The 288,358-nt window shown below is 44.0% G+C and overlaps 4 protein-coding genes and 2 long non-coding RNA genes across 6 annotated transcripts; 3 read left to right on the top strand and 3 right to left on the bottom strand.

The window, feature by feature from the left end:
• Positions 1-13,443: 13,443 nt before the first annotated feature.
• Positions 13,444-20,424, bottom strand: LOC112135751 (uncharacterized). Its single transcript, XR_002916982.3, has 3 exons — positions 20,000-20,424; positions 19,003-19,110; positions 13,444-16,619 (listed from the first exon to the last, which is right to left on the bottom strand). It is a non-coding gene; the product is annotated as an uncharacterized LOC112135751 (long non-coding RNA).
• Positions 20,425-20,631: 207 nt separating this feature from the next.
• On the top strand, positions 20,632-30,422 carry CKAP4 (cytoskeleton associated protein 4). The gene is made up of 2 exons (XM_009248177.4): positions 20,632-21,386; positions 27,959-30,422. The coding sequence occupies exons 1-2, from the start codon at positions 20,916-20,918 to the stop codon at positions 29,282-29,284; spliced, it is 1,797 nt and encodes a 598-aa protein (XP_009246452.3). The 5' UTR covers positions 20,632-20,915; the 3' UTR covers positions 29,285-30,422.
• Positions 30,423-93,918: 63,496 nt separating this feature from the next.
• On the bottom strand, positions 93,919-96,434 carry LOC100434578 (thyroid receptor-interacting protein 11-like). Its single transcript, XM_054527578.1, has one exon. The coding sequence runs from the start codon at positions 95,016-95,018 to the stop codon at positions 93,957-93,959; it is 1,062 nt and encodes a 353-aa protein (XP_054383553.1). The 5' UTR covers positions 95,019-96,434; the 3' UTR covers positions 93,919-93,956.
• A 30,760-nt stretch (positions 96,435-127,194) lies between these two features.
• On the top strand, positions 127,195-203,071 carry NUAK1 (NUAK family kinase 1). Its single transcript, XM_002823682.6, has 7 exons — positions 127,195-127,759; positions 159,924-160,044; positions 179,529-179,680; positions 182,517-182,582; positions 193,573-193,692; positions 195,524-195,656; positions 198,451-203,071. The coding sequence occupies exons 1-7, from the start codon at positions 127,520-127,522 to the stop codon at positions 199,602-199,604; spliced, it is 1,986 nt and encodes a 661-aa protein (XP_002823728.4). The 5' UTR covers positions 127,195-127,519; the 3' UTR covers positions 199,605-203,071.
• Positions 203,072-211,660: 8,589 nt separating this feature from the next.
• On the top strand, positions 211,661-281,897 carry LOC134759451 (uncharacterized). The gene is made up of 5 exons (XR_010135674.1): positions 211,661-212,578; positions 214,232-214,276; positions 215,035-215,139; positions 255,417-255,482; positions 281,301-281,897. It is a non-coding gene; the product is annotated as an uncharacterized LOC134759451 (long non-coding RNA).
• Positions 249,408-250,553, bottom strand: LOC100433817 (hsc70-interacting protein-like). The gene has a single exon (XM_063711875.1). The coding sequence runs from the start codon at positions 250,551-250,553 to the stop codon at positions 249,960-249,962; it is 594 nt and encodes a 197-aa protein (XP_063567945.1). The 3' UTR covers positions 249,408-249,959.
• Positions 281,898-288,358: the final 6,461 nt, after the last annotated feature.

Here is a 288,358-nt window from a genome sequence, read left to right as displayed (position 1 = left end):
GGGAGAGATACAGAGATAATAGTGATAATGACATTGATAATAACATCACTTGTGCTGAGAGCTGATTACATGCCGGGCATTGTGCTGATTTATTTGTTAATTTAATAAATAAACAGTTATGGCAACATAAATACTTGCTGAATGAATTGTTTACTTGCACCAGCTCCCCGGCCTCCTTTTTATTTCTTGGATGCACCTCAGGGCCTTTGCATTTGCTCTTTTGTTCTGCCTGGAAAGCTCTTCTTCCATGTATTTGGTTGGCTGGCTCCTCACTCCTTCAGGTCTTTCCTCCAATGTCATCTTCTCAGTGAGGTCCCTGACCACTTAATCTAAAATTATAACCCCTGTCCCAATTCCCAACCCTTTCCGTTCCCATTTCTCCATTTCACTTTTTCCTCTTAGCACTTAGTACTACTGTATCTAGGATGCTGCCTTTAACTTTTTTTTTTTTTTCGAGATGGATGGAATCTCACTCTGTTGCCTAGGCTGGAGTGCAGTGCCATGATCTCCAGAGTGCAGTGGCACAATCTTGGCTCACTGTGACCTCCGCCTCCTGGGTTCAAGCGATTCTCCTGCCTCAGCCTCCCTAGTAGAGTAGCTGGGAGTACAGGCACATGCTACCACACCTGGCTAATTTTTGTATTTTTAGTAGAGATGGGGTTTTCACCATGTTGCCCAGGCTGGTCTCGAATTCCTGCCCTCAGGTGATCCACCCCCGTCAGCTTCCCAAAGTGCTGGGATTACAGGCGTGAGCCACCATGCCCGGCCATGCTGACTCTTACTAACGTACTATTGTCTGTCTCTCTTGCTAGCCTGAGAGCTCCACGAGGGTAGGGACTTGGGACTGTGTTGTTCACTTCTGTAGCCCCTTGGCCTAGGTCTGATGCTCAAATTTGCTCCATGAATTGAATAAAAGATATTATATCTTAGTGTTAGTTATGTGCTCCACCCAACAATTAGCAGCAGGATAGTGCAGTGAACGAGGCAGACAAGGTTGTTCCCTCCAGAGTCCTATGGCCTGTTGAGGATAAGATACTGAACTAATTACACAATAATCTCCATTCTCCTGAAATAGAACATGCTGGGTGCTTTACTGATATCATGTCACTGAAACCTTACCACAACCCTAGGATGTGGGTACTATAATCCCTAGTTTACAGATGCTATCTTTGTTTTTCTACAGTTGAAAATACCCAGATAGCCTCTGAGTTACAGAGAGAATGGACTTATTTTGTTGGCACATATTGATGATAACTGTATATATGTAACTTACCGTTATAATGGTCTTTTTCATATTTAATGCTTCCCATAAATACTGTTAATTATTCATCCTACTTTATAAATGAGGGAACTGGGGCTTAGAGAAGTTAGATAACTTACCAGAGCCACACACCTACTAACTCTTCTAGATGGTATCAGACCCAATCCATATCCTTAAAATTCTTCTCCATTGTAAGGAATCCAAATGATGGGGGCACTAGTTGGACAGGGAGGGGTAGTCAGGGACTATATTCTTCTAGAGAAAGATACCATTGGGACTTACAGGTTGTAGCACTAGGGAGAAGAGCTTGAACAAAGGACAAAGGCTTGCAGGTGGCTGTAGGGCAGGCAGTGGTAGGTTGAGTAGAATCCTGGGTGGGTGAGGAGGCATAGTTTCCACATCTCCAACCCTAACCACCCCCACACTCCTGGCCATTATGGTTTGATTCTAATAAGGAGATATGGCAGACCCCTGAGCAAGGCAAGGGCAGGATGAAATAGGGCTTCTACAGCTATTTTTTCATCCTACTTATTTAGAAATCCATCGTGTCCATGCACCTCTTCTATTTTCTTGGTTAAATTAGCAACATGTGTTTATATGTATTATCTGAACCTATCATAGAACATTGCATTTATATATAATACCCACTTCTACTAACCACTTTCAAAGCTTTGAGACTTTCCCAACATTCTGTCCACCTAAAGAGTGGGTACCCTGGGCTGGGTGCGGTGGCTCACACCTGTAATCCCAGCACTTTGGGAGGCTGACAGATCACGAGGTCAGGAGTTCGAGACCAGCCTGGCCAATATGGTGAAACCCCATCTCTATTACAAATACAAAAATTAGTCGGGTGTGGTGGCATGTGCCTGTAATCCCAGCTACTCAGGAGGCTGAGGCAGGAGAATTGCTTGAACCCGGGAAGTGGAGGTTGAAGTGAGCTGAGATTGCCCCACTGCACTCCAGCCTGGGTGACAGAGAGAGACTCCATTTCAAAAAACAAACAAACAACAACAAAAAAACAAACAAAAAAAAGAGCTCTGACAATGCAGGATGCTGAGAATCAGAACTCTAGCATTCTTATAATTTTTTTTATTTTTAATTTTCATGGGTGCATAGTAGGCATATATATTTATGGGGTATATGAGATATTTTGATACAGGCATAAAATATGTCATAATCACATCAGGGTAAATGGGGTATCCATCACCTCAAGCACTTATCCTTTGTGTTACAAACAATCCAATCACACTCTTTTAGTTATTTTACAATGTATAATTAAATTTTTATTGACCATAGTTACCCTATTGTGCTATCAAATACTAGGTTTTATTCATTCTTTCAAACTATTTTTTGGTACCCATTTGATATAGTGTGGATATTTGTTCCTGCTCAAATCTCATGTTGAAATGTAATCCACAATGTTGGAGGCAGGACCTCATGTGAGGTGTTTCGGGTCATGGGGGACAGATCCCTCATGTCTTGGTGCTGTCCTTGCAGTAGCAAGTGAGTACGCACAAGGTCTGGTTGTTTACATGTGTGGCATCTCCCCACGACTGTCTCTTGCACCTGCTCCTGCTTTGTGAGACACCTGCTCCTCCTTCACCTTCTGCCATGATGGTAAGCTTCCTGAGGCCTCCCTAGAAGCAGATGCCAGCACTATGCTTCCTGTGTGGCCTGCAGAACCATAAGCCAATTAAACCTCTTTTCCTATAAATTACCCAGTCTCAGGTATTTCTTTATAGCAATGTAAGAATGGACTAACATACAATTAACCATCTCCACTTCCCCCTTACTCACCCACCCACCATTCCACTACCCTTCCCCAGCCTCTAGTAACTGGGTATCTCCATGAGTTCAATAGTTTTAATTTTTAGCTCCCACAAGTAAGTGAGAAAATGCAAAGTTTGCCTTTCTGTGCCTGGCTTATTTTACTTAACATAATGACCTCTGGTTCTATCCATGTTGTTGCAAATGACAAGATCACATTCCTTTTTATGTCTAAATAGTACTCCATTGTGTATAAATAACACATTTTCTTTGTCCATTCATCTCTTGATGGGCTTTTAGGTTGCTTCCAAATCTTAGCTATTGTGAACAGTGCTGCAACACACATGGGAGTGCAAATATCTCTTTGACATACTGATTGCCTTTCTTTTGGGTGTATACCCAGTAGTAGGATTGCTGGATCATATGGTATCTCTATTTTTAGTTTTTTGAGGAACCTCCAAACTGTCCTCCATAGGGTTGTACTAATTTCCATTTCCATCAATGGTGTATGAGGCTTCCCTTTTCCCCACATCCTTGCCAGCCTTTGTTATTGCCTCTCTTTTGGATGGAAGCCATTTTAACCAGGGTGAGATGCTATCCCATTATAGTTTTGATTTGTATTTCTCTGATGATCAATGATGTTGAGCATCTTTTCATATACCTGTTTGCCATTTGTATGTCTCCTTTTGCAAAATGTCTATTCAGATCTTTTGCCCATTTTAAAATCAGATTATTCGATTTTTTTTCCTAAAGAGTTGTTTGAGCTCCTTATATATTCTGGTTATTAATCTCTTGTCAGATTGATAGTCTAGAAATATTTTCCCCAATTCTAGGGTTGTCTCCTCACTTTAGCGATTGTTTCCTTTGCTGTGCAGAAGCTTGTAAACTTGATGTGATCCCATTTGTTCATTTTTGCTTTGATTGCCTATGCTTGTGGGGTATTACTCAAGAAATGTTTGCCCAGTCCATTGTCCTGGAGAGTTTCCTCAATGTTTTATTACAGTAGTTTCATAGTTTGAGGTCTTAGATTTAAGTCTTTAATCCATTTTGATTTGATTTTTATGTATGGTGAGAGAGAGGGATCTAGTTTCATTCTTCTGCATATGGATATTCAGTTTTCCCAGCACCATTTACTGAAGAGGCTGTCCTTTCCCCATTGTGTGTTCTTGGAAACTTTGTCAAAAATGAGTTCACTGTAGATGTATGGATTTGTTTCTGGGTTCTGTATTCTGTTTCATTGGTCTATGTGTCTGTTTTTATGCAAGTACCACACTATTTTGGTAACTATAGTTCTGTAGTGTAATTTGAAGTCAGGTAATGTGATTCCTCCACTTTTGTTCTTTTTGCTCAGGATAGCTCTGGCTATTCTGGGTCTTTTGTGGTTCCCTATAAATTTCAGGATTTTGTTTTCTATTTCTGTGAATAATGTCATTAGTATTTTGATAGGGATTGCACTGAATCTGTAAATTGCTTTGGCTGGTATGGAGATGTTATCAATATTTATTCTTCCAATCCAGGAACATGGAATGTCTATCCATTTTGTGTGTATGTCCTCCTCAATTTCTTTCACCAATATTTTATAGTTTTCACAGTAGAAATCTTGGTTAATTCCTAGGTATTTAGTTTTATTCATAGCTGTTGTAAATGGGATTGCTTTCTCAATTTCTTTTTCAGATTGTTCGCTGTTGGCATGTAGAAATGCTATTTATTTTTATATGTTGGTTTTGTTTTATGCTTTTGTTTGTTTTGTTTTGTTTTGTTTGTTTGTTTTGAGACAGAGTCTCACTCTGTTGTCCAGGCTGCAGTGCAGTGGACAGTCTTGGCTCACTGCAACCTCTGCCTCACAGGTTCAAGCAATTCTTCTTGCCTCAGCCTCCCCAGTAGCTGGGATTACAGGTGCCCTCCACCGTGCCTGGCTAATTTTTTCATTTTTTAGTAGAGAGGTGGTTTCACCACGTTGGCCAGGCTGGTCTTGAACTCCTGACCTCAGGTGATCGGCCCACCTTGGCCTCCCAAAGTGCTGGGATTACAGGCATGAGCCACTGTGCCATAATGTTGATTTTGTATCCTGCAACTTTACTGAATTCGTTTATCAGTTCTAACGTTTTTTGGTGGAGTCTTTACGTTTTTTCAAATGTAAGATCATATCATCTGCAAATAAAGATAATTTGACTTTTTCCTTTCCAGTTTAGATGCCCTTTATTTCTGTATCTTGTCTGATTGCTCTAGCTAGGACTTCCAGTACTATGTTGAATAACAGTGGTAAAAGTAAGCATCCTTGTTTTGTTCCAGATCTTAGAGGAAAGGCTTTCAGTTTTTCCCTGTTCAGTATGATACTAGCTATGGGCCGATGGCGAATGACTTTTATTATGTTGAGGTATGTTCCCTCTATACCCAATTTTTTGAGGGTTTTTTTTTTTTGTCATGAAGGGATGTTGAATTTTATCAAATGCTTTTTTGGCATCAATTAAAAGTCATATAGTTATTATCCTTCATTCTGTTGATTTGATGTATCACATTGATTGATTTTTGTATGCTGAACCATCCTTGCATCCCTGTGATAAATCCCACTTGGTCATGATGAATGATCTTTTTAATGTGTTGTCGAATTTGATTTGCTACTAGTATTTTGTTGAGGATTTTTACATTAATGTTCATCAGAAATATTAACCTGTAGTTTTGTTTTTTTTTTTTGATATGTCTTTGGTTTTGGAATGAGGGTAATACTGGCCTTGTAGAATGAGTTCAGAAGTATTTTTTCCATCTCTCTTTTTGGAATAATTTGAGTAGGATTGGTATTAGTTCTTTAAGTGTTTGGTAAAATTCAGCAGTGAAGCCATTAGGTCTCAGGCTTTTCTTTGGAGACTTTTTATTATGGCTTTGATCCTGTTACTTGTTATTGGTCTGTTCAGGTTTTGGATTTCTTCATGGTTCAATTTTGGTAGGTTGAACATGTCTGATAATTTATTCATTTCTTCTAGGTTTTCTAATTTATTGGCATATAGTTGCTCACAGTTGCTTCTAATAATTATTTGAATTTCTGCAGCATTGGTTGTAATGTCTTCTTTTTCATCTGTGATTTTATTTATTTGGGTTTTCTCTCTTTTTATCTTACTCTGGCTAAAGGATTTGCTAATTCTTTTCATCTTTTCAAGAAAACCAACTTTTCATTTTGTTCATCTTTTGTATTGCTTTCTTCATTTCAATTTCATTTATTTCTGCTCTTATTGGTATTATTTTTTTTTCCTCCACTAACTTTAGATTTAGTCTTCTTGCTGCTCTAGTTCTTTAAGATGCATTGTTAGGTTGTTTATTTGAAGGTTGTCTTCTATTTTGATGTAGGTACTTATGATAATAAACTTCTCTCTTAGTACTGCTTTCACTGTATCCCATAGGTTTTGGTATGTTGTGTTTCCATTATCACTTGTTTCAAGAAATTTTTGTTTGTTTGTTTGTTTGTTTGAGACAGAGTCTTGCTGTCTCCCAGGCTGGAGTGCAGTGGCGTGATCTCAGCTCACTGCAAGCTCTGCCTCCCGGGTTCATGCCATTCTCCTGCCTCAGCCTCCCGAGTAGCTGGGACTACAGGCGCCCGCCACCACGTCCGGCTAATTTTTTGTATTTTTAGTAGAGACAGGGCTTCACCGTGTTAGCCAGGATGGTCTCGATCTCCTGACCTCGTGATCCGCCTGCCTTGGCCTCCCAAAGTGCTGGGATTACAAGCGTGAGCCACTGCGCCCAGCCTGTTTCAAGAAATTTTTAAGTTTCCATCTTAATCTCTTCATTGACCCAATGGTCATTCAGGAGCATGTTGTTTAATTTTAATGTGTTTGTATAGTTTCCAAAATTTCTCTTGTTATTGACATCTAGTTTTATTCCATTGTGGTTGGAGAAGATATTTGATATTATTTCATTTTTTAAAATGTTTTAAGACTTCTTTTGTGGCCTAACATATGGCCTGTCTTTGAGAATGATTCATGTGCTGAGGAGTAGAATATGTATTCTGTGGCCTTTGGATGAAATGTTCTGTAAATATTTGTTAGATCCATTTGGTATATAGTGCAGATTAAGTCCAATGTTTCTTTGTTAATTTTCTGTCCAGATGATCTGTTTGATGCTGAAAATGGGGCATTGAAGTCTCCAGCTATTACTGTATTGAGGTCTCTCTCTCTCTCTCTTTAGCTGTAATAATATTTGTTTTGTATATCTGGGTGCTCCAGTGTTGGGTGCATATATAGTTACAATTGTTATATCCTCTTGCTGAATTGACCCTTTTATCATTATGTAACGAACTTCTTTGTCTGTTTTTATAGCTTTTGCCTTGAAATCTATTTTGTCTGATGTAAGTATTGCTGCTCCTGCTTTTTTTGGTTTCCACTGGCATACAATAATTTTTTCAACCCTTTATTTTCAGTCTATATGTGTCTTCATAGGTGAAGGGTGTTTCTTATAGGCAATAGATTGTTTTTTTAAATCCATTCAGCCACTGTATGTCTTTTGATTGGACAGTTTAGTCTATTTACATTCAATGCTATCATTGATAAGTAAAAACTTATTCCTGTCATTTGTTTCTAGTTGTTTTGTGGTCTTTTCTTCATTCTTTCCTGTCTTCTCTTAGTGAAGTTGATTTTATCTGGTGGTATCTTTTAATTTCTTTTTATTTTATTGTGTATCCATTGTATATTTTTAGATTTGAGGTTACCATAAGGTGTGCAAAAAATATAACTCATTATTTTAAACTGATGACAACGTAACACTGATTGCATAAACAAACAAGCAAAAAACCCCCTAAAAGCTCTATGCTTTAATTTTTTCTCCCCACTTTTTAACTTTTTGTTGTTTGAATTATACCTTATTGTACTATGTCTTGAAAAGTTGTAGTTATTTTTGATTGATTCATTTACTTACGATATGAATTTCCACATCATAATTACAGTGTTGTAATATTCGTTTTTCTGTGACCTGACTATAACCAATGAGTTTTGTACCTTCAGATGATTTCTTATTGCTCATTAGCATCCTTTTCTTTCAGATTGAATAACTCTTTATAGCATTTCTTGTAGGACAGGCCTGGTATTGATGAAATCCCTCAGCTTTTGTTTGTCTGGGAAACTATTTCTTCTTCATGTTTGAGGGATATTTTCACAGGATATATTATACTAGGATAAAAGTTTTTTTCCTTCAGCACTTTAAATATGTCATGCCACCCTCCTAGTTTCCACTGAGAAGTCTGCTGCCAGACATATTGCAACTCCATTGTATGTTATTTGTTTCCTTTCTCTTGCTGATTTTAAGATCCTTTCTTTATCCTTGACCTTTGGGAGTTTGATTATTAAATGCCTTGAGGTAGTCTTATTTGGGTTAAATCTGCTTGCTGTTCTATAACCTTCTTGTACTTGAATATTGATATCTTTCTCTAGGTTGGGGAAGTTCTCTGTTATTATCCCTTTGAATACACTTTCTACCCCTGTCTCTCGCTCTACTTCCTCTTTAAGGCCTATACTTCTGAGATTTGCCCCTTTGAGGCTATAGTCTAGATCTTGTTGGCATGTTTCATTCCTTTTTATTCTTTTTTCTTTTGTCTTCTCTGGCTGTATCTTTTCAAATAGCCTATCTTCAAGCTTACTAATTCTTTCTTCCGCTTGATCAGTTCTGCCACTAAGAGACTCTGATGCAGTCTTCAGTATGTCAATTGTATTTTTCAACTCCAAAATTTCTGTTTGAGGCTTTTTAATTATTTTAATTTCTTTGTTAAGTTTATCTTATAGGAGTCTGAATTTCTCTGCTGTGTTAATTTGAATTTCTTTGAGTTTCCTCAAAACAGCTATTTTGAATTCTCTCTGTGAAAGGTCTCATACTTCTATCTTTCCAGGGTTGGCCCCTGGTGCCTAATTTAGTATATTTTGTGAGGTCAGTAATGCTTTCCTGGATTGTCTTGATGCTTGTAAATATTTGTCAGTGTGGGCCGGGTGCAGTGGCTTATGCCTGTAATCCCAGCACTTTGGGAGGCCAAGGAGGGCGGATCACCTTAGGTGGGGAGTTCAAGACCAGCCTGACCAACATGCAGAAACCCCGTCTCTACTAAAAATACAAAATTAGCTGGGCATGGTGGCACATGCCGGTAATCCCAGGTACTCGGGAGGGTGAGGCAGGAGAATCACTTGAACCCGGGAGGTGGAGGTTGCAGTGAGCTGAGATCGTGCCATTGCACTCCAGCCTAGGCAAGAAAAGCGAAACTCTGTCTCAGAAAGAAAAAAAAAATGTGTCAATGTGTGGGCATTGAAGAGTTAGGTATTTATTGTAGTCTTTGCAGCCTGAGCTTGTTTGTACCCATCCTTCTTGGGAAGGCTTTCCAGGTATTCAAAGGGATCTGGGTCTTGCAATCTAAGTTTTTGGTCACTGCAGCCATATCTGCATTACGGGGCACCCCAAGCCCCAGTATTACTGTAATTCTTGCAGACTCACAGAGGTACCACTTTGGTGGTCTTAGATAAGATCTAGAAACATTCTTTGAATTACTAGTTCTCTTCCATTACTTTCTCCCAAGGAAATAGATTGTTTCTCTCTGTGCTGAGCTGCCTGGAGCTGGAGTAAGGGTGACACAAGCACCCCCGTGGCCACCACCACTGAGACTGTGCTGGATCAGACCTGAAACCAGCGCAGTGCCAAGTACCCCTGGGGCTCAGACAGGTCCAGAGATGCTGTCCGGGAGCCAGAGCCTGGAGTTGGAAACCCTGGAAATCTACCTGGTGTGCTCTATTGTTTTGTCGCTAAGCTGACACCAAAACCTCAAGACAAAGTCCTTCCCACTCTTCTTTCCCTTTTCCCCAGGCAGAGAAGTCTCTCGCCATGTCCACCACCACCACAGATCCATGGGGATTACTGCAGGGCACCAATGTTGTTCACTTAAGGCCCAAGGGCTCTTCAGTCAGCTTGTGGTGAATGCTGCCAGGCATGCGACTCACCCTTCAGGGCAGTGGGATCCCCTCTGGCTCAGAGTAGGTCCAGAAATGCTGTCCAAGAGCCAAGGCCTGGACTTGGGGACCCCAAGAGCCTGGTTGGTGCTCTTCCCCACTATGGCAGAGCTAGTACCTGAACTACAAGACAAAGTCCCATTTATTCTTCCCTCTTCTTTTCTCAAGTAGAAGGCATCTGTTCTCATAGCCACCACAACTATGAAAATGATGGGTCACTCTGGAAGCCAGCATGTCCCTGAGTCTTACCCAAGGCCCATGGTGTGTACTACTTGGTTACCGCTGCTGATTATTCAGGGTCCAAGGGCTCTGTAGTCAGCAGGTGATGAATCCTGCCAGGATGAGTCCTTTCCTTCAAGGCAGCAGGTTCCCTTCTGACCCAGAATGTGTTATTTGGAGCTAGAGCCTGAAATGGGGGCCTCATGACTCTGCCCGGTGTCCTGTCCTACTGTGGCTGAGCTGGTCTCCAAGTTGCAAAACAAAGTCCTCTTTACTTTAACCTCTTCTCTCCTCAAGCAGAAGGAAGTTGTCTCTTTTGGAGCTGCAAGCTGTGCTGCCTGGGGTTTGGGGAGGAGTGACACAAGCACTCCTTTAGCTGCCCCAGCTGGTGTCTTACTAGGTCACATGTCCCCCAAGTCCACTATCTCTGAGCCCAGCACAGCACTAGGACTTGCCTAGGAGTTGCAGTCCTTGTGGCCTGGACTGCTTTTCAAGTTTATTTTGAACCCCACATCACTTGGGCCCATAGTCACGAAGCTTGCCAGAACTCAGGTTCTGACCACTGAGATGGGTGAGTCCCCTCTGGCTGGGGCTTGTCTACATGCTCCCTCCATGAGTGTCATCTGATTTCTGCCTGGTGTTGGCAGCACTGTGTTCCAATGCAAAGTTCCCTAATTGCTGTGCTGTCCCTCCCTCAAGTGCACAGATTCTCTCTCCGCACCACGAGGGCACTGCCAGGCAATAGGGAGGGGTGGAGTCAACAATTCAAGACTGACTTTCCTACCTTCTTCAGTGCCTCTTTCAGTAAAATGAAGTTAAAACCAGGTACTGTGAGTGCTCACCTTAGTTTTGGTTCCTATGAAGGTGCTGTTTTGGGTAGACAGTTGCCAGATTTGGCGTTCTTGTGGGGAAGACAATCAGTGGAGGCCTCTGTTCCACCATCTTGCTCCACCTCCTCCAGAAGCCTAGCATTCTAAGTCATGTACTGTCATATCTACCCATTCACCAGTTATGGGCTGAATTGTATACCCACAAATTCCTTATGATGAAGCCCTCTGGTACCTAATAATGTGACTGTACTTGGAGATAATATTATTAAAGATAGTATCCATCCATCCATCCATCCATCCATTTAAACATCTATCCATTCATCTATCATATATTAAGTGCTTATGCAATATATCTAGGCAACAATCTAGGCAAAGTGCCTCATATTGGGATAAAAAAGGAACAGATCGGTCTCTGCCCTGAAAGTTCTAGTGTGGATGACAGTAAGTAAACAGCAGTAAACACAATTACAATACATTGTGATAAGTGCCATGACCCATCTGGGAGCTGGGGATGTACCAGGATGGGACACCTTATCCAGGTTGGGGGTAAAGGCAGGAAAAGGGTCAAGGAAACTGAGTTCCAAAGAGAACGTGGCAAATTAGGGCAATTGCAGGAAGGGTCAGTCTGGCTAAATGTATAGATAAAGGGGTAAGTTAAAATTAGGTCTTTATGGTGAACCCTAATCCAATTTGACTGTTATCCTTATGAGAAGAGGAAATTTGGACATACAGAGAGACAGCAGGGATGCATGTGCAGAGGAGAAAGACCATGTGAGGACACAGTGAGAAGGTGGAAGCCAAGGACAGAGGCCTTAGAAGCAACCACGCCTGCTGATAGATATCTTGATTTTTCATTTCTAGAGTCTAGAACTGTGAGAAAATAAATTTCTGTTGTGTAAGCCACCCAGCCTGTGGTATTTTGTTATGGGAGTGCTAGCAAACTAATACATCATCCATCCATCCATCCATCCATCCATCCATCCATCCATCCATCCACATCCATCCATCCATCATATGTTGAGTGCCTATGCAATACATCTAGGCAACGATCTAGGCAAAGTGTTGGGATAAAAAAGGAACAGATCAGTCTCTGCTCTGCAAGTTCTAGTGTGGATGACAGCAGGTAAACAGGCAATCACAATACACTGTGGTAAGTGTCATGACCCATCTGGGAGCTGGGGATGTACCAGGAAGGGACACCTTATCCAGGTTGGGGGTAAAGGCAGGAAAAAGGTCAAAGAAGCTGAGTTCCTAAGAGAATATGGCAAATTAGGGCAAGAGCAGGAAAGCTCAGTCTGGCTAAATGTATAGTAGGAAGGGACTGGGGGAGAAATGAAGCTAGAGAGAGAAGAATTGAGAAAGGGTTTTTTTTTTCAATGTCATGTTAAGGCAGTGTTCCTCGTAATTTTTTTTCTGCCTATAGCACACCTAAGGGATGACACATGTCCGTCAACAGCGTGGTGAGAGCGAACAGCTGCAGAGGTGAAATACCAGTGTCAGGTTGAGATATGGCCCTGCCTTCCCCTTCACAGTTTGAGATTCATGATGCTTAGTAAGAATCTGGATTTTATCTGAAGGCTGAATGATACTGGCTTAGTCACTTCATCTGATACTAGGCCTTCTGTTCTTATCTCTTATCTGTTCGTATGCTAGTTGAGAGTATGGGCTTTAGCATTAGCTGCCTGGATTCTACTCTGTCCCCTACCATTCTCAAGCTGGGTCACCTTGGATAAGCTGTCCACCCTCATCAGCAAACTGGATCAATACTACTGTGGTGCCTACATGAAAGATTCGCTGAGGATGAAAGGAGGTAATGCGTGTAAAGCTCCTGGCATAGTGTTTGGCATACAGTAATGATCAGTAAATGTTAAAGATCACAAAGGCATGTGTCATTGCAGCTCCCCTGGAGCCGAACGGTGTTAGTGATCAAATTCTCACTGTCATTGTAGTAATCATTGTCTTCATCGTCATCGTCCTTGCCATCCCATCATCCTTCTCATATTGCCATTGTCATCAGCACAACCATCCCCGCTATCACCATTGTCATCATCACCATCACCATTTCCATAATAATCACCACCATCCTCCTCCTCATCATCATCATATCAAAGCTCTGAGGTCATTCCTCACTGGGTTCCTTGCTTCCAGTCTTCTTTCTTGTGGTTGTCTTATGAAAAAGAAGGCCCCACCTAGATTTTTATGATGTGATATTCATAACATTTATTGGGCTCCTACTATACATCAGACATTTTTTTGGGCACAAAGGATACAGGGGTGAGCTAAATAAAATTCTCACTTGTGGAATTAGGTTAATGAGAAGTGACAGACATATTCTCTGTCTCTTCTCATTAACCTAATTCCACAAGTGAGAATTTACAATACTACAAGGGTTGACATTTATTTTCCTTTGACATACTACATAGTTCCTTGTACTACAAGGAACTATGTAGTATGTCAAAGTAAAATTAATACTGGAGAGAAAAATAAAGCAGGGAAAGAAGTTTCTGGGGTTGGGCAGTTGTCATTTTTATTTGGGATGGTTAAAGAAGGCTCATCTAGAGGTGACATTTGAATTGAGGAAGGGAAGGAGGCCCCGTGTGGATACCTGGTGGGACAAAGGCCAGGAACCAAATTATAAAGGCCCCCAGGTAGCAACATGCCTGGCATGTGAGGAGCAAAAAGGAGGCTAGTGTGGCTAGATGAAAGCGGGGAGTAACAGTGGATGAGATCAGAGACGCAGCAGGGGGCAGAACATGGGGACCAGGTCATTGTAAAAACTCTGGCCTTTACTCTCACTGACTTGGAAAGTCATCAGAGGGTTTTGGAAAGAGGTGTAACATGATCTGACTTATATTCTAATGGAGTCACTCTGGCTTTTGTGCTGAAAACACAAGACAGGGCGACAAGTACTTAAGCAGAGAGGCCAGTCTTTAGCTTATTTCAGTAACCCAAGTGTGAGCTGCTGGTGGCTGGAATCAATGGAATAGCTGTGGAGTTCATGAAAAATGGGAGATGCTAGATATATTTTGGAGATAAAGCCAGCAGGATTTGCTAATATATTGTACTGAATATGGAACAGGAGTGAGAGAAAGAGACAAGTCAAGGATGATTCCTGAGCAGCTGAACAGATGGAACTGGCATGTGCTGGGATGTGGAAGACTGTGAGCAGATGTGGAGGAGAAAATCAATTTTATGCTCATATTGTGCCTGTAAAGTAGGTACTATGGTTATCTTCCATAACAATTGGGACTCACTAAAGTGAAGTATTTTGCTCAAGGTCACGTAAGTGGCAAGAACCAAGATGTGAACCAGCTCTCCCTGATTCTACAGACTATAACCCTATAACAAAGCCAAGTTCACAGAAGCCCTGGTCTTGGCTTCCTTAGACCCGGGTTCCAACCAGCCTCTCAGCTGCAAGGGCTTTACCATTGACCATCAAGGGTTATACTGATGGCTCCCACTCAAACTAAACAAGGTCCCTCTTTTCCACGGAGTGAAACTTGTGCACATGAAGGCTTCCCTTCCTCCAGAGAGAACACTGGAGGCCACTCACCTTCCAGACCACTAAATTTAACATCACTCATGCCAGCTAGAGGAGGCCCCAGATCCCTCCGGCCAGTGAAGTTGTGGTTGGTGAGTGAAATTCGAACTCATTAACTTGAAAATGAGCTTCAGTGACTGTTAAGGCACCTTGGACTGAGCTGTCTGATTTCCATTCCAACTCTGGGTGTGAAGCTTTTTCCATCCTTAGCCACCCAGTGATCACTATTTACCCATTTCAGCACTGGCTGGGCCTGCTAGGAAGCAGCTAAATGGTGCCTAACAGCACGGGCTCTGGTCAGTCCACCTGGGTTCAAATCCTGGTTCTATCACTTAATAGCTGCGGGAACTAGGACAGGTTTCTTAACTGTTCTATGCTTCTCTTCTGTTTTATCATCTGTAAAATGGGGAGAAGAGTAAGTCCTTCACAGGGTTGTTGTGAAGTTTAAAAGATATAATAGGTGCACCACAATCTCAGAAATCACCACTAAAGAACTTATTCATAACCAAACACCACCTGTTCCCCAAAAACCTATGGAAATAAAAAATAAAAAATATATGCAGAGTGCTTAGTACAATGACCACACATAAGCAAGACCCAACAAAAGTTTGCTATTAATTTTAACATTATTTTAGTAGGCTTTTATTTTGTGCCGGGAGCAGTTGCTCACACCTGTAATGTCAGCACTTTGGAAGGCTGATGTAGGAGGATCACATGAGGCCAGGAGTTCAAGACCAGCCTGGCTAACATGGTGTAACTGCATCTCTATTAAAAATACAAAAAATTGAGCCAGGTGTGGTGGCACAGGCCTGTAATCTCAGCTACTCAGGAGGCTGAGGCAGGAGAATCACTTGAACCCAGGAGGCAGAGGTTGCAGTGAGCTGAGATTGCGCGCCACTGCACTCCAGCCTTGGTGACAGAGCAAGACCCTGTCTCAAAAACAAAACAAAACAAAAAACCCAAAAAGACTTTATTTTGTGCTCATTGTAGTGCTCATCATTCTTGTCGAGACTTCACTGCTTTGTGTATAGCACCAAACTGTGCCTCACAGAAAGGGATACAAGTAAACAATTGTTTAGCACCCTGTAGTTTACAAAATATTTTCATGGGCATTATCAACTGATACCACCTGAGGATATGGATGTGTTAGCCAGAATTTAAAGGAGGGTGTAGCATCAGCTTATATCATACAGTCAATTTAATGAAGTGGCATCAAAATGTAAAACCCTTTTATGTTCACAAGTAATATGAACAGTAGGCCTTCCTTATCCTGTCCCCCATGCCATCTCTGGGTCTTACCCATCCCTCAAGTTCACATTAGAAGGGCAGGGATGCTACTGAGCACTTATCTTAGGACTGCAAAAACAAGTAGAAATGTGTTTATGTATTCATTTATTGATTGTGACAGAGCGAGACCATCCCCACTATCACCATTGTCATCATCACCATCACCATTTCTATTATAATCACCACCATCATCCTCCTCATCATCATATCGAGTGTAGGCTGGAGTGTAGTAGCGTGATCTCGGCTCACTGCAACCTCCGCCTCCCGGATTCAAGAGATTCTCCTGCCTCAGCCTCCCGAGTAGCTGGAATTACAGGTGTGTGCCACCACACCCAGCTAATTTTTTGTATTTTTAGTAGAGGCGGGGTTTCTTCATGTTGGCCAGGCTGATCTCGAACTCCTGACCTCAGATGATCCACCTCTCTCAGCCTCCCGAAGTGCTGGAATTACAGGTGTGAGCCACTGTGCTTGGCCTATTTTTAAAGTAGTATCAAAATGTGCCCACATGAAAATGTCACATACTCATTCCTCAACCAAGAGGTGCCCCAGCTGGGCCCTTCCTCTTCTGCATGGACTTACAATATCTGGAGGTAGGCAGCTCCTGAGGATGTGCACCCCTGAGGCTGGGAAAGGTGGTCCTAGCTCTCCAGAGCCAAAATATAAAGAATGGCCCCCATCCCTAACATGTACTCAGTTTGCAGGGCATCCAGGCTCATGCCTTGGCCACTGGTGGCCTTGCCAACCTGGAACAGAGAAGAGGCAATCAGCATTAACAGGGGCTTTCTATTTAGGCATTCTAACCAACATGCAGAAAGCCAAAAGGGCTGCAGGCTTACAAAGCTTGACCTTATAATTTATGGTGCATGCGGTATGAGGGAGTTCTGAGGCATTTTTACACAAGCTGGATGAAAGGAAGAGATGTCTCCAGCTCCCCCTCTTCTCCGCCCACATTCCTGACCATCCAACACACTTTAGCAAGGAAAAGGGATAGAGGAAACAAAACCAGGAGGAAAAGCAGAAGAGAAACTCCTCTAGATTCATGCTGTGCTCAGAAACTGGGGTAGGAGGATGGAAGTCTCCAGGAAGAGCTGTTGATCCCTTCCTGCCCTGGAAGATGCGCTTCCATGACTGCCCACCAGCCTCCTCCTCTGGGTGTAACCGAACACCATGGTGGAACCACACTTCAGAGAAACACACTGCTTGCTTTTAACGTTAAAACACATCCTAGCCTGTGGTTTGTAAGCCACATATGGTCCTGGGAGCCCCAAGAAATAATGATGAAAGAAAATCTTTGAAATCTGGACACAGAAGCTCTGTGAAGCTATACTTTCCCTCAGTGACTCTGCAAATTGTATTAGCTGTCCAATATTCACTGAGCATTGCCATATGCCCAGTATCATATGGTATCTCTCGTCTAATCCACATAACAGCAAAGTTGTTCTTTTTTTTTTTTTTTTTTTTTTTTTTTGGGTGGAGTGCAATGGTGAACAGGGCTCACTGCAGCCTTGACTTTCCAGGCCCAAGCGATCCTCTCACCTCAGCTCCCCAAGTAGCTGGGACTACAGTCACGCTCCACCATGTCTGGATAATTTTTTTTAAAAATTTTTTGTAGGGACAGGGTTTTGCAATGTTGCCCAGGCTGGTTTTGAACTCCTGGGCTCAAGCAATCCACCTGCCTCGGCCTCCCCAAGTCCTGGGATCATAGGTGTGAGCCACCACACCTGGCCCAGTGAGGCAGCAATTACTCCTGTCTTATAGCTGAAGATACTGAGGTTCAGAGAGGTCACACTCCAAAGTCAGTCATGGAGCTGAATCTGAACCCAAGTCAGTCTATTCTATAGCCTGTGTCTTAACCGTTATATGTACTATCTCCCAGAGGAAAAGAATGAGAGGGAAATGCTGAAAATATTAACAGTCCCATCGTCCTACTCTCTATTCATTCATTCAGTTCTCAGTAGAGCTAAAAATTGAGAAACCGTCCATTCTCATATCTGGCCTACAGTCTGGGTGTTTTTTTTTTTTTTTTCTTTCCTGAGACAGGGTCTTGCTCTGTTGCCCAGGCTGGAGTACAGTGGTGCCATCATAGCTCACTATAACCTTGAACTCCCAGGCTCAAGCGATCCTCCTGTCTCAGCCTCCTGAGTGCCACCACATTCAGCTAATTTTTTTTTTGGTGAAGTCAGGGTCTTGCTGTTATCTAGGCTGGTGTTGAACTCCTGGCCTCAAGTGATCTTCCTGCCTTGGCCTCCCATAGTGTTGGGATTACAGGTGCGAGGCACTGTACTTGGCCTGGATCAATTTTTAAAAATTTAAATATCATTTAATTATTTTTGATAAGGATCAGATGACTATTTCTCTAAGAAACAGATTAATAATAAGACAGGTCCTTAAAGATGCACCTTACAGAAAGGGTGACCCTGAAATCTAGAGTTTAGGGATACTTCTCAAGGTCACACACTTCAGTAGTAGCATTAAAAGAGTAGGGCTCTTGCTTCCAAGGCCAGATCTTGGCAGCAAGCTGCTTTACCAGTTATCACTGCCTCTGCCCCTAACATGGAGAACTGCTTAAAGGGGGATAACCTCTTTTTGCACGCTAGAGATTTTAACAACACAACCTGAACTTAGCTGAATAGATTTTAAACAAGTTTCTTGTGATAAGTGAGTCTTCTGATTTCCTCTGCTGTCTCCCTGCACCACAGGTCAGAGACCTGTGCCCTGTTGAACCCGGAGGCTCCTACAATAGCTCCTGGTATTTAGCTGAAGTAGGGGGTTCCTCTCTGTCTGGGGCAGATGGTTGTATTTCTAGTCCAGAACCTGCCATAATTTACTCTGTCCTCCCACACTAATAGCGATTCTTCTATCTGCCAGCTTGGCTTCTACAGCCTTCTGCAATCTGGACCCGCTCAACCCAGTTCATCTCTTTCTTCTCTACATGTAGAACACACCCTCATGGCCAACAGGTGTCCTGGGCTCACCCCATTTCCGCCACAGAAATATCCTCCCTGCTCTCTTCATATGCAAATCATTCTTCAAGGCATTGCTCAAGGTCTTTCTGCCCCCAAAGCCTGCCCATGTACAGCCCAATGGTTTGCTCCAAATCTCTTTACATTTATATTCCCAATTTACCTAAGTTAACCCTTAACAGGTTTCTGTATATTTCTCCAAATGTAATGCAGGCTCCTTGAGGGCAGGCACACAAGTGTTCATTCATTCAGTAGAGACTTTTAGCAGCACCTTATAAAGCGAGAAAGAAGGAGAAGTATAAACTATGGTTGCTTCCAGTCCTCAGGGAGGGGAGACATACCTGGCACACAGTGGGCCCTCAACAAAGGTTTGCTATATTGAACTAACATATATGCCTCTCGTTGCAATTACTTGCTAAGTCCCATGAGAGGTATCAAGTGGTGTTATAGGGAAAGTATAATCAAAGAGGTGGCATTTGAACCCTATAGGCTTTAAGGGCAGGGCATGGTTTTGTCCTTGTTAACAGAACTGGGAGGAAGTTACGGACAGAACAGTATTCCTACCACACACAGTGCCAGGTGCACACAGTGCCAGGCACACATCAGAAAGCAGTGGAATTAAGTGAGTTCTGTCCCTGCCCCGGCACCAACTAGACTGAGTGAGTGGGCAAGTTGCTTAACTTCCCTGGGCCCCCGTTTCCTTCCCATTCTGAAGTGATGAAGCTGCACAGACTTCAGAAAGAAGCAAACTGAGTGAGGTTTGAATGATGACTATATGTGACCTTGAGCCAATCCGAGGCCGGCTCTCTCAGTCTCAATTTCCTTCCTACAAAACGGGTAAAATAATTTCTACCTCACAGGGCTTTTGTGAGATTTCGAGAACATATGTGAGTCGCTAAGCACGCAGCTGGCAATACTAGATTTCCTTTTACAAAAGTAGGGGTGACAACCCTGATCTGCCTCTTTCTGTGCGGCTGCTGCTGACTCCGCAGCACCCACCCCAGAGGCTGTCAGGAGTAGGGGCTGTGGACAAACTTCATGACCCCGAAAGAGAAAACAGAGCTGAAGGGGCTTCGGGGGAAAAAGTAAAGAGCTGGCCACAGCAGGCTAACTTGGCTAACGGGGACACTCGGTGAATGCGTCCCCTTGAACAGACTTACCGCAGTCTTTGCTAACTCGCATCAACCATGCCTCCAAAGCTGGCTGGATTTTGGACAGCCTTTTGTGCCTCCGCCTTCAAACCCAAGGCAAAGGACAAGGCCCAACCCCATGGCGGGCTGGGAGAGTGAAAGCAGGGGGATTCCCTCAATTCCCAGCGGAAAGGAAGGGCGATCTGTTCCCACCCGCTGACTCCCACTCCCGGGGCCAGGGCTCCTTGGGCGCCCCCCTTCATTTCTCTCCTCTCCGCACAGGTCGGGAAAGGAGGGGGTCGCGCTTGGCCCGCGGCGCAGGGTCACCCCGGCTTTCGTCCCTCCGACCCCGCCTCGCCGCCCATCCCCGGCCCCCGTCGACCTTGCTCGGCCGCCCCGGCTGGGGTCGATCTGGCCCTCCGCCCCCAGCCTGCGTGGAACCCGCCGGGCCGCCAGCCCCACCTCCGCCGCCTCCCCTCCCCTCCCCTCCCCTCCCCTCCGCTCCGCTCTTCTCCCCTCCCCTCGCGGCCACCTCGGTGCCCACCGCGGCCTCGGCAGACCCCGCCGGGCCCCCGCCCCGCGACCGGCCACCCCCGCGCCGGCTTCCCGGCCCCCGTAGACCCCGCCCGGCCCTCCCTCTCCGGGGTCGTGGCGGCGGGGAGGAGGGGCCGCCGGGCCGGCGTGCGTGGCAGGCTCTCCCCGCTCGGCTCGCTCGGCCTCCCTTACCGGGAGGCGGGGTCGGCGCCGCGGCGGCGGAGGCAGGCCCCCTCCTCCCGCCTCCTCGGCCCGGCCTCCTTCCCCGGCCGCGCGTCCTCTCGCCGCTCCGACGCCAGCAGCGCCCGCGTGCCGCTCGCCCAGTCCCGGGGGAGCCCCTGCAAGTTTCCCGGGCCGCGCGCCGCGCTCGCTCGCCTCCCAGCCCGCGGCCCGAGCCGCCGCCGCGCCCGCCATGCCCTCGGCCAAACAAAGGGGCTCCAAGGGCGGCCACGGCGCCGCGAGCCCCTCGGAGAAGGGTGCCCACCCGTCGGGCGGCGCGGATGACGTGGCGAAGAAGCCGCCGCCGGCGCCGCAGCAGCCGCCGCCGCCCGCGCCGCACCCGCAGCAGCACCCGCAGCAGCACCCGCAGAACCAGGCGCACGGCAAGGGCGGCCACCGCGGCGGCGGCGGCGGCGGCAAGTCCTCCTCCTCTTCCTCCTCCTCCGCCGCCGCCGCCGCCGCCTCGTCCTCGGCGTCCTGCTCGCGCAGGCTCGGCAGGGCGCTCAACTTTCTCTTCTACCTCGCCCTGGTGGCGGCGGCCGCTTTCTCGGGCTGGTGCGTCCACCACGTCCTGGAGGAGGTCCAGCAGGTCCGGCGCAGCCACCAGGACTTCTCCCGGCAGAGGGAGGAGCTGGGCCAGGGCTTGCAGGGCGTCGAGCAGAAGGTGGGTACCCCCGGCCCCCCAGCTGTCCCCATCGACTGCGGCCTCCGGACCCACGGCCGGGCTCCTTCGTGCTTCCCGACCGGCCCCTAGCGCTGCCTGTCCAGGCCCCGAGGCGGGAGCCGGCCGCTCCTCCTTGGCGGGCCCTGGCCTAGACACCCCCCTCCATGCGGCCCCCTAGTTCCGAGGCAGTCCCCAGACCCCCTTTGTCAATGGCTGCGGAGGAATCCGCCCCGAGGGATGGGCCGCCGCGAGGATGGCCAGGCCCGCCTGACAGGGTGGGCCAAGGGCCTGTCACAGGGCATTAGCGGTGACCTGTAAGGAAGCCGGCAGGCTCCGGGGAGCCCATTCTTTCTGGATTAGGAACCGCTGAATGGGCAGAGCTGTCTGAAAAGGAGGTTGGAAGGGAAGCCAGCGCATCCCTGGAAGCCTCAGGCAAGGCCCCACCTCAGCTCTGCCTGTGGGAGACATCCGAGCGGGGTTTTTAATAGACCCAGAGCTGGCATTCTAACTCATTTGCAGGTCCAAATGAAATACCATCTATCTTTAGGTCCCTTGTCCTGTATTGGACCAGCCTGCCCCGGTGGGCCTTTGACGTAGTCCTACTTCAGCTTTTTTGGGTTTTCTTTTGAGAGGGAGTCTGGCTCTGTCGCCCAGGCTGGAGTGCAGTGGTACGATCTCAGCTCACTGCAACCTCTGCCTCCCAGGTTCCAGCGATTCTCCTGCCTCAGCCTCCTGAGTAGCTGGGATTACAGGCATGTGCCACCACGCCCGGCTGATTTTTTATTAGTAGTAGAGACAAGGTTTCACCGTGTTGGCCAGGCTGGTCTCGAGCTTCTGACCTCAAGTGATCCGCCTGCCTCGGCCTCCCAAAGTGCTGGGATTACAGGCGTGAACCACTGCGCCCGGCCCTACTTCAGCTTTAGGGGAAGGGAAGGGCCAAAAATACTAGATCATACTGGTGAATAATACTTCTAGCCACATTTATGTGGTGTTTAGAATGCTTACTCACTCACATATTATCTAATTCTTATAGCTACCCTGGGAGGGAGGGAGGACTAACAGTTTTGATTTCATTTCCCAGAGCAGAACATTGAGGTTTAGACAGAGGAATGAGTTGACAAAGTCCCCAGCTGGTGAGTGGCAGACACATGAGAATGTCTAGGCCGCTGCCCTGTTCGTTAAGGGTCCACAGGGGTCCATTTCAGGTATGGATGGACCCAACTCTCAAGGCGAAGGTGCTTAGCTTCCACCATTCTTTGGTTTTTCCATACCAAGTACGGCCCCTTTGATCTCATTCGCCCTCCACTATGTCATTGCTCAATGAAAGTTGGTTGCAAGACTGAAACAAAAAATCCCGCCACTTCTGATCCCGGAGCCACTGCCTCCTTTTCCCAGCATGCTGTCTGTCCTGCCAAGTTGCTCTCTGCTTTTGTTGAGTGTGCAGGACTAGGAATTTCCTCTTAAGGCTGGCAGAGCACGGCCGGGCGTGGTGGCTCACGCCTGTAATCCCGGCACTTCAGGAGGCCGAGGCGGGCGGATCACCTGAGGTCAGAAGTTTGAGAGCAGCCTGGCCAACATGGTGAAACCCTGTGTCTACTAAAAATACAAAAATTAGCGGGGTGTGGTGGCACATGCCTGTAGTCCCAGCTACTCAGGAGGCTGAAGCAGGAGAATTGCTTGAACGCGGGAGATGGAGGTTGCAGTGAGCGGAAATCCTGCCAGTGCACCTCAGCCTGGGTGACAGAGTGAGACTCCGTCTCAAAAAAAAAAAAAAAAAAAAAAGACTGGCAGAGCAACTGGAATGAGTCAGCCTGCTAAATGCTGCAGGCCAAGGGAGGTGACTTTTCTAAGGGAATTAAGTAGGCAGTGCTGCTTTGCCTATCCTGAATGTCAAACCATTCTTAAAAAATAGACATACTGCTGGAGTATAATGACTAGCCTCTGTTTCTTCTCTTTCATCCACCTACTTACTAGTCAATCATAATATTTATTAAAGTCTGATAGTTGCATGGCTCTGTGTAGGCTTTGTGGGAGGGTATGAAGGAGCAAAAGACACGAATCACTTGTGCAGCACATAAGGAGGTGTCAGTTGAGGGTAACTCCTGTGAAAGTTCAGAAGAGGGAGGGTGTGCAATTTCGCCTGTATCCCGGTGGCCAGGGTAGTGCCAGCCATCTAGCTGGTGATCGATAAATGTTGAGAGAAGGACTGTGATGAACACTGTGGCAGGGGCACTATTTTGAGCATGTTTGAGAGAGAGGAGGTGGCTACCCTGCCAATGGCAGAGTCACATTTAGGAAATTGTGAGAGAGGGTAGGTTGGAAGTTGAGGCCAAAATAGGGAAGGTCTTGAATCCAGGTTAATTCTCTGTGCTTCTCCCTGCCCCTCCCTTAGTCCCTTCTTTTTGCTTCTCACCCCTTCTCCATCACAGCTATGTATATAGATCACTTTCTTCTTTGGGGCTCAGTTTTCCCATCCATACAATGAGAAGAGGGCTCTATCCAGACTTTTAAGAATCCTCATGGCTCTAAAATCATTGAAATAGTGACTTCTCTGTTTTTTATTTCATATTTTATATTTCGTAGAGACAGGGTCTTGCTCTGTCACCAGGCTGGAGCGTAGTGGTGTGATCATAGCTCACTGCAGCCTTGAGCTCCTGGGCTCAAGCAGTCTTCCTGCCTTGGCCTCTCAAAGTGCTGGGATTACAGATGTGAGCCACTGCACCTGGCTGACCACTTTTCTTTTAATTTAGTAGTGTAATCAAACTGTAATTTAATGTGTCATATTTATGGTGCACTTATTACGTGCCAGGCACTATGCAAACATTTGAAAATGCATCATCTGCTGACTCTCACAACAACCCCGAGAGGTAAGTACTATTATCAGCCCTCTTTGACAGATGAGAAAAGTGAGAGGCTAAGTAACTGAGCGGTGATATAGCTAGTAAGTGGCTGGGCTAGGATCCAAACTGTTGTCTAACTCCTAGAACACTATTAACCACTCCACTATTTAGCCTAGTACATAGTAGGTGCCCAATAAATGTTCCATTGACTTGAGACTCAGAACATGGCCAGAACAGTGTTAGGATTTGCCATAGAATGTGGCCACTCTGTCTGTATCTTTGGGGTGGCCAGTAAATAAGTTATTTTGCATTGAGGAACCAGTTGTGTTTGGTTCTCTGACAGCCTAAGTTTGAACCCTTTTATAACTCTTGGGTACTTGTTGGGGGGTGGAGTTTGGTTCATAGCAGGGAAGTATACTTACAGTATTCATAATTAGTGTTCACTATGGGTCAGCCATGCTATTAAATGCTTTGTAGCCATGATTTCTGTTCTCCCAGCCACGCTCTGAGGCAGGTATCATTTAGTAGCACCATTTTCAGATGGGGCAGCTGAGGACTGGCTGTGTAACTCATTCAAGGTCACACACAGACCATAAGTTGTGTAGCTGGAGTTGGGTGCCCACCTGTCTCTTGTTCTCCAGATGTTCTTGTTATTGGAGAATGGCTCAAATCTTCTGAATGACTGTAGCACAGGCAGAGAGGCTGGCCTGTCCTTACCCAGAGGATTCAACAGGCACAAGTGGGTCCTGGGCTTCAGAAAGTGTTGGCAGTTCATCCCTAGGCCCTCTGAAGAGCCTGTGTTGCCCTGGCAGATCCAGCGTGATAGAAAGCAATGGTAGGAGTAGGCTTAGGCCTGGTAGGGACAGTTTAATGAGACTAGGACCTATTTGTGGAAGAGTGAGCTCCCTGGTCATATTTCTTTGTTTTCTTGTCTAGATTCTCTGGCTAAGGAGTCAGGGCTTCAGGAGTTAGCAGTCTCTCTTCCAGGTACTCAGGGCACTTTGGAGTCACTGCCCCTGCCTGAGCATATCACATACTGGTTGAGAGCTCAGGTTCTGAAATCGAGCATTTTGGGATTTTGACGTTTGAGCCTACCACTTACCAGTTTCCTCATTAGTAAAATGGAGATCACTGGGAGATACCAACTCATGAGATTATGATGAGGGTGTAATAAGATGATGTGTCTGAAGTCCTTTGTATAGTTATTGGTCCATCACAAGTGTCCGGTTGAATGTCAACCACTGCTAACACCCAGTCCCCCCACCCTAGGATGTAACCTTCAGGGCAAGGATCCTAGCCATTATTTCATCTCTGGCATCTTGCCCGTTGCCTGCCACTTAGTGGGCATCCCACATTTGTTGGGGGAACAGATATTTCCAATGCATATTGATGATAATGAGTTATTTGCACATAAAGATGCACAACTCATAGTCCCCTCAGTAGGGGAACACCATGTTCTTTTTTATAGTGTTGGGGGTTGGGTATAATTTCTGTTCTAGTCTCCTTCCTAAGCATTTGTGAAGAGCCAGCCCAGGTCAGGGCTGACAGGGATCAGAGGAGACATGGACCAGCTCATCAGGGTTTGCTTGAATTCCCTCATTCTGTGATTCCATCAAAAAACACTGGATGAAAGCCTGCCATGTTGAAGGTACTGTGCTCACCTGCTCACACCTCTGTTCTGAGTGCTATGCTTAGAACAGGCAGACACTGTGATTTAATAACCTAGTTTCAGAGATGGGCTCTCTCCAGTACCTTCACAGAGTGTCCTTTAAGACTCAGGTCGTATTTGGTTGGGCAGGGAAATTGTCTAGTATTCTGGAGCCCCTGAGAACCTTATTCTAATCTGCCTTAAAACAGACTGATGGAGCTAGACAGCACTTTAGAGACCTATTTGCTATTGGATGAGGAGCCTGGGACTTGGAAAGTGAATGTGACTTTTCATGCTTACAGAGCTGGCTACTGGTGGGGCTAGCACGAGAGCTGAGGTGTGCTGTTCACATCCCACTTCAGTTTATCCTCCTGCCTTTTGGCATGGGCTGAGGATAGTTCTAAGAATCTGCAGACTTACCAGGTGCTTCAGAAGAAATGGGAAATAATCACGATGATGATAGCTGCCATGTATTGAGTGTTCACTATGTGCTGGGCACAGTTTAAGTACTTGATATATTATTAATTCACTTAATCCTCATACAGACAATCATATGAGTCCAGTACTGTTTTCCCATCCTTCAGCTGAGGAAACCAAGGTACAGATAGGCTAAATAACTTCCCCAAGATCACACTGCTGGGAAGTGTTAAAGTTATGATTTGAACCTAGGCAGTCTGGCTCCAGAGACCGTGCTGTTTTATTTTTTGACTTTTTATCATGGCAGTGTTCAAGTGTAAACAAAAAAAAGAACAATATAATGAACCCCAGTTTCAAGAATTACTGATGTTTTGCCATTCTTTTTTTCATTCCATCAGCACCCCTCCCCTCTGCCACTTTTTTTTTTTTTTGGCTGGAGTAAGAAGTCTGACTCTGAACCACTCTCTTGCCCTATGCGTGCCCAACCTGGTCTCCCTTATTCTCCAGATGCTGTTGGTGTTGAATGGCCATAGCACAGGCAAAGAGGTTGTCCTGTCCTGAAGCCAGAACATTTACTAGGCAGAAGTGGGTCCAGGGCTTCAGAAAATGTTGGCAGTTCAGCTTTAGGGCCTCTGAAGAGCCTGTGTTGTCCTGGCAGATCCAGGGGATAGTGAATTAGGGATTAGTTTTAAAATGAATCCCTGGCTGACATTCTTAGTTTACTCAAAGCATTTTAGGATTTATTTCCAACTGATAAGGGTTCCTTTCCTTTCCTTCCCTTTCTACTCCTTTCCCTGTTTGTTTTAACAGAACACAGCATATCACACCTAACAAAGTTTATAGTATTACTTGAATATCATCTGACACCCAGTCCGGAATCACAGTTCCTTGATTATTTCAAAAATGGCTTTAAAAATTTTATGTATTTATTTTTTTAATTTTTTTTTTTTGTTTTAGAGACAGAACCTCACTCTGTTGCCCAGGCTTAAGGCACTCCCGGGCTTAAGGCAACCTGTCACCTTAGCTTCCCAAGTAGCTGGGACTATAGGTGGACACTACCAGGCCCAGCTCAAAGATGTCTTTTTAACAGTTGGTTTGTTCAAATCAGGATCTATATAAGATCCACACATTATATTTGATTGAAAAATTTCCTAAATTTTTTTCAATCTGTAAGTTTCCTGTTTTTCCTTCTTTTAAAATGCCACTTAGTTGTTGAAGATCCTGGTTCTTTGTCCTGTAGAATTTTCCACATTGTGAGTTTGGCTGATTGCATCCTCATGACATTTCTCTCCTGCATGATGGGGACTTGATAGAGTCAGGTTCTTGTTTTCTGTCTTTTTCTTTCTTTCTTTTTTTTTTTTTTGCAAAAAACATGGTGCTACCTTTAATGGTTATTAATCCATTTATTACCAGGTTATTAATCATTGTGCTGTCCAGCCTGACTAGTCAGGCCTGGGTTATAAATCATCCCTGGAGCACTAGGAGGGGGCCCTAGGATTGGTCCTCAAAACCATATGGACTATATGTGGAAGGATGTTTCTCCAAAGGAAAATTGTGGTGCCATTCTGGAAAAAAATGGGACCTGGAGGCTGGGCAGACAAAAAAAGTTGTATCATGTGAAACTCATCAGCTCTTCTCAGCAATTAACGTCTGGATTTTGATTACAGGTGCAGTCTTTGCAAGCCACATTTGGAACTTTTGAGTCCATCTTGAGAAGCTCCCAACATAAACAAGACCTCACAGAGAAAGCTGTGAAGCAAGGGGAGAGTGAGGTTAGCCGGATAAGCGAAGTGCTGCAGAAACTCCAGAATGAGATTCTCAAAGACCTCTCAGATGGGATCCATGTGGTGAAGGACGCCCGGGAGCGGGACTTCACGTCCCTGGAGAACACGGTGGAGGAACGGCTGACGGAGCTCACCAAATCCATCAATGACAACATCGCCATCTTCACAGAAGTCCAGAAGAGGAGCCAGAAGGAGATCAATGATGTGAAGGCAAAGGTTGCCTCCCTGGAAGAATCTGAGGGGCACAAGCAGGATTTGAAAGCCTTAAAGGAAGCTGTGAAGGAGATACAGACTTCAGCCAAGTCCAGAGAGTGGGACATGGAGGCCCTGAGAAGTGCCCTTCAGACTATGGAGTCCGACGTCTACACCGAGGTCCGCGAGCTGGTCAGCCTCAAGCAGGAGCAGCAGGCTTTCAAGGAGGCGGCCGACACGGAGCGGCTCGCCCTGCAGGCCCTCACGGAGAAGCTTCTCAGGTCCGAGGAGTCCGTCTCCCGCCTCCCGGAGGAGATCCAGAGACTGGAGGAAGAGCTCCGCCAGCTGAAGTCCGATTCCCATGGGCCGAAGGAGGACGGAGGCTTCAGACCCTCGGAGGCCTTCGAGGCGCTCCAGCAAAAGAGTCAGGGACTGGACTCCAGGCTCCAGCACGTGGAGGATGGGGTGCTCTCCATGCAGGTGGCTTCTGCGCGCCAGACCGAGAGCCTGGAGTCTCTCCTGTCCAAGAGCCAGGAGCACGAGCAGCGCCTGGCTGCCCTGCAGGGGCGCTTGGAACGCCTGGGGTCCTCAGAGGCAGACCAGGATGGCCTGGCCAGCACAGTGAGGAGCCTGGGCGAGGCCCAGCTGGTGCTCTACGGCGACGTGGAGGAGCTGAAGAGGAGTGTGGGCGAGCTCCCCAGCACCATGGAATCACTCCAGAAGGTGCAGGAGCAGGTGCACACGCTGCTCAGTCAGGACCAAGCCCAGGCCGCCCGTCTGCCTCCTCAGGACTTCCTGGACAGACTTTCTTCTCTAGACAACCTGAAAGCCTCAGTCAGCCAAGTGGAGGCGGACTTGAAAATGCTCAGGACTGCCGTGGACAGTTTGGTTGCATACTCGGTCAAAATAGAAACCAACGAGAACAATCTGGAATCAGCCAAGGGTTTACTAGATGACCTGAGGAATGATCTGGATAGGTTGTTTGTGAAAGTGGAGAAGATTCACGAAAAGGTCTAAATGAATTGCGTGTGCAGGGCGCGGATTTAAAGTCCAATTTCTCATGACCAAAAAATGTGTGGTTTTCTCCCATGTGTCCCCCACCCCCCAATTTCTTGTCCCCTCTTAAAGAACAGTTGTCACCACCTGAACACCAAGGCATTGTATTTTCGTGCCCAGTTAGTTTATTGACAATGTTTAAGTTCCCTGCTTCTGCATTTGGTTGGTTTCCTGAAGCGCAGCCCCTGTGAATAACAGGTGGCTTTTCATGGATGTCTCTAGTCAGAGAAAAATGATAAAGGCTTAAATTGAGGATTAACAGAAGCAGATTAACCTCAGAAATCCTGTCTGGCTGGCAGATTTCAAGTAAAAAAAAAAAAAAAGGTGGGTTGGGCGGACACTTTTCTTTCTAGTTGTCTTTAAGGAAAATTAATTTTACTTTTTTTTTGTACTGGCCGAAATTTTTATGAGATATCTCTCACTTGTCTTCCACTTTGAACCGGTTAAAGCTCATAGCTGTCAGCTCTGAGGAGGGGAGAAGCCCCTGGGTCTTTCTTTGAAAGGAATCCGCTGCTTGAGGGCCGCCTCCCTCGTGGTGTGCGTGTCGTTTCTCTTCCTGACACATCTTGTGATATCAGAGGTAACTATGCAAAGCATCCAGACGGTTCTGAATGTGAAGCACTACACCCAGCAGAGTCCTGGTGCCCTCTGTCCCCGCTGCCGGCCCGTGTTCTCTCTCTGGAGGTCACCAAGGAACGCACAGGTTTAGACTACCAGAAAGGGGAGTCCTTGGGTTCTTTCAAAAAATCCTGAGGAAAGCTGTCCACAGTGGAATGGGGGGGTCTCCCTGGGGAATGTAGGCCAAGTCCTTTTATTTTAACATGATGTCCATGAAGAGGTTTGCTGTCTGGGCAGCCCTGTCGGCAAGGAGCGTGCATACTGCATTTCTGTAATTGTTTGCTGTATCTCTGTTCCCTCTGAGCTGTATTGTTCTTTAATGGCTGTCTTGCCCTTCCAAAAAAAAATTGAAAAAAAAAAAAAAAACCCGAAAAGTAAAAAAAAAAAAAAAAAAAAAAAGTTTTGTTTAGTTTACTGTGAAATGAACTGTATGGCTTATTTACAGTATTTTTAATTCTTAATAAACACTTGAGCTTTGTTATGACTTTTCCAGAGTGGTTACATTCTGAGAATTTCGTAATTGATGTGTTTTATTAGCATGTGGTATAAACGATTAGCAAATAGGTAAGTTTACTATTTTAAGGCTGTTTTTTCTTTTAATTGTGAAACCAAGATGGCCTCACTCTTGGGCCAGGGACCTCCTTTGATGGACTGTTAGCAAGTGTGTTCAATGATTACTTGTCTCCAGCTCTGTTAGCTTCAAGCACAGGATCTCAACCCTCACTACCTGTTAGAATCTTCCTGGGAGCTTTTAAAAAATGCCTGGGCCCTGCCCGCACAGATGCTGATTGAATAGGCATAAAGAGGCTGGCACTGGTTTTTTTTTTTTTTTTTTTTTTGAGACGTAGTCTCGCTCTGTCACCCAGGCTGGAGTGCGGTGGTAGCAGGATCTTGGCTCACTGCAAGCTCCGCCTCCCAGGTTCTGGCCATTCTCCTGTCTCAGCCTCCTGAGTAGCTGGGACTACAGGCGCTTGCCACCACGCCCGGCGAATTTTTTGTATTTTTAGTAGAGACAGGGTTTCACCGTGTTAGCCAGGATGGTCTCAATCTCCTGACCTCGTGATCTGCCCACCTCGGCCTCCCAAAGTGCTGGGATTACAGGCGTGAGCCACTGCGCCTGGCCAGCACTGGTATTTTAAAGGCTCCCTCTCTGATTTTAATGTCCAGCCAGGGTTGAGAACCAGTGTCTCAGACCATCTGAGTGAACTTCAGCCCTAGTGCACCCCTGGGCGTGTTTCCTTCCCTGGATTGCCTTCCACCCTCCACCCAATAAAAACCGCATGCTGTTTATTGAGTACTTGTGTGCCAGGTCTTGTGCTCAGCATGCATAATAACCTGTTATTCCTCCTTATAGTCCCCTGAGGTAGGCAGTATCATTTCCCATTTCACAGAGGAACAGCAGGCTGAGGAGCTTCATACAAGATCATTCATTAGGAAGTGGCAGGGCTAAGCTTTGGACCTCATCCTTGCTCTAACTGGGACAGCATCCTCTATTGTCCACTGACACCAGTGCAGGTCCATTTGGCCTATGGAATATCTGTCCTGTTCCAGAGCCCAAGGCTGCAAGAGATTTCTTCTTTCCCACCTAGGGAGTAGAGGGTGGCTAGGACCTGAGGTCCTGTGGCTTGATGTCCCCCTTTCTGGCTGAAGGGCCCCTCGTCTCTGAATTGCTGTCAGTCACTCTGGGTCCCTCAAAGCTTCACAACTCAGAGCTGGAAGTTTTTTCCAAAGCAGCAAATCAGGACAGGCTCTGTAAATAATTTCTATTTTTATTTCAAAACTATTTTACTTTTTATTTTAAAGTCTTAAGTATTGACATGTATGCTTTAAATGGCTACTTTCACCCACTTGGGGAGGGTGCGGAATAGCATAAAGTCGCAGGCATGGAAAAAATTAAATTCATTTCCTTCTCAGGCCAATTGGTTGCATTGAGTATGTTCTTGCTGTTTCTCCTGCCGTCATTTCTGCAGTTGCTCATCTCTGACTATGGAGTGGTTTAATGGACTCTCATTAATATTATAAAAGAAAACATTGACAAGTGTCTGATAAATTTAAATTCAAGTGGTGAAAATAAAAGGAATATATTAGGAATTCACATATTTCTGATGGCGGGGCAGCTAGAGTTCTTATACCAAATAATGCAGCTCAGTCTTGTTCATTCATTCAATATAGTGTTCATTCATTCAACAAACATTTATTGGGCTGATAGCCAGCCATTTTGCTAAGTATCAGTGAATTAAAATGTACAGGACTAGCCCAGTGGGAATGACAGTCATGTAAAATGGTAGGTATTTTATACTTGGGTGTATTGGGCCAAGAGGAAGGAGTGACCATTGTGCCATGGTTGGTCTAGAGGTGGTTAGAACAGGTTTTTGAAGGGCTGGGGGAAGTCCCTTGGAATGCGTTCATGAGTAATGGGAAGCTTCAGGAAACAGGTTATTCTGCCCTTTGAACAAACAATATACACAAATTACTGAACATGTTGGTTAAATTGCAGATCCAGCACCAGGATAAGAGGCTGCAGTGAAACTTCTCAGGCAGGACTGACAGCACCCTGGTGAGGAGACTACTACACTACTGACCATGTGGCCTTGGGCAAGCCACTTAGAATGGTGATGGTGTTGATAATAGAGATGATGGTGGAGATGGAGATGATGATGGTGGTGATGAAGATGATGTGATGGTACAGGGTGGTTGTCAGGACTGAATGACGTAGCGTGTTGAAAGGGGTTAGCTTAGCACAGAATCTGGCACATCATAAGTGCTTCAGTGATCATGCATGCATGGATCATACCAGAGCTTAAAACGTTGAAATACTGTTGTCCTAGTTGGTGAATAGCTTCTGCCCTGAGCCCCCTGCGTGTCCTCTCTCTGGACCACCATACCTCTTCACAATCCAGCAACTAATAGGTTAATATTCTAGTATAGCAGAGACCACAAGACTCTGCTCCAGCCCCAGGGCCTGCATTTGTTCTGATGGGTGGGTGCCCATCAGATTAAATATTTTGAAGTTATCCTTCCTTGTGAGCTCAATAATTGGTGTGTGTGTGTAAGATTTGTTTTAAAGAAGTGACTACATAATGAGGTGGTAAAACTTGAACCCAGTTCTGAAAGACAAGTAGGGCTGTCAGGTACCGGGCAAAAGGTACTGGGTTTGAAGTGGTCAGGACAGTTGAAAGGCTGAGCACAGTTCTTGCAGTTGGAATAGAGGAAGCAGAGGTGGGGAGTCAGGTGGAGATGGGGTAGGAGGGCTAATGGGGCCAGGACCTGGAGGCCTTGCGTGTCATCCCTGAGAGTTCGGATCTGAACTGTGAGGAATAAACAAAAGGGTTTAAGTGGGGCGGGGGAAGTAACCATGGTGAGAACTGGGTTCTAGAGTGCCCCCGCATTGGCAGGATTGGAGGAGAACAAGTGAACATTGGGAAGTAGTGGTCCAGGCTGGGTCCGATGTGCCCTGAGGATGAGGGTTGCAGGTGGATGTCAGAGATGTGCCACGTTAGATGCTGCTGAATGCATGTGGGGTGAGGAAGGGAGAGGCCTCTAAGACAACGGCCCTCCCAGATTGGGAGAGGATATAAGAAGGTGACTTATGCTCATGTTGCCTGTACAAACAGAGCCCATGGGCTGGCCAGGTGTGGAGCTCAGTTGAGAAGCCTGCTTTCAGAATTACTCATCCATACTTACTATGAAATTAAGGAAGTGGATAAGATCGCTTAGATAATTTAAAGCAGATGTGAAGGAAAAGAACCCATGAAAGAATGATCAGAGAGGAAGGAGGAAAATGAATGGGGAGTAATGGTAAGGAAAGGAAAGGCCCCGGAGGCCTGTCAGCAGCCACGAGCCCCGTGGCTTGAGTAGTTAACCACGCCTCACTAGGTCACAATTCTGTATGCTGAAATTCTCCCCTAATTAAATTACTTAATTTCTGTTTCCTGATGGGACCATAACTCATACAGAAGGCCTCCCATGGGTGAGATATTATTTGATAAAGAAAATGTACTTTCCTTCATGGTTTCCAGCAATGCCCATGCCTTACTTCTGAGATTGACACAGCGCCCTGCTTTCAGCAGACACTTAAGAAGTTTGAGTGATTTGAGATGGCTTTGCAGAGTCAACCCCTTGAAAACATTTCTTCCTGATATCACCACTGCAACAGAGGTAGCTGCCTCTGTTTGGGCTGTGTAGCTTGATCTTAGTCTTTCTTCAGATGTCTGGATTATGTCCTGTTATGGCTAATGTGTGATGTTGTGTCCGGAATTGGTGGGGTCTTGGTCTCACTGACTTCAAGGATGAAGCTGCGGACCCTCACGGTGAGTGTTACAGTTCTTAAAGGCGGCATGTCCGGAGTTTGTTTTTTCTGATGTTCGGATGTGTTAGGAGTTTCTTCCTTCTGGTGGGTTCACGGTCTCGCTGGCTTCAGGAAGGAAGCTGTAAACCTTTGCAGTGAGTGTTACAGCTCATAAAGGCAGTGTGGACTCAAAGAGTGAGCAGCAGCAAGACTTATTGCAGAGTCAAAGAACAAAGGTTCTACAGTCTGGAAGGGGACCCCAGCCAGTTGTCACTGCCAGCGCGGGCAGCCTGCTTTTATTCCCTTATCTGGCCCCACCCACATCCTGCTGATTGGTCCATTTTACAGAGAGCCAATTGGTCTGCTTTACAGAGAGCTGATTGGTCCGTTTTGACAGGGTGCTGATTGGTGCCTTTACAAACCTTGAGCTAGACACAAAAGTTCTCCAAGTCCCCACTAGATTAGCTAGACACAGAGCACTGATTGGTACATTTACAAACCTTGAGCTAGACACAGGATGCTGATTGGTGCATTTATAATCCCTTAGCTAGACATAAAGTCCCCACTAGACTCAGGAGCCCAACTGGCTTCACCCAGTGGATCCCGCACCAGGGGCCACAGGTGGAGCTGTCTGTCAGTCCCGTGCCATGCGCCGGCACTCCTCAGCCCTTGGGTAGTCGATGGGACCGGGTGCCACGGAGCACATGGAGCAGGGGGCCACCCTGGTCGGGGAGGCTTGGGCCGCAGGAGCCCAGGGAGGTGGGGGGGATGGGGGGAGGCTCAGGCATGGCCAGCTGCAGGTCCCAAGCCCTGCCCCTTGGGGAGGCAGCTAAGGCCCTGCGAGAAATCGAGTGCAGCACCGGTGAGCCAGCACTGCTGGGGAACCTGGCACACCCTCCACAGCTGCTGGCCTGGGTGCTAAGCGCCTCACTTCCCGGGGCCGCCGGCCGCTCCAGTGCAGGGTCTGCCAAGCCCACGCCCACCCGGAACTCTAGCTGAAGCATGCAGCCCCGGTTCCCGCCGGTGCCTCTCCCTCCACACCTCCCTGCAGGCTGATTGAGCTGGCTCCAGCCTCGGCCATCCCAGGAAGGGGCTCCCACAGTGCAGCGGCGGGCTGAAGGGCTCCTCAAGTGTGGCCAGAGTGGGTGCGGAGGCCGAGGAGGCACCAAGAGCGAGCGAGGGCTGCGAGGGCTGCCAGCACGCTGTCACCTCTCAATGTCAGGCAAGTACATCTTTTAATCTCTGTATCTCATGTTCCTCATCTGCAAAATGATGGCATTGGGCGAGACTAGTGGCTCTCACGTTGTAACATGCATCAGAGTCACCTTGAAACCTTGTGAAAACACTGGGCCGGGTGTGGTGGCTCATGCCTGTAATCCCAGCACTTTGGGAGGCCGAGGTGGGTGGATCACGAGGTCAGGAGATCGGGACCATCCTGGCTAACATGGTGAAACCCCGTCTCTACAAAAAAAATACAAAAAATTAGCTGGGTGTGGTGACATGTGCCTGTGTTCCCAGCTACTTGGGAGGCTGAGGCAGGAGAATTGCTTGAACCTGGGAGGCAGAGGTTGCAGTGAGCCAAGATCACACCACTGCCCTCCAGCCTGGACGACAGCGTGAGACTCTGTCTCCAAAAAAAAAAAAAAAAAAAAAAAACACACACACACATACACCAAAAAGCACTGATTGCAGGTCCCAGAATTTCCAAGTCAGGATGTCTGGGGAGGAACCCAAGAATTTGCATCTTTAACAAGCTCCAGATAATTCTGATGCTGCTGGTGAGGGGATTACACTTTTGAGAAGCACTAGGGTGGAATTAGAGAGTAAGACTAAAATTCTATGGTGGCAGGTGTATTTATTTCTACCTAGAGGAAAAAGATGAAGGAGCCGGAAGCTATAGCCTAAAAAGAAATATAAAAAGTGTATTTATGAGTACCATCTCAATTTTTTTCATAACAAGGATGGGCATGAATGAATGCATTAAATCATTTTTTATTTCAACATGGATGGCAGAAAGACGCAGTCATTTTCTAGACTTTTTCTTGTATATGCATTCATGTAATTTGCCACCTAGATAATAATAATTCCTAAATCCCTATGCCTAGCTGAGACCATATCTCTGAGCTACTGATCTGTTTTTCCAATAATATCTGGACACCTTGCTGCCCCCTAACACCCCCAGAAATTTCCCTCGGATCCAAACTGAAGTCATTTCCCCTTGAAGTAAATGGCACAGCTGGCCCCTTCACTGCTTAAACTAGAAGCTCAGGAGTCACCCGTTGTCTCCCTGTTTCTCCCCTTTCCCCTCCCTCCACTTCTCCTAGGGTTGAGGCCTTGACACATCCACCTCTGTCCCCTCCTCGCAGCCTTTTGGGTTCCAGCAGCAGCCGCTCCCCACGGTGCTCTCTGCTGGTCAACTGAGGTCACAAGCGTGGTCCACGCACTCAGTATCAATTCAACAATATTCGGAGAGCACACACTCTTTGCCAGACTAAGGAGATTACTTTACAGATACGGTTCCTGCCTTCATGGTGCTCTTGATGCAGCTGGGAGGAGACGTACAGAAACAGACAGGACAATGTATTATACAGACTGCAGTATATGTTTGAGGGACGGGTACAGCCTCGTAACTGGCCTCCCTGTCTCTAGCCTGGCTCCCATTCAGGGAATCCTCCATGGGTGACCATCGTTCTCTTTCTCAAAAGTAAATCTGCCTGTGTCCCCTCCCTTCTCAATCCCTAGGCTCACCCCTTGGCCTCAGGAGCAGCCTGGCTCTGGGTCGTGGCCAAGAAGGAGCTTTCCGATTGCTCTGTCTTCCTGCCCTCCAGCCTCCTCTTCTGTGAACTCTGTTTGTAGCTGCCCTGATTAGCATAACCACGCCTCATGCGGCCCCTGGTTCTGTCACTCTTGGTGCCCTTGCACGTTCCCTGGATCCTTCAACCCAAACCACAGGCTGAATTTGGGAGCTCCTCCCACAAGAGCCCACACTCCAGCCTTCTTGTCTTCAAAGCGCTCCTCTGTCTGTATCATGACCGCTTGCTTCTGGTGTGTTCCACATGAGAATAAGGCTCTGTCTTTCATCTCTGCATCCACAGAGATCATTGTGCTTGGCCCACATCAATAATAACAGAAATAACTAAAATTTATTGAGCATTTACTATGTGCCAGACACTGCTCTAAAGGTTTTACAAAGATTATCTCATTCAATCATTATAATAGTCCTAAGGGTAGGTTCTATTGGCCTCTCCATTTTACCGATGGGGAAACTGAGGTACAGAGTGATTCAGTAACTTGGACAAAGTACTTCCTAGTCATAGCTAGCAAGTGGGGTAGCCAGGTTTAGAACCCAATAGCTTGAGTTATTAGGTTGGTTCAAAAGTAATCGCGTTTTTTGCCATTAAAAGTAATGGCAAACCATTACATTTTAATGGTAAACCATTAAAATTTTGTACTGCTCTAGAACTGGTTTCTTTTCTTCACTTAAAAAGACATCACTGTTTGGGATTACTTTTTGTTAAGGTGCAACTTTGGTGCTTTAAGGCACACACATCTGAAATATATGGCTGAATGAATTTCTGCACATGATATCTCCATGTACTCACTACCAGATCAAGATATTCAACTTTTCCAGCACACCAGGGCCTCCCCGTGCTCCTCAGTCAATACCCTCTAACCTAACCACTGTTCTGCTATCACCATAGAATATTTTGCCCATTTTTGAATTTTGTAGAGATGAAATCATACCATATAAGACTTGGTATTTCTTTTAAAAAATGACAGCTTTACTGAGATAAAATTCACATACCATAAAATTCACCCTATTAAAGTGTACAGTTGTTTTCAGCATATTCACAGAAGGCTGGAAACATTCCTATATGGATGAATCTTGCCCCACCATATATAAAAAAAATGTGTGGGACATAGTAGGTGTTCAATAAAGGGCAGCTGTTTGAGAACATATGGGCTTCTGAACTGGACATTGCATTTGTCCTGATGGTCAGTAACTCAGAGAGAAAAAGAGAGGGTGAGGTGTAGTGGACGTTTTCTTTGTTGTACCCGTCTGACTGGGTTCACAGAGGGAGGACCTAAAACCTCAGAGGCAGAAGGTTGAATTGCCCTTCCCCGTCTTCAGGATGTGTTTGGTCAAGGGATTGATTCCACCCACTGGTATTTATTATAAACTGGGTGCTGAGCTGCATTTGCTCAGCGGAGGTGAGATGAAAGATGAGGTCTCCCTCTTTGAGAGGCTCCCAGCCAAACAGGGGACACAGACATGTAAATGGCACCATAATCACATGCAGCGTGACCTGTGCAGAGGTCAAGGGACCACATGAGGACTGCTGGGTCCTGAACATGTGTTGTTGTTGCCTGCCCAGCATCCAGTCCTCCTTCATTTGGTGACCACTTCTCTGTTTTCTGTTAGGGAATCACCCCTTCCCCACTCTTAGTCCATTTGGCTTTGATGAGACTGACTGGGCTGAGTGTATGACCCAGGTTTGGCCAATCAGAAATCTGGTCTGACTTGTGCAGGAGGAATACAGGTCGCCATCTGGTCCATTGACTACTGCTGGAACTTTCTGGAAAGGGATGCTTTCTGCCCACCAGGACTGCCAAGCTGGATAAATGCCCAGGGCTGCTAAAGGCCACCACACATGCAGAGGCCACTGAGAATGAGGCCAGCATGGAAGAAAACAGAACCAAGAGTCGGAGAAACACAGGTTCCTGAGGACATAGTTTGAACACCCAGGTCACCTGTGCTAGAGGCCATGTGTGTCTCCATAGAGCACCTGAACACCACTGTGTCCCCTTTCCTGCACACAAGGTGACATGCAGCCGTGGAGAGAATGGGCACAGCAGCGCCGCTTACGAAGAAAGAAAAGTGGAAACACCGAGAAAGTAGCTACAAAATCAGTAAATCCACTATCACTTGTTCATACAATAGACCTCAAAACAACAACAAAAAGGAAGAAATCCTAATCTCATATATCGTGGGGATGAATCTCACAACTAAAATGCTGAGTGAAAAAACAAGCTGCAGACAAAATACACAGTGTGACACTTCAGAAATTCCTTAATTCTTAAAACTAAGACATTTTTACCGTGTAAAATACTATACATTGTAGTAAAAGTACCAAGAAATGACTAGGAGACCAAATATCCAAATTCAGATCATTTGATTTCTTAGGCTGAGTGGGGGCTACCTAAGTATTCATAATATCACTCGTAATACCTTTTTTCTCCTTTCAATATTTTATTATGAAAATTCAAACAGCAAAGTTGAAAGAATTGTCCAGCGGACACTCATATATCTACTACTTAGATACTATAATGAACACTTTGCTATGTTTGTGTATCACATATATATCCATCTCCCCATTTTTTTGAACAGTGTCTTGCTCTGTTCAGAAAAATAAAAAAATATGGGGAGATGGTATATATATATATGTGATATATATACGCCCGGGCTGCAGTGCAGTGGCCGATCTTGGCTCACTGTAGCCTCTACCTCCCCAGCTCAAGTGATTCTCCCACCGCAGCCTCCCAAGTAGTAGCTGGGACTAACAGGCATGCACCACCACACCTGGCTAATTTTTGTGTTTTTGTAGAGACAAGTTCTTGCCTTGTTGCTCACTCTGGTCTTGAATTCCTGGGCTTAAGTGATCACCTGCCTTGGCCTCCCAAAGTGCTGGGATTACAAGTGTGAGCCATCATGCCCGGCCTCCCCATATTCCTGATATCTTTTCATAGGTCAGAAATATTTTGTAATTAAACTTTTTTTTTTTTTTTAAAAAAGGGGAAGAAACACATAGAGAAAAGCTTATACTTTTAATAGTTAAACTAGTACAGGTCAGAAAACAAATGACGCCTACATATATTACGTGAAGTGCTGCATTTATGCATGATTAATTACTTTTCATAGTAATGATAGCTCAGTAGCCATGTGACAGTCCTTAGAAAGCTAAGGCTGAGAGAAGGCTCTAATCTAATTCCATTGTTCTACAGATGGGGAGGCTGAGTCTCAGAGAGAGGAAGTTGTTCACCCAAGCTCATACACTAACTGGCTAAGAAGACAGGGCCTAATTTCTTCTCTTATCCCCCACAATTTCTTTTGGCTCCAGGCCTAAGCACAGATCCAAAATGCTCAGAAGTAAGCGAAGAATCAGGGCAGTTGAGTTGCTGCAGGCAGCAAAACCCACTCTTGGCAGGAAGGGGTGTGGCAGCCTGGCCTTGCTGTGCAAGCCCCCGCGTGTGGCAGTGAACACTCAGGAGCAACACCTGTTGGGTAATGGGGCTGTGGGGAAATCCCGGCCGATCTGTGTTCAAATAGCTGGTGATGTTGTGTTGAAAGAGGCATTACCAACTGGGTGTGGCTGCTAGTGTTAGGACACATCCTGTCCCACAGAGTCCTTCATGGAAACTCAGAAACCTAGGTCTTTTTTTTCTTCCATTCACTGATATGATCTTGGTTTGCACTCCAGGACAGAGCTCCTATATGGGGTGACAAGAACAGCAGGGATAGGGGAAGTCACCTGGAATCAGGACTCTGGTCCGAATGCTGGCCTGCTGGGCTGTGCTGCCTGGGATAATTCACTTTCCTTCTCTGGGCCTCCATCTGTTTTCCCATCTGAAAAGCGAGGGGAGATAAAGTAATCTTCATGTTCTCTTCCAGATCCAACTTTCCTTGACTTTAACCATCGCACAAGATTCTTTTGGAGCCTCAGGTGGGCAGGAGGAGGCCTAAGGGAAAAAGGACTAGACAGTGAGCAGATCTCTAGGGGCCAGGGTGGCTTCTGTCTTAACCAAGGGTCTGTTCGTAGCTCCCATGGGGGCCGGCACACACTGGGTCACAATTAATGTTTTCTCATTTATTGGGGTGAAATGGGGAGAGTTGGCCGGGCTGGGCTGACATCTTGGATAACCTCATGTGAAGACTGTTCACTTTCAGAAGATGCCGGGATGCACCAGTAAAAAATCCAAAGTGGCTCAAGGCCCTGAACTTTCAGCTGGGGAATAGCCCCAAATCAGCTGACTGTGGCAGCAGGAACCCAGAGAACATAATTGAAGTGAGAATTTATTGCCATCTAGTGTCTGAGTCAGGGATCACAGGAATGATTTCTTCATTTTTAGCTCTTGTTTCAGAAAGGGGATAAAATCCAATTGTACCATTAAAAATACCAGAGAAATCCACTATTTAAAAGACCTATGTGTGTATTTCTCTGTGACATGAATGCTTTTGTAATGTGTATACTATCCTACTAATTAGCCCCTTTTGAAAACTTAGGTAATAAAGGGTTTTGTTTAATATGAATCTTTTGTTAGTAGAAGTTTAGATACCTAAAGACCTTTATCGTTCCTACGTCAAGCTAGTTAAGAAGTGTGCAGTGGCTCACGCCTGTAATCCTAGCACTTTGGGAGGTCGAGGCAGGCAGATCATGAGGTCAGGAGATCGAGACCATCCTGGCTAACACGGTGAAACCCCATCTCTACTAAAAATACAAAAAATTAGCTGGGCGTGTGGCACGTGCCTGTCATCCCAGTTACTTGGGAGGCTGAGGCAGGAGAATCGCTTGAACCTGGGAGGTGGAGGTTGCTGTGAGCCGAGATCACAGCACTGCACTCCGGCCTGGGCAACAGAGCGAGACTCTGTTTCAAAAAGGACAAAAAAAAAAAAAAAAAAAAGAAGTGCAAGTGGCGCCCTTTAAATAAGGCAAGTCAAATGTTGGATGCTTAGTCCTTCACTTAAGTAATAGCCACCCATAATTGTCTTTTGTGTTTGATGTCATGCTTTAGGTGGAACACATTTATCATCTCACTTACCCTGACGATTATCCCAGGGAGTAAAAGTGGTTGTCTCTGATTTACTGATCAGACACTGCAGCTAAGAAATGGTCATTAATTTGCTCTGGGAGCACACAGTCTGTGGTAGCAGCAGGACTCGGACTCTGTTTGTCTCTAACAAAGCCTGCTTTTTGTCCATTAAACCATACTCCCTTTCCCATAGTAATAAAATCGGCTTCCCATAATGTCCCAGGATACAACTATGTACTTGTACTGTGTATATAATACTGGTGGTTAAGACACTGGGTTCTGGCCAGGTGCAGTGGCTTGTGCCTGTAATCCCAGCATTTTGGAAGGACAAGGTAGGTGGATTGCTTGAGCCCAGGAGTTTGAGACCAGCCTGGGAAACATGGCAAAACCCTATGTCTACAAAAAATATAAAAATTAGCCGGGTGTGGTGGTGCGTGTCTGTAGACCCAGCTATTCAGGAGGCTGAGGTGGGAGGATTGCTTGAGCCTGGGAAGTCGAGGCTGCAGTGACCCATGATGGCAGCACTGCACTCTAGCCCAAGTGAGACCCTGTCTCAAAAAAAAAAAAAGATAAATTGGATAAATTGGGTTTTTGAGCCTTACTATTTGAGTTCCCAGCCATGGCATGTTCTATCTGTCTGACATTGGGAAAGTTACTTAAGTGCTCCCTGCCTCCGTCTCCCCACCTATAAATGCAAATGATGCTAACGATAGTGCCTACTTCATAAGGTTGTTGTGAGGCTTACTCCATCTGAGGTGCTTAGAACAGTGGCCATGACAGTGAAGTGCTCAATAAATAGTACTTAGAAACTGACTAAATGCAGGGAATTTGAAATGCCAGGCTTGTGAAATGAGCCCTTCTATTGTTGGCCTGCAAAATGTGAGTTTAGAATTTTTTTTTTGACAGGGTCTCACTCCATTGCCCAGGCTGGAGTGCAGTGGCATGATCATAGCTCACTTGCAGCCTTGACCCTCCGGGCTCAAGTGATCCTCCCGCTTAATCCTCCCTTGTAGCTGGAACCACAGGTGCACACCACCACACCTGGCTCATGTTTTGATTTTTTCATAGAGACGGGGGTCTCACTATGTTGCCTAGGCTGGTATCAAACTCCTGAGATCAAGTAATCCTTGTACCTCGGCCTGCCAAAGTGTTGGGATTATAGGCATGAGCCACTGCACCCCGCTGAGTTTGGAATTTTGATTGTGAGTGTCTTCAGGTGGGCCTGTGTTTGATTGTGAGGGCCTTCAGGTGGGCCTGTGGCCTCTAGATTCTCACATTTCCCACCACTCACTTGTGTCTGCTTCTCCATTCATTTAGGCCTCCTGTCTGGCTCCTGGAAGCATTTGGTGTTTTGATCCTTGCAGTGAGTGAATTGAATTACATGGACATTGTCAACCTGATGGAAACTTTGGGCTCTTTGTCGACCTCTTTTAAGGGCTGTGACTTAATGGCTTTGTACATCAAAGAAGATCTTTGGGTTTTCTTGTGCAATTTGGCTTCTCCTGCCAAGAACAGAGGCTCTTCTAGCCAAGAACTAAAGCCCACCACGGCAGTCCCTCTCCACATTCTTCTGCAGATGGCTACTTTCCTCCTAGCCTTCATGGGAAGGAACCGGGGCTTGCTGAGGTAAGGAGGGGCACAGGAGAGAGGGAGTAAAATCTGCAGAGAGGCAGCCCACACACTCAACCCCTAGAGCCCCTCTGCAGAGAAAGTCTATGCTGAGGAGGTGTCAGAGCCACAAGACAGTCCTGAAAATCAGATGCCACTCAGAGGCAATTTCCATCCACTACCAGAAGAGGGCACTGTAGTGCAGAGGCCCAGGAGGGAGCAGCTGCCCCAGATGAAGGTTCTAGACCAGACTGCATGGAAGTAGCTGGGACCTGCCGTTAAGAAGCTTGGCCCAATTTTTCCTGATGGCCCCTTCTAGCTCTGACATTCTGCAATCCCATCAGGAGAGAACTGGAATGAATCAGTCAAGAATTCCAAGTGGGTTATAGAAGGAAGAAACCAGAAGCAAGGGCTGGGGGAGGAGGTGGGTGCGGCTGGAAAGTTTATTTTGTTGGGGGCTAAAATCTTTCTAAGTGAATCCAGCAGGAGGAAAAAAAAAGCCTTAAAACAGCTCCCCTGGGGTCACATGCTCAGGTTGGGCAGCCTGTCAAACCACCCCAAGTCGACTGGAATCCAGCATGACATTATAGCCCGCTCCTGCCCTTGTTGGAGGAGTGCTTAATCCCAAAGAAACAAAGTTACAGATAGCACACACTGGTGGTTTGCCCATCTCTGCATTTTGTAAAAGCAGAGCGTATTTTCTTTCTTGATGGAACTGCCTTCCAGAAATGGCTTGATGCAGTCTGTGGTGGCCTTGGGTGCTCCTTGGCAGAGATAAAAAGTGAAGTCAGCAGGCGAACCCTTTCTGGCTTGGCTCAGGCGGCCACCGAACATGCCTTGTTATGCTTCAGAAGCCCCATTGGCAGTCCTCTCACCTCCCAGCCTCTGACTCTGGGCAGAGTCTCTTTCCATTGGAGTCATTTCAGTGGGTGCTCTGGAGGACTAAGGGCTTGTCATTAAGAGACAGATGGGTATTTTCGATGGTTCTGGGTATTTGTTTCTCCACTGGCCTCTGATCCTGCCAGAATCACCCAGCACCACAAAGACAGCACCAGAAGTGTGAGCGCTTCTGGTTAGGTGAGACTTGTTCAGGGCCCTCCTACCTCACTTCCCATTTTCCAGACTATTCCTGCATCCGTGGCTGTGGCCCTCTTACCCGCTGTCCTGGTATTACCCTTGGACTTGTTTCTGGAGCTGGTGGGGGCAGGATAGCCTCGTGGCTAGAAACCTAGGCTCTGCAGCTAGACCACCTGGGTGTGTGACTTGGGGCAAAGCACTTAAACTTATTGCCTCAGTTCCTCACCTGGAAAATGAGGTGATTATAATAGTACCTACCTCATAGAGTATTTGTGAGAAGTAAATTTGTAAAGTGCTTACTGCATTATTATCAGGCACCTAACAAAGATTTGTTGAATATATACGTGCATGTCTATATTACACAGATTGATGTATCCTGATAAAAAAAAATCTCAGAAGAAAATACATAAAAAAAAATCTCTTCCTTTCTGTTTCTGGCCAGGTAGAGTAACAGGGACTGGATTTGTCAACCTGTCTGAAACAACTAAATCATCAGCACATAATAAGTGCTCATTAAATGTTTACCATTATTATTTTCATGCTTTAACTCATCCCTCACAAGTGTGTGAAGCAGGTTGTCTTATTAGTTCCATTTACAGCTGAGGAAATTGAGTTTCATATGGCTTATGTGACTTGACCAGGTCACTTAGTAAGAGGCAGAGTCAAAATGCAGACATTCCAGAGGTTATGTACTTTTTATTTTTGAGACAGTCTTACTCTGTCACCCAGGCTGGAGTGCAGTAGTGTGATCTTGGCTCACGGCAACCTCTGCCTCCCAGGTTCAAGTGATTCTCCTGCCTCAGCCTCCCGAGTAGCTGGAATTACAGGCATGTGCCACCACGCCCAGCTAATTTTTGTATTTTTAGTAGAGATGGGGTTTCACCATGTTGGGCAGGCTGGTCTTAAACTCCTGACTTCAGGTGATCTGCCTGCCTTGGCCTCCCAAAGTGCTGGGATTACAGGCATGAGCCACTGTGCCTGGCCCAGAGACTGTGCTCTGAACCACTGTGCTATCATGCTCAAGCATGTAGCTAAGGGTTCAGTGATATTTGTTGAATGAATGGCCCCAACCACCCAGAAGGAGATACTCTCAATCCTCTTCCTCCTCTCCTGTCTCTTCAGCCTCTCCTTTCCTGGCTTTATCCAGTCCAGTCTTAAACATGTTTGCCTCTTTCCTATTCAGGAAAACAAAAAAAAAAAAGAAAAAACAAAAAAAAGCTCCAGTGCCATCTCACCCCTTACCTTCCTCCACAGACAAACCTTCCAAGGAGTCACCTGTCCTTGTCTGCTTGTCTTCACTCTTCAATCCCCTGTATCATGAACTCTGCTCCTTGTCGTTAAGATGGTTCTTGCTGAAGTCACCGATAGTTTTCAAGATCTGAGTTCTTCCTGTTCCCATCTCCTTTAACCTCTCATCCGTGTTCACTGCAGGTGTCCACTCCCTCCCTTGGTGTGCATGCAAATTCATGCTCCTGGTTTTCTTCTTACTTTCTTGACCACTTCCTCTTGCTAGCTGTGCAGGCTTCTCTTCCTCCACCAGACCTAAGGGCTTGGATGTGAGCTGTTCTCTCTCCTTGCTCTATGTTTTCCTTCTGGGTGTTGCCATCTGTGCCTACATTATGCAGGCTACCTACACAGGCTGAGGACCCTAAGATTTTATCTCTAGTCCAGACCTTTCTTCTGGTTCCAGCCCAGCACTGGTCAAATGCCTACTTGTCATTTCTACCTGGATGTTCCAAGATCCTTCAGCAGATCTCTGTCATTAGAACCCCCCGTCTATTTGGGGGAAGGGGCTCAGATATCCTCTCTTCTAGTTCTCAGCCAATTACGTGCTCTCAGACTAGAACTTCTAGTCTTTGTGGGGCAGAGATGATCAGAGGTTATTTATACTGAAACTGAAGACATTGAGGGTCCAGGGTTGAGGTGGCAAATGTCCAGGTGTGGTGATGCCACTAGTGGCATCCACAACAGACTGCTTTCACCTGAACTTTGCCTCACTCCTTCCTGAATAATTTCAGCACCTGAGTCTCTGGCCTTTCTGATGACCACTTCCTCTTGGGAGCTGTGCAGGCTTCTCTTCCTCCACCAGTCCTAAGGGCTTGGTCGTGAGCCACTGGATATCCTTCCAAGGCTTGCTTAAAGATCTTTCAGTGGACTCTCCATCATTAAAACACCCTTTCTATTTTAGGGAGGGGGCACAGATATTATCGCTTCTAGTTCTTAGACAATTACATACTCTCAGACTAGAGCTCTGAATCTTTGTGGCACATAGGTGCACATGTACCCTAAAACTAGGTTTTCTATGTAGAAAGATAATAAAACTATACTTGGGTCTCAAAAAAAAAAAGTTATTTACACTGAAACTGAAGAAACTGAGCATTCAGGGTTGAGGTGGCAAACATTCAGGAGTGTTTTGTGTTGATTGCAACAAAAACCCATGAGTGGTACAAACTTATTACATTCACTGTGCTCCAAATGAGCTCATTGACCACTCCTCTGAAACCTTCTCCTTCTCCATTGAACCATATTGGAGTAAATGGATTTTCCATCTATCTAATTTCTCATGTCAGAAGCATGAGTCCTTGTGCCTCCCTCTCCCTTAGTGTCCACAGCTGGTCATCCTATTGATGCATCTCTATAAATATCTCCTGGGAACTTTTCCTGGTTTCCACTGCCATGACTCTTGTCCAAACCATCATTCTGTCTTTCCCAGACTCTGGTAATTGCCTCTTAAACAGTGTCTTTGCTTCTCCCAGTCCACCCGTCACACAGAAGCCAGAGTGATGTTTCAACAGGACAAATTTACTTATGGTCATTCGCCACCTAATGACATTTCAGTCTGTGATGGACTGCATATACAATGTTTCCTACAGGATTCTAATACCATATTTTTACTGTCCCTTTTCTATGTTTAGGTATGTTGATACAGAAATACTTCCCATTCTGTTACAATTGCCTACAGTATTCAGGACAGTCCCATGCTGTATAGGTTGTAGTCTAGGAGCAACGGGCCATAACATATAGCCTGGGTGTGTCGTAGGCTATGCTGTCTAGGTTTGTGTATGAACTCTGTGATATTCTCACAATGACAAAATCACCTAACCACACATCACATTTCTCAGGATGTGTCTCCATTGTTAAGTGATACATGACTGTGTATCACTCCTTTGTTTACAATCTGGCTTGTGTTGCTCTGACGGTAAAGTTAAAAATCACATTGCAGTCCCTCAGTTTTCACTAGAAGCACTTTCATTTCCCCACCAATGCAAAACTGCTTACCACCTTGGCATCTTGCACAACCTAGTCCCTCTGCCTAGAATACCCTACCTATTACCCACCTTCACTTGGCTAACACCAGGTCATCTTTTTTATCTCAGCTGAAATGCTGCATGTGAATAAGGCTTCCTTGATTCTCCAGGCTAAGTCAGGTTCTTCTAATACGTGTTCTGCTGGCATTCTGGATTTCTCTATCTCAGCTCTTATCAAAATTGCAGTTAATTATTACTATATTTCCTTGACTTTCTGGTATGTGTATATGTTTCTAAACACCTAACATCTCTGAGTTGGGATGCATCTTATAATTGAAGGCATCTCAGAAGTATCATTGGTAGTGTTTTTTTTAGTGGCATATAAACTAATGGTGCAATTTATGAGCAATGGCATCTTTGATTTGATGAACTGTGGTAATTATATAGTTATGTGTTTGCTTAGTTCATCTCCTAGGCTGTAAGTTGTGTCTGTCTTGATGAGAGCTCTATCCCCAGCGCTACTGTAGTACCTTGCACATAGCAAGCACCCAGTAAAGATTTGTGTGTGTATATATGTACACATATATATGTACATACACATATATATACATATATGTGTATATATGTAACAGAGATGAGTGTATGCCAGAAAATTCCATAAGAAAATAAATGAAAAACTCATTATTTTGACTTCTACTTCTGGCCAAGGTGGAATAACAGCAGTGGATTTACCCACTCATCTGAAAAAACTAAGAAATTGGATCAAATATATGAAACAATGATTCTCAAGATACTGATCACTAGGCAATGAAGGACAGCGATCCTTGAGAGAAGAGAAGCAAATGAAATGAGTGCTACAGCTGCCCTAGCTTGTTGCCTGGAGAGGAATATGTAGCCCAACTGAGGGGAGTTGGGCAACCCAGGCTGTGGTGCAGGGAGGGAGATCCCAGGTGGATTCTGGCAGTCTCCCTGAGTTGAAGAGGCAAAGCCAGGAGCCTGGTGAGGCCAACATGGCTAGAGGTTACAGGACAGAGAACTGCAGAGGAGATAGAACTTTGAGATCTGCAGATGGTCTCCCTCCAATCTTCAATAGAGTACCCATCAGCACATGTGTTTTAGAAAACTATCCAAGGCTGGAGAAAGAATGACTTAAAAGGATGAGAGGCTGGGCGCAGTGGCTCACTCCTGTAATCCCAGCACTTTGGGAGGCTGAGGTGGGCAGATCACTTGAAGTCAGGAGTTCAAGACCAGCCTGGCCAACATGGTGAGACCCTGTCTCTACTAAAAATACAAAAATTAGCCAGGTGTGGTGGCATGCACCTGTAATCCCAGCTACTCGAGAGGCTGAGGCAAGAGAATTACTTGAACGCAGGAGGCAGAGGTTGCAGTGAGCCAAGATCGCACCGCTGCACTCCAGCCTGGGTGACAGAGTGACACTCTATCTCAAAAACAAACAAACAAACAAAGAATGAGAGGCCATAATTCTCAGAGCTCACATAGGGTTAGGATTCTGTTCCCACCAGTAAAAGTGAAAACCTCAAAACCTCATACTTCACAGTACATTAGGCAGAGGACTCAGATGTAGGGAAAATTAGCCTCAAACAAAACTGCTCTGGTCCTGCTCAATAAAGTTTAACAGCAAGACTTGAAAACATCATACTGTCTCTGGGTAACTTCACTCTGTCCCAGAACAAAGTTCGAGAATATTTATAATAATACAAAAACTATACAAAATTTTACCCAAAAAGGTAAATTTCACAATGTTAGGCTGATGCAAAACATCAGCAAAATGCAACACATAATGAAGAGGAAAATTCAATCAATTAGAACTGACCTAGGAGTGACACAGATGTTAAAAGCTATAGGCAAGGATATTAAAATAATTATTATAAATGTATTCCATGTGTTCTAGAAGCTAGAGGAAATATTGAACATGGTAAGTAGAGATATGGAAGTTATAAAAATGACCCAAGTCAAACTTCTAGAGGTGAAAACAATGATGTTCAAGATGGTACTAATGGCAGGTTAAACATTTGAGAAAAAAGATTAATAAACTTGAAGACATAACAGTGGAAATTATTGGAAATGAAACACTGAAAAAAACCCAAAACGAACAGCATTAGTGAGCTGTGGCAAAACTGCAAGTAGCCAAATATACATGTAATTGGAATCTCTGAAGCAGAGGGGAGAGCAGAAAAATATTTGAAGAAATAATGGCAGACATTTTTCAAATGTGATGAAAGGTATAAACCCACAGATCCAAGATACTTGCTAATCCCAAGAAACATGAAGAAAATTACACTAAGATACATCATGATTCGATCGCTTAAAACAGGTCACAAGTAGAGAATATTAAAAGCAACCAGAGGGAGAAAAACACATTTTCTACCAAAGTGAAGACAGCAGATATCTTGTTGGAAATGATGTAAGGTAGAAGAAAATTGGGCAATATATCTGAAATATTGACAGAAAAACCGTCAACTCATTTCAAAAATGAAGGCAAAATAAAGCTGAAAGAATTTATTAATATCACCAGCCAATTTGTACTATAAGAAATATTAGGCTGGGTGTACTGGCTCACACACTTGTAATCCCGGTGTTTTGGGATGCAAAGGCAGGAGGATGGCATGAGCCCAAGAGTTCAAGACCAGCCTCAGCAAGATGGCGAAACCCCATCTCTAAAAAAAAAAAATACAAAAATTAGTCAGGCATGGTGGCATGCACCTGTGGTCCCAGCTACTTGGGAGGCTGAGGTGGGAGGATCTTGAGCCCAGGAGGTAGAGGCTGTAGTGAGCCATGATCACACCACTGTACTCCAGCCTGGGCAATAGAGTGAGACCCTGCTTCAAAAAAGAAAAGAAAAAAAATAAAAATAAAGAAGAAAAAAGAAAAAGAAATATTAAAGGAAGTCCTCCAGGCAGAAGCAAAATGCTACTAGGTAGACATTTGAATCTATGTAAGAGAATGAAGAGCCTCAGAATTGTTAATTATGTTGAGTAAAAATTCTCATTATTTAAATTCTATAAACTATAATTGACTGTTTAAATTTACAAAGTAACAAACTATTGTGGAGCTTATAACATACATAGAAATAAAATATATGAGAACGAGAACACAAAAAGGGAGGAAGGGCAAAATAGGATAGTTGTACAATTCTTAGATGTGAAGCAGCATTATATACTTGAAGGTAGACTGTGAGTTAAAGATGTATGTTATACATCACACACCAGGGCCTGTCGGGGGGTTGGGGGCAAGGGGAGGGAGAGCACTAGTAGAAATACCTAATGTGGATGACGGGTTGATGGGTGCAGCAAACCATCATGGCACGTGTATACCTTTGTAACAAACCTGCATGCTCTGCACATGTACCCCAGAACTTAAAGTATAATAGTAAAAAAGATGTATGTTATGAACCCTAGAAAATCCACCAAAATTGCAAACCAAAGTTATAGCTAATAAACCACGATGGAAGATAAAATGCAAAGGGGTGGAAAGGAGGGATTCCAAGAGGGTAGGAGAAAATTTTCGGGAGAGACAGACATGGTCATTGTATTATTGTGGTGCTGATTTCATGAGTGTAGACATATGTCAGAACTGACTAAATTCTACACTTGAAACATATGCCCTTTATTGTCTGCCAGTTGTACTTGAGGAAAGCTGTTAACAAAAATATTTCTTGATGGAAGGATTATGCATCACTTTTATTTTTGCTATCCTTTTCTGTGTTTTTTAGCATGAAAATGAGAAAGATAAAGCCAATCAGTCTGTTTTCATAAAGCCACTACTTCTAACCCTTCCTTTTGTCATTCTTTTCCTTTCATTATAGAAAAACCACAAAATTCTCCTGTTTTTCACACTTTTTCCTCTTCTCTGTCTCTAATCCACTCAGTCAAAGATTACCAGCTTCATTATTCTAACATGTTCCTTTCCTGCATCTCTCCCTGGCTACCCGTCACCTACCATGTAGCTGAGGTCTCAGACCCTTAGCCAGGTATATAACACTCTCAGCCTGGCAGCTTCCTCCATGTGGTCTGGTTAGCCTACTCCAGTGGGCACATTTTGGTGGTTAGAGGCTTGCTTGGGACTTGCGTTTTACTTCTCCAGGGTACCATTTCCCTGGGCCTCTGTTCATTAGGAGGGGGCTGCAGAAGGAAAGAAAAAGCAAGAGGCTAGGGAGCAGCTCCTCACTGTCTGGAATCCAGCAGTCTTTCTACTGAGCCTGGGGGACTCAGCCATGGAGGGTGAGCTAGGAAGAGGGAGACCCCCGCATCTTAAGTGTCCCAGAAAAGAGAAGACCTTGAGCTGAAGTGAGCTACACACAACACTGATCTCTCAGGGTATGTCAGCATTTAAGGTGTGTGTGTGTGTGTGTGTGTGTGTGTATCTTTCTCCCAGCAATAAATTCTAAACAATAATATGTATACCCCCAACACTAATAGTTTCTTTCTCAACCTCCCCTCCTCTCCCCTCCCCTCCCCTCCCCTCCCCTCCTCTCCTCTCCTTTCTCTCCATTCTTCTTTTTCCGTCTCCACTGGGTTCCACCAACCCACCCTCCCTTCTCCTTGCACAAGTCTCTCCCCCTTTTATTATCACTATATCTTGGGCTGTGTTTTCACAGCACATGGTCTTTAAAAGTGCCCAGCTGACTTGAGGGCTCCATTGTGATGCTGTTTCCAACACTTGTGTCCTATTAAGCTTTGTCCCAGCCCCAGCCTTAGCCCCTGGCTCCCATCTCTGCCCTGGCCACCTGCAATGACCCACTTCCCCACCTAACCTCAGCTTTTGCAGAGCACGAGAGAGGGCTACCTTTAGCAGGTGTGCCCCTGGCGACACGTCTGGCTGCCAAAAACAATGCTCCTCGTGCCAGGCAAGAGCTGTCCACGTGGCAGAACGTTTATGGAACTTTTCTGCAGAAAAATCTGGAGTCAAGCAGTTTGAAACAACAGGGAGGGATCCCGAAAAACATTTTTTTTTGCACTTTCTCCAAGGAACTTTCTCAAAAAGCAAAGGCAAATTGCATTGTTTATGGGGGAAAAAAAAACACAAGACACCAACAATAACACAGGGTAATTACAGACAATGGAGAGAAATGCTGTCAGCGACCACTGGAAGAAGGCTGGCTTTTTTTTCCTTAGTATTCTTCATGTTGGATGCAAAATAGCCATGGCTGTGCTAAATTCCTGCGGATGGTGTGTTTCTGCCAGGATGGATCTGGTTGGAACAAAATCTTTGGTTCTGAGTAAGGGTGGAAAGCTTAGTAAGTGTTTGTTGGGAAGATTGGAAATTCCTTGACCTTCTCCAGGCTCTGGATCTCCCAGGAAGCTGTGAATGGGAAGCTCCCAGTTTAGTTTCTGTGACAGCTGGGTCTCATCTAATGAAGGTTGAGGGACCCTTGACCTCTGGGTAGTGAAGTCTTGGATTTACACTTCTGCCCTCTGCTAGAGCGTGGACTACCACCTGACCTGCCAAGTCACTCACCTTAAATGTTAGCAGTAGCCATGGTGTGTGTGTGTGTGTGAAAGCAAGCAGGCAGAGTGTGACTTTTTTTTTTTTTTTGAGACGGAGTCTCACTCTGTTACCCAGGCTAAAGTGCAGTGGCGTGATCTTGGCTCACTGCAACCTCTGCCTCCTGGGTTCAAGCGATTCTCCTGCCTCTCAGCCTCCCATGTAGCTGGGATTATGGGTGCCCACCACCATGCCCGGCTAATTTTTGTATTTTTAGTAGAGACGAGGTTTCACTATATTAGCCAGGGTGGTCTCGAACTCCTGACCTCAAGTCATTTGCCCGCCTCGGCCTCCCAAAGTGCTGGCATTACAGGTGTGAGCCACTGCGCCCAGCCAGAGAGTGACTTTTTTTTTTTTTTTTTTTTTTTTTTTTTCGGAGACGGAGTCTTGCTCTGTCACCCAGGCTAGAGTGCAGTGGCATGATCTCTGCTCACTGCAACCTCTGCCTCCCGGCTTCAAGCAATTCTCCTGCCTCAGCCCCCTGAGTAGCTGGGATTACAGGCGCGTGCCACCACGCCCGGCTAATTTTTGTATTTGTAGTAGAGATGGGGTTTCACTATGTTGGTAAGGCTGATCTGGAACTCCTGACCTTGAGATCTGCTCACCTCGGCCTCCCAAAGTGCTGGGATTACAGAGGTGAGCCACCACACCCGGCCGAGAGTGACTTTTAAAGACCTTTCACAGAACAGCCTTGTATCAGTTTCCTCTGGCTGCTGTAACTAATTATCACAAACTTAGTGCCTTATAACAACACAAATTTTATTCTCTCACAGTTCTGGAAGTCAGAGTTCAAGATTGGTCTCACTGGGCTGAAATCAAGGTGTTGGCAGGCTGCATTCCTTCTGGAGGCTCTAGTGGAGAACCTGTTTCCTTGTGTTTTCCAGCTCCTAGAGGTCACCCGCATTCCGTGGCCCCCCTCAGAGCTGGCAGTGCAGTATCTTCAGATCAACCTGGAGTCCCTCTGACACTTTGCTTTTCTGTTTGCAAATCCCTCTCTGACTCTTTTAAGGACCCTCATGAGGATCCTTGGACCCTTGGGCTCACCTGGATAACCCAGAATAATGTCCCCTTCTTAAGACTTTAACTTAATCACACATGCAAAGTCCTCTTTGCCATGTAAGGCAACATATTCACAGGCTTCAGGGGTCAGGATGTGTACATCTTGCAGGGTGAAAGGGCCATTATTTTGTCTACTATTGGCTTCTTTGAAAGGCAGTTCTTTCAGTCATGTGGTGAGAACAGAGGGGACTTGCTTTAAATGGAAAAAACAGTGGCTGAGATGGGATTTGAATCCTAGCTTAGGACCCCCAGTTTTTCCACTGCACTGGGATTTGAAGGTGAACTTTTGAGGGATTCTTGCAATGCACATCATAGCCTTTTTGGAGAGGAAGCAATGAGATAAAATTCTAAGCCCAGAGGGTGTTGGAAGGATTGAATGAAAAATTGTAGAAACTATATATTGAGTTTGCTTTACGCAAAGACTACGGTTAAGTGATAAAAGGCCTTACTTCACGGAATCATTCCCAGAACACAATACAGTGGGGGCAATTATTAGCTCCTTTTTACAACTGAGAAGACCAAGACTAAGGGAGATTAAATAATTTGCCCAAGAAAGGAGTGAAACCAGAGTGCAAAATGAGGTCTGTCTGATGTCAAAGCCCATGCTTTTCATGACTGTGGTAAAGGGGGAGGACTCATAACACACTTTTCTCATAGGAGAAAATTCTACTGTTCCTTTTGATTTACCTGCAAGGCTAAGTTAATTCAATAACATTCAGAGGGGATTCAAGATGGCTGAATAGGAACAGCACCGGTCTGCAGCTCCCAGTGAGATGGACGCAGAAGGTGGGTAATTTCTGCATTTCCAACTGAGGTACGTGTTTCATTTCACTGGGACTGGTTGGACAGTGGGTGCAGCCCATGGAGGGTGAGCCGAAGCGCTGTGGGGCATCGCCTCACCCAGGAAGCGCAAAGGGTCGGGGAATTTTCTCCCCTACCCAAGGGAAGCCATGAGGGTCTAAGCCTGAGGATCTCTGAGCCTGAGGATCTCTGGCACAGATACTGCACTTGTCCCACGGTCTTCACAACCACAAATCAGGAGATTCCCCTCCGGTGCCTACCCCACCAGGACCTGGGTTTCAAGCAAAAAACTGGGTGGCCAATTGGGCAGACACTGAACTAGCTGCAGGAGCTCTTTTTTTCCATGCCACAGTGGCACCTGGAACGCCAGTAAGACAGAACCGTTCACTCCCCTGGAAAGGGGTACTGAAGCAAGGGAGCCAAGTGGTCTGACTTGGTGGTTCCCACCCCCATGGAGCCCAGGAAACTAAGATCCACTGGCTTGAAATTCTTACTGCCATCACAGAAGCAATCTGAGATCCACCTGGGACTTTCGAGCTTGGTGGGGGGAGCGGCATCCGCCATTGTTGAGGCTTGAGTAGGTGGTTTTATGGTCACAGTGTAAACAAAGCCGCTGGGAAGTTCCAACTGGGCAGAGCCCACAGCAGCTCAGCAAGGCAGCTGTGGCCAGACAGCCAGATTTCTCCTGTCTGGACAGGGCATCTCTGTAAAAAAGGCAGCAGCCCCAGTCAGGGGCTTACAGCAGGTTTAAACGTCCCTGCCTGACAGCTCTGAAGGGAGCAGCGGACCTCCCTGCACAGCGTTCGAGCTCTGCCAAGGGTCAGTCTGCCTCCTCAAGTGGGTCCCTGACCCCTGTGTATACTGAATGGGAGACACCTCGCAGTAGGGGCCAACAGACACCTCATACAGGAGAGCTCTGATTGGCATCTGGCAGGTGCCCCTCTGGGTCAAAACTTCCAGAAAGAACAGGTAGCAATCTTTGCTGCTCTGCAGCCTCTGCTGGTGATACTCAGGCAAACAGGGTCAGGAGTGGACCTCCAGCAAACTCCAGCAGACTGGCAGCAGAGGGTCCTGACTGTTAGAAGGAAAAGAAACAAACAGAAAGGATTAGCAGGTCCACTCAAATACCCCATCCTAAGGTCACCAACATCAAAGACCAAAGGTAGAGAAATCCACAGAGATGGGGAAACACCAGCGCAAGAAGGCTGAAAATTCCCAAAACCAGAACACCTCTCCTCCTCCAAATGATCACAACTCCTCACCAGTAAGGGAACAAAACTGGATGGGGAATGAGTTTGATGAACTGACAGAAGTAGGCTTCAGAAGGTGGGTAAGAACAAACTCCTCTGAGCTAAAGGAGCATGTTTTAACCCAATGCAAGGAAGCTAAGAACCTTGAAAAAAGGATGGTTGAATTGCCAACTAGAATAACCAATGTAGAGAAGAACATAAATGACCTGATGGAGTTGACAAACACAGCATGAGAACTTTGTGAAGAATACACAAGTATCAATAGCTGAATCGATCAAGCGGAAGAAAGGATATCAGGATTGAAGATCAACATAATGAAATAAAGAGAGAAGACAAGATTAGAGAAAAAAGAATAAAAAGGAATGAACAAAGCCTTCAAGAAATATGGGACTATGTGAATAGACCAAATCTACGTTTGATTGGTATACCTGAAAGTGACAGGGAAAATGGAACCAAGTTGGAAAACACTCTTCAGGCTATTATCCAGAACTTCCCCGACCTAGCAAGACAGGCCAACATTCAAATTCAGGAAATACAGAGAACACCACAAAGATACTCCTCGAGAAGAGCAACCCCAAGACACATAATCATCAGATTCACTGAGGTTGAAATGAAGGAAAAAGTGTTAAGGGCAGCCAAAGAAAAGGTCGGGTTACCCACAAAGGGAAGCCCATCAGACTAACAGTGGATCTCTCTGCAGAAACCTTGCAAGCCAGAAGAGAGTGGGGCCAATATTCAACATTCTCAAAGAAAAGAATTTTCAGCCTAGAATTTCATATCAAGCCAAACTAAGCTTCATAAGCGAAGGCGAAATAATCCTTTACAGACAAGCAAATGCTGAGGGATTTTGTCACCACCAGACCTGCCTTACAAGAGCTCCTGAAGGAACCACCAAACATGGAAAGGAACAACCAGTACCAGCCACTGCAAAAACATACCAAATTGTAAAGAACATCGACACTATGAAGAAACTGCCTTAACTAATGGGCAAAACAACCAGCTAGCATCATAATGACAGGATCACATTCACACATAACAATATTAACCTTAAATGTAAATGGGCTAAATGCCCCAATTAAAAGACACAGACTGACAAATTGGATAAAGAGTGAAGCCCCATCAGTATTCAGGAGACCCATCTCACGTGCAGAGACACACACAGGGTCAAAACAAAGGGATGGAGGAATATTTACCAAGCAAATGGAAAGAAGAAAAAAAAGCCGGAGTTGCAATCCTAATCTGTGATAAAACAGACTTTAAACCAACAAAGATCAAAAGAGACAAGGGCATTACATAATGGTAAAGGGATCAATACAGCAAGAAGAGCTAACTATCCTAAATATATATGCACCCAATACAAGAGTACCCAGATTCATAAAGCAAGTTCTTAGAGACCTGCAGAGACTTAGACTCCCACACAGTAATAGTGGGAGACTTTAACACCCCACTGTCAATATTAGACAGATCAACGAGACAGAAAATTAACAAGGATATTCAGGACTTGAACTCAGCTCTGGACCAAGCAGACCTTATAGACATCTACAGAACTCTCCACCCCAAATCAACAGAATATACATTCTTTTCAGCCCCTCATCACAGTTATTCTAAAATTGACCACATAATTGGAAGTAGAATACTCCTCAGCAAATGCAAAAGAACGGAAATCGTAACCAACAGTCTTTCAGACCACAGTGCAATCAAATTAGAACTCAGGATTAAGAAACTCACTCAAAACCACACAACTACATGGAAACTGAACAACCTGCTCCTGAATGACTACTGGGTAAATAACGAAATGAAGGCAGAAATAAAGGTGTTCTTTGAAACCAATGAGAATGAAGACACAATGTACCAGAATCTCTGGGACACATTTAAAGCAGTATTTGGAGGGAAATGTATAGCACTAAATGCCCACAAGAAAAAGCAGGAAAGATCTAAAATTGACACCCTAACATTACAATTAAAAGAACTAGAGAAGCAACAGCAAACAAATCCAAAAGCTAGCAGAAGACCTGAAATAACTAAGATCAGAGCAGAACTGAAGGAGATAGAGACACGAAAAACCCTTCAGAAAAATCAATGCATCCAGGAGCTGGTTGTTTGAAAAGATTAATGGATAGACTGCTAGCCAGGCTAATAAAGAAGAAAAGAGAAGAATCAAGTAGATGCAATAAAAAATGATGTAGGGGATATCATCACTGATTCCACAGAAATACAAACTACCATCAGAGAATACTATAAACACCTCTATGCAAATAAACTAGAAAGTCTAGAGAAATGGATAAATTCCTGGACACATACACCCTCCTAAGTCTAAGCCAGGAAGAAGTCGAATCCCTGAATAAACCAATAACAAGTTCTGAAATTGAGGCAGCAATTAATAGCCTATCAACCAAAAAAAGTCCAGGACCAGATGGATTCACAGCTGAATTCTACCAGGGGTACAAAGAGGAGCTGATACCATTCCTTCTGAAACTATTGCAAACAATAGAAAAAGAGGGAATCCTCCCTAACTCATTTTATGAGGCCAGCATCATCCTGATACCAAAGCCTGGCAGAGGTACAACAAAAAAAGAAAATTTCAGACCAATATCCCTGATGAATATCGATGCAAAAATCCTCAATAAAATACTGTCAAACTGAATCCAGCAGCACATCAAAAATCTTATCCACCATGATCAAGTTGGCTTCATACTTGTGATGCAAGGCTGGTTCAACATATGCAAATCAATAAACATAATCCATCACATAAACAGAACCAATGACAAAAACCACATGATTATCTCAATAGATCCAGAAAAGGCCTTTGAAAAATTCAACACCCCATCATGCTAAAAATTCTCAATAAACTAGGTATTGATGGAATGTATCTCAAAATAATAAGAGCTATTTATGACAAACCCACAGCCAATATCATACTGAGTGGGCAAAAACTGGAAGCATTCCCTTTGAAAATTAGCACAAGACAAGGATGCCCTCTCTCACCACTCCTATTCAACATAGTATTGGAAGTTCTGGCCAGGGCAATCAGGCAAGAGAAAGCAATAACGGGTATTCATATAGGAAGAGAGGAAGTCAAATTGTCTCTGTTTGCAGATGACATGATTGTATATTTAGAAAACCCCATCGTCTCAGCCCAAAAACTCCTTAAGCTGATAAGCAACTTCAGCAAAGTCTCAGGATACAAAATCAATGTGCAAAAATCACAAGCATTCCTACACACAAATAACAGACAAGCAGAGAGCCAAATCATGAGTGAACTCCCATTCATAATTGCTACTAAGAGAATAAAATACCTAGGAATACAACTTTCAAGGGATGTGAAGGCCCTTTTCAAGGAGAAATACAAACCACTGCTCAAGGAAATAAGAGAGGACACAAACAAATGGAAGAACGTTCCATGCTCATGGATAGGAAGAATCAATATCATGAAAATGGCCATACTGCCCAAAGTAATTTATAGATTCAGTGCTATCCCCATCAAGCTACCACTGACTTTCTTCACAGAATTGGAAAAAACTAAAGTTCATATGGAACCAAAAAAGAGCCTGCATAGCCAAGACAATCCTGGGCAAGAAGAATAAAGCTGGAGGCATCACACTACCTGACTTCAAACTATACTACAAGGCTACAGTAACCAAAACAGCATGGTACTGGTACCAAAACAGATGTATAGACCAATGGAACAGAACAGAGGCCTCAGAAATAACACCACACGTCTACCACCACCTGATCTTTGACAAACCTGACACACACAAGCAATGGGGAAAAGATTCCCTATTTAATAAATGGTGTTGGGAAAACTGGCTAGCCATATGCAGAAAACTGAAACTGGATCTCTTCCTTACACCTTATACAAAGATCAACTCAAGATGGATCAAAGACTTAAACATAGGACCATAAAAATCCTGGAAGAAAACCTGGGTAATACCATTCAGGACATAGGCATGGGCATAGACTTCATGTCTAAAACACCAAAAGCAATTGCAACAAAAGCCAAAATTGACAAATGAGATCTAATTAAAGAGCTTCTGCACAGCAAAAGAAATTATGGTCAGAGTGAACAGGCAGCCTACAGAATGGGAGAAAATTTTTGCAATCTATCCATCTGACAAAGGGCTAATATGCAGAATCTACAAAGAAGTTAAACAAATTTACAAGAGAAAAACAAACAACCCCATCAAAAAATGGGCAAAGGATATGAACAGACACTTCTCAAAAGAAGACATTTAGGCAGCCTACAGACACATGAAAAAATGCTCATCATCACTGGTCGTTAGAGAAATGCAAATCAAAACCACAATGAGGTAGCATCTTACACTAGTTAGAATGGTGATCATTAAAAAGTCAGGAAATGAGATGCTGGAGAGGTTATGGAAAAATAGGAATGGCTTTTACATTGTTGGTGGGAGTGTAAATTAGTTCAACCATTGTGGAAGACAGTGTGGTGATTTCTGAAGGATCTAGAACTAGAAATATCGTTTGACCCAGCAATCCCATTACTGGGCATATACCCAAAGGATTATAAATCATTCTACGATAAAGACACCTGCACACGTATGTTTCTTGCAGCACTATTCACAATAGCAAAGACTTGGAACCAACCCAAATGTCCATCAATGATAGACTGGATTAAGAAAATGTGGCACATATACACCATGGAATACTATGCAGCCACAAAAAAGTATGAGTTCATGTCCTTTGCAGGGACATGGATGAAACTGGAAATCATCATTCTCAGCAAATGATCAGAAAACCAAACACCACATGTTCTCACTCATAAGTGGGAGTTGAACAATGAGAACACATGGACACAGGGAGGGGAACATCACACATTGGGGCCTGTCAGGGGGTGGGGGTTAGGGGAGGGATAACATTAGGAGAAATACCTAATGTAGGTGACGGGTTGATGGGTGCAACAAACCACCATGGCATGTGTATACCTATGTAACAGAACTGCATGTTCTGCACATGTAACCCAGAACTTAAAAGTATAATAAAAAAAGAAAAAAATAACATTCAGAGGATGGAACAGAAATGTATGGAGAATTTCTAGGCACAGAGAGGTTAAATAATTTATCCAATGTCACACAGCCAGGCAGAAGCAAGGCCAAGAATAGATGCCTGAAGCAAATCAATTGTTGGGACGTTTGTGTTAAGGGTCTCAATCATAAAGATGGTGCATGTAAAGGATGCTAAGAGAAGTGGCCCCTCCATTCCTCAACACCCTCTGGAGGATAGAGAAGGACACACAGAGGTATCATGTGAATTGAAGATAGTAGGACAAAGTCCAGTGCTCTGTGGCCAGCAAAGCCCTCCATGATTCCCTGATCCTGCCTTGTAAGCACATCTCCTGCCTCTCTCTTTCAATTTGCTATGCCCCTGCCACAGTGGTCTTTCTGTTATGCCAACACTCCAAATTCCTTCCTAGCTTAGGGCCTTTGCATTTCTTACCTGTTCTGTCCTGGTTCTTGCATGGCTGGTAACCTCTTGCCATTCAGGCCAGTCACCTCCTCAGGAGACCCTCCCTGAATACCCAATTGCTTTCCACTCTCTGTCATATAGCACTGTTATTTTTTGTTTCCCTGAATTTACTACTATTTGATTTTCTTATTCATTTACTTTTTTTATTATTTGTCTCTACCCTGCACCCCCTTTAAGCCTCATTGAATGCGGGAGGGCTAGGTCTGATTATTTACAGCTGTGTCTCCGAGAGCCTGGAGCATGGTATGCCTTGAACACATATTTGTTGAATGAATGAGTTGACTAGGTAAACAAAGATGGAGGGACAATATTCTAGGACTCTTGGTGGAGGAAACAGCCTTTACAAAGCCATGGAGTTTTGAGAGAACAATGGGCAGCAAGGGTGGTCAGCCATCTGGTGTGGCCGCAGGATCAGTGCCCACATGCAGAGTGGAGCTGAACTGTTGAGATGGGCAGGGCCAGCTCCCACAGGGTCTTGAGGGCCAATCCAAAGAGCTTGGAGTTTATCTTGACAGATTGAAAGCTGCCAGAGGATTTTGAGGGGGGGTGTGTCATTGTCAGATCATATGATTTATGGATCATTTTGGTTGAGTATGAGGAGTGGATTAGATCAGGGGAAGGCTGGAGGCAGGGGTAATAGGTAGGAGGGTGTTACATAGTCCAGATAACGGGTAAGAACTTGAATCATTTGCTTAGCCTGAAGATGGCAGCAGATGCTGCCAGTGCCCTGCCCTTCCCCCTTCATGCCTGAGGCACCCTGTGGCAGGGACAGGCACCTGGAGCGCTGCCTGCTGGCCTGTTCTTGGCTGCCCAAGGGCAGGTCTGAAGTGCCTGGATATTAACACTTGGGAGCAGCCTCAGCCAATAGCCAATGCTGAAGGATGAAGCCTCAGCCTCCTCAGACCCCAGGGGACAACTCTGAAGCATATTCTGTGCCATTTCTCTGATGTCCTCAGGACACTGAGCTTCAGTTGCCCATAGTGGTAACCTGGTCATTGCCGAACCCTTCCTATAGCAGCTTCCTCCCCTTCCATTCTCACTTTCTCACTCTCTTCTCAGTGTATCTGGGATCACCTACCAAAATAAGCCACTTATATTCAAATTCTTGTCTTGGGGTCTACTTCTGGAGGATTCTAGCTTAAGACATTGTCTGAGTCCATTCAGGCTGCTGTAACAGAATACCATAGACTGGGAAGCTGATAAACAACAGAAATTTATTTCTCACAGTTCTAGAGGCTGGGAAGTCCAAGATCAAGGTGCTGGCTGATCCAGTGTCTGATGATTGCCCACGTTCCTGTTCATAGATGACATCTTCTCTCTATGTCTTCACCTGGTAGAAGGGGCCAAAACATTCCCTTGGGTCTATTTTATAAGACACGGATCCCATTCATGAAGGCTCTAACCTCATAACTTAATCACCTCCCAGAGGCCCTGCCTCCTAATGCCATCACATTTTTGTGGTTAGGATTTCAACATGTGAATTTTGGGAGGGACACAAACATTCAGACCACAGCAGATGCAGCTTCTCAAATACACCATACACATTCCTGTTTTAGGACCTTTGTGTTTGCTGTCTCTGGGTGGTTCTTCCCCTAGGTTTCCAGAAGATTCACTCTTTTATCTCTTCAGATCTTTATCGAGCTATCACCTTGATTATCATCAGGTTGGGTTGGGTTGGGTTATGCTGAAGTAACAAGCCCTTAATTTCATTGGCTTAACTACAAAAGATGTATTTGTCTTCATGCTACATGCCCTTTGTGGTATGCAGGGCTGCTCTGCTCCACAGAGTCACTCGGGACTGAGGCTGATGGAAGCTCCATTGCATCACAGATTCCACAATCACCACAGCATAATAGGGACCATGGAGAAGTGATACTCATCACTTGTGCTTATATAGGCCAGAGCAAGTCAGTGGCTGCACCTGGTAGGCAGCAGAGACGTGCAGTCCTACCTTAAGTACAGGAGGCAGCGAGCTGGAAATATTTGGGCAGCAGCCCCAGTGACAATTCCCACATCACAGGAGAGTTGGTTCTGATACTCTGTTGAAAAATGGAACCTCGTAGGTGCTGGTTGTGCTGAGTGCCTTGAACTGGGTGCTGGTTACATGGGTATTAGTCCATTTTCACACTGCTATAAAGAACTACCCAAGACTAGGTAATTTATACAGAAAAGAGGTTTAATTGACTCACAGTTCTACATGGCTGGGGAGGCCTCAGGAAACTTACCATCATGACAGAAGGCAAAGGGGAAGCAACATGGCAGCAGGCAAGGGAGAGACAGAGAGCAAAGGGAGAACTGCCAAACTTTTTTAAAGCATCACATTTCACGAGAACTCACTCATTATCATGAGAACAGCATGGGGGAAATGGCCCCCATGATCCAATCATCTCCCACTAAGTACCTGCCTTGACATGTGGGGATTACAATTCTAGATGAGATTTGGGTGGGGACACAGAGCCAAACCATATCAGGTATGTTCACTTTGAGAAAATCTGTTACACTTATGGTTTGATCACTTTTTCCTTACATGTAGATACTTCAATGAAAAGTTTAAAAAGTGCACTCCTGTACTTGCTATGCCTTTTCCTACCTTATTTTTCTCCATAGCACTTATCACCATTGAAGCTACCATGTATTGTACTCTATTCTGCGTGTCTTTTCCATTGGAATGTAAGCTTATGAAGAGAAGACATTTTCAAGGTGTTTTTTGTTTTTTTTTTTTTTCCATCTGGTCTTTCCCTGCTGTTTGACCAGCATCTGGCATAGAGGAGGCGCTCAATATATATGTATTAAATAAATGAATACTTGGAACCAGATGTGATATTCAAAGTATTTCATAACTAGAAGGTACAGGCATGATCCAGTTGGGATGGATGCTCATTGTAAACAACTGGTACAGCCTTTTGGGCAAATTGGTTGAATATTAGCCCTGGCTGAGACACTAAATGCCGCAGTTGGAAATCTTATACTCTCCCTTTAACAGTGTATTAAGCATGTTCAGGGAACAGGCATTGCCAAAGTGAAGGTCTCGGTTACTGTAGCTATAATTTGCAGAAGGAAGGGGAACTCACACCTCTTGAGCATTTAATCTTGTGCCAAGTCTTGGGCTGGCCCTTTTATGACTATTATTTAATTTAACTTCATGGCTGATGTTGTTTTGTTTCAAAATAAACCTAAATTGCCTACACCAGCATTCTTTTTCCTCTGGGCCTCTCCTTCCCTCTCTATGTGCCCACTTTAGCCATGCACCTGGCAGGTAAAAAGGCACTCCTGAGACCTCAGTTGTTGATTAAAACCAGGTTAGGAAAAGTGGCTTCCATGTGCATCTGACTAGGACCAGACCTCCAGCAAAACCATGAAAGGTCACACCGAGACAGCCAAACAGAACTCTTTTTCTATCTGTTTCCACACCTCATCTTTTCCTGTCACATGTGACACCTAGAAGTCTTTACACTGAAGCCGCCTGGTTGGCCCAGGGGTTCATAAGTAATGGCCTAGAAGGAGTTATTCTTTCAACTCATTATTATTGTTTTATTGAAGTAGTGGCTTGAGAATGCTAACTCTGCTTTTTATGAATTTTGGCTTGCTTCAAGACCAGGCCTCTGGGTCTGGCTTGGAAAATAACTTTAGAGTGAACCTCACACACTACCCACTCAGTCCCTTTTTAATTCACTCACTGGACTCCCCATGAAACTTGAGGAGTCAGTCCAAGAACTCTGTGGGACTTGGGGTCTGTTATCCTTTAAAAAATGATTTTTGGTGGTGATGGCCCCAGAAAAGAATAGAGTCTTCAGAATCAATAAGTTGTAATAACTCTTACCTGGGGAAGATGATTTCATTTTTGTATTCTTGCCCCATCTTTGCAGGGTGTTAGAGCTGAAAATAAATTGATTATTTAATTCAGTCAGTCAACTGACAAATTATTATTGAACATCTCTCCCTGTACCAGGCACTGGATCTGGAGCTAGGGATGCAACAGAAAACATAGAGATGATGCCTTTATTCCATCATTCATCCAACAATTATTTACTTAGCACATACTGAAGGCTAGACCCTGTGCTGGGTGCAGAGAAAGCAGAGAATGATATGGTATAATCTCTGCCTTATAATCTAGTGGTTAAGAACGTGAGCCTGAGAGTCAGATGTGGGTTCAAATCCCAGATCTGCCCACTAGTAGCTGGGTGACCTTGGGCAAGTAAATCCAACTCTTGGAGTTTTAGTTTCTATATCTGTAAAACAGAGATAATAGTAGTACCTATCTTATGGAGCTATTGTCTTTGGAATAGTATTTAGTAAATGTTCAGTAAATGATAGCTAGTTATTATTATTAATAATACTATGAGTAATCTAGTCAGATAGACAAATAGGCCAAATTTCACAATATGATAAAATCTATAATGCATGAAGCATCCTGGAAACATAGAGAACAAGACATTCTTCTGATGGAACAAGGAAAGGTGACTAGGTGCGGTGGCTCATGCCTGTTATCTGAGCACTTTGGAAGGCTGAGGTGGGTGGATTACTTGAGGCCAGGAGACCAGCCTGGCCAACATGGTGAAACCCCATCTCTACTAAAAATACAAAAATTAGCTAGGTGTGGTGGTGGGTCCTTGTAATCTCAGCTGCTAGGGAGGCTGAGGCAGGAGAGTTGGTTGAGCCCAGGAGGCTGAGGCTGCAGTGAGCTGAGATTGTGCCATTGCACTCCAGCCTGGGTGACAGAGCAAGACTCCATCTCAAAAAAAAAAAGAAAAGGGTTCACAGAAAAGGGATTTTCAGGGCTGGCGGTGGGGGGTAGGTAGGAGGAACTGGGGAAGGACAGCCAGCAAAAGGGAACAAGATGAGAAAAGACACACATGTTTAGAAACCCAATGTGTGATTGAAAAGACCAAGAAACCTTGAGGAGTGACAGGAGGTGAGAATGCACCAGTGTAAGGCACATAACATGGATTCTGATCAAATCCTGGTTGGGCCACTTACCATCTCTGATGCCTTCTGTTAAGTTTCTGAACCTCTTTGGGTTTCCTGCGAAGGGTAATTGATAATTACACCTATGTCATACAAACAATTCATGTTTTCCAAGCCATCTCAACTTTGGAGAAAAATGGTGTCACTGAACTGTCAGGAAAGAATATCGTTCTATTATTTTTGTTTTTGGGGCTCTACAGACCAGTTCACAGTTATCCCCAACCGTTTCTCAAGCCTGTGTGCACAGAGTCCTGTCAGCTGCCTGGAGATGTTCACCCCATTCTCCCCTTCTTTTCCCCCCATGAAGTGGGAAAGGGAAACACACACACGTACACACAAATGCACACACACACGCACATGATGCTGTGACAACTTTCACAGCAGAACTACTCACCTGCTCTCCACTCTCTCTCAATCTGTCCCCCGGCCCCATTCGGGGCCCCATTCGCCCCATTCTCCACTCAGCGATGTGGCTCCTGCTGAGTTGTTTCAGTTGTGTCAATGCCACTTTGGGCTCTCAAGGTCTCACGGTGATTTTGTTAAAAAAGCTCCTTTGGCTCCTTTCAGGGTAGCTCCCTGGCTCTGCGGCTCAGGCAGGAGTCAGAGACAGTTTGGGAACAGAATCCCATGCTCAGAATCATCCTGCTCGCCTGTTACACTGCCCCGTTTCCCTGGACCTTATGGGCTTTCACTCTCTCTTCCAGTGTTCTTAAGCTGTGTGTGTGTGTGTGTGTGTGTGTGTAAATGTGTGTGTACCTGTGTGAATGTGTATATGTACATGTAACAATGAATACATTTGGCAGTTTGGAAAAGCCTATAAAAATTTCTTCGCATTGTCAAAGTCACAGATGCCACTAACACTACTGTGGTTTGCTGCCTAGATTCTAAATGAAAAAAACAAAGCCATATTTTGGTTATAGAGTAGTGAAAATAAAGATGTAATTTTTTCCTCTCTAAATTTATGGGCTTTCTGAATTCTATCCATCAGCACTTTGTAATACGTGGACTCTAGATATTCTGGATATAGCTTATGAAGCATAATAAATGACCCCAACACTTAATGGCTTAAAACAACAGCATTTTATTCTGTCTCACAAATTTGTGCACAGGAATTTGGGCAGGGCTCGGCTGGACGATTCTGCTGTTGTACATGGTGTTGCCTGAAATTGCTTAGTGGCATTTGTTTGATAGGTGGTCTGATCTGGACCCTCCAACAGACCAAAGAAGATGCTATAAATCCTCTTAAAAGACTAGACCCAGAATTGGCATAGCGTCACTTCTATCATACTCTATTTGTCATGGCAGTCACAGGCCAGCTCAGATTCAGGGGAAATGAAACAGATCCCACCTCTCAATGGATGGGATGTTGAATTTATAGTCATCTTTAATCTGCCACACCAGGCTAAGAATCTTTGCTCCCTTAAGATGGCTCATTTCCTAGGTCTGTGGTCCCTCATGCAAAGACATACACCATCAATTCCAGAACATTCTTTTGGTAATACACGTCAGTCCTATTCAATGTGGAAGGGGACTACACAAAGGAGTGAATCTCAGAAGGTGAGGATCATTGGGGACTATCGTGGAGGCTGGTTACTACGATACACTCTTTAGCACATAGAAAGTACTCATAAGATATTTCATGTCTTTGGAATGGAATTGATGGAAATGATAGATTTTTGAATTGGATATAGAAGTCTGGACAATATTTTAATAGTTAGGAAAGACAGGATATCTAAACCAGTCATTTCTCTCATTCGCCCTCTGGAAATCCAGTTTCTATGAAGGCCTAAACAAGGAGTGTCTTGGTTCCTTACCAGAGGGATGTGAGGGATGAATCCTATAAACTATGGGCTGGCCCCAAATGCCCTTGTTGTACATTCTCTTGCCGCTCTGAATTTGTAATTTCTTATGCAACGGGATGTTAAATTTGACTTTTGGTGTTTTGGCAAAGTACCCAAGGGTTGAGACCATCTGTGCAGTACATGCTAAGAGATTGTGAAATCAGTTTTTGTTTTAAAAAGTTTTTAGGTTGTCATCCAAATGGAGGACATTAATGGGAGAGGCCAGGGGGCAGATTGAGAGACAGCGGAGAGCAGGTGAGTAGTTCTGCTGTGAAAGTTGTCACAGCATCGTGTGCGTTTGTGTGTATGTGTGTGTGTTTCCCTTTCCCACCTCATGGGGGAAGAGAGGGGTGTATTTCTCTGCCCTTCCTCCAAGCCAGATGAGGAAGGCTTCTGAGAATCATTTGGAAAAATCCCTGGCACTGAAGTGCTTAGTGACTGGTGCACGACTCATGCCTGAAGGATCTGAAGGAGAGAGACTGAAAATTCTCCTGGCAGCCTTGAGCTTTCTCAGGCAGGCACTTTACTGGGGGCTAAGATCATCCTAGGGACTTAGCTTTGAGCTGTTAGAAACTATGTTGGTGTTTAAGCCTTTTAATGTGGGTGGGGGGAAAGAGGGGTGTCCAAAATCATTTGTGCGGAGAATCTGTAGTTCTATGGGCCAAGGCTGAGGTCTAATTGAAGAGAGGATTCAGAGGAGCTTGGTTAAAGTTTGGCCAAGGAGGGAATCTTCATTGAGGGGCAAGGTGACCCCAACAGTGTCTAGGACAGACTGCTGGGTCTCTTCCTGGCCTTCTGGCTGAGATCAAGTATAGGATAGAATGCTGGAAGGGAGGGGCTAGGTCAGCTGGAGGAGGCATGGCCTATGTCAGGGAATCGCAGGTGGCCAGTTTCATCAATGGCAGAAGGGAGTGGAGAGGAAGCCTTCATGGGAGAGAGAACCAGCACAATGACAACTTCCATGATTGGGGACATTCAATGAGTACAGATGGCGCTGGCTCTGTACGACTTCTCACCTTCTTTACCTCTCCCATCACTCCTTTCTGCTCCTTGGGCCTCTTGCCCTGGGCCCAGAGGAGCCTAAAGAAACACAGTAAATGAGGGAGGAGGATAAGAACCGGCAAAGAAACCCACACAATCCCCTTCTCCCCTGCAGCTTCTGAGCAAGAGCCATTCCTAAGCTAAAAAGTGGGGAAGACGTTTTAATTGGTTGAGATTGCAGCCTTACCATTAGAATGAATGAGACTTTATAGATTATCCAAAACTGAGGCGTTCTTTAATGCCTGAGTGACCACAATAGCTATAGGATCCATCTAAGATATGTAAGATATGTGGGGAATAGAAAGAGAGAGAAGATTTGAAGGAGCAGTGATGAGAAAATACAATTGCTTTTGCTGATCCCAGTTCATTCAGTAAGCTGGCTACAGTCTTTAAAATGTTCTTCTTTTCTGCTGGACTTTAAGCTCTATGAGGGTAAGAAACCATGATTCTCAGCACCAATCATTGTGTGTAGCTCATAGTAGCTGCTCAATAGATATTTGTTTAATTGCACTGAGTTGAGTTGAAGGGTTTGGGCAAGAATTGGGTGAATGCGATGCCATGTCTAGCAATTTAGTGAGAGAGAGAGAGAAACCACACCTTTACCCCATTTAGGATTCCAGTGGAAGATGCATGATCCGATGGCAAGAGCACCACACAGCAAGCCCCAGGTTCTAGTCCAGGCTCTGCTGCCAATAGGCTGGTTACCTTGGGCACGTTAATAGAATTGCCTGTGCTTCAGTGTTTTGGTCTGGAAAACTGAAGAGGTCAGTTGGATTGGTAAGTGGATTCCAAACAGAGATGTGTATGAGAATCATATGGGAAACTCTGTAAACACCGATTCCTGGGCGTACTCCCATCCATCTGATTCAGTGTCTAGAGTAGGTCCCAAAATCTGTAGTATTTAGAGTTTCCTAGATAAATCTGATGCACAAGTCAGGTGAGGAACCACTGGTTAAGATGCTTGCTAAGGGCTGCCCAAACTTTGAAGGGTCCAAATTGCTTTCCTTGTCTGAAAAATGAGAATAATGTTAGTATCTGCCCCATAGGGTTAGTGTCAGGATTAGGTTTGGAAGATGCTTGTGAAGGGTCGAGGGCAGCTTCTGGCACCTGCTACCGACTCAGGAAATAATATCCCATAAATTATAGAAATAAATGTTTGCCAATAGAGTAGAACTGTCAACTTTAAAATTGGTTTTAAACCCACAAATAGAATGTCAAATCTTTTCTTATTTTTGTTTTATTTTTTTACACATTTCTAGTCTGGGCCATGCTCTTTTTCCTTCTCATGTGTTTGTAATTATTTTCTTTCAAATGTTTTCTTGTCCCATTCCACCCACATCCCACGCTTGCAGTTGTGTTTCCCCTTATATTAAAATCCTGAACATTTCTTACCAATTTTCTAGTTCTCGGGGCAAACTTCCACAAGTACCCGTGCCCCAATGTCCCTGAAATGAAGTGTCTTAGAAAGTCCCTGGCATGCAAGACAAACTTTCTGTAAGTTGCACAGCAAGTCAAACAAGGACTCGGGGCAGTGGGTAACTGTGCTTCCGTGGTCAAGGCCTTCTGGACAGAGGGGTGGCTGTTGTCCTGGTGATTGTTGATCTTGGTCATGCTCCGCTTCTCGGCTGGTTTGCATTGCATCTTGACTTGGCCAAAGCCACACATTTTGTGCTGGGCCAGCAGTTGTGAAATCCTCGGCAGATCCAAGTGATATTGTATGTCTATTTTTAGCTGTGTCCTTGGGCCCACAGAGAATGGGGGTTCTGTGGTATTTCGCTGCCTCTCTCAGGCGTTGCTGTCAGGGAGCTGACCTCATTTTTCACTCACCATCAGTAATTGACTGCAGAGCCATCTCTGGACTTCTCTAGAACCATCTCAGACACCCTCCCGTTAAGGAGCAGCAAGTACATTGCCTGGCTTCTTGGAGGGGAGAGGAAATTGATTCTGGCCTAAGGCACTGCTCCAGTACATTTCTCTGTAGTGCAAAGAATATGCCAAAGACTAGTATATCTGAAATCCCTGCAGGTCCCTGCTTTTGATGAGCTGCTAAGCAAGGGGAAAATTAGAATAGGAGAGTGGGGTTGGGAGGCTTATTGCAAGTTTGTCAAACTCAGCACAAGGCAAGTTGTGGAAAATGTGTCTCTCACTCACTTCCTCTGTTCTCACCTGTCCCATTGTAGCACTTAGCAGACTGAACTGTTAGTTGTATGTGAATTTTGTTTGCATTTCCTAGCAGATTATAAACGACTATGGCCCAGGCACATGGTGGGAACTCAGACAATACTTATTGAGTGAATTTTGAATAAGCTGCATGAGGGCTGGGTCTTGTTCACTATTTATTTCCAGTTTCACATGAGACTTGGTGATGGTAGGTGCTCTGTAATATTTGTGAATGAGTGAATTTCAGCATCTGTGGCTTTGGATGTGGTCTGGCAGATGTTGTTTGAAATGCTGGCTCAACAATTGTACGCCCAAAATTGATCTGAGCCTCACTTACATCATCTGCGTCATGGAGATAATAGATAATAGTATCTATCACGTAGTGCTATCTTTAGCATTGGAGGAGCTAATGTGCTAGGTAATGAAGCAATTAGGTAAACAGAGACTTTTAGAGAATCAATGGTGACTGGGGAGAAAGGAAAACAGAGACATAGGAACAGAGGCAAAGATATAATGAAGGCCAGTGAAGAGAATGTAATTTATCCACTTCCCTCAACTAGTACCTGGTAGCCTAGCGCATCCTCTCTTCTGGATCAGAGATACAGCAGTGCAGCTGGGAAGACTGGAGAAGGTTCCTACCTGGTTCCAATATTCAGCGTGGGGCACATAGGGTCCCCTTAACTCTGTTAAGAGAGCTTTTGCTAAAAGTGGTTCTGGGATGGGATGCAGGTCACTGAGTCCAGTGGAATCTCAGAGTGTTGAGAAGCTGAGCACAGATCCAGATGCCCTGCCCCCATCAGTTCTGCTTGCACCAAGGTAAATGGGTTGTTTAGACAGTGACCGCTCCCAAATTCTTAGCATCTATAATCAGTTTACACACTTAGTGTTTGAAATATGTTATAGAAAATATTTGATCAAAAGGGGTAGAGGGTGGAGAGAAACATGTAACTTGAGAAATATTTTTTACAACTGTCCACTTACCCAGGAAAATGTGTATAATAAAGATGACATATGTATCAAAACTCTGTGTCTCATTCCTTACAGATATTCAATAGCCATTACTTTTTCTTCTCTGTGGGATTAAAAGCTGGTAAAAACATAACAAGATAAATCAGAATGAAAGAAAAGAGCCCCAAATTCCCAATTCCAAATCCAAATCAATAAATCTAAAAACATTGCACTATTGTAATTTCTTATGCTTGCTTCCAAGGCTCTCTTCAATCACCCGGAACCAAATTTCTCTTAAGGCTGGTGCCTTAAGAGAAACAAGCTCAAATAATGATTCTGGAGAACTTTCGCTTTTGCCCGGACCATCAGCCAGCTTTCTGTGCTAGGAAACATATTGCTCGAGTGAATTGAAGAGGACAAACAGAGGACAACTGTGAACAATCTTTCCTTACTTGCCAAAGTGAAACTTGTAGGGGAGCAGCCTGGGATGCAGGGAAGAACCCTGGACTGGGAGGCAGGAGACCTAGGTCCTTGCCTTTGCTCTGCCACTGGCAACCCCTTGTGATTGTGAGCAATTTACTTAACTCATCCTGGCCTCAGTTTTCCCGTCTGTCAAATGAGATGCTTGAACCAAATTACTTCTAAAGCCTTGGCAGTGGATCATATTATTGTTTCCAGTTAGCCACTACCCTTCTCGTAAGAGGATTGTGCATTACTGCCCATGGCCACGTAACTTTCAGTGCTTCCCATTGATGTTGGGTTTGGCCACAGACTTGCTTTCATCAGTGGACTGTGGGCAGATGTGACAGAGCCACCATTCAGCAGAAGCTTTAAGAGCCATTGTGTGGTTCAGATACTGTTCCGTTGCTTTCTGCCATGAGACTAAGATAGGAGCTGCTCTCCAGCCTGGATCCTGGAATGCAGTAGACATCTGGAGTGGAAAATTGTGGCATAAATGTTTTCGTTAACTAACACTTTTTAGCACACACATTAAAAGTTCAGTGTTTATATCATCTCATTTGATGATTAGGGTCCGGTCTGAATCTGGGGCCCTCTGTGATGGTGAGGCCCAGGCTGAATGGGCTTCCACCCACACTCCCAAGCCCCTCAACTCCCTTCAGCTTAAGAGGCTGTCTGCAGCCCCAACAATTACAGTGTCTGCAAAGCATGTGCTTTTACAAATGCTATTCCCTAGCCTGAAATGCCATCCTCTTACCCCTTTCCTTTGCCTGGTTTATTTCATGCCCTTTAAACTCAAGCAAACAGTCATTCAAAAGACTGTGCTTGGATCCCCTAGTTCATGGGCCTTTAATCTTTTTATGTCTTGAACTATATTGTAACAAAATTGAGTTAGTGGTATAGTAATACATGTGCTTCATTATTAATGCATTATATAACAATATCCAGCAGCAGGTCTAATAACTGCCATGGTTTTCATGTAATAATGCACTTCAATGTTATTTCAAGGTTTATGCCACCAATGAAATACGATATGACAATATCTGTGATTACAGTTTGTGGCAAAGTCACAGGTACTGTTAATACCACTGAGGTTTGTTGCCTACATTGATAATAGAAGAGTGTGTTTCATTTCACTTAGAGGTTAGCAAACATTAAGACAATCTTTTTCTCTTCTATGTTCAAGGAGCCCCTAAATTCTATCTACAGGCTGTAGGTTAATAACTCTGCTCTAGTATGACTCAGATAGACGTCCTTGATCTAGGACCTGGGAGCATTCTGTGTATGTCTCTGTATTGTGACTCTACACTCCATTCTCTCAAAGCTGGACTGAGGCAAACAGGCACCATAAGCCAGTGGATAACCTACCTCTCCATCATCCACCTGCAGGAAGTGTTGGGGTGATGGAGGAGAATGGAAAGGAGTTTAAATCTCCTGGCAACCCTGAGCCTCAGCTCCACTCTCAGCTCAGTTCAGTGCTAGCCCAAACCGACATACTTCACCCAATAAAATACCCCAGCCTCCTTAGAAGCAATCCAGTCTTTCTAAATGGCACTTTCCTAAGCTTAATCCTTGGAGGTCCAGTATTAGAGAAAGAGTTAGAAGCTTCTTTCTTCTGAAGCATTCTCTCAGTATTCAAAAAAATCTTCCCTTAGAAACCCAGTGCCCACTTTTCCTTCCTGATTAGAGGACTGGACTGGGGAGGGAGAATAACATACAAAAACCTGTCATGGTTTTTCCTCATTGTCTTTTGTTACAAATGTTTTATCACCTAGAACAATTGCTTAGCGGGGTCTCTCCCTTAATCTGGTGTAACAGCAATCACCGATGTAGTCGCTAGTTCTCCTCTGACTGGATGCATGTGGCATGGACCATAGACCCCCAAATGAACACCTGCTGCCTGTATTTTTTAGGTGAAATGATGCATATTCCATCAACCGGAGGAGAACTAATAAATACTACCAGTTCTCCTAGAGCTCCAGGCCCGTGTTAAATACTCAATATTTTGGGAAGAAAAACCTCTATGAAAAAGCAATGGTTAATGAAAGTGAAGATCTGAAGAATGAAAACCTAAAATACTTGATTCTTGCTCAGGCATGAGGCTTTCTCATTCAAGCATTTCATTTCGTCGAATCAGTCTTTCCTCTTATACCCTCTCCTGCTCTGTCACTCAATACTATGTCCTAATGAAGTGGTTTTGTTTTATAATCTGGAACCAGGAAATGACACGGACCATAGACCACCCCCCCCAAATGAACACCTGCTGCCTATATTTCTTTTAGGTGAAAGGATTGACCCAGACTCTGTGAAGGGATGGAGAAAAAATTCATTGCACAACCTCAGAGTGAAGAGAATGTCGGTTTTCATATGTTTTTTTTTTACCACCACAAACTTAAAAAAGAAAAAGGCTGTGCAGCTTGTTTATGCTTTTATCCATGGGCCCTTCTACTCAGGCACTGGGATCCTCCAGCCCAATTATGTAGCAATTTGGTTCAGATTTAATTTGGCAGCTTTTTTGATGTGCCATTTTTGTTCCAGGTGGTCCATTGGTTTCTTTTTGGAGCCACCTGGCTCATCTGGCAATATGACTTTAATTATGGACTTTGGTTTATTGAGGTTTGAGAAGCTGCAGATTGTGGGGTAAACCAGATGTCCCAGCAGATGCCTCGTTTTTTCCATAAGGTACTTAAAAATTTGGGAATAAGAGGCCTACATTAAAATGATAGGAGATTTTTATGTAAAAAAAAATATGAATTTCCAGCCTCTTGGAAGGCCTGGCAATGCTGAGTCCACTATCGTACACCCCAGCGCCTGGCTCGTGTTGCGCGGAGGCCACTGCAGCCTTCAGGTGGGTGTGATTCTCCACCAGCCATCCTCTGGCCTCTATGCTTAAAACTTTTCAGGCTTCTTTTTGCTTTTAGGATAAAGACCAGATTCTTTCCACAGCCCACAAAGCCTGCACAATCTGACTTCTGCCTACTTCTTCGACCTCATCTTGGGCCAGCAATCGTAACAACAAACACACATCCAGTGCTAAACATGTGCTAGGCTATTTCAATCATCAGAGCAAGCCTGGGAGGGAGGTACTATCATTATCCTCATTTGACAGGGGGAAACAGTGAGGTACAGAGAAGTCACGTAACTTATCCAAGGGCACTCAGCTTGGAAGAGCCAGGGCTGGGATTCAAACCCAGGCAGCCAGCCCTGGGGAACCTGGGCACTGAAGCACTCCACTCTCTCTCTCTCCATTCCAGTTGCAGGAGAGCCCTGCTACTGCTGGCCTTTATGGGCACTGTTTCTCCTATCTACAGGGCTTTTCTGCCCTTCCCCAAACGTCCTCCACTTGATTTCCCTATCCTTCAGTTCTGGCTCCAATGCAACTTCCTCAGGGGAGCCTCTAAGTGTCTGAGTCCCCAGGACTCATAGTTTTGATTCCTTTCCTCTTGAGCCACATCCTCTGGTGGAAGCGTTAGCCATGATGGAAATGCTCTCTGTTTGCGCTGTCCAGTATGCAGCCACCAGCCACATGGGTTGCTGGGCACTTGGCTGGTGTGATGGAAGACTTGGATTATTCATTTGTTTAATTTCAATTAATTCAAAGTCAGTTCATAAGCCCCCTGTGGCAAGTGGCTTCCATATTGGATGGGACAGCTTTAGAGCATTCCCTTCATGTAGGAATGACGCTTCCTCACTCCTGTAAGCTTCTCAGTGTAGACGGCATCTGTTGCCCCCCACTACACCCCGGACCCCTGAGACAGTGCCTGGTACAGCCCGGATACTGGCTGAATGGACAAACCCTATAGCTTTTGTCTCTACCAGAGGAGAATGTGATGGAGAGGGTGGTGTGGTGAAGGCTCAGACTTGGGGGTCAGAGCTGCAATTGAACCCAGACCCCCAAATGTAGGAGCTCTGTGAGCCTCAGTTTCCTCATCAGGAAAATAGAACATTTTCTACCTCAGAGCGTTGTTGTGAGGAATAAGGGAATTTTTTTGGTAATAATAGCTGAGATTTATTGTGAGTTTCTCTTGTTTTCTAAGTTTTCCACACATTGTTTCATCCCATTCTTTCAGCAAGCTGAGGTGTGGAGGGGCTTGGTGGCCGGCGCCCACGCAGGGTGGCACTGTGAGGGAGCTGTGTTTGAGCTGGGCAGTTTCTTTCCTCAGTGCTTGCCCTTCATCGTAAAGAGTCCAGCTGGTGGCAGAAATCCTAGCGGTTGCCCACCCCTGTCTCGGTTCCCTCTCCCCCCTCTGGCTCTTCTCTGAGTCCAGATGCAGGAATGAGGCCCCCCCCCACCCCGATGTGTGTGAGCCGCTTCTAGGGGCAGCTCTGGGCAACCAGGGCCTCTGTGGGGTCCAAAGGGCTACGCCCAGCAGAGCAGGAGGACTTCGTCCTCACAATAGCCCTGGGGGCCCTGAGGGTCAGGGATGGGCAGGACGCCAGGTGGCCATGAATGGGCTGGTGACCCGGCCAATTTCTCAGGTGACCCCACTGCTGGCCCGACCTTGCATGGCTCAGTTGGTCACTGTGAGCCTGGTCCAGCTGTGTGAGGTCAGCCTCTCTCCCCTCAGGCAGGGCAGCTTCCATTTACACTCCTTGGGGACTCTTCTTTGAGGGACTCTGAGGCTGAGAAGGGTGGGTGTGGGGAGTGGAGAGGAGTGTGGAGGAGGAGAGGGAAGAGAAGCCGGGAGAGAATGAGCTCTGTGGGTGAGGGGTCATCTCTGCTCAGGAACCAGGGCATTTGGGGATTTCTAACCTGTTAGGCAGCACTGAGCCACAAGCTAAAGTTAATAATAATAACATTTATCAAGCACTTAGAATGTGCCAGCCACTGGTTTAATCACTGTACTCTTCAAATTAAATTCTGTGATTTAACCCCATTTGAGAGATAAGTGAAGTAAAGAACAGAGAGGTTAAGTAACTTGCCTACGGTCACACAGTGAATGGTAGAGCCAGGATTTCAAGCCAAGCAGTTAGACTTCAGAACCTAAATCCCTATGAAATTGCAAATCCAGATTATGTCATCATTTATGTGCCTGCTGGGAAGCCCAAAAGTTAGCTATCTGGTATACCCCTTTCTAGCTGGTACATCAGAATTTTAGGGAGCAGAAGTTTTGAGGATTTGCTCAAGGACATACCCGTGACTGAGATGGAGCTGGGTAAGAACCCAGTTTCTGACTCCTACTCTGGTCACACACTGAAGAAAAAATCAGGACTTGATTACACTAAGACAACTAGAATTCCACCTCCACTGTGATTGCTCCTAGAGACTCCAATTCAGTGTTTCCGGAAGCATGTCTATGAGATGGTCTGGGAAAGGAAGGTCCGGAGGGAGAGGAAGTCTGGACGATGTTGAGAGATTCATGGTGCTTATTTGCTTACCAAGGCACACTCTTTACATCAGTGTAATCAAAACATTTTGGTAAAAGTGCTTGATTCAATAGAACTTAAAGACAGAGTAGCTACAGCTTAGCTTCAGAAGAAGGGGGTGGAAATTAGACAAAATTGAGAGGGAGATGGTATGGGGGAAATGCTGCAGACTTCAGAATTGCTAAACTTGGCTATAGACCTGCTGTCCTGCCTGTGTGAGGTTGAGCTACTCCTTAGAGACAGTTTCCTCATATGGACAACAATGGCTCTAGTGTATGTGTGAGCACAGATGAGGTTGTTGAAATACCTAAAGCACAGGGTCGTCTTGACCAGTGATAGCTACAAATATTCTTAAAATAATTAGCAACAGTTCCAAAAATGTTTTAAGGTCATGCGAATTCCTTGGAAATTAATGGGTACTACTTGACAAAATTTCTGTGGTCAAATAAGCTTAGAAAAAGCTTAGTTAAGCAAAGGGATACAGATTTCTTTTTGCAGAACTCAGTGCCTTTAAGTTCTGGATTCATATCCAACTCCATTTCCAGTTATGTTTTTTATGATTCCCAATTCTGATATTTTAAAAGAGAAAATGTTGCTTTTCTATTTATGTTTTGAGAACTATTTCCCCCTTTGTTTTCCCTAAGTCTTAAAGTACTTGTAATCTTTTGTGGCACTTTGAATGATAACTAGTAAGGTATCCTGAGCTACAGCAATGATATGTATGTCACACACGGTGTCAGGGGGACAAAGCCAGTATTTATTGAGTGCTTACTATATGCTGGTTACTTAACATACATAATCTTATTTACTTAATGCAAAAAATAGTAATTTTGTTATTCCCATCTTCTCATTTTATAGACTGGGAAACCAAGGCTCTAAGAGCTCAAATATCCAAGGCAACTATGGAAGTTTATGGCCCCGCTGGGCTTAAAACCAAACTTCAGGCTGATTCCAAAGTGTGTGCTCCTGGGGTGGTGGGAAAAACATGGAATTGAGGGATGCTAGAAAATGAAAAGTAACCATATAGAGAAATGAACAGCTCCTTGGGCAATGAAATGCAAACAGAGGAGCCCCAGGGGAAAAAAAATGAGTTAGCAGGGCCATATGCTTTCCTCTGGTTAGAGTGCTGGGGCTGGAGAGATGACTGAATAAGTGAAGAACAGGGTCAAGTTGTCTAAAGGTTGACAAGCCAATAAAATGACAGACTGCATCTAGATTAAGGGATGGAAAATGTGCATAATTGCAATAAATTGACCATTTCTACCTCCTTTGGCTGAGCCCTGGACCTTCCATGTCTTCACTTTGGATTAATTGTGATTTTCCTGCCTTGTTTCTATTTTATTTTTTCTAATTTCTGAAAAATAACTTTGAAGTCAGTTTCTGAGAAGTGGTTTTTTTTTTCATTTTACATTTTACATGGTGCTGTTTTAATCTGTCAAACTGAAACAATAAAACTTACAGTATTGTAGTGTGGATTAAATGAGAAAATATGGGCACAGTGCCCCATACATCGTAAATGCCCAGTGAGAACATATCGTGTTACTAGAAAAGGGGTCTTGATCCAAGAGAGAGTTCTTGGATCTTACACAGGAAGGAATTCAAGGTGAGTTGCAGAGTGCAGTGAGAAGAGGTAGTTCATGGAAAGCTATTCCGTTATAGACTAGGGCATCCTCAGAAAGCAAGTGGAGGAACGCACTGTCTAAATTTTTCTCATATGGGGTCTTGTCTGTGTAAAGACTAAACTAAGCTCTGTCTATGTGTGGTGAGCAGACAGCATGACAAAATTTATAGTTCTATTGATTTAAAGAAAACTATTCTTGACATGTTAGTGTGTACATAGATTGAAGCGTAACTGTAATTATCCTAAAAGCACAACTTGTTATGGGTATTGGGACATCTGGACTTTCTGTAGTTGCAGGAGTGTGTCCTTGCAGGCATCTTTAAGCTGTTTCCTCAGTTGTAACTATCTTACGACCATATGACTGGCAAGGAATGTGCCTGCTAGTTTTAAGATGGAGTTGATTTTTAAAATGGTATCACTCTGGCTTTCCTAGGTTCTTGTTTCCCTAACAGTAGCATGAGGTAGGTGCTCAATAAATGCCTGTCTGTTTACTCCATGTGTGTCACTGTGGCCACCCACTCCTGCCTAGCCCCAGGCCCTTTCTGCACCATACCCTGATAAAAAACATTCTTCTCCCTTGCAAATGTCCCTGTTGTCCACTCTGCTGTCTCCTGTGAGCCCTTGACCCAGAGCAGCTGCCCCTTCCCTGGCACCTACTTGCTGGACTGGCTGTTTGGCTGGGCCACTTTTCTCAGTATGCTCCAGTTCCATGTCTTCATTGTCTGAGACTGGAATTCTGAAAAGTCAGGTTTTCTTTTAAATATATTGTTTCCTTTTTATTATAAAATGATCCACACTTACAACTGAAAATATGGAAAATAGGAAAGAAGAAAAAATTAAATCTTCATTGGTCTAAAACTAACAGCCAAATACAGTGACTGTAAATTCTTATGTCACATTTTCTTGCATTTTTTTTGTCCGCATGAAATGTGTTTGTTTGAACATAATTGGGATCATATAATACATAAATTGTGTACCTTGCTTTTTCCTATAATATTATAACAAGCCCTTAAGATGTGATCACAAACTCTTCTTTAGTGCGCTTGGTAAAGGGCATCAAATACTCCGAGTAACCGGAGATGTACTTTACCTCCTTCAGCAGTTAAAGTCCATCATTCCTTTATTTCCTTTTTCTTCATCTGAAAGGTGTTTGTTGAAGGGCCCACAGTGGGCCAGGCAGTATTAGATGACATAGAATATGAAAATATGACATAAAACTTCTCTAATAGTATACACAGTCCTGGGGTGAATTTTGTACATAATAAAACTTTTTCCAAGTTTGAGATATCTTCCTAGGCTGATATCTTGAGGTTCCCAGGAGTTGGTGGCAGTTGACTGTGGCTATTAGTAGGAAGATCTTAGGTCTCTAAGTTAGACAACCAGGTCCTGACCCTGGACAAGCCACATGTACTCACTGAGCTTCAGTTGCTCATTTCTAAAATACTGGTTAGAAAGCCTCCCTCCCAGCGTTCTTGTAAGGATCATATGGTCCATGCTGGAATAATGCCTGGTAGGTAAGTTACCATTTAACAGTACACACAGCCACAAAACATCTGATTAGGTTTGAGGGTATGACAGTTTTACTCTGTAGGCTTTCTATCAATAAGGGATCGAGGCATCTCTTGGCCACCCTCCTTGAATATCATCTCCCTTCAGCTCACATGGGTGTGAGAGGTTAACTATCCTCTTTCCTCCCCTCATTTGCCCAGGAACAACTCTCTGTGAGGCCATAGGGAAGGAAGTGGGCTCAGAGGTATCATCTAAAAAGAACCAAATTAACTGCTCACCTTAAGCCATCTCCCCAACTGGCTTCCCACGGTGCCCAAGATCACCATTAGGTAGACTTCTCTGGCTTGAGGCAGTGGGCATGGCCTAGAGGCAAGAGCTCTGGATTATTCCCAAAGGGTAAAGTCTGAAATCAATCTTGGCTCTGGAAGAGCCTTGGACAGAACCTCTCAAATCATTTCCTTTGCCTGGAGGAGCCAATGTGCCCTTTCCCCAAAGCTGAGAGAAATCACAGAGGCGTGGGAAGGCCCCTGGCCCATATGGTGTCAGATGAGTGTGACTGGGCTTGGCTGCAGGATCACTGCACCTCACTCAGGAACAGTCTTCCACTCAGGTATGGCCAATTTCTGCCCTATAGGACTCTTCCCAAGTACTGCCAGATCTTTTGATTTTTTTAAGGTAAGCACAAACATCTGGATTTAAAAACAAAATAACCTCCTAAGTTTTAAATGTTAACAAATTCTTCCCTCTCCTTCCAGATTCTTTCTAGTTATCCCTTCTTCTGGGGAGTCTTCCCTTATCCCCAGCCACCCCTGTGCCCACACACCCTCTGCCTTGCTCCATCGTTGCACCTCATCACCTTGTAGGACCTCTCATGGGCTGCTTACCTGCCCATCGCTCAGGTTTGTCCATGGGTTATGTGAGGGCAGCCTCCTGGCCTACTCATTTGGTGTCCTTGGGCCTAGCACAGGGCCTGGAACGTAGAGGTACCCAATACACATCTGTAGAATGAATCAATCGTCTATGACTGATGAAGAGCTAACCAAAGAGCCAAAGCAGGAAGATATTATGTTATGATGGGGAGCTTGCAAACTTAAAAACCAAGCTGGTCAAAACAATAACAATCTCTGAAGCTGACTAGACTTGAGGCTGTAGGTGTCAAACTGTTTGTATGTGAGTGATCTCATTTCTGTCTCATTCCCTGGGCAGCTCCTCTGCCATCCTTGCATATTACTTTTTTTTTTTTTTTTTTTTTTTGAGACAGGGTCTTGCTTTGTCACCCAGGCTGGAGTGCAGAGGAGCAATCACATCTCACTGCAGCCTCAACCTCCTGGGCTCAAGCAATCCTCCCACTTCAGCCTCCTGAATAGCTGGGACTACAGCACGCATCACCATGCCTGGCTAATTATTGTGTTTTTTGTAGAGATGAGGTTTTGTCATAATTACCCAGGCTGGTTTCAAATTCCTGGCCTCAAGAGATCCACCCGCCTTGGCCTCCCATTGGGTTGGGATTGCAGGTGTGAGCCACTGTACCCGGCCACCTGGCATATTCCTAAATGGAAATGGATTATATATTATACTCTGTAAAGTGACTTTACCCATGTATAAAGACAAGAAAAAGAAACAGGATATAAGTTTACACCAATTATTAGGGTGGTCAGGATATTGATGAAGTTCTTTCAATAAAAAAATGCATTACTGTTATGACCATTAATGATTTGTTTAGTTGGAAATGATTTTGATATTGGAAAAATGCCGAAAGGTACAGAGAATATCGGGACAAACATCCACTTACTCACTGCCTTGAATTGCTGTTAACATTTTATTTGCTTCAACTATTTTTATACCCATAAAATTTAAAAATTTGAAGATAAAGTTGAAGTTCTCTTTTCCTGTCTTTCTCAGTCCACTCCTATCTCCTTCCTCTCTCTACCTCACCCACCTTACACACCACATGCACCTGTGACATGCATATAATATGTGGGTTTCCTTCCCCTCTTTTACACTTGACAATGTCATTTCAAACAATAGATAAAGTGAGAAAACAAAATAATTTTACTTTCTAAACCAAATTCCTGTCCTGTTAGATGCCAGAATGAGGGGCCTAAAATCTCAGTTTTAGGGACTAGAATTTTCCAGTAGGCATCGCTAGCAAGAGAGTATTCCTTGCCGGGTAGTGTTATATATGTTAATTGGGATTACCTATGTTGAGTACAACCAAAGAAATGACAAACTTATTTAAAGTTTATATCATAGTCCCCTTTAAGTACATAATCTCATGTAATCTTTCTGGAAGCCCACGACCAAGGCATTTCACTCCCATTTTACAGACGAGGAAACTGAGGCTTAGGCGAAGTGACTCTGCGGTTATTCAGCCAATGTCAAGCATGGCTGGATTTGAACTGAGGTCTGTCAGTCTCCAGTGCTCACGAGAGGAGAGACAGCTGAGTGACACAGGCTGGAAATGACTTATCCCTGCTGGTTGAGGTTCTTGTTCTCATTAAATAAGACTTCTATTTGGTGCTCTGTTTTCTTTCACTCGCTCATAATTTTCCTGAAAATTTCTCTCCTTAAGGCAACATTTTTCATCACAGAAGGTGATTTGTTTTGGAAAAGTTGGAGTAAAAACAGCTCTGTATTTCTTGATTTTCAGAGAATGGAAAAACATGTGTTATTCTGTTGTGTTTTTAATAGCTACTTGAAGAAATTACACAAGACACATTAATTATTCTTCCTCGTGAATCACCCCAAATGCCATCCAAGTTTTCCAAAGAATCATATGGAACGTGAGTTAAGAAAATGACTAATTTCTCAACATATTTATTCTCTGTATGAAATCTGTGTCCTCTGCTTTAGAAAAGTAAATGTGCTTGCTTTTTTTTTAAAAAATAATTTGGAGTTATTTAACATTTTCCAAGGAACAGCTGACTTCCAGGTGCTTTTGGGGCATTCAAGTAGACATGGTTCCTATCTATGGGATTTTCAACTTTAAAATCTCATAAGAGGCTGGGTGTGGTGGCTCACACCTGTAATCCCAGCACTTTGGGAGGCTGAGGAGGGTGGATCACCTGAGGTCAGGAGTTCGAAACCAGCCTGACCCACATGGTGAAACCGCATCTCTACTAAATATAAAAAATTAGCTGGGTGTGGTGTTGCACACCTGTAATCCCAGCTACTTGGGAGGCTGAGGCAGGAGAATCATTTGAACCCAGGAGGTGGAGGTTGCATTGAGCCAAGATTGTGCCACTGCACTCCAGCCTGGGCGACAGAGCAAGACTCCGTCTCAGAAAAAAAAAAGTCTCGTAAAATGGGCAAAGATATACAAAGCTGTATGAACTCATAATAATGGCTAGTATTTACGGTGTTTTGCAATTTAAACAGCTCATTCACATGCAGTATTTCATCCAATAACCCTGTGAGATGGAAAAGGGGACACTAATCTCTGTTGTACATAACAGGCAAGCAGAGTGCTCTGTGATTGAGGGACTGGATTAGGGCACCTGGCTGGTGAGTGGCAGAACTGCTCCTCCAACAAAAGTCTTCTGACTCCCAGATCTGTGTCCATTCCACAGGGAGGCTGATTAGGGTTTCAATCCTGACCCTGATGCTGGCCAGCTTTGTGCCCTTAACCAGACACTTAACCACTCTGAGCCTCATGTCTTCATCTGTGGAAGGAGCAGCTAGGATGCTTGTATCAGATGGGATATGAGAAGAATCCGTGAGCCTAGGAGAGATCCGAAAGAACAGATGTCTTAGATCAGACTTAGCAGAAAGTGGGGCTCATTGGGAGGATCCTGGGGTGGCTTATGAAAACTAAGGGTGCATGTGCGTGCTCTCTCTCTCTCTTTCCTCCTTCCCCACTTCTCCCCCAGACCCTGTGGCCTCTTGTCTCCGCTCCTCATTCTGCCTGTTTTCATCTTTTCCCTCTTCCCGCAGTCTTCCCCCACTTCTGTGGACACAGGACATGCAATGGCCGCTTCAGCTTTTATCTGTCAGCTTGCTCCAAGAGGCAACAGTAAAGAACTGGAATTTTTTTTTTTCTTTTTTTTTTTGTAGAGATGGGGGTCTCACTATGTTGTCCAGGCTGGTCCCGAACTCCAGGGCTAAAGTAATGCTCCCACTTTGGCCTCCCAAAGTGCTGGAATTACAGGTGTGAGCCACCACACCTGGCCACAAGGACTGGAATTCCTGAGTAGCAATTACAAATTTTAGAAAAACAAAATCCAATTGGTCTAGCTTGGGTCAAGGTTCTTGGAGAGAGGGCCATGGTGGGGGCATGGGTCCAGTGGTCAACAGCATTTAATAGGCCCTTGAGTACCCATCAGTGTGTTTCTTGCCATGACCAGGTCAGATTTTTAAAGCTACTGTTAATTGAGTGTTTCTGTAAGTCAGGGACTATGCTTGGCATCAGTGATTTCATTTCATCCTCACAGTAACCATTTGATGGATGCATAAAAATCCCAAATTTTTACATATGAGGAAACTGAGGCTTAGATGATAAAACCATTTGCCCGAGATGCATAGTGCATAGGTGATAAGAGGCAGAGCCAAGATTTGAACCAGGGTCTGTGTGACTCCAGATCAGGCGCAATGTAACCACCTGCCTATAAGACATTTATTGCTCATCTGAATGTTCAGGAATGAATGAAGGAATGAGTGTATCTCTTCCTAGCTCTGCTATCTTTCTGGGTTTCAATTTCCTCATGCCTAAAACAGGACTAAGTTATTTGAAGGTCCTGTGCTCTGCCTCCTATAGAAAGTTGCACGAGGCCAAATTGAGCCCAGATGAGAGGTTCTGAAGGGTCAGGAGAGCTGTCTAAATACATGAGGTGCTATTATCATTATTGATACTGACGTTAAAAGGCTGTTTTGGTCACAGGTTGTGTGAACAAATACTTGACAGATGGTGCTTCCAGAGCACTCCCAGGGGCGTTGTTACTGTGGGATTTTCCACTGAATGCAGTCCTCTTTCAAAGTTCTGTTTTGTTTTGAAACCAGAGAGCCAGTGAGAAGCCTTGGTTAATCCTGGATACGGGCTGAGCAACTCAACTAGCTGAGCATGGGGCAAGCCTTTTATCTAGGCCTCAACCTTTGGTTGACCTGGGAAGAGAAACGCTCAGTCCCAAAGACAGCTGGCCACAGTTGACCAAATGTGAGCTGCAGGCTTATTGCAGTTCCCAGAAGCCTCTGGACTGAGCTGAGCCACTTTCTCTGCCTTATCTAGATATGCTTTCTTTTGGGCAGGTGTGGAGGGGAAGGGGGATCATAGCATATTGCAGTTGTAGGGACCTTAGAGCCATCTAATCCAACTAATCTTCGTGTTGCTAATCATGAAACAAATCCAGAGAAGCTTAGTACCCTGCCTAACATCACGCAGAAAATTAGAAGACAGCTAGTAACAGAACTAACGACTTCTAACCTCTAGGCCTGGGGCTGTTTACCAACCCACAGAGGCTGTTGACCGCAGCTATCTGACGGCCTCAGCTGAGGTGGGGAGTGGGGGAAGGATTGGATCCAATTTCACATCTCAGTGACTGGTTCTCCCTCTGGCGTGGACAGAGGAGATTCTGTCAGAGGAGATTCTCTGCAGAAGCAGCCACAGTCAGTGACCTGGCTGACCCTGGCTAACCCGCTTTGAAATGCAAGAGAAAGTTGATTAGGGTCTGATTTCTGCCTCCAAGACTGCCCCAACCACTGCCTGAAATTCCTCCATTAATGCCCCTCTTTGGGGATGCCTCTCTAGGGTTTCACTGTTTAGAATGTGCATACCCCTGGGAGTAGTGACACTTTTCCATCTGCTCTGCCTGAGCCCCTCGGGATTCAGCAGGTCCTGAGAGAGGATCAAACAAAACATTTGGGGGTGTGGTGGGGTGGGGTGATGGGAGAGAGTGTAGAAGCGAGGACTTGGGTTATGGAAAACAAACTTTTCTACCCATACTCTGGTGACAGCCAGCTGGCTCTGTGGGCCTGGCCCCTGCCCGGGTGAGGGGGCACTTGCCTTTCTCTCCTGATGGTCTTGACCTGACTTCTAATTTCACCAAGGCAGCCTGGGAAATCCAGGCTCTCCTCAGAATTTCACCTGCCTTTGACTCCTCTCACAGATGTGGGGTAAGGGTTTTGGGGGGCACTGCACCTGGGAGCAGGAGCTGCTGAGAACAGGGGCCCAGGCAGAGGGCCAGGTGCTCCTTCTGGCCATTTCTGGGCATGGAAGGCCTCTTAAGAGTTTTGTGCTTAAGGCTTCAAGTTGGCCCTGGCCGGAGTACACAGCTGGTGCTCAGTGGCTATGATGGCCATGAGAGAGCTTGGGGAGGGAGTCTTTGCAAAGTCAGGGAAAGCCCTCCTCATTCTTGTGTGATTTCAGGGGAAAAGAGGAGCACTACCTGACCCCTAAATTTGCTCCCTCTGTTGGCTCTGCCTTCCCACAAAAGGATTTCTTTGAAAAAATAGGGTCTGACAAAAAATAGCCATCTTCCCATCCTAATGGTGGAGTAGTGCTCCACCGTTGCCTCTCACCCACTCCTCCAGGGAAAGGCAGACTGTTGTCTATTCATTTAGCCCTGCCCCGCCAGTCCATTCTCTGTTAAAAGGCTGTTGTAAGTCTGAACCTCTTGAGAGTGTGAAGAGCTGGTGGGGCAGATCCAAGTGAAGAGAAGGGAGCATTGCAGAGGCCTGGGCAGGGTTCTGCAGCAAACAATGGTGACACTCTAAGGCTACCCACAGCTGGAAGACTCACCTCTCCTAGGAATGGAAGGAGATTTGGAGAGATTGTGGCCATGGAAAGGGCTACAGGGTAAGATCCACGGCCACAGCAGGACACAGAAACTGCACTTCTCACCCTCTGGTCTTTGCTGGTGCTTCCCATGGACTGTGCCCAACAGAAAGCCAGAGGTGAGGGGAGCCCAGGGGATGCAGTCCCCAGGGGTCAGCCTTCTAGGACCAGAGAAAGAACAGAGAATGGACTGGCAGGGCAGGGATAAATGAATAGACAACAGAGTCTTCCCTTTCCTGGAGGAGTGGGTGAGGAGGCAATGGTGGAGCGCTACTCCACCATTAGGATGGGAGACAGGCCAGGCAAGGTGGCTCACGCCTGTAATCCCAGCACTTTGGGAGGTGGAGGTGGGCGGACCATGAGGTTAAGAGATCGAGACCATCCTGGCCAACATGGTGAAACCCTGTCTCTACTAAAAATACAAAAATGAGCAAGGCGTGGTGGCATGTGCCTGTAGTCCCAGCTACTCGGGAGGCTGAGGCGGGAGAATCACTTGAACCTGGGAGGCAGAGGTTGCAGTGAGCCGAGACTGCACCACTGCACTCCAGCCCAGCAACAGAGTGAGACTCCGTCTCAAAAAATAAAAAAATACAAAAAAATAAGGAGTGGGAGACAGAGGCCAATTATGGCGCTACTCCACAGGTAGAGAAAGCCCCCCTTATCTGTGGGTTTGCTTTCCATGATTTCACTTACATCAACCACAGTTCCAGAAATAAATGACTCATGTTTGACATATGGTCAGAAGGTCAATAGCAGTCTAATGCTACGTCACGATGCCTGCGTCATTCGCCTTACTTCATCTCATCATGTAGGCATTTTATCATCTCATGTCTTCACGAGAAGGGTGAGTGCAGAACAAGAAGGTATTTTGAGAGAGAGAGAAGAAAGAGACACACCACATTCACACAACACTTATTATAGTATATTTTACAATTGGTCAATTTTACTTTTAGTTATTGTGGTTAAGCTCTTAACTGTGCCTAATTTATAAGTTAAACTTCATCATAGGTATGTATATATAGGAAAAACATAGTACTGCATATATAGAGTTTGGCACCATCCACAGGAAGGTATTCCCCACAAATAAGAGGGGAAAGACTGTAAATAAAAGTCAGGAATGGAGAAAAAGCCCCTCCCCCATCTATCTATCTATCTATCTATCTATCTATCTATCTATCTATCTATCTATCTATCTATCCATCCATCCGTCTATCTATCATGTATATCTGTCTATAAATTCTAGGAAAAAATCAGACGCCATCTAGAATAGCAGCTAAGTGCAGGCTTTAGAACCAGGCCACTGAGTGCTGGCTGGGCCACTCACCAGCTGTGTGAGTTTGAGCTGTGACTTTACCTCTCCGAGGCTCAGTTTCCTCATTTTGCAATGGTAGCAATGGTGGTTAGGAGTGTTAGATGACTGAATATGTGCAAAGTGTTTAGAACAGTTCCTGGCACATGGTAGGTAGCTATGTCAACAATTCTTTTTTTGTTTGTTTGCTAAAATTTTTTTTTTAATTGTGAATGAAGACATTGCCAACTTACATATATCATTTTTATTTGGAGTATTTTTTCGCCTTGCAGTGGTCCTGAGGAATAAAAAATGCATTAACTTTAGCTCTATAAATAACACAACTTAATATTAAGGTTGGATTGGAAATTTCCCACATTTAGATATTTCACTAAAAATCAAAAGACAATTTATCAGTTTTATGTAGAGAAATCTTAATAAGTATTTAACTTTTTAATAAGTTAAAAGATAAAGACTGGCAAATAATCACAAATGTCAGAACATTAAAGTAGCATTTTTTTCTATAGGAATATATAAAATAAATATCACCTATCCTTACTTGATATTTACAAAATTAAATATATATTTTTGTTGATGGAAGATGTTTTAAATACTTTGATATGTGGAAAACTTCATTATCTTTAAAAATCAGGTTTAAATGCTTTCAAGTTTGATGCATGATAGCATTTTCTAAATAATTCTCATTACTCTTCTGTCCCTGAAGACATAACTTTCCCCTCGCCCCCATCTATTGATTGGATAAGTATTTTGATAGTTTCTATACTCTTTTCAATTAACCATTAAGAGGTTAAAAGGAACCAAAGGCTTTATTTGGGGGAATATTGGACGTTTCAATTGGCTAGTTGGAAAGAAGCCATTCCTTTTTTCCTAAGGTTTTGTTTAGTTTTGTTTTTTCTTCCTTTCCTTTTTTAAAAATCAAGAATGGCAGGAATGAAAATTCAGACAATTTGATCTAATATTATGCTAAAATTAAATTCAATGGCTGGATGAATTTTCTGCTACAGTATAGAGGTTGAAAACCATTAGGAATGTGGTGAAAAACTATGGCAGAGAAGGTGGAATTCAACCACAAATTCTGAGTGGATAGAGAAATAAACAGAAAAATTACTGTAGTTAAAATGTTGCAGTTAAACGCACTGTTAGCAATGTCCTATTGCCAACATTAGAATTATATGCTTCATCACTGTCTGGTTACTAAGACGGTTCTGTGAGCAGGTGGTTCATCTCTGACACAACTAAGTTTCAGAAAAATCGATGCGTTATATCTGGTTTAGATCAGCGAACACTAAGTATGCATACCAGTCAGCTATAGATTCAATGACACAATGGAAACATTAGGTAGTATAGCTGTAGGACAAGGTCACATACTTATTTAAATAGCAGCCATTTAATATCATGCTCTGCGATGTTTAGCTATGCAATCCACCCACAACAGCTTTTAAAATTATGTTAAACTATGGGATGAGAGGAGGACAGGTTGTTTTGGTCGGAGAAGGAAATACTAAAAAATGTCACAAAAGGCATTTCAAATATGATGACATACTACCTAAATACCATGCATATCTTTTTCAAATTAAAAGAGAAAACTTTTTACATATTCTATTTCTTAAAAATAAAGGACCGTGTGTGTGTGTGTGTGTGTGTGTGTTTAACTTAGAAACTAGTATTTCATTTGCTCCACACTGAAATGAAACTCCAATGGCAAGCAGCAAATAATGTAGAATAGTCAGTGAAAGTATCTTTGTTAGGAGCATATAAAAACCAAGGAGTAGGCTGGGTGCAGTGGCTCATGCCTGTAATCACAGCACTCTGGGAGGCTGAGGCAGGTGGATCCCTTGAGGTCAGGAGTTTGAGACCAGCCTGGCCAACATGGTGAAACCCTGTCTCTACTAAAAATACAAAAATTAGCCTGGCATGGTGGCGCACACCTTTAATCCCAGCTACTTGGGAGGCTGAGGCAGGAGAATCGCTTGAACCTGGGAGGCAGAGGTTGCAGTAAGCCGGCACCATGCCATTGCACCCCAGCCTGGGTGACAAGAGTGAAATTCCATCTCAAAAACAAAAAACAAAAATCAAAAAACCCTCCCAAAAAACCAAGGGGTAGCAACTCATAGAGAAATAATAATGGGCAAAAAACCAAGAGGAGGCAGCTTGACAGTTCTAATACAGAACTTGTATGACCACTTCCTTTAAAGTATACTAAATAAAGAATGGCAATATAAATTAGTTATCCAAGGAGATAGGAGACATTCTGAAGCAGCATTCTCAGTTACTTCATTTTTCAGAAAAACAAGTTTCACCCATCAATGTCTAATTAAGACTTCTAGTCTTTCCAAATATATTAGAAAGTACAGTTAATCACAGCAAAACTTGCAAACAACCAAATTTAGTTCTGGCCTGAGCCAGGCCTATTTACACATTTGAATTTGTCTCATTTTCACCTTTCTTTGTTACACAAATGTTTCTGTTTTAAAGGCATATAGAAATTTACAAAATTTGCAAGAAATGTCTTTTTAAATGTACAACTTCAACAACTAATAAAAATGTGAACATCCAGATACAGTTAAGTTTCAAGTCAAGATTTTTTTGTGATGGGTTTATAAAAAATTAAAGAAATACTCTCTTCAGTTTCAGACATCTGGGTACTGGTGCTATCAAAGCAATTTCACTGCCCTCAGTCGCTACTGTGATGAGAACAGTTGAGTCTCAGATTGCTGTACCTCATATATCAGGAAGTGGCATGTTCAGTGATATTGCTAATTATACTTATGTAGATGCAGCTGTATGGTTTAACACTTATATGAAAGCTGTATGAATTTGTGTAAAGAAACATGTAGTTTTAAGATGATGTCTTTAAATAGATATCTTAGCTAAGTGATATATCTGTACTATATACCCAGCAATAAAAAGGAACAAACTAGTGATACATCCAAAAACTTGGATGGATCTCAAGGGAGTTATGCTGAGTGAAAAAATGCCAGTCTCAAGAGGTTACATACTGATTTCATTTATATAACATTCTTGAAATAACAAAATGACCAAGATGGAGAACAGTTAGTGATTGTCAGGGATTCAGGAGAAGGACAGGGAGGTGGCTATGATTATGAGAGGGCAACACAGGGGATGCTTGTGATGGAAATGTTCTGTATCTTGACTGTAGTGGTAGTCACAAGAATCTACACCCAGGGCCGGGTGCAGTGGCTCATGCCTGTAATCCCAGCACTTTGGAAGGCCGAGGTGGGAGGATCACTTGAGCCCAGTAGTTCGACACCAGCTTGGCAACATAGTGAGACCCCATCTCTGTTTAAAACAACAACAACAACAAAAGAATTTACACACATGATGACATGCCACAGGACCAAATACATACTTCGTCTCAGGGCACCAATGACCTTCCAGGGACCATCTTGTTGGGTTGGACTGTTTCCACAAAGTCCTCCAAAGATGATCACTATATGCTTCAGATCAGCTTTCCACACTATGCAGAGAAGGCACTACTAGTATTTTTTTATTCTTCATAAAAAAAAAAACAACTCTTGACAGACCACACTCTCTAGCTTAAATGGGCTTGGAAATCACAGAAGGAAATAGAAAGCTAACATGTAGCTACTAGTATTTTTGTCTGTCTGTATTTTTGTAAATTAAGATAAAAGATAAATCAAATATTCCTAGCTTAAATTAAGTCAAATCAGAAGGAATAAATCAGATGATATAGCAAACACTTCCTCTTGACACCTGCAACTTCTAAAAGCATTAGGACTATTTTTATTAAATTCAGAGAAAGCCTTAACTACAAATAAATACATGACGTTTTCTAAAAGGCCACTTTGTGATAAAATACATACCTATAATGTTCATGGTTTCTTTAAAGTGCTAGATTGTCTCTGGCTTGAGAATCATCTATTGTTTTACAAGGTCTTTCAACACAACTCCAGCGCTGTTGTCAGATAACACTGGCAAAGGTGTAAATGTGGGCCAAACATCTGAGATGTGTTTCAAAAGAAGATGCCGGGGCCCACCAGGTCCAAGTCCAGCTGGGTTAATAAGAGGTACAGCTGCCAAGCAAGGAGCCAAAACCGGATTTACCTCTCGTCTTCTACCCGACCTGGATTCTGCTGTATCTTTAAAACTTTCTGGTGCATTTGTATCTAGTTTTCTCCTTCCTGGTGATTCTAGAGGTTTCATATCATCAACAGAAAGCTTTGGTGGTGGAACAGATGAATGCGATTCTGTTTCTAGAAATTTAACAAAACGTTCTGAAAAAGAACTATTAAGCACAGATTGCTGATTTGGTCTCAAAGGTGTGTTGAGAACACTTTTTGATCCTCCTCCAAGCCACCCAGTCATCCACCTGGTAACACTGCCCTGATCATCAGGAAACAACTGCTCCATCTCCTCCCTTCTGACCCCCAGGATGCTCCCCATCAACCGTAACACTTCATGATGCTGATTTTTTGGCATGTGGAAATGACTGATGAAGAGGTTTCTCATTAGGACTTTGTCCACTTTTCCTTCTAAGCTGTTTGCTAAGTTCACCAATTTCTTTTGTATATCATCCAGCATTTCTTGTCGGAACTCATTTTGTTTTTTGAGTTCTTCAATTTGTTCTTCTTTTAGATCTAACTGTTCTGTAAGTCTTGATGCTGAATCCAATGTAGCATTTGCTTCATCCAAACGTTCCTGTAATGGTATCACTTTTCCTTCCAGACTTTCTGTCTTTTTCTCCCATTCAGCTATAAGCTGTTTTTGCTTTTGTAGTTCAGCAGAATACATAGCTTTTTCCTCTTGTTGGAAATGCTGTAGTACCATCTGCAGGTTGGCCAGTGACAGAGCATACTGCTTTACTTGTTCCTGAGAGGCAGAAAGCAGCAGCGCAGTTTCATCCCTTTGCTTGGAGACTACATTCAATTGTTCTTGCAATGACTCTACCTGCACACTGTCTTGATGACTTGCATTTTCCATTGCATTAGAGGATGAAACTAGCTTTTCCTCCAATACTGTGATTTTCTTTCTTGGTTTAGCCTCTCTATCTTCTGCGGCCAAAGCTTCATTGGTATAAGAACCTTCTGATTCTAAAAGATGATTATGCAGTCTCTATAGCTCCTGGTTTGACTGAAATTCTTGGTCACGTAAACGTTGAACCTCTCTCTGTAGGGCAGTGTTTTCCATTTGTTTTTGTTTCAGGGCCGACATGACTTGGTCTCTCCTGTTGAAACACAGCTGTCTTCTCCTGCACTGATTTAACTGCATTTAAAAACTGTCTCTTTTCCACATTTAGCTGTTCTCGTTCTCTCCTCAAAATATCTCTACCATTTTCTGCAGAAGATAATTTTTTATTTATATCTTTTATTTTATCCTCAAGTTCCTCAATTTTTTTGGTAGACTCCACTTTTTCTGATTGTAGAAGTTGAATAGTTTTTTGCATCTCATAGATTTTAGAGTGATCAATTTCTGTAACTCCAGAGCCACCTTGTAACAGATTTTTGAGTTCTTCAATTCGTTCTTCATAGTCACTTAATTCTTCTCGATGTCATTGACTTATTTCTGTTGGTGTGCATTGTGCAGTACTGATATTTCATGTTGATGTTCATCAATTTCCTGACTTTGGTTCTGTTTCAGTTCCTTAACAATATTTTGTGGTTTGCATGTTTCACTTTGGGCAGAGCTATGTGTTCCTTGTACTTTCAAAGTCTGTGCAATATGCCTCCAATAGCCAACTTCAGACTCAAGCCTTGAAACTTCATTTAAGAGTTGGTTTATTTCTCGTTGGGACAAAATTATATCATCAAAGTCCATGTCATCATCATGGAAAGCTGAAGAATGATGACTAATCACATAAATGAATGAAGCTGCAGTGGTTGCTGGTACATCGCCAGCTGCTGAAGGTACTGACTGAGCAGCTGACCACAGTTTCAGCAACTGATCCTGGAGCGCAATCTGTCTGGCTTTAAGATGTCTGATTTCTACCTCTTTTTGTTGAAGTTGATTTCGGTAACTTGGAGAATGTTGGTTTATTTGAAGCTCTGATGCCTCATATTTCACTTCTAGATCTGTACAAAGTTTCTTAAGCCTTTCATTCTCTGATCTCAAGATTGAACGAATGGCTTCAATTTCCTTTGTCCTAGAATCAGGTAATCTGCTTCCACTTCCTCTGAGCCCTCCATCAGCATAACCTTTGTAAAGTTTGAAATCTGGCCAGTGAGGGAAGCCAGGCTGCCCCCGACTTGACCCAGAGACTGGCCCCATCTGGAGCTGAGGCTCCCAAGCCAGGATGACATCACGGCAACTTTAGTGAACGACCTGGCCCACTCGCAAAAAAAAGGTTTAGTGTCGTGGGACGATCCGACCAAATATCCTTGAACGCCTGCCTTCGCGAGACTAGTCCAAAACACTCAGGATTCGATAACACAAGGTGGGGTTCCCAGGCAACGCTGGCTCTGAGTTCTGCTTAGAAACGCAGAGGCCTGGCCTGGGACTTTACCAGGTGCCCACCTCTAGTGACACAGTCACCCACGCAGGGCTTCTGTTCATTCCCACAAATTGCCGCCGTCCAGATTGGGTCACTTCTTCCTCTGCTCTAGTGAGTTTCTCCAGTTCCGTGGGCAACTTCTGCCAACTCGACACCGCCGCCATGACACCTGCTAACAATTCTGCCAACAATTCATTTTTTTTTTTTAATTTTACTTTAAGTTCTGGGATACATGTGCAGAACGTGCAGGTTTGTTACATAGGTTTACGTGTGCCATGGTGGTTTGCTGCACCCATTAACTTGTCATCTATGTTTTCAACCCAGCATACATTAGGTATTTGTCCTAATGCTCTCCCTCCCCTTCCCCCAACTCCCCCACAGGCCCTGGTGTGTGATGTTCCCCTCCCTGTGTCCATGTATTCTCATTGTTCAACTCCCACTTATGAATGAGGACATGTGGTGTTTGATTTTCTGTTCCTGTGTTAGTTTGCTGAGAATGGTGGTTTCCAGCTTCAGTCATGTCCCTGCAAAGGACATGAATTCATCCTTTTTTATGGCTGCATAGTATTCTGTGGTATATATGTGCCACATTTTCTTTATCCAGTCTATCATTGATGGGCATTTGGGTTGGTTCCAAGTCTTTGCTATTGTGAATAGTGCCACAATAAACATACATGTGCATGTGTCTTTATAGTGAAATAATTTATAATCCTTTGGGTATATACCCAGTAATGGGATTACTGGGTCAAATGGTATTTCTGCTTCTAGATCCTTGAGGAATCACCACACTGTCCTCCACAATGATTGAACTAATTTACACTCCCACCAACAGTGTAAAAGCATTCCTATTTCTCCACACCCTCTCTAGCATCTGTTGTTTCCTGACTTTTTAATGATCACCATTCTCACTGGCGTGAGATGGTATCTCATTGTGGTTTTGTTGCATTTCTCTAATGACCAGTGATGTTTGTTTGTTGTTGGCCACATATGTTTTTTTTTTCATGTTTGTTGGCCACATAAATGTCTTCTTTTGAGAAGTGTTTGTTCATATCCTTTGTCCGTTTTTTCATAGGGTTGTTTTTTTCTTGTAAATTTGTTTAAGTTCCTTGTAGATTCTGGATATTAAACCTTTGTCAGATGGATAGATTGTAAAAATTTTCTCCCATTATGTAGGTTACCTGTTTACTCTGATGATAGTTTCTCTTGCTGAGCAGAAACTCTTTAGTTTCATTAGATCTCATTTGTCAATTTTGACTTTTGTTGCAATTGCTCTTGGTGTTTCAGCCATGAAATCTTTGCCCGTGCCTATGTCCTGAATGGTATTGCCCAGGTTTTCTTCTAGGATTTTTATGGTTTTAGGTTTTAAGTTTCAGTCTTTAATTCATCTTGACTTATTTTTTGTATAAGGTGTAAAGAAGGGGGTCAGTTTCTGTTTTCTGCATATGGCTAGTCAGTTTTCCCAGCACTATTTATTAAATAGGGAATCCTTTCCCCATTGCTTGTTTTTGTCAGGTTTGTCAAAGATCAGATGGTTGTAGATATGTGGTGTTATTTCTGAGGCCTCTGTTCTGTTCCATTGGTCTATATATCTGTTTTTGTACCAGTACTATGCTGTTTTGGTTACTGTAGCCTTGTAGTATAGTTTGAAATCAGGTAGCATGATGCCTCCAGCTTTGTTCTTTTTGCTTAGGGTTGTCTTGGCTATATGGGCTCTTTTTTGGTTTCATATGAAATTTAAAGTAGTTTTTTTCTAATTCTATGAAGAAAGTTAATGGTAGCTTGATGAGAATAGCAGTGAATTTATAAATTACTTTGGTTAGTATGACCATTTTCACAATATTAATTCCTCCTATCCATGAGCATGAATTTTCTTTTTCTGTTTGTTTGTGTCCTCTCTTATTTCCTTGAGCAGTGGTTTGTACTTTTCCTTGAAAAGGTCCTTCACATCCCTTGTAAGTTGTATTACTAGGTATTTTATTCTCTTTGTAGTAATTATGAATGGGAGTTCACTCATTATTTGGCTCTCTATTTGTCTTGTTATTGGTGTATAGCAATGTTTGTAATTTTTGTACATTGACTTTGTATCCTGAGACTTTACCGAAGTTGCTTATCAGCTTAAGGAGTTTTTGGGCTAAGATGATGGGGTTTTCTAAATACACAATCATGTCATCTGCAAACAGAGACAATTTGACTTCCTCTTTTTCTATTTGAATATGCTTTATTTCTTTCTCTTGCCTGATTGCCCTGGCCAGAACTTCCAATACTATGTTGAATAGGAGTGGTGAGAGAGGGCATCCTTGTCTTGTGCTGGCTTTCAAAGGGAATACTTCCAGCTTTTGCCCATTCAGTATATTGGCTATAATTTTGTCATAAATAGCTCTTATTATTTTGAGATATGTTCCATGAATACCTAGTTTATTGAGAGTTTTTAGCATGAAGGGGTGTTGAATTTTATTGAAGGCATTTGCTGCATCTATTGAGATAATCATGTGTTTTTTGTCATTGATTCTGTTTATATGATGGACTACATTTACTGATTTGCATATGTTGAAACAGCCTTGCATCCCAGGGATGAAGCCAACTTGATCGTGGTAGATAAAATTTTTGATGTGCTGCTGGATTTGGTTTGCCAGTATTTTATTGAGGATTTTCGCATTGGTGTTCATCAGGGATATTGGCCTGAAATTTTATTTTTTTGTTGTGTCTCTGCCAGCTTTTGGTATCAGGATGATGCTGGCCTCATAAAATGAGTTAGAGAGGAGTTCCTCTTTTTCTATTGCTTGGAATAGTTTCAAAACGAATGGTACCAGTTCCTTTTTGTAACTCTGGTACAATTCAGCTGTGAATCTGTTTGGTCCTGGGCTTTTTTGGTTGGTAGGATATTAATTACTGCCTCAATTTCAGAACTTGTTATTGGTCTATTCAGGGATTCGACTTCTTCCTGGTTTTGTCTTGGGAGGGCGTATGTGTCTAGGAATTTATCCATTTCTTCTAGATTTTCTAGCTTATTTGCATAGAGGTGTTTATAGTATTCTCTGATGGTAGTTTGTATTTCTGTGGGATCAGTGATGATATCCCCTTTATCATTTTTTATTGTCTCTATTTGATTCTTCTCTCTTTTCTTGTTTATTAGTCTGGCTAGTGATCTATTTTGTTAATCTTTTCAAAAAACCAGCTCCTGGATTCATTGATTTTTTGAAGGGTTTTTTATGTCTCTGTCTCCTTCAGTTTTGCTCTGATCTTAGTTATTTCTTGTCTTCTGCTAGCTTTTGAATTTGTTTGCCCTTGTTTCTCTAGTTCTTTTAATTGTGATGTTAGGGTGCCGATTTTAGATCTTTCCCGCTTTCTGATGTGTGCATTTAGTGCATAAATTTCTCTCTTAACACTGCTTTAGCTGTGTCCCAGAGATTCTGGTATGTTGTCTCATTGTTTTCTCATTGGTTTCAAAGAACTTTATTTCTGCCTTAATTTCCTTATTTACCCAGTAGTCATTCAGGACCAGGCTGTTCAGTTTTCATGTAGTTATGCAGTTTTGAGTGACTTTCTTAATCCAGAGTTCTAATTTGGTTGCACTGTGGTCTGAGAGATTGTTGGTTATGATTTCTGTTCTTTTACATTTGCTGAGGAGTATTTTACTTCCAATTATGTGGTCAATTTTAGAATAAGTGTGATGTGGTGCTGAGAAGAATGTATACTCTGTTGATTTGGGGTGGAGAGTTCTGTAGATGTCTATTAAGTCTGCTTGGTCCAGAGCTGAGTTCAAGTCTTGAATGCCCGTGTTAATTTTCTGTCTCGTTGATCTGTTTAATATTGACAGTGGGATGTTAAAGTCTCCCACTATTATTGCATGGGAGTCTAAGTCTTTTTGTAGGTCTCTAAGAACTTATTTTATGAATCTAGGTGCTCCTGTATTGGGTGCATATTTAGGATAGTTAGCTCTTCTTGTTGCATTTATCCCTTTACTGTTATGTAATGCACTTATTTGTCTCTTTTGATCTATGTTGGTTTAAAGTCTGTTTTATCTGAGAATAGGATTGCAACCCCTCCTTTTTTTATTCTTCGCATTTGCTTGGTAAATATTCCTCCATCCCTTTATTTTGAGCATATGTGTGTCTTTGCATGTGAGATGGGTCTCCTTAATACAATACACCAATGGGTCTTGACTCTTGATCCAATTTGCCGGTCTGTGTCTTTTAATTGGGGCATTTAGCCCATTTTCATTTAAGGTTAATATTGTTATGTGTGAATTTGATCCTGTCATCATGATGCTAGCTGGTTATTTTGCACATTAGTTGATGCAGTTTCTTCATAATGTCATTGGTCTTTATATTTTGGTGTGTTTTTGCAGTTGCTGGTACCAGTTTTTCCTTTCCATATTTAGTGCTTCCTTCATGAGCTCTTATAAGGCAGGCCTGATGGTGACAAAATCCCTCAAAATTTCCTTGTCTGTGCAGGATTTTATTTCTCTTTCGCTTATGAACCTTAGTTTGGCTGGATATGAAATTCTGGGTGGAAAATTCTTTTCTTTAAGAATGTTGAATATTGGCCCTACTCTCTTCTGGCTTGTAGGTTTTCTGTGGAGACATCCACTGTTAGTCTGATGGGCTTCCCTTTGTAGGTAACCTGACCTTTCTCTCTGGCTGCCCTTAATATTTTTTTTCCTTCATTTCAACCTTGGAGAATCTGACAATTACGTGTCTTGGGGTTGCTCTTCTCAAGGAGTATCTTAGTGGTGTTCTCTGTATTTCCTGAATTTGAATGTTGGCCTGTCTTGCTAGGTTGGGGAAGTTTTCCTGGATAATATCCTGGAAAGTGTTTTCCAACTGGGTTCCATTCTGCCCGGCACTTTCAGGTACACCAGTCAATCATAGGTTTGGTCTTTTCACATAGTCCCATATTTCTTGGAGGCTTTGTTTGTTTCTTTTCATTCTTTTTTTCTCTAATCTTGTTTTTATGCCTTATTTCATTAAGTTGATCTTCAATCTCTGATATCCTTTCTTCTGCTTGATCGATTTGGCTGTTGATACTTGTGTATGCTTCACAAAGTTCTTGTGCTGTGTTTTTCAGCTCCATCGGATCATTTATGTTCTTCTCTAAACTGGTTATTCTAGTTAGCAGCTCCTGTCACCTTTTATCAAGGTTCTTTTTTTTTTTTTTTTGAGACCGAGTCTGGCTCTGTTGCCCAGGCTGGAGTGCAGTGGCGCGATCTCGTCTCACTGCAAGCTCCGCCTCCGGGGTTCACGCCATTCTCCTGCCTTAGCCTCCCGAGTAGCTGGGATTACAGGCACCCACCACTATGCCCAGCTAATTTTTTTTTTGTATTTTTAGTAGAGACAGGGTTTCACTGTGTTAGCCAGGATGGTCTTGATCTCCTGACCTTTATCAAGGTTCTTAGCTTCCTTGCATTGGGTTAAAACATGCTCCTTTAGCTCAGAGGAGTGTGTTATTACCCACCTTGTGAAGCTTACTTCTGTCAATTCATCAAACTCATTCTTCATCCAGTTTTGCGCCCTTGCTGGAGAGGTGTTGTGATCATTTGGAGGAGAAGAGGCATTCTGGTTTTTGAAATTTTCAGCATTTGGGGGCTGGTTTTTACTTATCTTCATGGACTTATCTACCTTTGATCTTTGATGCTGATGACCTTTGGATGGGGTTTTTGTGTGGGGGTCCTTTTTGTTGATGTTGATGTTATTGCTTTCTGTTTGTCAGTTTTTCTTCTAATAGTCAGGCCCTTCTTTTGCAGGTCTGGTGGAGTTTGCTGGAGGTCCACTCCAGACCCTGTTTACCTGAGTATCACCAGTGGAGGCTTCAGAACAGCAAAGATTGCTGTCTGCTCCTTCCTCTGGTAGCTTCATCCCAGAGGGGCACCCACCTGATGCCAGCTGGAGCTCTCCTGTATGAGGTGTCTGTCGACCCCTGCTGGGAGGTATCACCCAGTCAGGAGGCACGGGACCCACTTGAGGAGAATTCCACTTATATACCTTAGCAGAACTCTAGCACTGTGCTGGGAGATCCACTGCTCTCTTCAGAGCCAGCAGGCAGGGACATTTATGTCTGCTAAAGCTGTGCCCATGCTCACAGCTGCCCATTCCCCTAGGTGCTCTGTCCCAGGGAGATGGGAGTTTTATCTATAAGCCCCTGACTGGGGCTGCTGCCTTTCTTTCAGAGATGCCTTTCCCAGAGAGAAGGAACCTAGAGAGGCAGTCTGGCCACAGCCACTTTGCCACGCTGTAGTGAGTTCCCAACAATTCATTTTCATGAAGAACTAGCAAATAGTTGGGTAACACTTCCTAGTTAAAAAAAAAAAGTGCCATTCACCAGGTTATGGAGGTGGGTCTGGGGTCTGCTTGCCCCAGGTTAGATTCAGGTTCTCAGTTAGAGACCCAGGGGTGATCCTCTAGGAGGTCTTTCTGGGGACTTTCTCTTCCAGTTCATTCCTTTGAAAATGGGAGGGAGTGATTCTCACCGGGGTACTAAGAATTTATCACATCCTGGCGGGCAAGAAGGAGATACTTACTTAGCCAGACCCAGAAAGGAGAGAAGAGGGAAGGGAGGGAAGAAAGAGGGGTAGGAAACTGCAGCAAAGGGCACCAAAGGGGATATGTGGGACCCAAAGACAAGTCCCATGGGGGCAAGTGGATACTGGGTTTCCCCTTCCACTCCCTTCCGCAGCTCTTCTCCGCCTGGACTGCAGTGTGACTTAGTGGGGTCAGCCAGGCCTGCCTCAAATTACTCTTTGCCCCTCCTGAGGTGGCCCCTGGGGCAAGCCACGAAAAAAGCCTTGGTTTCCTTACCTGTAAAATAAGGACAATAACCCCCTCATTTGCTTGTAGGGAGGTTAAATCCAATAAGGCATCTGTGGCACTTGCTAGAGTGCCTGGAACAAAAGGTGAAAGCAACATTTGGTCAGGAAAAATAAAACCAAGGGCCTTGAATAGACATTTCTCCAAAGAAGATATACAAGTGGCCAATAAGCACACGGCAATATGCTCTGTGCTCAATATTATTAATCATGAGGGAGATGCAAATTATAACCAAAAGAAGATACACACACCAACACACACACCCATTATTATTTAAAAAAAAGAAAACACAACATAACAAGTGTAGGTGAAGATGTGGAGACATTGGAACCCTTGTGCACTGTTGGTGGGAATGTAAAATGGCAGAGCCACTGTGGAAGACAGTATGGCGTCTCCTCAAAATATGAAACAGAACCACAATGTGATCCAGCAATTCCACTTCTGAGTGTATACCTGAGAGAAATGAAAGCAGGAAATTGGAGAGAGATTTGCGCACTCATGTTCAGAGTAGCATTATTCACAGCAGTCACCACGTGGAAGCAACTCAAGTATCCACTGAAGGACGAATGGGTAAACAAATGGGGTATATCCAACAATGGAATATTATCCGGCCTTAAAGTGGGAGGGAATTCTGACCAATGTTATAGCATGGATGAAACCTGAATACATTATGCTCAGTGAAATAATCCAGATACAAAAGGACAAATATTGTATGATTCCACTTATATACCTGTTAAAGCAAACTAAGTATGGACTGAGAAGGACTCCATACTTCTATATTTGAGTCCTTGTGATGAACTGTAACCTAGCTTAATAGGCAGACAAAATTGAAAACCTAACTTAGTAGTACACACCTGTAACACTAGTTAAGTCTTGGCCAATCCCATTGGCCACACTTCAACCATTCATACACTGCTGAGTGCTCAAACTATGTTCAAATAAGACATATGCTGAGCTGTAACCAATCCAGTCATTCTGTACCTCACTTCTAATTTCTGTACGTCATTTCCCTTTTTTTTTTGTTTATAAATCTTCTTCCACCATGTGGCTGTGCCGGAGTCTCTGTGAATCTCCTGTGATTCTGGGGACTGCCCAATTCTCAAATTGTTCATTGCTCAATTAAACTCCTTTAAATTTAATTCAGCTGAAGTTTCTATTTTATCATATCTAAGAGTAGTCAAATCTATAGAGACAGAAAATCTCTGCAGCGGTTGCCAAGGGCTGGGGGAAGGGGACATAGAAAATTAGTGGTTAATGGACATGGAGTTTCAGTTGTGGAAGATGAAAAAGTTATGGAGGTGGATGGTGGTGATGATTGCATAACAATGGGGATGTACTTGATGCCACCGAACTGTACACTAAAAAATGGTTAAAATAGCAAATGTTATAAGATTTGACAACAAACAAGTAAAAGGAAATAAAACCAAGGAAGTTATCATAGCAATGTTATTAACAATAATTACTACTATCTTTCTGAAAGCAGATCCTGTTTATTTTCTTAACACACTTTTCTTCCCTGAGCCTAGCGTGGTGCCAAGGTCTCAATACACAAAAGCTTAAAACAAAATGAAATACACAAACTGAAGAAGCAAAAATCCGTGGTGTGTTAAAACCCTTGGAGACTGGAATGAGGGGTATGTTGGCCTGTCTGGCTTATTTACATTCAGTATTTGAACAATTCATGGTCCTTTCTCATTTTGCAGACCATGTGACTAATCTTTGGAGTGAGAGGAAAAAGGAAGAGGCAGAACTGGGGTCTTTGGCTTAATTGACAAGGGCAGCATGTGGGCTGGTTGCTGTCTCACTTCTTCATCCTTAGGAGCATCTGTGCACAGTCACTGCAACTCTCACCACCATCCTTGGACAAACCCAGGTTGCCATTGTATTAGTTAGCTTTTGCTGGGTAACAAACAGCTCCAAAACTTAGTAGCTTATAATGACAGCAATTTGTTTAGCTCATGAGACTGTGTTTTGAATGGCTGTTTCTCTTATCTGGGCCAGGTGGGACTTATGTCTGCTGGGCTCATGTGTCTGCAGTCAGTTGCAAGATGACCCAAGGCCAGGCTGATCTAGGATGGCCTCAGCTAGGCTGGCTTATCTCTGCTTCATATGGTCTCCCATTCTCCAGTGGGCTGGCTTAACCCAGGCTTATTCCTGTGGTAGTACCCAGGGCCTCAAGGGAGTGAGCAGAAGTGGGCAAGGCCTCTTGAGGTCCAAGCTTGGAACTGGCTGGACACCATTTCCACTTCATTTTATTGGTCAAAACAAGGCATAAAACCATCCTAGATTCAAGGAGTGGGGAAATTGATTCATGGAGGGGAATTATTGCAGGGCATTTTTTTTTTGCAGTCTACTATTCTAACTTTACAAGTTTGGGGTCATCTGGAACAGCATGTGTATTGAAGAAATAATGAAAAAACACTTAGCACAGTGCTTGCCATTAGTCATGTTCAGGTAATGTTGAGTGAATAAAGAAAAGCATCTTCTTAGGTTGAAGAGATAAAGTAAGAACAAGATGCATTTCATGTCCTCAAGAATCTCACAGCCAGCTGGGCACGGTGTCTCACGCCTATAATCCCAGCAGTTTGGGAGGCCAAGGCAGAAGGATCACTTGAAGTGAGAAGTTTGAGACCTGGGCAACAAAGTGAGACCCCCATCTCTGCAAAACATAAATTAGTCAGGCACAGTGCTGTGCCCCCTCTAGTCTCAGCTACTTGGGAGGCTAAGGTGGGAGGATTGCTTGAGGCCAGGAGTTCGAGGCTACAGTTAGCTATAATGATGCCCCTGGCCTCCAGCATGGGTGACAGAGCTAGACACTATCTCTTAAAAAATAAATAAATAAATAAATAATAAATCTCAGATCCAAGAGGAGAAGACTGACTCGTAAATAGATTACTCTGTAACAGTGGTCAGTGCTGTGATAGGAGTTTGTATGGTGCATTGCAGACATCAATAAGAGAAGGACTCCACTCATCCAGCCTGGGAGACAGTGTGCAAGGGAGCCAGAGGCAGTAAAGCATAGTGGTTCGGGGCATGGTTTCCTACCATGTTGCCCACATTGGAATCTGGCTCTGATACTAGTTATCTGACCTGGGTCAAGTCACTTGACCTCTCTGTGCCTCAGTTCCTTCATCTTTAATTTGTGGATGTTAAAAATAGTAGTGCCTACTTATAGTATTTACATGAATTTAATTAATTAATTATAATTATTATAATTGAGACAGGGTCTCAGTCTGTTGTCCAGGCTGGAGTGCAGTGGCACAGTCATAGCTCACTGTAGGCTCAAACTCCTGGGCTCAAGGGATCTTCCCTCCTCAGCCTCCTGAGTAGCTGGGACTACAGGCATGTGCCACCATGCCTGGCTCATTTTTTTTTAGAGGTCTTGCTATGTTGGCCACGCTGGTCTTGAACTCCTGACTTCAAGCAATTCTCCTGCCTCAGCCTCCCAATGCACTGAGGTTAGAGACATAAGCCACCGTGCCCAGGCTGCACGAATTTTAAGTTAACAAATATTTGAAAAACACTTATGACAGTGACTAACACATAGTAAGCATTACATGAGTGTTAGTTATTATTATTATTATTTTTTATTACTATTGTTCAAGAATGAGTAGATGTTAGCCAGATGGAGCCTGACAGAGGTTAGTGCATTTTAAGTATTGGGGGTTTGGTGAAACCTTAGTCAGTTCTCCTCTCCTTCATACTGTAACCCAACTGAGAAATGGACACAGGAGTCAGATAGAGGTGAAAGGATCAGTTTCATGCTGGTAAAGGTGGATCTCAGCTTGGGTCTCTCTGAAGTTGGTATGGTCTTCCTGCTCCTTTGCCCTATTAATAGACTGACTTACCTTTTGTTGGGGGCTAAGTCCTGCCCTGGTGAACTTATCATAGGGCACAAGGAAAGGAGAAAATAGGCAGGCAGGTTTCTAGGGAGAGACCTTACGTGGGACAGTCCCCTCTTCCATCTCCCCACTTGGATAGTGAGAAATTGTTGAGAGGGGAAACAATCTCTTAATATTGTTCTCTCCTGAATGGTGATCCCATGGAAACTGAAGTCAAGTAGATTGTATTGTTGCATTTCAGATATTCACTGTCCCTCCCACTTTGCAGTGTAAGGGGTACACACTCTTGCCTTATTGGTCTTTGGCTGCCTAATGTGACTTGCCCTCAGCAGTGCAATGGAACAGAGTTGATGTATATCAGATCTGGTCAGAGCCTTGACACGTGCTCTCGTGGTTGGCTTGGCCTCTTGAGGGTCTACCTCCATCATGAGATCAACCTGCCCCAGAGAGTGGCTTCTTTTCCAGCCTGGGTCCTGCAATTTGTAGACAAAAAGCTCACACTTGAACTGGAGCCAAACCCAGCTACACCCAGCAAAGCCACAGAAGACTGGTGAACCCACACTTGAGAAATAATTTCTTATCATAAACCCCTGAGATTTCGGAGGTTGGTTGTTACCACAGGAAAAGATAATTTTTAATGGCAAAGATTATTTTTAATGGCAAAAACTGCATTACTTTTGCACCAACCTAATACTAAAGGTGAGTAATTGGCATGTTCCTTGACCGTTAAATGAGAAAAGGGCATGAGGGAAGTCAGAAAGGCAAGGAAAGAAGCTGCAAGCTGTCAGGGCTGCTGGAGCATCATCGTGGACTGGAAGATAGATGGAGAGTAGGCAGGGGACAGGCTAAGAAGGATGGGTCTTGTGGTCAAGGCCTGTGAACTTTAACACCAAAGAAATGGAAGACATTGAAGAGTTTTAAGCATAGGGGTGACTTGAATAAGATGTGAACTTTAACTCATCCAGGAGTTGTTGTAGTGCAATGCATTACTCACATATCTCTGGTGATGCTGGTGTAAACAAAGCACTGTACTGCCAGTCATATAGCAGTCCGGCACATACAAGGATGCACAGTAGATAATGCTTAATAATGATAATAAATGACCATGTTATGGGTGCATGCATTTAGTATACTGTACTTTCTGTTGTTATTTTAGAGTGCATTCCTTCTACTTATAAAAAGAAGAAGTTAGCTGTCAAACAGCCCCAGGGAGGTCATTCCAGAAGAAGGCATTGTTACCATAAGAGATGACTGCCCAATGTGTGTTATTACCCCTGAAGTCCTTCCAGTGGGGCAAGATGTGGAGGTGGAAGATGGTGATATTGATGATCCTGACTGTGTAGGACTAGGCCAATGTGTGTGTTTGTATAGTTTTTAGCAAAAAAAGTTTAAAAAATAAAAATAAAAAATTTTTAAAATGGAAAAGCTTATAGAATAAGGATATAAAGAAAGAAAATATTTATATACAACTGCACAATGTTTGTATTTTAAGCTAAGTGTTATTACATGAGTCATAAAGTTGAAAACATTAAAAAGTTTATAAAGTAAAAAGATTACAGTAAGCTTTGTTATCAAAGATCATTGATTGAAGAAAGAAAAACATTTTAAAAAGAAATTTAGTGTAACCTAAGTGTACAGTATTTCTAAAGTCTACAGTCGTATCCAGTACTGTTCTCAACCTTCACCTTCACTCACCACTCACTCACTGACTCACCCAAAGCAACTTCCAGTCCTACTCCACTCATGGGAAGTGCCCTATACAGGGGTACCATTTTCTAATCTTATATACTGTATTTTTACTGTACCTTTTTTATGTTTAGATATATTTAGATGCAAGAATACTTCCCATTGTGTTAGAATTGCCTACAGTATTCAGTACAGTTACATGCTGTACAGGTTTGTAATCTAGGAACAATAGGCTCTACACAAGCTTGTCAACACATGGCCCACAGGCTGCATGTGGCCCAGGACAGCTTTGAATACTGCCCAACACAAATGTGTAAACTTTCTTAAAACATTATGCGAATTTTTTTTTGCAATTTTTTTTTTAGCTCATCAGCTATCGTTAATGTTAGTGTATTGTATTTTATGTGTGGCCAAAGACAATTTTTCCTCCAATGTGGCCTAGGGAAGCCAAAAGATTAAACACCCCTGCTCTACTGTGTAGCCTCGGTTTGGAGTAGCCGACACCATCTAGGTTTATGTAAGCATACTCTGATGTTCACACAATGAAATTACCAAATGATGAGTTTCCCCGAATGTACCCCTGTCATTAGTTGATGCAGGACTATAATTATAAAAGGTCCAGAGATACATTTGGGCTTTCTGAAAAGAAGTGAGATGGCGGAGACTCAACTCCTATTTCAAGTATTAGGTGGAACTTAGGGGGCCTAGGCCAGATTGGAATTTAGGAGCTTGGTTTCCTGAATCTTGTCTTTCCCAGATGTGTCCATTGAAAAAGAAAAGAGAGGTGAGACCAGCTTTCCCCGTCAAGCTGTGAAGTATGTCTACTGAGAGAAGACCGCTGGACACAGAATGACAGAAGCTGAGCCTGTGGCTTGGTCCTGCCACTTGCTTAGCTTCACTGCATCTCATGATATTATTTGCAACTCTGCTTGCAAGTGTAACAAACACCTATTTGAGCTAGGGAAGCTCAACGTGGGGGATTTGCTGTAAAAATATAGAGATGGTTTGCAGAATTTAAGGAAAGAGATGCAGCTGAACCTTTGGCTAAGACTGGGATCAGGGTTGTAAAAGCCATCAGGGACCATACAGCTTCTCTCTGCTCATCTGCTTCAATCTCTGTTTATAGACTGACTTTTTCTGCTTCTTGGTCCACAGCTCTGGAGCTTACATCACCGCTACTCAAGTCATCAGCTCAGACCAAACTAGAATCACTTAATCCTCATTGCAAATAAACATAGAAAAAGGACTCTGACCCATTTTGGGTTAATTGTTCACTCTGGTGGCCATCAGGTCAAGGTCAGGGGGCACATATTTAATTAGGGGAGTTCATACTTATTGGTGAAGTGGGAGGACAAGGGCACTGTTGTAGCCTGGGTAGTTATCCCAAATTTTATCTGTGGGGTATCTTAGAACACAAGTTCACTGGTTTAACGGAGACTTCAAATACAGTGGTTTAAATAGGAAGTATATTCCTCTTGTAACAGTCCAGTGACAAGAAATATAGGATTGAGAGGCTGGGCGCAGTGGCTCACGCCTGTAATCCCAGCACTTTGGGAGGCTGAGACGGGCAGATCATGAGGTCAGGAGATCGAGACCACCCCGGCTAACACGGTGAACTCTATCTCTACTAAAAATACAAAAAAAATTTAGCCAGGCGTGGTGGCCGGCACCTGTAGTCCCAGCTACTTGGGAGGCTGAGGCAGGAGAATGGCATGAACCTGGGAGGCGGAGCTTGCAGTGAGCCCAGATCGCGCCACTGCACTCCAGCCTGGGCGACAGAGCAAGACTCTGTCTCAAAAAAAACCAGAAATGTAGGATTGAGAGATTAAAGACACAATGCCAGCACACTGGGCCGTACTGATGGTGGAGTCTTATTTTGATGTCCACCATCCCTAGGCTTTCACCCTCATCTCTGATATTCGTTATGGTTCTCCATGGTTCTCCATCAGATTCACCTTCCAGGTAGCAAGATAGGGGAAGGGGAAGAGAGAGGGAAGGCCATTCTATTTAAGGGCATGACTCAGAAGTTGGCCAGATCTTTTTGTTTATAATAGAACTTAGTTACATGTATAAGAGAACTTAGTTACATATAAGGAAGGCCGGGAAATATAGTCTGTATTCTGGGTGGCCATAATCTCAGTTAAAAATTGGGAGTTCTGCTATTACCGAAGAAAGGGAGAAGCAGATTAAGTGGTGTGGCTAAATGGTGCGGGCCAACTGAAAATCCTCCTGCAGTATAATATTTCCTACAAATTGTTCTGAGGATCAAATGACCTGGTTGGGGCAGGCGAAAATGGAAAGCACAATATAACTGTTCACCTCAACCTCCCTCGGTTTTATAGCCATGAAACTTTCTTGTGAATAGTTTTCAGTCTGGTTTTGGAATTAAAAGCCTTATATTGGAGTTGGCAGGGCTTTACCATTTATTATTTGTGTGCCCTGGGGTGAGTAATTTCACCTTTCTGGTATCAGTTTCCTCAAAGATAAAATAGGGCTAACAATAGTGGCTACCTCAAGGGTGTTGGGAAGATTAATTAAGATAACATATGCCGAGGACTTATTACTAATCTGGCATATAGTTAGTGTTCAACATGTTATCATGATTTATGGTCCCACCTTGAGGTTACAGCTCAGATTCCAACTGACTTTTAGCTTTTATCAGAAATAAAATCTCTGAGAACCCTTCTTGTTTGCCTCCCAGCAGCCATCCTCAATCTTTCTTCTCTCCCTGCCTTTCACTTCAGAGACTGAATGTGCCAAGTACTCAGCTTGCTTTGCAGCTAAGGGTAGCTAGGTGATGGGGTGTTTAGGGAGGTATTTCCATCTGTCATAAAAGGAAAGAAAGACACATGAAGGGAGCTGCCCTTTTCCCCTGGCTGGGCCTCCACTTCATTCCTTCTTACTTCCTTCAAAAATAATAGTATGAGAGTGTGATATCCGGAACAAAGGCAACCATCTGTGATTACTGGGTCACAACCCAATGGATTCTAGAAAGCTACATGGTAGAAAAGAATAGAAAGAGCCTGGATCTTTGATGACTTTGTCGAGCTGCTGAGCCAACCTTGGAACTATTAACCCCAGTCATCTTGTTGTGTGAGATAATAACATTTTCACTGTTTTTTTTTTTTGTTTGTTTTTGTTTTTGTTTTGAGACACAGTCTCACTCTGTCACCCAGGCTGGAGTGCAATGGCACGATCTCAGCTCACTGCAACCTCTGCCTCCTGGGTTCAAGCGATTCTCCTGCCTCAGCCTCCCTAGTAGCTGGGACTACAGGCATGTGCCACCATGCCTAGCTAATTTTTGTATTTTTATTAGAGATGGGGTTTCACCATGTTGGCCAGGCTGGTCTTGAACTCCTGACCTCAGGTGATGCACCTCAGCCTCCCAAAGTGCTGGGATTAGAGGTGTGAGCCACCGCGCCTGGCCACATTTTCATTGTTTAAGGCACTTTTACTTAGTTGTTTTGTTTCTTGCCGCTAAAAGGATTCTCATATAAATCCTCCCATTAGGAGAGGAAAATGCACTCTCACTAAAGCTGTTCAAAAGAATGTGCCACCCACTAAAAAGGCTGTTTCCCCAAAAGGGCACAGCAATTGCGCCCCCTCTTATGGTGACTTCCCTGAAATGGACACCATTCATTTCGTATGTATGCATTCTGATATATATATATTTTTTTATAAAAACAGTCTCATTCCTTCATAGTTACAATTCTGGGCTTCGGCTCAGCTAAGTTCAATATTTACTTATCACCAGCTATATCAAGAACAGTAATAGTGCCAATGATGCACAATAAAGAACAGACCAAGACACTGCCTTCAAAGAGCTTGTAGTCTAGAGGGGAGAACAAATACATAAACAGAGGATCCCAACACACAATGGAAAGAGCTATGATGGTATGAAAGGACAAAGAAGAGGAACTCAGCCATAAGGCAGGGGGAATGTGGGGAGCAAAGCAAACCAGGAAAGAGAATATTTATTGAACACCTACCATGGGTGTGTTAAGTGTATGTGTATGAGATTTTTAACTAGAAGTCTCACTTCTGGCACCAATGTATCAGCACAGGAGGTCTGTCAGTCTCCCAGCAAGGACCATCATCAGCATTTTAAGGTAGCCTAATCTACACATCCATACAAAGTAGAAAGATAGGTGGGGGGAAATAGAGTCAGCGGGCACTAATGAACGTATCTAGAATCAACATATTTGGCCTTGCTTATTTGCATATAGCCAATCAGAGCAAGAGGGTGAACAGCAACACCCCAAAGAAAACGATCACAAAAAGGAGTTCCTCAGGACAAAGCCAAAGGACCCTGAGGGCAGATGGCTAGATGGCAGGGACTGTACTGTGCTTCCTCATTCTGTTTTCCCACTTTCCTAAGTAACTTGTGGAGCTCTTTGTCTAGAGGCTCTGGGTCATGCTCCGATAAGAACTCTTCTCCTAGATCCAACCTATGGTGATGGCTGAGATGAAGGCTGAGGTGACACAGCATTCATTCCTACAGGTGAGTGATTCCTACAGGTACCTCCCTGGACATTCTGGCTTCCTAATAATGCCCAGGAGAACCATGATATCACATTCTTTGTGTCCAACTTACAGATGAACAATGTGAGTCCCAACAGCCTACATTATCAATAGAAGTTTGGAATCTGAGCCAAGAGATAAGGCATTTTATCGCCAAAGAATTTATATGTGTGCATTAATGGGAAGGTTTAGTTGAGACAGTTTAGATAATTTTATATTAGATGATTCTTTTATTATTAAATACTCCTAATTTTGTGTATGTGTGTGTGTGCATGTATGCGTGTGTGTGTGTGTAATCTGAAAAGGCTTCCTCTGATGGGTTTCTACCTATGACAGAGCCAGTGGAGTGCATGAAGCACAGCTCACTGTAACCTTAGACCCCTGAAAGTTTGGCAGGTGCTCATAAATGGGAACTATGCCAGATGCTTCTGCTGAAGGAACAAGGGTGGATTTGTGGAGTATGTCAGTGTCTTCTGCAGCTCTGTTGCCTGCAGGTTTCACTCAGGGGCCAGAGCCACAGTCGAGGCTGGACTCTACAAATTCAGGATAACACCCTCAGAGGACAAGGTCACCCATGGCCACACCGCCATATGCCACTTATTTGCAAAGGTGATGGGAAGTTCTCATTTCATCTGCATTGACGCTTGTCAAGCTCATCTGACTATGCCTCAAATTCCATAATTAGAATTTCATCCTTTTGGCTAAAGCCAAACAGGAAATCTGTGTCTTATTCAGTCAAGGACATTTCTACCTGGAGAGTGAGACTTTATGCTTAATAGCCACAAATGTGATGTTCTCACATCCCCTCCTCTCATTGGATGCCCTTGATAGCTCAGTAATATAGGTTTGACGATTTTACCTGTTTACCTGAAGAGCAAACAGAGGCCCAGATGGAAGCCAAAATGTAAACCCTTAGCTCGAATTCTAGATTTCTATGGATAATGTAGGCTGTTGGGACTCACGTTGTTCATCTATAAATTGGACACAAGAATGTGATATCATGGTTCTCCTGGGCGTTATCAGGAAGCCAGAATGAGGCATACTGCTCTTTTGCTTGTTAGTTCATTTGTTCATTCATTCATTCACATTCAGCAAGTGGTTCTTTGCAGTCTTGATCTAAGGGACAAAGGGCTACCAAGATGCCTAAGCAGAACTTGCTGCCCCAACTCCCCTTTAACTGAGCCCTTATTATTTTCCAGATACCAGGCATATTTTAATATAATCTTCCCCAAATAACTATATTTGTTAGGCATTCTTCCCATCTTGTAGATGCAGAAACTGAGACCCAGAGAAGTTAAGCAAGTTGCCTAAAGTCACGCAGCTAGAAATGGAGGGAGCTGGAGTTTGACCCAGATCAGACTACAAGAGCTTTCATTCTCAATATTACACAGCCTCTCTCACACTGGAATTTCTCTGTGCTTTATTCCCTTCAACTTTGGCTGGACTTATTTTAGATGGATGTAGCTGGATTCTAAGGGGCTACACTGGATACTAAAGTCTGAGCCAGCAGGTAAGCCAGATGACCCAAGTATTTTGGTGAGAGCTACTGGGACATTTAGGTAAAGGTGTTTATCTAAATTTTCTCTGGAAAATTGCTGTATCTGTGCTGTGGCCAGGTGTGGACCGAGTGGGCTGCTCACCGGCTCCTGCCTCAGCAGTAGGTCTTTGCTTCTCTTCTAGAGCTGCCCTAGGGACTACTCATCCACTCTTTTTTAAAAAATTATTTTTATTTTTATTATTTTTTTGAGAGGGAGTCCCGCTCTGTCTCCCAGGCTAGCCTGGAGTGCAATGGCGCAATCTCAGCTCACTGCAACTTCCACCTCCTGGGTTCAAGTGATTCTCATGACTCAGCCTCCCAAGTAGCTGGGATTACAGGCACAAGCCACCACGCCCGGCTAATTTTTTATATTTTTGGTAGAGACAGGGTTTCACCAAATTGGCCAGGCTGGTCTCAAACTCCTGACCTCAAGTGATCCACCAGCCTCGGCCTCTCAAAGTGCTGGGATTACAAGAGTGAGCCACCCCTCCTGGCCTCTCATTCACTCTGTCAGTACAGAGATTGGTCCCTATGGCCAGAGTCCACTCATCACCTGCTGTCTGTCTGCTATGAGTGGCTGGTACCACCTCTGAAGAGTTCGCCAGCTGGTAACGTGAGAAGCCAGGGGTGACAGCGAAGTGCAAGGCTGGAGGGGACTACTGGATAGCAATCCCCCAAGGACACATTAATTTCTCTAAACGACCTTCCAGCATAATGAAGGTGCAGAGAATCCAATCACTTGCCCTTTCGAAGGAACAGTGAGACAGCTGCTCTTTTTGAAAAAGCGGGATTCCAAGCTGAAGCCAGGCTGGATTTCTTTGTCCTGTCCTTTCTCTGGCTCACGATATTCTACCTTGGAGGCTGAAAACTCATGGCATTCAGTTTCATTTTAAAAAGGAGATTGGAACCCTGAAACTAAGTATCTACAAATTATTTTAGAAGTGGCTTTCACAAAGATGCTCTTTTTTTTTTTTTTCATTTTGATGATGTCTCTACATTGGAGGGTATCATTATCCCCATTTTCTAGATGGGGAAACTAAGGCCAGGAGAGACTGTATGATGTGATGGGAAATGTTGGGAAATTGAGACTACAAGCTGGCTCTAGTCTGATAAATAATAGACACAACATGTAGAGCTCTTCGCAGCTGACAGAGTATTTGCATGTTTTAAACTTTTTAATCCATCCATCCAACAAACCCAGTAGGACATTTTATTGTTATCCCTGGTCTTACAGATCAGTTAGTGACAGACCTGGCCTTCTAAATCCTTCCCATCCTTCTGTTCTCTTTCCATCGTATCACTTCGTCTTGGGTTCCTTGACTTCTTTGAGTCTCTATTCTAGGAGCTGGTATTTTTTTCTGTAAAGAGCCAGATAGTAAATATTTTAGGCTTTGATGGCCATATGATCTCTGTTGAAACCACTCAATTCTGCCCTTCTAGTTCAAAAGCAGCCATAGATGTATGTAAAAAAATGGATGTTACTGTGTTCAAATAAATCTCTATTTATGGCCCTGAAATCTGAATTTCATATAATTTTCATGAATCAATGAAATATTATTATTATTTGATTTTCAAAAGAAACTCAAAAGGTAAAAACCATTCTTAGCTTGTGTATGGCACAAAAACAGGCAGGGGGCCATAGCGTGCTGACTCTTGCCCTATCTTCGTCTGTAAAATTGGGAAGTAGTAATACATCCGCCTTAGACTCACATGGATTAAATAAGATCACACCAGTACCATGTTTTGCACAGGGTCCACCATTGCCCTTCTATCACATGATGAGAGCATGAACATCTCTGGGTTTCAGTTCTCTTATCTATTAGAAGGGAAGTGTTGGCTACTTCTAGCTCTGAGTCTATATATTTTTGCCAAATTATCTTTTGCTAAAGAGCTTCAACCGCCTTCCTTCTCCCTGCCCTGAGGACATCCATGCCTCCTGGGTCTCCCCAGAATTTCTCCACCCCATTTCCATTTGGCCAACTTCTCTTTCTTGGTCCTAGTAGTTATTTTGTACCTTGGCTTACACTGAAGTGAACTAGATTTCTTCTCCATTTCTTGGAGAAGTTTTCAGTGGGCAGACCCAGCCACTTGGTGGAGCTGTGGGGAGATGTTTTTCCTTATAAAGGTACCTGGAGAACTTCAGGTTTAAAGGTGGGGACGCTGGAAATAGTGCTTCTGGGGGAAAGAGGTGTTGTTCATACCTGTGTGCATGTTTCCAGCATCTGTCCACATCCAATTAATTTGGGCAGTCAGGGTTTTGAGTTCAGATGTTTCCAGAGTCCTGAGTGGGGCATTTGTATGGGAGAGGCCAGGGACAGATAGATCCTAGATCTGGCGAGGTTCTCAATCTGAATTCCTGGAAGTTTCCCAGTTGTCCCTGGTTCTGTCATGGAGGAAATCAGTCTCTCTCCTCACCATGTAAAACATGCAATTTCTTTTTGGAGCTATTAGATGTACAGTCGAATAGCCTTTATCTTTCAAGGAGCTGACTTTTTGTGACTTTTATATAACAACTATTGGTGAGATGTGATTTCTTCTCCCTTTCTTGGAGAAGTTTTTGGTTGCTCAGATATTAGCTATTATGTAGCCAAATGACCTGAGTTTGTAAGTTGCGAGACCACAGGGTAGTCTCTTGATCTCTTAGCATATCCCATGAAAAATGCGGGAAATAAAAATATCTAATCCCAAGTAAAGTATCATTTTGAGAATTTAAAAAGACAACTTGTGGGAAAATGTTTTGTAAACTGTAAAGCATCATGCTGATAGGAGGTATTAGAAACTCCTTGAGAGCAGAGGACCATCTTGTATTACTCTTTATCTGCAGAATGACTGCAGCATCATAGATGCTCAATTAACATCTGTTGAATGAATGAGTGAACAGGTGAATGAAGAGCATCATGAAGGGGTTGGCAGACTGGAAATATGCCTATTAAATTAAGGGTTTCAAAGGATGAGGCTGGGAGGAGCAGGAGAAGCAGGCCCTTGAGAGGAATATAGGGCACGTGGCTTGTCTGCCAGGAAGGCAGCTAATGCATCCCTTGCCAGCTAGCCGGCTGCCGGGCAGGCTGGCTCCACTGGGCAAGCTGCCAGGCCCCAGGCCATCTAAGGCTTGCGTGAGTGTCTCAGAGCAGGTGGGCCAGGAGCGTCTGTCGTCACGGGCAGGCTGGTGACCCGCCTGGAATGCCTTCCCTCTCGTGCCTGCTTTTAGAGCCTTAGTCCCTGGTGACAGTAAACAGAACAGACACAGGGCCTGACACTGAGCCACCCTGGGTCTTGGCAGGGTGGGTCTGAGAGACCTGTTTTCCAGAGTTAAAAGAATACAAATAAACACAGCACAGATAAATGTAGGCAGTTATATAGGAAATCTAGGTCCCAGGGCTATTTTTTCCTGACCTAGTTTTTTTGCTTGTTTGTTTGGGACATAATTACTTGGGAAATGGTAATTGTTTTACATGCTTGCTATAGACCTGATAGAATAAATCTAATAATAATATTATTTAAACAATAATAATAGCAGCTAATGTTTTGTCTGTGTTTACCATGTGCCTATGTAGTACTATGTTAAACACTTCATAGACATTTTCATAGTTCTACAAGGTAAGCATTAACTCTGTAGGATTGTATCCCGTCAATCCTATGAACTAAGTATCATTACTATACCTATTTTGCCTCTGGAGGGATTGAGGTTCAGTCACTTCCTGGGGTCACAGAGCTGAACAGTGGAAGAGCTGCTAGAACTCAACTCAAACCATTCATCCACCCATTCATTCATTACATAATGATTGAGCACCTACTATATAGCAGGTACTAGGGATTCATGTGTGAATAATACCAATAAAAACTCCTGCTATGTGGGGACAAATACAACAAATAAAGAAATTTTATAATATATTATATGGTGGTAAATGCAATGGTGAAGAATAAAGCATCCAGGGAAGGAAAGCAGCGCCAGTAGTGGAATGGGAGGTGGAGAAGGTGGGTTGCAATTGTAGACAGGATGGTCAGGAAAGGCCCCATGGAGAGGGTGACATCTGAGCAGAGTTGAAGGTACTGGATTGCTGAACTGTGTGGATCAGAAAGTAGAACTTTGTTTTGTATGAACTTTGCCCAATAGGGCAAACAGGCAAATTGGAGTCCAAGGAAGATTTCTGTGAATTCACTTTTTTTCTTAAGTTCATTCTCACTCTCTTTTCTGGGCTATGCATTTCCAGAATAGGAAATTGAATGGTAAACTAGGGAGAAAGTAAAGGTATCAAATAAATTCATCCATCCATCCATCCATCCATGCATCCATTCATCCATCCACCCACCCATCCATACATACATCTGTTAAACATTTCTAAGGCACCCACTACAAGCCAGACCTATGCTTCTCTTAGAAGAATAAGATCTAGCTCTATACTATTGGATATATAAAATATATATAAAATAAATATATGTATAAAATAAATATAAATAACATAAATTTTATATAATTTTATATAATCAACTAAATATATTTTACACTGCTTCAGATTTTTTAAATTTAAATTTTCAAATGAAAATTTTATTAAATACAACTTTATTGTTTTGCTAGAGTTGCATTTCAGTTTAATCATTGAAAATTTATCTCTGAATTGAGAATACTCTAAGTGTGAAATGCATAACGAATTTTGAAGATTGAGCACAGAAAAATGTAAAATATCTTATCAGTGAGTTGTTTATATTAATTACATATTGAAATGACACTATTCCAAATATTTTATTACTATTTATTTTATAGTAATATAGTAATATGTTTATTATTACTATTCTGAATATTATATTATTAAAGTTAATTTCTTTTGTTTTTGACTTGTTTTTAACATGGCTGCCAGAAAAGTTAAAATTATTCATGTGGCTCACGTTATATTTCTATTGGATAATGCTGTTCTAGACCTTGCCATTCCGGAGCTTCCAGGCAACTGCAGGGAGCTGGGCACACAATTGAGTAGTTGTAATACCATGTGGTAAGTGCTATAATAGACCCAGGAACTGAGTGCTCTGGGGACAGAGAACTGAGCCTTCAGTTCTTCCCAGCCCAGGATCAGGGGAGAGGTGACGTCCTCAGCTAGGTCTCTGAGATGGTAGAAGTTTGTCATCTGGAGGCCAGGAAATGAGGTGTCCCAGGAATTGGGTATAGCATGTACAAAGGCCAAGAGACATGAAACCCTGAGAACCATGAAGGGAAAGGAATGTGTGCATTATTCAGCGAGAGAAAGGACCCCACCCTGCCCAGAACCCTATTTAACATCAGTGAAAGCCTAAGCCTCTTCCATTGTAGCCAGTTAGAGTTTTTCTCCCACCTGACCCCAGCACATCCCTGCACGTGACATTTTTACTCTTGCAACTTTCTGGCAGCCACTCTTTCCAGGGTGGCACGGTGTTGTTTCTGCTCTGGAGTCCTGCCAGTGCCTTCTCTGTTGACAGGAATTTATCACCTTTCAGTTTCTTTTTTTTTTGATAACAGAAACTTCCAACGAATCCCTGCTGTTTTATTCCCCAGGAAGAAGCTATCTTACTTTTCAGTACAGGGTTTAGAACAGAGAAAACAAGGCAAATGGGACTGTTGCCAGCTGTCCACGTGCTCCATCCCATTCACACGTGCAGGAGGAAGGGAAGAAGGAATGTGCAAGGAACGGAAGCCTGACATCTCCAAAAGGTATCAAGAATGTCAGTGTCGGAGGGTGTCATCAGTCATCTCCTGCTCCATCGGTTACCCACTCAGGTGGCTCCCCAAACTGACACTCTTCCCAACAGGCTCAATGGGCCCTCTCAACCATCAAATGCATGAGATAAATTAAAACTAAAACTCCATCTGGGCTATTTCTGTTGACCCTTGTAAATATCCACTGATTGTATTTATACTTCTGTTTCCTGATGTCACCCGTCAACCCCCATGGAAAGGCCTTCTCTTATATCCTTTTATACACAGAATAGAATACCAGTGGGCAGGTGGCAAAAAAACAAAACAAACAAACAAACAAAAAACCAAAAAAAAGCCTACATTTATTGGGTGCTACTACTCGTATCTTGCTGATCTTGTGCTTTTTTTTTTTTAATTAACTCATCCAATCCTCAACAACAACAACAAAAAACCCTTCGAGACAGGTATTACTAATGCCCCCATCTTAAAGCTGAGAAAACTGAGAAACAAAGAGGAAGTTGACCAAGAGAACACAGATAGAAAGTGGGAGAGTCAGCATTTGTACTCGGGTTGTTCCGATTCTGGAGTCTCTGCCCTTAGTCATCATTCTTATTGTTTCTCTAGCCTCTTAGCAGGGGGAAGAAACATAGCTTTCTGCTGGATTTGTGAGTAAGCTTTAGTTTTATTTTAGTTATCTAGTCCGCACTCAAGTAGCCTGGGTTCTCCCAAGAAGTTTGATGGCTGGAGGTCAGTTGAATGCTATCAACTGTACTTACTACTCGTAGACTGGAAGCCGCATGAAGATGAGATCAGACCTGTCTTGCCCCAGCACATTCTCAGCCCCAGGTGCCAGGCATGTATGGGAAAATACTGTGGAATGAATAAATTTGTTTCTTCCTGTTTTATGTCTGTTGAATACTACTCTTGTTTAATCTCTGACACAAGCAATGCAGGAAAAATAAAAGAAAAACTCAAGACCCTAAATAATCTGCTATCTGCTTCAATAAACAGATAAAGAGAAAATAAAAATGTCATTTTGGGTTCCAACTATTCAGGTACTTGTTATAATCTTCCATTTTGCTTTTTCTGTGTAAATACAGATTTGGTGTAAACCGTATGTATTATTTAGGGTAGTACTAGCTGTCATGACATATAAACCCTCAAATTGCATGGGCTTAACACAATACAGTTAAGTTTATTATTCACTGATGCACCAGTCCAATGTCCTGGTCAGAGAGTGACTTTATTTCTCAAGGTGAAGTAGTGGCCCAAGTTTCTTTTATCTTGTGGCTTCACCATTCACTTAGGGCCTCCAAGTCCTCTGTTTCCAGCTAGGCAATGCGGAGAAGGCACACCCACTTTTTAAACACCCTGGATTGGAAGCAAAAAACATCACTTTTGCTAATGTTCCATTAGAGAGACCTAGTCTCATGGCCACACTTGGATGTATGGGAGGCTGGGTAACGTGTCCCTGGCTGAGCAGCCGTCTGTCAGCTCTATGGATGAAGCAGCATGAATTTTTGGTTGCAATTATCTTCCTTCCACTACAGTGAAGACTAAGCACTTATTTAGCTTGCTATTTAATGTAAATTGTCCACCAGACCACGTTTAAGTTAGAAACGTCACAGTCTTAGGTAACTTTTCAAAACTTCATCTAGCAAAGTGGAAGAACAGTTATCAGCCAAAGCACAGGCATTAATTGACATGAGCTCAGGATAGGGGTTGGAGCAAAGCCTTAGAGTCGGAGGCTCATGTTCAAATCCTGACTGCAGTTACTGTTTGATCACAGGCAACTTAGCCTCTTTGAGACTCAGATTTCTCAGTAGCGAAATGGGCAATATAACACCCACCTTGCAGTTTTACGATGATTAGCAGGGTGATATGCATATGTAGGGGTCCTAGGTAGTAAATAAATAATGTAGTAGGTAGTAAATAAATAATGACTGCTATTACGATGTTTTCTGAAAAAATGTTTCTTTTTTTTCTTTATTTTTAACTGACACATCATTGTACATATTTACGGGGCACAGTGTGATATTTCGATACATGCATACAACGTGTAATGATCAAATCAGGGTTATTCGCATAGCAAACATGTATCATTTTGTTGTGTTGGGAACATTCAAAATCTGCTCTTCTAGCTATCTGAATATATACAATTATTAATATATACAATATATTGTATATAATTTACATACAATAAATTATAAATTTATACAATAAATAATAAATGAATATATACAATATAATATTCTACTGTATGTTCTTAAATACACAATATAAATTACTAATTTATTGTATCCTCCCAATTAAATTATTAATTATAGTCACCCTGCAGTGCTGTCAAACATGAGCACTTATTTGTCTTATCTAGCTGTAATTTTGTACTCATTAATCAACCTCTGGCTATCCCCGTCCCCTCCCCCAACCTCTAGTAACCACAATTCTACTCTCTACTTCAATGAGATTAACTTTTTTAGCTTCCACATATGAGTGAGAACATGTGGTATTTGTCTTGCTGTGCCTGGCTTATTTCACTCAACATAATGTCCTCCAAGCTCATCTATGCTGCCTGAATGACAGGATTCCTGAAGAATGATTTCTTGAGAAAGCGAACACACCTTCTTTCTTTTAAATTGCTTTGAAAATAGAAAGTGCAGTGAAGGACCGGTAATGAGCCTTATGTAAATAAAAGATGTAGGATAGTGTGGATGTCACACTTTCAAGTGCCAATGTTACTACATCTGTCCTGTATCCAAGAACAAAACCAGAAATCAGAGTCTAACCAAGCAGTATGATTAAACTGCTTAAAATTGCCCCAGGCCAAGCACGGTGGCTCATTCCTGTAATCCCAGCACTTTGGCCTAGGTGGGTGGGTGACCTGTGGTCAGGAGTTTGAGACCAGCCTGACCGACATGGTGAAACCTCGTCTCTACTAAAAATACAAAAAAATTAGCTGGGCGTGGTGGCACATGCCTGTAATTCCAGCTACTTGAGAGGCTGAGGCAGGGGAATTGCTTGAACTAGGGAGGCGGCGGTTGCAGTGAGCCAAGATCGTGCCATTGCACTCCAGCCTGGGTGACAAGAGTGAAATTCCATCTCAAAAAAAAAAAAAAGGCTCCAAATTCTAGTAGGAGCCATGGAAGATAAAAAGCATCGTATTAATATCCACGATTTATTGAGTGGATATAGTCTAGCCCTTAATCCTCATACCAACCCTGTGGGATGTGTTATTGGTGTAATTGCTAATACCACATACATTGTTACTGTCAGGCCTCTGAGCCCAAGCCAAGCCATCGCATCCCCTGTGACTTGCACGTATACGCCCAGATGGCCTGAAGTAACTGAAGAATCACAAAAGAAGTGAAAATGCCCTGCCCCGCCTTAACTGATGACATTCCACCACAAAAGAAGTGAAAATGGCCGGCCCTTGCCTTAAGTGATGACATTACCTTGTGAAAGTCCTTTTCCTGGCTCATCCTGGCTCAAAAAGCTCCCCCACTGAGCACCTTGTGACCCCCACTCCTGCCCGCCAGAGAACAACCCCCCTTTGACTGTAATTTTCCTTTACCTACCCAAATCTTATAAAATGGCCCCACCCCTATCTCCCTTTGCTGACTCTCTTTTCGGACTCAGCCTGCCTGCACCCAGGTGAGTAAAAGCTTTATTGCTCACACAAAGCCTGTTTGGTGGTCTCTTCACACAGACGCGCATGAAAGTTACCATCACCACTTTGCAGATTAGAGAACTGAGGCATAGAGGGGGAAAACAATTATCCAAGATGATCATAAGTGCTGGAACAGGGATTTGAACCCAGTCACTCAGCCTCTAGATCTGAGGCTCTTAATCAAGGAGCCTGGGCTCTTGTTGGAGAAAATGCTTTATCGATGTGAAAACATTCACACACAATGCCTGATAGCATTGTGCTGAAGTGTGGTTCCAATTATAAACGTGGTAGGAATTCAGTCTGGAGAGGAACTCCCAGTGCCTGGGCATGACTGTGTGCTAGGCTTTGTACTGGGTGTTTTTCATCCTTCCCATTTAAGGAGACGGAGCATGGCATATATGGAAGGAGAAGAGGGGGAGCTTTGGAACTGGACAGGTATACCGGGTTTAAATCCTGGTGCTGCCATTTACAGCGTAACCTCTGGGAAATTACTTAACCTTTCTGATACAGTTTCTTCAATTGAAAATAGGGATTGTAAACAGCTACTTTACAGAGGAGGGTTTACTGTCATAAAACAGTACCAGCCTATGATAGATGCTGTTGATTCAATAGATACTGATGAAGTCCCACATATCTGGGAGTAACACTATCAGCCAGAATAAGCCAGGTTATGCCTCTTTAACAAATCCCACTGACTTAACATAAATAAAGTTTAACATTTGCTGACACTACTTTTCCAATGCAGACTGGCTGGGATTTTCTGCCATCTTTACACAGAGACTCAGGCTGGCTTGGGGAGGCTCCAACTTTGTACCACCATGATTCTCAAGACAGGAAAAAGAAGACATGGGGATTTGCTCACTGGCTCCTAAAGGTTCCAAGTGAAAGCAACACAATCACTTCTGCTCTCATTCCACTGGCCTAAGCAAGTCCTATGGTCACATCTAACTTCAAGAGGATGGGGTAGTGGATTTCTACCACATCCCAGGGAAGGGGAAGAAGTAGAAAATATTTTAAAATACTACTGTGGACACAATGTGTTTATCTCTACAATAGACCTGCTAATCCATATCTTAAGAGGAAACCGAAGCTCTGAGAGGTTATGTCATTTGACCAAGGTCACACAGCCAATCCTCTGGGAAGCCAGGACTCAACCTGCATGCCACTCATCCTGACTGTTGGATCTATAGGCACAACGTCCACAAACTTTGTATAGAAGCAGAACAGTTTCAGGATGGGGGGCAGGGAGGCCCTGCAAATGCGGTGGACAGAACAGGAATTGAATAGGCACGTTGCGCCTTTGTGTTTGTGTTCTGTGATTGATCCTGGGGAAGGGAAGAAGGGGCAGGGGAGTTTGTGTGAAATATCAGTAGAAGAAAAGTTTGGACAGGTAGGAATATCACGCGTCAGAGTACAGCAGAGACACGTGTGGAGGATGAGGGCAGTGTTTCAGGCCATTACTCTGGCAGCAGTGAGGAGGCTCCCGGGGAGGGTTGGGGAGAGCGGGCTGTTGCAGGAGTCGGGGGTAAGGTGACCAGGGGTAGACAGGAATGAAGGCGGCGGGAATGTAGAGGAAGGGCTGGACCTGAGAGCTGCAGAGGAGGCTCCAGTGAGGTCCATTGGTGGAAAAGAACCGCCATGCGGTTTGCAGAACACCAGACCTTCTTCAGCCTTCACTCTTCCCACCCCAGTCTGGTACATTGCACCACTTGTTCAAAAAAAAAAAAAAAAAAAATTCCCTAAGACCTCTTTTTCTCTAGCCTTCTTCCTTATTTTTCATGGTCTCTTCTTAGAACGGCGGCAGCCACGCCGCGGTGGGAGGCCCTTCCTGCCTGACCCTTACCGTGCGGGGTACCGTTCCTGTCACCATCGCCAGGATCTGGCCCTTCCAGTGAAAGGAAATCTCCCAAGGCCTAAGGAGGCAAGAGGCCTGCAAGTCGCCTCCTGCTCAGCAAACGGGTTGCTCAGCAGGCCCGGGGTCCTGGTCCACCCCAGGTCCCTGGTTTGCCCACCTCCGATGGCGGCCTTCGCTGGCAGGGTGGGCGCCTCTGGGGAGCCAGCTCCGTCCCGGCGCCTTTAGAGCCCCATCTCTTCCACGTCCCTGGCCTTCCTCCCCTTCCAGGCGGCTGTCCCCGCCGGGGTCCAGATGGTGTCGGAGGGCCGGCGGTTCGACGGCGGGCCCGGGGTTCAGCCTCCCGGCCTCCCTCCGTCCCTGACTCTCCTTTCTTCGGAGAGGGCGCGGGGGCCGGGGCCAAAGCGCCGCTCTTGGGGTTCTCCTGGACTCGGAGTTGCCCTAGGCGGGCGCAGCTCTGCCCCGCGGGGTGCCAGCCTCGGCGGGCAAGGTCCGTGAGTCACCGCCTGTAACCCAACACCAGGCCTCCCTGCCCCCTCCCCCAGCTCCGGCCACCAGGCCGCGGCGACACCTACAAGAAAATGAAGGGGCGCCCAGACCCGCGGCGGCCCCGGCCGTATCGCGAGCAGGTCCCGGCGGCCCCCGGCTCGCGGCGCTCTCGCTTCCCCGGCCCCGGGGCTCGGCCAGCCGCAACCGCCTCCCCGGCGCCAGCAGGAATCCAGGCCGAGCGACCGGCCCCAGAGCCCGAGGCGGCGGAGGGCCCGCGGTAGCTGCGACTGGCGAGCCCGAGAGCGCCCGGGGAGGGGGCGCCCGGCTTGGAATTTCCCGGTCCCTTCCGGCCCAGCGAGGACAAAGCACCCCTGGCCGCCGCCGCCGCCGTGGCCTACGCCGCGCCGCACAAAGGGCGAGTCGCGACACGCTCCCATCCCCCTCCCAGCTCACGGCGGCCCCGGCCCCGGGTGGCTACAGGGAGGTGGGGGAAGCCCTGGCTGCACCGCCTCTCGCTCCCCCTCCCCCGGGGCCGCGCGAGCGCCGCCCCCGCCCTGTCTGCGCGTCCTCCCGGGGAGGGGTTGGGGGGCGCGGCGCCCCACATAACACTCCCCCTCCTGCGCTGCGAGCCACCCTATCCCCTCCCTCCTGCAAACACCACCGCCTCCCCTGCCACCGCCGCCACCTCGCCCGACGCTCCACAGCTCGCCGCGGCCGGGGGGCGGTGCGCGGACCGTGCGCGCCGCGGGCGCCAGATGTGCAGTCCCCGCCGCCGCCAGTGACCGAGCCGCAGTCTGAGCGGTATCGGGCCGCCTCCCTGATGCTGCGGGGGCGACCTTGAGCGTACAGCGGCTTCCCTCGGTGGGGACCCCGACACCCCAGCGCTGTGCCCGGTCTTGCCCTCTGTAGCCCGGCTTGCCCCGCGCTTGGACATGGAAGGGGCCGCCGCGCCCGTGGCGGGGGACCGCCCCGACTTGGGGCTGGGGGCGCCGGGCTCTCCCCGAGAGGCGGTGGCGGGGGCGACTGCAGCCCCGGAGCCCAGGAAGCCGCACGGGGTGAAGCGGCATCACCACAAGCACAACTTGAAGCACCGCTACGAGCTGCAGGAGACCCTGGGCAAAGGCACCTACGGCAAAGTCAAGAGGGCCACCGAGAGGTTTTCTGGCCGAGTGGTAAGTGGGGCAATCCTGGAGGGTGCAGGGGGCGCTGGGTGGACGCGGCCGGGGACTGAGGGCGTGCGAGGCGGGGGTCTGTGCGCCCTGGGGCTCTCTTGACAGAGAGGGGGCTCATTGGGAAGCCCGGAGACAGACTCCTCACTCTTTCCCCAGCACCCCGTGACTCAGGCGTGTCTCTGTCCTGAAACACTTGTTACATCCTGTCTGCACATATTTTATTTTATTTTTTGGTTTGTTTTTAAAAATTTAATCCTAGCAGCAAAGGAATGTTTTAGATTTGCAAACACTTTGCAGCGTTGGGACGGCCGGGGTCTCCCTCGCAGGCACACATTTAGACCATGCCCCAAAACGCCTTATTTCCACAACTCTCCAAAGAACCACATTCCCAGCTAGGAGCTAGCCCCTCAAGTCCCGTGTTTTGTAGGTGTCCCTACCCCCTTCCACCCATCTGCCCGCAGCTCCTTGCTCAGCATCCTCCCACTCAGACTCTGCATCGCCCTGATGCTGCTGTGGCTGCAAGGGAGGGCGACTCTTGCCTGTTTTTGAGACAAGGTTAGGGAGCAAAAATAAAGACTACTGCAAGCCTGAGGATTCTAACAGTTTGCATCGTGGCTTTGGGAGGACTGAAATGTCCAGGGCATGGGTAGCTACAGAGATAGCTGTGCTTAGTTGCAGCAGGCTCAATTGCGTTTCAGCTCCTGGTTGCAGGGCTACCAAACTGCTGAAGGGGTCTGGCCCCGCTGCTCTTGTGACAGCTGACACCCTGCCAGGGTCCTGGCACCATTTGCACAGCTCCAAGGGGTGCTTTGAGTGCCTTGGGGTCTGTCTGCCTTGTCCCAGCCTTGGTTTGTTGTTATTTTCACTTCTGCAGAACAGGCCCTTGAAATCCACACTGCTTGTGGCTAGAGAGTTGGGTTCAAAGTGACTGACTGTTGCAGAAAGATTTTGTGTGGTGTGTGGCAGAAAATTAACATGGTTCTTTGATTTGAAGCAGATCAGATGTATTCTAATCGATTTAGGGCCGAAGTCAGAAACTGATTATGGGACTCCTTGTGTGCACTTTTGGGGGTGTTTTGGGGGCTCAGGTTTGCTTATAAACAACAAATGACTGCAGGGAAAAAGGAAAATGAGCTGTCAAATAAAATAGCAGCTTAGTATTGACATGTTTCTTTTGCATTTGGGCAGGAACAGTTCTGTGAAAAAAATGGGGGTGCCAGTCAGCCAAGTTCAGTCCCCAAATTCTCAAATATCTGGATACCCGGGTAACGCCCTCCCAACCCATTTCTCAGATTCGATGTTTGAGTCTATATAACTTCATCCCATAACGTTATTTTAAAAAAAAACTGTTATCAATTAATTGGAAATTTGAGATGGCGTACATTTCTTTTTAAAGCTGGCTCCGTAATAAATTCTACAGCAAGCAAGTAGTTGAGAATTCACTCTGGGCAGGTGCCATTTTTGTAGGATGAAATTGTTAAAGGGGAGGGTCGTAGGGGTGGCCTCTGATGAAGGCACTTTCAGGTTTGTGGAAGAAGAGGCTGGGAAACGTGCACTTCATTCATGGTTTTCTTCTGAGGTGTTATTCCCCAGGCTGGATGTTGAATAAGCAAAAACTAAGCTTAGATCCCTGCTCATGTTGTCTTAATAGCTGCTGAAGAATAGCACTGGGAAGGTGGGAAGCAGAATAATGAAAAACAGACGCAGTTCGAGCTGCAGGTTGAGAATGTGAGACTATGAGGGGTTGTTGAAGTGGTAAGGGTGTGTCTAGGGTCTGTGAAGGGACCCCAAAGTCTAAATGCTGGGGCACTGCCTCAGACCTTTCTAAAGAACGAAACTTGTCTTATGGCAGACGCCTTTCTGAGCGTCAGTGGGACTTCCTGTCAGGCGTTCTTGAGCTGCCTGATCCACAGACTAGGTTAGAGTGAAAGGGCTTTGCATCAGTAGGCAGGAGTCCGCCTTTCTCTTTTGGGGGATGTCTTTCTCTGTATTTGCAGAAACTGAACATTCCGTCAGGATTTAGTCAAGCGGCCACGAGGGGGCGCCCTGAGAACGAGAGAGGCTTCTTTACCAGCCGCAAGTCTGAAGTCCCGCTGTGTTATTGTTCAGCCCTAGTTCATTTTCCCATTGTGCTATTAATTTCAGCTAAATCTCTTGTTTTACCCCAAAATTATGTAAAGATTTTAAATCTGGCAGCAGACCCACGTCCAGAAACTGACAGTCTCTAAAATGCTTCGTTTATTCATGGGGCTGCTTTCTCCTTGATAGCTAAGCTTATAGAATGTTAGCCAGATCCCTGGGTAAAAAACCTTGCATAAAACAGATGGGAAAACTGAGGTTTGGGGAAGGAAAGTCCTTCTTGGCCCCCCTGTCCTCCCCCCGCTGAGCACACTGCTCACAGATGGTGTTAAGAACTTAAGTGAGAAACAGGAATTGTCAAGTGGAAAATTTCCTGTGACTGGCTGAACAGAAAATAACACCAAACAAACAAAAAATTGGTCAACGAGTTGTTCTTGCCCATACAGTGCCTGGTGACTCAGAACCTGTTAAGAGCAGCAAGAAATTTTCATCTAAAATATGAACTTGGAGTTTTCTTCTGGTACCAGTGATGTGCTAAACATTCACAACTTGCTTTGAAGGTGCAGTTGAGGAGAACTGAAAGGGCACTATCTTAATTTAGCCTTTTGATCTTTGGGTAGAATTTTGAAGTGATGCTTTATTTTCGTTTGCACCCGTGCCTTTTACAGCATCTCTCAAGAGGAGCAGTGGTTCTAACGTGTTTTACTAATGTGAGTGGCCCAAGACAGGTGCCGGGTGTAGGGCTGTATGAAATGCTGTGAAATCAACATCCGTGTTGAAAGCAGGGGCTCTTCTCAGAGAGAAGAGAAGTTTCTAAAAAATGAGGATGTGGTGGTTTTTAATTGCATACCTGGAAGGACCTTCTGAATAAAACAAAACACAACACAGCATCATTTTCTATGTGCCGCGAAAGGCAGTTCTGAAGAGAAGTGCAGAATGAGATGCTTGGAGTCAGCTGGTGCGACCCTGTGTGTCATCCAGGCATTCTCCTGCAGTCTTGCAGCCTCTGCTAAAGCATGTCCATGAGACCAGGACTCAGAGTGGCTTGTTCCAGAGATGAGCAAGCTCAAAAATGAGGCACTCTTGCAGAAAGGCAAAGAGCCCTGGCTTACATTCAAGTCCTTGATCTATCCCCTACTAGCTTTGTGTCTTTTGGCAAGCTATGTGACTTTTTGAAACCTCAGCTTCTTCATCGGTAAAATGAGCTACTAAGAGTACCAACTTCATAGACTTGTGAGAACTGAATACAGGGATCTATATAAAACCTCAAAAGGGAACATTAATCAATTTAGTTCCTCCTTTTAGCAGATTTTTTTTTCTCATCTCATTTTAGGATTCCATTAGATTTTAAGACCATCAGAGAGACAGTGCATTGTATCATGCAGAGAGAGACAGAAGAAATAATCAACTTTTCAGAGTAATAAAATAAATACCAAATTAATTAGGGAGGTGTGTCCATAGGAAGATGAGATAATTAGCCAGGTTCAGATAGGATCTGAATGCATTTCTCAAGTCTTGAATTTGGTCCTTGTTTATTGCACAACTTTTGTTTTGATACAGTTTTGGGCAGGCCTATTGGGTGAGCCTCTGTATCATAATTCGGCATGCATTTTCTTTGAGCTAAGCTCCCTGGACCTACAGGCCACACAAAGCATTGTCAAAAAACCCAAAACCAAAACCACACAATTTTATGTCCTGTGATCACCTCGATGTCAAGGGGCCAAGTTCAACTTCCTCACTGTACCAGGTTATCTCTATTGAGCAGTAGGTGGTGTGGTGTGAGCAGGAGGCAGGGTTCCTGGAGGGTGGAGTCTGGGATGGGAGTGGCAGGACTGGTGGGCAGTGTGTGCCCCTCCCCCACAGTCTGCTCTGGTGCCCCTGGCCACTAGAGCTTTAGCTTGGGTGATGGGGCATCCTCACCTAGCAAGCCAAGTGTTTTGACCAAAAATGGGTGTTTTAAGCACCCAAAGCTATTCATAGCCTCCTGCTGGAAAACTGCAAATCAGGGAGGCAAATTAGCAAACTGGCCTGCCAAGCCAGGGGGTGTGTTGACGTCACATGCACGGTGGCAGAAGTGCCATGTTGCAGCTAAGGCCCAAATCCAGTTTTAGAGTGTAAGGGACCATAGCAAACATGTGGTTCAAACTTCTCATCTTCGAGGTGGGTCCAATAAGGTGCAGAAGGGTTAAGTGACTTTGTTGAGGTTGCACAGCTCTTGAATGATGGAGCTGAATCTTAGAAACCCGATTCTTGGTTTGGTATTTTTCCATCACTCATTTAATAAATCTTTACTAGAGAAAGACATGGGCCTCACTCTTAAAGAACTTATAATCTAGTAGCAAAGATGAAATGTACTTACAAACTAATTCTGTTCAGTTCGATGAAGATTTATTGCCATCTGCCATATGCTACTCACCATGTTAAATGCTGAGACATAGAAATGAGTAAGACCCAGGGAGCTTCCAGCCTGGTGAAAGAGAAGGTGGAAGTAGTTACTAGGCATGAGTAACTCTTCCATAGAGGATTCGATTGTTTCAGGTGATTTTCAAGTTGGACAACAGCTCATTGAAGCTTAGCTCATGAAACTGAGTTTGATCCTGGACAGAATCATATTTGTACTGCTACCATTATTTACTACCAGCTGATATTTTTGAGAGCTTGTGGTGCATCCCACTGTGCTAAATACTTTAGAGACATTTTCCCTCACTTAACCTTCACAGCAACCCTGTGAGGTGTGAAATAGTGAGACCCATTTTACAGATGGGGAAAATGACACATAGGGAGGTTAGGTAACTTGCCAAAGTTCAGACAGCTGGATGGTGTCTGACCAGTTTCCAAACGAGTTTGTTTGGAAACCCAATGCTGCTAGAGGAATTGAGAACCTTCCTTAATGTTGCACAGCTGGTGACCTCTGGATTTGGGTGTGGTTCTTTGCTAATGGTGCCAGAAGAGCAGCCATGGGGTGATCACCCACCCTTCCGGCAGGGGATCTAGAGGAAGGGCCAGGGCATACTGTGGGATTAGAAAGTGTTCTCCGGCTAATGGGAGGACAAGTGCTGTTGAAAATGACCCTTGATTTGGGTTTCAGAGGATTGGAATGTGGGGCATTCCAAGGCATTCATTCACTTGTGTTTGGGGGAAGGTGAATATTCCAGGTGGCTTGGAATGCAGGGTTTGTGCTGGGACACAATGGGAGGGCAGGATTGGTAAGGTAGGATGGGGGTAATAATAATAATTGATGCTAATGCAAATAATAGCAACTAATACTTCTTGAGTGCTTATAACATGCTAGGTGCATGTTAACTGATTTAATCCTCATAACAATTCTGCTATCATCCCATTTTCCAGATGAAGAACCTGAGTCACAGAGAGGTTAACTAGCTTGCTCAAGGTCACAGGCAGCAGCAGAGCCAGGTCTGGACCCAGGCAATGTGAATGCAGAGACCTTGACCTTAACTCTCCCTCTAGAGGTGTCTGAGCTGGGTTCTGATCACAGTGGGGCATTGAGCCCATCAGTTTGGTGTGCTGGCTTGGAGCAGGGAGTTTTTGCAAGAGTTGAGGTTGGGAAGATAAGAAGCAGAGCCAAGTTAGGGAGAAGAAATGTGCCTGCTTCTGGTGAGCCATCTGTTTGTTGGTCTGTTTGTTGGACCTCGAGGAGTTTGTTTTAATGAATCAGGTCAGGGAGCTCCTCACCTGGACACACACAGAGTCCTTTGTTTCCCAAGCAGCCTCAGACCCTGGAGTCCCTAGGGGGCTTTGAGGGGTAAGCTGGTTCACTTCCCTGCCTGCAGACAAAAATGCCCCCACACCATGCCAGTATGTGTTGATCTTGCTTCCTCCTGGGAAGCAGCAGGAGATAAGAGTTTGAGTCAAGGTATCTTGTCTGTCGCTGTGTCCTGTGTGTCTTGAATCCATCCTGCGTAGATACTTATTGTCAGTGCCTCACATGGTGCCAAGCACATAGTAGGTCTTCAACGGAGGCTTGTAGGATGGAACTGAAGTGAATACATTGAGCGAGAGAATATCTTGGGAGGTGTGGAAGTTGTACGTTATCTTTCCTGACCTCAAGGAGCTTCACATTTGTAGGGAAGGAAAGACAATGGTTGGAAATGAATGGCAGGTTATAGAGCAAAGTCTGAAAAGACAGGCAGACCCTTTTCTGCACGAATTCCCCTTCTGTTACATTTGCATATGCATTCATTAGGGAGAGACGTATATCCAGGGTTTGTCAGGTTTCTGGCCGTGGCTTCCTGTCCTCAGTGGCTCCAGAGTCAGACAGCAGAAGTCTCGTTTGTCTTTCCCACATGAAAGTCCTGGAGCATCTGAAAGTTATGATTTGTGAAGTATCTGCTTTAAAGCAGAATGCATTTATCATCGTACTGGCCCAGACGACATTGTAGAGCGCAGGAATGAGAGGATCCCAGGCCTCAGAGTAGGAGGGGCCGGGCCGGATGACCCACCGTGAATGGAGTCTGGCTGAATTGATAAAATTCCCTGGAAACAGCCCAGGAGCAGCCAGATGTTGGCTTTACAGCGAAACTCTTCGGTAAACTTTTAACTGCATATGAAAACCAGGGCTGGGCATTTCCACTTCTAGGTTTACCCAGGAGAAATGCAACATATGTCCACACAGAAACTTCTACACAAATGTCCACAGAGCATTATTATTAGTAAAAGCCCCAGAGTGGAAGGAACTGATGAATGGATAAATAAAATGTGGCACATCCATTTCATTTGTGGAATATTATTTATGATGTATTCCATAATTTTATTTATGGAATATTTTTGGACTGTTATTCAACAGTAAAAAGAAATGAGGTACTTAATACATGCGACAGCATGGATGAACGTTGAAAACATTATGTTCAGTGAAAGAAGCCAGACACAAAAGACCACAGATTGTATGATTCCATTTGTATGTAATGTCCACAAGAGACAAATCCATAGAGACAGAGTGTAGATGAGTGGGCCTGCGGGTGGGGTTGGGAGTAAATGGGGAGTAGCTGCTAATGGGTGCGGAGTTTTCTGGGGGGTGCTGAAAATGTTCTAAAATTGTGATGATGGTTGCACCACTCCGAATATACTAAAAACCCCTGAATTGTGCACTTTCAATGGGTGAATTATATGATATGTGAATTACATCTCAGTAAAGCTAGTAATAACTTAAAAAGGAGGGGGCTCAGGGTGGAGAGTGGGAAAGGGGTGGAAGCCTGTATCTCTCAGGCCTCTAAGATTCCAACCTCTGGTTCCACAGAAATCTCACACTCATTTTGTGAAAGAAGCGAAGACAATATCCTGCCAACCATGGTCAACATAGAGAGCCCCAGGGCCAGGCTGCCCGTATCCGTATGCCAGCCCATCCCTCGAGAGCTGTGTGACCTTGGGCTAGTGACTAATTTTTAACCTCTGAGTTCTTTGCTAGGGCTCACAATAGTTCTTCTTTTATGGATTGTTGAGAGAAAGCACCAAGGTGACATAGCTAAGCCTTTTGCCTGGTGCCTGGCACACAGTAGGTGCACAATAGATGCAGCCAGGGCCATTGCTACTCTACAAGGCACCTTTGTGCAAATTTTAAAAAGGCCTCCTCTAGGTGGATACATATGAAAAGGCTTCTGTCCTGGCCAGAAGCAGCCCCTCTCCTACTAGCGGCTCTGTGAGAACGACACGGGCTGGGGCCCATTCACCTGCCCATCAGCTGGTGCCTTGTGCGTGTATGATCTGCACATCCCTGCTTGGCAGCCCTGGTGGTAGCTTGCTTTCTTCTTCCTCTTAGCTACCACTTGTCAATACTCTGTGGCTGAAGCTTCCCCATAAGAAAGACCTAACATCCTCACGTTGGGGCTCAACACACCTGCTCTTCTTTTCAATCCAGCAATAAACCAGATAGATATATTTAATGTGTGCTTAACAATGTGTGCAGCACCATAGGGACTTTCAGAGGAGGATATTACAAGTCCTGCCATTGAGATACCTAGAATTTAGTTGGGGCTATTAGATTCAGACATCTGGAATAATCGAGAACAATGCAATAATCTGAGTATAGAAATGAGGTGTTGAGGCTGGGCGCAGTGGTTCACGCCTGCAATCCCAGGACTTGGGGAGGCCGAAGTGGGTGGATCACCAGAGGTTGGGAGTTTGAGACCAGCCTGGCCAACACGGTGAAACCCCGTCTCTACCGAAAGTACAAAAATTAGCCAGGCATGGTGGCGCACGCCTGTAATCCCAGCTACTCGGGAGGCTGAGGCAGGAGAATCGCTTGAACCTGCGAGGCGGAGGTTGCAGTGAGTCAGGATCGCACCACTGCACTCCAGTCTGGGTGACAGAGGCAGACTCCGTCTCAAAGAGAGAGAGAGAGAAAAAAAAAAAGGAATGAGGTGTGGAGGAAGAAATCCCAGGTGTCGAATCAGACAGACTTGGGTTCAAATTCTGTCCTGCTACGCAGGAGCTAGATGGTCCCAGGCAAGCTGCTCATTTTCTCTGGCTTCTGTTTACTCATCTGGAAAATGCAGCTATGAAATATCCTACCAAGTGCGAAATATCCTACCAAGTGCGAAATATCCTACCAAGTGCGAAATATCCTACCAAGTGCGAAATATCCTACCAAGTGCGAAATATCCTACCAAGTGCGAAATATCCTACCAAGTGCGAAATATCCTACCAAGTGCGAAATATCCTACCAAGTGCGAAATATCCTACCAAGTGCGAAATATCCTACCAAGTGCGAAATATCCTACCAAGTGCGAAATATCCTACCAAGTGCGAAATATCCTACCAAGTGCGAAATATCCTACCAAGTGCGAAATATCCTACCAAGTGCGAAATATCCTACCAAGTGAGATTGCCATCAGAAATAGGATTTGGAAGCTTCCAGCACAGAGCCTGGTGCATAGTAGGCTCTTGAAAACTAGAGCTAATATTACTGTTTCAGGGAGAAGTACTAGGGTGGAGTACCCAGTGACCTTCTTATCTTGGCTCATGGCTCTCCATGCTTCAAATCCTCCCATGGTTGCATGGGACCCAAAGTCTGAATTTACCACGTCCTTCAAGGCTCGTGCATGGGTCTTCAGACCACCACTTCCTTACTCCTTTGTTTCAGCCCCGTGTCTCGTGTCCTTGTGAGCACATGGAGAGTGTGTGTTGGACTATTTGTAGACTCCATTCTTCCTTGTCTATTAGAAAGGCAGCAGGGCTGCTGTCTGCCTCACTCGGCACTGCAGCCCAGCCTGTAGCCCAGTGCTAGGCATCTAGTGGGTGCTCAGTAAGAATGAATGAATGATTGAATGAACAATTGCGGGAAGAAGCACCAGCAATCCTGAGAAGGGAGAGTTCTGTGAAGGCGGGAGTCAGCAGGGAAGGCCCTGGGGCTCCATCCTCCTCCTTCTCTGAGTCACGCCTCCCCTTAGCATTGTATGCACAGCATTGCCGGGTGCCTGTCAGTGACAGCAGCTGGAGAGACGGCTCGAGCCCATCCCAAACCCATTTCCCACCCTTGGAGGCTGCTCCAGGCGGGTAGTAGTTTTTCAGAGCTCAGCAGCCTCCTTGGGCTGCTCCCACACTGGCCTGGCTTCCTTCAGAGAGTCCAGCCCTCCATCTGAGAAGCCCAGGTAATCAGCTCTGCAGAGCGTGCAAGGTTTAGATGCAAAATGCATCTGCAGGGTTTTCAAAACATTTCTTTCTGGGTTGTAAATCAAGTACTTTAAGAATTGTAAACCGGCTGGGGTGCAGAGTTAATGATGTCTTGAAAAAACACCATCATGATTTGCCTTTTAAATTTGAGAAAAGAATTCCACTTCCCTTACTTTCATTAGAGATATGGAGATCTCCAGGGGGAAGGCACTAAGAGGAGGCTGTGGTAGGTGTTAGCTCCTTCCCTGGAAGGGCGGGGAATGGTGAGTGGCTTAGGGCTCAACTTTCATCTGTTTGGCTGAAGGGCAATTTCCCTGTTTAAAAAAGGTAGCGGCTGCTTCTCTTAGTATCTCCAGCGGGACCCCATTCACTTCTGTCTGTGTCAGGCTCCCGTTATTCATGTGGCTCACGGGCCACAAAGGTGCTTGATTGCAGCAGGTTCAAACAAAGCCTTGCTGGCTGCTGCCATTTCACTGTGAACTGGGCTCAGCTCACGTGTGGTTCAACCCAACTGCCAAAGGTCACTCATGTCCCAGTCTTTTACAGCATCATGGAAGGGAAGTGGACCGTCCAATCTACAGATCGAAAAGGGAAGTGGGAATGGTGGCTCATTCCTGTAAATCCCAGTACTTTGAGAGGCCGAGGTGGGTGGATTACTTGAGGTCAGGAGTTCGAAACCAGCCTGAACAACATGGCCGTCCCTACTAAAAATACAAAATTAGCCAGGCACGGTGGTGCACACCTATAATCTCAACTACTCAGTAGGCTGAAGCAGGAGAATCGCTTGAACCCGGGAGGCGGAGGTTGCAGTGAGCCAAAATCGCACTACTGCACTCCAGCCTGGGTGACAGAACAAGTCTCTGCATCAAAAGAAAAAAAAAAGAAGAAGAAGAAGAAGAAAAGAGAGAGTCTGGAGCTAGGCTTCCTGGGTTTGAAAGAACATGAACCTCCTGTGTAACCTAGAGATAGTCAGCTGTGACTCGGTTTCTTCATCTGTGAAATGGGAGTCGCAGGGTTAACAAATTCTATGTCAAGTTCTTAGAAAAGTGTGTCGCCCACAATGAATGGTCTGTAAATCTAAGTTTTGGAAGGAGGCCTCTTTGGAAAGGCAGGATGGGGTCTCGGTCATGTCTGTCCCTGCAGGATCCTGGGCACGGGGCATTGCACACAGTAGGTGCCGCTGTGTCGAACACATTTGCTTCACTTATAAATTGAGGGGCAGAGACAAAAATGTCCTTAAGGGTCCCTTCCAGCTCATGGGAAGAGAATCCTAGGATTCACTGAAAGGCTTCATTTCCTATTGCTTGTTTTTTGGCAGAAGGACTCCTTGCTGGGGAAAGCGGAAGTATCTTCAATTCTCATACCCACTTTGCAAGTGTACGGAGAGTCTCCCTGTGTAGATTGTCAGCCTACGTTTAGGGAGGTCTGCTCACCTTCCCTACTCTCTGGTTCTGTGGGATGCGAATGCATTCTGTTCAGCTCAAGGCAGCCAAGGCTTTCTTAAACATGTGTATGAGGTGGCTTCTGAACTATACTCTATGTGAGACAGAAAATGTTCACCCATGCTGGGTGTGGTTGCTCCTGCCTGTAATCCTACATTTTGGGAGGCCAAGGCAGGGGGATCGCTTGAGGCCAGGAGCTCTAGACCAGCCTGGTCAACACAGTGAGACTCCCCCATCTCTATGAAAAAATGAAAAAGTTAGCTGGGCATGGTGGCCTGCACCTGTAGTCCTGGCTACTTGGGGGGCCAAGATAGGAGGATTGCTTGAGCCCCGGAGTTGGAGGCCACAGTGATCTACGATCACACCACTGCACTCCAGCCTGGGCAACAGAGCAATAACTTGTCTCAAATAAAATAAAATAAAATAAAATAACAAAATAAAATAAAATGAAATAAAAAAATAGTGCTCATCCTCAAAGAACCTCTCAGTTTTCTCATCTGTAAAATGGGTTAGTAATAGAACTTAACTCCTAGGTTGTCACAAGGACTCATGGACCACACACACACTGAGAACAGTGCCTGACGTGAAGCCAGTTGTCAAGCAGTGTTATTTGTTATTATTTGCGATTCAGAGGAGGGTAAGCTCATGTTCTCCTGGGCTGCTCAGAGGAATCTTTGCTCATTCCTTAGATGCTTAGACTTTAAAGGGGCTTTGCTTTTGGTCCCAATGAGGCCAGAGGCTCGTGGCTGCCTCTGCTCTCAGGATCCCCCATGGACACCACTTATTCTTCCCAAGGCTTTAGCAGTGACTGGGCACATTGAGCACCCAGGAGAGCTTGGCTTGTTGATCCTGGGTGACAGGTAGGCTAGAGGCAAGATTCCAGGGATGAGGAAAAGACTTAAGAGAGCCCTGTCCCCAGGGGAAGGGATGTTTTTGCAGTCTCACTTAGAGGGAAGACTTGACTCATATGTTTACTACTATTTCATCCTTGAAGATGAACAAATAAAGCTAACCTTTACTGAGCACTTTGCCAGGTTCTGTGCTGAGTGCGTTGCCTGTGTCATCTCACTGAATTCTTAGAACCATTCTATGAGATAGATGCTGTCACCTGACTTTGCCTAGAGGTAACTGAGGCCCAGGGCCCCACTGTAACTTGGGGATGATGGCAGGAAGGCAACCCATGTCTGTCTGAGCTCAAAATTATGAGCCTAGACTGCTTCCCAAGAAAGAGTAGAAATATCTCTGTCATTTTTTCTTGTGGCAGGTGTTCCCTTCTGCCTCTCCCAGGTAGCTGGTTTAAAAATATTTATTCAAATAGCACTGTGCTAGGCACTGGGGGAGGCAACAGGGAGTAAGATATTGCTCCCTTGAGTTCACCCACCTCTTGATTCTAGAATGTGCATCTAACCCTGACATTTGAAGATCCTCAGTCTTTGTGGTCCACATTTATCCCTCCTTGCTGGTCCTTTTAAGGAGACTGATTTCTTGTTGTATTTATTTTTCTTCTTTAATCTCTCAGAATTTTATTACTTTCTATCAAACACATCCGTTAGGCAGCCTCGGCTTTCTCAGTATCAATTAAGACAGATGCCAGCAAACCTTAGAAGCTCTCAGTGGTCCTTGAGGCAAGATAATTACCTTGTGTGATTCTTAGTAGATTTGAAAGTGAACTCTTTCTTCCATTAGCAGAAGCCATGCAGGGAGGAGGCTAATAGTCTGTTTCTCTGGCGAGCTCAAAGCCCAGCCGTGAACGTGTTTGCCTGGAAAGACAGGGCAGTGATGTGCTTGCTGCTCTGGGGAGAACCTCATTTTGCATCATCCTCATGGTTAGTGGGTATCTGTTTTTCAGGCAGGACCAAATGGAACACTGAGGGAGGAAATGAATGAGTGTGTAGGCGTGAAGCAGGTAGTAGAGATCCTGGAGAGGAGAAAAATGAAGTGGAAATCTCCACTTATTTGGTTGTGTAGGAAGGTCCAGAGCAGAGGGAGCATTTTTCCCTTAACAACCCTAATAGCAGGAATCATTGAGTGATCAGTGTGTGCCAGGCAATATTCTAACTATTTACGTGCTTTTTCGCCTTCGAACCTGTATTATTATCACATTCATTTCATAGATGAGGAGGCAGAGGCTTAGAGGAAGTCCAACAACTTGCCCAAAGTCACAGAGCCGGGATCACAGGATGTAGGGCTGGACTGTCTGACTTCAGGGTTCATGATACAACCACTGTTGGAGCTGGACTTAAAGCACAGAGAAGTTGCCTCTGTGCTTGGGAAAATAGCAATATGAAGAACTTAATTTCATGATCCCAGTCGTTCTATGTCTTACTCATTTATATCCTCCCAGTGCCTAGTTCAGTGCCTGGCATGCAGTCAGAATGCAATAAATATTTGTCGAATGGCTGTGGAGTGTTATGAGTCTGGGTATGTTGGGAGACTTGGCTGCTGGTTCCATCACTGCCACAACTTAAGCTGTGTGACCTTGGGCAAGACATGCCCCTCCATGGCTTCAGCTAACTTATCTGTAAGATGAGGGCTCTGGGCCAGATTTTGTTTTAAAATTTATTATCCATTCAACAGTTATTTATTTATTTATTTATTGAGATGGAGTCTGGCTCTGTTGCCCAGGCTGGAGTGCAGTGGCGTGATCTCGGCTCATTGCAACCTCCACCTCCCGGGTTCAAGTGATTCTCCTGCCTCAGCCTCCTGAGTAGCTGGGACTACAGGTGTGCACTACCATGCCTAGCTGATTTTTGTATTTTTATTAGAGACGGGGCACAGGCTGGTCTCGAACTCCTAACCTCGGGCAATCCACCTACCTCAGCCTCTTGTAGTGCTGGGGTTACAGTCATGAGCCACCACACCTGGCCATTTAACAGATATTTATTGATTGCATTCTCTGTGTGAGATAGCACTCTGGATGGTAGGGAGACAGCCATGGTGAGATAGATGACGTTTCTGCTCCCTTCCTTGCAGCTTACATTCCAGCCGCTTCTAGAAACTGCATTTTGTGAATCTTCATGTCTTGCCCCAAAATTGTTTCAAAGTGGCAGTTGCTGAATTCTCTTCTGTTTGCCTTCCCCTACTAAAAGGCAAGCCAGGGCAGGGGTTTTCATCAGTTTTGCCTACTGATGTACCCCAAGTGCCTAGAACAGTGCTTGGCAAGTAAATATTGCTGATATGCATGCATGCATGAATGATTGCAATATCTCCTCTGCTAATGAGATCCCAGGATATAAAAATTCTAGGGCTGAAGCCTAAGAAAAAAATTAAGGAGCAAAAATCAAATTTTCCAGGAAAAAATCTCATTTTCCAGGAAAAATACTGTCTTTATAAAGGCAAGAACAGTTAAGATTGGGATGGTTTATTATTATTCCTGCTAGTTGAGGGATTAGGGAATCAGGCAGGATTCCTTACTTTTTCATCTGGTGATGCTTTTTGCAAACCGCAGAGAAAACAAAACAAAAACAAAACCTCTTCCTTTCCCCCAACCCCTTTGCTTCAAGCAGAAAAAGCACTTGCTTCTTAAAACAGCTCATGAAGGAAAAAACTATAACGAATATTTTGCATTTCTCTGGTGGCGGCACAGTCTGAATTCCATTCAGCCCCACAATGAGTTCTAATTTTATGAAATGTTTGGATTAGCCACCAATTTTCCGGTGGAATTTAGGAGGCTTGTACTCGTACTTATGCTTGAAGCAAAGAAATCTCATAAAATCCTTGCAGTGTCTCGGGCCCAGTGGGACGTTGTAGCCAAGGACAAAATGACCATCAGCAGAATGACGGGGAGGAAAGAGATCTCTTTGGCAGCTGTGGCCTGGCTTTGCAGATGATGGTGTGATCCTGAGCTGCAGTCTCTGGGGCTTGGCCGGGCTGCATACCATTTTCAACTGATCATGGGCTATAAAAATTCCAGCCCAAGCACAATGCCTTGTACCTGACCTTGTTCTTTCAATTCCCAGAGCCAGAGAACATTAGGGCATCTGGTAATTGGGTGAGAGGCATTTGATATAGCACATGGTGCTCTGTCTTCCCCTCCTCATAGCTCGTATTACCTTGTGTTGTAATTTCCAGCTCACATATCTGCCTCTTTGCCTCTCAACCTGCACTGTCTAATATGGGCACATATGGCTATTAAAGTTAAAATTAATTATAATTAAATAAAACATTCAGTTCCTCAGTGGCACCAGCCACATTTCAAGTGCCCAGTAGCCCCATGTGGCTAGTGGCTATCATGGGATGTTGCAGAATAGATCATTTCCACTAACATAGAAAGTTCTGCTGGGCAGGACTAGTGCTGCTGTAGACACTGGGTTGAATGAGGACGTGGCACACACTTGGCCCCTTACCTTGCTTTATTAGCTCCATAGCACGCATTATGATCTATAAAGTATTATGTCTCTGAGAAACCTCGTCATCACATTTTTTGTATCTCCAGTGTCTAGAACAGTTCCTGGTATGCACTAAGCACCCAACGATTTTCAGAATGAATGAAGTTGCCAGAATCAGCATTGCTTTGCAGAGCCTAACACATAGTGAGTCTTTAAACAAATGGAACAAATACTTCTAGAGGTGAAACCATGGAATGGATTCATCTGATATTTGTCGAGCATGGACTACAGGTTGGGTGTTATGTGACGCTCTGGGTATATAGTGATGAGCAAACAGACATAGATCCTCTGGGTAAGGAGCTTATTCAATCCAGTGGCTCTTAAATTTTCAGGGATGTGGGAATCTCCTAGGTGCACCTGTTAAAATATACCATCCTTGGCACTGACCTCAGAGAGTCTGATTCTGATTCAACAGGGTTGGAGTGGGCGTTAGGGACACCTGAGTATCTTCTGCATTTTAACCAAGCAACCCAAGTGAATGTGATGGGGGAAGTCTGTGGTCTTTATTTTGAGAACACAGCTCTGGACAATGGGAAGCTAGTTGCTGTATTCATTTGGGGATACACCACACCATTTTCTCTCGTCTATACCTTCTCTTGTGATAAATGGAGGGCTCCTATTTGGGCCTGAAATTTGAGATTTCTTTTTCTTGTTATCCAATCATGGAGTAATACTAATGGCAAACAATTACATAGCAGCAATTACATGCCAGGCGATAGTCTAAGCATGTCAGTCACTGACCTGAATTCATCCCCATGGTAACCCTAAGAGGCGAACACCATTATCATCCCCATTTTTCAGGTGGATAAACAGGCAGAGAAAACTAAGTCATTTGCCCATGTTTACACTCCTTGTAAGATCTGAAAATCCTGAACTGCTGTGATACTGCCGCTCATGGCCACTGGACTTGGGGCAGCTGCCTCCTGAATGCCCAGTGTGCCTTTTTATCCTTTTCTGCTGGTTGCTTGGAATCAAAGTTCCGGTATACTTATGAAATGCCTGTTTAGGGGATTACCACGTGTGGATGTTATGAGCACTGTTCGTCTACAAATATACACCCCTGCCCCCAAGGAGCTTAACTGTTCAATGGACATTCCCTTGGGCCTACTGTGCGCCAGCCTGTGTAGTACACCCAGGCATAAGACTTGCACCTGGTCTAATGGAGGAGACAGAGGCACAGGCAAAGAGTTTCTGAGAAAGTGTCACACACAAGATAGGTTTTCTTCTAGATGGGAAAAGGAAAGCAAATCTTTAAGATTGGGTTTTCCTCACTTTTGCTACTTGTGACTCAGTTTTTACATAGTTTTGCTGTTTCACTCAATAGGGGTGTGTGCGTGTGTGTGTGTGTTTTGTGTGTGTAGGGATCCACCAACCCGTTCTGTCAGCACTCTTGTTCATACCTGCTTTTCAGGAGGGATGTTCCTCCCTCCCCACAACCCCCCCCACCTTTTTTTTTCTCCCGAGACAGGGTCTCGCTCTGTACCCCAGGCTGGAATACGGTGGCACAATCTCGTCTCACTGTAACCTCTGCCTCCCGGGTTCAAGGGCTTCTAGTGCCTCAGCCACCCAAGTAGCTGGGATTGCAGGCACCCACCACCATGCCCGGCTAATTTTTGTATTTTTAGTAGAGATGGGGTTTTGCCTTGTTGGCCAGGCTGGTCTTGAATGCCTGGCCTCAAGTGATCTGCTGGCCTTGGCCTCCCAAAGTGCTGGGATTACAGGTGTGGGCTACCACGCCCAGCCTCCCACCCTTTTTTAACCACTTAGAAAGACAGGAGACCCCTTAGAACTGAGAGCTGCTTCGAACTCCTGACCCACATGGCAGAACCTTGAAAAGAGAAGCGTGAAATGAGGAGGGGTTAACATTTAGAAACCACCTTGTGTGTGCCTTCTGCAAGATACGCTAAATGAGGCAGTTTACGTACATTATCTTGTACGGTCTTCACAGCAGCTCTGTGACGGGGAGTGATGATCGTTGTCGCTTTAGGGTTAAAGAAACCGATGCTGAGACAGAATGGCTGATCTGCTCAAGAAAGCAAGAGAGCATTGGAGTTAAAAGCTCGGGTCTGCCTGACCCCGCTGTGGGTTCTTTCCACTATGTGGCTAGTTCTCAGGCCTGGCTGAGCATGAGAATCACCTGGGATCTTTTCAAAACACTGATGGCTGGACTTTACCCCGGGCTAACTAAAGGAGGCTGTCTGGGGAAGGAACTCAGGTATCAGTATTTTTAAACAGACCCATAGGTCACTGTAATGCACTGCTAGGGCTGAGAGCCACTGGCTAGAGCATGCTGACAGCAGAAGTTCAAGGATCTGCTCTCCTGAAGGTGTCCCCATCCATGCCTGGTCAAGCTGGGACTTTGCTTACAGGAAGGTGAGCCACCTCCTCCATCCTCGCCCCTGTGGGACTGGTGTGTCCGAAGCCATTGCACTGGACCTGGGCCGAGACCTCTTGCTATCTTGCATCATAGGCTGCCTGTAAATAGGCAGCTGGCTTGTTTTCTTTTTAGGCCCCAGTTGTAGTGACCTTTGACTGTCTGTTTATTTCAGGGAAATAATTCCATCCTGCGAAATCAATTCCCTGGGGGCTACAGAAGTACATTTGGAGGGACTTCTGTTAGTGGGGTGACCTGAAATGGCTTCTCAGAAGAGGCAACAGCTGCTCCTTTTCTCCCAGCCCCCTTCTCACTTTGCCCCCGACATCGTCCTCTGAGTCTCAGATTTTGAAGTTCTCATTGTGGTGTTTGTATTTGCACATGCCTCTGCATAAGGTCTGTTTGTTATTATTATAATAATAAAAATGATAAGAACAACCAGCATTTTTGGAGCATATACTGGATGTTGGGCACAATATTGGGCATTTTCTCTATGCCATCTCACATCACTTCACCTTTTCTTGGCAATGATGAGGGCAAATCTAAGTCTGAAATTGGACTTCTTATCCTTAGCAAAGGACCAGTTGCAGTGGTGCTGTAAGTTTCTGGTCCTATTGGAGGCCATGGTCTGTAGAGACTGCCATATTGGAAGCGGTAGACTTGGCTGAGATGAGGGTGGGTAGTTGGCTCATTGTGTGGACCGGTGTGGGAAAAGCAGAGAGTAGCCCAACAGCCCCTAGTGTTCAGTCTGCCATGAGCCTCAGTCAAGGGAATGGAGAACGCTGGTTAATCGGATGCTTCGGTTAAGTGGAAATACTAATAAGTTATAATAGAAAGCTCTAAATATATTTTTTTCCAGACAATTGAAGCTCACCCATTTAAGAGCCAATCCTCTTAAACATTGTAGGCATTTCTTCAGGAAATCTTTCTCATCGGGATGCACACTTTCTTGCCTTCTTAAAACAAAGTTCCTTGAAGGTAGTGAAAACTTTTTCTTGATGAGTTTGAGAAAATTCTCCTCAATGGTCCTCTGTACTGTGTTTTGGAGTTCTCATGTCTGCTATTTATAGTTTGTGTCTGTCATCTCCCTTGTTAACTTTCATTCCTCTTTGTGACCTTTTTAAAAAATAAAATTCTTCTTTTCCCTTAGCGAAAATAGTGCATGCTCAATACTGAAAACTCGCCAGATACAGAAAAGTTAAAGATTAAAGGGAAAGTGAGTTGTCATGTCTTGCTTCTGTCAGTGAGGCTGTGTCTAGCAGCTTTCTAGTTCCATTTTTCCAGCTTCCCTACAGGTTTTCTGTGACTAAGCTTTCCTCGTAATTGTGTTAGTAGGAAAACTATAGGTGACCATCTGCAGGGCTTCCGTGCATGGAATCCATGGCATTTCTTTGAGTGGCGTTTCTAAGGGCTTATTTCCCTTCCCCAAAGTCTTCAGGGCTGAATGGCGCTCCAAGCATGAAGTCGTGTTTTCTGGGTAACAGGATGAGCCGCCTTGGAGTAAATAGGGCTGGTTGGGGTCACTCAGTTAGGATGTGGCTGAGCTGGGTCTCTTGACTCAAGGTCAAGTGCATTTCCTATTTTGCTACCTCTTACCTGTGTTTTACACTACGGGTTAAGGGATAGTGGTTTTGACATAAAGAAGCTATTGCTATATTTGGATAATTAAAACCAGGAAAAACTTACCTTTATCTCAGTCATCTATGTTGCTCAAGTGACAGATTTTTAGATTTCTTTTTTGAGGGAGTGAGAAGTAGAATTTAGTCCCCTTGTTAGCATGCCAGACCCAGTCTCTGTTGGAACATCAGTCTTAGATTAATACTGAGATGGACTCAGAAACACACTTGAAAGCAACTTGCATTATTATCCTTACATAGCTTACATTTTATGACCTGCTTAAAGATGCAAGGAGCATAAATCTTGGGAAGGACGGTCTTATTTACTTGTTCGTCTTTTCTGCAGATGGGATGCTCACATTAGAGCCAGGCTGGCTTCAGATGTCTGCTCCAGGATATTTTAGCTGAACTGTATGAGTCCATTAAACAAATGTAAGAGTTTTTGGGAAAGAAGAGCAGTGTCTCAAACCAAATGTTTTACATGGAGAACATCTGGGGAATATTGGTATTTGTGTGTACAGTACATCAGAAAGCAGCTTGGCAGGGTTCCGCAGGGATGTTTCTGGCCTGTGGTTGCTGGATTTGACAGTTTTGTTGTAAGGAAATGGTTCTTATAAAGTATTGCCATCAAAGCAACGCTTGATCCAGGAAGGAGTGTCCTTGCTTAGCCACACATTCAAATTGTTCTGATTAGCTCCCTGACCAGACCTTCCACGACATTTGAGCAATCTGCTATCTGAGCTAGTTTCCCCCCAAGGCTTTACATTCCAGAGAAAGGAAGCATCACAATGCCAGGGCTAAGAGTGTTTTCTTCCCTACCACACATTTCCATAGATTTGACAAATGTGGAAACAGGCTTGGTCCAGTGGAAGCAGCATTGGCCACCGGATCCAAGTACCTGGGTTGAAACTTGGGTGGGGCGTTTGTGACCTGTGGAAACTCGGGGAGTTCTTGTTGGTTTCTGTTTTCCTTTCCTGTAAAATTTCTAGCTTATCTCATGGGGTGGTGGGGACAATAAAATGAAGTGGGATGACATTGTATCTATAGGTGGGAGGCCATTCATACAACATGGTATTGCCTCCATGGATTTGTGGTCTTAGCCACAAGTACAGAGGCAACTTGGACCAGAGTGGAATCTGGGTAGATTGCCCGACTTCAGCAACTTGTAGATATTGGACCAGGTAGTGGGTGGATAGGTAAGAAAGGAATAATTCTTATACAAATTAAGACTTATGATAGTCATCATTTTTGATAAAATGAAGTTCAACCAATATTTATTGGAAGTCTACTACTATAGAGCCAGATCCTTTCCTAGATATTGAGGACACAGAGGGGAACACAGCAGTTCCTGGCTTGCAGTCTCTGCTTGCTATGTCTGGGGCATTGACAATGAATGACCTTCCCTTTTGTTAGGCTGTATACTGACTGTCATTATGTAGCATGGACAGTGACAGGTAAATAGTTTGTAGGTGTGAACATTATTTGGCAGAGAATGAGGCTGGACTTCCTGCACCTTTGTGCAAAGTAGGTCAATGTTATCCTTACTGAATCCCTCCTCCGAAATGGGATGAAGCTCCACAATAATTTGATATTGCATTTTTGTGGTGTTTGACGAAGTTATTATAAAAATGACGTCTACGTGGGTCCTGAAGACTGCATTTCAACTAGTACCGGTCAAGTGAAATAGGCCCATTTTATGGAGGAGATGACTGAGTGTAAGGCACGCAGTATGAGAGAGAAGCAGCAGCAACACTGCCTTGGCTCTTTTTGGAAATGGGAAAATGAATAGCTGAGCAAAGTGAGACTCGGTTTTCTGGTTTGAATTGATAGTTATTTAGGAGCGTGAGAAAGACACAGGGATAGAAATGGGGGAGCCATGCATGGAATGACTTCTCAAGAGGCCCCATCTCTGTGCATACACATCATGTGCCTGTGGGCTCCCAAAATAACACTTTGCTGGGATGGTTCTTGAAACCTTAGAAAGAGCATCTCCAGGGCCAGCTCTAGAGTCGTGTGCCTGCCTGTTGGCATGGGAGAGGGTGAAGTATCTTGGTCTCTTTCGAAAGGCATCTTGGGGGTAGGAATAGTCCTCACAGTGAAGTCAGGGTATTCCTCCCAAAAGGAGGGTGAATAGGGAGGGGCTGGGCAGGGAGGAGCCCCTGTGTCTACTGGCCTTTCCAGTAGGATGGTAGGCAACTTGAAGGGTAGGTCTAGGTCATGTTCTCTAGGACTGGATCAATCCCTTATCCAGAACAGATTTTCCAAAATTGCTTGCTGTGGAATTGACTCATTCTCACATCGTTTTAGGGACATGCCTCCCAGCCCCTCCCGTACAATTCTGCCTTTTGCCCACCTGGTCACACAGAAAGCAGCAGGAACACTGATTGATAGATGTGCTTTTGAAGATGGAAGTGGTTTAAATATTAGCTAACAAAAGGACTTCTGGTGGGGACAAGGCAGTGTGGCCTTGATGGGGCCTTCATGTCCAGAGGTTCTGATTCAGCTCATATTTATGTAACACCTACTATGTGCCAGGCACTGTGCTGCTTGCTTTGTCAGTGTGTTTCAGAGGTTAAGAGTATGGTCTTTCAGTGTATGGAGACCCAGACCTCCTATTTATTTATGTGCCTTAGGGCACGTTACTTAACTTCCCTCAGACTCAGTTTATATTCATTGAGAAGGCAGAAATAATAATGTTTTTGTAAGAATTTCATGAGTGAGAGGTTGAGAGGCTTAACAGAAAGGTACTGAGGGCCTGGCACATAGTGAGGGCTTGATAACTGGTAATTATTATGACTGCTAGCTGTTACTGTGAATCACCCCCAACCCCTCTGGAGTGGGCACTGTTATTATCTCCATTTGGAAGATGAGGAAGTTCAGGCTCAGTGATTTTGGGACAAGAAGGGATTCCACATTTGAAAGGTGAGCAAGTAAAAGAAGGCTCAGCGGCAGATGGCTGGGGTTTAGGTTGGCTGGAATGATCAGATGTCCCACTATGGTTTTCTGTTTGTCAAGGGTCCTTCTTAATACCTGGGCTCCATTTTAGCAACAGCTTTTTTGTATATACTATACATTAGGCACATGCTCAGTACTGGAGATGCCGTGGTGCATAAAACAGAAATGGTTTTCGTGCAAATGAAGCTTATGAGCAATGGTGAGCGAGGTTATAAAAGGGGACCCATATCTGCAAAGGGGTCATTGCAGGGGATAGGCAATGTCTGCAGCAGATGGATGCAGAGGAGTTGGTCAACCGAAAATGTTAATGGCGAGGACAGGATGTGGAGGATCCTGGCAGAGAAAATGGCAGGTGCCATGTCTAGGGGCATGAGCACACTCCCCAACCCAGGGCACAACTTGGGTCTCTGAGATGACCACAGACCCCTGCCCCAGCCTCCTTGAGAGTAGGAACTGGACGAGGCTCATCCCCATGATGGGACGGCAGGAAATGCTCTTCTGGGGCCGAGCACACTCCTCTGAGCTCAGCCTGCGGTTTCTTGGGGCTGTGCATTTGCAATGAGCAAGAACATCCCAGCAGGCAGGCTTGTGGAGCACTAATGAGGGAGATGACAAGCCTCCTGATGGATCTTGCAATGGGCTGGGGAGCAGGCACCAGCCTTTTAACTCTAGGAATAATGGACAATGAGAGCTTCTCTTGGAAGGAAAAAGATGCTTGTGAGGAGATAATGAGAGAGGCCTCGGGGGCTCCTGAGTGTTCTCCAGAGGCTTTGGGGCACGGACTACAGCCTGCACGGTTGCTCCCGCCCTGTCTGATAGGTCTTGTACATTGCTATAGATCAGTTTTCTAAACAGAAGAGATTCTGTCTGGATAAAAATAACTTCTGCAGAATCTTCTCTTTCACTTATTTATAAAACCATTCATGATTAAAATATAAAATAAAATAGAAAGCCATGCCTCTTTTTTGCTTGTTGTATTTTACCATATTAAGAAATGAAGAAAAGTTTTTTTGGTTCTGCTCACCTGGATCAGCTAAACTCAACTGACTAATTTCCTTTCCCTTTGGAAAACTAATTTTGCTTCTTAGGTCTTTGTGTTCCTAGTTCATTGTCCCCAAGGTTAGTGATTCAGTAGTGGCCTGAAGTTATCATTTAAAAGCAGTGTTTGCAATGAATTAAGATATAATGGGATGAAAACTTCCCAAGTATGCGTATTCATGGATGATATTAAATCAGTCTTCAGAAATTGGAGGAAGGTTTGGATAGAACTGAACTGAAAACAGCATCTCTGGCATAGCTATATGAGGACAGACATTAGATGGAGGTGAAATGCACCATGCTGCAACACAAGTCATGATTTGTCAGCACCCTGAAGAGTATCTGCCACTCCCATCTTGGTTTATTAATGATGCAACAGTTCTGGGGACTTGGCTGTGACTGGAGCCAGCCTCCCATGTAAATGTTGAATTTTTTTGTGGCAGTTTCAGCCCTGCTGCTCACTGTGGCTTAGTATTTGGTTAGGAAGGACTTGCTCAGAGTGTTTATCCCTCCTGGAGAGGGAATCAGGACTCTCTTGTTTCAATTCCAGTGCTGCTGATAACTTCATGAACTTGGGGCCTGTATGTACTTTAACCTCCCTGGGACTCAGTTTCCCCATCTGTAACATGAGGAGATCGGCGTAGAGCATTCTAAGTCCTTACAGCTCTAACATCTACTCATGATAACAGTGCTCATTTTGGCTTCTGCCATAGGTACTATTTGCCTTCTCTGCCTTCCATCATATACACAATCTGCCATATTGCCACAGCAACCTTGCGAGGTTGGTACCATCATCATCCTCATTTGCAGGTGAGGAAACTGAGCCGGTGGCGTGATTATCCGAGTCCCTCTCCTTATAGGAGTCGCCTTGGCTGAGTTGCTGTGACTGATGACAAGCCCAAGGTGCAGATGCTGGATTTCTTAGCAGTACTGGCTCGGGTTCTTCTGGGTTTGGAGGTTGATAAATAAAAGTTGCACAACCTTAAGCTTATCCAAGCCTTGTTATAAACAATGTCAGAGTGATCAGATGCTACCAGTTGAGGCTGTCCAAGTTGTAAGCAACCTCAGCCCTCTGGCCCAGCCCTTTCTCTCCCTCCCCAGGGCAATTGTAACCTAGAAGAAAAACAGTTGCACTTTAGAATTCTGATTTGGTGTTGCATTTGGCTTCAGAGACGTGAAAGTCCAAAAATAAACAGCTGCTTGGCAACTCCAGTCTCAGCTAAACAGCCTGGCATTTTCAGTCTTTCTTTGAATCTGATATTGCCTGTGTTAGTGTCTCTTGTGTTACCAGAGGCTTTTTCGTGCTCCGGGTTGTGTGTGTAGACTGTGAAGTAACCCATCCACACACCCAGCTTCCCTGGCCTCACTTCATCCACAGACCCTCCTTGGGCTGGGACTAGGGAGATACCTGTTGGAAGCAAACTTTCCATTTACCAGGGGTAAATTAATTCAAGTCACTGAGCCCCCTCAAGGAAGCCTGTGTTTAATTCCTCTCTGTATAAATGGAAGGTTCATTAATTTTCATCAGTCATCTAGTGTGTAATATAACTGCTTCCTGTTTAAGCTACAGAACAATTGGTGTCATCAGGGCCACATTTACCTTGCTTTAAGGTGACTACTCTCAAACCTCAGAGTTCAGCAGAATCACCTGGGAGGCTGTAAAGAATGCTGATACCAGGTCTGCCCCCTACCCTGAACACTGTCACCTTCATTCACTAGCTCTGGGGTGGGCCCAGGAATCTGCATTTTAGCAATCAGTTTCCCCTTTCCCCCTAACCAGGGGATTGGAGGCAGGTGATCTGCTCACCACCCTTGGACAGATAGCGCTCTAGAGTCTCTGACTGTCCTTTTCAGGCGGGTTTGTGGCTCACTTTTGGCATGCCCACCCAGCACGAACTTTCCGGTGGCCTTTTTGCTATTTCTTTGGTTCTTGCCTGGTCAGCCACGGTTTGTATCTTATGTTTACAAACCTCAACAGGGAGTGTGAATCTGCCTACGATTTCTTAGTCATTAATTCCACTTCCCTTGTGGCATCACCACTTGCAATAATGACATTCTTAGCTCAGTCTTTGAAGGGGAGAGGGGTGGAGGTGAGTCTTAGGGACCAAGGAATGACTGTCCCTGTAGATAAAAATGTCCCAGCCCTGAGGTCCTCCTGAGCTGGCCCAGGCCCGGTCAAGCACGAATCTGCTTTGTTTTTTATGTTCTGAAAATATAATGCATTTTTTATGGCAGGAGAGAAATCAATATCATCACAGGAATCATCTTTGATGTAGAATTTTGAGAAATAGAAGTTTGAGAACCGAGTTACAGAGGATTAACTTTTCAGAACCTCTTACAAGATTAAAGGGCTGATGAGGGCCAGTGAGGGGATGCCACTCTTTGAAGGAAAAGCTCCTAGCTACACATGCCGCGCTCCCTGGCTTCAGTGCCTTGCCTCAGAGCCTGTTGATACAACTCTTGGCTTCCAATCCATTTCTTTCTGAAATACATTCATGTAGGACATGAACCAACAGGCTGAAAAGGAAGGGAAGAAGAGGCCCATGGGCCCCCAGGCAGAGCTGGCTTGGTTCCCATGGGGCCCGTTGCATCACAGCAACTTGCTGGGGTGTTGTTCTGAGTTGGCCAGGCCCCTCCATAAAGAGCCGGGGGTCATTTAATTAATTAGGGGCTTTGTTTGCAAGATGGGTGGCATCGCCGTGGTGACTGTCCTCGGCCAGAGGCTTTTTGAGTGAAAGCCACTTGGTGATCCTGGGAACTCTGGACCGGTGTGGCCTCGGTGGGGCTGTGCCTTGCCCCACACTCTGTCCGTCTCCCAGGCAAGAGCAGGAGCACTTTACAGCCTCCAGCTGGGCTTGGCTGCCTGCTCCTGCTGCAGGTGGCCTTTGGGCTCCTAGGTAAGGAGAGATCCCCTGAGCCGCCTCTGACTTCGTGCCCTGCAGCTCCCGTGGAACGTGCCTGGGTATGAGATCACACCTTGTGAATGGCAGGGAAGTTGCCAGCTCATGTTGCTGGGATTAGGATGCAAACTTGTTCTCACTAAGTGATGCTAATGCCATATTTATGACTGTGTTTCTTCCCTGCTGCTCAGCCCTCCAGTCCCTCCTTTTGGGACCCCACATATGACCCTGTAAAACTTCATCTGCTTGGAGGAGGGTCCATCTCACTAGGCTTTAGGGACCCTTTCGGATCCTACAGGAGATTCTGTTCCCTGTGATGTTTTCTATTCATCCCAACTTTATTCATAGCCTTAAAAATCAGCAGCCTCTGGGCTCAAATTCTAGCTCCACTTTTTATTTATTTATTTATTTATTTTTTACAGGCTATGTAACTTTGCGAAATATTTATCTTTCCTGGCCTCAATGTTCTCATCTGTAAAATGGGATTGTAGGTAGGCTTAAATGAGATAAGGTCCACTGGCACATGATTAACACCTAAGAAATATTAATTATTGTTATTATTAAGAATATTGCCACTGATTTAAAAATGTTGAGGGCCAAAGACAAAGCACTAAGACCTGGCTACTCCAAGTGTGGTCCCTGGGGCTGACATCACCTGGTACCTGATACCCAGCCCTATGGATTCAGAATCTGCACTTTTACAAGATGCACAGGTGATTCCTATTTGAGAGGCACTTCAAGAATACTCCTTGGAGGCCAGCTTATGTCAATGAATGAGCATTCAGGGAGATGGTCGCAAAAGGAGGAGGGCAGGGATTCTCTTGGTTAGAGCCTCGATGACAGACAACCTGCCCAGACTCTCTGCCACGCCCCCAAGGCTAGTCCTACACTACACAGGTGTCCTCTCCATAAGACACCAGGACACCCTGGGGCTGGCCGGATATTAATTTTAACCTGCTTTTGCCACTGTGCAAATGTGGGGAGGGGAGGATATGTGTGGGGGTGGAGAGGAGCCAAGAGACCTATGATGTGATTTGCTGTGGGCTCATTAGCTCTTAAGTGTGGTTTATAATCACTGCCATTCAGTGAATACTGTGTGCTGGGGCCCTTACTTACCTAGTTTCCACTCCTCACAACAACCCCAAGAAACAGGATTTTGTAACCCCATTTTACAGGTGAGGAAACTGAGACCTGAGAAGTTTGGGCTTGCCTAAGGTCACCCAGCTGGTGACAGTCTGAGCATTTACTCTTCTACTCTGCATCCCCCAGCCCTTCCTAGGTCACCAAACTCTGAACACCCACAGCAGCCAATGTGGGAGAGGATGCCCAGCAGGCCACAGAGCAGGTGGTTTTTGGTGATTATTCAAAAAAGAAAAAACCTCCAACCCTCAAGAGGAGGCTGTGCCTGTTGCATGTAACAGAATTGGCTGGGTTGAGTTTGCCTCTGAAACAGGCAGGCACTGCAGGGCGGGATTCACAGGTTCTCCAGCAAACCTGCTGCTGCAGAAGGTTTAAACATTAAACCGTAGGGTGGCCTTATTTAAAAGCAGACCATTTTATAAGGCACACGGTACTGTCTAGACTTGGGAACATTTATGAACGTGGCTGTACTGTGAGTCGGGCTCAAACACCTGAGTTCCCTCCTCCTCGCAGGCTCTCTGACTTGTACAGGAACAAATGGGATTTTTGGGGGTGGAGGGTGTGTGATTTCAGACATTTGGTAATCTCTTCCTGCTGGGCCCCTTCCTTACCTCTGTGTTTCTTTGTAGATGTGAGAATTGAGGAAAACTGGAGAGGAGGTTTCCTCTGCAATGCTGGGCATGTCTGTGCATTTCTTTGGTAGCCCTGGCCATGAGGGTAATTATGTAATTACTGGTGTGAGTTTTGCTTATTGCCCGTACCCTCCCCACCCCACCTCCCACCTTGAGGGCTGGAGCAGTCGTGCTGGCTCCCTCCTGTGTAGCCTGGTATATGGTAGGTTTTCAAAAAGAACAAGTGGATGAACAGTCAAATTTCATAAAGGCTGAGGTATGAATATCTTGAGGCTGAGTTTTGATTTTAAGTAGGAACATATTTGTGCCCTGTTCAGCTGAATGGTGAAAGGAGACAGTGTGGAGCGGGTGGAGAAATGCTCTTGGGATCGCTTTTTGGGTTCAAGGTGTTCATCCTCCTGTCTGGTTTGGACTCAGGAGCCCTGCTGATAATGGTGTGTGACCAGCTGATCTGATCTTCCTGACTTCAGATGAGGTTGCAATGTAAAGAGCCAGGATGGAGATGCTCTTGTCCTTTGTGTACTATGGAAACATGTCCCTAAGACCTCCACTCACTGTCTTTTGAGGAGCCAGGAGGAATTCAAGTTTGCTCTGAAAAAGAAAGGAAGAAAGGAAGTTTCTACTTGTAGAACACTCACTCTGGGTTAAAAAAGACTGACACTTACTGAGCAGTTACCCCCTGGCCCAGGCTTTTCTTGAGCACCTGACATGTAATCCTCACCAGGACCTATGAGGCAGGTACTATTATTTCTCTACTAGATGAATGAGAAAACTGGTGCACAGAGAGGTTATGTAACCTGCCCAGGGTCACACAGCTAGAGAGTGGTTTTAGCCTGGACTTAAAGCATTACGCAATACTGTCTGTGCACTGGCTCAGTGTATCCTTCAACTTCCTGAAGCAGACACTTTTGCAGGAGCTGTGTTTAGAGATTTTCTTTCTTTTTTTTTTTTTCCTTAACAACCCTCGAACAATATGACAATCATTCTTAGCTCCCTGGGTCCTACAAAAACAGGCTGAATATGCAGCTAATAAAGTAGTTGGTGTGAAATGCTCCAGAGAAGATAAAATGGGAAGGGTATAGAGAGAGGGAGGTGGCCATAAGGGTGGCCTTATCAGCTAGAGGGATCAGGAAGGATCTCCCTAGGAGGGTGGTGTGAAGCTGAGGCTTGAATGAGAAGGGTGCAAAGATCCCTGGTGTGTAAAGCATTCAGCATGGTGTCTGCTCCATATATTAAGTGGCTAATGAATGCTGGCCATTATTATTAGTAGTAGTATTGCTTTTTTGTTTTGTCATTAACCGGCTGTCTGAACCTTGGATGGGTCCGCCACCACTCTGGGAGTAGAGCTGAATGTCTTCCCTCCAGCCTTGGCAGGTGCACAGATGAGAGTGATTTCTGGCATTTGTCTCCTCCTGACTTCCTGTCACCCCTTTGAAACAGGGGAGCAGAATGCACCCTCTTTTACATTTTCAGTGGAAAAATCATTGTAGGAGAAGGGAAAATTTTTGTGGAGAGACAGCCACTATGCTTATTAACATTTATGGAGCCCTTTTAGTTTCCTCAGTGCTGAGCAAGGCTTGGTGAGAATGTGGGCACTTTCCTTTTCACACCCAGCTGAAAGCATCCCCTGGCGATTGCACCGTGGGACCCTCTGCCTCGCTGGACTGTTAGGGGGAATCAGCAAGTGGGCTTATTTTCTTACCCTTTAGAATGTTGCTACCCTCCTCTGACCCTGCATGGTGAAGAATTTTTGCCTATTGTAACTTGACAATAGAGCCTCCTTGAGGCCAAGTTCAGCTTGCTGCATAATCAAAGGGGTGGTTTCTACCCTCGGCCATCTTTAGCTTATGGAGGAATGTAGGAGTTGTTCCAGCAGCCACCCACACCCTCCACAGCCTGTGTGTGTTCACTGTCTGCTTCCTCCCAGAACAAGGTCCCAGGATTACAGCCCTTCCTCAGATAAAATAAAGCCATCCAGTCATATCTTTACATTTGACGTAAGCAAAGGGAAGTTTTTCTTGCCGTATGCTGAATGGGGCTGTCGTGAGGACTTGGGGTAGCTCTGAGTCTGGCTCTCTGCTGAAAAAGGGCCTTTAAGCTGGAAGGCTCATTCATCTCCATGCAGCCTCCTTCTATCCAGCCATGGGTCCACCCAGGGTCGAAGGGAGGTGGAGCCTGCCCCTGGGTTTACAGCAGGGCCTCCTGTGTTTTATATTTGTTTATCTATTCCTCTATTGCCTGTGTAGATAGATGTTAAAGAAATTCTTAATCTTCTTACTATTAGGCTTGTCTTGGCAGTATTATTTAACTGGGGTGGTTCCCCCGTTTTTTGCCCCAGTTCTGCTACCACTTCTGGTCTGAGCTTGCATCAATTAATAACATCAACCCTCCCCTCCCTCTAGCTTCCCTCCTTTCCTCCTTCCCTTTGTCTTTCCTTCCTTTTTTATCTACCTGCCTACCTGCCTACACTAAATGTTTTCTCAGGTCTACCGTATGCCAAGCATGGTGTTAAGGACTGGAGGTTAAATAAAGCAGTGAATAAGATCCCTACCAGTGTAGAGTCAAGTAAAGACACAAGTGCTGATTTAATCACAACTGGGGTAAGGACTGCAAAGGAGAAATCCCGGGAGCTGCTAGTCAGACATAACCTGTATTTTGAGAGGTCAGCACATAGCAAAAATAGTCATAACAGCTACCCAATTCTTGTTGAGTCATAGGTGGACTGATGTATTTTAGAAATGTTTCCGTTTGTAGTGCTTGGTGGAGAGCTGGTACAAGTCAGAAGTAGCACGTGCTCCTAAAAGTGAATATATCCCTGCTGAGGCTGGCTGGGGTTGACTGTGTGATAGGCAAGGTGTGGCCGTGGACTGCTGATAACGAGGACTTTCTTTGCTCCAGATAACTCTATGCCTTTATAATCCAGAAGGATGGTTTAGCTGCCTTTCCCCTAGGAAAGTTTACCTGACCTCCACAGGTGAGAGTTGAGGTCACAAGAGGACCAGCCTGGAAGGGAACTAGGCAGGCTTTCTGATCCGGCAGCAAATTGATTGGTGGGCTTCTTTGTTACCCGTGGATACTCCCTTCCTGAAGTAGTTTTTGGCCCCCTTAGAGCCAATCTGATTAAGTTACTGACCAGCTTGTTTATGAGCAAAGATAAATCCATTGGCAAACACACTTTTCCTTATTAGGTTCCTGTTGTCATTCATTGCCTTTTTCTTGGTGTGTTTCTTTTGAGTAATTGCTCCGTGTGTTGGCCCTGGCAGGTCTCTGCAGTTTGGATTTGCAACATTGGCACTGAGCTTTGGGAATTGACAGGGGCCGGGCAGGGAGATGAGCTGTCACTATCTTTGTTTTACCCTGATTTGTCTCCAGAACAGCCCTCTGGTCATATCATGTGCTATTGAAGGTGCCTTGGGCAAGAGGAAGGATGTAGGAAGGAATTCGCTTGTGAGCCCTTGCATAAACACAGCATAGCCTGAAGTCTTAAAAGCCAAGGCTTGAGGCAGAGCTGGCCTCGAGGTTGGCCAGGCAGTAATGATTTTTTATAGCCACTGCTGTGGCAGCTGCACAGTGGAACTGAGTGGTACCAATTTCACCTACCATATTTAATCACCAATACCCTGTAAACTTAACTTGCCTTTTTTTCTTTTTTCAAAGCATCAGGGTTCCTCGAGTAAATGACTCTGGCCATGTTAAGCAGCCTCTGCTTTATGAAAAAACAAAAACAAAACAAAAACAAAAACAAAACCACCATCACAAATCCCAGGCTGTCAAAACCTGATGTTTTCTGTTGCTGGGAGAAGGGTGTTTTTGCTATGTATGAAAGACATGACAAGGGGGCATTTCCAAGCTTTGTTTTGGTTATTGTCTGTTCTGCCAACAAGTAACATCTGTATTTATTTTCCAAACTCCCCCAATGGCTGATTTGCATCTGTTTAGTTCTCTGAATAACATTTCATTTCCTGACTTTATAGGTTGCTATAAAATCCATTCGTAAGGACAAAATTAAGGATGAACAAGACATGGTTCACATCAGACGAGAGATTGAGATCATGTCATCTCTCAACCATCCTCATATCATCAGTATTTATGAAGGTCAGTGATTTTTTTTTTCCACCCTCGTATCAGTTACTATTTCTCATATCATGGGGCCTGCCAAGACTTTGAGATAATTGCCCTTCTGGGCAGAAGCCAAATATTTTTCCTCATGATGCAAAAATAGTCGGGTGTTATCTCTTACTTGGTTACCTTGAACACAACCAGACACATGAGTGCAGCTCATTTTGGTCATAAAATATCTCCGGCGGATGCCTTATTCTGTCTTCTTAATTCCTTGGCAGTTGCTAAGCAACCCACCTTATTGAAAGCCAGTCTGTGAGACAGCCCTGGTTTCTGAAAAATGACAATTTGCTGGGTGACCAAATAACAGTGGATACATTGTAAATGTCATTCCCCAAAGCCAGTCACTTTGCTGGTGGTACGGAGTTATTCCAAGTTAGGTTCTTTGAGTTAGAAATTAACCCTGAGCAGGTCCAGTAAGCACCAAGAAAGAGGGTTGGTGCAGCAGATGCCTTAAAAATTGAGCCCAAATTGTGTTGTTGTTTGCAAAAGAGCAGTGTGGGGAAAAGCTTATACAAACGCTCAGGCTTCAGTTCAACTCCTTGGTCCTTCATGAGAAGAAATGGGAGAATAAACTGCCCACAGGCTATCATTTATTTTTTAAGACCCTGTAAATAAATTACACAGCAGTATGTGTATATTGTAGAAATGATTGAAATAGAAATGTTAAAATTAAAAAATAATTTCTGTTCTAACTCCCAATTTGATAAATAGCTCTCTATCCGTATCTCTATTTTTATCTATTTCTCTATATCTATTTGTGGTTTTTGTCCAGTTAGATCATGCTATTTAAACTATTTTTTAGCTTGATTCTTTTTTCATTTGTTGTCTCATGCATCTTTTCTGTATCAATAAATATTCCCCTGTAAGGACATTTGAAAAGGTTTTATAGCATTCTGTTTATGGACATACCATAATTTATTGAATCTAATTTCTTTTGCCAAACATTTAAGTTGTTCCAAATTTCTGGTTATTATAAACGGGGCTTCACAACTCTCCTTGTGCATCATTTTGACATTCATTTCTGATTATTTTCTTATGAAAATTTCTCAATTTTGGTTTTACTGAGTCAGAGTGTTTCCCTAGAATATTTAAAAATATATGGCTGAAAAATGAACTTATTGCCGGGTGCGGTGGCTTATGCCTGTGATACTGACGCTTTGGGAGGCTGAGGCGGACAGATGGCTTGAAGTCAGGAGTTCGAGACCAGCCTGGCCAACATGGTGAAACCCGTCTCTACTAAAAATACAAAAAGTAGTCAGGTGTGGTGGTGCATGCCTGTAGTCCCAGCTACTCAGGAGGCTGAGGCATGAGAATCACTTGAGCTAGGGAGACGGAGGTTGCAGTGAGCTGAGATCGTGCCACTGCATTCCAGCCTGGGTGACAGAGTGAGACTCTGTTTAAAAAAAAAAGAAAAATGAACTTATTTTTAATTTCTGGTCAGATTGTAAGAAGTTATCAGGTTGGGCTAAAAGGAAACCAACCAGTGGTGCCCCTAAAGTTTTTCTGATAGTTTTAGTTTTTCATTTGGTTCCCTAATCTTTTTTTGCCATTCTTTTTTTCTGCTGCTTCTATTTTTGCCTCTTATCTAGAAGTAAATGTTGGTAATATATTTCTTTTATCCTGGTCATTCGAAGGCTCATTTTTGGAGCCCTTGGTGATAGGATTTTTAAGGGAAATTTTTATCCATTCCATCTTTTATTTATGTCACAAACACCTCTTACAGTGCTTCTCAAAGTGCCTAGGCTAGTGGCATCAGTGTCACTTGAGATTATTAGAAATGCAGATTCTCAGGCTTCACCCAGGACCTGCTGAATCTGAAACTCTCTGAGTGGGGCTCAGCAATCTGTGTTTCAACAAGTTTCAGAACCACTAGTCTACTGAGTGGAGTGTCTACTTCGTGTTAAGCACTCTGTTCAATGAAGTTAGAAATTTGAAAGCTGAATGTGATATGGACCCCACACTCAAGAAGCAACATAGATCCCACACTCAAGAAGCAATACAGGCTGGAAACGATGACTCATGCCTGTAATCCCAGCACTTTGAGAGGCCGAGGCAAGAGGATCACTTGAGTTCAGGAGTTTGAGACCAGCCCGGCCAACATGGTGAAACCCCATCTCTCCTAAAAATACAAAAATTACCTGGGTGTGGTGGCATGCGCCTGTAATCCCAGTTATTTGGAAGGCTGAGGCAGGAGAATAGCTTGAACCCGGGAGGCAGAGGTTGCAGTGAGCCGAGATTGTGCTATTGCATTCCAGCCTGGGCAACCAAGTGAGACTCTGTCTTAAAAAAAAAAAAAAAAAAGAAGCAATACAAGGCAGTATGGAAAGAGTGCTATGTAGATGTAGTTTGTTCTCACGCTGCTATGAGGAACTGCCCAAGAGTGGTAATTTATAAAGGAAAGAGATTTAATTGACTCACAGTTCTGCAAGGCTGGGGAGGCCTCAGGAAACTTACAATCATGGTGGAAGGGGAAGCAAACATTCCTTCTTCACATGTACAGAGGAAGGATAAGTGCCAAGTAAAAGGGGGAAAAGCCCCTTATAGAATCATCAGATCTTGTGAGAACTCGCTCACTATCACGAGAACAGCATGAGGGTAACTGTCCCCATGATTAAATTACCTCCCACCGGGTCCCTCCCACAACATGTAGGGATTATGGGAACTGCAATTCAAGATGAGATTTGGGTGGGGAGACAGCCAAACCATATTAGTAGGCATGTAAGCAGTATATTCTGGGACCATATTCTGGAAGCTTGGGGATTGGAAGTTTTCATGGAGATGTATGGCATTTGGGCTGGGCCTTGAAGGAATTTTTTGATGGGGGAAGAATTGTGGAAAATAGAATTCCAGGCTGATAAGATAAAATCTGAATATGTCCGGTGAATGAGGGGAATTTCTAGAAGTTGGAAGTGAGTAGAGACAAAGACACAATGTGGAAGTGAGTTTCGTTAAGCTCCATAGGCCATGGTGAAGGATTGACCTGTAGGGTGTGGACCCATATGGTCCTGTGCCCTGTGAACACTACTGTGTTTTGGGATTTCTTGGCCCAGAGCAGCAGCCTTCTTTATCAGGAAGGGAAAGAGAGTGCATTCCCAGCATGAAGGTTCCAGGTTCTTTATTTGAGAGGCAGTCTGTGGTTGCTGGCATCCCACATGGAGAAACCCGACTTCTTCACCAGCACCATGCCCTCTGTGGCCTTGGGAATCAGACAGGATGAATGGAGAACAGGAAACCATCCCCCTGGCAAAGAGAAGATCAGAGACAAATCTTAATGGAAGAATATTTAGTTATCAACGTGAAGTTGGCCTCAGTAGAGACCAGGCTGGAGGCTTTAAGGAGAAGAGAAGCCCCCAAAGCTCTTGCTTGTCACTTTAAAGATGCATAGCAGTGTGAGGAAGGTCTTTAGGTTACTAGAAATAATTTCTATCAAGGCCTCGGGAGGGAGCTGGGGCTTCAGTTGGTGAAACCCTTAGGACAGGTTTTAGGGAGTTAGGGAAGACGAGGTCTCACATTAGGAGGTCTTGAGCTTCAGCCCCCAGTCCTCCACTGTGACCTAGGCACAACACTTGGGGTAAGATGGTAGGCTTCTCAGTGCCTCAGTAATCACATCTATAAAATGGGGATGACCATTCTAGCTCTGTCATGGGGTTTTCAATAGGATTAAATGGCATGATACATGTATCTGGTAAGCTCAAAAGAGATAATTATTATGAAGACACTGTAATCATCACAAATAGTTCATAACGTGGGGTCCATTGACAAGGTATTTCATGGCTGAGCTGCAGGGATCTGTGAATCCCTTGGAATAGTATGTAACTATGCTGTCCAACACAGAAGCCACTAGCCACAGGTGGATATTTAAATGGAAAATAATTAAAACAAAATAATTTAAAATTCAGTTCCCCAGTCACACTAGCCACATTTCATGTGCTCAGTAGCCACAGGAGGTTAGTGGCTACCATATGGGACAGCATAGTTGCAGAACATTTTCATCCTCATAGAAAGTTCTGCCAGACAGTGCTGCTATATAATGTTTTATGTGTTGTGTGCATGAGTTTCTTTTTTCTGAGAGAGGGTACGTAGCTTTCATCAGACTCTCAAAGGCATTCCTGACCTCAAGTAGGTTAACGAGAACCCAGTGCTTCCAAGTGTTTTGTGACCTACAGGGTATCATGCAAATAAAAGGTGTTGTTTTTATCCAGAAAACTCCCAGGATCTTACATGTGTCCTTTTTCTTTCTTTTAATTTCTTAGAGCTCTCCAGTTTCTGTTCTGTTCCCTTTCCCTTCTCCCACGCAAGTTCTGTTTCTCCCACATCCACTAAATAACTGTGGAGGAGGGCAGCTCCCCTCCCTTCCCTGGGGGTTGGGAGCAGGAGATTGCCAAGGCTGTGTTCCAGCTCCTACACCTCTCACTGGGAACCACAGTCCCAGGATCCCATGACTTTGTCTGCTTTCCTGCCCAGCAGGACCCAAAGATCCAGCGCTGAAAGTGAAGTCAGACATCCTGCCATCTGTAGAACTCTTCATAGTTTACAAAGGTCTCCCACATCTGGTCTCTTTTTATCCCCACAGCAAACCTGTGAGGTGGGCAGGCCAGGGATTCCCATTTTGCAGTTGTGGAAACTGAGGCTCTAGAAGGTTTAACGACTTGCTGGATGTATTAGTTTGTTAGGGCTGTCGTAAGAAAATACCATAGACTGGTGACTTAAGCAACAGAAATGTATTTTCTCACAATTCTGGTCTGAGCGTGGTGAGGGAAGGATCTTTCCAGGCCTCTCTCCTTGGCTTATAGATGGCCGACTTTTAACTGTGTCTTCATACCACTTCCCACCACATGTGTCTGTGTCCAAATTTCTTCTTCTCATGAGAACACCAGTCATATTGGATTAGGGCCTGTGCTAAGTACCTCATTTTAACTTATCTCCATAAAGACCCTGTCTCCAAATAGGGTCACATTCTGAAGTACTTGGTGTTAGGGCTTCAACGCCCAAGTTTTTGCGGGGATGCAGTTCAGATCATCACACTGGGTGTCACGGCTACGTGGTGACCCTGACATATGGGTCTCCTGGTCCCCTTTGTTTTCTTGCTCTGTCGTGCCTCATCCCCGTATTTCTGATCCTGCGTCTTCTCTTGCTGGCTCTGCAGGCCACCTCAGCCTGGCCTTTTCCATCATGCCCCTGCCTGCCCCTGCTGCAACCTGGGGGCGTGGTGGGGGCAAGGAGCATGGCAGCAGTGGTGGTGGGACCCCAGTCTGTGAGCCCATCTGCTGGTCTCCCTGCTACTCACAGAATGAGAGGGGAACCTTCTCTCTGGAAGCCAATTGGTCGACAGGCCAATCAAGAGCCTTAGTTCGGTGCAGAAATGCATTAATTTGCTTAGAAAGACATTGATGCTAAGGCACCGAAGTGGCTATTTGGATACTAGCCAAATGAGTAGAAGCTGTTAAAGAACTTGCCAATGTCTTCTTTAGCAAAGATCTTTATGATTAAAATAAAGAGCCAAATGCGCACACACATAGTGACAGCAACAACAACAACATCAACAAAACAACAATAGCAACATGACAATGCAATGATGTGCCTAACCCTGTATGTTTAGAAAGTGTGGGTTTTAATGAAAGGAAGCCATCATCTTGAGCTGTACTAACCGGTGATGTTGAAATACTAGTTCTAGAGAAAAAGCAATTTATTCATTAACAAAAATGCTAATAAAGTGCTTACTATGTGCCAGGCCCTATTCTAGGCACTAGGAATACAAGGGCCAACAAAACAAGCTCCTGTCCCTCTTGGAGCTGCCATTAAAGAGAGGAGACAGAGAGTCAACAAAGTGAACAGACCAGGCGGTCCCTTTCGGACTGAGCCTTGAGCTGAAGGACTTTTGAGTAAGTGGTGATTGAGTGAAGACCTGAATGAAGCGGAGACTAAACCCTTCAGAGTCCTGGGAATTCCATACAAAGGGTACAGCATGCGCAAATGCTCAGAGGAGTGAAGGCGCTTGTATGAGTAGAAGGGACAAAGGATCTGGGAGGTTGGCAGGGGTGAGGAGAAGGGTAGCAGGAGAAGGAGGTGGAGAGGGCTAGATCTGGACCACATTGGCCAGAGGAAGGAGTGTGGATTCTCTATCAGGAATGATGGGAAACTGCTAAAAGGAGGAAATCGCATTTTTTGATTTACACCTTTAAAATAATACTAGGGCCGGGCGTGGTGGCTCACGCCTGTAATCCCAGCACTCTGGGAGGTCATGTTGGTAGAGATGGGGTTTCATCATGTTGCCCAGGCTGGTCTCGAACTCTTGAGCTCAAGTGAGGTATTTTTGGTAGATCCTCTGGCCTCACTTGAGCTCAAGAGTTTGAGACCAGCTTGGGCAACATGGTGAAACCCCATCTCTACCAAAAATACAAAAAATTAGCTGGACGTGATGGTGCATGCCTGTGGTCCCAGCTACTCAAGAGGCTAAGGTGGGAGAATCGCTTGAACCCGGAAGGTGGAGGTTGCAATGAGCTAAGTTTGTGCCACTGCACTCCAGCCTGGGTGACAGAGTGAGACCCCATCTCACAAAAATAAATAAAATAAAATAGTACTAATAATAGCTAGGCGTTATTGAGTATTTACCTTGGGCTAGGAGGTGTGCATGTACTATCTCACTTAACCCTTATATCTGGGAAATATGAAATGTTAAGATCCCTATTTTATGGTAAGGAAAATTCAGCTTTAGAGGCAAAGTCCATTTTCTAAGTTTACCAACTAATAAGTGGTGGATCCGAGAGTTGAACCCAGGCAGCAACACTCAGAAGTCGGTGCTCCCAATACTAACCAGGTCATTTGGTGGTCTGCAGAGACCCCTAATTGGAGGGAAGTATTGTTCTAGACCGTGTGATATGGAGAATTCCCAGTCTTCATAGAGGTTACTGTTTTACATATCTGACAGCATTCAATCCTAGCTTTGTAGGCATTTTAGAAAATGCTTCTGCCAGCATCCGAGGAAGAAGGTTGGGGTTCAAATCTGTTAAACTCATAGGTCAAGTGTTTTCTAAACTGCAGAACACCATGAAAATTTGATTTTTATATAATCACAATACCCCCAGGCCCCTAAAATCTGTGACTTCACTGAAGCGATGCTGCTGTTCACCAAATCCCAAAAATAATTCCTTTCAAATGTGTCTTTCTTGAACCAAACCCTGGGGTTAACTCTCCTATTGACCCGTGGGTGAAGGTGATTAACCCTCAAATTTGTCAACTCTGTGTAAATACAAACGTAACTGGCTTCTAATGCTAAGTAAATAAAAGAGGATAGATGTACACTTTTCAGTGTGTGATACTAAGGAGAGCCTAATCAAGAGAAAAGAAAGAAATCTCTGGCAGCATCTCAAAGAGGGACCCCTGTTTCCAGTCAAAGGAATTCCATTCTCTCAGCAGGGAGGTAACTGACAATATGGAAAAAACAGCTGAAAAGGAAGTGCCCACTGGAGCTTTCAACTGGGTTGCCTAGGATGGAAGAGATAAAAACAGTTTTTGCCTGAGGTTCTGATTTCAGGACCGAAGTTCAAACATCAAAGGCGCACTGTCTCACCCCCACTTCCCCTTTGAAAGCCTAGGAGACCCGATCTGCAAAACCACTGAGAACAAACATCTTTAGCATCCCATCTGGTAACAGTCCGGCATATAAAATTGAAAAGGTGGGTGGAGGGGTGGGGGAGATTCGGCCTGTGACTTCCCTTTGACACCCTTGGTTTTGGTTTCTGGAAATCTCTCCTCTTGGCCATGCAAGATTGCATCTCTTTATGGGTTCTTTGCATTGTGATACACTGGAACTAGCCAACCCTTTCATCACTTCTCCTATTTTAGGTAAGGGTGATCCTGGCTTTCCGGGACAAAGTAGGAAGCCTCTTTGGCATTTGTTAACTGTGATCTCTCATCTGTTGGAAGTGTTTCTCCAACTTGAAAAGAAACGAAATGGACAAACATGTCCTTTGATAAGCATTTGAATCTCATGCCCCCACCCTGTGAGCCTTAAGCATGCTGCCCACAAGAAGATAAGTTATAATAAGTCGTATTCTCAAATATTCTCTGAATTCCCACCATGAAGACACTTTGGATGAGTGCAGTATCAGTTAAAAGCTCCTCTCATCTTACTAGAGAAATTGCACTACAATATGCTTTTGCAAGCTACCTGTGCTCCCTGAGATTTGGATAGGTCTTTCTGGGAGGAGATACCACTCTTGGCGAAAATCACTGCTTTAAAAATCCAGAGAAGCAGAAGAGAAATCAAGAGACAGGGGCTGTGGAAAAGACTGTATTCCTTATCGTACACGGTATCGCCCCCAGCTCGTGGCCAGGGGCAGTGGGGCTTGTGTAAGATGTTTCCGCAGAACCCAGCAGAGGTCCTGGAATCAGAAAGTGTTGCTGCTCCATCCTGTGCCCCTGGAAAATCACCTCTTGAGAATGGCAGGACCCTGGTAAACTGCTTAATAATGCATTTGAGCAGCAGTTCTCAAAAGGTAGCCCCAGTCCTGCCGAATTGGAAACTCTGGGGGTGGGTTGCAGCACCTAGAGTAATCGTTAGCCCTCCACGTGGCTCTGATGTACACCCAAATTTGACAACCCCACTGTACTAGAAAAACCCCTCCATAGAAGGTTAGAAGCAAAACCTTCCAAATAATTGATTCTGGTTTCCTTAGAAACAAAAGCAGGACTGTATTTCTAGCATCAGTTACTTGGAAATATCTACAAACAGTTTATGTTTCTCTTCTCAGACACAACTGTGCTACTCCAGGGTTCTCAGGCAGGAAGATTTGCAAGCAGGTCCTGATTTAGGTTCTTTTGAAGTCAGGGAATGGCTGAACTGATCTAACAAGATCAGTGGTCCTTAACTTTATCCACTGTTCTCATTCATTCGCTTATTTAGTCATTGAATCATTCATGTGTTTTACAAAAAATGTATTGAGCACTTTTGTTCCAGGTACTGTTCTATTAGCAGTTTTGTTTCAGGTACCATTCATTAAAGTAATGGGGAAAACCACAATCAGTTTTGCGTGAACCTAATAGTAGGGCAAATTTGTCATCCATGTAGGCTGAGATTTGAGTTAGCCAATTGCACTGCCAATTACTGCAGTGTGACCTTCGGCTAGTGACTAAGCTCTCTGAGGCTGTTTCCTTGTCTATAAAATGGGGCCAGTAGCTAGCTGCTTTATAGATAATGTAGGATTAAATGAGCTAATGAATAAAATTGCTAAGCACCGTGCCAGGGCCATGCTCAAGAAATGGAATTGATTATTCTTGATGTGATGTCTAGGGATCAGTGAGATGTCCTTTCTGGCTGGAGTAGAAACTTCTGTCGGGAGATTGGAGAAGAGAAGATTGAGGCCAGCTTACCTATCAGTGATTCTGAATGATGGAGGCACATTAAAATCTCATGAGGAGTTTGTAAAAAATGCTGATGCCTGGGTCTCACCCCCAAACCTTCCAGTTTAATTGACCAGACTGAGAAATACAGGCTTAATCCTGCAACAAAGAGAAAACGAGCCCTGCTCTGGAAACTTGTCTTGGTCTGATTGTTTGTCATCAGTGAATTCCAGGGAAGAACGTGTGTCTGGCGGCGGTCACCAGTGAGCAATGAGTGATACCTTCGGGCTTGGGTTTACTTACTTAGCTGTTGGGTTGCTGCCCTCATCAGAGACTCAGAGCCCCGTGAAACAGTTTGTTGAACTTGGCAAAGTAGTGTATTATGCTTGTGTTTACTCTTTTGAACCCATGGCAAGCAGTTGAGCATTTTAACATACTCCCTCTGCCGCCAGATTCACACGTTCCACATGAAGTCCCTGCAGACTGGATCCAAACTGAGGACTCGCCCTTATTCGTAACACAGCACCGGAGAGTTCTCTTCATGTGTAATCATGTGAACGAGTGCTTCAGCTGTGAGCCTGTCCAGCCACATTTCTAATGAGTTTCCTATTAAGTTAGCTATTTGACCTTCAAGTTATTATTTTCATTGTTTTCTTTTGATTACACCCAAGTCATTTTTCTAGAGGCTGGAGATCAGAAACAAAACAGCTACAAACTAACGCTACTCCCAGGCTGTCCTGCCTCACCCTCCTGGGTTTCCTGGAATTCAATATTTTCTAGTGCCTTAAATAATGACACTTATACTTGACACTAATTTTTAAAGAAAAAAAAGACTCTATTGCCCTTTACTATGGGGTCTTTCGGAATGAACTGGGATAGCTTTCTTAATTTGCGCAGGCAGTCACCAGCATGCATTTGGGAAGGTTCACAGAGCACAGAAGAGGGGCCTCCACAATGGCCATGTACAACAGCGGGGATTTGGATATTGAAAGGGGGGTCAGATTATATGAACTGTAACTTTTAACCTGCAGAGTCTGGGATTTTTTTTGATTGTGCTTCCCACCATAACTTCTGATAGCAGGTGCCTCTGGTAGGTATGGCTCAGAGATTGACACCCATGCTTGGAACAGCCCTAGGGACCAAAAGAATGAAAGAGAGCTAGGCTTGCCTTCACCTCAGCTTTTACTAGGGGTCACTCGAATCCTCTGATGTCTTTAAGTGTTCATTCACTATTTCTGCCATTCCTCCACCTCCAACCCATCACACACATACCTCAAGGGCTCGAATGCAGCCTTGGGTGTGGACTCTGCCAGTGCATATCCATAATTCTGGAGTTGATGTCTTTCTTAGTTCCCCTTTGCTGCTGAATCGGAACAGCTAACACTTCTACTTACACTTGCTGATGCGTGCTGTGATAATACTCACAATGAGGCGTAAGGTAGAGGCTTCATTTTAACAGAGGAAGAGCCTGCGGGTACGGAAAGGCTAAGTAACTTGCCAAGGTCACCCAGCTGGGAAGTGGCTGGAGCCAGAGGTGTGATGACCACAGGCCTGGCCTTTCTACCTTGGTGAGGTGGTGACGGTGAGATGAACCCCTGTACCAAAGCCCTCTGCCAGGGTTTCCAGGGGTGGAAGACGAAGGCTGTCTTCACAGAGGTATTTCTACCCCCATCACTGCCAGAATTGGGGAGCATGCTTTTTCAGAAGTTCACAGCATCAAGTACAAGAACCCTTGCTTCTTTCTGGGGGTAGTTGTGAGAGGTTCTGATCAATTGCCAGGGCTTTCTCACATTCAGGATTGTGTGAGTGAGTGTGATTTTTTTGAGAGAGAAAGAGTGGTGTGTGTGTGTTGTGTATGACACAAAGGCTGAGACAGAGCAATAGAGGGAATGATCAGGGAGGCTGTGGAGTTGTGTGTGATATGGAGTGTGTATCATGAGCCTGTGGTGATGGCTGATAGTGCCCGTTTCCACCTTAGGGCCTTGCTTGGTTTCTAGAAATGCTCCCCAGGGATGGTTGTGGAAGGAGGGTGGAGTCCAGTGGCTCGTCCAGTGTGGTGTTGTCAAGTCCCCTCTCCCACACAACTTCTCTCTATCCTGGCCATGTCCCCTGCCTTCCTAGGGTTGGGTATTGGGCCCCATTGGCACTATTAATCCTAGCAGGCACAGATGGGTCTTGGCAAGGCTTCTGCATCCCCTCTTCTGCAGGTGGCTTCTACACTTTCTTACCATTTCTTCTGCCTTCCATGGAGTCCACTTCTGGCAGTGGGTGGCCTCGTTGGCTGTGGTTTTCTTCGGGCATGCCAGCCAACATCCAGAAAGAGTTTTGGTTCAAGAAAAGACAGTGAGTGAACAAAAAAGTCTTCTGTTGTACAAACCAGGAACTGCACTGAATCAACTCGGACCAATTTATTGACCGGGAGATGCCCGTTTAAATTTCTCATCCTCACTGCTCTGGGCTTTCAGATGCAGGAGATCAGAGGACGATTTAGTGAAGCTGTGAGCCCACGAGGTGTTTGAAATTGACTTCTAGGGAGGAAAGTTTTGAAGAATGAATCTTGTATTGACTAAGTGACTCAACTGGTTTGCAGACAGTCCTTTCAAAGAAAAGATCGCTTCATTTTTGAAGTGATAAGCTACTTTCTGTGAGGATTGTACTGACCTTTAATAAAAGAGCACCCTTGAGGAGTGAAAAGGTACTTCGGTCCGAGATTTTGGGAAAATGACAAAAATGCTGCTGCCTAGGGAGGTAATGCTGTGGAAGAAATGGCAACACCCTGGATGTCACCTAGGAGACAGAGCTGATAGAAGGCAAAGGTGTGGAGAGAATTCTCTTGGGGCCACTCAGCCCTAGGCCTTTTTTATTAAAATCAACAGATGGGCTGGGTGCAGAGGCTCACGCCTGTAATCCCAGCACTTTGGGAGGCCGAGATGGGCGGATGGCTTGAGTTCAGGAGTTTGAGACCAGCCTGGGCAACATGGCGAAACCCTGTCTCTACCAAGAAAAAAAAAAAATTACAAAGATTAGCCAGGAGTGGTGGCACGTGCCTGTAGTCCCAGCTACTTGGGAGACTGAGGCAGAAGGATCACTTAAGCCTGGGAGGCCGAGGTTGCAGTGCGCTGAGATCTTGCCACTGCACTCCCACCTGTGTGACAGAGCAAGACCCTGTCTCAACAAACAAACAAACCAAAAAACTCAACAAAGGACTCTTCCTCCCTGGAGGTTACAGAAAGAAATTCTCCCTTTTTAAAAACTGACCCTTCCTGGGGCGTCCTGTAAATTGGTCCTCATCCTCTCTGCTTTCCAGGCCTCTTTCTTCCAAAACAGTCCGGTATATTCGGCTGTCATGTGGCCAGTGGATGCTTAAAATCCCAGGATCTCCTCACTCATCAGCGTTTCCCTCAGACCAGAGTACCGTTTTTATAATACACATTTTCTCAAGTTCTACAAGTTGTGTTATTAACCTCGAGAGCTGCAGGAGGCAGTCTCTGGGAGCTGGGTCATTAGCCTGGTTGTGAAAGCCAGATGATCAGAGGGCAGAACGGGACTGTCAAACTGAACATCTGATGAAATTCAGGATTAACGTGGAGAAGTAGCTATTGCTATAGCAACCAATCCCTACTATCCTTTGAAATGGAAAATAAACAGCAAACAAGAAAAATAATTTAAGTTCGTGTCTGGGAAGAAGGAAGGCCTGCCAGTGGAATAGTCGAAGAAAAAGGAGAGTTCGGGTATTTTAGGATATGTTGAAACAATGGTGAAACTATCTTAAAAGTAAAACCCAGGTCATTTTGGGTGGTTCAGTTCCATGCCTGCTTTTTCTAGAAATCTTTTCAGGTCCCTTCTGGCTGACCTCACTATCTTTCTGATTGTCCAGGTACTTAAAGTCTGTACTGTACAGGTTAGCTCTTGAATTATTTTTTAAGTACTGGTCATTTCCAACTCGAAAGCAACTCCTTAGGGTTAATGACTGTGCCTTCTCCTCTTTTGTATTCCCTTTAACATGTATCAAAATGCTCAGATAAATGCCTCAAGTAGGCTGATAATAAAGCCATTTCAGAAAAATCAGTGAGATTGGCTCCATTTAATGAAGGAGAACCTTTATTGGATGTAATGCAAAAAGCAGAAGTGTATGATGGAGGAAGGGGGTGGAGAGTCGTGGCAAGAACATGCGCTTTTGAGTTGCACAAATTTGCCATCCAATCTTACTGGGTATCTACCCAACAAAAATGCATACAGATATGCATCAAAAGACATGCACAAGGATATCCACAATAATACTATTCATAACAACCCTCAACTGGAAACAACCCAAATGTCTATCAACAGTAGAATGGATAAATAAACCACACGATACATTCACATAATGGAGTACTCTAGAGCAATGAGAATGAACAATCTTTGACGACATTGAGCAACGTAGATTATTCTCACAAACATGTTGAATTAATGACAAAAGAAGGTATACTACATGATTCCATTTTTTTTTTTTTTTTTTTTTTTTTTTTTGAGACAGAGTCTCACTCTGTCACCATGCTGGCTCACTGCAACCTCCTTCTCCTGAGTTCAAGCGATTCTTGTCCCTCAACCTCCTGAGTAGCTGGGATTACAGGTGCCCACTACCATGCCTAGCTAATTTTTTGTATATTTAGTAGAGACCGGGTTTCACCATGTTGACCAGGCTGGTCTCGGTCTCCTGACCTTGTGATCCACCCGCCTCGGCCTCCCAAAGTGCTGGGATTACAGGCATGAGCCACGGCACCCGGCTATGACTCCATTTTTAGAACTTCAAAACTCAACTATGATTTTGGTTCATATTCCTCATATTCATGGTATTGGTGTATCTGTATCTTTGGGGAGATGATTAATGACAGAAAGAGGACATGGCAGGGGTGCTTGCAGGGGGCTGGCAATATTGTTTCTTGATGTGAGTGCTGGTGCCCTGTTTATTTATTTATTTATTTTATTTTTTGTTTTAGAGATGAGGTCTCGCTATGTTGACCAGGTTGGTCTCAAACTCCCAGCCTCAAGCAATCCTCCCATCTCGGCCTTCCAAAGTGCTGAAATTACAGGTGTGAGCCACCATGCCTGGCTTGGTTCCCTATTTATAAAGTAGGGATAATATGGATCCCTATCTCATAAGATTGTTGTGAGGAATAAATGTTTTAATCCATGACATGTAGTAGCTGTTCAATAAATGTTAAGTATTCTTATTACAAGCTTTCTAGGGAAGGAGAGATCCCTGTCTGGGAAGTCTCCTGGAAAAAATTGAGCCCTGAACAATTTCATAGGTCCAGGATCCTGGATGCTGTCCTGTGCCTTCCTGTCTCTTGGATTGTTCTCGGCGATGTTTGGTTGCCTGTGTGATTCACCTGCAGCTCCTTGTGGGCCTTCAAGTTCTTGTGTTTTATTCATCACCCTCTTCTTTCTCTCCTCCTAGTCCCTGGCCCTGCCAGCTGCTGGTGGTTCTGTTTCTGCTCTGTTCCCTTCCTCATGCTGACCCTTCTACCTGGCCTGCCTTTCCTTCCCCTCCAAACTGGGAAAAGTCTTCTTTCGGTATCCCCAGTGCCATCTGCATAGTAGGTGCTTTCTGCTGTGCTAAAAACCAGGCTCTGCACCACCTGGCCATGGCCCCAGTGCTGTGGGCTGACTCAGGCTGAACTAAGATTCTATTCAGGGATTTAATTTTCCTGGTAGGCCTGGCATGTCAAGGGCCATAGTTTTCCTTACCATTCTGGAGCCACCGGGCTTCTGGGTAAAACTGTCTGGCCAAGAGACACAGGCTTTCATTTTTCAGAAAGGAAACCCTTCCCAACTGGTGGAAAATAAGCTTTTGCTTAGTGACTAATAACATAAACACAGACAAGATTTCTGGGCTTATAAATAACCAGTTGTAAAAGTGCCCAAGGGAAGCAGCCTTTTTTTGCTAGAAGAATGGCCAAGAGTATCCCTGTCACCTTGTAGATAGTGACCTTAAGCACGGGCAAAGGAGCGTTGGGCCAAGGGTGCGGAAGCTGCTCATTCTTCAGTATTAATTCCCAAGGCCTTGCTCTTATACATTATAAATCCTGGACTATTCTGGAAAAATAACACCCCATCTCTAAGGTCCTTTCCTGCTCGAAAATCCTGTGATTCTGCGGCAGCCACAACATGTTTTAAAGAGCGATGCCAGCAGGGAGAGGAAAGTCTTAGGGTTTTGTTTTGCTAGAGCTGCCTAAGTGGCTGATGAAGTAATTATGAGCACAACTTCCATTTGTTGAGCACTGGCCGAGGCACCGTGCTGAGGGCGATAGACCTGTGAGGAAATTACTAGTCTCATTGGACTGATGAGGAGGCGGAGGGTCAGAGGGGTTGATATATATGAGTAGTAATGGAATGGCTGAGAGCTTGGGGGCAGCAGTCAGACTGCTGGGCCCAGTGCTGGCTGTGCCTCTTGCTCTTTGTAGTTATGGGAATTATTATTCACCTTGTCCCCAGGTGTTCTCATCTGTAAAACGGGGATCCTCCTAGTACCGAATCCTTATGATGTAATTCATGCAGAATGCTTACTAGCATGGTGCCTGCACATGGTAAGCCTACAGCAAATTTTGCTGTTATTAAGAAAGGCTTCAAGAGCTTCATCTGTAACAGCCCTGGCCTCCTCGATGAAACACTGAGGCTTGAAGTCTAGAAATCTTGTTTGCTCTCGATTAATTTAAGGTGACAGTCAGGGCCTTGACCATGAGACTTGGGCTTCTTCCTATGGGGCACTGGGCGATGGTGCCCCAGAGCCAGGCCTGGCCGCTCGGACAGTTCTCTGACCAGACTGCTTACTGGCCCTGCCTGAGAGAACGAGGGGCCAGTTTTATCCCTCGGGTATCATCTCATTCATCCAGTGTTTCCCAAACTGGCTCCATATGAGTTCTTCTGGATGCCAATAGGAGGATTGAAATGGCCCAATCAACTGGCAGAACTCTGAGTTAAGGAAACCAGGCTCTCCGAGGACCATCAAGTATTAATGTTTGGCTTGGGTTTGACCATGGAATTTTTTTCTTCTTCTAGATAGCTTGCAGAATGAGTACTCCATGGAATATGCATTTGGAACTATTTCTTGACCCCTCCAAATGCAGTCAGCAGGGAGGCAAGTGTGAAGTCTGGCAACCAGAAAGGATGGGGGTAAGGGATGTCCTTGGAGGTGAGAGAGGTGGACAGATCTGCGATTTATTTTATTTTTGAGATGAAGTCTCACTCGGTTGCCCAGGCTGGAGTGCAGTGGTGCGATCTCAGCTTACTGCAACCTCCACCTCCTGGGTTCAAGCTATTGTCCTGCCTCAGCCTCCCCAGTAACTGGGATTACAGGCACCTGCCACCACACCCAGCTAATTTTTTATATTTTTGGTAGAGATGGGGTTTCACCATGTTGGCCAGTCTGGTAACTTCTGGCCTCAAGTGATCCACCTGCTTCAGCCTCCCAAAGGGCTGGGATTACAGGCGTGAGCCACCATGCCTGGCCAGACTTGGGATATATTGTAGAGACAGGATCAGTAGGACTGATTGATGGAAGCTGCTTAGTAAAATATTTGGTGTATTGGACTGTATTGAACCGAATTGTGTTTATGTCTCCTTGATACCAAATCAGCCAGTTGGAGAGGGAAGAATCCAGCCACTGAAACAGCCCTTCTGTCTGTGTGAGGCAAGTGGCCCACACCTCCCGACAGTCGCTGAAGGGCCAGAGGCTTTGGCTCCCTTAAAGATGTGCCAGACTCTTTGGGGTGTGAGGCTTCTTGTTTATTTACCTGTCAAAGTACTTTCCTTCTTCCTACATCCCTCCTTTTTAAAATTAGAAAACCCGCTGCCCTCTCCAGGGCCTATCACTCTTTCATTTTTGGGGCCTGAGCCATGCATCCCGAGGCAGTCGGGGTGTTTCCAGTTTCCAAGGTTTATTGTTAATGAAAAGTGCACAACAGGCTGAAATCCCTGGCAGGAGCCAAAGCTGCAGGGTACACCGAGGCCAGCAGACGCTGGAGCAGCCAATTTTATCTGGATGTTCTCTCCTCCTCCTCCCTACCCTCCTCCTTCCCCCTTCATTTTATCAGGGAAGTTTGGCTGGACTTGAAGGAGCCAAAAAGGAACTGGAGGGATCTGAGCTTCTAGCAGCCAGCAACAAGGTATGGGAAGACAGGGTACCCAGGCCTAGGGTAGGTTCCAGGTCAACTCAGTTCTTCATTGAATGTATGTCTGCCTTGGTGCTAGGCTCTGGGGATGAATTAGTATTGATAGCAACAATAATAGCTAACATTATTGAGTGTATGCTGTAAGGGGAAGGCCTTGTAAACATTGAACATACCTGGTATCAATAAGTCCTCCCAGCAGTTCTAAGTACTTGCTAATATTATTCACGTTTTATAGTTGACTAAACTGAGGCCCAGAGAGGGCAAGCAACATCCCTAGAATCACACAGCCCTAGGAGTATCTCATTCCAACACTATAGTTTTTAGCTCTGTCCATCTAGGCAGAGGACGTGAATGTGTAAACCAGGAAATAAACACGCACAGTTTGCACGTGCTATGAGGCAAGTATTGACTAGTGCAGTGGGAGGGGCGCTGTGGAAACCACATATGAGCACAGTCTTGGCTAATGAATTACGGTGCTGGGCATAGGGGGCCTGATGGAAATGTTAGAAAAGTGGATGAGATGGAGGGAGGTAGGCAGGGGACCTTCAGGGAGGGTCTTGGGTACCCTACAAAGGTTTTTGTACTATATCCCTTAAGAGTGATGATGGATTTCAAAACAAATATTGCTTATTTTATCCTTGCTCAAAGGACATCTTATGTGAAAGTCCAAAGTATGAAACAGGTGGCAGTGGAGTGGCTTTGGACAGCCTGTCATTTGTGGCCTCCCTTCTCCCTGCCTCCATGCATGGGTCCCTGGCCATCTGCCTGGAACCCTGACTTTGAACATCATGACTAGAGAGCATCAGCATTGGGGAGAAAGAAGCATTTACAAGCATTTGGGAAGACTGTTTCCTTGGTGGTGTGGAGGTTGAGTGAGAAGGGGCTGGACCTGGTGGCAGGGAACCGGCTTGAGATCATAGTAGCAGCAGCCCTGCAGCCTGCGGCGTTAGTTCCCCATCCATGCTGAGGACTGGAGCCCTGCTGATTCCAGCCAGCTCTTTGGGAGGCTGTCTCATCTAGTAGTTCTGCACTTGATCTTTGAAGCCAAACTGCCTGATTGCAGGCTGTGCCAGTTTCTTAACCTCCCTAGGCCTCAGTGTCTTCATCTTTCAAATGGTAAAATTACAGATATTTCCCTGATCATTTGTCGTAGGGTTTAAATGAGTCAGTACATGTGAGGTACTTAAAACCTTACACACAAACTTGGTGCATAGTAAGTGCTATATTGTTATTTATTATTAATGTTCAAAAATGCCTTTATGTAGTTTGAGTTTACTCATTTAATAAATATTAGCTGAGCTCCTACTATGTTACTATGTGCCAAATACTGTTCTGGGTGCTGAGGATTACACCAGTGAATGAAACAGGACAACCCCCTTTTACATTCGACTGGGGGAGACAGAATAAATAAATACATGGAATGGGTGTGTAGTAGGGCTGAGAGGGGCCCATGGGATCGTGCATGACTTGGTGGGCCACATTAAAAGCTTTGGGTTTTATTTGCCTGGGATGGGAAGTTATAAAGAGATGACAAGATTGAGCACCCATCTTGGGGTCAGAGTAGCTCTGTCAGGGCTGGGTACCTGGTCTGTATCCAGTGGTTAATAAATTATTGGTTGTGTTTGTTTTTACCCATCATCCTGTCTACAGGAAAGCTGTTCTGGGAGAGGGTGTGAGAAATGATCTTGACAAGGAGAGTGGGGTCCTCAGAAAAGGGAACCACATTTCACTTAGCATGACAAAGATGTGTCCAGGAACAATGGTGGTGACACACACCATTGCCCACCTGGCAGGACAGCACGCCCCACGCCTCGTGATGCTGAATTGGCTGATTTGTCTTCTGACCCGTCAGTCGGTCCTCTGCCTGGCGACATCTCCGTTGTCCTCTCTCGCATTCTCTGTAGCATAAGTGAGCTTGTTGGCTAAACAGGGTGTTTGTGTATTGCTGTTTTCCCTCTGCAGTGTTTGAGAACAAAGATAAGATTGTGATCATCATGGAATATGCCAGCAAAGGGGAGCTGTACGATTACATCAGTGAGCGGCGACGCCTCAGTGAGAGGGAGACCCGGCACTTCTTCCGGCAGATCGTCTCCGCCGTGCACTATTGTCACAAGGTATGGCTGCGCCTGGCCCGCAGCTTTGGCTGTAGACGGTTTTTATGGCACTGCATGATTTTTTTCCTATTATAAAAGTGGTATCTGTTCATGGGAGCATGTATGGAGAATTTATGAACTAGAAAGAAGAAAATTACCATCACCCACGATTCTGGAATCCAGGGATAATCCATTTTTGACATTTTTGCTTATTTCCTTTCAGTCTTCTTCCTCCTCCTTCTCACATTTATTTTTTTATGTAAACTTTTAATTTGGAATAATTTTAGATTTACAGGAAAGTTTCAAAGGTAGTACAGAGGGTTCCTATCTATGCCTTACTTAGTTTACCCTAATATTAACATCTTACATTTCTGTGGTACATTTGTCAAAATGGAGACACCAATGACCTTTTTCTGTTCCAGCATCCAATCTAGGGTACCACAGTGGATTCATTTTTACATCGTTTGTGTCATGCTTTTTTACTTAATACTTTAATCTAAATATTTTTCTATATTATTAAAAATTCTTTGTAATTCTTGATTGTTGGACATTGAGGCTGTTTCTAATTTCTGATTATTACAAATAGTGATCAGTGTCTTTATATATGAATATTTTCCTCTCATGTGAATAATTAAGAGAGATTCCAGAAGTAGAATTACTGGGAGAAATGTTCTTGAAACCTTTCTATGCTCTTGGTACCTTTTCTTGCATAGGTTACCTACATGCACGTACATCTTATTGCAGCACACCTCGATGGCATGTGCTCAGAAGATAGCCACAGCCAGGCTCATGCCTATAATCCAAGCTAGTTGGGAGGCTGAGGGGGGAGGATTGCTTGAGCCCAGGAGTTCAAGACCAGCCAGGGCAACATAGCAAGATCCATCTTTAAAAATTTGTTTTAAAGTAGCCAGGCGTGAGGTTGCACGCCTGTAGTCCCAGCTGTTTGGGAGGCTGAGACAGGAGGATCCCTTGAGCACAGCAGTTTGGGGCTGTAGTGAGCTATGATGGTGCCACTGCTCTCCAGCATGGGTGACAAAGTGAGACCGCATCTCCAAAATAATAATAATAATAATAAGAAGAAGAAGAATATAGCCACAGTAGAGCCACTCTTGGTTTCTGGAAAAGGCATGAAGTACACAGATAATTACAAGCCATGTCTCAGCGATTATTGTTATTAATCATTTTGGTCATGATTATCATCTCATTCAGACTTTCTCCAGATCTGTCACACCCTGAACAGTCATTTACTTTGAGGATAATATGACTTGAGTCCAACAGGGCATCCAAAACAGAGTCAACTTCTTCATATAAATGATCGCAACATGGGGCTTCCTGGTTTGTTAAATATTGTGTTAATTGAGAGTGGCTCTGTAAGTAATTAGAGAACAGTTACTCAAATCTAAAACCCTTAACCCCATGTGAACATTATCTGACCTCTCTTTGCTGACTCAAAATGTGCTCATGATTTGAATCGTATAATATTTTGTATTTCATCATGAGGTATCATTGTAAATCACCACAGAGGTGATATTTTTGTTATTTGAAGTGTGTGAACACTTAGATTCTGTATGAATGAGGCTTTATTAGACTCATTCCATCTTATTATGAAAACCAGGAATGCAGCAATGTAAACCAAACTGCTCCTGATGTTTAAAATTAATGGAATCAGGTGACTTGTAGTCCACATCTTTCTTCTAACAGACTTGGTTTTGTGCATTTCTGAATTCAGAAGGCCTCCTTGCAGGCTTGAATTAGAAAAAGATTAGTAGAAATACATGTTTTCATTTCTCCCTCTGAGCAGTGCTTTTGGAGATATTAAGAGTGGTCAAATGAAAAGGAACATAAACAAGAAAGAACCACCCATAAACATGCCTGTTGGTTTGCTCAAAAGAGCAGCTTCGATTGCAGATGTCGTTTATGTTGAATGATGTTCAGAATCATTCAATGTCCCCCGCTACTTGTCCACTCACCCCGAAATAGCCAGTTCTTTCGGGCCCACTGCTCTTCCCATGCCCACCCACCCCCTAAAAAGATAATCGGGTCTTAAAAAAGAATGAAGAAGGCTAGTGTTTACTGCTGTGTAGACCGACAGCCTGTTGGCTGATGACTGCTTTTCACGTTTCAGCTGGCTGGCCGCTGGTCATTGAAGTTCAGCCTTCAGCCTTGCCAGAGTTTGCCTGAATGGAAAGGTCAGGCAGGATGGCAGCCACCTGCATTAGTCAGGCCAGTGGTCCCGGTCTCATTGGTCTGCTCTCATGCTTCACCTTTCACTCAGCCCTGAGTCCTGCGGAGCAGAGAGGGACTTTCTGAGTCTTCTCTCCAGGTTGCTTAGGAAATGTTATCCTCAGGACAGATCAAAATGGGTTGGAATAGATTGAGTCAGATGTCTTTCCAGCATTGCGTAGGCAGGCAGGCACACAGACAGACAGATGAGGAGTGCCTGTGAGCCCCACAAGTCTTGAGTCCTCGGCAGAGAAATCTGCTTCTTCCCTGGGAATCCCATCCAGACAGACATTGTTTGCTGCTGCCTGGGATTATATTGCTTTCACACAGTGGAATTACATTCCGACAAAGAATCCCCCTGCTGTTTTACAGGCTCTGGGGGAGAACAGATTCCAGTCATTTTTCCCTTAACCACACAGCAAGTGACTAATGCTCTCCTGTCGCTGGTCGGTCGCTGGCGGGGGAGCGTCAAGACAGTGAGAGCAGCCTGAAGAATGGAGGAGAAGACCACCGGGCTGGTGCATTTCTTTAATCTGTCAGACATTTCCCTTTGTGCACCTTCTTCCTTCCTCTTTCTCTCTTGTTCTCATCCCAGCCGCTCCCATTCAATTCCCTCTTTGTCTTCTCATTTCAGAACGGTGTGGTCCACCGCGACTTGAAGCTGGAAAATATACTGCTCGATGACAACTGCAATATTAAGGTAAAGCCCTTGCCTCGTTGATTGATATGCAGGGCCTGAGTCTTGCAGCTGGATGGAGGCTTAACCCACTCCAAGCCGCAGCCTGGAAATAAGGCAGCCACTTCCTACCTGGCAGGCCCGTGGGGAAGAGTCTCTTTGCTTGAGCTCTAAGTCCAGTTCAAACAATTAAATTCAACAAGCAGTTACTGATCTCCTACTATATGCTGGGCATTGTTCTTCCTCCCTGGGTAAGAAGAGATGACTAAGATACAGTGTCTCTCCTCAGGAAGCTCGTAGTCTAAAATCATCACCATAACAATACTTTTAGCAATCAATACATATTTCATATGTATTTTATATTTTTGCCTGATATCACTTAAATTCAATCTTTACAACAACTCTACAAGGTAGGTACTGTTATTTACATAATTTCACAGATAGGGAAACTGAGGCACAGAAAAACTAAGTAATTTGCCCAAAGTAATCCAGTGGTAAAGAGTGGAGTTGGGATTTGAACCCATGTCTGTCTGATTTCACGAGCCCAAATTCAAGTCGCTTTGCTTGATTTGCTAGCAGGATCTTAAATTATTTTAGAGCTGGAACTCTTTTCCTGGCTATTTCTTTGTCACTCTCCACCCTGTCTCCTACTTCTCCCTCTCCACCTTCCCACCCCTGAAACCAGCCATGGACCTGGGAAGCTGACCAAAATGGGGATGGTGCTTGCTGTTGGGAAATAGCAAGTGCTGGAGTTTACTCGCACGGAGAGTATTATTGCTGGCTGCTGCTGGAGCTGGAGAAAGCTCTCCTGGCCCACAGGGTTCAAGTGCCTCCCAGGGAGCCCTCTGAATGTCCTTTTGACCACGTCTACAAAATAAGCAAATACGGTTTCAAAATAAACGGAGCTCGCTGCATGGGTTTCATTATGAAACGGCCTTAGTACTCCCGGCACCAGCAGGAGCCCTCCAATTGGCCGCTGGTGACGTTAGTGGCTTATCCCTGGTCCCTGGACAAAGCATGGGAATGATTTTTTTGTTGTCGCTGCTATCAGTCGAGGAGCAGGTGATGAGACTTGTTTCCTTGCTTGGAAGGATGGGGTTGCTTTGGTGTTGGTATTCTCTATACAGATCATGGCAGCAACCATTAGTCACCATCATCCTTTGAGAGGCCCCTGGAAGCCATGACCCAGTGACCTCTTGCTCTTGCAGAGTGGTTGACCGTAGTTACATGTAGTCCATAGAATAAACAGGAAATAGTTGGTCAAAGTAGTTCTCCATGGGAATAGGAAGTGGAATCTCAGGGTCTATTTCTGGCAAAGTGGTTGGATTATTCTAGAAGGAGCACGGTTGTAGAGTTAGGAAATTCCGGGATGTATGGCTTTCTAGCTTCTTGACACTGGGAAAACCACTTAACCCTGTTTCCTCAACTGTAAAACGGGGTAACAGTACTACTCATAGGCCTGCTTAGAGTAGTGAATGAGACACTCTGTGTTTAGTTTTGTAAACTGCTAAGCACTCGTGTCCAAATGAGTCAAAGTTAAAAGCAGTGGCTTTGGAGTTAGATATTGCACCCCTGCCCCTTAGTAATGGCAGGATTTGGGATAAGTTTCTTGATGATTTAGGCTTTAGTTTCCTCATCTGTCAAGGGATGCCAGTTCCTGTCTCTGCAGATTATTGTTTATTTGTTCATTTCTTTTTCAATGAGTATTTTCTGAACTGTTACTGTGTGCAACGCCCTGTGCCCAGTCCTGGGGTGTCAATAATAAACGTGAAGATTTTAGACAATACTACAATCAAAGCAATTCATGCTCAACTGTTACTATACTGGGAGCCTTCTTAAGTGGCTGGCCACTGGAGAGGGAATTGAACCGGAAGTCAGCTGCTCTGAAGGTGCCTACCTAGGTCCTGGGGAGTGGTGGTCAGGCCATGGCTGAAAAATTGGTCCTGGTTTGAGAGCCACCACATTTTTCATTTTTCTAAGGGTTTGTGTCATCAACCTTATTGACTTCCTCTCCAGATTCTTCCTGCCACCTGCCCCCAGAGCTCTCAAAACTAAATGTCATCTTTACAAGGCCTGGAATGTAAGCCTCTTGCCTAGGGGTTGGGTTCTATGGTGCAGTGTGACCTCTTGGTCCCATGATGTAGTCCCAGAAGTGGTAAGACACATAGCTTTCTATGAAATCATAGAATTCCCTAATGCAGGAAAAGAATGATTAGAATTCTGAAAGCAATTGTGCAGGGAAACAGTGAGGCAGGAGCCCAGGAGAATGGCTTCATTTGTGTAAGCAAAAAGGCGATAATGTTGGGCCTGACAGTTCCCCTGCACCAAGTTCTTCAACCTAGGGTCCCTGTGCATGATGGAGGGAAAGAGCACACACACAAGACAGTATTATCAATTAAGGCTTAGGCATATACCTTTCCTTAAGAATTTCTACCTGGCATTTCCCAAGGTAAAGCATGGGTGCGCATGCACACATACATCCCAAAGAGAAACCAGATCTTCCCATTATCAACACTTTTAAATTCCTTTCCTCTTTGTTCAAGGAATCCTACTCAGATCTGAGAATCCTACGTCTTTAAAGAACTTTGGGGGTCATTTTCCAACCCCTTGTTTTAATGATTAGACCCAGAAAGTCTGGAGGGTAATGCCCACGATCAGACAGTGAATCAGTCTGGACTAAATTATTGTGTCTTTGCTTCCCCAGAGTGTAGACTAGTGCTTGGCACACAGTAGGTACTTCAAAATGGTTTGACTTCGGAATAAAGGAATGACGAGCCAGGATTAGAACTCATGTGTTTGACTTCCAGGCAAATTATCTTTTCATCATCTCCCATCCACTTCCAAGGTTTTAAAAAATGTGATTCAGCTGGTCTTGATTTGTCTTCTGGTGGTATATTCTCAACTCTTCCTGACTCAGCATTTTGCTGAAACATATTTAGAAAGGACCCTTGCTGACAAAGGCAGGCAGACACATGGCCACAAGCTGGCCTCTGTGCTTAAGAGAGCCCCTGCCATCCGTGTCTGGACCTGGGGGACCACGGACACATGAGCCACCAACCAGCAGGATATGAGCAGCAAGGTCCTCTCTTGGAGCCCCCTCTGGTGCCTCTCTAAATGTGGATCCATTTTCCATGTTCCAAGGTTGGAGGACTTTGGCCTAGGAAGCCTATCTAAATGCTACTGGTTTAAACTTGTCACATGTCACTGCAGTGGTGGGGAGAGCCGTGTAGCTCATTCCTCTCCCCTTCCCTGCCTGATGTTGATTTGCAGAGCACACATCTGGCATTGGAAATTATTTATCTGGCCACTGCGAGAGGGTGTGGTTTCTAAAAATATTCACACAGTTGGTCAGCAGAAAGAATGAGAGCAATGTGCTGCTTTGGGCTGCATTCCGTACTCTGGAAGCATGTCTACTAAAATAGACACCCAGCACAGCACTAATTTGCAATTAATAAAAAACGGGCCAAATTCACAGCCCACTCTCTGAGAGAATGGAATGCTGACAATTCCCATAGAAGGCTCCTGTAAAAATGTCTTACAATGAGAAGAGGTCCAGGCACCAGGGTCAGCCGACCTCCTCCAAGAGGGCTGGGAATCTGGTGAGCTCCCAGGGCTCAGAGTAGAGGGGCATAGGGGAAATGGCCTGCTGTCCCTTATGACAATGGAAACGCGGCTGCTGTGGATAAGAAAAGAAGCTTTGAATGGCCAGGGCCAAGATGAGATAGAAACCTCTGAAGCTTAACAAGACCAAGTGGGGCAGCTGAGAGTCAGCCTCTGGGCTTTGATGATATGAATGGGAGAGCTCTGTGTTCATGCATGAATTAATCAATTCATGTGTTGTGTGTATATATCCATGCATACCTGCACTCACTCATCCATTCCTGCATTTATTCACTGAGGAATTGAACATCTTTTCTGGGCAATATTTATTTGATCAGAAATATTCATTAAGGTCCTACTGTGTACTTGGCCCTGTGCTGGGGATTTAATAGTGAACTAGATGGCCAAATTTCTGTCTTGGAACTCAGGATCCAGCAGTTGTTAAACTAGCAGTGATAATGAGCCGTGAGGAGGATACAGAAATCAGTGAAGAAGAGAAGGTACCTGTTCTAGTGAGCTTAAAACTCCAGTTGGAGACACAGCAGTAAACACATAAACACATAATGTAATTGGCTGGTAGTGAAGAAAATCCATGCAGGGTGAGAATGAAGAATAGAGTTGCTCTTTTAGCTAGAGTGGTCAGGGAAGGCCCCTGGTATAGGACTTGAATTCCTCTCATCCACCAAGCTCTCTCTGGTTTCTTGACCTTGGCACACATGGTTCACACTGTCTGGAATGCTCTGCTCATTCCTTTTTGCCTGCTCCTTCTTTGGGGTCTCTGCTTGAATGCCTCTTCTTCCAGGAAGTCTCCCCTGATCCTCCTCCCATGACAGGGCCAAATGGCCCTGTGTAGTGTATTCTGGAAGTGCTGACCACGAAGCAGTGGGTCTGTCTGGCTGGACCAGAAAGCTTTCATGGAGGAAGAGGGATTGAATTGGGTTTTGAGGGATGGGTAGGAGTTTGATAGTAAGGAACATGATGATGGCTTTTCAAGAGGAAGAAACAGCAAGCACAGGAACACAGCATGGAGACTAGAAAAGGAAAGTAATGCTTACTGAGCCCCTGCTAGAAGCTAGAGCCCCATGTCAGACCGTCCACACCTTATTTCATTTGGTCCTCAGAATGTCTCCACTGGGGTGGGTGTGATTACATCATTTTACAGATGAGGGAGCTCTTGCAGCTAATAAGTGATGGGACTGGCTACAAACCTATGGCTATTTGACTCTAAAGACCAGACACCTGATGAATTCTACCCTCTACTCTTACTATCCAAATTTGCCCTACATCTAAGAGCACATCAAATGAGGGTACTGTTTGGTCCATGCTTTGGTCAGCCTTACCTTGTCTGCAGGCAGGCTTGCAGACAGCTATCCCTGCGAGAGACTCTCCAGGTGCTAATGGTGGCTGATGGCCAGGCTGAGTCATGGTGGCCAGAGTAGGCATGCGGGGATGCCAGGGCTGTGTGCTGTGAGCTGGCACTGGCTGCTCGTTAGCATCCATGGGAGCTGCTGCTTGGACGCGCCCTCTTTTAAGAGCCTCCTCACATTGTTCCTGGTGGGAATTTCTTTTCTTTTAAGAGAGGCAGCATGAGCTTAGATCCTCTGAAGATGGAAGCCGACCCCACTCACTTCTGCTCCTTGTTCCACTCCCTGCCTTCACTTCCTGGCAACTCAGGAGTGAGGCTGTCTTGAGTGAAGCCACAGCAATCAACTCCAAGGCCAGAAAGGAGTTATGGAGTGTACCTTCCTGGATGGAATTGCTGTCTTCCCAAAGAGTTATGCAGAAAGTGCATTTCCTTGTCAGCCACCTGACAGCAATAACTCCCCTTTATGTAGCACTTTACAGCTAAGGCAGATGTTCACCGATGTCTCAGGCAAGCCACTTTACCACCCTGTGCCTCAGTTTTCTTATCTGCAAAATAAGGATAATTTTAGAATTCCACTATCTGCAATCTTCCAGATAGAGTTGTTGTGAGAATTTACTACATCAATATATGTAGCACTCACAGAACTGTGCCTGGCACATAGCAATGCTGCTACTGTTACTTTTATTTTTAGAGACAGGGTCTTGCTCTGTCACATAGACTGGAGTGCAGTGGCACCATCGTAACTCACAGCAGCCTTGAACTCCTGGCCTCAAGCCTTAACCTTGAAAAACACTGGGATTGCCGGCATGAGCCACCACACCCGGCCTATTTTAATTCTTTTCTTGTTTAATCTGGCTTTGATTTTCACAGCATCAAGTGATTGGTGGTATTGCAATTCCATTTTCCAACAAAGGAATCTGAGACTCAGAGAGGTTAAATAAAGTAGTCATAGCTAACATTTACTGAAGGCCTACTGTGTGCTAGGTAGGCATGGTGTAAGCACTTCCGTGAATCAGTTTATTTGGTTTGATACCAACACTTCCAGTAGGTGACATTGTTATCATCAACCCCACTTTACAGATGAAGAAATGCAGGCTCAGAATGGCTAATGTGCAAGTGCATATTATACGCTGGGGCTCTTGTGAAAATACAGTTTTAGTGGATCTGGGGCAGGGCCTGAGTGTCTCAGTTTCTGAAATGTTCCGAGGTGATGCTAATGCTGCTGGTCCATGGGCCAGATTGGAGTGGGGTGGGATTAACTAAAGTGCCTTGGGTTAGATGCTGGTAAGAGGTGAGGCTGAGATTTGAACTCAAGTACTCAAACCCTAAATCCTTTCCTTTTCCCGTCCTATGATGCAGCTTCTCACTCTGAACATGCCTGTATTATAAATGAGTGATAAGATCTCCTGGCTCTTTAATGGGCAGTGGTTTTAATGCTTTTGGTTCCCTGTTTGCCTGGTCTAACAAACGATTGTTAAGTCGGCCAAACCATCAGCCTTACCATAATGGCTGTAATTTATAGCGTCAGCTGGTCCCAGGACTATTCCAGGAGCTTTACATACGTATTCTCTACTCTTATGTGAGGTGGGTTCTAGTCTGAGTTCCATTTTGCAGATGAGGAACTCGAGTGACTTGGCAGGTCCCACCCATCACCTAGTAATGACAAAGCCATGGTTAGCCCCAGGTTCTCCTGGACCCAAAATGTCTGATCTGTGGAGTGCACCACACTTCCTCTTAAACACTGCAGATGACTGTTAGACCATCACTAATTATTATCATTGCCATCAGCATCCTTTCCTATCAGTTAATGTCAGCAAGGTGACACTTCGGTTTTCACCAGATGAGCTCATTATAAACAGTGTTCTGGAGTTAATCGTTTTATGGTGGTAAAATATATGTAACATCAAACTTACCAGTTTTAGGTACACAGTTCAGTGGCATTAAGTATACTCATATTGTTGTGTAAGCATTACCATCATCCATCTCTAGAATGTTTTCACCTTCCCCAGCTGAAACTCTGTCCCCACTGAACAGTAACTCCCCTTTCCCCCTCCTCCCAGCCACTGGCAACCTCCATTCTATTTTCCATCTCTATGAATTCGACTACTCTAGGGACCTCATGTACATGGAATCATATATGTCCTTTTGTGTCTGGCTTATTTCACTTAGCATAACATCTTCAGGGTTCATCCGTGTTGTAGTGAGGTTAATCCTTTTGAAATGTGAATGAATAATTACTTCCTTATTTATCTTTCTAACCCCAATTTTCATGCAGTGGGGAACACCTCTGGAAAGGCTTGGTAACAGTAAAAACTCCAAATATGAAGGACCCGAGCCTTGAGTTCCAGGGCTCCTTTCGAGAATTGAGGCTGAACTGAATAGCACAGGGCAGGGACAGAAGGTGGTTCTGAATCAGTACGGGGCAGGGGAGCAGTCAAAACAACAAGCAAAAATGCCGGCTAGGTACCTTTCTCCAAAGCTTGCCTGCTAGTGTGTCAGCAAAATTCTGCAGCCCAGTCACCTCCTTGCTGGAAAGTCATCCTTTCCATTTGCAGCTGATGTTCTGTTGGAAAAACTGTATGGCTTGGGAAGACCCATGTGCTCCTTCATGTACTTGCTGCCGTCTTTGCAACCTTCAGCAAAACTTCTTATGCCCTGGAACCTTCAGCTGCTTCACTTTTAGAGCGAGGGGCAGGATTAATATCTCTCAGGGCTCTTTCAGGTCAAAGTAATTCTGAGATGCGATTATTTTTGTTTTATGATGTTTAAAATCAATCTTTCTCAAATTTCAGTTTGTCATCCTTTTCATGGATTTTTGCCTTTCCGCGGTATCCTCACTGCTATTTTACTTTATATTTTTGTTGAGTTCAGGTCACTTTTTAAAGTTCTGTCTATTTGAAAAAGAAGCCCTAAATAACTACCTTAAGTGGAAAACCAGTATCACTTACATGAATAGAAGATAAGCTCAAAACTAAGTATAATGGAAACCAAATAGCATTATGAAGTTCCAGCTTGATGTTGGTTGCTGCTGCAGGCTAGGCCTGAGGCCTAGTCTCTTTGATAAATGCTAAAGAGATACTGAAGACACACCAGTGCCCCACTGAGACCTTCTTCTTGACTTAATCCAAAGAACTGAAGGTGAATCCAGAAAGGAATGAATTTTTCATTTTATTATTCAAAGTTATTTAATTCCATTATTATTTGGCATCTAAAATTTCTCTATTTCTTCACTGTCAAGAGTCCCTGGCATTGGGATAAACTCTGCTTCTAGTATAATGAAGGTAATTAACTCCCTGGATTTAAAGTTGGGAAGCAAATATATATTGAGCTCCAACTCTGGGCCAATTACTGTTGTAAAGACTTTACACACTTTATGTCATTTAATCTCCACCATGACACAGTAGGGATAGACACTCTTCCTAACACTATTTTACAGATGAGAAAACTGAAGCTTCAGAGAGGTTTCATAACCAGTGACCATTTACCCTCTTATCAATAGTTGATATAAGTTCCATATGGCATTAAATCTTAGAGCTGAAGCCTAAGTTTGAGTGGCTCAAGATTTGAGAACTCTCTCTCTCTCTCTCTGTGTGTGTGTGTGTGTGTGTGTGTGTTGATTAATACTGCTTTCCCATCGAAGTGCCAAGAACACAGGCTAATCTAGATTTCTATTAATCTTGTGTCAGTGGCAATGACAGTTTTACTGGGAGAGGCTGATAAACATCAGTCTGCGAGGATAGGAGTGGGCCATAACATAAACACACTTCTCCAGAATGGCTACAGAGCAAACGAGGCTGCCCAGACTTGGAGTGAAAACTCCCGGCGTGAGTGTGTGCATGTGCAGCGGGTGCCTCTCACACGCACATGTATTTGGAAGCTCATATGGTGCCCCAGGCACTGCCAGGCGGGAAGAGAATGCATTTTCCTGTGTGTAGCCATTCCATGCCTCTTCTGATTGACAGGGCACACTTCATAAAGCTTCCAACCAACTTCCTGCAAGCAAGTCAGGGGCCTTGATAAGAAAGTGGAATTCAGGGCAATGAAGTGCAATCTGAGCCTGGAGAATGCATTTTCTGAGGCTGGTTGTACACCAGCTGCTTTCAATGACATTCCATTCATTCAGGGTTTACAAAATAGGCTGCTTCTAGGGGCTGTGACCACCACAGAGCCTCGGTGGTATTCAGGCTGGGCTCTCTCTGGGCATGCGAATCATGCAGCTCGTTTCCAAGCCTCAAATGGAAATCAGCTTGGAGAATGACGGAAACCTACAGGGGCTCAGCTTGCAAGGCTGGCTTAGAGTGGAGTGAAATATGCAGGTGACCCAGGGGCAGGGTGGCACTGGTTTGCAGCTTTAGAGACACGGGGGTTTATATTGCTGCATATTAGTTACTCATCTCCTTAAATGAGTAACCTCAACTCCTTAAACCTCAATTTCCTCATCTGTTAAATGAGTTTTTCAAAAAATTTGTGGTAAAGTGGACATAAAACTGACTATTTTAACCTTTTTTAGGCATGAAATGCATTCACATTGCTGTGTAAACCAAGTTTTTGTTAAGATTAGATTAAAGAAGTTAAAGTGTTTGGAGCAGTATCTGATAATTGGAAGCTGTTCAAAAAGTGGCAACTAAGTTTATTATTATTATTATTATTTTGCATTATATATTAATTATCTTGTGCTTTTCAAAATATAATGCCTGTTCCAGTGACAAGTGTTTCTTGGGTGTGGGCAGGTGCTAAGCAGTGGATGATACAAAGATAAGGGGAGGATGTGGAACCTGCCAACTGCCTCAGGAAACTCAGAGTCTGGTAGGGAAAGCAAATATATATATGTATATATGTATGTATATATGTGTATATGTGTATGTATGTACATATGTGTACATATACATATACATATATATGTAAAAGTGCTGTCATAAATGATAACACATAAAACACTTCAAGAAACCAGAGGAGAAGAGAATGATTCCAAGGAGTGTGGAGTACAATGGAAACAAGGCTAGGTGAAACATTTGCATCAGACTTGAAGGTTATGAAGCACTGTTACATTCACGGTCTCATCTTTTTTTTTTTTTTTTGAGATTGAGTCTCGCTCTGTCGCCCAGGCTGGAGTGCAGTGGTGTGATTTTGGCTCACTGCAATCTCCGCCTTTCGGGTTCAAGTGATTCTCATGCCTCAGCCTCCTGAGTAGCTGAGATTACAGGCACGCACCACCACGCCTGGCTAATTTTTGTATTTTTAGTAGAGACAGGGTTTCTCCATGTTGGCCAGGCTGGTCTCGAATTCTTGACCTCAAATGATCCGCCCGGCCAAGGTCTCATCTTGATTGATTTATTTTTCTTATTATTCTCATGATAACCCTGTGAGCTAGAACAGGGAAGGGATCATGGATTCCCATTTTCTGGTGGGTAAACTGAGGCTCAAGGTCATTAAGTGACAGGAGCAGAGTTGGGGCTGAAATATGATGACTCAAAACCCAGTGCTGTGAGTCAATTAGTCCATTTCATCTTGAGTCACAAGACAGGCAAAATACAGTTCTGATCAGGGTGTGAGTGGTATCAGAGGTGGTATCACCAGTTGTGTAGGTCGGGGTTTTTCCACAGTGTGATATGCACACCACCACAGATGCAGTATAATTGGGTAGACCACAGAGGGAGAATTCTTAAATTAATAGTTACACACTTTAATGTTCATCAGAAACATCAAACCAGTGATTTTGTGAATGTTATTTCTCAGAGCAAGTCTAAATTAAAGTTTAAATAGAGCGTCCGTTTAAAGAGTAATTTCTAAGTAAGTTGCAGAGCTTGTAGTCTGCAGATTTGGTAGAACTTGTGATGGATGCCAAGGACTGCAGCTAGGAAACACTGACCTGCTTGGGCTGAGTGGTCCTTTATGAAGACTCAGGGCTGGAGAGAAAATGGCGATCCAGCCAGCAGACCCACCCAGGTGCCCTTCATCCACTCTGTGTGCTGTGTGGTGTGAACTGATCCAACACAGACATAATCTGGAATGCTAACAAGTCTCCCTGGGTCTTGCTTCTCTTTGTAGATTGCTGACTTTGGGCTTTCCAACCTGTACCAGAAGGATAAGTTCTTACAAACGTTTTGTGGGAGTCCTCTCTATGCATCTCCTGAGATTGTCAATGGGAGACCTTACCGAGGGCCAGAGGTGAGCAGCTTGCCCAGTGTGTATGGGGCGGGGGAGGGGAGGGAGAAGAGGGAAGAAGGGCATAAACTGGATTCGAGAAATGCTTAAAAAAACAGAGCCTAAAAAAGCAAGCAAGGAAAACGTTTCCTTATACAATTATAAAAGCAGTTAATATATACTCCTGGGAGGAAATTTGGGAAACCCAGAAAAGCCTAAAGGAGAAAATAAAGGTAACTGCCATCCCCCTGGAAAAGATAATCACTTAAAACTTTAGTGACTTTTAAACTTTTCCCAATGTAGATCTCTGCATTTCAAAAATAATTCAGATCAAGTTAATAAAAGGCAAGATATACATATGTATGTGACGCACATATGTATATCTTGCCCTTTACTATCAAAACTATCTTGTGACAATTTCCAAATTCATTATTAAAAACATGATTTTAATGACATTTTATCGATGAATATACCAAAATTTATTTAGTAATGTCTAGATGTGAACATTTAGTTTTTTCCCTATTATATCAAAACAGACAAAACAAACAAAAAATTGCCTCACTCTGGAGTAAATATCTTTTTTGTATATATTTTTGGCAGCATGCATATCTGACTAAGGAAATACATTTTAATGACATCTTCTAATTCATGAGAAATACATTTCCCTGCATGCTAGCGCTTTCAAGGGCCACTGTAAGATGTGGGTATGTGGAAATTTTATTTTGAAAATGAGTGAGTTGTGAGTGATGATTCTCTTTTTGAAAGATGATTCTCTTTTCAGAGAAGTTCATCCACTCAGTATCCTTTAAATAGCAGCTGCTCAGTGTGTTGAAATGTTTTCTTTCAAATATTTATGTGTTTGAGAGTGTTTGGGGGCAGGGCTGAAGGGTAAAGAGAAGGATGCCAAGCCCATCTATTAACTGCAATGAAGAGAAAGTCTTTCTAAAATAAGAATGTGAGGGAGGAGCATAGAACTCAATTTGCAAACTTATAGAAACTCGACACGAAATTTCTCATAGATAATGAATATTTTGGTCTTTGATGACCTGTTTTTGAGGTTCCAGGCTGGCAGTCTGTGATCTGGTCAGCAAACTCCTTTATTTGGCCACCTTAGTTTTTATTTAAAAAATTGAACAAACGTAATAATTGGGAGATTTCATGTAAAAATTTGGTTTCTGACTTCTCTTGCAAAACCAAAGAATCGAGCAGTGCTGGGCCCACGTTACTACGTGGCAGCAATTAGCTAAGGAGAGGCTGTCTGCCTAAGATGGCTGAATGTACTGTACAGTTTGTCTCCATCCCCAACACTCTATGTCATAACCCCAATTCTTTCTTGCCTTGTGTATATCTGTTGTTTGCTTGGCTCTTACAAGATTTCAGTTTGTAATTCCTGATTCATTTGAAGAAAGTGCAGGAAGGAATTGATTCCTGGATTAGGAATGAAGAGCCCCGCATCCCAGTTTTACCTCCATCACTGGGGCAGGGCCTCTGGAGAAACCATTTAGGTTCTTCCTGCCTCAGTATTCTCATCTGTTAAATGGGGCTGAAAATAGTCCTGGCCCTAACTGCTTCACAGTATTGTAGTGAGGATTAAAGAAGATAATCTGTTTAAGAAAGTTCTTTACTAGTTGGGACCACTGGCCTCTGTTCGGAATGGAAAGGTCAGGCTCTGTAGCAGGTCCCAGCTGCATTGCTGTCAGGTGTCAGGCTGCACTAGGAACCTATCTTCCAGGTGCTAAATTCAGTTCTTGGGGGTGTTGGGGGTGGCTGCTCACAGGCTATGATGCTAATGGTTTGGAAGGCATCTTGGGATCTGTTTCCCAGCTCTCCTATATGTGCTGTCTCTCTGCTACAGGTGGACAGCTGGGCCCTGGGTGTGTTGCTTTACACTCTTGTTTATGGAACAATGCCCTTCGATGGTTTCGATCACAAAAACCTCATTCGGCAGATCAGCAGCGGAGAGTACCGGGAGCCCACGCAGCCCTCAGGTGCGTGCCCTTTGGAGGGAGGGTCAGAGGTGGAGGGGAGAGAGATCTGTTTACCCAACTCTCATTTTCTGCTTTTGTTTTAGTATGTCTGTCTGGAGTCACCTGGTTTTCCTCTTTCTTCTTCCCAGAAGTGTCATCCTTGGCAAAGCTGGCTTGTTAGGCTGCTTTCCCCAAACCTTCCCAAAGGAAATTTTCAGAGCACACCTTCTAGGAGTCCTGTTTGCTTGCTGTGTGGATCTGGGCAAGTCACTTAATCTCTGGACTCAGATTCTCCACCATAAATAAAAACTTTGGAAAAGGTATTAGATGAGGTCTCTCCCAGTCTGAGTAGACATAGAAATGAGGGTGGCCACTGCTCTGTCTCTCACTACTGTGCCACTGGCATGGGGCATGGCTCATGGGTACTGTCTCATTATTGATTTCTGCATAACAACTCTACCCCATCTGCCCCTACAAAACAAACTCAGTGGCTTACACAACCATGAAATCATCTCTTTCACCCCTGTGGGTTGGGAAGTGCTCTTATGGCCTTCTTCTCCTACAGTTGTAAGCAGATGGCAGCTGGGGCTGCTGCTGGGGCTGAACGGTGGACCTTCCTCAGTGCTCTCTGAGGTGCCACCCCACAGTGGCAGCTTGGGGTTCTAAGAAGGAGGAATAAAAAGTTGTCGAGCTTTCTTTCTTTTTTTAAAATTTTTCTTGAGAGAGTGTCTCGCTCTGTTGCCCAGGCTGGAGTGCCAGTGCCATGTCCATGCTTGTACCCAGATTGTGTCACATCTGCTGTGTTCTATTGGTCAAAACAACCACGGTCATGAGCTTCGTCTCTTGATGGGGAACATCATGCCTGTATAGAGAGTGTGTACAGCTGGCCATCATTGGTCATTTTTGTTAACAAATGAAGTTAACATTGGCACTTCATTTATATACATACTATACACATGCATATATATATATATGTGTATCTGTATAACTACACATACACAGTTGATTCTCATTCATAGTAGTTATGTTCCACAAAGTTGCTACAAACACTGAATTTGTGAATATTCAACCATTGCTCCTAGGAGAAATAGAGGGTTAGGTTCCTGAGAGCCTCTGCTCACAATATTTTTGTTAACTGATTGATATATAACCTTGTTTTATGTGTGTCTCTGTTTAAAGACACCTTATTTAATCTATATTATTAATTCATTAACATCAAACTTAACAGCCAACAGCACTGTAACTCGTGCCTGAACAAAACTGATCTAACACACTTATCTTCTCCATAAGGCACATCACAGCCTTCTTGAGCTTAGGAACACTGAACAGTGCTTCAGCACTGTTTTGGGGGGGCATTTAAAAAGAGGAATCACCAATAAAAATTCCAAAAAATGTGAGAAATACAGCGCTCAATAGACTGAGAAAAGGACAATTTGTATAATAGTATGAGAACTGAAATAAGAAGGCAGAGTGTTGCCTTGTTTGACCTCCGCTGTGAATACATATGTGTGTTGGGGTGACTCAAATTTTTTGCTGCTCTGTGCATATGCAAAAATGACTGCAAAAGAGCTGTGAATATTGATTTTGAGGTTATCAATAAATTTTAGCAAGTAGGCAAATTTGCAAATATAGACTCTATGAATAATGAGGCTAGACTGTTGTATGTGTATATATATAGATATGCATTATCTCTCTCTCTATATATAATTTTTTCAACAAGCCAGCCTGTTCTTTTTGGAAAAATTCAGAGTGACCTCTAAAGTGGTCTTCTTTGCCTCACGAGCTAACTGATGCCAATGCGGTTCCTGGCACATTGTAGGCGTTCAAGAAATATTTATTGAATGACTGAGGATGATCATCTTGGTACTTTTCAGGGGTGTTTCTTGCCGCAGTCCCTATTACCAGGCCTTTGCCAGCTTCTCATTCACCTACATAAGTAGCTGAGGGGAGGTGGCAGCTTCCAAGAATATAATTCACCCCAATTGGGGGAACACAGTTTGAACCTAAAAGTCAGTTTATAAGCTGTGAGAGTCAGTTGGTTCCTGTGGCCTTCTCAGCATCCCTTTAGGGGTTTTCCCTAATTCTCTGGCAGCAGAAATTTGCAGGTAGAATTTTCAGACAGGCTGTGAATGGGAAGCACATATAGATCACTTCTCTGATCTGATAGCTCAGTAGAAGATGGCTTATGTCAGAGAGGGAAAGAAGGCAAGCTCACTGAGTGTTGGTCTCAGAACCTGGCCAGGACCTTGGGGCGAGGCCAGTTTCAGAGATGGCCACTCTTACTGCCCAGGTGTGTCAGGTAAGTGCCTCTGAGCCACACTCCATGTTCTGTCTCTGGCATGCTTTCCCAGTGACTGCAGGTGCTGTGTGTTTATACAAGCCCACCTTTGGAGGAATAAAGAAAGCCATGATTATCTACACCTGTTTTTCCTCTGGTAAAATGATATTCACCAAAGGAATGGTGGGGCACCTCTCAGGGTCAAGTCTGGATTCTTTCTTCGTTACCTGACCTTCCACATTTTCTAAAGATTCAAGATGATGAAAAGCTTAGTAGTTCTATGACATTTCTTCACTTACAGGGAAAACATGCCACAATGTGATGGCACCCTGGCCTGTGGTTCCCAGTCTTGATTATGCTTTTGATGGATGGTCTGAAAGGCTGGGGCTTCCTGCTCCATAATGTGGCTGGACCAGGTCTCCAGATGGATTTTTCCTAGAGAGAGTGTGTGTCTTTCATCACTCCTGGAGGGTCCCACTATCACAAAGCCAGAAGCTCCCACATAATGCCCGATTCTTTTTGTCCCTTGTCCCTTAGATGCTCGAGGACTCATACGGTGGATGCTGATGGTGAACCCCGATCGCCGGGCCACTATTGAGGACATTGCCAACCACTGGTGGGTGAACTGGGGCTATAAGAGCAGCGTGTGTGACTGTGATGCCCTCCATGACTCTGAGTCCCCACTCCTGGCTCGGATCATTGACTGGCACCACCGTTCCACAGGGCTGCAGGCTGACACCGAAGCCAAAATGAAGGGCCTGGCCAAACCCACGACCTCTGAGGTCATGCTAGAGCGGCAGCGATCGCTGAAGAAATCCAAGAAAGAGAATGACTTTGCTCAGTCTGGTCAGGACGCAGTGCCTGAAAGCCCATCTAAGTTGAGTTCTAAGAGGCCCAAGGGGATCCTGAAGAAGCGAAGCAACAGCGAGCATCGCTCTCACAGCACTGGCTTCATTGAAGGTGTAGTTGGTCCTGCCTTACCCTCTACTTTCAAGATGGAGCAGGACTTGTGCAGGACTGGTGTGCTCCTCCCAAGCTCACCAGAGGCAGAGGTGCCGGGAAAACTCAGCCCCAAGCAGTCGGCCACGATGCCCAAGAAAGGCATTTTGAAAAAGACCCAGCAGAGAGAATCAGGTTACTACTCTTCCCCAGAGCGCAGTGAGTCTTCGGAGCTGTTGGACAGTAATGATGTGATGGGCAGCAGCATCCCCTCCCCTAGCCCCCCGGACCCAGCCAGGGTGACCTCCCACAGCCTCTCCTGCCGGAGGAAGGGCATCTTGAAACACAGCAGCAAATACTCAGCGGGTGCCATGGACCCAGCCCTGGTTAGCCCTGAAATGCCCACACTGGAATCCTTGTCGGAGCCTGGTGTCCCTGCTGAGGGCCTCTCCAGGAGCTACAGCCGTCCTTCCAGTGTCATCAGCGATGACAGCGTGCTGTCCAGCGACTCTTTCGACTTGCTGGATTTGCAGGAGAATCGCCCTGCCCACCAGCGCATCCGCAGCTGCGTCTCTGCAGAAAACTTCCTCCAGATCCAGGACTTTGAGGGGCTCCAGAACCGGCCCCGGCCCCAGTACCTGAAGCGGTACCGGAACCGGCTGGCAGACAGCAGCTTCTCCCTCCTCACAGATATGGATGATGTGACTCAGGTCTACAAGCAAGCTCTGGAGATCTGCAGCAAACTCAACTAGCACTCCAGGGCGCCAGGGGCGGGCGGGGGTACAAGGGAGGAAGGGGAGCAAGACTTGGGCTCACAGGCTGGTTACCTCTTTGCTGGCCATGACAACAGACTGAAAAAGGATTGGCACTGTCTCACTTGGCCAAGTTTGCAGCCTTGAGCCAACACCTAAAAGGGAGAGGTGGGCTCTTCTGCCAGTTCTGCCAATTGTCAGTCAGAATTTGGGCCCTATTTGGCATTTGCTTTATGGCACCTCCTAGAGGACCAGTTGTCCAGGGGAGGTGGTATTGATTGGCACTCAGTGGGTGGAGAGGAAGCATATGTGGAAGGAGCATTTCCTTAGAAGTCATCCAAATGCTTCTGGAGTAGGAGCAGGAGACACTTGGGCTGTTTGCCTTGGGTGAGCCCAAAGAACTTGCCCCTTTTCTCCTTGCATTAGCAAGCTAGGTCTGGCTGCATGGAGCTGGCAAGTAGATTTCAGCAACTTGAGCTTGAGTTGATGATCAATTAATAGTGGCTGCCAGTTGTGCTGGTGTAAGTGGCCCACATCATGGGGAAGGAGTGCTGTGATTGACTAGTAATGGCTACCACGGGAAAGGGAAGGGGAAGCAGTAGCACTAATGCTATGTAGTTGTCATCTTTGATCTGGCTAGGCCCTGGGAATCGGTTTAGTCATCCTGTGGGATCTATGTTAACTCTTTCATGCCACTGGTGAGGCATTTGTTAATTTGCTACTCAACTTTGAGGAAAGACAGGGCCTTGGTCAGAGAGAGAATGCCCTGAACTCTGCTAAGGACATAGAGTCAGCCCATGGTGATTTAGCTCCTTGCTGTTCACCTCCTCTTTCCTGATGTCTGCCTTGCTCTACAGCACAACCTCTTGAGGGTGGACAGGGAGAAAGATGATGGTGTCAGAGGTCAAAACTATTATATATGACAGGGCACAAGATGGTCTGTGATCTTTGCACAGATGAATGGAAGTTGATGCACACCAACAAGAGGCAACTTGTCACTTTCTTTCTCAATATTAACTGGAATGCTGCCTCTTGGGTTCTCACCTGCATGGATGCTTTGAGTTGGACATGATACTGTCCATATTCTCCAGAGGATTACCTGGCTCAACCATTGGCTCTGTTCACCAGTGACAAATGGTTTCCCCATCCACTGAGTGTAGCATCCTCAGAGGTAGACAAGTTTGCTTCTAGGGAGTTAGCATGTAGATGGGATATTGGGATGAGGAAAGGAAAATCAGGTAGATGGTGCTTTTTTCCCCCAAATCTAAGTATTCTATGTCATGGTTTTAAACTTTGACATGAACTCCTGGGCTTTGGGGGAAAAGAAAGTTCCATTCGTTTAAATGAATAAGGTGTTGAAAGAGTGCAGGGGGTTGGGAGGAAGCATGTAAGAGAGGGAACATTTCCTTAGATGTCACCCAGATGGTTCTGGGGGAGGCAGAAAAGAGGTGCGGCAGGACTCTTACCTTAAAAAGTTAAAAAAACAAAAAAACAAACAAAAAAAACACTAGATATGTAATTTCTAAACACCCAGATCACAATGACAAGATGCCACTCCAACCATGGGACACCTTCATGATACTAGGTTTGGACTTCCTCGTCTCTTTAGGGTGACTTCAGATTCTGCTGGCCAAGGCAAATTGAACTCATTTCAAGATGGCCACCACTGGTAGCTGTGTAGATAGAAAGGAGGACTGGTCTTGGGAACATCTTTGGAAAAACCAACAAACAATAGTTCTAGGGAGATGAGAAAAAATTCACCTTACAGTGCTAAGAAAGTGCATTACAATGGAATTGCCCTTTCGTTAAGGAGACAGTTTGGGTTCTCCCCTTGCCACCGGCTCTGGTGTTTTGGCTTATGCGTTCCTTCAGGTTGAGCTGAGCAGTGTGTTATGGGAAGCTGCTCAATTTCCTTTCATTCAATTCCACCTCCTTCCTGAACTCTAATAGAGGTTAAAAGGGAAAAAAAAAAATCTGTAGATAGCAAATTGTGTGTGTAGGGGGGGTGGGGGTGTGGGTGCATGGAGGACAACCTGCAACTCTGAGCTCCCTACTTCCTGCCTCATTTCATGCAGTCTTTTCTGAACAGCCTATGCTGCTGCCCTGCTGGCCCCTTGCGCATGGCAGCTGGCCGTGTCCATAGCTGTCAGTATGACTTAGAACTAGCTCCTACCTACTGGTTGATGTGTTTTTTCCTTTTGCCAAGTGATTGAGTCTGTTTAGTAGTTTCCATCCTTCTAGTCTTTAAGTAAAAATGACACTATTGAGGAAAGTCAGTCTACTCCCTTCTTCCTCTCCCCAAACACGTGTTCTCTTTTGTCAGGAAACTCAGCCAGTGGACTGTGGCAGAGAAAGTCCTCCACTCAGAGGCAGAGGCTGAGTTAAGTCATAGGTGGCCTTAGGCATCTGCATTGTTTGCGGGGGTTAAGTTTTCCTTCCAGTGAGGGCTGGAGGGATGAATTAGCTGGTACCTGAAGCCCTGCTTAGCTCTGACACTCTGCCAACATCCTCTGATTCTAGGTGTGGTGTTGACTGTCCTTTCAAGGAAAAACTTGCAATAGAGGGAAAAGCCATTAAAGCAGCTCCCTGCTTCATCATTAAGTCCTGTCATCCCTACCAGCCAATCCCAGTCAAAGAAGTTATGCTTTATTCACTTCCGTGGAATTACAAGTGAGAGACACTTTTAGGACCTGATGGACAAAGCAGGAGATTCATTGTCAGCTTTCCTGGTCCTCTCCTTGCTTCTGTGGGCCTTGCAACGTCTTAGTTTACACATCTGCCAAAGGGGTAGAATTACACTTCTTTTTACAGGTAAATTTCAAGGCACAATCAGTTTTCAGGAAGTGCTTCAAGACCCCAGGTGAAATGAAAATGCTAAGTACCCTCTGAATTGCCATCCCTGTTACCAGGTGCTGCTTCTTCAGATGATGGGGAGCACTTTTCAGGGTGAAATTCAGGCGAGTTTTGCCCAGGCCTGCTGTCTTGAGTACAAATGTGAATGATCGACTGACTGCTTGTTGCCAAACTGGAAATGTTCTGTAGGGATTTACTGGCATGGTATCATTCCTAGAAGAAAAAAAGAGAGAAACTTGACTGCACATTAAAAAAAAAAAAAAAAAAAAAAAAAATCCACATTGTGACTTTTATTTAATTTCTATTTTTTTTTGGTAATAAAAAGTTGACTTTTTTATTTGAATTTGTCTTTTTTATTTATTGGTCTGAAAGGCATTTCAAAGGTATTATAATAATATATTGGTGTAATTTAATTGGTGCAACATGCTCTATGGCTCCTGTCAAAATTGGTTTTCACTCATTTGATTGGTTTGAGCCCAGAACAGCCTACAGGGGAAAAACAAGCTGGATAACCACCCAAAGTGTTTGTATTTTCATTGGAAACGGATTTTCGTTTCATTTTGGGTTTTGTTTCTGTTTTTATTTTTAAATTAAATAAATTGCAATGAACTGAACCAGAGACCTTGCTTCTTTATTTGGTGGTTTTTCATAGTCAAGTAAGTGACAGAATCAATATAAGTAACAGAGACCTACCCAAATGAGCTGAAGCACAAAAGGGAATTTATTTGAAGTTTTCAGAAGAGGAAATGCAGCTTGCAGTGCAGCTGGAATTAAGAATTGGAGTGGTGGATTGAAGAGGACAGTATACCCTCTTTTCTGCTTCTCTTTGCATATCAGCTTTCTTCTCCTTTTATAGCTTGGCTTTCTCCTTCCTGATTGTGGAACCCACCTTGGCTTATCCTGTAGCTTCCAAATTTACATGTTCTCAGTCTTGGTTTCCAAAAGAGACTACTCACCAGGTTCTTTAGTTCTGAACTGGAGATGTCATCAAAGGCTAACACTCAGCCATGCTCTTCCCCCACATTTCAGTTTCCTGTGCCTGCGCTTTCCCTAGGCACTCCCCTCTATCCCAAGGGCAGGAAGTTGCTAATCTGATTGGGATTAATCAGGGTCCAAGATCAATGGGTCATGATTTCCTAATGGAGAAGGCCACTCACAGCTCTGCCTAGAATGACAGTATCTTGAGTCCCATTTTGCCACTGTTTCTTGTGTAAATAGACCCTCCAGAAAGCTCTTGGAAGGAGAGGTGCATCATAGAGCAAGATTGAAGAGTTCCTGGATCCTGGCCATAATATCAAGTGACATCAAACCCTACCCTAGTATCAAACATTAGAGAGTGATGCTGTGCACAGAATAGTAGTGTTTTAGGATCCATGCCAGAAAAGTCTGACTTTCCAAAGAAATTACAACTTGCACCCCTTTTCTAGTTTACTGGAAGAACATCTGATGGAGCATTGTCACATTTAGCAAATGAAACTAGAATGCCTAGTTACATTTGAACTTCACATATGCTATGAACAATTTTTCAATATAAGTGTGTTCCAGACAGTATTTGGGTCATGCTTATACTAAAAAAAAAAAAAAAAAGAAATTCAAATTTAACTGGGCATACTGTATACTGTCTGGCAACCTAACCTGATAGGGCTTAGTTGTCCAAATTGACCAGGTGCTGGGTATGGTAGGAGGTTGGGTAATGGATACTTATAATTGTGGCTTGCCAAATTAGAACATGTTGGTGCTTCTCAGGTTGGGCTGAGGTGGGAAGAATTCCAAGTTCAGTCTGGACTTGATAATTGCAATTAAGTTGCTACACCTTTTTGGAACTCAGCTTTCGCAGCTGTCTAATGGGTATATTAATTGCTCTCTTATCCAACTCTAACAGGGCTACGAAAAAGAAGGAATAAGAGAAACTCCATGAAGTTACCTTGAGTATAAAACTCAATATGAATGAGAAACAATAGTCCTTTCTTTGCAGGGCAATATTCACTGACTTAAAATAGGACATTTAAAAGCCTGTGGGCTTTTAATTCTTGCTACATCCACTGCCACCACTAGCAAATGGGCAGTAAGTTGCAGTTAGAGGGGCTGTAGGTCATTTGTGGAGTACATTTGCTTAGAAGTGTGGCCCTTGGAAAAGACATAATTCTGTATCCAGGCAGAAAGAATAGCCTGTGCATGGCCTAGAGGCTGGACCAAATGTGACATAGTAAGGGTAGTGAAAAAATAGGGGAGCCTGTAGTGGCAGCAGTTGACATGTTGTCAACTGTTGTGAGGTTAATGGGCAGTGGTCACTTTAAGGAGGAAAGTTGAGAGAACTAACATGTATTTAACTTCTACATAATGCCTGCTCCATCTTTATTCAGTAGCAAATGGCAGAAATCCACTCAGACCATGTTAAGTAATGATTAATTTACTGCTTATGGAACCAAGAAGCCCAAGTGTGTGTCTCAGGCACAGTTGGATCCAGGAGTTCAAGGGATCTCATTGGCCTCTTTTTCACTCACTCCCCCTGGATGAGGCTTTATTCTTAGGCAGGCCCTCTCCACATGGCAGCAAGACAGCTCCTGGCCAAAGCAGGGTTATGACGTTATTTTAGAGTGTGATCCTTGAACCAGAGAGGTTCTTAATGTCCTAGCATTTATGTAACAAGGAAGGACTGTGATTGGCTTTGTTTGGGTCATGTGTCTCCTGGCCCATCACGGAGTCTGGGTGGAGAAGTGCTCTGATTGGCCAGCCTGGATCATGTACGCACCTTGTGGTATATTTGAATGACACGGAATCACACAGAATGTGGGAGGACAGCTCCCCAAAGGAAGGAATGCAGAGCCAATGATGTTAGTTACACTTTTTGGGCTTCAATTTCCTCACTCATATAATGGCATTAAATAATCGCTAATTTTCAGAGTTATTGTGAAGATTAAATGAAATAAAGTACCTAACGCGGTGCCTGGCACATAGTGGATTTTTAATTTATACAGATAATCTCAGGGAAGACAACAGTAGTAATACATTAGAGAGGAGATATATTTGTTAGGAAGATTTTAGATGTAAAATCAGCTATAATATCAGAAAATTCAGCTGAAATTGGCTTAAACACTACAAGGGCTTTATCAGCTCATACACTTGGAATTCTAGAGGTTGGGGAGTTTCCCAGTTACTTGGGTCTAGTGAAAGAAGTTACATACACACCCCCCACAATTACATATAGTAAGTTCTGTGGAAGAAATGGATATGGTGCAGAGATACAGAAGTAAGGGTGAGAGCTACCTCCTGCAGAAAGAGCATTCAGGGAAGGCATCTCAGAAGAGGTGACTTTTGGGCAGAGATCTGAAGATGAAGACTAGCCATATGTAAAGTGAGCATTCTGGGCAGAAAGAACAGTATCTGCAAAGACCCTGGGGTCTTCACATTAGAGCTTTACAGGATTAGTTTCTGGTTCCATTGGCATAGGATAGCCATGATCCAGGGAACGTGATGTTTTGTTAAACACATGTGGCCACATTCTAACATGGACTGAATGTGATCATTTGTGACTTTGTGTACAGATGGCTGCTTCCTTCAACAGGTGGTCCCCAGACAAATATACATGCCATGATGTGCAGTTTTAAATGAGAATTGTTTCCGCTGCAGAAATTCACTGCCAATTTGTTGAAATTTATGGAGAGGATGTTTTTAATCTACAGAATCATGCAAAGTTCGGGGTGTGGAAGTGGAACAGCGGCATTGCTATATGAAGACCAGAAAGTGCAGACAAAGGGGTTTTCATGTCACAAGCCTGGTCTCCTCCTGGCACAACCGTCTGGTTCCAGTGGGGGGTTGCCTGGGAAATTTGCAATCAACTTTGTTGTAAAATTGTGAGTTATTTTCATCCTGATGAAAAATTTACATGGCCCTTCTCTACCTGACTGGGAATATCCATTGTACCTTGACCAGCTGGTTCCCCATCCACTCCCTGTACTAGTGTTTGTTTGTGAATTAGTCTGGACATACTATGTTATGCTGAAGTAACAGATAAACCCTGAAATGTCAATAGCTCAATATAATAAACAACAATTTCTCACTCCTACTAAGTCCAGTACAGGGCTGTTCTCTTTTCATGTCACCTTCAAGCAGGTGCTCAAACATCTGAGCTTCTTCTGTCCTTTGGTTCTGACATCTCCAGGTTCTTCATTTCTAGCTGTGCAAATGAAGGAAAGGGCAGAAGTCAGAACCTTTTAAAGATCAGGCCTAGATGTGGTGTGCATCATTTGTGCCCATCTCCCGTTGGTCAGAACTCAGCCATCTGACCTCGACCTAATCATAGACAGTCCTCAAGTCTATAGTACTTAAAAAGTGAATAGTAAAATGGAATCAGATGAACACTTAGCAATGTTTCTGCCACTGCTTATTTTTGCTTCCTGGGGGAACTCTCACCATTAAGAAAAATAATTATTGTTAGTATTAACCAAGTGCTTACCCGGCAGCAGTCCGTATGCCTACCCTTTGCATATATTATCTCTTTGAATGTTCCTCATGTTCCTTTAGCTTCATTTTTACAGATGAGGAAACACTTTTGGAAAAGTGTAGTAACTTGCCCAAGTCAACCAACTGTTAAATGTGCATCTGGATTCAAACATGGGCCTGGGTAACTGACTTTCAAGCCCAAGCTCTTAGTTGCTCTGTTGGGAATCAGGGATGATGATTCTGCAACTCAGTCTCCTTGACAGTAAGCCCAGCCTGTTGCCATCTCTGTTGATATAAACAGTATTTTCCTGCAGGAGCTGAGCAGATATCAGAAACAAAGACAGTTGCCCAAATCAATGCATTCTCCAAACAAACATGGAGAAAATAGCAACTGTCCCCAATACCCCATTGATGTGAAGTTCTAGAAGCTCCAGTCTCAGCAGATGGAATTAATAGAATGATTCATGTTTCTTAACTACTCTACTGTGGGATGGGATGGAGGTGACTCCATCCTGAGCACCTGCAATGGCTCAGAATTCAGTAAAGGAGACAGCAGGCCTCCAGTGGCTGTCCAAAGCTGTGCATACACATGTTCCAACAGGGCTCAATATGGTCTCTTCTGTGTTGTGGTGCCTCAGGGGACCCTGCTTCTAGAGAACTGAGAGCTCAAAGCAACCTGGTTGGTGCCATATGGAAACACAGGATGCCAGGCTGTGTTGCATGGACCTGCCTGGGGTCAGGCACTGCAACAGCAGCTTCATCACATAAAAATCTGTGGGTCATCATGTCTTCAAAGCCCAGTACAGGGCGATGACGCTGGCATGGCCCCCAACCAGACTTCCAGAGAAACACCTCGCTGTCAGTGAAATTCAGGGTTGGGGACAGTTCATTTTGGAGGCAGCTGGAGAAAAGGGACTCTAAAAAATAGCTAGCCTGAGAATGTTCTGCAAGTTGGAAGTTGTGAATCACTGAAGCTGAAAAACATCTGATTCAGCAGTGCCTAGGGTGTTCCAGAAGTTTCAGCTGTCAGGCTTTGGAGTCCAGACAAAAGCATGTGTGCGGAGCAGAAAGCCAGATGCAGACCTCTTACCCTGTCCTGCTGGTAATCTCCGAAGGCATGGTTGTGGGTTCAATTGCTAGGAAGTACAGATGGTCCCTGGAAATGGGTTCTGCTTAGACTGGCTTCTTATAAACACGTGTAGCTGAGCACTATTTTGATGAAGGAGAGAGACATGGTGGCTGGGGTAAAGTTGCCTCCCATTTCAGAGAAACAACTTATAATCACATTCTCAGGTCCTCTGGGGATCTAGAGTGGTGGGATCATGTTGCCCAGGAGGCTACGTTGGAGCTAATAAGAGTGCTCCCTGTTGAGAAGGGGATTTCAAAGTGAAGACACAGATTGAAGGAGGTGAGTTATCCTTCAAGTTTGCAGTGCAGTCATGGCATGTCAGTGCTTTGACTAGTTTCATCCGAGATTTTTCCTATTTTTGCACCAGAAGAGTAAGAAATACATTTAGTTTTGTTGTAAGTTACCCAGTCTCAGATATTCAATTATAGCAACAGAAAATGGACTAAGATAGTCATTTTCATATTATTGAGTTCTAAGAGTTTTTTGTATATACTAGACACAGGGATTTTGTGAGATACATTTTTATAAATATTTCCCTAGTTGTTGAATTTGCCTTTTATTTTTGATTAATAGAGTGCTTTGAAAAGCAGAGGCTTTGAATTTTGATAAAGTCAATTTTATAAATTTTTTAATGATTAAGCTTTTTGTGTCCTATCTCAGAAATTTTTGCCTACGTTCATGTTGCAAATATTTTCTTTATGTTGTCTTTTAAAAGCTTTATATTTAAGTTTTTGCATTTACATGTATGATCTATTTTAAGGTAATTTTTGTTTACTATGTGGGGAAAGATTGAATTTTACTTATTTTTTTCTGTATGACATGTTAGTTGTTGGAGTGCTATTTATTGAAAAGATCGTTCTTTCTCTGTTAAATTGACATAGCACCCTTGTAAAAAGATTAACTATGGATGTGTGGGTCTATTTCTGACGCTGTATTCCTTCCCATTAACTGGTCAGTCATTTTGCCAAAATCACACTGCCTTGATTGTTGTAGCTTTTAGTAACTTTTGAAATCATATAACTTTGTTCCTATTTTAAAAATTGTTTTGGATATTTTGGGTCCTTTGCATTTCCAAATAAATTTTAGAATCAGTTGTCCATTTCAACAAAGCAGACTGCTAAGATTTTGATTACAATTACAATAAATCTATAAATAATCTGGGGAGAACTGACATGTTAACAATACTAAGTCTCCCAACTCATGGACAGAGTGTATGTATTTATTTAGGCCTTCTTTTATTTCTCTCAGCACTATTTTTTATTTTCAGTACACACGAATTACACAGTTTTTGTTAAATTTATTCCTGTGTATGTTATACTTTTGAACTATTATAAGTGGAATTCTTTACAAATTTATTTTCCAAGTTTTTCTGTGACTAGTATATAGAAATATAGTTGAATTTTATGAATTGGCTAAATTCACTTAGTAGTCCTACCTAGTAGTTGTTTTTAAAGATCTAGTAGGATTTTCCATGTGCATGGATTTTCCATTTTAGGTTCTCTGTGTATAAAATCTGTTCTACTTTTTCCTTTTTAATTTGTATGTTTGTATTTCTTTTCCTTGCCTCATTACAATACAACAAAACACACCTAGTGCTAGGATATCCAGTATGATGTTGAATAGACATAGACTGAGCAAATGTCTTTCCTCATTCTGAACTTAGTGAGAAATATTCAGTCTTTCACGATTACGTATAATGTTAGTTATAAATGTCTTCTACCAAGTCGGGAAGTTTCTTTTCTTTTCAAAACGGAGTCTGGCTCTGTTGCCCGGGCTGGAGTGCAGTGGTGAGATCTTGGCTCACTGCAACCTCTACCTCCCGGGGTCAAGCGATTCTCCTGCCTCAGCCTCCCAAGCAGCTGGGATTACAAGGGCCCACCAAAACGCCCAGCTGATTTTTGTATTTTTAGTAGAGATGCAGTTTCACCATGTTCGCCAGGCTGATCTCGAACTCCTGACCTCAGGTGATCCACCCACCTCTTGGCCTCCCAAAATGCTGGGATTACAGGCATGAGCCACTGTGCCTGGCCAGAAGTTTCTTTACATTCCTAATTTGCTGAGAGATTTCTTTAAAGTTATAAATAGGTAAAGAAATTTGTTAAATACTTTTCTTAAATTTATTAAGATAATTATGTTTTTTCTTCTTTACTATGTTAATATGGTGATTGTATTGAATGAATTTTGAATATTAAACCAACTTTGCCTTCCTGGAATAATTTTCACTTCATGTTGTATTGTTCTTTAAATATATTGCCAAATTCGTTTTGCTGATATTTTGTAAAAGATGTTCTTTTCATGGAAGACATTGGTTTATAGTTTCTCTCTCTCTCTTTAACGTCTTTGGTTTTGTCATCAGGGCAATGGTGACCTTAAACTGTGTTAGAAAATCTTGTCTTCCTTTCTATTGTCTGTAAGTGTTTGTGTACAATTGGCATTATTTCTTCATTAAATATTTGATTTAGTATACCAGTGAAGGTATTTGGACCTGGAATTTCCTTTGTGGAAAGTTTAATGTCATTATTTTTGATCCTTTCTTCTTTTCAAATATAAGCATTGAAAGCTGTATGGTTTTGTCTAACAATTGCTGAAGCATCCCACAAATATTGACATGGTGTGTTTTCATTTTCATTTGGTTCAAAATATTTTCAGATTTTGTTGTTGATTTCTTCTTTTCTTATTTACTTATAATCTTATGGTTGCTGTGTTTTCACTCTTTTGTGTTCCAAGTCTCCCTCTGGTATCAGTTTTCTTCCTCGTGAAGAACTTCCATGAATATGTCTTCTTGTGAAGATCAGTTAGTGACTTCTCTCAGCTTTTGTTTGTCTGAAAAAAAATCTTTATTTCAACTCTAATTTTGAAAGATATTTTTTCTGGTTAGCAAAATTTACATGATATTTTACATCTTTATCCCTCAAAGATATCAATCCCCTGTCTTCCGGTTTGTATAGTTTCTGTTGTGACATCTGAGATAATTTTTCTCTTTGTTCTCTGGGTTTATCATGTCTGTTTTTCTGTGCAGCTTTGCATATTTTTTGTTTATTACTTATTTCTTTAGCAATTGATTGTGATTTCTCTTGGTATGGTTTTCTATGTGTTTATCTTTCCTTGAACTCATTGACCTTCTTGCATCTGTAAGTTTATAGATGTCATAAAAAATTTAGATTTTAAAATTGTCATTATAAATTCAATATTTTTTCTGTTCATCTTTCTCCTTCTGGAACTCCAGCAACGTATATGTTACACCATTTGATATTGTCCTACAGCTCAGTGAGTCTCTGTTTATATTTTTCAGTCTTTTTCTTTTTGTTTGTGGCTCCTCTCAAATTTCTTTCATTTCTGAAAGTTCCATTTGGCGTGTGTGTGTGTATGGTGTGTGTCACACACACATACTATATACACTATGGATAGATCTATCTAGCTATACGTGCACACACTACATATATAGTGTATGTATATGTTCCTTTATAGATATACATATTCTTTCATTATACTCATGTTTTTCTTTAAATACTTGAGCTTGCATACCTGAAAGATTTTAAAGTCCTTTGTTGATAATTCATTCATCTTTACAATGTATAGATGTTTCTATTGATTGATTTTTCTTCTTTTACAAATCATATTCTCTCATCATAATTACTAATTTTTTAATTGGAGGCTGGGCATTGTGTATTTTATATTGGTTATTGCTGGATTTTGTTATATCCCTTTGTAGAGTGTTATGCTTTGTATTGGTGGGTCGAGTGACTTGGATGCAATTCAGCTTGATTCTTTTGAGGCTCAATTTTGATATTTTTAAATGGTTAATTTAATCCCTTTACTGAAGGGCTTATTTAGTCCCACTATTAAGGCATAAAGCTTCCGTGGTGTTACTAAATTTCCTGTGTATTTAGCAATGTCTCTGTGCTCTGGCTGGTGGGAAGTTGAATATTTTCAGCCCTGGGTGAGCTCTGAGAATTGTTTGGCTTGCAGCTCTCTAGTGATTTTTTTTTTCTGTTAATATTCTTTGCCCAGCCTCATTTGCACATGGAGATTAGTGTTTAGCTAAAGATCCAGAGTGCCCCTATGCAAATTTCTGGGGCTCTTTCTTTGTATAGTTCCCTTCACTCCAGTACTCTGTGCTTTCCAAACCTATCTACCCTGGCCTCCCTGATCTCTGTGACTTGCTCTGTTTGGGTTCATCCTCCTGGTGATTCAGTCCAGAAATTAATTCCAGGTTAAGATGATGCAATTGCCTGGTTTACTTTAGTTTTTCCTTTTATTGGTGATTATGGTCCTGTGTTACTTGTTGTTTAATGTCTGAAAACACTTCTTGAATATATTTTGTTCTGTTTGTAGATTGTTTTTTCAGTGGGTCAGGGTGTATCCCATAGGAGTTTCTCCTTCACGGGTAGAAGCAAAAGTTGAGATTAAGTCTTTTGCTCAATTACAAATAGATGTTAGCAGAACTGGGTCTAAAACCCAAATATGATAGACTTCAAAGCCTGTGCCCTTCATCATGATCAAGATCCCATTCTTCCCTTTTTTGGACCACATTCCAGAAAGAAGGCAGGTAAGAACCCAGTCAGTAAAAAGCAAACTGGCTATTCTTAGTGCTACAATTCCAGTAAGAAGGATTAGGCAGGGAGTTTGCTGTTATAGTTGGCGACTTCTCAGAGGTGCCCTGCCAAAGTTAGCTTTTATTTATTTTCTTCCTTGTGAGTGAATGGAGAAAGTATGGGGCAGCTCTTCATTTATTTGTTTGCTGGTTCACTAATTCTATCATTTATTCCTCCATTTAAGATTATTAATGGAAAACCTACTATGTACCAGGCACTAGGTTTTTGTTGTTGTTGTTTTGGGAGGGAAACGTAGCTCCCAGTGGGTTTTCCTTTGCTTTCTTCCTCTTCATTCTTTTACTCTCTCCCAAACTTTCAATATGATCATGTGAGAAAGGCCCAGATGGTGACATTTCAGGGATGTCTCCCTGGACCCTAGTGGAGTTTCTGGGTGGTTAGGAGAGAAGTTAGGGTCTCCTTTCAAATTAAAATAAATGCCAACACCCCTGGGAGGTATCATACATTAAGCCATTGTCAGCTAAACCTTGGCCAGCTATTAATGTTTCAGGAGAGATTTATTAAGTGTTAATTAAGAGTAAACATGGAGAACAACATAGGCCCCTTGGGAAATGGGACAGGATAAGAAAGCAAATGAATTCTCACAGGAAACATGGCAAGGATAAACTCTGAAATTTTGTCTCAAGCTGAGTCATGTATGTCCCTTGTCTTCTTTGGTCTGAGTGTCATAATAATAACAAAGTTGAGTGATGCTTTGTAGGTTACAGGTCCCCCCTGCCCGCTCATTTGTTTTTCTTGAAGCCACCTCTCAATAGCCCTTGGAGGTAAACATTAGTACTGTTGATGAAATGGAAATTGGAAGAAGGAAATTCACCGGCTCAAGTTGCCCAGCTGATAAGTGCTATGGTCTGAATTTGAACCCAGGCCATCTAACTCCAGAGCTTCTGGTCCTAATTCTGCTCTGCCATCTAAGTTTGCAAAGCTGCTTGCTATGACCAAATCATCCCTGTCTTCGTTACTGGTTCTATCAGTTCAGCATTTTCCTGTGCAACTCCTTCACAGAGTACCAAGTTTGGTGTCCAAGGTGATTTGGGCTTTTTGCATGCATCCAGATATCTGTTGCCAACCTCAGGAACTATTTCTTTCCCTTTGTGGCTGGTTGATTGGAATGGGAGCGAAAAAGCAAGTCTGGCCAGCTACTTCATGGAAGACCAAGAAATGACAAAGGACACAAGGATGTTCTTCTTTAAAGCTCTGTACAACATGCAGCCAACTAAATGGGAATGAAAGTGCTTTTGAGGAGAAATAGGAATTAAACAATAGTCTATGGTCAGGTTTACTGCTGCTGGTAAACAAATTCAAATGTATTTGCAGGGTGAGACTCTAAGGCTATTTTTAAGAGAGGCATTAGCAGGCATTCAATGAAGTCTAGATGGGTTAATGAAATAAATGCATTTCTTGCTTCTCCATGATTTACATTTCTAAGGCTGCACTACATAGTAATTCAATAAAGCTGAAATGGCAGGAATGTCTGGCAGATTTTTTTGGAATATGATACTTGGCTCATTATGGTGGTTCAATTTCAGTATCTGGATAAGGGTGAGATACAAAGGGACATCAGGAACAATCTCTTTTTCTCTCTCTTTCAGCCCCTACCATTTCAGCATAGCCTGCTCCATCTCAACCTTATTCATGTAAGTATAATAGGTTATTATTAAAGGTTTCCTTAAGCTTATGGTCTATTTGAGAACGATGAGGTATTCACTGCCTGCCAATCATGGTCTTCACAATTAGGAAGTTTATGCCTCAGTTAATGGTTTTTCTTTTCCTCTTGATGTAACAAAAGAATTTATCCTGTGAGTAATACTGGAATTCATCCTTATGGCCATTTTCCTCTGTTAGTGCCCCAGGGACTATTTGAAACCACTTCTTTGTGTGTGTATGTGAATATATATGTGAGACAGAGAGACTCGGGGGAGAGGGAGAAAGAGATGGGAGTGAGAGGGCAGAGAGAGGAGAAAGTATTAATTTCATAGAACTCTTAGTTTCCTTTCTGATAGCGTTTATTGACTATATAGTCTGTGCCCCTAATGGTCCTATAGTGGAAATCTATATGGTCCTATATGGAAATCTGCTTTGTGTCAGTTCTGCATCACTTCTTTTGGGATTCTGTTTCTCCCAAGGCAATGTGATTCAGTGGGACCTCACCTGGCTGTAATTACCTTTCACACTGTAGGGACAAGCTCTTCACTCACTCTGACTAGTTCAATTTTTTTTTCTTCTGGACCTAATAATTGGTTCAGTGTTCATTCTAAAGCCCAAACAAGACCAATCAATGCCATTTGGGTGATCAAGTATGGATGTTGAGGGGGAGGGATTTGTGGTGATTGTTGTCATCATCTTCTCTTTCTTTCTTTCTTTTTTTTTTTTTCCTTTCTGGAATCACCATGAGGATGATGTAAACCTAGAGATACTACTGGTAGCCAATTTTATCACCAAGTGATAACAGAGATGGCCTGAGAATGAAGCCAAGAAAGAGCACCACAGAACTAAGAGAGTAAGTGAAATGTGTATTGTAGCATCATTTGATCTTCTGAGCCAGGTTGCCCCGAAAGCAAACACTAACCTGAGACTTCACAGTGATGACAGTTATTCTCCTTTTTTGGGCTGAATTAGTTTGATTTGGGTTTCTGTCACTTGCAACAGAAGAACAGCTTCTGGATACCTGAACATGTGGAATTTCCTGGAGGGTGGTGCACCCAGGAACTTCCACATGTTCCAAGCAAGAGAAGGCATGGAAACTCTGCACCCCTTCCCCTCATTCCTCACCCTAGTTATCTCTTCATCTGTATCCTTTGCAATATCCTTTATAATAAACCAGTCAACTTAAGTTATTTCCCTGAGTTCTGGGAGCTGCCTTAACAAATTAATTAAACCCAAAACAGGGGTCGTGGGAACCCCAACTTGAAGCCGCTTGGTCAGAACTTCTAGAAGTCCAGACTTGTGACTGGTGTCTTGGTGCAGGAGAGAAAGGGAGTCTTGGGGACTGACCCTATCTCCAGGTAGATAGTGTTGGAATTGAATTGGAGGATGCCCAACTGGTGTCTGCTGGTTTGTGTGTGGGGACAAATCTCCACATCTTTGTTACAAAAGTCTTCTGTGTTGATGATTGTTGTGGTGGTGTGAAAGCAGAAGAAAAGCAAAGTTTGAGAGAGTTTTTCCCTACACAGATAATAAAGACAGTGTGAGGAAGGGAGCAGTTGCTGGACTGTAGAAGGAGAGAGCTCTGTCAAGAGGGCTTCCTTGACAGGAGCTGTCAGCAGGGAAAGCAGCCAGCCAGAGGTGACCTTGCAGGGAGGGAACCTGGGAAATGACTGCTGATCCTCTGCTGAAGTCAGAGGGCGGATATCCCTTCCTGTAGTTGACACGGGTCAGCTTCCAAGGCTCAGAGCAGGTGGAGAATGCACCTGAAGGGGCATGATAGGGTTTGGCTGTGTCTCCACCCAAATCTCATCTTGAATTGTAGCTCCCATAGTTCTCACGTGTCTGGGAGGAACTTGGTGGAAGGTAATTGAATAGTGGGGACAGGTTTTTCTCATGATGTTCTGGTGATAGTGAATAAGTCTCACGAGAGCTGAGCTGATGGTTTTATAAAGGGGAGTTCCCCTGCATACGCTCTCTTCTTGCCTGCCACCGTGTGAGATGAGACCTTACTCCTCCTTGTCTTCCGCCATCATTGTGAGACCTCCCCGGCCATATGGAACTGTGAGTCAATTAAACCTCTTTCCTTTATAAATTAAACAGTCATGGGTATGTCCTTATTAGCAGCATGAGAACAGACTAATGCAGGGCAAATAAGAGATCCTCAGTGGAGGTGCATGCTGTCACTGTCCCTATATTATAGATGAGGAAATCAGGGCTCAGTGAGGCCACAGTGATAACGGGCCAAAGATTGTATCAATCAGTGGCAAAGACAGATGGCAACTCAGTTCCCCTGACCATAAAGCTGTGCTCACCGCAGTCATCCTGGCCCTGGGGCTTTTGGCTGGACCTGTTTGCCTCTGAAAAGAGACCCACAGGCCTGTGTGCCAGGCTGGAGGATGGGGACAGACATTGATTGGGCTTCTCCTTCTTGCCAGGCACTGTGCTAGGCATTTAACCCACAACAGGCCTATTGAGATAGGTGTTGCTGATTCCATTCTATATGTGAACAATCTGAGCCTCAGAGAGGCTAAGTAACTTGCTCAAGGGTACACAGCTGGTGAAGATACTGACCTAGGTTCCAGAGGTCAGATTCCAGAATCCATGATCTTTCCATTATATCCTGGGGGCAGAGACCTAAGGAGCAGAAAGGAGAAAGGAGAGGGAAGGAGGGAGAGGCTGTTGTGCGAGTCATTTCGAGATGGTGGGCAGGAACGGAGGAGAATTCAGGTGGCAGCATCTTTCTTGGGCCCAGGAAGCATAAGGCATGTAGGCAGGAATCCCAGAGTGCCATCTGGAGTTCCAGAACATCCCTAAGCAGCCTTTATATCTGCAGGCCTGTGCCGGGCCGCAGACTCACATGAAAGCATAAAAGCATTCTGCAGCAGATGGGAATTTGAAATCACGTGTTGTGAGCAGCCAGAGCCAGGAGCTGTGACTCCCATGCGGCGCTGTCAGTATATCTGAGACACTGCTTCTTGTCCTTCCTCCCCTGCCTGTCCTTTCCACTCTGAGTTTCTCCTCCCTCTCTCTCCTTTGCTTTCACTATTAAAATTTTATTTTATATATTTTTTATTTTATTTTAGTTTGAGTTTTCTCAAGTTTTCTCTGCCTCCTCCCTGGACATGGAGACACATCTTCACTTTGTTCTTCAGGCCTCTCAAATTCATCGTGTTCAAGTAAAAATCCCTTTCTTCTCACTTAGCAAATCTGCCTCTCCTTGTTGGTTTTGCATTTTGCCTTCTGGCACCGGATGCCTGGATGGAAAGCTGGGAAGAGCCAGCTTTGCTTCCTGCCTCCCCTCTCCTTTCCCTCCCTCCATCTCCAGTTGGTTTCCTCATCGCTGTTGGTGCCCCTTCTGCTTCCTCTGCCTGGTTTCCGCTCTCTTCATCTTTCACTGAAGCTCTTTAGATATTTTTGGAGCCGAGTCCCTGACTGCTTGGTCTCTTCTCTGCTTCCTCCAGCACATTGCCACAGATATCACTTGAAAACATGTCCAGGTGATACCAACAGTTTTAGCAAGAAGAGAAAATGGAGGCATTTTCCAGGTGACTTTGGGAAGGAGGGTGTAGTGGGCAGGCTCACAGCCCCCACAAGACTCCAGCCCTAATTCTGGGGGCATTGCGTGTTAGTTACTTCCATGACAAAAGGGACTTTGCAGAGGAAATCTAGGTTAGCAATGAGTTGACTTAAGATAGGGACATTATCCTGGATTAGCCAGATAGGCTCAGTGTAATCACACAAGCCCTTAATTGCAGAAGGGGAATGCAGAAGGGAAAGTCAGAGAGATTTTAAGAATGGGAAGGATTCAAAGCTCTGTTGCTGGCTTAAAGATGGATGGGGTCCCAGGTCAAGGAAATGGGAACCTCAGTCCTACAGCTGGAAGGAGCTGAATTCTTTCAGCAACCTGAGTGAGCTTGGAAGGGGCTTCAGCCTAGAGCCTCTGGAAGAGAATGCAGCTATGCAGGCACCTTTTCAGCCTCATCAGATCCTGAGCAGAGTTAGCCATGCCATGCCAGACATCTGAGCTACAGAACCCTGATATAATGAATGGTTTTTGTTTGTAAGCCCCTAAATTTGTGCTACTTTGTTATGGCAGCCCAATACAAACTAATACAAATAGAAAACTAACACACATAAAAAAGCCAGAAAGATAAATCAGAAACCAATAATGATTATGTTTATGGTTATGAGGGGACAGAAATAGGAAGGAGACATCACTGACACACAGGGAAATTAGCATACACTGAACATTTGCTGCAGATCAGACACCATGCCAAGTCCTTTGACTGCTATACCAGACCGGGATCTGAGTTGTAAGGAATAGAAAGGGTCTTTGGCTAATCTAAGCCAGAAAGAAAATTTATGAAAGAATATAAGGCATCTCCCAGAAACTCCAAGAAGGCTGGAAAACAAGGCTTGGGAAATAGTTGGGAATATAAAGGAAGCAAGGTGGCCGGAACTCAGCCAAAATTGGACCATAGAACCAGGGTGTTGGGTAGACCACAGCCACCCTGGCTGTCCCCTGGCATTGTGGCTGCTTTGCTACCACAGCCAGCTCTGGCCTTTGGCCATTGGGCATTGCTAGGGGTACCACTGCTCTAGAAAATGGGATGGTTCTGGTGAATACAGTATTGCCAAAATGGATCCTGCCTCATCCCTGCGTCTGTGGATCGTTACTTTGAGACTTAAAACTCTGAGCAGGTGTGTCTGGCTGGGTCACAGGCCCAGAAGGTTCAACTGCTGTGTAGCCAAAAAATGACTCACAGAAAATGGCAAATCATCCTGTACCATCTCATTTAATCCACGTAACAACCCAGCAGGGAACTACTATTATCCCCACTTAATAGATAAGGAAACCAAGGCCGCCAGGGAGGTGAAGCTCCTTTCCCAAGATCCTGAGCTTGTACATGGCAGAGCTAAAACTTGAACTCAGGTCACCTACTTACTATGCACATCCTGTGGCCTCTTCTTGCAGTGACAGTCAAGGTTCAGATCCTTTCTGAGGAAAGAAGAGGCAGGTGGATTCTATCTGGTGTGTGGTTCAGAGAACTCTGGGGAGACAGGTTGAATGCGAGCAGTAGCTGGCCAAACACCTCTGACCCATTTGCTTTTGAGGCTTGGGCATGGCAGAACTTTAATTATTTTTCCCTTTTTAGTGAAATATGCTTTCAGACATCTGTTCTGAGTTGGTTCCCTTTTGTTAGTATATATTGTGTGGCGTGGCCTACTCTCTCTCAACTTGAAATTTAGACAAGGGACGTTGAGGCTTTGCTGATGAGACCACCACTGGGGAACCTCATCTTCTGTCTTGCCTCTCTTTGCCCCCTTTACTGTCCTTCTCCACCAAGCATTGCAAAGGAAATGAGACGGAATCCCACCTACCTGGGACTCTGCCTGGGTACGATGGACGCTAATCATAGAGACCAGTCTGTGGGTTAGGGGCTCCACCCAGTGCACTCAGTACTCTGAGCCCTATCTAGCATCCTTGACACAGCTCTCTTCTCCTGCCCCATTATCCTCCCAGCTCTGAGCCAGGCCAGTGACAGAAAGAGCAAAAAGAAGGCCTCGTTTGTAATCTACTTCCTGATTTGAGATATCTGGAGCAGGTCCAGTCATAGGCCACTGATTAAAAGTGGTTTAGTTACTGTCACTGGTGTGAGCACCAGGTTAAATGGAAACAAGCCAAGCTCAGGCTCCACAGAGAGGAAACCCCAATTCAAAAGTTCCCTGGGATGACCTCCAGTAAAAACCATCTGTGAGGGTGACTTATAAGCACTGACAAGAATTGGTTCATTTAGGCATTATTTATGATAAATAATGCAATATATACGTATACTCAATATGGATATACATTCAATATTCAAATATAGAAAATAAATATTCGATATATAAATATTCACTAGTTTTGCACACATGTAGGCCAATGCAGTAGAGTTTAGGAATTAAGCACGTGAACTCTTGATCACCTACTGTGTGCTAGGCATCTGACACACATGATCTCACTTAGTGTTCACATCACTCTCTGAAGACGATATCATTGTGAATATCACTGATATTTTACAGGTAGCAAGATGGAAAATAATAGCAGAGATAATGTAAGGGAGATTATTTTCATACATTATAAAGTACAATGGGATGGTTTACTACAATTACTGCTAATTATGATTAATCATCATTATTAGTTTTAATAATTACTGAAATAGAGAGGGTTGATGTTAACCCATGTTACTAGGCCACAGCCAGCCAGGGTGTCAGTCAGGAGGGACTGAAAGTTGAAGGACAGGGTCATTCCTGTCCAAGTGAGACCAAAACTCACTCCCTGTATCTATTTAGGCACACTCAGTCCTAAGTATTTTGCTCATATAACTCATCTGATCCCACAACTGCCGTAAGAGGTAGAGACAATTATTCTTCTTTTACAATGGAAGAAGTTGACATGGAGAAAAAGAGTAGGCAGTTGTTCAAGTTCGTATAGTCAATGGAGATTTGCACCCTGGCAGACTCCGGAGCCTGCTGGCTTTATCACTAAGCCAGTGAGCTCATTGCTCTACCACCAGCCTTAGTCACATTTCAGCAAGTGTGTAGGATTGCTAGACTTCACTCATAAAAGTATAGAATGCCTAATTAAACTTGAATTTACATAAGTGACAAGTAATTTTTTTAGTATAAGAGTCTCCCATGAGACATGGCCATGTGATAATGCGTGTAGAGTCTGTTAAACACCAGGCACATAATTGGTGTTCAAAAAGCCTCATTTCCTTCTCTTATGTCAGACTGCTAATTCCTACCCAACTCCGATATATCTATGACTCTTCAGTATAAAATCCTAATTTCAAGCCGGATACATCCTTTGATTATGTTCACCAGCCTCCCTTATTGCTTCCTTATAACTAGGTGCAGCCAAGTGACTAAGTTATTTTAAATGAAATGCAATCACAAGTGTGACTTAGAGTTTTAGAAAGTTTAGAAAGCTTTTAGAAAGTTAGAAAGTTTCCTTAAAAGGGAGGGGACAAACTCATCTTCCTTCTTTTGGTCTTTCCCATTTCTCCCTTTATCTTGCCTGTAATGTAATGTACATGGAATGACTGGCATCTAGCCAGTCATCTTGGACCATAAGTTGACCTTGAGGATGAAGCCATTGCATGAGGTCAGTGAAGCAGAAAGACAGATGCCTGTATCCCTTCCTAATGACCATGGATCCACTATCCTTGCCAGGGACTGCCTGTCTCTAGACATCTTTTGTGCATGACAGAAACAGACTTCTTATGAAGTCTGATCTCTGTTAGTAGCAGTCAAATTTAATTCATAACTGATATGCATTATCCAGTAAATATTTCATGTGTACCTATTATAAGCCAGACATTGTAATGGGTTGTGGAAGTAAAAGAATGCCATTATGTAGCTCAAGGTCTTTTCAAACTTTCTTTATTTAAAATTTAGATCAGAGCCAGGAGCAACCTCAGCAACTTCTCAAATCAGTTCATTCATTTTATATATTTAATATCTGTACTGCTTTTTGCCTCAGAAAATTTTGTAAGTCATTTTTCTCAGCTCATAGCACATAGTCATCATTAGTCCCTGTAAAGGCTCTCTCTCATTTTATTTTTTCCCTTTTTTCTGACTTCTATGTCCTACTCTCCCTATAATAAGTACTAACCCTAAAGTGTATATATATACATATATGTGTGTGTGTATATATATATATACACACATATAAACAATTAATCAGGTTGTGTTCTTGTAAAATATTACCAGTCTATGAGTCTGTAATTTTCACAAATGATAATACACTATAAACATAATTCTTTTTACTTTTTTCACTTAATACTATTTTTCTAATACAAATATATTACTAACAATAAAACTACTGAATGAAGTTTAAGATTTCTCTGCAAAAATTTTTGTTCTGTTGGTTTGTAGAGGAGTATATCCCACTAAGGATGAATAGTTAGGATATTGTGTTCAAACATTTGTTTTTAATTTTGGAGTTAGTCTTTTCTCCCCTCTTTTTGGTTTAATTTATTTTAAATAAATTAAGTAAACATAAATAAACATAGTTCAAAAGACAAAACTAAATTAAAAATTCTACACAGAGATGGCTTCTTCCCATCCCTACCCCTCCTTCCTATTTCTTTCCCCTCATAACCAGAAACATAATCATTATTACTGGATTCTGGTTTATCTTTCTGGCTTTTTTTGGATCAAAAGTAAACACATACATATTCTCATTTCTCTTTCTTATTTCATGAAATGAAGTGCACATATAAACAGTGCTCTATACCTGGGCATATACATGCTGGAGTTATTCCAAACATATATGCTGGAATTATTACCAAGAATATATGCTGAAATTATTCCAAATCAGTAAATAGAAATTTTTAAAATTCTTTTTACATTTGCATAGTACTCCATTGTGACAATGTACAATAGTTTCTTCAACTAATTTCCTATTGTTTGAAATTTAGGTTGCTTCCATTCTTTTATTACAGACAATACCATTGTGGATAACCCTGGATGCATGTTGTATTTGTGGAGATGCATTTCCAGGGTGGATTCCTGGTAATGGACTTGTAGGGTCAAAGCACAAATGCTACCTCACTTTATGAAATTAATATGGTTTTGCTGGGTCCCCATCCAAACTCATCTTGAATCTTAATCCCTGTAATCCCCATGTGTCATGGGAGGGGCATGGTGGGAGACAACTGAATCATGGGGATGTTTCCCCTATGCTGTTCTCATGATAGTGAGTGAGTTCTCACAAGATCTGATGGTTTTAGAAGCATCTGGCATTTCCCCTGCTGGCACTCATTCTCTCTCCTGCTGCCCTGTGAAGAGGTATCGTCCATCATGACTGTAAGTTTCCTGAGGCCTCCCCAGCCATGTGGAACTATGAGTCAATTAAACATCTTTTCTTTATGAATTACCCAGTCTTCTTCATAGCAGCATGAGAATGGACTAATACAGAGATATTTTCAAATTCCCCTCTATAGGAGATGTGTCATTTGCATCTCCTCAGCAATGTATAAGATGACTGTTAACCCATAGTCCTGCCAACAGTGAAGTTGAACTTTTATATTTTTAACAATTGAATAGGTGAGAAATAGTATTTCAGTACAGATTTAATTTGCATGTTTTTTCTCATTATGAGAGAGGTTGTACATCTTTTCATGTGTTTCTGGATTGCTTGCTTGTTTTGCATGTTAATACTGCACCATTGAAATCTATCCACATTGCTCTGTGGATATATGGTTTGTTTTGCCTTTTTGCTCCATTGCATTCCATAGACTACATTCATTACATATAACTTTAACTTGGTTATTTTTCCTAGCATCTTCCATTACCATAAGCCATTACCGTAAAACATGGGGAGAGATAATTTCTCTGGGATATGCATCTAGGAGGACATATGCACATTTAATTTCACTCAGGGCTGACAGATTTTTCTGAAATGTCTGTAACATCTACCTTTCCACCAACATGGCATAAGAATTTTTACTTCAAATTTACTCATGTTACAGATAAGGCAGTGTGGCCTAGATGGATCATAAATTTAGCCAATAAGAGCCGGGATTTGAACCTTGATCCTTCAGTCTACATTAATCATTGTTGACTAATGTCATATTCAATAAAAATGAATTAATTCAACAAACATTTATGGAGTGCTCACTGTACAGCAAGAAAGGTTCTGGGTACTGGAGCTATAAGGAGGAGATTATAGTCTTAAGGTGTGCGGGGGGAGATCAGTAAATAATCAAATAGCGACAGTCAAGATTTGTATATCTCCATCTGCAAGTGTGCATATGTCACGTGGGTGGTCTGTGTGAAGTGGCCAAGCCAGCCTTTCTTCTGACTCTTGGCCAAGTCTGAAGAGGATGAAGACTAATTTTGCTCTTTTGCTTCATCAGATTCCTCTGCTGGTCACAGGCTCATTTTATAAGGCTTTGTGGGAACATTTCCACATCTAGAAATGTTGGCCAACTAGTCTGCCATGTTAATAAGTTCTTTGGAAAGCTCAATCCACATACAGTTAGAGAAAAAGAAATATATTTGGATGGATACATCATCCTCTGGTTTTGTCCTCAGGACTATGAATTTCTGATGAGAATTTAGAGAAATCAAGTTTCTCCTTTTGTAGTTTTATCTAATTTGGCTCCCATCATTTCTCACCTCTGTTAAAAGCAACTAGTTTGGACTGGAGCAGTGTCCCACACTTTTCAATGCCTGGGCCATTTTTTCTTGAGACAGAATCTTGCTCTGCTGCCTAGGCTGAGTACAGTGGTGTAATCATAACTCACTGTAACCTCAAACTCCTGGGCTCAAGCAATCCTCCCACCTCAGCCTTAAAGTAGGCAGGACTACAGGCATGCACCACCACACTAGGCTAATTTTAAAATTTTTATCTTTTATTTTTAGTAGAGATGAGATTTGGCTATGTTGCCCAGGCTGGTCTCAAACTCCTGGCCTCAAGTGATCCTCCTGCCTCGGTCTCCCAAAGTGCTGGGATTACAAGCATGAACAAGCATGCCTGACCTCTTATTCCTTTTCTATCCATGTTTTCAAAGACATTATCTTCTGAATAAATCATTTGCTAATGACTACTGTTATTTTTCTGCTATTTATGATTCAGATATGTTTGATTACGCAATAAAATCACATTTTAGAATTTCTTATGATGGCCCTGATAGCCAATCAGAGCTTCTAATTGGTGCCTGGTCATATGGTTTGGCTCTGTGTCCCCACTCAAATCTCATCTCAAATTGTAATACCCTCATGTCAAGGGAGGGACCAGGTGGGAGGTAATTGGATCATGAGGGTGGTTTCCTCCATGCTGTTCTCATGATAGTGAGAGAGGTCTCACGAGATCTGATGGTTTTAAAAGGGGCAGTTTCCCCTGCATGCTGTCTCTCTCCTGCTGCCTTGTGAAGAAGGTGCTTGCTTCTCCTTCACCTTCCACCATGATTATACATTTTCTGAGGCCTCCCCAGCCACGTGAAACTGTGAGTCAATTAAACCTCTTCTCTTTATAAATTACCCAGTTTTGGGCTCCATATCTCTGATCATCTCTCTCTCTATATGTATGTGTTTGTGTGAGTGTGTATACATATGGAGAGAGGGAGAGAATTGCATCTCAGGAATTCCTCTGATGTCACCTATGATTATCATCCAACGAATTCAGCACTCCATTGATGGAATCTCAGAAAAAAATCTTACATTGTGTTAAACGTATGGGCTGTGAGGTCAGACTGCCTATGTTCGATCCCAGATATGGTTCTTGCTTTCAGGTATCGAGTAACTACTGTGTGCCAGGCATGGCTCTAAAGTGATGGCAGCAGTGACCTATCTGTAGTGGCCACTGCAAAGACACCAGCTGCAGCGGGGGAGGTGTGGCTGGGGCTGTGGACTCTCTGTGAAAGAGTCTGTGCGAAAGAGCCAGCAGGAGCCGGGAACTGGTGGGAGCCCTGCCCCCTGCTGAGTGGGTGGGGTGGGAGCCCCATGCTCCCTGGGTGCATGCTGCAGACCCGGGCATCCCTGTGCTCTTGGGGGCCCAGGAAGCTTCTTGCCCCCACAGGCTTGAAAGTGCCTGCTCCCACTGCCTGGCTTCTCCCTGCTCCTGGTGCCCACCCTGGGGTGAAGCAAAGTTGTGGCCAGGACTGGGTGCTGTCACAACCCTGCTGGGTGTGTGCACACTTGGGGTGGTGTTGATACACCAACCCCCTGCTGCCGTGGCCCCTTGTGGACTTTGGGCACTGATGAGCATGGGAGGGAGGCTGAGGTGGGGGACTGAGGGCAGCTCTGTGTGGGCCTGCAGGTGCCCCTTGGCAGGAACAGCTTTGGACAGCATGTTGATGGCAGGAGGCAGACAGGTTCCTGGGCAGACAGGGGTGGGTCCTTGGTGAAACACCTTCAAGCCAGGGAGAGCCTGAAGCCTGGGGGCTGGGCTGCCAGTTCTGAGTGGAGTCTGTGGCCCAGAGTGAGAACTTATGGTGCTTTTTCTGGGCCGCCCATGGGCCAATCAGCATGCACTTCCTCCCTTCTGAGCCCATAAAACCCCCAGATTCAGCAAGACTCACACAGATGTTGGGATGTGTGAGCAACCTGCCTGCAGATAGGAGCTACCTACTGCAGGTCTTCTCTCTGCTGAGGGTTTCACCTTCATTGGGACGACCTGCCTGCAGATAGGAGCTAACCACTTTGGATCTCCTGAGAGCTGTACTGTTGCTCAATAAAGCACCTCTTTGCCTTGTTCACCCTCTAGTTGTCCGCATACCTCATCCTTCCTGAATGTGGGACAAGAACTCAGAACCTGCTGAATTCAGTCCCTGGTGGGACTGAAAGACCTGTAACACAAACAGGGCTGAAACACATGCCCCTGCTTGCCACATTGCAAGTGACAAGAAGGAGAGTAGAGCTGTGGCCCTTCAGGAAGCCTAGACCTAGGGGCTCCCCAAGCCAGAGCTGTAACACCCTCTTTGGGGCTCTGCGGTTTCTGGCATCTTTGAGCTTTCAGGCGCTATCATGTTCCCCCTGCCCAGACACTGGTGCCTGCAGCAGAAGCCACTTGCAGTATATCTGGTTCAGCTGCAGCCTTGCATGGAGCCGGTGCCTGTGCCAGTGCCTGGAGCTGCCTGCCCCACTGCAGCAACTGGTGTGCCTGGCTGTGTGCAGTGGCCAGACCCTGCCCTTGCTTGCTCACACACCCCTTGCTGCTTCATGCCTGGCTCGCCCTTGGCAGGTGTGTAATCTGGGCCAGTAGTGCAAGCCAAGCACAGCCCGCTGGGCCAAGTGGGTGTAATTGAGTCCAGCAGGCACAAACAATACTCAGGCAGAAGGCACTGCTGGCTGCAGAGGTTTCTGGCTGGTGAAGTGACACCCCAAGGATCCTGTGACATAAGCACTTGGAATTTATTATTAAATTAAATGCTCTATTACTTTTGTTTACAGGTGGCACCTTAAATTAGCTTCATCAAAATTAAAGTAACGTATTTATTTATATCCAAAAAGTCTAGGATTTCAGGTCTGGCTGGATCCAGGGTTCAGAAGATATCAAGTCCTAGTCCTATCTTCTTGTATTTCCTCCTCAATCAGGCTGCTTGTTGTGGCAACTTTTCTCATGACAACTCTAGTTTTATAATTTACCCACTTCACAATCTGAATAGAAGAGATTCTCTTTTCCTGAGAGTTTCAATAGAAGTGTCAGAATGAGGACAGATTAATCTGTCCGTTTCAGAACAACCCACCAGGCTGTGGGAGTTTGATGCTCAAACTGCATAGATCTATGTCAAATGCCCATGCTGGGCCTGGGGGAGGGGTCTGCTTCACAACATCGCCTGAGAGTGGGGGAAGGCGGCTCCTCAAGGAAAACTGGGAGGCCGTGGCCAGTAGAGGGGCATGGAGGCTGGCATGCAGAGGAGCAGATGCCCCGTCCATTTCACAGATGGGAAAACTGAGGCGAATTTAGGCCCAAAAGCTAGGAACTGGCTCACATCACAGCCAGCAAATGGGGCTGCCAAGATTCTGACCCAGTTCTCTCTAACTCCACACCCCCCCCTCTTCTGCTGTGTACTGCTGAGGGCAGGCTGTGCCTCATGTCCCTTTCTGTGCCCTCACACTCTCTGGCTATTCCTGGTTCTGAGATCCTACTTGTACTCTCAGGGTGTCTCGATCTCTGTCTTAATCATGTCCTCCACCCTCCATTCTAATTAACAGGATTTTATGGTTTTGGACCACCTTGTCAGTCACTGCCTTATCTCAGCTGGTTCTCATAGTAATCTAGGGCGTTACACTGGGCTAAGACTATTGCCTGTTAGTAAAATAAAAACTACAGCTTTATGGCGGTATGCAGTGGGTGCCTAATAATGGTGACACACTCTTGAACATAAATTGTTCCCCTACAAGTGTTTCTCCCACTGTTAGTTCCTCAAAAAACAGCAGGAGGTGAGTTAGCTGTGGATCAGATTGTGGGCTAGTGGATGTGTTAATACTAACCCTGGAATGGATGGACTTGCTGACTAGGCAGTAGGCAGCTCTGGACCTCCTGTGCCAGTGAGGTCAGAACCTGCCCCTAGGACACCCTCAGTGTGAGGTAGGGAGCAGAGCAGAGCATGTGGGCAGCAAGGTGCCAAGAGGAAGAAAAAGGAAAGAAAGGGGAGGGGAGGGAAAGGAAGAGAAGAAAAAGGGAGGAGAGGGGAGGAGGAGAAAGAGAAGGAGAGAGGAGGGGAGGGGAGGAGAGGGTAGGAAAGGGAAGAGATAGGAGGGGAGAGGAGAGAAAGGAAGAGAAGGGAAGGGGAGAGAAGAGGAAGGGAGGTGAGGAGAAAGAAGGGGAGGGGAGGAGAAGGAAGAGAAGGAGAGGGGAGGAAAGGAAAGAGATGGGAGGGGAGATGAAGGAAAGAAAGAGAAGGGAAGGGGAGATGGGGGAAAGGGAGGGGAAAGGGAGGGGAGAAAAGGAAGAGAGAGAGGGGAGGGGAGGAGAGAGGAGGGGAGAAGAGAGAAAGGAAGATAAAGAGTGGGGAGTGGGGGAAGGAAAGGAAGAGAAGGAGAGGAGAGGGAAAGGAAGTGAAGGGAAGGGGAGAGGAGGGGAAGGGAGGGGAGGCAAAGAAAGAGAAAGAGAGGGGAGAGGAGGGGAAGGGAGGGGAGGGAAAGGAAGAGAAGGAGAGGGGAGGAAAGGGGAGGGGAGAGGACAGGAGGGGAGGAAAAGAGAGAAAGAGAAAGGAAAAGGAGGGGAGGGGAGGGAAAGAAAGAGGTTGGGACAGGAGGGGTGGGGAGGAGAGGGGACAGGAAGTAAGGGAAGGCAAAAGAACTTGCTTTTCAACTTCACCAATCAGGTTAAGTCTCCCCTCTTCCCTGGGGGATGATATGGTTAGGCTTTGGGTCCTGAACTAAATCTCTTCTTGAATTGTAATCCCCATAATCCCCATGTGTCAAGGGAGAGACCAGGTGGAGGTAATTGAATCATGGGGCAGTTTCCCCCATGCTGTTCTCATGATAGTGAGTGAGTTCTCACAAGATCTGATGGTTTTATAAGGGGCTCTTCCCCCTTCACTTGGCACTTCTCCTTCCTGCTGCTCTGTGAAGAAGGTGCCTTCCTTCCCTTCACCTTCCACCATAAGTTTCCTGAGGCCTCCCCAGCCATGCTGATCTGGATTAATTAAAAACCTCTTTCCTTTATAAATTACCTAGTCTTGGGCAATTCTTTATAGCAGTATGAAAATGGACTATAAAGGGGGTGAGAAAGGGGGCAGAAAGAAGCTAAGAGTGTCACCCCAGGAGAGCTCCTGCTACTGCATGGAAAGACACATTAAGAGGAGAAGAAAGGTTTCCCTTCCAACATTGCTTTGCTGACACAGTCCTGGGCTCTGAGACTCATGTAAGGTTCTAGGGAGGCTGTCTTGCCCTGGCCCTCAGATTGTTCACATACCACAGGAGTTTGAGAGAAAGAACAGAGCAAATGAGGAGGCACAAGCAGTTGCGGGTATGCAGAGGAAGGAGGAGAAGGGAGACTGCAGAGGCACCATAACTACTAAACTCCTAATCTTTCACCAAGTGTGCTGTTGTGGTGAGGTGCATGGCTTTGGAGTTGGATGAATATGGCTGTAAATTCCAGCTCTGCCATTTACTGTGGGACAAAAACACATCCTGGAACCCCTCTATGTGTTACTGTACTTATGCATAAAATGGCAGTCATTTTATCAATCTTGTGTGGTTATGAAGATAATTTAAAGAGTGTAAAATGCCTGGAACATAATAGGTGCTCAATAAATAATAGCTATGAGCAAAATCCTACCTCCTCCTCAAGGTCTACAAGCCCCTCCTTTCTCTCCCACCCCATCTCCCACCCTCTCTCTCCCTGCTGTACATTGAACACAGCACAAACGCACTAATCTTCTTTCAGCCCCACAAACACACCAAGTCCGTTCCCATATCAGGCCTTGGCCTGTGCTGCTTCCTTTGCCTGGAGAACTCTCCTCATGAATCTCCAGCCTCACAGCTCTTCCTTATCTCACCTGCAATGGTGACTGCTCTCATTTCCTTATCTTACCTCCTTAATTCATCCAAGTTCCTCCCTACCACACCACCCTGTTGCATCTCTTACAACATGTATCATTGTCTGAAATGGCTTGGAGTTTTTTGGTGGTCTCTCTTCCGCTAGGATGGAACTTCCAGGAGGACAGAAACTTCCACTGTGTTTCTTGTGCTGTATTTCCAGTATCGGGGCCTAGTAGATGCTCAATAAACTCTTCTGAAGGAGACAATGACCATGGTGATGGTGATAGTGACATTGACTATGTAGACTCAATAATCTCCTCTTTCCCAGCCTTCAGAAGTTTTTTCTTTTCTAACCTGCCTCAGCTTCAGAGCTTCTCCCTGTGTCTCGCAGGAGTTTTGTGGGTCACAGGCAGTGCCAGTTGTAAAGAACACAGCCCATGGGGTGAGGAGACGACACAGCCTTTGGGAGGAAGACAGGGCTCGTGAAAGAGAGCGACGTGAAACAGCAGAGTTTTCTTGGCCTGAGGCCTGAGACGCTGCAGTGAGTTTATAGAATGCTAGCCAGTTATGACTGTTTGTTATGGGACATTTACATATCATTCAATGTTGGCCGGGATCTTTTACAATCCTTTAATCAAATTTGCAAAGAACTTTACAAACTTAAAAAAAATTAGCTATTAGTTATTAAATTGGCAGGAGTATACCTGCATCAAAAAAAAAAAAAAAAAAAAAAAAGGGAACGCTTGAGTTTTGTGGGACTGGAATTGCTTTTCATCCTCAGATGCCTGGATGCCTGGTTTCATCTCAGCTGGTTGTACTGAGGGTGAGGCCTTTAACATAATTTCTTTTGAGGGCGGACACAAGTCAAACCATAACAGTTCCTAATCATGACCAAAAAGACATTAGGAATCTCCACACTAAATTAGAAATATCATTTGATCCAGCAATCCCACTACTGGGTATCTACCCAGAGGAAAAAAAGTCATTATATGAAAAAGATACGTGCACACACATGTTTATAGCAGCACAATTCACAATTGCAAAGATATGGAATCAGCCCAAATGCCCATCAATCAATGAGTGGATAAAGAAATTCTGGTGTAAACGTATACCATGGAATACTACTCAGCCATAAAAAGGAATGAATTAATGGCGTTTGCCACAACCTGGATGGAACTGGAGACTATTATTCTAAGTGAAGTAACTCAGGAATGGAAAACCAAACATCGTATATTCTCACTCATAATTGGGAGCTAAGCTATGAAGATGCAAAGGCATAAGAATGATACAATGGACTTTGGGGACTTAGGGGAAAGGGTGGGAGCGGGTAATGGATAAAAGACTACAAATTTGGTTCAGTGTATACTGCTCAGGTGATGGGTGCACCAGAATCTCACAAATCACCGCTAAAGAACTTACTCATGAAACCAAAAACCACCTGTTCCCCCAAAACCAATGGAAAAAAACATTTTTTAAAAAGAGGACATTAGTCCACATGATTTCTTTTTGATTTGTTTTTTTGTGTGTGTTTGTGTTTGTGTTTTGTTTTGTTTTGTTTTTGAGATGGTCTCACTCTGTCACTCCAGCTGGAGTGCAATGGCGAAATCTTGGCTCTCTGCAACCTCTGCCTCCCGGGTTCAAATGATTCTCATGCCTCAGCCACCTGAATAGCTGGGATTACAGGCACAGGCCACTACACCCTAGTAATTTGTGTATTTTTTATAGAGATGAGGTTTCACCATGTTGCCCAGGCTGTTCTTAAACCCCTGAGCTCAAAGTGATCTAACTGCCTTGGCCTCCCGAAGTGTTGAGATTATGGGAGTGAGCCATTACACCTGGCTTGTTATTTGTTTTGATGGAAGAAATGATGTTTTGCAATTGTAGCCTGCTCTGCAAAAAAATAATTATGTATGTTAGGAACTTACAAAATTAGCTAATGTATCAGAAAGTCATATACAGTGGAATTTCTGGCCAAAAAATAAGAATATTTTTAAGGATTTTGATTTTCATCACCAAATTTCCTCCAGAAAGACTGAGCTGTAATGCTCTCCGTTAGAGCAATGGTAGGTGTTCCTCAAGGGCTGATGTCAGGCTTTATTATCTTTGTTTACTGGGCCATACCTGGCATCTATTAGGTGTGCAATACATATTTCAATGTGAAACACAATTTCTTCATTGTATTTCATTTCTCCATTAGTATGTGTCAAATATTGCATGGGATATACTTGAACTGAAAGATTGTCTATTGTCTGAAATTCAAATTTAAGTAGGCATTTTGTGTTTTTATTTGCTCAATTTGGCAAAATCCATTTGTACAATGGGAATAAAAGCAATCCCTCTGTCATGACCAGAATATGATCACCACAATCACTCAAGGCAGTCCCTAGCCCGGTGGCTGGCATGGAGTAGGCCCTCATCAAAAGATACTAAATAGAGACAAACATTTGTTTCTCTGTGCGCTACTTGCCTTTGCAAGCAGCTGCCATTTATTTAAGCACTTAAGAAATCTCAGGCATTTTAGAGACATTATCTCAATCTTGTCCTTGCTCACTTAGCTCCAGTCACACTGGTCTCCTTTCTGTTACTCAGACACAAGCCAGCCTGTCCTGGCCCCGGGCTCTTTGCACAAAGTTCCCTCTGCCTAGACTGCTCTTGCCTCAACCCCTTTGCGTGGCTGCCTCTTCTCACTGTTCAGGTCTTAGATCGAATCTTATTCCTCAGGGAAGACATCATGCTCAGCCCATCAAAGCTTCCCTCTTCTTGCCCTCAAGCCACATGCGTGTCACCTCCGTGTCTCGCCATCTGCCTGACACTGCTTATTGTCCAAGGCAGAGCCCCAGACAGAGGCCATGGTCACAAAGTAGGTGGGAAAGTCAAGGGAACACTGTCAGTGACTCCTATCAGACACTGGTGGCTCCAGGTGGCTCAACTCTGTAGCATTTCAGAGGGGGTGGAATGAAGAATAAGTCAAGCCGTGAGCTCACCCAACCTGGGTAGGATGTAAGGAGGGCAGGAGATGTCACCGCGGGCACAGGAGAGAAAAGCAGCAGCGGCTGCTGCCTCTTGGCTGGGAGGGGACATTGGTGAGCATAGTTGAGCCCCTGCCACCCCCAACTCCTCAAACTCATTGGAAGGAATGTGATTGGAGTTGGAGCTTCCCTGACAGTGTGAGGATGAAGCCAGATAAATTCTGTTTGTTAAGGCAGTAGGTAGTGTGGAAAATTGTGGCTAAAATTATGACTCTTCTTCTTTAAGGGAGGAAGGGCAGTTAACTGCACTAACTGCACTAAGGCAGAGAGAGAGGTAAAGAATGCTGATTTCACTTAGCCCCCCACAGCAGCCCCATACAACATTTTTGTGGGCTAAGGGTGATCTTAGCCAGTGAAAGACTTTTGGTCTTATCAGTCTTCTGGCTGCGTCAGTCCTGAGAGCATTTGGTGGTGGTGGTGGTGGGGTGGGGGTGTTGGGTATGTTGTGGTGTGGAGAGGAATCTTCCCTCCAGCCAACTAGTAGCTGGGTGCTTTGACCCAGACAGTTCTTTAGGAGAAATTTCTTCCCCTATTCTCATGTTTTCACGAGGAAATTTTGCCCCACTTTCCAGGAGGTAAAGAATTTGGAAGTAATGCACTTCCTACTTTTTTCTTGCTGAATCTTCCCTCAAGGGATGAGGAGAGCTTAATCTGGTTGATGTTCACCTCTTCCTCTCTTTCTCCTTTCATAATGGCCTGTCTGCAGGATGCAGGCTTTCTTCCAGAGCTCCCATAGGCAGCTGCTCAGGTGGTGCACTGCAAAACTTCATGAGTGCTTTTGCAGACAGGGAGCAAATGGCACCCTCTAGAGTGCAGAGTGCAGGCCCTGTATTCTCCTGCAACTCCAGCCTCCTGCCAATGTGTAAACACCCTGGGATCAGATATGGGACATTTTCATCATCACAGAAATTTCCACTGAAGAACTTTGGGCTAGATTTAGGGAAAAGTTGCAAGAACCTATTTAACCAGGGGAATTAAGGGTACTCTAATTAAGCAGTACCAAGATTATAGGTGATAGTTTATCCTCCATCGGACTTCTGTATTTATAATTCTAGAGGTATTTTGCCCTGGCGGCAGTGAAGCAGAGGTGAGATTAATCCCTTTAAATCCTAACACAACCAAGTAAGGACAAAGGTATAATAGAACTGAGCCCTAAAAGAGGCACTGAAAGGGAGGGCCCCAGCTGCCAAGGGACTTGAGGATGCCACACCCAGCACACATTAGGACTGACCACCAAGAGAGATCTGAGGGAGGGAAAGTGGTAAAGTCTTTCAGAAACATAACCCATACAACAGCTCCAGAACCCTTGAGATCCAGATCAGATTGTCTTGAAACCTCATTCCATCCCCTCAGCAATTTGACTCTCTTCTCCAGGTTTCTTTTTTTTAAGATGGCGTCTCACTCTGTCGCCCACGCTGGAGTGCAGTGGTGCGATCCCAGCTCACTGCAACCTCCGCCTCCAGGGTTCGGTGATTCTCCTGCCTCAGCCTCCCAAGTATCTGGGACTACAGGTGCATGCCATTTCCCCAGCTAATTTTTGTGTTTTTTTAGTAGAGCTGGGATTTTACCATGTTGGCCAGGTTGGTCTTGAACTCGTGACCTCAGGTGATCCACCCGCCTTGGCCTCCCAATGTGCTGGGATTATAGGCGTGAGCGACTGCGCCTGACCTCTTCTCCAGATTTCTGAGTATTCTTGACATTCTCAGGGTCCTTTTCTGCTTGAGACTAACCTATCTGCACTACGTCAACCCAGACCTGACTTTCAGCCCCTTCTTTGATTTTGATGCACCCCCCTCCTATCCCCAGGCCAAATATTTGAAAGGAAATATGGAATGATAGTGAACACTGAGGACTCTGAAGTCACACTGCCTGGGCCTGTCACTTACTACTAGCTTTGGGACCTTGGGCAACTTACCAAACTTCTCTGTGCCTCAGTTTCCTCATCTGGGAAATTGGAATAATAATTGAGTTATTGTAAGAATTAGATGGATTAATTTATGGAAAATCCTAGAACAGTTCCTAGCACATAATAACCCTTTAAAAAGGGTTAGTCAATATTTGTAGGTATATCAGATTTCACTGAAAATTTGGAGTCGACAGAGAGAAATCAGACTGTGTACACCGCTGTAAACAATTCAAAATATGCAGTTAGCCATTCCTGGTGTTAAATGTCTGTTCAGCTTCCGGCAAGGAAAGTTCTGATTAGCCTCCTACTGTATGTGGTACTGATCTCCCCTATGTCCCCCTTTTTTCTTCTTCTCCCTTCTTTGGCTGGGCGTCTCCAGAGTGGGGGTCTCAGCTGGCCAGAGCAGGGTATGGGGTTTTATCATCCAAATCCCTGACTGCTATTTTACAATGAGTTTTAATCATTCCAGATTTATGACTTTTCATGCGTTTATGCCAGTGGCATTTCAGGCTAAAATAGCTGTTGTTATCTATTTCAGAGGAAGTGGGAGATGGGAGCTTGCATACGTCGTCTGTGAGTAATCGACTGCGGCTTTGAGTCAGTAATTCCTGGTCCCCTTTCTGCAGGGTCTAGACTGGGGGCTGTAGTACAGCTGATCTGAGGTTTATTCTGGGGTGTTGCCTAAGCCCAGTGTAAGCACCAGTCCTCTTAGAAGAAAAAAAAAAGGACCTGGAGTGGTGAACATGGGAGGAAGGGGCACCAGTCTTAGAGTAGAAAAGACACAGGTCTCATGCTAGCTCTGCTACTTACCAGCCCTGCGATCTTGGGCCATTTACTTCATTTCTCTGGGTCTCAGTTTCCTGACATGCAAAACGCTATAGCAACCTTACGAGGCTTTTACTACACTGTAGTTCAGTAGGATAGTGTATTTAAGAGGCAATAGTGCATTTTAAAAACCTGGTATACAGTGGGTGCTCAATAAGCAGTAGTTTTAACCTACTTTATTCGTTGCTCGTACAATGTTTACGAGGTAGGTGTTCTTGCCTTATTTTGATAGGCAAATTGCTGCAGGTTAGGACGCTAATAAACACTTGAGCCGGGATGGCAGCTGAACAGTCTAATTCCAAATGTTATGGTTTTGCCTTTTATATATCACACAAAGAAATCCATGAATACATTCTCTTTGTCAAAACGCAACAATTCATAAGCATATAGAGTGAAAAGTTAAATTCATCCCTCATCTATTGACTCCATTCTCCTCCTTAAATATAATCACCATTAACAGTTCATTATGAGTATAGTTCATTTTCTATGAAGCTTCATCATTTTTAAGCACTTTTTAAAAAGGGATGGGATCTATATCTATCATCTCTCTCTCTCTCTCTTTCTCTCTTTCTCTGTTTGACTACATATCTATCTATCTACCTATCTAATCTATCTATCTACCTATCTATTTAACCAGTTTTGTGACTCATTTCTGACACGTTGCTCTATGTCGTGGAGACTTTTTCATACCAGTACATGTAACTTTGCATCATTCTTTGTAACCACTATTTAAGAGTCTGTAAAATGATTGTATGATAAATTATGTAATCAAGTTTAATTATCGTAATCAGGTGTTAATGTAATCAGGTATTAATGATTTGTCTATAGAAAAATGTTTGGATTGTGTGCAGTGTTTTACTTTTTAACTTCACTTGCTGGTTTTAATTTGACAGAACTTGATTCTGATGTAGTTCACATCTGTCAATCTTTCTTGTTACAGCTACTGTATTTTGTGTCTTGCTTAGGAAGGTCTTCTCCCCATCTCAAGGTTGTAAAAACATTCTCCTATGTTTTCTTCTAGAATGCTAAAAATCACACCATAATGCTAGAAGTGAAACCCAAAACATACTTTGTCACTTAAAGTGTGGGGTCAGTGTTATCGAGCTGTTGAAGATGAGAACTAATTGCCAGCCACTGGTCATGTTGTGTCTGAATTCATTTGTTATGGAGCATACTTCGTAGTTTTGGTTTCTATGTTGAACTCTAGTACATCTGGGATTTATTGTTTTGAATGGTGTGGAGTAGGATCCAATTTTATTTTTTCTTTTGTAAGAGGGCAGTTTTTTCAATACTATGTATTGGATAGTCTTTCCTTTCTCTTCTAATTTAAATGGTCACCATTATTATTATTATGGGTGTATTTCTGAAATCTCCTCTTCCATTTATATATATATCCATTTTTATATATGTATATATATAGGCTTAGTTATATTAATCATTTATTCTGTTCCATTGTTCTACACTTGAGCCAATACTATATTGGCAAAAAGTAAGTGTTCAAATAATGCTAAATATTTTTGACTGAATTAATGTAGTGAATTAAATAGATGCCTTACTTCATGATTCTCGTATTTCTTTGATTATGCTCCTAAATCTGATCTGTTAATATTTATTTGGAATTTTCATTAGTTTGGTGAAGATGGACTATGGTTTCTGAAATCTTACCTGCAAATATTTATTTGGAATTTTGCATTAGTTTGATAAAGATGGACTATAGTTTTCTAAATCTGACCTGTTAATATTTATTTGGAGTTCTGCATTAGTTTGGTGAAGATGGACTATGGTTTTCTAAATCTGACCTGTCAATATTTATTTTGAATTTTGCATTAGTTTGGTGAATATGGACTATGGTTTTCTAAATTTTATCTGTTAATATTTATTTGGAATTTTGCATTAGTTTGGTAAAGATGGACTGTAGTTTTCTAAATGTAACCTGTCAATATTTATTTAGAATTTTGCATTGGTTTGGTGAAGTTGGACTATAGTTTTCTAATCTGACCTGTCAATATTTATTTGGAATTTTGCCTTGGTTTTGTGGCGTTGGACTATAGTTTTCTAATCCGACCTGTCAATATTTATTTGGAGTTTTGCATTGGTTTGGTAACAGTGGACTATTTTGCATTGGTTTGGTGAAGCTGGACTATGGTTTTTTTCTTTGCGTGCTCTCCTTGTCTGGCTTTGGTAGCAGTGAACGAGTCCCATGGTCTTTCACCAGATCACAACTCCTCTTTATTGAATTTCTACATATGTTAGTGACAGATTTTATTTCGGCTATTGTGACAGTACTATAGCTCTGGAGCATCCGTGAGAGAATATAACTAAAGAAAAATTCAGATCTTGATCTTGGATGAGATTGCTGGAATCTAGGGGGTGTTGCAGACTGGATGGCTCGGCTCAATGGAGGAATCCAGGCATCAGTTCTAGAAGTATTGTGAACTTGCCTAAGGAGGGTGGCAGGGTATTAACTCCACCGTGTGTGTGTATGTGTGTGTGTGTGTGTGTCTTCATGCTATGCGTATGCATGAGTATTTGCATATGCGTTTGTGTTAAGCCTATATGCATGAATGTACAGCATATACATGCAGTTATAATATGTGAACACGTGAATGAGTCTACATGCCTGTGAGTAGATATATGTGTGTATGAATACATGTGTGTTGGGGTGGCTTGCTGGTGTGTGTATTGATGAAATTCCTGCCTCATTCCAGGGCTGGGCAAGATAATGCATGGACTGCTTTGGCCTTCATGGATTTTGGGAGTGGGTGGATCAGATGGTCAAGGTGAGATACTACCGGGAAAAGCCAAAGCAGGGGAAGTAAGGCCCAGGGCTTCCAATATGGCTTTGCAAAAGTGATTTAATTTCTCTCAACCTCAGTCTCCTCACATAAAACAAGGGAGAGACTCACCCCTGCCCTGTCCCCTCCTGCCCTTGTGCTCGGTGTGAGACTCAGATGAGTTGACATCTGTGAAAGCCCTTCACAGGTCAAAGCGGAAGGAAATGCCATCAAGGTCTGTTTTTTTTTTGTTGTTGTTGTTGTTTTCCCAGATGTGCTGTGACTAACAAGGCTGGGGCGGTGACATGGCAACCCTAGTGCTGGGCTGTCAAACAAACACGTAGGAACGTGCATTACCCCAGGAACCAGTACCCTCAGTGGCATGTCACAGGGCTTGTATACTTCAAATGCAAGCCAACTTCACTTCTCTTTGTCTGTGGATATCAGTGCTTACTCTTCCTTCCCAACCCTCCCCTTGACACACAGATGAGCCAAGACAGACAAGCTGCATCTCTCTCTGGAGCAAATGCTGGACATGAGAACCAACTTTGGAAACTGCCTGTCAGAGCAACAGGAAAACTTCAACAACTCCCTCTTGCTGAACCTGCCCTGCACTGTCCGCTCACTTTCCCTTAGATAACTGTATTTGTCAGTTTAAAGGTGCCTGGGCTAGACTTCAGCAAAGTGGCCCCAACTGTAGTTCTCCTACCTGAAACGCTATGGCATGGTCATTGTGCTCTGCAGGGGTCTGCAGGAGTGAGGTTACCCATGCTCTCTGGCAGCTGAGGGTCGGGCAGCCAGAAGATGAGGGCAGCAAGGAAGACCTGTCACATGTGAGTGTGCGGTAACATGGGAGAGTGCTGCCTTACAGTGGCCCACCCGAACAAATGGTACCAAAACATCCAGTCAGATCATATTTTATGGGGAGTGTATTAGCACTCTTTCCGATATAAATGACAGAAAAGCAAAACAAAACACCCATACCAAATTAACTTAAGGAAAAGGCAGAATTTATTGGATTAAGTTAACTGGGAAGTCAAAATGTAAGTTTCAGGCATAGCTGGATCCAGGCATCAACCATCTTCAGAGTATACTCTCTCTCTTTCTCTCCATCTCTTTGCTCTTTTCCCCTCTGCATTTGGCTGCATTCCCTCCTCCTACAGACAGGTTAACTCTCTGTGATGGAGGAAGATGGCCACTAGAAGTTCTGACTTCACATCTTCCCAAGATCCCCCCAAACAGATAATCTTCCCAGACTGCTTCAGCAGAAAAGTCTCAGTGAAGACTAATTTGCCTGACTTGGGTCATATGTCTATTGTGGTCCAATCACTGTGGCTGCAGAGACAAAATCTGACTGGCCATTGTGGATCACTGGCTCACCCCTGTAGCTGGAGTAGGGGGATTAACAGTTCCATGATAGCACTTGGAGTGGGGGATCCATGCATCCCCAAATGGAAGGGGTGCTGGACAATCAAAATTTTCTTTCCTACAGAAAGAACAAATGCTGGTTCAACTGAAAGAAGATGGGTTCCTTGACTTAAGTTACTTCCTGAGTCTTTGTAGGCAACATTTTCCATTGCTTTGAAACCATCTGATAGTAAAAGGAATAACATGGGGTTATGGTCCTTACTGTTTATTAAGAGTATGGTGATTTCCCCCCAACATCTTACATTTCTAAGGCTGCTTGCAGTGTCATCACTGGAAGTTATTTATGCATGTCTATGTCTTTCTTGAAATCTCGAGAACCCAGACTGGAAAGACGAGCCTAAAGATTCTGTGGATGTTACCTTCCTTCTGCTCTGATCATATTTGGGAAGAGGAAGTTCAATGTTTGGAGAAAATGCCTGAGAGGATCATTGATATAATTTATAAATCTAGTAGAGCCAATATATTTCATTAGATTCTGGAGAGACCCACCCAGCTGGTAAAAGTCCTAGACATTTTATTCTTGTGAAGAATCATTAAGAAAACTGGAGGTATTATTTATCTTGAAAAACAGAAGACATACTGTTACTAAAATTGCCTGAAATTATCACAAGTTTTGAGTCAGTGATGTTAAAATGAGTCTGTGTCATGGGTCAATGTTTAGGACCCTTATAGACCCTAATATATTTCCACAGATTAGTCCTCCCTATAGACAAAATTTCTGCCAGTAGATTCTGGCCAGTAATTTTATCTATAGGGAGGACTAATCTGTGCAAGTATATTAGTCTGCTCAACAAAATACCGTAGACTGAGTGACTTAAGCAACATAAATTTATTTTCTCACAGTTCTGGAGGCTAGAAGTCCCGGATCAAAGTCTGGCAGGGCTGGTTTCTGGTGAGGGCTCCCTTCCTGGCTTGCAGGTGGCTGCCTTCTTGCTGTGTCCTCACATGGTGAAGAGAGAGCAAGTGAGCTCCCTGGTGTCTCTTCATATAAGAACACTCATCGTATTGGATCAGGTCTCCCCAGGTACCCCTGCTTATGATCTCATTTAACCTCAAGTACTTCTTATTACATAAAGATCCTGTCTCCAAATACAGTACACTGGGGATTGGGGTTTCAACATATGAATTTGGTGGGGGAGAGCATTTAGTTTATAATAGGAAGGAACAGTAGATTTATTCTTAATCCTGGTGAAGCTCATTTTCCTTATCTTAAAAATGGAGAAAAAGAATATATTAAGATTAGCTCAGCTTTGAGTGACCCAAAATTCAAATTTAAATTAATAGTTGCTTAAACAAGATAGAAGTTTAATTCTTTCTAATACAAAGAAGTCTAGAAGGGAGCAGGGAGGGGTAGTTTGGCAGCTCTATGATCGTAAGGAATTCCAGATTCTTCTTCTTCTTATTTTTTTTTGAGACAGAGTCTCATTCTGTCACCCAGGGTAGAGTGTAGTGGTGCTGTCTCGGCTCACTGCATCTTCCACCTCCCTGATTCAAGCGATTCTCCCACCTCAGCCTCCCAAGTAGCTGGGACTACAGTTGTGTGCCACCACACCCAGCTAATTTTTGTGTTTTTAGTAGAGATAAGGTTTTGCCATGTTGACCAGGCTGGTCTAGAACTCCTGACCTCAGGTGATCTACCCGCCTCAGCCTCCCAAAATGCTGGGATTACAGGTGTGAACCACTGCGTCCAGCCAGGTTCTTCATTTTATTGTTCTATCTTCAATGCGCAACTTCTACTTCATAATCCAAGATGGCAGTTTGAGTTCCATGCCCAAAACATTTCAGCCATCAAGAAAGAGGACAAAGATGAAGAAGAGCATGCCTATTTTATTTAAGTATTTTTTCTGGATGTTGTGCATGTAATTTCCTTTTATGTCTCCTTTGCCAGAACTCCTACACTGAGCTAACTTGGATTAAATGACTGCCAAAGTGACTTCCAAGTCTACAGTTCTATTATGCCTCCTAAGAGTGAATGGAGGACTCACTGTGAGGGTTCTGATTATTGACTCATGATACAGACTCCGTTTTAACATCACTGACTCAAAACTTGTGATAATTTTAGGCACAAGCAGAAATGAAATGAACTTCTTTCGTAAGCAAAGGAAAAGTTAGAATGTAGTGAGATGATTAATATTTTGAAAGAAAAACATGTTTCAAACACAGCTCAAGGAGTCATGGACTCAAGAATAGTTGGTAGACAAAGTAGAAAATAATCTCATCTACTGATCAAAGCAGGTCTCCTAAGCTTTCATTTTGTTACTGAGCAATCAATGGACTGGCTTACAGATGTGCATAGAAGACAATACCGTGGCACCAGCTTTTGAGAAAAGAAAAGCTTTATTTTGAGTCAACTGGCAAGGAGACATGGGGAAATGCTCAAATCTGTCTCCTTGAGCTGAGGGCTTGTGTGGGTTTTATAAGCATAGGGTAATGAGGTATGATTTGATTGGATCTTGCAATGAGGTGATGCCAGGAGGCATGATCTGACTGGATCCTGCCATGGGGTAATGCCAGGGTTTGATCTGATTGAATCCTGCCGTTGGTGTCCACCTCTTAATTCAGTCCCTGCTCCTCTGCCCAAGCACTTAGGTTCCCCTCATGGTTGTACACTTGGTTCATCTGGGCATGCTGTGGTTATATGACCTTCCACCTGGGAGTCCATGGCATGTAAAAAAACTCACAACTTTGTTACATAAAAATTGAATCAGATTGGTTTAGTCTAGTTACAATTTTAGTTAAAAGTCAAAGAATTTGATGAAATGACCTCCAAGGTACCTTTCCAATAATTCTATAAAAATTTGAGTGCATAATAAAATAACATTTCTAGGTTTGCCCCACCCAGTTAGCAAAATGACCTTGGTATCTTCCTTTTTTATCCTCTTCCTTCTACCAGTCATCTGCTGCCATGTAACAAATTACAGCAAACAGTGGCTTAAACACACATTTATTATTCACAGTTTTTGAGGTCAGGAATCTGGGCATAGTTTAGCTGGGTTCTCTGCTTGTGTCTCTCACAAGGCTGTAATCAACATGTCAGCCAGCGCTGAGGTCTCATCTGAAGGTTTGACCATGCTTTCATACAAGGTGATGCTGGATAGCTAAGCATATTTTCTATTCAGTTTTGTTTGATTTTTCTCAAAGACCGTCCCCCAATTGTATAAGCTTCAGCTCCCTCAACCCTCTAGAAGGGACCTGCCTCTGCTTCCCTCTTACTATTGATTCTGTGACTCAGGATCCTCTTTCTAAGTAGCTAAGTGCCTGTGAGCTCTCAGTAGGATGGAGATCATAATGCCTCTGCCTTCATGTTGCCCTTGGGATCCCTTTCAGCTCTTACAGCAGGGTCCACAGTAAGCAGGCCCAGAGCGACCACCTAACCTAGGTGCCTCTCGGGAATGAGGCTATTATTCATTAACAGGCCTGGTTATTTTATGGGCCAGTTAACTAGGGAGGCCATGGAAGGGAAATTCCAACATTGTGCAAGTCTACATCTCCCCCTCTTCATCTCTCTTTTCTCCCTGCTGTAGTTTGGGTTTCTGCCACTGTTTAAATTTAAGCTGATTTGCTATCCCAGCATCTGCAGTTTGATTATTTGACTATTGCCTGCCTCTTGGTGAAACCACTGGGGAGCCCACTAGCCAGAGATTAAATCTGGGCCATGATTACAATGGTTTTATTTTAGCTGGGCGTCTGTTTATGGGCCCACTGGTATTAGAGTACAATGTTATTGTAATGAGGTATTAGCCTCATAGAAATAGTCATGTGAAGCAAGTGGCTGAGGTGCGCCAGACAAATGGAGTCGATTATTTGGCCAATACATCTTTGCTTGATCTTCCATTTGGTTGTGAAAGAGAGAGTGTGTGGAGCAATTGCAGAGGAGACTGGCCGTTATTGAACACTTACTGTGTGTCAGGCAAGACCGAGGCACTTATCAATGTTATGCATTTTATTTTGAAATGATCCAGCGAGGTGGGATTATTAGCATATTGATATTTACAGAGGAGGCACAGAGTAGTTAAGAAATTGCCCTTAGTCACACAACTAGCAAATGGAGAAGGTGTGTGCTAACCAGTCTGTTTGACTTCAAGGGTTCTGTTTCTTTTACTGGATGATGTGCATGTACTTAGATGGGCACTCCCAGCTCCTATGGGTCTTTTTTCGTTTGCTTGTTTGTTTTTGATCTGGTAGTCTCAGTTTCAGAACTGCTCTCTGGTTGGTGCTGCCTGATGAGAGGAAGTCCTGAGAATTAAGAATTCTGGTAAAGCCATTATAGGAAGAGTCACCAAGACTGTTTTTGCTATCCCAAGAGCAGGGTCTCATTCCAGCTCTGCCATGGGAGTTTGTGTTTTCTTCGGACAAGTCCCTGCCTCTCTGCCTCTCTGTTCACTGTTTCTTTCTCCAGCATTATCACCTACCACTTTCTATCTCGCTCATGCTGCATTAGCTTCACAGGATGCAATTCATTTATTTGGTAAGTGTTCTCAGGAAACACTGATAAGGGAGACAGAACATGAGACAAAGGAGGGAAGTAAGTCAATATCGAGTGAGTTATTAAGTACAATCTCTTGTGGGCAACTGCAGCTTAGTCCTGCTGGGGACTCCAGGGCCAGTGTAGAACACACATGTCAGAGTTATGCCACCTGAGGGCAGGTAGATCTTCTGTGACTTTGGAGAAAGCAGTCTAAAAGTTGCAAGTTTTGGCAATTGGAAAACTGGCTAATGTGCACAAAACTGCCCAGTGCCAAGAGGCTATGAGAATGTCACTGATGCTATTCTTATACATGAGAAAAATAAATCACAATTTGTTTAAGCCACTGGAGTAGGGTTTTCTGTTGCTTGCAGTTAAAGGGATTCCTAAGACGAACTCTCGTCTAAGGACACCTTACTTTCTTTCAGTCCTGTGAACATGCTGCCTGTTTTTTGCATTAGGCAGGGACCCCTTTCATAATCTTACCTCTGTCTGGTGTTCTTTCTCCTCCTACAGCCCCTTTTCATCCCTTCATTGTGGCTGTGTCTGATCAGCCAGTCAAAAGTTGACTGCTCTTTGAACCCAGTCTATTCATTTTTTTAATGATTAGATTCAAGAAGCATACATTCACCCTGTTGAAAGATTCTAAATACTCCCAATTTCCATACTGACTGTTGTGAAAGCAAATAAACCAGAGGCCATCAGCCCGGGGCTGTCCCTATGTTTTTGTAACAAACTGCAACCTAACTTAGTACTTGAATAAGCTAAAACCTATTTTAGGAGTATATTTTTGTAACAAATAGCTGAATTTCAGCCAATCACAGGCATCCAACTGACCAGACCATGCCCCTGTAAGGCAAATGCCTTTCTGTAATGAATCAAGTTATTTCTGCACTTTACTTTTGTGTTCAGCCTATAAGAGCTCCCTCCCTATGCTGCAGAGCGCAGCTCTCAAAACCTCTTCTGGTTCTGAGTGCTGTCCCATTCATGACTTGTTCTTTGCTGAAATAAACATTGTTAAATTTATTTTTTCTGAAGTTTTCCACTTAACACTGGTAACAAACAGTTCATTCTCCCCAGGGACTACACTTTGAATAGTATTGCTTTGTACAATTCTGGCCATTTGTACCTATTGAATATGGTTCTGTTTAGCTATTGCTGCATTAAAAAAAATGAGTCACAAAACTTTCTCGCTTCAAACAACAACTATTTTATTATCTCAGATAATGTATTTGGGTCAGGAATTAGAAAAAGGCTCAGCTGGTCAATTCTGGTTTGGAATCTGTCATATGGTTGCACCCAGTGACTGGAGTTGGACTAACGCAGGGCAGGGGAAGCGGGGGGCTGTTTGGACATCTCTCTCTTTGTGTAGTCTCAGGGCTGTTCCATGTTGTCTCCCTGCATAGGCTAGCTTGGATTTCCTCCTAGAATGGCAATCTCAGGGAAGCTGTTTACATGAGGGATTAGAAGTCAAGGGTGAGTGTCCTAATAGGCAAGATGGTATGTGAGTCATCTTCTAGGAACTGGCCTAAGAAGTCATGGAGCATCACTTTGAATACTCTATTGGTTGAGATAGTCACAAAAGTGAACCCATATTCAAGGGAAGGGGAAATACATCCCTCTTCTTGATGGAGGTAGCAAGATTCTAGAAGAACATGTGAGATGAGAGATATTATTGCAATCAACTTTGGAATATACGATCTGTCTCCTCCTATGGGGTGGTATACATATGCGCTGGGGGTGGGGAGCAAAGAATGAAGGCAGAAAGCCTTTTAGAAAGCTGGTCTATGTGAAAATGGAATGGGATATTATATAAGCAGTGGAAAAGAAGAGGAGAAGCTGGTTTGTATTATTTAGGAGGTAGAAATCACTAGGAAATGGTGACCAGAATGTGAAGAGTTAAGGAGAACATGGACACAGATATACCAAAGATTGTTGGCATGGTGGTTCGGGTGGATGGTGGGTCATTCACTAAGTTAGAGAATGTAGGAGGAAGAGCAGGAAGCAGGAGTATGGCTGTTGACGGATTTTGCCTTGGACATGCTGAGTTGGATTCATATTGCATCATTCATTAGAACTCTTCCAAGTATAGGACTGAGTGACAGTGTGGAAATTGGAAAAGGCTATATCCAGTTCTTCAGAGTCTCTGCACAGGAGTGTGTCAGATGCTACAAGAAATTGAGAAAGAAAAGGTCTGGGTTATAGGGTAGATTGATACATTTCAAGCAAGGAAGCTGGTCGAGGCAGCATAGTGCAGTGTTTGCAAAAGTTGCCTGATTGTCAGAATCACCAGGACAGCTTGTTAAAAATAAAAATTCCCAGGCTCCACCCCAAACATACTGGATCAGAATCTTCATGGGAGAGGCCTGGGAATCCCTCTTTTTAATAAATGCCCCAGGTGAGTCTGATCAGGCAAGTTTGGTAAATGCTAAGGAAGTGATTATAGGGCTCTGCATTACACAACAACAGCAGGAGTGTCATTCACTTACACAAAATGTGAGTGGTCCTCCCTGATGTTTACTAAACTGTCACCCTAGATTAAGAGCTCAGACTCTCCAGTTAAACAAGTATGTATGTCAATTTGAGCTCTACTGCTTCTTCCTATGTGATCATGGGAATGTAAAACCACTCTCAGTCTCAGCTTCTCATCTGTAAAATGGGAATAATGATCTCCTTGACAAAGCTGTTGTCATATGATTATATGAGTGCATTTCAACACCAATTATCCCACAACTGGGTGTTCAACAATTCAATTTAATTCTGACACTAACTACCTGGAGTTCAGATGTCAGCTGCACTTGGGGTTCCCAGGCTACTCATACTTTTGTCCAACTTGGCTACAAATGTGGGGGCTCTCATGACCCCTTCTCAGGTGTGATAATTCACTAGGACAATACACAACTCAGGAAAGCACGATATTTATGATTACCATTTTATTATAAAGGACACAATGAATAGCCAGATGAGGTGGCACATAAGGCAAGGTCTGGAAGGGTCCCAACCACAGAAGCCTCTGCCCTGTGGCATCCAGGGAACACGTTCACCAACCAGGAAGCTCCTAGAGCCTCATTGTTCAAAGTTTTTATTGAAGTCTCAATTCTGTAGGCATGATTGATTGAATCAGTGGTCAAGGGATTGGGGATTGAACTCTGTCTCCAGTGCCCCTCTCCTCTCCAGAGGTTGGAGAAGAGAGTGCTGAAAGTTCCAGCTCTATAATCACATGATTGGCCTTACTGGTGAGCAGCTCCCATCCTGAATCTATCTAGGGAGCCACCTCATTAGCATAACAAATACTTTCCTATCACTCAGGAAATTCCCAGAAGGTTTTTTTTTTTTTTTTTGCACAACAGAAAATTTATCACTTTCTTTATAATTGGAGGGGAGAGAAAGAAAGCAAGCAGAGGTGGAGGGTATAGTTACACTATTTAAGGAAGAGCTGAATACAAAGACAATGAGTCTTTCATAGTCTCAACAACTCCACAATGAATAACTGTGGATTATCTCATTTATAATTCACATTGGATCAAAAAAATTGGTTCCCCTCTGTGTATATCAATTTAATTCAAATCTTCTTATCTTCAGAATACAAAGATGAATACTACAAGATAAACTTTTTCTAAGTAGAAGACCAAACACCAAAGGGAATCCCTCTTTCCAATGTCTTCTGATATGGCAAGATTTTTCCAGAAGGGAAGTCTAACACTTAAATAAGCATTCTTATGGCCAAGTAAGAAGCTACAGTTGTTGTGGGTATTACCCTACAATTACCATATGTATTAAATATAAAATTAAACTCAGCATTAAATATGCTTGCATAATTATGCTGTTAATGATGATAGCAGTGATGATGCTGGTGGAAAAAGCCTGTCTTTAGCCCAAGAAAAGTAAGGCAGAAAAATGTGACAAGCAGAAAGCAAACACAGAGTTGGGCAATTTTTGACTAGGAAAGAGAATTTTAAGCATAGAAATATAAAAAGAAAAGTACTCCCTTATTTTCCTCATGTGGAAATAACATGAAACACTTATTAGATATACTGAACAAGAACAGAACTAAGTACTCCAACTCTACTGCCGCATTACAGAAAAAGTCATCCCTTTACCACAGTGTAAGATTTAAGGGCAACCTGCCCAAGGATGCATATTATATAAAACACAGCAAGATTGCTGCCCTGCCAAGTACTTCCAATCCCTACCCAGGTCCTGCTGAAATACAGGTGGTCCCAATTAGTTTTATTGAAATAAATCTTTAAAGAAAAAGATAAAGCATTTAAAAAGACAAGTCAAAATGCATCAGGAACCACATATCCAACACAAACTTTATCCTTAAATGAGTTATGTTTGCCTCGCACTAATAACTTTTATTTCACTCAAATTAGAGCAATAATCTTCCATACATAAGTATCTTCCCTGCCCAATAATTCAAAGAAAAAAAATCCAAAATGATTAGTAAAGAAAATATAAGAATTAACAGACCCTTTAAATTTGTTTTAAATATTTTTAAGATTTAGAAAGTATTTAGAGTTTGTAATTCCTAGTAGGAAAACATTATCTGAATGAATACCCTAATGGCAAACCACTGTAAAATGCTTCAGCTGCATTTGGGGGAGAGGGGTACGGATTATCTTCAAAGCGCCCCAGCTCTCTTGATGATAAGGTCAGCAATTCATTGGTTTGTATTACTGTGACATCCATAAGGTGATCTAAGTTGCTTTTCCTTCAGCAAGGGCTTTATTTATCAGAAGGGCATTATGATTGACCTCCAAATTTGGCTGACAATTTACTGATGAGATTCATAGCCTTTGAGTTGCTCTGGTATTTTGACATATTTGCTGGGTTCTGAGCCACATCCTGGAAGGCCACCATAACTTCTGGATCCTGCATGGCTGCAAGAACCTCTGGATCACTAAGAATTTCATTGAGTCCAGGCATTCTGGCCATTCCAGGCATGCCCCCTCCCATTCCAGGCATTCCTCTGGGAAAATTAGCAGGCATTCCCCCAGGAAAGCCACCCGGAAAAGAGCCATACTGAGCTCCTGACTGTCACCGGGTTTCTTCCTCCCTCTGGGCTCTCTCATGCTCTTCTCGAGCCTTCTTAACTCGTTCTATTCTTTCTTTGATCTCTCGCTCTTCACGTTTTTGCTCATACTTTCTCCGATGTTCTTCAATTTTCTGTGCCCTAGGTTGAACTTCTTTCAGCATTGCACTAACATCTTCATCATAATCCAATTTACAGGCAAGGGCAAGATCATGGACTGCTTCTTCCTAGTGGCCTAGAAGTCTGTGTGCTTTCCCTCGCCACTTGTAACGCTGACCTGAATCAGGATTTATTTCAATGGCTCTGTCACGGTCTCGAATGGCAGCATTTGGCTTCTGTAATTTGACGAAGACGCTGGCCCTCTTGGCATACAAAATGTCCAAGCGAGGATTCAGCTTGATGGCATCTGTGAATAAGTCAGTGGCTTTCTGGAGTTCACCATTATTTGGGGTTTCAATAGCAGCCACTTTCTTATCATTTGCCTGATCCATCATCTCCTCCATTATCTCTGCATTTTCATCTCCCATTTCTTGAGGGGCATCAGTGTCTAGTTCAATCACACCTTCTTTATCAATTTCTAGATCACTTTCCTCACTTGATTGTTCGTCTGCCTTTAAGTCTTCCTCCACCTTCTTACTATCAGGTTTTTCTTCCTTGGTATTTTCTTCTGATTTAGCTTTCTGAGTAGCAGGTGGTACTTTATCCACCATGCTCTCCACCCACTCCCTCAGGAAATGCATTTCCTCGGTGTGCAGAACGCTCGGATCCTGCTTACACATTTTCACAATGGCCCACAGCTCATTCACTTTGTGGGGGTCCATGGTAGGGAGATGGTTGTCGAAGCTGTGGGGCTGCGGCCGGGTTCCAGGCCCAGGTGCTGGCTCCACATGACCGCACAGAAGGGGCAGAAATTCCCAGAGTTTTTAAAGCTCTGTGCCAGGAACTAGGAACAAAGACCAGATATATTTTAAAAATTATACCACAATGCTCAAGTGAGCTACCACAATAGCTCACTTTACATGAGCTAATGATGTCAAGTGTTTTGCATAGTACCCAGTATATGGCAAGAGCTCAATAAATAGTAAATGTGATAATAAAGAAATAGATACAGCAACAACAGTAATAATTGTAGTTAGCAATTATAGTAGTAGTACTAAAGAAGGAGTTAAGTTGTCAGGTTTACAGCATACATGGAGTCTGGATTTGGGGATCCATATAGTTAAATTTGAAGCACAAGCTCTAGACCAATAGTAGAAGTGCGTGATTTGCAGTACCCCTGGGCTTCTAGCTGTAAGTGCTCAAACCTCTTTAGCTGAGGGTCAAGATTTGTACTAGAACTGCTATCCTTAGACTTTGGTGGGCACCAGGATCATGGGTGAAACTTCTTAAACATAGAGACCCATGGATCTCATTATTCTGATTGGTAGGGCTAGCGTGGGAACAGAGCACCTGAATTTTTTTAACAAGTTTTTTAACAAGTTTTCCAGGTGATAATAATTCATGTTAAAGGCGGAGAAACCACTGCCCTAGAGCCTCTTTGTGAGAATCAAGTTGTCCAAGCTGTGAGAGAAGGCTGGTGAAACTGGACGGAGATGTGGCAGAACTGTGGATTTCCTGCCTGACAGCCATTATTTCTCTTTTGTACTTGCCACCAGAACAACAGTTTGGTCTTAGGTAATGGCAGCCGTACTGCTCTGGAAAGGCTGGGTCCTTCTCCAGCCCCAGGGGTAAGTTGTGATTTGTGAAAGCCACTCAGGGTCTCTGCCTTCACTTGCTTCCAGAAAGTCTGAGTGTGGCCAGGTGATGCAATGCTGGCCAGCAGGCATGAGGGGAGATCATCTGGGGGATGGGAATGGCTATCATTGTTGGTTAGATTAAAAAGATAAGGAGGAAGATTTCCCTTTTCTGCCTTTGAACCTATAGTTGGCAAGTGATACCTGGAGGTGGATCAGTTTTCTTGGAAACATGAGGGAAGCAAGCCTAGGAAGATGAGCTGGCACAGTGAGCATGGTACAGTGGAAAGAAGTCTTTGCTCTCAAAAAAGGGTCCTTGAAGACATCATTGAGCTAATGGGTGAATCTGTCCAGGATCCGCTCTCCCTCAGGTGTTCTTAATACAAATAACAGAAGCTATCTAATGGGATTTTTTTCTATTCTTGAGTAAGGCCCCAAAAGTTAGTCCTCCAGGCTCCTCTCCCCTCCTCTCAACGTTATATCAAGGGAAGTCCTAGGCTAGACTTCTCGATCTTGCAACTGTTGAAATTTTGGACCAGATGGCTCTGTGTTATGAAGGGCTGTGCTGTGCATTGTAGAATGCTTAACAGCATCCTTGCTCCTCAGCCACCTAGACGCTAGCAGCACCCCTCTAGGTGTGACAACCAAAAGTGCCTCGTGACATTGCCAAATGTCACCAGGAAGCAAGTGAGGGAGACAGCACTATCCCTCACTGAGAGCGATTGCTGTCTGTGGTCAATCCTGTTTAGGCCCCCTTCCCTTGGTTTAAGATGGAGAGAATTATTCACAGACACTAATATGTCCCCACTATGCCCCCACTGGCAGCTGTGCAAACTTGTGGGCTCCAGGCCTCCACTGGGTTGGAGATGAGCATAATTAGAGAGTTCTTGGGAGAACTTTGGGATGCCTGGATGTTTTGGGACACCCAAGGACTGTTGCCAGACTCTAGCCTGGAGAAGTTTAAAGGCAAGAAACTGGTGGAGTGTTATGTGGCAGAACAGCAAGAGTGGAGGCCTCTGTGGCAGGGGACGGATGGGGAAGCCATGCCAGATCATCATGGAAGGATTCACCCCTGGAAGTTTGAGGCAGGTGAGGGCCGTGTAGGGTGTATGGGGGAAGGTGGTGGTAATCGGTCAGTGGCAGGTGAATTATCTTTGCTCAAAAATGGTGCAGTAGGAAGTAGCTAAGGTGAGAATCTCCAATAACCTCAAAAATGTCTCCATCTGCCATCAGATGGCCACAATGCCAGGTAACAATGGCACCAACTGATTAGGATCTTCCTCTTATTCCTGTTCTGCCCTGTAGAGATCAGAGAAGCAACATTAGCAAGCGAGAGACAGCTGGAGCAAGGAACAGAAAGATACCCACTGTCCTCCCTACTCATTGGAGGCTTTCTAGCTTCAGCCTAGCGTGAACTGGGTAAAAAGGAGGGGCTGGAATATGAGGAAGAACCTTTAACTTGGATGAGAAATTGAGATTTTGATATTAGACTGGGCTGGACTTTTATCACCTGGTAAATGAGATGATTAGTTAATACCTAATAGTAATCAGAAAAACTAAGGACTCTTCCCAAGCTATCATATATGGCAGGGTCAGCAAACTTTTCTGGAAACGGAATATAGAGTAGACATTTTAGGTTTGGTGAGCCCTGGGGTCTCTGTTGCAAATACTCATCAATTCTATCTGTTTCACCTACTCCATTCTACTGCTAATGTGAATGCAGCCACAGACAATATGGAAATGAATGGGCATGGCTGTGTTCCTATAAAACTTCATTTAAAAAACAAGTCGCTGGTTGGATTTGTCCTATGGGCCATTGTTTACTTAATCAAGGGGTTCACGGTTTGGGGTTGGGGAGCTGTGAGCTGTTAGTGAAGTTTTGAAAGACTAAATGTGTCTTCTGCTTAGCACTTACTGAATACAGCATGTTTGATAAACCAGTTACAAATACCTGTCTTAATTCCTTATTGTTGAAGCCACTTTTCTATTACTTGTGGCTGAATCAGACACAGAAGAATACCAGGGCACCTGATGTGTAGCCATCGTTATCTTCATCATCCATCTGAATGTTTTGTTTGACAGGGATTACTTGGATCTGGGTAGGAATTCAGTGATCGGTGTGTTTTTTTTTTGTTTGTTTGTTTTTTAAATTGTGGTTAAAAAAAAACAACTTGAGGGCAGGGCGCGGTGGCTCACACCTGTAATCCCAGCACTTTGGGAGGCCGAGGCGGGTGGATCACCTGAGGTCAGGAGTTCGAGACGAGCCTGACCAACATGGTGAAACCCCATCTCTACTAAAAGATACAAAAATTAGCTAAGCATGGTGGTGCGCACGTGTAATCTCAGCTATTCGGGTGGCTGAGGCAGGAGAATTGCTTGAACTTGGGAGGCAGGGGTTGCAATGAGCCGAGATGATGCCATTGCACTCCAGCCTGGGTGACAGAGCAAGACTCCATCTCAAAACAAACAAACCAACAGACAACAAATAACGTGAAATTTACCATCTTAACCATTTTTAAGTGTATAGTTCAGTAATGTTAAGTATTAAATAGATTCATGTTGTTGGAAATAGATATTCAGAACTTTTTCATCTTGTAAAACTGAAACTCTATATGCATTAAACAATGCTCCCCCTTCTCCTGTCCCTCGATCCCTGGCAACCACCATTCTACTTTCTGTCTTTATGAATTTGAGTATTCTAGGTGCCTCACATAGGAAAATCATGAAATGTTTGTCTTTTTGTGATCTACTTATTTTGTGATTGATTTAGCATAATGTCATCAAGGTTCCTCCATGTTGCAGCATGAAACAGGATTTCCTCCCTTTTAAAGGCTGACGAGTATTCTGTTGTGTGTATAAACCACTTTTTGTTTATCCATTCATCTATGGATGGACACTTGAGTTACTTCCACCTTTTGGCTGCTATGCTATGCAAATACTGCTATAAACACAAGTACGAAAATATATCTTTGAGATTCTGCTTTCAGTTCTTTTGATATATAACCAAAAGTGGGATTGTGGAGGTCATACAGTAGATCTATGTATTAGTCTTTTCTTGCACTGGTATAAAGAAATACCTGAGACTGGGTAATTTATAAAGAAAAGAGGTTTTATTGGCTCACAGTTCTGCAGGCTGTACAGGAAGCATAGTGATATCATCCTCTGGGAAGGCCTCAGGGAGCTTACAATCATGGTGGAAGCCAATGGGGAAGTGAGGCATCTTACATGACAGGAGCAGAAGGAAGAGATAGAGTGGGGGGATGCTATATACTTTTAAACGACCAGATCTCACAATAACTCAGTCACTCAGTATCATGAGAATAGCACTGAGGGGATGGTGCTAACCCACTCATGAGAACCCCGCCCCTGGGATCCAATCACCTCACATAGGCCCCACCTCCAACACTGGGGATTACAATTCAACATGAGATTTGTGGGGACACAGATGGAAACCATATCATTCTATTTTTAATTGTTTGAGGAACCTCCATACTGTTTCCCATGGTGGTTGTACTATATTACAATTCCATAGACAGTGCTATTATTTTTGTTTATGTTTTTGTTTTTAAAGAGAGTATGTGTATTTATTTTTATGAGTAAAAGCATTCTTTTTCCTTGGCCCTCTCCAACTTCCTTTGACCTAACTGACACAAGGCCATCCTTCTGGCATAGGATTTTCTGTGACCTCTGTAAATTAAGTTGGCTCCCTTCAACATACCCCCAGCACCCTGTACCTCCCCTTCTAAAACACTCTCTATGTTTTGGTTGGCAGCTTTCACCTATCTTCCTCAGTGAAAACTCTGTGAGGGCAGAGCTGGGCTTGCCTTCTTCCCTGCTGGGTCTCTGGCCCAGTTGGCAGCACATAGTAGGTGCTCATTAAATGAATGCTTCTTGACTGAATGAGTTGCAGCCTCACCTCCAACCCTTGCCTTTCCTTCTCTCCCTTTCCAGTTCTACTGTCAAGTGGCCTATTGGAGAAAAGGGCATGGATGATGAAAATACAGATGAGAAAAAGGGGTAAGGAATTCTGTGCAAATGAACTACATTCAGCAACAGCAAATTCACTGCATTCTTTAGAAGCCTATGAAAATCTGGCAGACAAAAAAGGGTCTTGTGAGTGGGTGTCAAATGATGAGTGTAACCATGGATGGACATTTTTTAGAAGTGGGGAAAGAGATGAGGAATTGCTATGTCCTCTTAGACAAGAGAGAACAGTGTCTTCCAATTTTAAAATGTCTCTCTTTTTCTATAAAAGGCTTAATTGATGGTTTAGGGGGATTTTCTTCCTTGGAAAAGCAAATTCTGCTGTGTTAGCATCAACAAGGAAGCCTTCTCCGGAATGAAGCAGTCTCTTGCAGGTGAAAACACAGAGAAATTCTGCTCCACACCTTATATGCTCAGGGGCATATATGGACAGAGAAAAGATTGATTTTTTGTGTTCCTTCTTTAAAAATATTTTTATTTTGAGTTAGTACCAGATCTACAAAAAAAGTTGCAAGAATAGCACAGAGAATTCCTGAATATTCTTATCTAGACTTCCCAAAGGTTAACATTTTTACCACATTTGCCTTATTATTCTCTGTCTACAAGTTAGCATTTCTTTTTCTGACCTGCTCAAGAGGAAATTGTAGACATGATGTCCCTTCACCTCTTTTTTTTTTTTGAGACAGAGTCTCACTTTGTCGCCCAAGCTGGAATGCAGTGGTGCTGTCTCAGCTCACTGCAAGTTCTGCCTCCTGGGTTCATGCCATTCTCCTGCCTCAGCCTCCTGAGTAGCTGGGACTACAGGTGCCCACCACCATGCCCAGCTAATTTTTTTGTATTTTTAATAGAGACAGGGTTTCACCATGTTAGCCAGGATGGTCTCAATCTCCTGACCTTGTGATCCTCCCGCCTCGGTCTCCCAAAGTGCTGGGATAATAGGCGTGAGCCACCGCGCTCGGTCGTCCCTTCACCTCTTAATACTTCAGTGTAGATTTTCTCTAAGAATCCAGAGTTTTTTCTTTTTTCCTTTTTTTTTTTTTTTTTTTTTTTTTTTACAATAATGAAAATCAGGCAACGTACGTTGGTATAATTCTATTAACTATAACTATTATGAAATAAAACTATTACTAATACTATTAACTAACATAGATCTTATTTAAATTTTGCCAATTGATCTAATTGCTATCTTTTATAGAAAAAGAAAAAACATGTTTCAGATTCTGGATCCAACCCAGGATCAGGTGTTGAATTTAGTCGTTATATCTCCGTTAGTTTCCTTCAATATGGAAGTCTTCATGACTTAGACTTTTTTTCAAGAGCATGGGCCAATTATTTTTTAGAAGATCCCTCCATTTAGATTTATCCGATGTTTCCTTATGGGTTGATTGTGATTTGTGTTTTTGGTAGGAATATTGCAGGAATGATGCTGCATCCTAAATACTGATTTTTAAAAGGTGATCATTTCAAAGGAATATTTTAGGAATATTTGGAAGCATCACAGAGTGGTCATAATCCCAGGCCTTAGGATTACTTGCTGGATATACAGTTTGGGAGTGTGAACTTGAGAGAGTTGCTTCACCCCTCTGTGGCTTACTTTCCATCTGTAAAATGGAAAGAGTTGCTTACATGTATTGAACATTTACTGTTGTCAGAGATTTCTTCAAATGCGTTATAGGTAGTGGCTCATTTCATCCTAATGACAACTCTATGCCAGAGGTATTTTAAAAATGTTGTTATCCTCCTTTTACAGATGAAGAAAATGAGGTACAGAGAGGTTAAGTAGCTTGCCCAAAGTCCCACAGCTGATACATGGTAGAGATGAGATTCCAACCCAGTTGCTCTGTCTCTAAAGGCTGCCTGGTTAGTCACCACACCATATTAACATCTTAAAATTATACCTTAAAAGGTAGTTTGTGAAAAATACAGAAGGATAGGTAGGGCAAGCATCTAACCCTGTGCTTGGCACATAATAAACACTAAATTATAATTTTTAATATTTTTCTTTATTCCATTTGTTTCTTATTTTACAAATGACTTGGTTAAGGAGATGCTTCAACTGAATGATATTGAATGATCAGGAACATAAGGCTGTCCCTAGAACAGCTGACATTTATGAGTCCCCTGGGCCTCATGAAGTGCTGACATCAACCTTGGGCTGTGGGAAGGGGTGAAGGAGAGGAGGGCAGCTCTCATCTGTATGTGGCCAACGTGTAGATCCTAGGCATTCACAGACGGTCAGTGCCTAGTGGCAGCTTGGCTCACCAAGGGAAGCCTGGTGAGGAGACTCCCAAAGCTTTGGAAGTCTTTGGAGGTGCCTTAACCCCTTGATGCCATTTTTTTTCAGGCTGTCATAAAAGTGTGTTCACATTTCCCTCATTTTAGGGGGACACAGGGAGAGGCAGCCAAATCAGATCCTGTCGGTCAGGACCGGCGATACTTTGAGATTAGAATGTGTGATATCAGGGAGGGATGGAGGAGGTCGTTTAAAGTGAGCTGAGTTCATCAAATTTTTGCAGGAATAACCATTTATTTTCCTTTCCTGGATGGGAGAGATATCAAACCCTGTAGGACAGGGTTATGGGCCAGATTTCATGGGCAGGTTTCAGGGACTCTGTGAAGTCCTTTAATTATATACACAGAATTGTGAGTGAACATGTATGTGTTTACATGTATTTTCCCAGAGAGAGAGTCCCGGTGTTTATCAAACTCTCAAAATGTTCTGTTACTTAAAACAGAAAAAAGAAAAATCCTTAGTGGTAGGGAGAGAATATGAAAGAGAAAGGGAGAGATTCAGAGTAAGAGACAGAAGATCAAGATCATCTCACTATAGTTATATAAGAAGTTGCTAGGAAACCATTCATTGACTTTGTGAATTATAAACATTTTCTTCTTAACTCAAAATATATAGACCTCATATCAGTCTGATCATGAGAACACGACTGTTTATGAGTTGGGAAGGACTGGGGCTGGGTGTGTTTTTTGTGTGTGCACTTGTGTGTGTGTGTGCGCGCACACGCACATGTGTGTAGGGAGGTAGAGATGGGATAGAAACGAAGGAAGGAAGGTGGGTGGAGCAGAGCTCGCCGGGAAATGCAGAGATTAGGTATGTGGGTTTCTTCTAGCCTTAAGAAGGAGCAGAAGCTTTCCTGCAGCTAGCCTTCAGTGGATACCCCATAATTATGATCCTGGATGGCAGTGATGGTGGCCACAAAGTGACAGAACCTGTCCTTAGTGATCCAACAAATACTTCAGGATTTCTGCTATCCTTCAAATCTGCAAACCTCACAAATGACTCATGTCTCCTGAAAGGGAAAACAGAAGTGAAAAAGGCTGCTTAGCTGTTTAACCTCTGCTTCTCCAGCAGAGTGCTTTTAACTCTGGAGGCCTCATTCTGGGTGTGGCTTTGGCCTGTCTTGTGTAGGTTATAGGGACAAGTGACCAGACTTCCTGGATGTTAAGGCCTCCTGATTTCACATTCTTGATTCATTGGTTAGACTGTTCTAGCTTGGCTCCATCTCTTTGAGGGTCTGTCCCCTTCTGGAAGATTTCCAGAAGTCAGGACCCATCCCCTGACTCTCCAAAAAAAAAAAATACTCAGAGAACATGAGGGCTGAGGAGGGCTTCAGCATCTGACTCTGCCCTGCTCCCTAGTGGGGTCTTACTCATTTCTTTCCTCTCTGTTGAAGACCTTTTGCCAGTTCCCTGTCCTTGCCTCTTCTAAGTCATTCATTCATTCATTCACTCATTCATTCTAAGACATTTATGAAGGCCTAGCATGTGCCAAGCACTAGTGCTATTAATAGATGCTGAGTGTTCCCAGGGGAACAGCATAAGGTGTAACCTCTGCTATCATAGCCTGACACCCACAGCTTAGTGGATGTTACACACAAGTGAACAAGCAGCTAAAAGACAGATGTTGGGTGCTCTGATAGGGGATGCAAAGGGAAGAGGGCTCCTAACTCAGCCTGAAGGTGCACTAGATAATATCTTTAGAAGGGAAGATATCCCTTATGAGTTTTGAAGGATGAGAAAGAATTTTCTAGGCAAATGAAGGCTGGGAGAATGGGCTGGGGAAGTCCATTGCAGATAGAAAAAGCACAATGTACAAAGGTAGGGAAATGAAAACCAGGGTACTGGGTTCCAGTAACTGCCTGTAGTTCAGAGGGAAGGTTAGATGCAGGAACTTGTGGGCTATGAGGCTGGGGGAAGTCACAGGGCTTTTACATGGCCAGGTGCTTGGCCTTTTATACCAAGGGGATAGGAACCAGTTAAGGTTCTTATCAGGGTCAGATTGCACTTAAAAATCTTCTTCTGGCTTCAGTGGCAAGAGTGGATTGGAGAATGGACAAGATGGGAGGCCACGAGACTAGCTGGGAGGCTGTCACAATACAAATAGAAATGAGGGCGACTGAGAGGATGCAGTAGCAGTTTTTATTAATGTGGTGCTCTGTCACTAGGTCCATAAAAATTACTGACTTCATTCCAGTGGAGTTGACCTTGCATCAATTAAAAATGACCCTCTTTGTCCCATATACAGCGCGCTTTTGCTTTGCTTTCTGCATTATCTGTAATGGCTTTGATACCACGGCTTTCTCTTTGTTCCTGTCTGTCTGTATGTCTGAGGACACAGGGGCTCTGGGTTGAAGAATGTTATCTAACAGGTTGGTAACTAGAGGTCAAATTAGCTTTCACCAAGTAAAACATGAGGAATTTGTGGGAAAAAAGCAAGGCTGGATAACCCCTACAGACTTCAATGATACATTGTGGAAAAAAAAAAAAAAAAAAAAAAAAGAAGGCTTATACACAAAAAGGGCTGTGACAAGTTCTAAGTCAAACAGTATTCCAGCTTCAACTGTAAACCTAACATGCCCACAGGTAGGTCAGGGTCCTAGGAGTATGTAAGAGGCACCCTAGCAGTAGGAATCAAAGAAAAAAGCCAGGAGAGAGATGGAGATGGAATAATGACCATGATAGTTTGATTTTTACTGGCTCTGCTTATGATTTTCCCTGGAGTTAGAAGCTGTGGTGTCAAACTGAGATCATGAATCCATTCTCCCGCGTGCCCTTGCTGAGCCATTGCAAATCAGTTGGTCAGATGTCCATCCGTCTTTTTACATTTAACCATTTTAGGCTATTTTCTTCTAGGTGAATCTCTTATAAGTAGTATGTAATTAAACATTGTTTTTCTTTCTTATACACTCAAATTCTATGACTTTTAATAGGATTAATTAACACATTTTATTTATACAACTTATGTTTTTGGTATCACACATGTGATTTTATTTTATGCTTTCTGATTTTTATGTATTCCTATTTCCTTCTCCCTCATTTTTTCCAGGTTATATAGATGATTTTGTTTAATACTTATCTTCAGCAGTAACTTGAAAGCTAAGAATTCTGTTTTATATTCTACTGTGGTCTAGTTGTCTTCATCTAGTTGTCTTTGAGATTATAAAAGATGTATTGAAACCTATATTTCTCTAATTATCAGAGTTGAGGGCCAAATGATAATTTTTAATCTCCCAGTATGTGAAGATTTAGTTTACCTTTCACCTTATCATCATCAATCATCATCATCATTATATTTTTTTTGGTAAAACCATGTAAATGTTACTTTTCAGTGTAGTTTGGGGCTTTGAATTAAAATGTGTGTAATGGTTATTCATAAGTACCTTAACATATTTAACCAGTTTCCGTGTTCACACCCAATCTTTTATTCCATGACAGTTCTACTCTCCCATCCATGTTGTAGCAGCACCCACACCCACTCTCCTTGCCTGCTCTCTTTTTACTGTAAATGTACTATTCTAAATCCAATCACTTAAGAAAATCTCCAGAAATTCTCCCTCTTTCTCCCATATTACTGTATTAGTCCATTTTCAGGCTGCTGACAAAGACTGGGAAGAAAAAGAGGTTGAATGGACTTACAGTTCCACATGGCTCAGGAGGCCTCACAATCATGGTGGAAGGCAAGGAGAAGCAAGTCACATTTTACATGGATGGCAGCAGGCAAAGAGAGAGCTTGTGCAGGGGAACTCCCATTTTTAAAACCATTAGAACTTATGAGACTCATTCACTATCATGAGAACAGCAGAGGAAAGACTTGCCCCCATAATTCAATCACCTCCCACTGGGTTCTTCCCATGACAGGTGAAAATTGTAAGAGTTACAATTCAAGATGAGATTTGGGTGGGGACACAACCAAACCATATCAATTAGTAATCTTTGCTCATTGCTAGATTAAACCCACAAACATACACATATGTTGTTATCCTTTCCACCGTAAAAACTAACAAACTTCTTGAGACTCTACTTCCCCAAAGCCATTCTATTCTTTGCTTCCCTTTGAAACAAAATTCTCTCCTTTTCTTCCACTCTCTCATAAGCCCACTCCAATTGGGCTTCTGCTACTGTGGTCCCCAAGCCTAACCTGAGAACTTATCCCATGGTAAATTCTCAGTCCTTATCTTACTTGGCCTATCAGTTGCATATACAAAGCTAATAACTTTCTCCTTCTTGATTTACTACCCTTGGCTTTCAGGGTACCACACCCTCTTGGTTTTACTCTTATCTCTCTGGCCACTCCTCCATTTCCTTTGCTGATTTTTCCTCTGTTGTTGTTGGACAGCCTTAATAATTGGACTTGGTCTTCTTCTCTATTACCGCCATTCCCTTGATAATCCCACCCAGCCTCGTGGATAGATTTAAATTTCATTCATATGCTGAGAACTCTGAAATTCACATTTCCATCCCAGACCTCTCATCTGAACTCCAGACTCACACATCTAACTGCGTACTCAACATCTCCACTTGTATGTCTAATGGATTTTTCAAACTTAACATGTCAAAAAATGAACTTCTAATTTTCATTCTGAGCCTGTTCCCCTCAAGGTTTTCCCCAGCTTAGTCAATTGATATAAATTCCATCCTTCTGGTTAGTGAGGCCAAAAACTTTATTTTTTAAGTCAAGATCTCACTCTGTCAGCCAGGCTGGAGTGCAGTGACATACCTCAAACTCCTCACTGCAGCCTCAAACTCCTGGGCTTAAGTGACCCTCCTGCCTCAGCCTCCTGAGTAGCTAGGGCTACAGGCATGTGCAACTGTGACCAGCTAATTCTTTAACTGTTTTTGTAGAGACAAGGTCTTGCTATGTTGCCCAGGCTGATTGCAACCTCCTGGCCTCAAAGCAATCCTCCCTCCTTAGCGTCTCAAAGTGCTGGGATTATAGGTATGAGCTACTGTGCCCAGCCAAGGCTGAAAATTTGGATACATCCTTGATTCTTCTCTCATACACCATAAGCAATCCATCTGGAAATCCTATTGACTCTACTTTCAAATATATCGGGAATATGTCCATTTTCCCCACTCTGCTATTTCCATCTTGGCTTGAGCTGCTGTCTTCATTCAATGAGGTTACTGCCTAGTCTCCTAAACTTTATCCTACTTCCATCTTTGACCCCCATCATCTAGCCACAATACAGTACCCAGAGTGACCCGTTTAGAGTCAGTGGATACCCATACTAGGAATATGTCATAAAACTAATATTTGTTCTACCAAAAATCACAGCAGTAAAATTTATGAATCAGGGAACTGATCCTTTTAATATTAACTGAAAGTACCATATTACCATGAAGTAATTTTCAGTTAATTACTTTACAGAATTTTCAGCTCTACTCAGAGCTGTTAATACATGAGTTCATTTTATTCTTCATCTTTGAATAATTGCCTCTGATTTGTGTCTACCTCTGATCTACCTTTCATTTTTAAAAGCCAGTGTTCAGGAAATAAGTTCAGAACACTCAAAGAATGATCAGTTACCTTGAAATTTCATTTTGAGCTCAAAATGTATTTTGAGATTTCCTTCTGGAAGCCTGAATTGGTGAGCCCTACAGCCCCTCCCTGCTCATTTTGAGAATTAATATTTTATAATATTTATAATATTTTCAAAGAAAATTATTCTGATTAAAATATAACTTCTAAAGGTTTGTATTATTCTTTTTATAATTTAAAAATATTTGACAAATAAAAAGCAATACTGTGTATTGAAGACATACAAGGTGATTCTTTGATATATGAATACATTGTGTGATGATTACCACATTTAAGACATCTATCACCACCCATCATTACCGTGTGTGTGTGTGTGTGTATGTGTGTGATGAGGATGACACTTAAAAATCTGCTCTCTTATCAAATTTCAAGTAAAAAACACATTATTATTATTATTATTTTATTTTTTGAGACAGAGTTTTGCTCTGTTGCCCAGGCTGGTGTGCAGTGGCATGATATCTACTCACTGCAACCTCCACCTCCTAGGTTCAAGCAATTCTCCTGCCTCAGCCTCCTGAGTAGTTGGGATTACAGGTGCACACCACCATGCCCAGCTAATTTTTTGTACTTTTAATAGAGACGGAGTTTCACCATGTTGGCCAGACTGGTCTCAAACTCCTGAACTCAGGTGATCTGCCCACCTCGGCCTCCCAAAGTTTTTGGGATTACAGGCATGAGCCACTGTGCCCAGCAAAAACACAGTATTATTAGCAATAGTTGCCATGCTGTACATTAGATCTCAGAACTTATTCATCTTATAATTGAAATATTGTGTCCTTTGACCAACATCTCCCCATCTCCCTTCCTGGGTTCAAATCTTACCTTTAACAATGACAAAATCGGTAATTTTAGGTAAATTTATTACCTGCTCTGGGCCTCAGTTTCCTTATCTGTAAAATGGAGATAATGTCACATACCTCATATGTTTGCTGTATAAATTAAATGAGATGCATGCAAGTACTTTTTTACATGCAAGTAATTTTTTAAGAAGAGTCAATCAGATCTTGCCACATGTCTCCTAAATCCCTAGGAGCTCCTGTTTCCTGCTGAGAAAAAGTCAAAAGCCTTACAAGGGCCTCTAAGGCCTCGTGGTATGGCCTCTCCTCACCCTGTGTCGCCATCTCCTCCCTTGCTCACTCCAACCACCCTGGACACACCCTCCACCCCTGGGGCTTTGCATGGGCTGTTTCCTCTGCCTGACACACCATTTCCCCAGATACCCACATGCTTGCTTCCTCACCTTCAAATCTTTCCTCAAATGCCACCATCTCAGTCCAGCCTGCCCTAAATACCCTATTGCAAGTTACAAACTGCAACTTCACAATCCAGCACTTCTCATCCCCTACCTGCTCTATTTCTGTGCCCACCCCCCCACTCCTTTTCTTTTCACAGCACAGATGACCTTTTAATTTGCTAAATAACTTCCTTATTCATCTTGCTTGTTTGTTGTCTATTTCTCCCTGCTAAGCTCCATGGGGCAGAGCTCTGTAGGTGCTTTGTTTCACTCCCATATCCCAAGTACCTAGGACAGTGCCTGGCACATAGTAGGTGCTGAATCCATGCCTGATGATGCAACAGTTTTCTTTTTCTTTGCACCTTTGTCTTCATCTCAGTTCATCTGCTTCTTCTGTTCTCTTGTGATGATAAGGATGCCAAGCAGATACATGTCTTTTAAACACTTTGTGTGCCTTGTAGAAAATTATTATCAGTGTTGTCTTACTTTTAGTCTTCGAAAGATTGCTCTGTCCTTTAAGCTGCAGAATCTTTTCATAAATGTATAGTTTTTCTTTCCGTTTGCTGACCCTTCCGTGGAGAGCTTTAGGTCTATCCTAGCCTCAAGTTTGCCAGTAGAGAGGGCTGGAGAAATTATCATCTTTAGTGCCATTTAGTGTCCACCAGGATACCAGGAGGCCCCTCCTCTGGGATGTAAGCCCAAAGCTCAGGTGTGCCCTTCAAGTGTGGGTATGCCTGAGAAAGGTGGTCTTCTGCTCCCACTGATGTGTTCTCTGAATTAGGGAATTTTTACTATAATCTTTGAAAACCAAAGGCCCTGAGAAATTCCTCCCACCTCCTTTCCCCTTCTTCCTGCTTGCACTCCTTTCAGAACTGTTTTCTTTGCAACACACCCAAGTATCTAGAGATAGTGCCATGTTAATGTTGGGAATAGTATTTCTAGAGTGATCTGCAGATGGAGGAGCTGATGGGGTGAAGAGAGGATCAGGAATCTAGCTATCTCAAAAGGCAGTTTCTGTGTAGTTTGGAGAGACAGTGTGAATGAGTCAGTGAGTTGGCTTTGAGGGTTCTGGTGCTCTGGTTCAAGGTGGAGCATGAGAGACAAGACTCCAGAATGTGCTTTCCAGTGGACTCCCTCCCACAAAGAAGTCAGCAGAACTTTTTCTAATTTAATCTTTGCTTTTCTTTTGTTTGCTCTGTTGAAGATGTTTTTCTCTTCTGATGCATCTCCATTTAAATGGGATTTAAATCGGAGGTTTGGAGGAGGCATATATGGGAAGTTACAATTGCTGTTGTGGTAACTCTTACCTTACTCCGCTATTTCATGATTCATCCTTGCTTAATCCCTTTGCATTCCAATAACCCATTTGATTGACATACTAGATATTTTACAATCTCCTGTCTTTTCCTTGTCACTGACCCTGCTATCTCTGTTGAACTATGGTGCAATTCCCCTCAATCACTTTTTCTTGGCTACTGATTCTTCAAGGCTTAACTCAAGTGCCATTTCCCTTCTGGAAGCCTTTCTGACCTTACTAGTCAGCGTGTAATCATTATTTTTCAACAAGTATCTGTTGAGTGCCTACTATGTGCCAAGTTCTGTGATAGGTGCTGGAGATGAAATGGAGAGAGAAACACACCTATTTCCCGCTCATGGTTGAGTGCTGGGGGTAGAAATGAATAACATCATCATAATTAAGTGGGGACTGAGGATAGGGTGGGCTTCTTCCCCAGACCCAGTGTTTCTTTCCATGTGGGAGGAGCTCTGCCACTGTAAGGCTACTGCACACTCTCTACCTCTTCCCTCATTCCTTCCAGGTGAAAAGAAGTAAAGTTTTCACTAGTAAACTTGGGAAAAGGAACTGGGAATCAGTGGCACAAACCCTTCTTCCCCTTTTCTCTGTTATATAATCTACTTTGCAGGAAACACACATTCTGCTTAGCTTCTCCAAAAATTGAATTTTACATGGCTATTCCCAATATGGAGCCAGTGACAACCCAACACTGTTTGCAACTAACCAAGTGGGTAAGTTGGTCTGATTCTGGGATTTCTCATGAAGAAGTTTACTTGGCCATAGACCTTTCTCTAATGTTAGCTTCTTTTAAAATTTTATCTCTCAATTGATTCAGAAGCAGGGAAAAAGGGTGGCATGAGTTGGGCTTTCTCAAACCTCAATGGTAGTATTGAAAGTAAAAATTTAAATGGACCTCCACTCCCTTCACTATGTCTTGTGGTGCCTTTCTCAAATCTCTTTTAATGATATTTATTAGACTGCCGTAATAATATTCATATATGTCTACTCCTCTAGAGGGTTAGTCTCTGCCTCTGGCTGTGCAATTTGTGCACTGGACAGTGTTCCTGGCCTACAAGGCAAGTGGGAGCTAATATCTGACCAGTGCTGTGTTTCTTAGTAGTTGTGTCTTTGCCTGGCATTACGTCAGTTTAGTGGGCAAGGCATCTTTTTGTAATTTGCACAAAAGTTTCTTATGTGCTAGCAAAGCCCTGTGTCCTTGTATTGATGAATAAATAAGTGTTTGTTCCTTAGATGGTCAGCACTATTGCCTTATTTAACTATAATCATACAGAAGGGAGGAATCACAACCATTTAACTCATTTTTCATCATCTCTTATTAAGTACAAGAAGCCAATACACCAGGCACAACCCAGGCAGAATTGTGGAGGGAGTATATCTGCTTTCCCACGCCATTTCCTTAGCATCCTTTATTATTGTTGTTATTGTTACTATCATTATTATTTGCAGTTAAGAGCAATAGAAAAAAAACAATGGATTGAATTCAAGAAACCTAAAATCTGAACCTTAGTTTTATTATATCTAAATGGAAGTCCTGTAGATCTCAATGGATTGTGGTAAAGATAAAGTAACATAATATATGCAAAAAAGTATTGTACACCATACATTTATGCAGATATTAGGGGCTATTACTATCATTCCTTGATTGCTTAAATTATACGCAGGAGCATTTACCAGCTCAGTTAGTGTGTAAGCCTCACACTGACAATGTTGATTCTAATGGGAACAGTGTAACACACTTATTTCTGGAAAATACCTAGAGGCATCTCTGAATTATTCATTTTCCGACTGTGTGTGTGGTTGTTTTCAGATTTTGTGATATAATTTGGAGGTTCTAAACCTACATGCCAAAAGGCATTCTCTTTAGCATCTGGACTTCTTTCTCTGCATATGTTTCCTTCTCCTTCTGTTGCTTAGGGGTTGTTTACAGGGATGATTTCAAACAGATTCCACTTGATGAAGCCATTCTTCTCATTAATGGGATTACACCCCAGTTCAGTTTTTTCTAACCAAGGGTATTCTAGCAGAGCAGCATTCTTACAGTGTCTGTAAATTTGAAGGTCCTTATGGGAGTGTTATCTGATGATTTTGTAGAAAAGGGCAGAAAGCCAGGGCTATCCTGGATAGATATACTAGAAGGTAGAGGTTGACAGCATCAACATTAATTCTTTGTATTTTCCCAATAATCTTCCTTACCGTAGGTCCCAAGAAATATGTAGCACAGAACATGGAGAGTAGAAGAGGTATTTATTCCACCTGCAAAGGCAAAGGCAAAGTCAAAACAGGAATCGCAGACAGTCTAATGGCTAACGACATGAATACCAGGAGGGAGTTGGAGATATCCAACCGTTGGAATTAGTAGGCTTGGGTTCAAATCCCAGCTCTACCACTTACTTTGCATTAGCCTAATTTTCTTGTCCACAAAATGTGGCTAAGAGTACTCACTCCACAGCACTTGCAGAAAGGAATACATTTTGCAAGTAGATTAGATTAAATAAGGAATAAGAATAAGAATAGGAATAAGAATTAAATAAGTAAGATTAAATAAGAAATACATTCTTAGAACAATGCCTAGCAAACTAATCACCTATGATATGGTCACCGTGTTTATAATTATTATATCAGTAATAATGTATTAACCAGTAGTTTTGGGATACTATAAAAATAGATATGCAATCATGGTGGTTAAGAACTTGGGAAGCCAGTTGAACTGAGTTCAAAACCCAGCTCTGCTATTTACAAGCTGTGTGAACTTGGACAAGTAGCTCAACCTCCCTAGGCCTTGGTTTCTTCCTCCATAAAATAGGAATAAAATCAGTATCTGCTTCACATGCTTACAAGAGACCTAAATTTTATGAGAAAGTATCTTTGGTTGGCATTTTTTTTTTTGCCTTCTGTGCTTTGAATATATCATTCCACTCTCTCCTGGTCTGCAGGGTTTCTACTGAGAGATCCACTGATAGCTGTACTGGGACTCCCTTGAATGTGATATGTTCTTGTCTCTTGCTGCTTTCAGTATTCTTTCTTTATCTTTGATTTTTGATAATTTGATTATCTTGTTTTTTGGTGAACTCCTCTTTGGGTTGAATTTGATTGGGGATCCCTGAGCTTCCTGTACCTGGATATTGTCATTTCCCTCAGATTTGGGGAAATGTCAGCCACTATTTTCTTTCCTTTGTTAAAATTTTTATTATTTTATTTTATTTTTCCATTAGTTATTGAGGTACAGGTGGTATTTGGTTACATGAGTAAGTTCTTTAGTGGTGATTTGTGAGATTTTGGTGCACCCATCACTTGAGAAGTATACACTGCACCGTATTTGTAGTCTTTTATCCCTTGCCCCCTCCCACTCTTCCCCCCAAGTCCATTGTATCATTCTTATGCCTTTGCATCCTCATAGCTTCCCTCCCACATACCAGTGAGAACATACGATGTTTGGTTTTCCATTACTGAGTTACTTCACTTAGAATAATAGTCTCCAATCTCATCCAGGTCACTGCAAATGCTTTCTGGGCCTTTTCCTCTCTCTTCTTTCAAAAATCCTGTTATGTGAAAGTTGGTTCCTTTGATGGTGTCCAATAATTCCTGTAGGACTTCTTTATTCTTTTTCTTTTTGCCCCTCTGATAGAATAATTTCAAATGTCCTACATTTAAGCTTATCGATTCTTTCTTCTGTTTGATCAAATCTGTTGTTGACACTTTCTATTAATTTTTTTAGTTCAGTTATTCTTTTACTTATCTCTAGAATTTCTATTTGTTTCTATTTCTTTGTCAAACTTCTCATTGTATTCATTAATTGTTTTCGAAGTTTTATTTAATTTTCTATCTATATTATCTTGAATTTTCCTAAACTTCTTTAAAAGGAATATTCTGAATTTTTTGTCAGTGATTGCATAGCTCTCCATTTCTTCAGCGTCCATTATTGGAGCTTTATTAATTTCTTTTGATGGTGTCATATTTCCCTGATTTTCCATAATTGTTGTGTTCTTGCATTGGTGCCTGTTCATCTGAGGATATAACCACTTCTTCTGGCATTTTCAGGTGTTCTTTGGTGGTGATAGACCTTTACTATTTAATCTAGCCTTGGATTCTGGATGGCCAGCTGGTAGTGATCCCATATAGACAGACTTTGGTGTCAGGTTCTATAGTTGAGCTGTGACATTTCTTGTGCTCTAAGATTATATAGCGCTGTCCTCCGCGGTCTGTTGAGACCACTGGCTGGACTCTGTAGTCAGGTGGAGCTGCTGGCTGGGCTCTGTGGTCATCTCTAACTGGGCAGGATTGCAGGTTGCCTTCTTTGGCTGGGTGGTACTGTTGTTTGTAATCTGTAGTTGGTCAGGGCTGTGTGCTGGGCTCTGAGGCTGGGTGAGATTTCTGCGGTTGTTGCTTGGCCACATGGGGTGGCCAGGGCCAGAGGCTATGTCCACAGATATGTGTAGGCTTGGGTTTGCCTCCCAGCCTAACATAGCCTCAGGCAGAGCACTGAGGCTTGGTGGAGTCACTGCTCAGCTGCTGGGGTTGTGTGGGGTCAGATGTTCCATATGTGGGTAAATGCTGACTTGTACTTGCTTCTCAGCCTGTAGAGGGATTGAGGAGAGCTGGGGCTTGGTTGGATCACAGCTCAGCCTCTGGGTTGTGCAGGGCTAGATGCTCCCTCCATGGGTAAATACTGACCTGCACTTGCCACCCAGCCTGGAGAAGGCTTAAGGAGAGTATCAAGTTTGGGTGGGGAAGCTGGCTAGGGACTTGAGCTTGCAGAGCTGTAGGCAGTGCTTCCTGCAGAGCTGTGCTGTTGGGTAGTCTCTTTTATGTGGCTCCACTGTTGGCTGGAATACAGAGCCATTGCCAAGATCTGGGTTCTTGTCACTACAGGCCCCACTACTATTTTGTTTTTTAACTGGTAATGTAGCTCTGCTGGTACACCCAATGTTTCCCATGGGATGAAACAGGGATGAGTCTCCTGCAGGGGGTCCAAAATGGTAGGAAAGTTGAATGTCCACCATGGGCCCAGGGGAATCCTGTGTGTGGTGCAATGCCTGCTTGGGGGAGGGTTGATGAGGTCAAATAGAAACCATCACTCTTACCCTTCACATGAGGTGTTCCTCAGTTCTGCAGTCCCAAAGGATGTCTTAGCCTCACTCCAGAGTTCTGAGATATTCATGAAGGTTTTTTTTCTATGGATAGTTACTAGCTGGATTTCTGTGGATGTGTGTGTGTGGGTAGACCCAGAGAACTCCTATCCTGCCATCATATTCACTCACAAACCTTCACAGTCCCCTCTGTGGGGGCGTGTATATCTGTTTGTGCCCATTGTATTTGTATAGTTAGATATTTCACTTTTTCATCCATGATCTAATCTGCTCAGAGAGATTCACTCAACCATCTATCCACTGAATAAATATTCACTGAATGTCTACTATGTTCCAGTCACTGTCCTGCACAATAGGAATACAGTGGTGAATAATCAACCCCAAAAGGTAAGGTTTCTCCCCCATGGAGCTTATCTTCTAGTGGGAGGGCCAGGAGATACATATAAAACATGTACTATAGTGTCTGGCAATTATAAAATGATGCATTATGAAGAAAGCGAATTGAGCATCTTGGCTCTTGCTATGACACAAAGAATATTTTATTCTTGGTTTTATCCCTCCACATCCAGAGCAGCAAATAACTGACCTCTTTGTTCAAGTCACTGCTCTCTTTTCACATTTTAGTCTCTGAATCAATAGTATATGCTTGAAAGACATCACAGTAATCAGCATTGAGTGTCTCTGGTTCTCCTATGAAGCACAGAGGCTGACACAGCCAGGAACTGAGTGAGAGGGCAATAAGAGGTGAGACCTAAGAGAATAGCTAGACTTTTCCATAACATAGAAGAAAATAATTAGGGATGCTCAATTTGACCCAAATCTTGGTCAAAATGCATGGCTTGAATTGGTAGTAGCTGGCAGGGAAAAGCTGATTTTGCCCTGACTGGTCCCTTTCGGTTAAAGCAGGAAGACATTTAGTTAGCCTGATTCATTGAACTATTTAACATCCACCAGATATTCTTTATTTTACCATTATTTATGACTTGCTGAGTCCTGGCAGTAAGTTTCCTAAGAAATAAGATGCAGGCGGAAGGCACGACTGGGGCTGAGGAAGTTCCAAGGTAAGGAAGAGAGAAACCAAAGCCTCTTCAGCTCTCATGAGGCAGATGGACTGAGAAGGTGGTGACATCTCCAAGATGTGAGCTCGGCTTATCCTTGTTCCCTGGATTCCTTCCACACCTCCGACTCTTTCTCTGCTTCCTGTTCCCTTCCCTCCCTCTTCTCGGGACACACCTCCCCCTGGCAGGCTGGCCTTCGTGGTATCCAGTGAAGCACGCGTTCAACCCACAGCCCAGTTATCTCTGGGATTTGGTTTACAAGCCCTGGCATCACATTTTATTTTTATAAATGTCGAGACGAAAGAGAGATTGAAGAAGGAGGCGTGAGGAGGAAGGAGAGATGCACACACCGAGGCCCAATTTCTCCCATGAAGAGGAGCAGATGTTTCTCACGTTACATTTTCCACTTCTGGAATGGCTGTGACAGGGGGGTATCATCCCTGGCACCCCCAGGGCTCGAGGTGGGGGGTCTGACCAGAAGCCCGAAGTGAGCCAGCTGTCCTCCCCAACTTGGCTCTGGTCACGCACGGGGCCCCGAGGAGCCCACGCGCTGTTTACATTCCCTTCCAGGGATCCACTGGGAAGGAGCATTCTGATTGCCAAACATCCTCATGTTGGCTCCAGAAGCCTTTGCTTGGATGCCATCCCGGCTGACCCCAGCCCATCCCAGGGCTGACCCTGTGCCCAGGGCAGCCTTTCAAACCTTTGCATCCTCACCCTCTTCCCCCGACTTCCCCGAACCAGCATCTTTGCTCAGCTGCCCTTTGAACTTGCTTCATTCCCACACAGATTCTGACTAGCGGCCCTGGTTGCTCAGTGAGACCCTCCTAAGTTGTCATGTGCACACGCAGGGCTACAGACTAAACACTGAGTCACTACTCACTTGTTGCTCTCCCCGAAGCTCTGGTTTCAGAGGGAGGACCTGAGGGCTTTACTGAGGGAAATAGTTTCCCCCTTTTCTTGCTGGGTGGTTTTAAGGTGCGGCAGCAGCAAGATTGCTGGGAAAGTTGTGGGTGGGCCAAGGGCCAAGTACAACGAAGGTATCACTGGGTCAGCATTTGGTTTGAGCGCCTACCCTGGCCCCTCCCTCCCCCTCCACCTCCAGACTCCCACCCCACTCCTGCCAGGAAGGGTGGCTTCTAACATTACCACCACCCTATGCTTAACAAAAGAAGTGGCAGTCGTGCTGGCTGATCCTCTCCACAGCCCTGCAGGGGAAGCGAGAAGAGGTTCTCCTATTCTGCAGATGAAGAAATGAAATTCCAAGGGGACAGAAGACTAGTAACTGAGCTCTGGCTAAGACAGCACTGGAGACTGGTGTTGGAGCCCAGTCTCCCAGCCCAGTGCTGTCATCCCTGCAGGCGGCTGCAGGAAACAGCTGGATTGTATAATGAGAAAAGAGGGACTGGAGAATTTAATGTTGGATTGTTAAGAAACTGGCCTCCCACAGTGAAATGATCAAGGTGCAGCTCATAGGCCTACTAGCCATTTGTTCAGTGGCTGCACTGATCCAAACACTACAATTTTCCATGGGCAGGGAAGGGTGCAGCCAGATCTGTGGGCTCTTAAGAACTTGACCAAGTAGCCAGGAGGCTGAATATTTGTTTAGCTTGCTAAGCAGGGACTGGCTTATCCTGAGCAGTCTGTGGACTCGAATGCTTCGTGTGGTTGTCTGAAGATTTGGGTTTGTCCGTTCATGAATGGGAGGGCAGTCTGGTCATTTTGTATCTTAGAGAGACACTTTAAGGGTCATGACCAGTCACCATGAAGGCGTTTCCAAGAGGGAATCCACATTGAAGTCGAGGAACAGCAAATCCTATTTCCTTCAAGTGTCAATATTTCATATCACTGTGTTTCTCTTTTGTCTGTTCGTTGTTTATAGCTCTATTGATGGATAGAAGGAGACTGTGGTGAGGGAGTGAGGGACGTTTGGTATGAGCGCCAGGTGTATAATGTCAGCAAGAGGGCAGGTTGTGGAACCTTTTATTGAGATGGGTCAGGAGGATATTTGATGGTGGTGCTCTGGGTCAATCATGACATTACTTTGGAACATGTTTTGTTGGAAGAAGTTGGAGTGAAGAAGGAGAGGAAAATGAGAGAAGCAGTTTATATTTCAGCATGCCATACATTTCTGGCACATTTTTAAAACATAAAACCCCAAAGCTGGAGAATTCTCTTCCATCCGCATTTCAAATCTTAGGAAAGCATCCAGTTAATACCACTGACCCTCCAACTTACCTTCCAACTCAGTCTGTCTCATAAAGCCATTTCCCAGGGAGAAGGTAATAAAGGGAGAGTCTGATTGAGGTTCCTCCCAGTGCAATATTCTTTTTATTTTATTTTATTATTATTATACTTTAAGTTTTAAGGTACATGTGCACAATGTGCAGGTTAGTTACATATGTATACATGTGCCATGCTGGTGTGCTGCACCCATTAACTTGTCATTTAGCATTAGGTATATCTCCTAATGCTATCCCTTCCCCCTCCCCCTACCCCACAACAGTCCCCAGAGTGTGATGTTCACAATATTCTTGTATATTTTCCCCCATGACCTGCACATCCATAGAAATGGAACTGAAACAAAAGATTCACAAATCTATGTTTACCCTTATTGCCTACAATGAATTCTGCTATGTTCTATTCCATTGTATTTTATGTCACTTACAAAATGTACTGGTTGACCCATTAATAGCATGATCTGAAAAACTCTGCTGGAGAAATCTTTGTAAATGGTCTCAACAGCTTCTCATAAAACGGATGCACTTTTAGTCTTGTGGCCCAAACCCTACAGACGATGTCAGTAATAGGCAGGTGCTCACTGTTGTCTGCCGAACAGGGAGCGGGAAGATGGTGAGGATTTCAAATCCTCAAACAGATTATTACCAAAAAAATGACTACACAATAAAGATCCATGAGGTGACATGGGGGAATATCAGAAGCAAAATGAGATAACCAATTTAGCTTCATTTGTTCTGCCCCCTGGCCTTTGTTCATGCTGTTCCTTTCTCCTGAAACACTTCCCAGCTGCTCCATCCAAAGTCTGACAGTCTCTCAAGGCTCACCTCTTCCAGGAAGTCTTCCCTGACTGACTTTCCCTGCTCAGGGCTTTTAAAAAATGCTTGACCCTACCACTCATTTGACATGTCATCATGCCTGGCCAGCCGAGTCTGAACCCCTTAATGTTAGAGTTTGTAGCTGATCTCTTTTAGAGTGTTTGCCTGGCTTTATATACTACCTGGATGCTGTGTTTGTGAAGTAGTCTCCTGCCCCCGGGTCCCAGCTGAGTGAACTAGGGCTGGGCACCTGACCAAAGCTGGGCCAATCACAGTCTTTCCCTGGGAACCTGGAACTGGGAAAGAACAGAAGAGAGTGAGGGTGTAAAAGAGAGAGAGGGAGGGAGGGAGAGAGAGAGAGAGGAAGAAGAAGAAGAGGAAGAGGAGGAGGAGGAGGAGGAAGAGGAAGAGGAGAAAGAGGAAGAGGAAGAGGAAGAAGAAGAAGAAGAAGAAGAAGAAGAAGAAGAGATAACTTTGCCTATGTTCCTAAGGACTTTCTTATTCTCAGTTCTAGAATGATCTGAAGTCCCTGCACTCTTGCTCTTGGGCCCTGTGTCTTTAGAATCTATTCCTGAGTTGACCATATGTCCTGTTGCCTGGCCAGTCCTGGTCCATGCCAATCATTGGGGTATGAATATTTCTAGTGCCCCATTTCCTCAAAGTGCATTGGCTTAAAGGTACAGTCACCTCAGCCTACACTAACTGGAGTTGGTGCTGTTACCTCCAATTGCACATTTATATGGGTGCCTGTAGCTTACAAAGAAATCTCACACACATCAGCTCATTCTTTTTCCAAGGGAATTATTTTCCCCTTAGAATTCCTGTCTTCATTTGTGCCCCCACGAGCTCCCTGTCATCTAAGCCAGAGACTGGGGAGTTAGTCTCAATGCTTCCTTCTCCGTTCTTCGTGAATCCACTTATTCATTCCTTAAAAACTGAGTGCCTACCATGGACCAAATGCTGTGCTAGTAGCTGGGTATAGTGCAGTGAATGAACAGTCTTGTCTTCTTTGAATTTGCACTGTAGCTCAATAAACACCCACAAATTCAGTCACAAGTTTGATAAGTGTGGTAAAGGAAAGAAACAGATTCTCTAAGAGAAGAACATGGGGGTGGATATGGGACAGGGTCACCTTGTTTTGGGTGCTCCAGGAAGGCCTCTCAGAGGAAACAGCATTTGAGCTGAGGTTTGAAGTGTCTGAAGGAGCCAGTTAATGAAGGGATTTCAGTAACAAGTGTTGAAGGGAGTCCGTTTACATTTTAGGATCATCACTCTAAAACGTTTGTGGAGGATGGATTGCAAGGGACAAAAATGGAAGAATGGAGACCAGTTGAGAGGCTCTTACAGTTGTCTAGACAAGTGTTGATGGTGGCTTTCATGAGGAATAGTGGGGGCAAATGGAAATGGACAGATTGGGAAAATATTTTGGTGGTACACATCGATGGAATTTGGCAATAAATTAAATGTGGTAGAGGGAAGGGGCTGTGGTGAGGGAGAGAGGGGTGTTTGGCATGAACACCAGGTGTATGATATCAGCAAGAGGGCAAGTTGGGGAACCGTTTATTGAGATGGGGAAGAGAAGGTCAGGAGGATATTTGATGGTGGTTCTCTGGGTCAATCATGACATGACTTTGCAACATGTTTAGTTGGAAGTGTCTGTGAAAATTCCATAAGGCTATTTCAGCTTCATGGGCATGTTCAGGGCCCTGGGCTCAGAAGCTGCCTATACTTGATTTAATGCTTTGCTGCTGCCATCTTGAAATTCTTGATAATTTGATCTTTGAACTCACATTTTGTAAGTGAAGTTTGGTTGGACAATGGCACGTGTGTGTGAGCAGAAGACATACCTAATTTGCCTGTCTGCCGTTGCTTGCCACCCCATTTGCATATAGTATTTGTGATGTACCCTGAGCACAAATTCTGGGAAACTCATGAGGCATGAGTTCAGTGAGGCTCAAGTGAGTACAAGGTTATGTATGTTATGTCTGTGGTGGATAACTGGGAACACTGACAACCCCAAGGGCCATGCTTTCCATTCAAACCAGAGCTTGCTTTGAACAAGAAAAAGAAGGCAATGGTGTTCTAGAAAACATGAACACCAAGTAACCGTCTCATATCCTTTCTTATGCTGAAAATGAAGGTATAGAATGAAAAGAAACAGAGGGAAATCCATAGTTACTTTTCCTTTCATTCCTTCTTTACTAATCCCTAAGCGGAAGATGGAGAGTATTGGGAGAATGTGTGTATATTAAGAAATGAGGCTGAGCGCAGTGGCTCATGCATGTAATCCCAACACTTTGGGAGGGATAAAAAAAATAATTAGCCTGGCATGGTAGTATGTGCCTGTAGTCCTCAGCTACTCAGCAGACTGAGGCCTGAGAATTGTTGGAGCCCTGCAGGTGGAGGTAGCAGTGAGCCAAGATCTCACCTTTGCACTCCAGTCTGGGTGGCAGAGTGAGACTCTGTCTAAAACAAAACAAAACAAAAAAGTAGTTGTTTTTATTTCACTTTTTTTTTGTACTTGTATTTATTGTGTATATATATTTTTTGTATTTTTAGTAGAGACGGGGTTTTGTCATGTTGGCCAGGCTAGCCTCAAACACTTAGCCTCAAGTGATCTACCTACCTCAGCCTCTCAAAGTGCTGGGATTACAGGTGTGAGCCGCCACGCCTAACCCTATGTTACTTTTATGCACCATTTCTGTTGTTCTGGTATGAATGAAATACACATGCATGTAAGAGCTAGGAAATAAGAATTGCATAATTGTATCATTTTGGGGATTCAGCATGTGAGTTAAATGTTCTTAATACTAGCACTTAGAACTGTCAGTGCACAGTATAAAGGTGAATGGTAAAATGTATGCTAATAATGTAAAATTTTAACTTTACTGAGAATGACGTTAAATAGCAAATAAAAAGTATCATGAAAAGTTGCAAGAGAGACTGTGGAAGGAAAAGCTTTATATTTTAATATCTCTAGTGGCTCTTTCCTTGTGTTTTTTGAACAAAGAGTTCCAAATTTTTCATTTTACACTGAGTCCTTCAGATTATGGAGCTGGCCCTGGGTAGTTGGTCAAGGAAATGGTTCAGCAGTTCTGTGTGTCTGCCAATTAAATATCTGTTCTGTCTGTCCTCTGAGTCTTATTAGCCTGAATTACTATGGTCTTTGGATGGTCTTGCTTTCTTTCATATCATTGAATTCTACCACTCAGTGAAGCCCCTTCCCAGTCCCCCATTCTTTAAGGAGGGTTGAAATGTCCCCCAAAAAGAAAAAAGCAGTACAGAGATGCATCCAGGGAAGATCTTAAGAGGGAGAACTACTATAGGACCAAGGAGAGACAAGAGACACAGGGGACACGGCAAGGGGAGGGCTCATGGGGGACACTTCCTGGAGACCTAGACGTTATGTCCAAAGCCCAAGAAATGAGACCTTGTCGTTTGTGTAGTGAGAGGAGACAAGTCCTAGTCAACGTCTGGTTTTGAGGAAGAACAACCCACAAAATGCTACCTTCCTAGAAAAATGATAAGGCCAATTGTCTCTCCACATTGTCTTCTCAAAAGGTAAGCAGAGACATACTCTACAGGGCTGTGCCACCCAGTGTCCATGTGAGGGGCTCATATCAAGACTTTGGGACCTTAGTACAATGTCTGGCTTCTCCTGAACCCATCCTACTCTAGGCCTGGTCAGCAGCCCAACCCTCGTGAATGCCACCATCTCCCCTGTGAACGCCACCATCTTCCCCCAGACTACAACTGTCAGCCATGTAGTGCTAAAGGGCAAAGGGAAATCCCTCTGTGAGTCTCCTAGAGTGTGAAGGACACTGTGGAGGCACAAGTAGCATCAATGTAGGAGTCTCTGTGAGGGCCGTGCCAGTCCCCACTTCTGGGACCTGGAGAAAGATTACATTTCCCAGCCTCCTTTGCAGTTGTAGTGTGGCCCTGTGACTGGTTTCTGGCCAGTGGAATGTGAGTAGGAGTGATCTAATGATGTAGATGAGTCTAATGATGTCTGATGCTGAGTGGAAAGTCAGACTTATGCAATGTTGCATAAGCTCACCAGGCAGTTATCTTATAAATGCCTCCTCCTTGGGAGATGTCAGGGGAGATGGCTGTGGAGAGTGATACATCTAGCAGGGGCGAGATGGACATTTCGCAGCAGCATTCTTAAGGACAGATAAGATATTTGTGGTAAATGGTTACAGTAATGGCCTCAAATGAATCCCTCCTTTTGGTATCCGTGCCCTTGTGTGGTCTCCTCCCGCATTGACTTGGGACTTGGCTGTGTGACTTGCTTTGGCCAATGGGATGTCAACAATCATAATACAATCAGAGGCTGGGGAAGTGCTTTTCCCTGGGGCTTACTGTCATGGAACACAGGCTTCCCAGCCATCCCAGCTGAGCCCAATCCACAGTAACTGCACTGTGTGAGAGAGCCCAGGTGAAACCAGCAGAAGAACCACCTGGCCAGCCCACAGAGCTGTGGAAAATAAAATTGTTTGAAACTGCTAAGCTCTGGGACAGATCACTGATACAATATCTTATTCATGTTTGTTTTCCCTAGAGCCAACTATGCTTCCTAGCACATAATCTGCCCTCAACACATTTTTGTTGAGATAAACTTTATCATCCCAACAACCCTATCAGATAAATGTTACTATCAGTTTCTATTTATTTTTAATTACAGGAGCCACAGAAACTCTTACTCATCTCAAGCCTGTGTGCTGAGGGGAACCACCTGATTATCCACGTTCTTACAGAGGATGTAATCAAGGCCCAGGGAGATGCCACAACTTACATAAGTCACCACAACAGATTTTTTTTTTTTTTTTTGAGACAGGGTCTCACTCTGTCACCAGGCTGGAGTGCTGTGGCATGATCATGGCTCACTGCAGCCTTAACCTCCTGGGCTCAAGCGATCCCCCTGCCTCAGCCTTCTAAGTAGTTGAGGCCACAGGTGTGCATCTCCATGCCAGCTAACTTTTTTTTTAAATAAAGAAGGGGGTCTCCCTATGTTGCCCAGGCTGGTCTCAAACTCCTGGGCTGAAGCAATCCTCCTGCCTTGGCCTCCCAAAGGGCTGGGATTATAGGCATTAGCCACCACACCCAACAAACCACAGCAGACTTTGATCATCTAAATTATGTGTCCCTCCTCTATTCTTGGGGGCGGGGAGGGGACAGAGTCTCACTCTGTTGCCCAGGCTGGAGTGCAGTGGCATGATCTTGGCTGAATGCAACCTCCACTTCCTGGGTTCAAGTGATTCTCCTGCCTCAGCCTCTCCAGTACTTGGAATTACAGGCACCTGCCCCCACACCTGGCTAATTTTTGTATTTTTAGTAGAGATGTGGTTTTACCATGTTGGCCAGGCTGGTCACGAACTGTACCTCTTCTTATCTTTGCTATTTATTGAGTGCTTACAATGTGCCAACCACTAAGCACTTTGTGTATATTGTAGCACTTTTTTTCCTTACAAAAACCACATGAAGTGGGCACTATTATCATCTCATTTTAGAGACAGGCAAACTGAGGATCAAGAAGGATCTGTGCCTGGCCACCCAGAGCTGAGCTATAATCCCAGGTCTGTCCAATTCTTTACTCTTATGCTCTTCACTTGATGCGACATCACAGACACATGAGGCTTAGGTTCTAAAACCAGTGAGTGGAGCAAAATTCACACACGATGAAAAGTATCCTTGAAAATCTCATAAGTCTCCTTTAAAGTGCATATCATTTTGTTTAGTAATAGATATGTAAAAATGTATAATATATTCAGGGCTGTATCACATTGAAAAACTGGTTTTCAACACAAGAATCACACTGTGGCATAGTCTGGCTGGATGCTCACAAATTCCATTTGTTTTCTTCTGGGACTCACAGAAAGATTTCCTTTCCTTTTGCAGTTAAACTGGGGCGGGGTGACTGGGTTCTGGCCAATGGAATATGGATAGGAATGACCAAAGTCACTTCTAGGCTTGTCCTTAAATACTTCTGTGATCCTGTAATTCAGAAGCTGGCAAACTATGACCCACTGCCTGTTTTTGTAAATAAAGTTTTATTGTAATGTTGTCACACGCATTGATTTACATACGGCCTATGGCTGTTTTCATGTGCAACAGCGAAGTGAGTAGTTGTGACAGTGATGGCATGAACTACCAAGCCTAAATTATTTGCTACAAGATTGTCAACCCCTCCTCCAGTCCTCTTGTGGTGGATGCTTTGATGGTCACCTGGGTCTCCCTTTAGTGATGAAAAAATTATTTCCTCATTTGTAGGGAGTGCTGCTAGAAGATGGTCCTCTTCTGCATCCAATGACTTATCAACATAAAGGTTTAATGGCATCATCACCTTGCTCTGACTCAGGACAACTATGAAAGGCCACCTAGCTCCACAGTTTCCAGAGAGCTGGCAGAAACCATTTTGGGGGATTGTGTGGCAACTCGACCTTTCCCTCTACCCAGTTTTGCATCCTTATCTCCCTTCCACAGGCATTAATCCCCAAAGAACTCCCTAATGAATGTCCTGCACTCTGACCTCCATCTCAGAGTCTGCTTCTGGGGAATCTGACGAGCGGCAGCTCTCATCCCCTTCCAGGGTGTTCGATAGGGCAGTGTCGCAGATGGAAGATCTTGGGTCCTCTGAGTACTGCTCAGAGCACAGCCACCAAGAAGAGCCTCTGGATTCACTTCACAGTGTAAGAGGGGGCAGACTATCAGCTTTTATTATGTTATGCTGCTTAAATTTTGGCATTGTTTGTTCCAACAGCTAGTTCTACTTATTTTGATAAACACAGTCATGTGGGGGATAACAATATCTGGGTCAACAACAAACCGCATGTATGATGATTGTCCCATAAGATTATAATACCGTATTTTTGCAGTACCTTTTCTATGTTTAGATACACAAATACTTCTCATTATGTACAATTGCCTACAGCATTTGGTACCGTCACATGCTATACAGATTTGCACCCTGGGAGCAATAGGCTAGACTATACAGCCTAGGTATGTAGTAGGCTCTACCATCTAGGTTTGTGTGAGTGCACTCTATCATATATGCATGGTGATGAATGTGCCAAACACCCCATTTCTCAGAATGTATCCCCATCATTAAACAACACGACGGTATACTCAGCCAGGCAAGCTGCTGATGCAGCGAGAGGCTTGTAGGAACCGAGACTTACCGTGGGAACCACAGATTCACACATACCATCTCATACTCACTATAGCATCTGCCCTGTGAGTGGGATGGAAGTTCAGGTCACTCAGGCCATGACCATTATATTGTTCTCTTTCAGTCTATTTTGTTTTCTGTCTCTCTCAGCACATGGAGCAGAATTCTCTTGTCAAATATAGGCATGATGTGATTGCACCTCTATCCCTGTTTGGGCCCTGACCATCAAAGCAACTTCGAGCAACTTGCATTCTGCAATGGTTGAAGAATGTAGTGTATGGACATCTGAGAGGAGGATAAGTGGGGCATCAAATCAAGCCCAGATGTCAGTCTCCCCAACTCCAGCTGTTGGTTGGGACAGAACTCAGAGGAAGAGCCCCCAGTGGGGGTTCCTAGGAGCTGAACAACCCTACTGCTGGCTACCTTCTGGGCGTGGCTGTACTTGTGTCAGCCCCAGTGTAAGAGCATCTGCAGAGGCAGCTGAAGCCCAGCAAGGTCTTTTGTCCCCCCTTCCTCCCCCAAAGTCATCCTAGGACACAGGTGTGCATCCCTCACAGCTGACCGACTGAAGATGAATCAGCTTCCCTGAAAGACGTGCCCCACAGCAGTATGTCAGCTGAAACTCATCTGAAGGAGCCTGGTTCCCTCCCTGACCACAGCCAATGAAAATGTTTGGCTCGCCTGGAGAAGAATCTGTGTTATTCTTTAAAAGAACAATGCTAACCACAGATGTACAGCATCTGGCATGTGGCAGATGTTTCCCTGAGTGAGAGGAACAGCAACTGGACCAGCCAGTTCATGAGATACCTTTGGGTCTAGGCATGTATTTTCCTAATTTCAGCTCGGGATTTTGCTTCTCAAAAGTTCAGGGGAAGTCCAAGTGCCTCTTCCTATCACATGATATTTTCATAATATGCTCCCTGGCCTCTTATCTTCTATGATTCTCAATGTATATACTTGAGAAAAAGACCCATATCCCTATCCCTAGGTCCTTGCTCTTGCTGTTCTCCATGTCTGTTCCGCCATTTCTCTTTTTTATGAGTCAATTTGTTAGGGCTCTTTCCACCGCAAATGAAAGAAACCCAATTTGGACTGGCTTTAAGCAAAAAGCAAAACCGCAAAAAGCAATCCCCAAACTACAGTTATTGAGTAAAATGTCACTTAAAATCCAGGACCATTTGACATCAAAGTCAGGTATTGCTGGATTCAGGGATTCCAGTGATTTTTCTAGGAACTGGTTTTGTCCATTTCTCCATGTCTAGACTATGTTTTCTTCTTTATTGGCTTCAGTTTCAGGCAGGCACTGGATGATCTGTCCCTGGCTGCTTCAGGCTACCAGGTTAGCAACTTTATAGAAAGATATTGCTTCTTTTGCAATAGTCCTGGGGATGGGACTGATTAGGCCATATTGGGACACAAACATGTTCATCCATGAGCTAATCACAGTAGTCAAGGGGATTAGATTCCCATGATTTTCCATGCCTGGGTTCCCTGCTCACTCTTAGGGCCAGGCAATGGGGTCTTTCCGCATAGAGTAGCAGGATCCTATTATGAGAATGAGGGTGAATGGATGTGGCACAAGAAGAATCAACAGATATAATTCATAGCCTGCTTCTCAAGGTCAAGTTCATCTTAGGCCTTTCTATAACTCTGACCTTCCCATGGAGGTTTTCCTGGTGACCTCAGTCCATGTCCCCGTCTCTGTTCACTGTAGCACTTCATAGATGAATGTAGGATTGTACATACCTCCTCTGCCTTGCTGGTTGTGTCTGGAGGGACTTCCTGGGCAGTAGAGGACATGGAGTGGGATGTGGTTAGAATATGAAAGGCAAAAGTCACCTTGTATTTCCTTTCTTCATTTGAAACACAGTGAAATAAAATGGAAACAAGAAAGCTTTGAATTGGGAAAAAAAATTCAACAGTTAACAGGTAGTTTAGGGTAGGGAAGAAATGGGTCTTGGTGGCAAGGACTGGTGGGTGATACCACATGTGTATGACTGCTTCTCCATGTCAAGCTCCCCAGTAGCTGCCTCCGCCTTCGGCTAGAATGCCAAAGTTTGCATACTTTGGGGCCAGCTGGGTGCTTATTTCATCTGTGCAAATCATTGAGCATTTGGTGGCCAGTGCTTTCTGCCTTATATTTCTCTCATACAACACTGTGTGGCTGGCACTTTGCTGAGTGCCTAATAATTACTCAACAAGTTTTTGTTGAGGGAAATCGTGTTGTGCCTGCCAGCACTCAAGCCAGCAGTCAAGAGGTCTGGGTTGTAATCAAGCCTCTTGACCTTGACCAGGCTAAGTAGCTGTGCAGAAAAGCACTGAGGAGGATACCAGCTATTTTTATCTAGTGTTTCTAGATCACAATACTTACATTCGGTTCACTTGCAGTGACCCTGTGACATAACCCAAATGCTGCGGGTAAGGCTCTCAAGGTCAAATCTAAAGCAAAAATTGGGTATAATCGAAATGTCCCTGGAACATCCTATAAATCATCCATAAAGTAGAATTTAAAAAGTTTTTGGATTACAGCCAAATGCAGTAATACTTGTAAATTATGTGGGATGGATATAGTAACACATTGCACATTATTTAGTGAGAGCATATATTTTGCGGTGCAATATTGAAGTATACCTTTATGGGTTCGGTACAAGATTCTCACAAACAGGAAGTTAGAGAAGAGCAACTCCACATTTCTGGCTTTGGTATTACTCTGGGGCACAGATGCATGGAGTGGATTATCAAGCAACATCTTCTGTACTAATTAAATCATTATTTTAAATTGTTATTTTTCTTTCTCTCTCTTTGCTTTTTACTGAATGCAAATGAATGGATTTATGTAAATTAACTGTGCAATGAATTTCCCTAGTCTTATTCAATTAAAAATGTTGATTATAGATTCAGAAGGTGCCAGGCACTGGGCTGGGTGTGGGGACTTCTGCAATGAATAGAATGGGTGTGATTTCTGGCCTAACGGAACTTAATAGTCTTTTCAAATTGTTTTACAAATGAAGAAACTGAAGTTCGATAGAGGTAACTGCCAAATATTACACAGCCATTGAAGAGCAGGACTGGAATTTGAATCCAGATCTTCTGACTTTAACTCTGAACTTTTCCCAGCTACTCTCTGCTGGCTTCCATGGTAAGTCAAGTCACTTCCAAAGTCAAGGCCAGAGGCCTGGAGTTCATTACTAAAGAAAAAGGCTGCTGGGACTGGCCATTTGCCTTGGCACTGGGATTTGGAATTGAGTTCATATTTGCTGTTGAATCGTTCCCTTCAGTAACGGGATAGGTTGGAATGGAATGGTAACGAGAGCCCTGTTTGCTCCAGAGGGCCCACTCCCTTTCCTGCCCACCAGCCATAGTGGTTGACCACCCTCTTTAAGCCCCCTATTGATTACAAAGAGTCAATTTCTTTCTGATGCAAGTAGCTGAGCTCAGGGCAGTTAGAACAGAGCCATGGCCCCTCAAATTACTGCCTTCCGGACTAAATATGTCAGGCAGCCTTCCCGAGGGTCCTTGTCATGGACAAAGAGACTGGTTCTGGGCTTGCATCTCCCTGCTTTGGAATCTGATGTGTGTACATTCCTTCCTCATGTGTACCCGCAAGTGGCCCAAGAACCATGGTGCCCCCCTCTCCAAAGAGCCCCAGCTCTCTGTGAGCCTCTCAGGCCCCATCCTTGGAGGAGGAGGCTGCCAGCAAGACCCATCCAGAGCTTGCGGTTTGCCCTGGCCCTCAATGTGCTGACCCAGCCCACCACAGGGTGGTGGCGCCAGGCCTGGGCTCCTCCTCAACTGCGCAGAACCATCTGGATGAGTTAAAGAATCATCTTCATCTTGAAAACAGTGGCAACTCCTGTCCTGTGACCCTGAACCAGGGCAGATTTTGCATCGTCTGCTCTGTTTCATTAAGGAAAAGTTTTCAGGGAGCAGATGCTTGAGTTAGAATTGATTCCTTTCTATTGCTCCTGTCAGAAAGACAGAAATAAAACATTTAATCTAAGGAAAGTTGGCTTCTCACACAGACTTGTGGATTTGCCCTTTGGAGAAATGTCACTAATGGCATTTTAATCATGCTTTATGTGCCTGGAGACCAATAATGAGAAGAACTTCTTATTTACCAAAGCAACTGCTAGCCCCTTAATGATGGGCTAAGTATCAGCTACTGGCAGGATATGTAGTGGGGAAGTGCTGTGTAATTACCAGGCAAATTCATCATTATTTCTGTCTTATAAACCAGAATATGTGTTAAATAATACTTTAGGGCCACTGAAGGTAATTATGGAGCCCCATCTCTGTAAGAACATGTAATTATCTTACGGTTGCCCTGTGTTTACTGAGCAAATCTATGCAATTATTATCTAAAGCCCAAATCCTGCCCTGAGAGCCACAAAAGTGCACCCAAGGGCAGGTCTGCCGCATGTGCACCAGGTCACGAAGGACTGGGGCCTCCACTTCCCAAATTTCAGCTCTGCCTTCATCCCTGGACTCAAAAAGCCACAAGCGAGGCTTTGTGAAATGGGTTGTTTCTATTTTTGCATCTCCCTGCCCCAATCCATCTCAGCCCCTGCTCTGGCCTCCCAGTTTTGAGTGCTTAATAGATCTATGGGTCCCCACCACTGGGCATGCTGAAACCTCAGCATCTCGTGACAGTGGGTTCAGCTCAACAGTTCAAGCCCTTTTCAAGGCTCACCTTGTGTCAGGAATGGGGCTGGGCTCTGAAGACAAGGAACTGAATAGGACACGGCCCCTGCTTTAGAGCGCCCAGGGGGGAGGGGCGGACAGGTGTAAGGCATGGTAGGTTTGGCATGGCAGAGACTGCATAGGGTCAAAGTCAAGAGCATGGCCTCTGGAGCCAGATTGCCTGGGCTTCAGATTCACATCTGCAAAAATGGGGTTATCAGAGGGCTTTCATCATAGACCATTTTGTATTACATTCAGCCAGTGCTTAGAATGGTCAGTGCTTAGAACTCAGCTGATGCAAGTGGCTGAGCCCAGGGCAGTTAGAGCCATGGGCCCTTAAATTACTGCCTTCAGGACTAAATATGTCAGGCAGCTTTCCTGAGGGCCCTTGTCAAAGACAAGGGGCTGATGATTCTGGGCTTGCATCTCCCTAGTTCAGTATCTGATGTGTGTGGCACAGCCAGCTTATGTGCTACACAGTTTGCTATTATTATAATGTGGTAAACATGGGTAGAAAGCCCATCCAAACTGTTCAGCCCTCAAAGGCCACCATGAGATAAAACTTTCCCTGCTCCTGCCCAAGAGAGGCCTTCTCTTTCTGCTCCGAGCTGACTGAGCACCTCATCCCAGAAGTCTCTTAGGCTGTTAGCCTTTTCTAGCAGGCACTGTGTTAACTGATGTTGATCTCTGACCTCCCTTATGGAGCTGTTTGAGTTCTGGGTCTAAGCTTTATTCATCTTTATGTCCCTAACACCAAGCATAGGGCCAGAGGCACAGTAGGCACTCATGACATGTTTGTTGAATGAATAGCAGTCACTCAATAAACACTCGTTTAAAAAAGGGATCCTTTCGAAGGCCTATTTGACCACGTGGCCAAGGCAGTGAGCCAAAACCACAGATTTTGCTTTGTTTTCACTAATGTGGGTACATGTGGGGGAATTGGGTTTTGAAAGGCTTGCAGAAGAGATTTCTTTACCACTCAGATGGGTGAACAAAAAGCTAATTAATTAAAAACAAAGAAAGGCCCTAAGCAGTAGGCTCCTTTCTGCTCACTTGGTATTGATGGGTTGACATTTGACCATGAGGTTGGGTCTCTGAGCAGGACCCCAGATTCTTTTTTCCAGCAACCCCAGGCCTGAGCTGGCCCTGGTGAGCTATAGGACTGAAAGCAGTATTGTTAACAGCTTTTGTACAGGAGGTCTTCTAGCTGGTCCCGGGTCACCACGCTTCACTGTTTGCGTGTGTGTTCTTAAGCTGGGGCCCTTAGTATTAGCAAAAGATTAGATTTTTCTTTCTTCATCACCAACTGTTCCTCTCCCACCCGCTTCCCCCACATCCTCCATCCTTTTCATTCCTGCAGTCTCAGAATCTCTCTTGGTGAATGTTAATGAGGCTGAACACAGGCTGGGAGGTCAGTGCCCTGTGCCTCTTCTGGAAGGTGTCCTCTCTCTGGTAGATTCTCAAATTTGATAATAGAAAC

This window comes from Pongo abelii, chromosome 10 (genome assembly GCF_028885655.2).
Source record: "Pongo abelii isolate AG06213 chromosome 10, NHGRI_mPonAbe1-v2.0_pri, whole genome shotgun sequence".
Classification (NCBI taxonomy): domain Eukaryota; kingdom Metazoa; phylum Chordata; class Mammalia; order Primates; family Hominidae; genus Pongo; species Pongo abelii.
Note: the sequence above shows the minus strand (reverse complement) of the source record. Positions and strands in the feature narration are given on the sequence as shown.

Coding starts and splice junctions, on each gene's coding strand:
- LOC100433817 (XM_063711875.1), bottom strand. CDS start 250,553: ATGGACCCCCACAAAGTGAATGAGCTGTGGGCCATTGTGAAAATGTGT.
- LOC100434578 (XM_054527578.1), bottom strand. CDS start 95,018: ATGGAAAATGCAAGTCATCAAGACAGTGTGCAGGTAGAGTCATTGCAA.
- NUAK1 (XM_002823682.6), top strand. CDS start 127,520: ATGGAAGGGGCCGCCGCGCCCGTGGCGGGGGACCGCCCCGACTTGGGG. Junction 179,681..182,516: donor CCGTGCACTATTGTCACAAG/GTATGGCTGCGC, acceptor TTCTCATTTCAG/AACGGTGTGGTCCACCGCGA. Junction 193,693..195,523: donor GACCTTACCGAGGGCCAGAG/GTGAGCAGCTTG, acceptor TCTCTGCTACAG/GTGGACAGCTGGGCCCTGGG.
- CKAP4 (XM_009248177.4), top strand. CDS start 20,916: ATGCCCTCGGCCAAACAAAGGGGCTCCAAGGGCGGCCACGGCGCCGCG. Junction 21,387..27,958: donor TGCAGGGCGTCGAGCAGAAG/GTGGGTACCCCC, acceptor TTTTGATTACAG/GTGCAGTCTTTGCAAGCCAC.